The sequence below is a fragment of the Diabrotica virgifera genome, chromosome 7, assembly GCF_917563875.1.
Source record: "Diabrotica virgifera virgifera chromosome 7, PGI_DIABVI_V3a".
Taxonomy (NCBI): Eukaryota; Metazoa; Arthropoda; class Insecta; order Coleoptera; family Chrysomelidae; genus Diabrotica; species Diabrotica virgifera.
Window position 1 is genome coordinate 252368744 of NC_065449.1, and position 243793 is coordinate 252612536.

At 32.9% G+C, this 243793-nt stretch overlaps 4 protein-coding genes across 7 annotated transcripts in view; 3 read left to right on the plus strand and 1 right to left on the minus strand.

The window, feature by feature from the left end:
* Nucleotides 1-100588, plus strand: part of LOC126888405 (neurobeachin) — a 2163879-nt gene extending 2063291 nt beyond the window's left edge. For both annotated transcript variants that reach the window (XM_050656648.1, XM_050656649.1), the window contains 9 exons: nt 45883-46000; nt 49585-49803; nt 65676-65929; nt 78817-79347; nt 79434-79692; nt 81285-81722; nt 82957-83153; nt 86272-86423; nt 86843-100588. In XM_050656648.1, the coding sequence (XP_050512605.1) occupies nt 45883-46000; nt 49585-49803; nt 65676-65929; nt 78817-79347; nt 79434-79692; nt 81285-81722; nt 82957-83153; nt 86272-86423; nt 86843-86933 (2259 nt within the window). In that variant the 3' untranslated portion in view covers nt 86934-100588. The remainder of the gene's footprint in view (nt 1-45882; nt 46001-49584; nt 49804-65675; nt 65930-78816; nt 79348-79433; nt 79693-81284; nt 81723-82956; nt 83154-86271; nt 86424-86842) is intronic.
* LOC126888407 (uncharacterized) lies at nt 71363-73626 on the plus strand. Its single transcript, XM_050656651.1, has 2 exons — nt 71363-71661; nt 72025-73626. Exons 1-2 carry the CDS (start codon nt 71491-71493, stop codon nt 73615-73617), a joined length of 1764 nt encoding a protein of 587 aa, XP_050512608.1. The 5' UTR covers nt 71363-71490; the 3' UTR covers nt 73618-73626.
* A 14629-nt stretch (nt 100589-115217) lies between the features above and the next one.
* Nucleotides 115218-204806, plus strand: LOC126888426 (probable cytochrome P450 6a23). Of its 3 annotated transcripts, none has more exons than XM_050656679.1 (4): nt 115218-115698; nt 189478-190203; nt 194403-194654; nt 204510-204806. In XM_050656679.1, the coding sequence occupies exons 1-4, from the start codon at nt 115269-115271 to the stop codon at nt 204674-204676; spliced, it is 1575 nt and encodes a 524-aa protein (XP_050512636.1). In that variant the 5' UTR covers nt 115218-115268; the 3' UTR covers nt 204677-204806. The 3 variants fall into 3 exon arrangements, with proteins under 3 accessions (XP_050512636.1, XP_050512634.1, XP_050512635.1); XM_050656677.1 differs by lacking the exons at nt 189478-190203; nt 194403-194654; nt 204510-204806 and adding exons at nt 124993-125718; nt 148880-149131; nt 152213-152509 and having other exon boundaries at nt 115226-115698; XM_050656678.1 differs by lacking the exon at nt 115218-115698 and adding an exon at nt 183143-183609.
* A 3058-nt stretch (nt 204807-207864) lies between these two features.
* Nucleotides 207865-233544, minus strand: LOC126888427 (odorant receptor 94a-like). The gene is made up of 7 exons (XM_050656680.1): nt 233299-233544; nt 227439-227610; nt 219681-220059; nt 213220-213319; nt 213058-213162; nt 208291-208449; nt 207865-208204 (listed from the first exon to the last, which is right to left on the minus strand). Exons 1-7 carry the CDS (start codon nt 233470-233472, stop codon nt 208139-208141), a joined length of 1155 nt encoding a protein of 384 aa, XP_050512637.1. The 5' UTR covers nt 233473-233544; the 3' UTR covers nt 207865-208138.
* Nucleotides 233545-243793: the final 10249 nt, after the last annotated feature.

The window sequence follows — 243793 nt, forward strand, 5'->3', positions numbered from 1 at the left end:
TGACTTGATCACCTTGTTGTTGAACAATAATATACATAATTTCTCTTCTAGTACCTACAAATTCATTTACATAATAAGAGCCTGAATAACATATATTGTATGTCTTTACAGTACCTGTACATTTTTGGAAAGTGGGCTTCCTCATAAAAACTGGTTATATTCCTATAAGTAGCATAAAACCTTTATTGTTTAAGTTAATGCGCTGATTCGCTGATGAACTTCAATATTGTAATACTCCATTGTATTTTAGATTATATTTTTATCTTGAATATATCGCTTTTGTATACTTCCCGGGCGATTTTCTTCTCCAATATTATCAATAAACTCTAAAAATGCTTTTACTTCTTCATACATTTTTGTTGTAATAAGAAAAACAAAAAATATATGTTGGAACTGAATTTAAAATATTCAAAATTCAAACAATAACAAACAAAGTTAGGTTAAAATCGCGGTCTTGAGGAAGGTCGATCGATAACTTGAGATTCGGCTGTCATTTTACACTTCCCAAGACAACGTCGTGTCTCGAGATCGGTTTATAAAACACAAAGTTGGTTCAAGGTCGGTCTTGAGCATCGACGCTGTCTTGAGACTCGACTATAAATACGGGCCTAAGGAATATGTCAGGCAGAAAAGTTAACACCATATTAATCAGTGTTTTATGGGACCAAAGAAAATAAAAAGAGGATATATAAAACTATGGTGAAAAGTTTCACTCTATACAACTGTGAGGTATCGCCACTGAAAGAAAGAACAATGGCAACACTGAGAGCAACGGATTTTTGGTAAAGAGCAGTAGGCAGATCTAAAAGAGAAAGGATTATCGACGAACGCATTGGAGAAATAATGAGAATAAAACGAACAATCACAGATGACTTAACAACAAAACAACTTCTATGGTTCGGACATATACAAAGAATGGATGAACAGTGAATAACAAAGGGAATACTAAAGGAGGTAGACCGAGAAAGAGTTGGAGCCAAGGAATAGCAAAGAGTTGAGAGAAAAAAACAGAGACCTATGGAACAACCGGAGGAAGTGGCGATTTGAAGTCGGAAAATGGCGGAGAACGTTATAAATCGACAAGTACTGGTAGCAGCAGTAGTAGTGGTCTGAAGTCAAGCCTTTTGCCGGGTATAACTACATATTTTGTTTTCATCCTAGAGATTGGGTGTGGACGAACTCCTCATCAAAAGCTACCAGAAGCAACGTTAAACAGAGAAAAACCTCACTCTCAAAACAACTGTTAAAACTATGAAGCCACGATTCTACTGCTGAACGTAAAAGTCGACATTTTTTTTTGATATCTATTTGTTTAACAAAAATATCCGTTATTTATTTATTATTGTAGATTTACTGTTTGACCATACGTAGTACCTGTATTTTTTGTTGACGTGGCAACATCTAAGAATAATAGACTTAGTATTCTGTGTAATCTCATCTCTACGAGAAAATTACTACAATCCTCTTTGTCATTAGAAAATAGCAGGGGAACCTGTTTTGTAGGTCCCGTAGGAACTGAAATCCCGATTTAAATTCTTTTGGGAAATGACAAATTAGTCCAGTAGTCAGAGATTTGATCTCTAAAAACCTTCTTAGTTAAGACATAAGGGACGACCAATTTGAGTTGTTTTAAAATTACTCATTGATCATTTATGACCAGAGTGTAATTGTATCGATGCTTATTAATAAAAAAATTACTAAAAAATTATGAGGCCACATTTTGTTGGGCAGTGTATCTTTATGTTTTTATTTGAACAAAAGCATCTTATGAACAAAAGTAAACAGTTGTTATTATTAAAACACTTTACTTAATAAAGCTGTTTTGTGACGGCAAATATGTCGTAAGTAAACTACAAACATTGCAAAAATCTACAGAAAAAAACAGAAGTTTGTTGTATTTGCTCCTGTGTACCTAATCATCATGTATTAAAGCACTTGGCACTTATTTCTACTCGAAAAGAATAAAAACAAAGAGAACAATGCGCTTTGACTCAAAAACATCTCGTGTTATCTTAAAATTCTTATCGAAACAGGTCCACATAAACTAGCTGTCAAGGTGGCAGTCCTCGTGGTTATAAGATAAAAGATAGACGGTCGTGCGGACAAGATATCCCGAGAAATCTGTCAGTGAACCAAGAACCAAGACGAGGTTCTCATTATATCTAACGTACCTGTTCTAGGAATTTGTTATCGATGATACCGGGGTATTTTTTTAATGCGGTGATTATAATTTATTACTTCACTAACGACAAGTCGGGATATAAAATATTTTTGTGACAAAGAATGATTTTTCTGAGACTGTATTTCTTTTAAATTTAGATCCGATCTAGTCGTGCTATGTTATGTGTTATACAACATCTAATATACATACGTTTTGTAGTTTCAATTATTAAAAAACATGTTCCATAGCATTCTCATTTCCGACACATGCATTCGTTGTTTCTCTTTTATTACTTCCCAACATTCAGTTTCGTACATCACAGCTGGTGTTTAGGGTCTAGGGTTGTTTTATAGAATTTTCCCTTTAGCCTCATTAGAATCTTTCTGCCACACAACACACCACTCACTTCTTTCCACTTTATTCATCTCGCCTTAATTCTACGGCATTTGTTTCCCCATTACTCTGTACTGTAATACAAGTCCTATGATATCACTCAAAGTATTTAAAACGATTACTTTATATCTGTCTATCTATGTACTAAACATCCCTGTCTATATCTTCCAGAAATCCATTTCTGCAGCTGTGAGCATCTTGTTCAATTTAAGTGATCATACATCTCTGCTAGAGTATGTTTCCCTTTTCTTCTTCAGGTACCATCTCCTTTTAGAACTTTGGTTACCATCATAGCTATCTTAATTTTATTCACTGCCATCCTAAATAACATGCTTGTATCACCACTACACCAATCTCGCAAGTTCTTCAACCATGAAGTTTTTCTTCGTCCTGAACAACCTTTACCTGCTATTTTCCCTTGCATAATATCTTTGAGCAACTTATATTTTGGTACCTCTCATTACATGTATGAAGTACCTACTTCAGCTTATTCTCTTCTTGATGGTTTTTATAATCTCAGTAGTTTTGCTGAGCCTTTCTAGTATTGCGAAGTTTCGCATCTTCTCCATACAAGAAACTTTTAAAATTCTTGTATAGCACCACATTTCGAAAACCTCAAGGCGATTTAGATCACTTTATTCCAGTCCAAGACTCCACACGATAAAGTAAGACCAAGAACACGTAGCAGCGAAGTAGGCGGATTCTAAATGCCAATTTCAGGTCTCTGTTACAGAATAACTTGGACATCCTTCTAAAAGTGGCTCTGGCCTGCTCTATCCTAGATCTAACTGTGTGTCACGTTGGTATTAAGTGGCTTAACAAACTGATGGTTTTATAATCATCACAGGTTTTTGCCGTTGTCTTCTTACTTAGGTAGACGTATGAAGAATAAATTGGACCAACCATTAGGTAGGCTCCGCTGGTATAAGTGGAACTGAAAAACGAAGTTATAGTTATGTTTCCTTGCTTGATCAAAATATTCCTCTTTTTAAAGTGCCCTCTAGTCTCCCTGTCTTCTCTTATCTTCTCTATCTGTCTTCAGTTGTTCTTATTAGCTGTTGAAAATTTAGCCGTGTACATTGACTGATGTTTCTTAGCCACGATAGTCTTTTGCTCTTCCAACTCGTTGCAGTGTTGAAGGTTTAACTTTTTAGGTAGTGGGATGAATATTGTTTCTATCCAGTATCATAAAAATGCAATATTCCATCTCCAGATGGGATAAAAGATGGATGACGATAGAAGTTAGGTCTCGTTTTTTGGTCATCTAGAAGTTTTTTTCGAACTGCCCTTCTGCATATTCCCACTATTGTTGAATAAGTTTCATATGCATAAAAACAACAACAACAAATAATTTGGACAAATTCAAATCTTTTTTCTTAGATCCCCAGTGAACCCGCTAATGTCAAATAGTAATAGAAAACTGCGAACAAACATAAACAAATTCATTGCGGACGTACTCACAACTTACACCGGATACTCTCATTGTTAAAGGCGGGGCAATAGTACAATTCACATTACCATTGGATGAACCCTAATGATATGTACCTGGCTAAATACAAAATTTCCATATTTATACTACAGCCAAACGACATGCTACATGTTTATTTATGTAAATGATAGTTTAGATACAGTTATCAGTTCACAAGGATGTATACGTTACAAAAGAAATGGTGTCAATGTTTTTATGTAATTACAGAAAGTACGATTAGTACTAAAACATAAAAAAGATAATTTTTGTAATGACGACATAGAATACACGTTTGGTGTAGCATTTATGAATATACACATAGAGTCAAATGTGCATCACTCTCGCCCAAAATAGTTATTTATGAAACAAATTCGTGAAGTATGCATTTTGCGAATGCACGCGATGTTTAGAGCACTAGCAACAACGGAGCGAGTGCTATACATCGCGTAAGTTCGCAAAAAGTACTTCACGCACAGTTTCATACAATATTTTATCTACGATAAACAAATAAAAAAACTGTAACTCTTCGTCACTGGAATTCATTTCTATTCTACAATTTTTAGAACTTTGACATTTAAAAATTCTAACTTCTTTCAAACCACAAAACTGTCAAAACTTTTGTTGCAATTTATTGCTCACATGTCATCACCATGACAACGCGAAAGTTAATTAAGGATATTTGATTATATGAAAGTGTGCCAAAAAACAGTGCGAAAAAGTAAATCACATTTAAAATACATTGTTACTTCATGCACACTTTAAATCCTTCACGTACTGCTATCTATATTGACAGTTTTCACAAACTAAAAACTTATACATAATATGAGATCGAGTAGATAAAGAACATTATAACATAAGGGGTACCCCCGTTAAGGTATGCAAAATGTCCTCATTCCAAGAAATCAATTTTATCATTTAGAAAAAGCTTATCATTTTTTTCAGAGATGTCTGCAGACCTATTTTTTTTAATTTGTGAATTTTATCAAAAACTATATGTATTTCTAATTTTCTCCAGACTTTTCCGTAAGGTGCGCTACCTTCAAAAACGGAAGAACTGATTTTTTTGGGTTTTTTTTGAGGATTTTCCTCAAAAAACTCTTTTTTTTTGAGAATAGGGAGCGTTCAAGTATTATGTAACGCGATTTTTGAAGATTTTTGACCCCCCCCCTCCTACGTAACGCACTGAAATGGGCGTTTAACTATTACGTAACGCAATTTCTGAAGATTTTTGCCCCCCCCCCCCCAACCTGCGTTACGTAAGACTTGAACGGTCCCATAACTATTTTAAAAAAAATTCATTTTGAGGTTATATACATATTTATACTCAACCCGTGGGTCTGTAAAAAATAGACATATTTTTTCAACTATACGTGTGAATTTTTTGAAATTTTAAAATTGATTGCATCCCTCATAAAAAAAATAAAAACCCAAAAATTACGTTTTTGCTAGGCAGGGGGAGAGTGGAGAGGGTGACGGACTAAAATTGCGCTGAATTTTATTTTTTAATTACATAGAACGAAAAAATTAAAAAAAAATTTGAATTCTGGGAATGAGAGAATTTTGCTTATCTGAAGGGGTGCTCTTTTTATCGGTGATTTGCAAACAAACATTAATAATTAATGTTGACACTTTTTATTTAGCAAGTAAATACCAACAAAACTATTTCGTTTCCTACTGTCTGCGTGTCCCTACGCCCATGAGTATTTCTGATATACGATACATCCTTCCTATCTCTTCATCTCACTAATGTAATTAAAAAAGACAGACAATTCCAGCTCGTTTATTTATTATACCTGACTGTCGTCCCTTTCCCAGTTGCGGTAAACATTCCACATAATCTAAAACACTATTGGTTTCATCCACAGAATTTGCATCAGGTATGCAGAGCGTTTTTTCTCAAGAGACGCTCGTACTAAATTTTACCCAAACAAACAGAATTGACAAGATCATGATGGATGGGGGATAGCCACGGTGGATATGTAAAGTTCATAAATGAAATATTGTTGGTAAATAAATGGAAAAGTTTTGAGAATCTTGAGATGCAAAGCTCGTTATGCAAATTGCAATATGCAGAGATTTACATAGACAGAATACATAAAAAAATGGACAAACGAAACTACTAAATGAATGTCAACTAGTGTATGCATCAAACTTAATTGATGCTTACAAATAAACAAAATACTGGAACAAAAAATCAAATAAATAATGAATGATTTAAAGAACTAGCTCAAAATATAAGAGAATACGTAGCTGAAAAAGATACTACATTGGGTTCACTGTCTGTAAGTTTGTTTATCCCGCCACTCGTTTTCACTTAAATTTCTTTCTGAAATTGCTTTGCTGATTCCTTGTGGCCACCATGTAGGTGGTCTGTCTCGTTTTCTCTTCTCCATTCCATTCCAATATCTTTTTTGTGAGTCGTTCCTCTCCCAGTCGCCTTATGTGTCCATACCATAACCATATTAATGGTTGCTTTTCTATACGTTACATCATCGTTTCTTCTATTTCCACACTCAAAGAAATATCATTGTAAAATCAAAAAAAAATAATAATGATTCAACTAAAATCCAATATGTTTTGGCTTCATTGGTGTTTTTATTTAAATTGATAACAGATCTTATGATTTTAAAAGCATTTTTAAAATAAGCATGCTCATAGTCATTCTAATTGGTTAATCCTATTAAAACGTCGCACTGTGGTATTTGAAGTAAACGAATACCATTAAGGAATTGAAATGACCTATCTATTTCAATGAACATGAAACACTGTTATTTTTATAATAGTTCTGTATAGATTTAAATGCCGATAATAACATTTTAAAAGTAAATTTGATTTGAAATAAAAATGCTATCCCTTTGATTTAAATAGAAAAGGATTTTACTTCCTTGGCTTTCCTTTTTTTTTTAAATTACGTTCTTTTTGTTTTAAAACACGTTCCTTTTATTTCAAAACTTACAGCAATATTATAAGTTATTTGTCAATTTAAATCAAATTGTTTTCTTTATGATTTAAAATGAAATGTTTATTATATATTAGTATTTTACTTTGTTTAAAGTTTGAGCCGACTTTAATTCAAGCGCATTAGTACTAACATTTTAAATAAAATCAACATTAAATTTAAAACAAAAATATATATTTTAATAATTTTGCATATACAAAAATAAGGTAAACCTATTATAACATTTAAAACAAGATTGAACTCTATACTAAAAAACAAAACAAAAACTATCTACTGGAAACTAAACTTCTACTGGAAACCGACTAGTTGGTAGAATAATCGAGTTTAATAATGTGGCCAAGATATAATCTTCAACATCTAAAACAGAAACAAATTTGGATCATATTATAAAAAAGAAAAATATAATGAAATCTTTTTTCAAAAGTTGTATATTTGCCACACTGTTCACTGTTTGCTAAAATGTATAATATTTATTTGGTATACCAAGACTACGTTAGAAAAAAATCGACAAAACACTTATATTAGAGACTTAGTAAAAATAGTTTTTGTTAGAATAAAATTTGCTCTTAGCACAAGTAGCAACTAATTTATTATATTACAAAAAAACTTACTTGTTTCAGATTTGTCACTTAAAGATGAAAATAATAATTTGCAGGATTTATCATTTATATTTGTTCTATGAAATGATTTTATCTTCTTCTTAAAATCCGCCCATTTACTATATAGAAAATTTTCCAGGAAATAGCAAGCGAAAGTCAATGTCAATCTGAAAATAGTAAAATAATATTAGATGCCTTGAATATAAATGCATCGCACATGATCATATGAAGCAAGTGATGCATATTATTATAGCAAGAAACTTACCAAGTCTTTGTCCAAGTATAAAGGCCAGTCCTTTAAAAAATTAACTATATTTTTGTATCATGGCTAGAAGCTTTCAAGTCGCGATGTCGAAGGACAAAAGTTTTTTCCCACTGCCACCCAGTTAGTGATGGCGACTGCATCGAGTTTCTATTGGACAGTATTAGGTCACGAGGGGTAAAATTAGCCGAAGTGTTTTTAAAATGTTAACGAATCTTATAGAAACAATATCTTTTCGCTCTTAAAATAAAAATGTTAACATAAAATTAAAAGGGTGTCTTATTGATATAAGCAGACATGGAAAACATCTTCATATAATAATACATTGCTGTTTGATTCGAACGTGGTTCTTTTAAATCATATCCGCTAATAATTGATCTAAAGGAAAATACTAGTAAACATTTCAGAAAAGCAAATTAAAATAAAAATGTGTATATTTGATTGTATCGCCGCCTTATTAATGTTAGTAGACAAGTAAAACAATTTAGCAATGCTGCTTTATTTTAAATGTGGGTCTTTTAAATTATATGTGATAATATTTAATTTAAAAAGAAGTAATATTAGATATCAAAGAAAAGGAAATTCCCTTAATTTTAAATAATTACATTTTTATTATGTATTCGAATCAATATCATATTATTAGCAAACGTTTATGAAATAAATACTTTTAAGTAATTAAATTAAGCAGATCAACTTAATTATTTTAACGTGATTTGTTATGCTTTTTAAAACGCATAAATTTTCTGAGTGCATTTGCGTTCTGATTTCTTTGTTTCTAATATATGTTCCAGCAATTGAAAATGGCAACAAGGAAATCTTCTAACTTAAAGACAAAAATGGAAACATAGTCTCAGACCTCAGATAATCCAGACATATTACATATAGTGGAACGTCTCTTTGAAACGTTGTACATAGCAAAGTCAACCTGTTCCAGAGCTCATCGAACGTCCAATACGAAAAGTACCTGCTTACAGAATGTTTAATGATTACGGGACAAAATTCAACACGCTCTGTAAAATATTAAAAATAATAGTACTCCGGGGGATGATGGTGTAGTTATTGAGACTAGGAGGACCACTTTAGATGTCACGAATCCAAAGACTTCTTTATTTATGTCTGCATAACGAAAACGTTCCAAATAAATGGAAAAATTCAGTTACAATGCTCCTTCATAAAAAATTAGATAAATTAGATCTTGAAAACCATAGGTCTATTAGCTTACTAAACCAGCTACACAAGCTCTTTACTCGAATACTGGCAAACACATTGGCAGTAAAGCTCGATTTCTACCAGTCAGAAGAACAAACAGGGCTTCGATCAGGCCTCGGAATAAATAACCATCTGCAGTGTCTTAAAACTTTAGTCGAAAAATTTATCCAATGTAATAGATCCCTGGTCCTTACTATTGTTGACTTCCGCGAAGCATTTAACACAGTCGAAAGAGTCGCTATTTTAAAAGCATATTATCAGCATGGAAAACAGATCACAGGTATGCGAATATTATTCGAACTATATACGAAAAGCCGCCAACAACCAACGGTAAACCTTCATTGCACGACTGAAAACATAAAAATTGGCAGTGGGGTACGGCAGGGAGATACATTGTCGCCAACAATATTTATAATATAGATAGTAGTTTTAAACTTAAACTATGGAACAACAAAAATTATGAAGTATCTCGTCCCCAATGACCTAGAAATAAGAATGAGGAGAAACGTTATCTCCCAAACTCTTTACAGCAGTTCTGGAACATGCTTTTAAACAGTTGCAATGGCACGTTAAGGAATCAATGTCGACGGCGAATTAAATGCACTCACACCCACGATTCGCGGACGACATAGTTCTGGTAACAGATTTCTTAAAAGAGATTGTTGGAAAACACAGTACAGGACAAATCTTATCGAAAGAAATATTTAAATAACTATATCGTTGCAAGTAGATTAGGAGACCTTTCAAATAAAGGTAACCCGTGACTCGATTTTTATTAAAAAAAATCGTCGATTACGTCATTACACGAACACTGGTGACGTAATGTCTAACACATATACCTATAGCAATTGGTGGCCATTCAAACATTAAAATTGACGTGTTTTAAGATTTTTTAAAAGTCGTCTATTTCTATAACAATGAATTTATTCCATACTTTTGCATCACACTGTATATTGCCGATGTATTTATCTGTTTATTTGGTACATCCGTAATCATCTGCAACCGGTCATCATATTTTGACATTTTATAACCTCTTACTTCTTTCTGCGGTAACGTACCCCTCAACAACGTTTACACCGTGACTGATACTTCGCTGACAGCCACTTCCACACAAATTGTAACGAATTAGTTCCAAATGTTCATAATTTCGATTTTAGCGAGAGACGTCTTCATCAGTCGCATGCGGCAAAGAAGCAAAAAAGTTAGGTTAGGTAGAGGTACCTGATGCCAATTAATATTAAATTAAAGTAGCTGCCAGTTTCTAGTATTGCAAAGCGGATAAGATTGATGCCTGCGACCGTGATGAGGGTTTTGATGACATGTATTATGTATTAGATGCTCCTGAATGAAGGTTGTTTATATTATAGGTTTCTTGAATTATAAATAGTTTAAAGGCAGTTAAAAATTAGTATAATAAGGGTAAGCAAATATATGCATACAGTAATTATTGTGGACTTGCAGAAAACAGAACTCAGATTAAAACTCTGGGAAGCAATAAATGTATTCCCCCTCTCTCTGTTCTCTGTTCTGGGATTGATGAATTAAGTCATTCCCTGTTGTGTGGGTCCAATCTCTGATTTTTCGGAGCCAGGATTTTTTCTTTCTTCCTACAGGGTGATTGATTAGTAGGGTAAAGCTCAATAGCTCCGCTATAGTAATAGATAGCAATAAAAGTTAATAACAAAAATTTTAGCCACCTTTGAGCTTCACATTACAAAATTAGTTAGAATGTTACAAGGTGTTCGATAACACAGTGGCAGACCAAACTTATGTTTTTTTAAATGGAACACCCTATATTTTATTTTAAGTTCGAAATCCTGTTAACTTCTTTATCACAAAAATATAAAGGTTTGTTATGTTATACAGGGTATTTACAAAGTTATAACCAATTTTATATGAAAATCGTAACAAGTTCAACTCCCTGTATAAATAAAAATAAGCAAAACAACAATGGTTTATTAATGCCATATTTTTTAACGTATTGTCAAAATTTTCAAGAATGGTCGATATTGCTAATTTTCTTTATATCAAATACAGGGTGAGTCAAAACGCAAGTACATTATTTTCTCAGTAATTTTAAATGGAACACCCTGTATTTTATATCACTATTGAAAAGTACCATTACCGTACTTTAATTTTTAAATAACATTCCCTATGTCTAAATTTATTAGTTTTCGAGATATTTTCATTTTTCAATGGACCAGTAGCGTGGCCACCCAAATCACCAGAATTTAATAAACTGGACTGATTTTTTTGGGGTTATGTTATTAATGAAGTTTATAAAATACCTCCAACAACAAGGGATGAGATGAAAAATAGAATACAAAGTGTATTTCGATGTGTTAATTTACAAATGCTCCGTAGAGTAAGTAGCTCATTCAATGATCGTTTTTAGGCGTACATAAATGTGTTAAGAGATAATTTTGAACACCTTATGTAATTAAAAATTAAAAATATTTTATTAAAAGTAACTAATTTTTTCAAACATGTTTTTTTGCAAAATGTATTACTGATAAATTATGTTTCGTTCTTTATTTGTTACATTTACATACAAAAGTAGTGTTTAATTGTCTTCACAAAATATTGTATTTTGTGTATGTGTGTTTTTTTTGTAAAATTTATTACTAATTTTCTTTGTTTATTTGTTGCATTTACATAAAAATATAGTTTTTAATTGTTTCAAAAATGTTGCATGTAGTGGTTGTGTTTTTGTTTGTAAAATGTATTACTAATAAATTATTTTTATTTCTTTATTTGCTACAGTGTTACATTATTACCGGATTGATAATCGGTAATCTTCAATTGTCAATTCAGTCATGGCTTACTTAAAATTTAGATAAATTTAAACACCTAAAATAATTTGCTCTGAAAAATGAAAATATCTCGAAAACTAATAAATTTGGGCATAGGGAATGTTATATAAAAATTAAAGTACATTAATGTTACTTTTTCTACAACCACTATTCAAAGTGCACTTTTCTGCACGGTTTTATGTTAGCAAACTTGATATTTTCTCACAGTATAAGATATTTGACATTAGTGTGCAGAAAAGTGACGTTTCTGTGTCGCAAAGTGACGTTTCTGTGCCGCAAAGTTCTTTTCTGCACAGTTGACTACCTCATTCTGAGTAACGTTATATTCTGTTTACATCCGTGGTTAAACTTTAGACAAATATATAACCTATAAGACAATTATTATATTTAACTATAGCATAGAAACTAAATTATGGATGTTACAACTGTTTTATTTTACAATTTTATTCTTATTAAACATTTTATAATTATCAAATAACCAATAAGGATTTAGCAACCTGTGCAAGAGACGTCGAATGAAGTAGGTTTTGTGTAAATCCGTGACTGCATAAATATAATGTCAATAATGTGTAATAATTGTTTAAATTTAAACAAATTAAGGCAGTGCATTAATTTTTTAACTGATTTCTGTGCAATTTATTTAGGTATAAGGAATTTAAATTGATTAGTTGGTATTAATTAAATACAGTTTAAAATTTATCACATAGGTACCTATTATAATTAATCGTCGTTTGGAAATTGTGATTTTTATTTTTAGGAAAAACTGTGCTTGTAGAAAAAGTATAGTGTAAAACACGTGCAGAAAGGTAATTTCTCACTCGTTTGAATTGCGGCACTCGCTTGCGCTCGTACCGCAACTTTTCAAACTCGTGAGAAATTAGTACCTTTCTGCACTTGTTGCACAATATACTATAGTATTTTTACTACAAAAACGTTATTACGTAGGTCAAAATTTTTGACGTAAGAGAACTGTCAAAACATTAGAATGTGACTTTTCATTATTGCTATGTTTATTATAAACACGGCAATAATGAAAAGTCACATTCTAATGTTTTGACAGTTCTCATACGTCAAAAATTTTGACCTACGTAATAACGTTTTTGTAGTAAAAATACTATATTTCAATAATGATATAAAATACTGGGTGTTCCATTTAACATTACTGAGAAAATAATGTACTTGCGTTTTGACTCACCCTGTATTTGATATAAAGAAAATTAGCAATATCAATAATTCTTGAAAATTTTGACAATACGTAAAAAAATGGCATTAACAAACCATTACTGTTTTGCTTATTTTTATTTATACAGGGAGTTGAACTTGTTACGATTTTCATACAAAATTGGTTATAACTTTGTAAATACCCTGTATAACATTACAAACCTTTATATTTTTGTGATGGAGCAGTTAACAGGATTTCGAATATAAAATAAAATATAGGGTGTTCCATTAAAAAAAAAACATAAGTTAGGTCTGCCACTGTGTAACATTCTAACTAATTTTGTAATGTGAAGCTCAAAGGTAGCTAAAATTTTTGTTATTAACTTTTATTGCTATCTATTACTATAGCGGAGCTATTGAGCTGTACCCTACTAATCAATCACCCTGTATACCCCTTTTACCTTCGATTTTGCTTTCTAATATCACCTGGAACTGCTCAAATTCCCTATGGCGCATTATGTGTCCTAGATATTATTATGTCTTTCTAATTTTGATTGTATTGACCAGATGAGGACTTGTGTTCATTATTTCCAATACTTCTTTATTCATAGTTCTGCCGGTCCAGCTTATTCTTAGCATTCGGCGGTACATCCACATTTCGAATGAAATCAGTTTGTTGACGTCATACTGTTTGAATGTCCAGGTCTGACAGTCATATATGTAGTAATAGAGACCACACATAACACTTTAGTGTTCTTAACCTTATTGTGACTGATAGCTTGGGGTTACAGAGCATTTTACGCATGTTCATCAAACCAGACTTTGCTATTTCAATGCCTGTTCTAAATTCTTTTAAGTAGTCTAGCTGACTATTTAGCTCTCTGCCCAGTTATATGAAGCTTTGGGAATTGAAGGGTGATACCATTTATTTGTATGTTGGTTGTAAGTTGTTCATGGGGTTCTTGTGGAATACCATGATTTTGGTTTTGAAAGAGTTAATGTCCAAGCCCAGCCTGTAAATTTCTTCTGATAATATGTTCATCAATATTTTTAGTTAGTCTTCTGTTTCCGCTAATACTAATAAACCTTAGTACTTTAACCTTAAATACTAATAAATCTTCCTAACAAACGTATTACGAAGATAGAAAGAAAAATTATATTAGGCCTGGAAACTGATATGTACGAATCCTAAGCAACAAAATGGCATTTTATCGCTATGTTTCTTTATTCAACTTAAAATGGTAAAATACATGGGAGAAGAAGGAATAAACTGGCTATGGAAAATATATAAAGAGACGTGACCAAAAGACAAAAAAAATGATAAAGTAGTAGAGTCGGGAAAAGTTAAACAAAAATCACTCTAGGAATTAAAAATAATGACAGAAAATAGAAAGGAATGGAAGAGATGGATCTATGGAAATTAAAATAGTTATCCCAAATCGGACACCATGATAAGGTAAAAGAAAGGGAGAAAGTTTTTTTTATTTAAGGAATGCATTAAATACAAATTGTAAATACAACAATCTTGGAAACGGCCTTAATTTTATTAAGTTTTTAGGAAACAGATCATTACATGTTAGAGCTAAACGATCAACATTCTGAAGAACAGCAGGCAGAAAATGGCACTTTCCAATGCACAATTATTAGTCCTATACTATTTTTAAGTATATTAAAGACAAAATAACGTTTTGGAAAGAATACCTTAGGTAGGTAGTTAGTATTTTCTTGCAATACAAAATTTAATCGAATGAAAAAATATATGGATATATAGGTATAGACAAATATCAGAGACACAGCAAAAGAAACTGCATTAGAAAACATGGGAAAAGCAAGTAATCAAAAAGGAAAAGATTGACAATAGAACAATCAGATAGCAAGTTTGACGGAACTGACATACTTAAAGAACAATTAAACAAATCTTTGGAAGAAACTAAAAATCGAAACGCAACTGGTCCAGATTATTTAAGTGTTGAAGTTCTAAAATATGATATATGATATAGTCAGAAAGCATATGACAGTGTGCAGCTCAGCAAACTATGGTCAACCCTATAGCAAACCAACATTAAACATGGTCTTATCAAAGCAATTCAAAGTCTGTATAATGGAACGACTGCAAAAATTAAAACTGAATCAAGGATGTCTGAGGGATTTAAGGTCACGAAAGGATTGAAGCAGGGTTGCTGTATTTCGCCTACCCTTTTCAAAGTTTATCTGGAGCAAGCACTCAAGCTGTGGAAAAGAAAATGTAATGGCATGGGAATCCCTCTCAATGACGAGACAACATTATGTACTTTATGTTTCGCTGATGACGAAATTCTGATTGCTCAGGATCATGACGACTTGAGTTACATGACGCAAAAGCTAATAGAATAATATAACAAATGGGTCCTCGAAGTCAACATTAAGAATACTGAAGCCATGTGAATTGGAGGGACAAAGCAGTCCATTACATTAGACGATGGGGTAGAAATTAAACACTGATGAATAACAAGTACCTGGGCATGAAGATACCTACTATAAAAGACAGAAACATACAGAGGAGAAAAGCCTTATCCATGATGAGCATGAGCAGCATTCTGTGGGATCAAATAATATCTAAAGCGAACAAATAGCTCATATACAATACCATACTTAGTGTAATCACATATGACAGTGAAGTTTGGTCACTGAAACAAAGAACAGATAAAATGTTACTAGTAACAGAAATGGACTTCTGGAGAAGAGCAACAGGCAAATCAAGAAGAGATAGGATACCAAATGAGAGAATACGAGAAAATGATGGGAGTCACACATACAATAGTTGATGACATAAAAACAAAACAATTAATATGCTACGGCCATGTACAGAGAATGCCAGATGATAGGAGCCCTAAATAGATTTTGACGTGGACACCACAAGGGAGAAGGAAAAGGGGAAGGCCGAGAAGGAGCCGGAGGGAGGGAATTTAAAAAGGATTAGAGGAAAGAGAAATCTCTCCAGTCTATGGTTAAACAGAAAAGAATGGCGGTTAGGAGTCGGAAGGCGTAGGAGAACGCTGTAAACCGCTCGTAGTAGTAGTAGTGAAATTCTAATAGAACTATTGACCAACGAAAAATTTAATCTTGTTCTATTGTTCTATTCTATTGTTATACATATATTTATTACACTGGATAACCGTTTTCAAACATTTATCAATCAAAACTAGTTTACGGTGAAAACAAACATGATGAAATAAGGCACTGAGGAATTTTCATTATCAATTCATCACATAAAATCAGTAATTGATTGAATCCAACGTTATATATTTAAAATAATGTTAGATATGATTTTGTCATCGCACATCACATGTTTATCTTCTATTAAAATTGAGAATCCCGAAGAGCACTGCGTATTTTGCAAATAATATTGCGTGTTTATAGTTAAATCCACATAATTCCCATACATTATCGTAATTCTAAATGGCCGGTATGATCTTTATGTTAACCTATTATCGAGACCCCAAGAAGGCAAATGACGATATTAAAAAGAAAATACAGCAAGCATCAGAAGCTTGGATGATCGCATAAATATTTAGCCAAACTGTGAATCGCCCTATGCATGTGGTGAAATTATAACGCACATAAAATTTTATATTAATGTTCTTTACTGAATGTGATATAAAAATTCAGCAGACGGTAGTTAGCCAATATCAAAAAGGATACCAAAAATAATAAAATAAATTAAGAGAAAAAGAAAATACTCAAGAAACCCGGTTTATAGAGGCACTTTTTACTTTTAACTTACAACATCGAAGAAGACATTTTTCATCGATGTTTGAAGGGCATTTGATAAGCTATAGGTGGAAATACGCCATACAGCTTAAAAGCGTTTGTAATCAGATCTGGCAAACTTCATTTTCTTTGTAGAGGGAATCCTGATGCCTTTCAGTGTTGAATAGTTTATTCTATTGTTTGTTGTTTATCCATTTCTTCCAGTTTTCTAGCTTGTACTTATTGCAGAGTTTCATTTTTTCTTTGGTTTGTTTGTTTCTTTTATTATCTATACATTATCTTAGGTCAATTGCTTTGGTTTATCATCATGAGATATCCGTACCATTTCAAATGATTGCTCTTAATTTTTTCTAGTAGGTACTTAGGAGTTCTTGATTTATCTATTGTCTAATTTCTTCATTTATGTATCCATCAATTTTGATCTTTCCAGCAAAATATTTCAGTTTAAATACTGTTATTTTCTATTCTCTAACTATTCTCTCCTATATTTTCATAATGTGACCAACTAGCTTTATGACCCTCTAGTTTGTGTATTGTTGTATGTCTCCCTTGTTTTTGTAAACAGGTAATAATATACTGTTTCTCCATTCATCTAACATGTCACATATTTTGAGATCTGTGGCCGACCTTCTTGGCAATATTTATATAATTTTCTCTTCCCTTTTATTTCTTTTTGAACTTCGTTTGACCACCGCTAGGTTTCTTCATTCTCAAACTTCTCCACTTCTCCTGGCGTTTATCCAAGTCTTTCAATAGCAGTAATTATAATGGCATAAACATAAATGGAGAGCAACTTAGTTATCTCAGGTTCGCGGACGACTTAATCCTGATAACAGATCGTATTGATCATGCCAACGAAATGTGCGAAAGTGTCTACCATGCCTCTACACCAGTGGGTTTAAAGATCAAACTCTCAAAAACACAAGTGATGACAAACCTCGTTTTGAGTTAGAACATCAACATAGCTGGAACAAGTATAGAACAAACATCAGCATACAAATATCTTGGGCACGAAATTCATTTAAGTAGAGACAACCAGACCAATGAGTTAATACGTAGAATAGGGGGTTGACTTGGGCGGCTTATGGAAAGCTAAGAGACGTTTACAAATCAGCTGTTCCCATCTGCTTAAAGAGAAAGGTCTTTGATCAATGTGTACTGCCGATTCTCACCTATGGTGCGAAAATGTTAACACTCGCTAAGACGTTGGCAAATAAAACTCGAACAACACAGAGGGCAATTGAACGGTTCATGTTGGGATTAACCCTGAGAGACCGAATAACCAACACAATTGGCCGTTGATCGGGAGTAACCGATTCAATCAAAAGAATATCGACCTTGAAATGGAACTGGGCAGGGCATGTCGCGTGAACGAAGGACGGCAGACGGACGAAACGTATTCTCGAGTGGAGACCCAGACAGGACGCATTTCGAACCATAGGACAACCATGAACAAGGTGAACATATGACCTGAAGCGGATATCCCAAAATTGGATGCAGCCGGCTCAGGAGTCTCAGGACAGGAATTTGTGGGGTGAACTACGGAAGGCCTATGTTCAGCAGAGGACAAGTATAGGCTGAATGATGATGGTGATGAACTCTAATGATACTGAACATCTTCCTCCAAATTGTATTAGGGCTTCCTTTCATCTTCCAACACCTTTTTTGAACTATTCTTGCCCTGAATATACATTCTTTCTCATCAATTACCATCCACCACCTGATTTTTTATGGTCCTCTCCGATATTTTGATTTAATGAATGAATGGGAGAAGAACAATATTTTAAATGTGTGTAAAAATATTTAATTCCTACATGACCAAGGAAGAGGTGGATAGACGAAGTGGGAACTTATGCTAAAGAGATATTGATGGTAGACAACTGGAGGACAACAACCAGGAACAGAGATACTTGAGGCGGATACTGGGGGAAGCCAGGGATCGAAAGAGCTCTAGCACCATAGAAGAGAGAGATATGTCATGTATAGGAAATTAAAATTATTGAACTTTTTTGAAAAATGTAGAAAAATTGAAATTAAAAAAATTGGGAAATTAGTCCAGACAGCCACTACGCATCCGCTAGGAAAAATATTCCGATTCGGATTTTTTGCACAGTCTTACTCAAAAAGGACCCCTTTTAACAAATTTGCATGTTGCCAGGACCAAAAGTGGGTCAAAAATTTTTTAAACGTTTTTTTTTTGTTTTTTTCCTAAAATTATTTTTTTTTGCATGGAACCAAGTTTTTTTTAGGTTTTTTGGATCATTCCAAACAGAAAAGGTCTTTAGTGACATTTCTCTAAAGTTGATAGTTTTTGACATATAAGCGATTAAAAATTGAAAAATTGCGAAATCGGCCATTTTTAACCCTCAAAAACTATGTGAAAAACTGAAAATTTGAATGTTGCCAAGGTAGGTAAATATTCTTTAAACATCGATTGATGAAATCCCGAAGAGTTTTTTGCAATACAATATTCAAAACTCCTTTGTTTTTTAATTGCTAATCAAGCGTGCGCGACACTATTTTATACCCACAGTACCTACCTATGGTGCAAATAAAGGAATAAATTCGTTATTTCGTAAACCGGCGATTTTAAAGAAAAATCCCGAAACAGGTCGATTTTTATTTTTAAGTTATGATATTGTGGCATATATTATGGTATACTAGTGACGTCATCCATATGGGCGTGATGACGTAATCGATGATTTTTTTAAATGAGAATAGGGGTCGTGTGCTAGCTCATTTGAAAGTTTCTTTAATTCTCTATTCAGTAATATAACATTTACATAATTATTTATACAGGGTGTCCTTCTACTTCTTTTTTTGTCAAATAATATAATTTAATAAAAATTTTTTGGACTCCCTTTCAAATGAGCTAGCACACGACCCCTATTCTCATTTAAAAAAATCATCGATTACGTCATCACACCCAAATGGATGACGTCACTAGTATACCATATATGCCACAATATCCTAACTTAAAATAAAAATCGACCTGTTTCGGGATTTTTCCTTAAAGTCGCCGGTTTACGAAATAACGAATTTATTCCTTTCATTTGCACCATACTGTCGGTGGAAAATAGTGTCCCGCACGCTTGATAAGCAATTAAAAAACAAAGGAATTTTGAATATTGTATTGCAAAAAAATCTTCGGGATTTCATCAATCGATGTTTAAAGACCTTGGCAACATTGAAATTTTCAGTTTTTCACATAGTTTTTGAAGGATAAAAATGGCTGATTTCGCAATTTTTCAATTTTTAATCGTTTATATGTCAAAAGCTATCAACTTTAGAGAAAAGTCACTAAAGACCTTTTCTGTTTGGAATGATCCAAAAAACCTAAAAAAACTTTGTTCCATGCAAGAAAAATAATTTTAAGAAAAAAACAAAAAAAAACGTTTAAAAAATTTTTGACCCACTTTTGGTCTTGGCAACATGCAAATTTGATAAAAGGGGTTTTTTTTGAGTAAGATTGTGCAAAAAATCCGAATCGGAATATTGTTCCTAGCGGATACGCAGTGGCTTTCTGGACTAAATGTATCAAAGACTGTAACTAAATTTTAGACACATTTTCGTCTTGCTTATTTTTGTGCTCCACAAATTTTTTAGAGCAGTTTATCTGAAAGCACGTATCATTGCGATGAAATTTGTAGAAAACACAATTAATTAATGCATAACACCAATACCAGCAATCGATACCAATCGAATTATAAAACAATGCATCTTCCTCTTGTACACTCAGCAGTAATTGTAAAGCGCGCGGAGAGGGATAGCAGGACTGGAAGAAGACGCAGGGGGAATCCTGAGGGCACCGGAGCGCATGGACCGTTTGTAACGAAATTACGGACGCCTAATGTCGCATTACTCGACTCTAATTTTATTTATTGTAGTCTGCTCACCCTCTCCTTTTCCATCTCCTTGTTTTTAATTCGATTTGTATGGGAATTAATGCGATTTGTAGGAGCATTAGACCACGCGTTGCTTGCGCCCTTTTCACTACCAGGACCAGGACCAGGATGACCTCAACGATGCGTTACGAACAACTGAATTTCGTCCGAATTACTTCATCACTCTAATTCAATCGTTAATAAGTTACTGCATTCTGTCTGTTTTTATGCGGCTCGATTAAAATAAAAAACTTAGAAAAAGAGGAAATGATAGAACAAAGATATGCAGGAAGAAGTGAAAAAAAATCAAATTTCCTGGAAAAAGTATAACAACACGAAAATTCATCATCATCATCATAAGTGGCTCGACAATCCGTTGTGGATCTTGGCCTGCTGTCAAAGAAGTCGCCACTCCTGTCGATTCCTGGCAACTTCCCTTTATCTTCTGAGCCCTAGAATTTTTAGGTCTTCTTCAACATCATCAATCCATCTTCTTCGTGGTCGTCCTCTACTTCTTGTACCCTCTGGTTTTGAAAATGTTAATCTCTTAGTGTATTCGTGGTCTGACATCCTAGCAATGTGTCCAGTCCATCTAAGTCTCTGCACTTTAACGAATTTCACAATATCTGGATCGGTGTATAACTGATACAGTTCAAAGTTGTATCTTCGACGCCATAGCCCATTTTCATTTACTGCCCCAAAAATCTTTCTAAGAATTTTTCTCTCAAAAATACCAAGAAGTCTTTCATCACTTTGAGATAGGGTCCACGTTTCAGCTCCATATATCAAAACCGGTCTTATTAAGGTCTTTTATATATTGACTTTACTGCACGTTTTATATTTTTATTTTTTAAATGTTTATGGAGACCGTGAACAGTTCTGTTTGCTGTTGCTATGCGTTTTTTTATTTAATCGCTTGTCGTGTTTATTGAGTTTACTAGCGATCCAAGATATGTGAATTCCTTGACTTGCTCAAAGGTGTGATTGTTAATTTGAATTATCTGTTGGATATTTCGGGAGTTTTTAGAAACCAACATATATTTGGTTTTTTCCTCGTTTACCACAACTCCTAATTCACTTGCCGCGTCCGCAAGCCTTGTAAAACACTGCACCATGTCTCTCAAACTTTTGCCCACTATAACTATATCGTCAGCGAATGCGAGAATTTGCGTCGATCTATTAAAAATAGTTCCATTCATTCTCATATTTAATTTTCTGACTGCCTTTTCCAAGGCAATATTAAAGAGGAGACACGCCAGCGCGTCTCCCTGTCTTAGACCATTATTAACGTCAGAGAACGTAAGAGTTTTCTCCTTGAATTCGAACGCACGAGCTTACGTTTTGCATTGTTAGTTGGGTCAACTTAACTAACTTAGGTGGGATCCCAAAGTCTATCATTGCAATATATAATGCGCTTCTTTTAACACTGTCATAGGCTGCTTTGAAGTCGACGAAGAGATGGTGGGTATCCATGATATATTCTAGTGACTTTTCTAGAATCTGCTTATGTGCTTGAATTTGATGTATAGTTGACTTTCCAGCAGTAAATCCGCATTGGTATTGACCTACAATATTCTTTGTAAAATGTTTAAGTCTTTCAAACAATACATTGCCGAATATTTTATATGCAGATGCTAACAAAGTAATGCCTCTATAGTTCTTACAATCCAGTTGATCACCTTTTTTATGCAACGGACATATTACTCCCTTTAGCCACTCTTCTGGTACCAATTCATTCTGTCATATAAGAACTATCAGTTTATGGATTGCTGCAAAAAGTAGATCACCACCTTTTTTAAACATTTCCGAACATATTTCGTCGATTCCTGAGGCTTTATTGTCTCTGAGTTTTAGGATGGCATTTGACACTTCTTCTCTTGTTGGGTCTTCACTGTGTAGTTGATGATGTAGATTTTGTTGATTTCCTATGTTGTAACCTCCTTCAATATCGTTTATATTTAGATGTTCGCTGAAATGTTGTGCCCATCTGTTAAGAACTAAGTTTTTGTCATGTAGAATTTCACCGTTAGTGTCTCTGCAAACACGACAATTCAAAAAAATAAAAAACTTTGATATAAATGAAAAATTTTCTTCGTCAACCATTTTCCATTCCCTCCTTAATGTAGGGCTCTCCTAATTGATTCCATCTTTACCTTTTTCTTGATGTGCCTATCCGTGACGACTGTTGGTGATCATCATGGCAATCTTTGTCTCGTTTGCAGCAAAGCGAAAAAGCTGCACAGATGTTATGTTAAACCAGGTTCTGAGGTTCTTTAACCAGGATGTTCTTCTTCTTCCTGGACCTGGTTTTCTAAATATTTTCCCTGCAGGATGGCTTATAAAAGGGCGTCTGGATTCATTTCGCATAATGTGTCCGAAGTATTGTAACTTTGGAGATTTGATGGTGGTCAATACCTTTCGGTCTTTCTTCATTCTTTTGAGAAATGAAGAACTCTTCTTCACCTCATTTGTGAGTCGGTTAGTCCACGGGATTTTAAGTATTCTCTGATATAGCCACATCTCAAACGCTTCCAATATTCTGTACATATCTTCGTTCAAGGTCCACGATTTAACACCATAAAAAAGGACAGAGAAGCCGTAGCATCGCAGTATTCTTACTTTTATACCAAGAGATAGGTTGTGGCTCTTGAAGAAGGCTCCCGTCTGGTTGAAGGTGGATCGAGTTTTACCAATGCGCCCTCTTATTTTTTGGTTGTTGGTCCATTCTTCATTTATTGTGGTGCAGAGGAAGTTGTAGTGCTTCACTCTTTCTACAGGGGGTTTGGTTGACATAGAGTTGACCTTCGGTTAATACCCCTTTATCTGGCTGATGATTATAAGCTTTGTCGTTTTTACGTTTATATTGAGTCCATAATGTTGACTGTAATACGTTATTTTGTTCATAATGACTTGTAGGTCTTCTAGGGTGTCCGCAAATACTATGGTGTCATCTGCATATCTGTTGTTGTTTAGCCGGTACCCATTTAGTAGAATACTTTTAACAGTTTCGTGCAAAGTTTCGATAAATATGCTTTCAGAGCAGAGATTGAAGATAAGAGGAGACAAAATACAGCTTTGCCTCAATCCACAAATGATCTTCACATATTCGGTGTGTTCACCTTCAACTCTGAGTCTGAGTTACTCTACACAGCTTATAAATTCTCTTATTGATTATCTTCAGTAACAATTTTAGGAGATGACTTATTAAGCTTATTGTACGGTATTCTTTGCATTTTTTGGCTCCTGGTTTTTTTGTAAGTGCAATAAACTTAAACTTCAACGGTTCTGTAGTCCAGAGTTGTATATGTATGTTGTTGAGTATCTTTGTGACTGCCTATAAGCCAATGTATTGTCCTTATCCTGCCATTAGAAGGCACGTACTTTATTCGCGATACCCTTGTTTCATATTCTATCAATCCATAATATTTTGGGTATCCTGGGCAACACTATTATCTCAAATGCTTCCATTTTGTTAGTATTTGAAACTGATCTAGATATAGTAATATTTTATTTCATACGACTCTATCCATTGTATATTCCTTATATTATTTCTGTGTGTCTACTAATTCGCCAAAACAAATTTATCTAAACATGGATATTATTTGCCAAATTGATCATTACTACCTATATACATTTCTTTCTTTGTTATTTAGTTTCGGTCTTCTAGGTGACTCAGATTCATCATCATCAGTGGCGTTACAGCTCCTTATGAGCCAAAGCCTTATTCAGAATAATCCTTCATTCACCTCTGTCTCTGGCAACTCTTCTCCATGCTCTAATTCCAATAGATTTTAAATCATTCTCTGTGTTGTCTTGGTACCTAAGTCTCGGTCTTCTTCTTCGATTCCTCTTTGTCATAGTCAAAATCATTTTCTGACTATGGCATCATTCTCTCGCCTGATTACATGCCCTATCCATCCAAGGCGTGTTACCTTAATGAATTTTACAACGTCAGGTTCTCCAAAACTTCTATACAACTCAAAGTTGTAACACCTGCGCCACAAACCTTGTTCTTTTATCCCTTCATATATTCTTCTCAGGATTTTTCGCTTGAATCGTTTAAGCAATTCTTGGTCATTCTGTCTAAGTGACCAAGTTTCTGAACCATACGTTAGCACTGGTCTTATTAGTATTTTGTAGACAGTCAATTTAATTTTTCTATGTATTTTTGAGGTGACTTAGATTATTTCTTCTTTATTTTTTATTGTCTTTAGCCTATTTTATATATTTTTTCTGTTGTGGTTGCTTACTGTGTTTTACTGAAATTAAAATATTTTTTCTATGATATTTCATACAATTTTATTGTTTTCCATTTTAACTTTTTCCCGATCTCTCTTTATTTTCTTGTTTAATTCTCTCACTTCTTTTTTTGTTAAGTAATATTCTCCATTTATTTCTTTCTGATACTTAGTTCAAATTTGACAAAATGTTGCTTTTGTACAACAACAAATAGTCTTGGTATTAAAGAGTAATTTGTTACCCCTAATGATCAGATACTTGACGATTAAGTATCGTTGTTTTGTCACCAGTTTTATCACACTTCCGACCCTAAACACTCAGCGTAAATGTAAACATCGGAAGCAATGTATTGAAATCGCAATTCTCTTGTGGTGGTGTTCGAACGAGACAAAGACAAAGAAGGGGTGAGGGGTGGACCATGATTTCGTGCTCTATCACATTAATGCCGGGACAGGGGCACTCTAGTACACAAATCATCCTTAATCGAGTTGCAGGGCCTGCTAAGCTTCCCAAATAATTTATCGAAATGTTTTCCTTTGTCTCGCTGCTTTATGTCCTGTTTGCACGAAGTTTTGAATAAACTTTCAATACAAATATTAGTTGGTTTTTAGCAGCATACTAATTCATCGATAGGTATCATCTATTTTAGTGAAGAAATTCAATTTTGTTTCAATAACATAAAAATTGGCTGATATTGAAAATTTTCCAATGATGGCACAACTGATTATTCACTCTGGAGAGCCACTAAGAGATTAAAACGACCGATCTTACAAAATTCTCCATTAAGAAATAAAGATAAAGAAACGTAAATAATACCCCGATACCATACGTCGATACCGTAAAATTTTTGGGTATTACACTAGATGCTAGGCTACGCTGGAGGGCCCATGTTAAAAAGAAACGAGAACAGCTTAACATGAGGTTTAAAAAAATCCATTATTTATTGGGAAGACAATCCACTCTCTCGATCTACAATAAAATACTTTTGTATAAACAGATTATAAAACCTATATGGACATATGGCATCCAGCTATGGGGCTGTGCTAGTGATACTAATTTAAACATCATTCAACGATTCCAAAACAAAGTGCTAAGGAATATTGTCAACGCTCCATGGTAGGTACTATAGGAACAGTGACCTCCATAGGGACCTAGACATGGATACTGTTAACAAGACGATAGAAAAATTTGCCAAAAGTCACGAACAACGACTTCTTCAACACGTCAATGTTGAGGCCATCCAGCTCCTCAACAACACGGATCTAGCTAGAAGACTCAAGAGGAAGAAACCTTTCGAGTTAGTTAAGTGAAAGATAGTGCACGGTGCAAGTGATGGTGATGCAAGTTAATATTTGTGCAATATATTAACAGAACCTAAGGGTACTATTGAGTTTGTCCTTAGTCTTAAGTTTTTTGTAGTAATTTAGGTTAGAAATAAGTTTAATAAGGTGTTTAATAAATAAAAAAAAGAAGAAATAAAGATGGAAGCTGGTCAAAAAGCAATTTAGAGAAGGCTAATAAATTTGCTGAATATTTCGAGGAACATTTCACATCTAAATTAAGAAGGATTTTGCCAAGTAAATACACATAATTATTGGAATCATTCATTTCAGATAAAGTTTTTAGGATTAAGCAAGAAGAAGCCTATTCGGAACTAAAAAAATCAATGCAGGTGTATCACAAGGGAGTGATAGTACCAGCCCTATATCTATTACACTAGTGATATCAAGAGCAAAAGAATAGCAAGAAAAAACAACAGTCCTGTTTCTTCTTTTTCTTCAGGTGCCATCTCCGCTACGGAGGTTGGCAATCATGATAGCTATTTTAATTTTTGAGGCAGTAGCTCTAAATAGTTGTTTTGAGCTGCATCCAAACCATTCTCTCAGGTTCTTCAGCCATGAAATTCGTCTTCTTCCGATGCTTCTTCTGCCATCTATCTTTCCTTGCATTATGAGTCGCAGGATGCCATACCTATCGCCCCGCATCACATGTCCGAGATACTGTAGTTTTCTTTCTTTAATTGTAAGTTCAACTTCCTTCTCTTTACCTATTCTTCTCAGTACTTCGTTGTTCGTAACTCTATCTACCCAGGAAACCCTCATAATTCTTCTATAGGTCCACATTTCAAAGACGTTAAGTCGTCTCATTGTCTCTACATTTAACGTCCATGATTCCACTCCATGGTATAGTACACTGTATACGTAACATTTTGTTAGGCGTACTTTAAGAGCTGATGTTCAATCTTTGCTACATAGGACCTTTTTCATTTTCATAAAATTAGAACGTGCTTTTTCGATTCTGACTTTGATTTTTGCAGTGTAGTCATTATTTTCTGTTATAATTGTTCCTAGGTAAGTGTACTTTTTTACTCTTTCGATCTGCTGGCCTTCTACTATCAAGATTTCATTATTATTATGGTTGTTTTTACTAATTTTCATAAACTTCGTCTTTTTGATATTGAAAGAGTCCGTACTCCCTACTACACCTTACTATTTTATTCATGAATCTTTGCAGGTCTTGTAAACTATCGGCTATTATTACTGTATCATCTGCATATCTGATGTTGTTAATTAAAACTCCATTTACTCTTATGTCCTGTTTAGCTACAATTTTTTCCTTTAAAATAAATTTATTTTGAGATTTGGCTTTCCACTTCGGAAATCGTTCTCAAAATAAGTATTTTGAGTCCCGTTTCCTTAAAAAATTTATGTCGACAAATATATAAGATATTTGAGACTTAAAGTGTAAAAGCACGCAATGCAGTAAATGTTTTTATTTGTTGCAACGTCCTCGTACAAAGTCGCATTTTTCAGAATATCGCATTCGGCTCGCTCGGAGAAATCGTATATAAAATGCAAATGACACGAAACCAGTACGGGCAGTACGGCTTTAATGAAATTAAACTTAATTGGCGAATGTTTATACTGAGATAGTATCTGAGTACTTTCGTAAAATGTTTTTATCTCCGTACCAACCCGAATGCTAATTGGCAGTTATGTGTCATTCCGTAACAAGTCCCAAGATGCAAATGAGAAAATCGGGAATCGCGAACCGATGATGCTGAGAACTTTACCTGAAATGTTTCCGATAACGTGTCACATTTCTGCATATTGATCGGTCTTCGGGCTCCACGAAGAATCTTCGAAGGTTTTATCTCTGTTGGTGCTTTTTAAATTGTATCTTTAACTGTGTAAAATGTTCTTTCTGAAGACAATTTTAACTTAAATTCCCAATACATAAAAACGTTAGAAACATTCGAAATGTGGCGCAGACGTATTCATAAAATTTATAGGTAGGCTAAACCACAAATGAAGAAATATTAAGTCGCATTGGAGATAATAGTACAACACTTAAGACAGTTAAAATAAAAACATCATGCCTGAGCCTGGGCTACATATTTCAAAATTGTAAATTCTCTCTTTCACTCAATCAAGTAAGAAAGAATAAATCCAAGCAAAGGTGTGGGAAGAAAAAAGGAAATACTCGATGAGTAATTTCTGAGAACGAACTAATATCAAAAATCCACGAGGAAAATAAAGTTACTGTTGTTTGGAAAAGGTATATTTAAAATTCCCTAAATAAGGGTTACATTAAATTACAACGTTTTCGGATTAAAAAATCCATCATCAATGTTACTAAAAGCCAAAAAATAGCATGCCTGAGCCACCAAAATGTTTTGGGTAAAAACACTTTATATGTTGAAAAGTATTATCAGGTATAAATATTACATAGTTTTAATAATATTTTGAGATGTTGCAAATATTCTTGGATATTACCTCACTTATTGGAGTTGAAAGGCAACTGAATACAAAAGGACCTTAGAAGGATGTCGACCTCCTTGTGATGTAATGTAACCCTTATTTAGGGACTTATAAATATAACTTTTACAAAGGATCTAGTACTTTTGTACTAGTTCACATCAGTGTAGAACAGGTAGGTATTTCACGTTACAAAAGTTAAGGAAGCGGTTAAAGAAATTATCGCCAACCTTCGTTAGAACACTGCACGAGAAGAAGAGACAGTTCGAACGGCTTAAATTAAAAACTACTTCAATTTTGCCCCTTAGACTCTGGGCAAATTAAAAAAAAACAAGGAAAAGATGTTTAAATACCAGCAATTTTATTGTTGGAACCGAATCGTAAAATTGCACATATTAGTAATATGGGTATGCAATTGAATTGAATAACTTTTCAAATGAGCTAGTACGCGACCCCTATTTTCATTTCAAAAAATCATCGATTACGTGATCACGCCCAGAGGGATGACGTCACTAGTATGATATATATGCCAAAAAATCATAATTTAAAAATAAAAATCGAATTGTTTCGGGATTTTTCCCTAAAGTCACCGGTTTACAAATTAATGAATTTAATACATTTGCCTTTGTCATACTGTATAAACCATATCTCGTAATCGTAATAAACTCTTATGTCTGGAAACATTTAAAATAATAAAATAAAATAATTAGAATAAATACCGTACACACAGCAAACAATTTAATTTCATTATCTAAATCTTTCATAACATCCCTTACAATTTTCGTAACCCCCGTTACATGTATTTCGATTCGAATTTAATTTATGGTCTTTGTGACGCTTAATATCAGTGAATTATTGTGGATTTTACCACCTGGATCCACCTTTCCTTCGCGCTGGTGGTTTACCCTGAGGCTTTTCCTTCTAATTTAAGTCCGGACCACATGTTCGCTTCCCAAAGATTCCATTTGGCAGGATCAAGAGCGGATTATACTGGAAATCTGGACTAATGCACCTCATGTGAGTGCAAATAGTCGATGGGCTGAGTACAATAATATACATACTTTTGTCTACTCTATGTCATATTACCTATGTATAAGTTTTTAGTTTGTGAAAACTGTCATTGTAGATAGCAGTGCGTGAAGGATTTAAAATGTGCATGAAGTAAAAATGTATTTTAAATAGCTTTTTCGCACTGTTTTTTGACACACTTTCATATAATCAAATATCCTTAACTTTCGCGTTGTCATGGTGATCACATGTGAGCAATAAATTACGACAAAAGTTTTGACAGTTTTGTAGTTTGAAAGAAGTTAAAATTTTTAAATGTCAAAGTTCTAAAAATTGTAGAATAGAAATGAATTCCAATGACGAAGAGTTGCAGTTTTTTTATTTGTTTATCGTAGATAAAATATTGTATGAAACTGTGTAATACTGTGGAAATTGTAAAATTTCCTCATCTTCCTTAGTCTCAGCATCCGTATGGCTTACAAATTATAGAAGCCTCGGAGGTGTAACCAGAGAAGGTTCCCATTGTTTTCAGTCTGGTGGGATGTAGAATAACATTATGTTGTTTTATAGGTCATTGGATTGAAAACTTAGTCTTTTTATAAAAATATTAGTTTTGATTTCAACACTTTATAAGAACAAAAGTAGATAATTAATTTAAAAAAATAAACCAGAAACAGACCTCTTTCCTTAATATAAATATAAAAAAAATAATGTGTGTGTACTTTGTACGCACGTAAGAAGTTATACTTCTATTATAATATAACCTAACTTCATATAATGATTTCAACGAAATCAATATACCTATCTACTTTAAACAGTTTTTTTGTATTGTATTTAAATATTAAACTAATTTTAGAAAGAACAAAAAGAATACCAAAAATTAAAATAAAAATACTTTGTCAGGATTTGAACAGGGGACCTCTCGATCCCTAGGCGAATGCTCTACTGATCAGCTACCACGGCTTTTGTATTCAGTGTTACAATCTCGGTGACAAATACTTTAAATGAAAATAAACATTTTCAATAATACTTATTAGGAGGAAGACAAATCACAGACATAAAAATTATAATAAATATATTTACTAAAAACACTAATATGTAATATATTCTTTTCACGCACACCTTATTTGCGCTACATAACTTTAAGATGTAGGGACTATTTCATACCATACTGTTTGTGTGCGCATGGGAATATAAAAAATTCACCCTCGTGCCTAAAGAAGTATAACTTCAAAAACTTTTTATTATTTTAGTCCCCTTTTTAGGACCCATTTAACCCAACCTAAATTGTACCTTGTTTCTTCTTGTTTTCTCCCATAAAATAAAATCTGTTACCGTCTTTTTTCTTCAATAACAAACTATATGCCTGGAAAAACACACTGAAATCTTCCTTAAATTTGTCAAAATGTCAAATGGTTAAACGTCAAATATAAAACTGCTAAATGTACTTCTGTTACAACTTCTTCAAAGCCCCAGGATCGATAAACACATACAATTATTGTACTACTGGAACACCCTAGCATTAGAAAAAAAAACACAATAAAAATAACTGAACTAACTTCTTAAAACTGAGAACCAAAAAACTGACCAAAAATGACTTCAGCTTACCTTTAACATGCAAAAGGGTCCATTAAAGAACTCTCAGCCTGGCCATTTTAATTATTTCTACATTCCTAAAGAAAGGTACCTCTCTTGAGCACAATAAATGAATAACGTTCTTTAATTGGACCCTGTCGAATGCCTTCCTTAGGTCCACGAAACATAAATATGCCGGTTTGTTGTATTCTAATGATTTCTCGTGAACTTACCTCATTATAATTATAGCGTCAGTGCATGATCTTACTGACCTAAAACCTTGTTGTTCTTCTGCTAATGTTTACTAATTTCATTAAGTTTATTATCACTTGTTGTATGATAACAACAATAACTGTTTGTTAATTTTAATATTGTTGTCCAATAATAATAAGTAATACAAAAGAATGGTGGAGTGAAGATATTATAGTAAAGATAGCAGAAAAAACGAGCACATAACATATGGTTAATGACAAAAGACACAGAAGATCGGAAATACTATACAGGATGATGTAAATATGTAAAACAAGAATGTGTGTGTACTTTGTACGCACGTAAGAAGTTATACTTCTACTACATATTATGTGATTTTTAAGACAATACCAAAAATTTAAAAAAATAAAAGAATAAAACGCACACAAACACATTGAAAAATGCCACAAAGAAAAAATGATTTCTGAACGATAATAATTGTTGGCAAAAATTTTAAATACGCATTTTCTGAAAAAAAAAATTATGTAACAAATATACTTACAATCATAACATGCATAAAAAAATAAAAAGATAAAACTTGCATCGGGAATTGAACCCTTGAATTTCGTGCCGCTTTGACTCGTAACCGAAGCGTAGACTCACTTGTCCAATCCCACATTATTTATCATGTGGAAAAATACGGTAACTGAACGTTTTACTGTTTGACAGTTGTTTTGAAAATTAAATTATGTAGTTTAAATTTTGTGGAAGAAAATATAAAAATATAACAAAACAGTAAGAAAACAATATATTAGATGAAGATTGGTAGAACTTTTGTTGGTAATCAAATTAAGTATGTAAATCAAAGCATTACATACCTACTAGATAAATAAATCTACGCCAAAAAATCATAATTTAAAAATAAAAATCGAACCTAATTTGGGATTTCTCTCTAAAATCTGCATTCTTGAGAAAATAAATATACAATGGAACCCCGTTAACTCGGCTTAATTGGGACCGCGGCCGATCCGGGTTATCGAAAATCCGGGTTAGCCGGAGAAAATGGTAAAAATTAATAAAATATGGTATGCTTACAGATAAACTCCGTTATAATTGTCACACAGACACTGGTAAACCACGTTCGCATTCCACACAAAACCACACATACAAAGCGTCGTCAAATGTCTCATTCTTAGCTTTATTAGCTTTGCACCGATTGTCCAAACTGTCTTTTGTTATTATTTTGAAAAAAAATTCTTCGATTTTAGTTCTATTTTTCTTCCAATCCGATACTGTAGATGTACCGACACCATAATTTAATGCGGCAAGATTCACCTTTATCAATTCTACTTAATGCTTCTAGTTTCTTTTCCATTGTCACTACAACATTTTTACGTTTTGTTGCCCTTATAGACAAAAGACACGCAAACACAAAATCTGAATAAATTTACGAACGATTACAAAACCGAAGCGAACAATACGACTTTACTACACACAATACCGTCTCTGATGTTATGTTATTTAATAACAATGATAACTGAGACCATTGTTAAAAAAAGCATTTTAATAGTCTTTTCTAAACAATGCTAAGAAAGTTTCAAATAAATAAAGGATAATACAGGTGCCTGTTTTCGATAACACCACAATGAATGTGGTGTGCCATGAGTCATTTTTACTATGGTAAATGTAGTTCAATCCGGTTCCATTATCTCTCAAATATTATATTACATGTTGGTACAAAACCTCGTGAACCTTGAAAATGCGTATGTATAACCGAAATAAAATGAAGCAAAAAACATACGACTATTTTATTTGCTGCGAATTGCGCGACAGGGTCCCATCTGCACCCTGATATTTTCAGTAATGTCGGATTCAATCGTTTCGTTCATATATTGACGTCACCAAATGAATGAATTAGGTTCACGAGATTTTGTAACAGCAATACATTTTTATTGTTGAAATGTTTGTCTGATAAAAGTCAGTCCGGGTTAGCCGGAGTTCCGGGTTATCGGGGGCCGACTTATCGAGGTTCCACTGTATGTATTTCAACCTAATCCAAATGTATAATTACAATATGATTATAATAAAAACTACTTACCAAATTAGAATGAGTTTTTCTTGTCCAAAAATATAGGTATATGAAAACTATTTAAAAAGGCAGTATAACTATATATTAACTAACTTTTGTTGTTTCTTTTCACACAAATTTTAAAACGCAACAACCATAAATAATCTAACTACAGCTGTGCCACAGCCGCCATATTGAATAATTTTTGACATGTCATTTGAACATCCAATCAGAACAAAGTTATAATCCGCATGCGCTCGGTCGCTAGGTTTTCCCATATAAAAATTTACCCTCTATCGGCGGTAAAGAAGTATAACTTCAAAAAGCAATGCTTCAAACTAAGAATAGCACATAGGAGGATTGAGTGTTGATAATAGGAGTAAAAATAAAAGCCATTATCACAAACGAAAACCTACGAAACAGAATCAGAGTTACAGATGAAGTATGGAAGGTGAACACACAAGTTAACTGAATGAAGACTAAGATCAAATAAAGGAAACAGAGGAAGACCACCTACACGATAATAGGCGATGATCTACGAAAGATGACGAAAAATTGGATCTATACTGCACAATACCTTCTTCTTCTTTGAGTGCCGTGCTTGTTTTCAAGCGTTGGCTATCGTCGTATTGACAAGCTGATGAAATGTTTCTCGGTCGGCAGCTAAACGAAACAAATCTTCGACCATTCGACCTGTCTGTCCATTGTCTAATGTTACGTAGCCAGGACAGTTGTTTTCTTCTAACACAGCGTTTTCCTTCAATTTTGCCCTGAATAATCAACCGGAGTAAGCGATATTTAGGTCCTCTCAATAGATGACCGAAGTAATGAACCTGTCTCATTTGTATGACGTTGATCAATTCTCGCTCTTTGTGCATGGTCTGCAGCACACGCTCGTTAGATATGTGTGCTGTCCATGGGATTCTGAGCATTCGACGGTAACACCACAACTCGAACGCTTCTAATTTGTTGAGATTCTTCACTTTTGTTGTCCAAGTTTCACATCCACAGAACAAAACGGGCCAGACGTAGCACTTCAATACTCTTAGACGTGTGGTAATGACAGACTTCTTCTGCATAATACAAAACGCCAGTTAATAAAGCTTTTTCGTGCAAGTTGTATTCTGGTCGAAATTTCCTCATCACTTTCCACCTTGCAGTCAATCCAGCTACCCAGATATCTAAACTGTTCCACCCTTTCCAGGATTTTGTTATCTAATTTTAGTACTGAATCTTCAAAATTAATTTTTCCGACCGATTATTTTTTGTTTTCTTTGCGTTGATTGCACAATACCTTGCACTCTTGATATAAACAAGGTAATATCCTGCAGAGGACATATATAGAGAACGGGCTGATGATGATGATGACTACGTTAAAATGGTTGTAGTTTCAGTACTTCTTTACGATAATAGAAGATCTGTATTATTTCGCATAAGAAATTGTATGTTAGAATATTTTTCAAAATCTGTGTTCATTTATATAGAACTCCTCTTTACACCATAATTTGTAGTTGAACAGTTCTCAAGGCTAACGAGAATAAAAATATTACATTAAACAATTAAAAATGAAACTCCAACTGTCAAAAATCTTGACAGTTGAAATACTGTTGAAAATCAAATTTTATCACATAGGTATCTTGTATAGTATAGTCCCACATACTAAAATCCATTCTAATAGGAATCATACAAACTTATCCACCCCATTTCTATGCCTTCCGCTTTCTGCTCTTTATGTCGTCATTTGTCTATTAGATTTGACATAATTTGTTTGCGAGATGAAGGGCATTTTTGATAGATCAAGAGGATCTTTCAGTGTACCACAAATCATGCACACATACAATTCGTATGTTGCGGTTCAGATTTTATATCGAGTTTAAAAACAGTTCTCTATCTTTAATAAAATTTAATAAAAGAGACATATTGATACTAGAAAACAAGCTACAATATTTTAATACAATTACATATTTGCTTTATTTTGCACAATAAAAAATTACCTTACCTTACCTAGTCAGGAGTTTTTTGCTTATAATTTAGAATTTTTAGTAAAAATGCTTAGACTATGTTACAAGAAGACTATAATAGGAAATTTTAAATATTTTTTTTTCTTAATACAGCTGTTAACAGATTTTTAACAAGAAAAGAAAACTGATTACATACTTTCGGAAAATTGATTTGTGAATAATTAATTTATTATTAGTAAATTAGTGAATTGTCACTCCAGTTTTTATCTTTGAAGTTATTACTTCTTCCATGTTTTCAGTGAATCACAGTGAAATAAAAACGACGTAGCTAAAGGCGCGTTTTCACGGTACACTTTGGATGATCATCCCGGATGAATCATCCAAAGTGATTGTGACGATGAAAGTAATTATAGTTTACATGGATCACCAAGACTGAATTAGTCTGTTCACTTACAAATGGCGCCAACTGAAGTTGTACGTGCTGGAATTGGCATAATAAGTGAATGTCTTTTAAATGAACTTAGACATGTAGTTTAAAAACAGAATATTAGAAAAAAAACGACGGTGGGTAAGGCCGAGGATAAATCGACGCTGCAAAATATGAGCGCCAACGTGTTTGTTAAAGGAATGGTCTACAAAAGATCAAGACATGTTAAAAAACATCTAAAAACGTACAAACACAACAACTACGCACTTTAAACCCGACAATAAACATCCACGTGGACCTGTTGCCGCCTTTCACTAGTCACTGCCGATTAATCACAGCAATAAAAGCATGTTTACATGGTTCACTTTAAATGATTCATCCACGATGCATCCTCTAAAGTGAACAAAAGTAGAACTCGGTTCAACTTCGTTCAATATTCATTTTGAATGATCATTTTCGATGATTAATAGTTTACACGATTCATTTATTTTTCACATTGGATGATTCATCCGGGATGATCATCCAAAGTGTACTGTGAAAACGCGCCTTAACGATATCAACGTTGATGTTTACCAGTCTCCTATAAAACTGTCACAATTAACGCCTTTCTTGACCCGCTCAACATGAATGTTGCGTTGAGAGGCGCCACTTAAGATTGAATTACACTTCCTTAAAAGTTATGTTATTTCCTAGATATATCCTGACCACTTAAAAACAGATTTATGCATACCATATGGGCTTTCGTCGAATCTGTTTCATTCGTGTTATTGGCCTTTTACTACTATGTAGTTCGGTAATTTATGGACCAGAAATGGGATTTGTTGGTTTAGAATTTTTAGAATTTTGTATTGAGAGCAAAAGACGATTATTCTATGCTATTTTTTGTATTTTGCTGAGTTTTTGTGTATGGATACACAAAATGGTCTTTTTCTACAACCACTATTCAAAGTGCACTTTTCTGCACAGTTTTATATTAACAAACTTGATATTTTCTCACAGTATAAGATTTATGACATTGTGTGCAGAAAAGTGACGTTTCTGTGCAGAAAAGAACTTTCCGGCACAGAAACGTCACTTTTCTGCACACTCATGTCATAAATCTTATTCTGTGAGAAAATATCACAGTACCATTAAGCGGCGTCCTCATTGAGTCGACGTTGCCGATCGACTGTGTTTATCGACACTCTCGACTGAGTGTGTACGCGGCAATCGACTTTGTCGATCGACAAAAGATGTCGATCGACTGGTTTTCCATGCTCTGTCGGTAAAATCAAAGGGTAGTCGAGTCGAATCCGAAGTGTGGACGTGCATTCGACCTTCGCCATTTAAAAATACAGTAAAAATAATTCAGCGTGCGGCGTAGTCTGCCTCATCTAAAGTCTCGTGTTTTGTACTTGTCGGCAAAATGGAATGGGAAAAAGAAAAAGTGATTGCATTTATTGAAGCTTACAAATTAAAAACAAATCTATGGAACACTAGAAGCAAATATTATAAAGACCGAAACATGAGACACGATGCTTTGATGGAAATTGCCAGTGAATTTAATATAGAAAAGCAGGTGGTACAACAAAAAATAAAAAATCTTCAAAGCCAGTTAGCAAGAGAAATAAAAAAAACAAAGGATGGCAATAAATCTGGCAGTGGCACGGAGGATGTGTACAAAAGTAAATGGTTTGCTTATGAAAGTTTAAGATTTTTACGTGACAAAAATAAGACCAGGTCTACATTTGGTGTCTTGCTTACGTATTTTTGGCCCGATTTTTTGCAACAAATATTCAAATTCACTTTCCGACATTCGAAAAAAATTTCTGAAACCTCCGTTACATCTGTATTCAAGGTTCAATATATCGATATCATCCTTTTTTAAATCTTCCATCAGATTACTATCGCTATACCGATTTCTACGTTGAAGACTTGGTCGAACCCAAAAATCTTCTTTTACGCGATGATTTACTTTTTTTAGTTGTGATAATAACAAATGCGGCACAAACAATAATGGCGCCATCTTCGTCACACATTTTCGTTTCGACTGGCGACAAATATTCTGCCTACCTGGTGTGGACATCGAAGCTTTTTCGATTTGTCGGTCGACAGTGTCGATAGACACAGTCGATCGACAATGTCAACTCAATGAGGACGCCGCTTTACACTCCACAATAAAATCATAAATATAATTATATGTACAGTTGAGTTCGGGAATCTTTACCCGTGCGTCATCATTTAAAGCATATGAAATAAGTAGATGATGAGTCCGAAATTGAAATTTACTAAATGCAACAGCAAGTCACTTGCTGTTGCCTTTAGTAAATTTCAATTTCCGACTTATCATCGACTTATTTCGTATGCTTTAAATGATGACGCACGGGTAAAGATTTGCGGACTCAACTGTACCATGTTTAGATGACACGGTTTTATTTAAGATATTAGATTTGATAGTGCTTTTAAAAAAAGAACCGATTTAACTCATGTCTGAGAAAGCTGCAAAATTCGCTACTTTAACACATTATTTTTGAACACATTTGGTATTTTACAAATGACTACTTCATTGTTAGTAATGTTGTATATTCTGTTTACATCTGTGGTTAAAGTGTAGACAAATATACAACCTGTAAGACAATTATTATACGTAATTGTCGAATAGAAATTAAATTATGGATGTTACAACTGTTTTATTTTACAATTTTATTTTTATTAAACATTTTATAATTATCAATTAACCAATAAGAATTTAGCAACCTCAGCAAGATACGTCGAATGAAGTAGATTTGGTGGAAATCCGTCACTGCATAAATATAACGCCAAATGTAATATTATTTTGTAATCATTATTTAAAATAGTTTAAATTCAAACAAATTAAGTCAGTGCATTAATTTTTTAACTGATTTCTGTGTGATTTGTTTAGGTATAACGAATTTAAATCGATCAGTATTAATTAAATACAGTTTAAAATTTATAATTTATTATTAAATCTTCGTTTGGAAATTATGATTTTTACTTTTAGCAAAAACTGTGGTTATAGAAATAAAAGTATTGTGTGTAACCCGTGCAGAAAGGTAATTTCTCACTCGTTTGAATTGCGGCACTCGCTTGCGCTCGTACCGCGCTTTTCAAACTCGTGAGAAATTAATGCCTTTCTGCACTTGTTGCACAATATACGATTTTAGGTCGCCCACTGTTTTTTCTTTGATGAATTTTGTTAATATATAATTTTTTGTAATAAAATTTGAACTCATAACTCATTGAATTTACAAAATATCCAAAAAACAAATAATCTATTTAGAAAACGGATGACAAGAAATGATATTTGACGAGACATGGAAAGTGTTAAGATGTACTGTCTATTCAAAGTCAATTGAAAATTAAAATTGTACGAGGTGGTTCAAATTTGCAGCAAGAATACGAGGATATCTTGCATAGCTTGGTTACTTTGCGTTCAGTGCTTTGTGCAGTAAAACAGATCTGTTAAATAATATATTTGAACCTCCTCATAAAATTTCAATTTTCAATTGACTTTGGATAGCCAGTACTTGATTCATCATCATTATCAGATAGTTGTTATTATTCACTGTTCAATGTTAACCATAGGCCTCCTTTAAGCTCTTCCATGTCTTTCGATTCTGTGCTCTCATCTAGATCACAGCAATTCTGTTTATTTCTATCATTGACTTTATACTGGCGTTATAGATTCTTCATTTCATCTCACAGTTAATGTGTCGGTTACGCCATATTATAGTATTATTATGGCATCTTGATAATATATTTTTTATTTGTACTTGATCTCTTACTTCATGTACAACATCTCCATTCTCCATAGCTGGACAGTGTAATTCCTAGGTACTTTATTTCCATAAGTTGTTCAATGCTATTAACTCCATCGACTTCAAGTTTCCATCCATTAATTGGTTCTTTACTGATTACTATTATTCTAGTTTTCTTTCCTCTTCTCTTATTAGCGTTCTTTATGACTTCATCCATGATTATACTGAATAGCATAGGGCTTAGTGAATCCCAGTCTTATTCTATTGGTTGTATCTATAGATTCCGTAAGTTGTCCATGTATTTCGACTTTTAGACCAGTGTAAATAGCAAAAAAACAATAAAAAATTAATAGCAGGATGAGACCAATTCCAAATGAAAGTACACATATTAGATAACATGTGGAACATTTTTCACCAAATCTGGATGAGGGGAACATGGGTTGGGGGAGCGCTTTTAGGGGTGAAAACGGTTAATTACGATTTGCAGCAAAACGGCACATCCTATAGAAAAAAGTTAAATTACAAAGTTGTAGGCTATAAGAAGGTCTACAACTTTTGTAAATAAGCATTTTTCACATAACCTCAAAATATCCGAGAAAATTGGAAAATTCAATGTTTTTGATTTTATTTTTTTTCTTACTGAAAAAAAAACTTTTTTTACCAAATATGGTAGAAACTTACCTCTGTATGTCCCAAATACACTGTAATTTTTTTGTTTAAAAATATTTTTTAAAACTCTTGTTTTTTATGTTTAAGGAAAAATGTAAGCATTTTTTCAATTGAAAAATATCCCGAAATTTTTTTAGCTTTTTTAAAGAAGTTGGCATTTTTTTTGTTTATTGAAATCTCTATTTTCTGATGGTGCAAAAAAATATATACGTTACTGTGGAAAATTTTGTCACAAAAGGCAAAAATCGGAAATTTATTTTCAACCCCTCACCATTTTCAGGTTCTCAGACGTAATGTAAGTTGCATAGCGAGTAGGTGCAGCCCATTTAGTGACAAATTTATTTATTTTAAAGAAAATTGTGGAATCTACATAAAAAGGTAAATACTACCTGTGTCTTATTCTCAATTAATCAATGAAATATTATCATTTTCTTTCATAAATAGTATGACTAAAATAACCTGAAATTTTTTTATTTTTTTAAATTAACAAATTTTTAATAATAATTTAATACAATATATTCAAAATAAATTAAAAATAGGTACTTCAGTACAATATTAACAAACAATAATTTCTTTCTTTTGCACAAGCAAATTTAGTTTTACTCAAAGAGAAAATTGTAAAATCATGATTTTGTATTTGTAGATTATCACTATGGATATGGAAGAATCTGTTTGTATAATCTGCAATGAGGCAGATAATAAGCAGTTGTATAAAATAAAAGAAAATGCTTTGAAACGTTTAGTGGAGTCTGGTAAAAAAAGATTTGACAGTAGACACAAAAAATTTGCAAATATGACATCAGCTTTTATTCATAAAAGTTGTCAGAAAAATTATAATGATGATGCGCTAATAACTAAATAACTTGATTTATGGCAAAAACATAGTGAAAGCATTATTAGACAATAAAAACTTGTCACATTTAGCCAATATTTTCTACAAAAAAGATGCAAGTAAAGAAAATATCGCCAAAAATGGTTTACAATTAATTCTATCAATTTATAAATGTAGAAATGAAAATATAAGTTTGAATCAATTAAGATTTAACAAATACCAATTAGCAAGAGTAAAAACTTCTTTTAAACTAGCTAATCTCCCACCAACTGAAGGCGCAGCAGAACAACACTGTTACAGAGCATACCATCAGATTCAATCTTGGATGGGTAACAAAGTGACTGCAACAAATTGGGGCTGGAGCAACATGAACGTGGCATTGTGCCCATATTCACAAATGCAGAATTAATTCCAGAAATATTACTAAAAAGTATTTGTTGCAGCTGTGAGACTGGATGCAATAGTCAAAAATGTGGGTGCCGAAAGCATGGTTTGAAATGTACTAATTTATGTTCAAATTGTACTTCTGATAAATGCTCCAATGTTGAAAACCATATTTTTTTTATATTAATGAATATGATGCCATTGTGGATGAGAAACCAACGCCAAATGAAGAAAATGTAGACGAAGACCATGATGGTCTAGAAGATTTAGAGGAAACTGCAGAATCTGTAAGCATTACCGAATGTGATGAAGAAATGCCATCAAAGAAGCAAATACTTAATTAATTGATGAAAAATTGGCCATTAAAATTATAATAATTACTTTATTTTTTATTAAATAAACTTTTTCGTTAAAAAAGTTGTTGCGACTTTTAATTTGGTTCATGAGAAAAAATGTTTTAAAAAAATGTAGTTTCTAGGTAAGTAGGCCGACCTTTAAAAAAATATATAGTTTAAAAAAAATAAAAAACACGCTTTTAAAGCACTAAAAATTTAAAAATAACTTTTAAAATTAAAGCTAGTAATATTTTATTTTTAAATTTTTAGTGCTTTAAAAGCGTGTTTTTTATTTTTTTAACCATAATTTATTCACAAAATTAAAAATCACAGACAACGGCATTAGTGTAGTAAATTTTTAACAGAGGTTCGTTGGTTCCTGCTCGCTATGCAACTTATATTACGTCTGAGAATCTGAAAATGGTGAGAGGTTGAAAATAAATTTCCGATTTTTGCCTTTTGTGACAAAATTTTCCACAGTAACGTATATATTTTTTTACACCATCAGAAAATAGAGGTTTCAATAAATAAAAAAAAAAATGCCAACTTCTTTAAAAAAGCTAAAAAAATTTCGGGAGATTTTTCAATTGAAAAAATTTTCCCTTAGACATAAAAAACAAGAGTTTTAAAAAATATTTTTATATAGAAAAATTACAGCCTATTTGGGACAGAAAGAGGTAAGTTTCCACCATATTTGGTAAAAAATAATTTTTTTTTCAGTGAGAAAAAAAAATAAAATCAAAAACATTGAATTTTCCGATTTTCTCGGATATTTTGAGGTTATGTGAAAAATGTTCATTTACAAAAGTTGTAGATCTTTTTATTGCCTACAACTTTGCAATTTAATTTTTTTCGATAGGATGTGCCGTTTTGCCGTAAAACGTAATTAACCGTTTTCACCCCTAAAAATGCTCCCCCAACCCATGTTCCCCTCATCCAGATTTGGTGAAAAATGTTTCACATGTTATCTAATATGTGTACTTTCATTTGGAATTGGTCTCATCCTGCTATTAATTTTTTATTTTTTTGGTCCATTTTAGAGCTATCTGCACTGGTCTATTTCATCTTATTGTTTTGATAGTCGTTTTCAATAATTGTTTTTATTGATAAGCATAATATCCAGCGGAATCTTTTTATTATACAAAAGAAGTATTACACCTTTAAGTCTTACACTGTAAAATGCTCTCTTCATAAGCCGATAAAACATAGAAATGCGGGTCTATTGTATTCTAATCCTTTCTCTGTAATCGTTTTATGACTAATATTGCATCTGTACACGACCTTTTCGTATGGAAAAATTATTGTTGTTCATTTGCTACGTTCATGAGCTGATTAATCGTTCTTGCCGTCTATCTATCTAATTAGCCTTCTTGGATCCATCTTTAGACATAGGCTCACGTGATTTTTGATATCATCTGCCCATCCCATTTGAGGCCTTCTTCTGCTTCGTTTATATTCCCAAGGTCTCCAATTTATACGAATTTGGTTCCATCGATCTTCTTTTTGTCTTATATTGTGTCCGGCAAATCTCCATTTCAATTTTGCAACTTCTTGTCTAACATTCCTAACTTTGGTTTTCTCTCTTATCCACTCGTTTCTCTTTTTATCCATTAGTCTTATGTGCAACATTTGCCTTTCCATTGCTCTTTGCGTTTTTATGATTTTCTCTATATTTGCTTTTGTAAACGTCCACGTTTGAGAACCATAAGTGAACAGGCCTTGGTCTTAAGATGTTGTGGATATCTTTTGTTTTTAAGGATGTAGTTTAGTTTGCCAAATGCCGCCCATACCAGTCTAATTCGTCGTTTGATCTCTGTTGTATGGTTTTCCTTGTTAAGTTTTATAATTTTACCCAGGTTATTATAATCGTGAACTTTTTCTATTTCATCCTGTCCGATTCTCATTGTGATACCCTCATCTGTATTTGTTATGCTTTTGGTCTTGCTGTAATTGATATTAAGGCCTATCTTTCCAGCTTGTATGTCTAGTTCCTTCATCATTTCAAACAATTCTTCCTTTTTATCGGTTATCAATACGATGTCATCAGCGTAACTTAGATGGTTCAAGCGTTGTCCACAAATTTTTATACCTTTTTCTTCCCATTCGTGCTTGCCGTAGAGTCCCTAGGATTGGCAAATTTTTTGCTTGTTTTGGGGATCCCAAAATTAATATTCTCATCAAAGAGGTTGTGACATTTTGGTCTCTGACGCCTAGACTATTAGTTTGTTGTATACATTTTTTGGGACTTTCCTATACATGTCATAATCATAATGTTAAGAGGAATTAACTAACTAATGGTGCTACTAAAAAACTGCATTTTTGCAATAAAATCAAAACAAAATGTATTTGTTTTTACAACTTCACTCATAGAAAACCTAAAAAATATCATTTTAGCAGATTCCTAGGCAATCACGAATCGTACAGTTTTTGAGATGCCTAATATTTTCCTTTCAGCATTACAAGAAGTATTTAGCACTTGATGGTAGAGAATTCTTGGTCATAAATATTTGAGTGTAATGCGCGAAATAAGGCGCATGTCCAGGGATACAAAAGTTGATTCGCGAAGAAACAGATCGATATCAACAGCAATCAAGTGGCATACACTCCTCCCATATAAAGGCAGCCATTTTCTGCTTTCGAGAGAATTTATCTTAGAGATGTTTATACAATGCTAAAAAAATACTTTTTCAAAATATTATTTTGAATTGTAATAAGATAAGCTACTACAATATAAAACGATACATTTCTTCGGATGTTCTAATGAAAATAGAAAATTAACTAAATGATTAAGTATATTTTTGACCATAAAGATTAGAGAATGTACGTAAGGTTTATTGGATGATAAATGATAAGTTCTATCGAGCTGCATTTCTCTCTTATCTTTCACTGTATTATCAGTCTTAGTACTTCATATCGCTGTCCCATCATTACGTGTCTCAGATATTGTAACTTTCTTATTTTTTTTGTGTTTATTATTTCGTATTATTTGCCCATTTCTCGCAATATGTACTTCATTGTTCGTTTTCTTCTGTGTCCATGCTATTCTATAAGCATCCTTCTGTAACACCATATTTCAAATGACTCTAACTTATTCATGTGTTCTTGTGTAAATGTCCAGCTTGCAAGTCCATATTGCAGTATCGAGAACACGTAACATCTCAAAGCTCTTACTCTCAGTTCTAATCTAAGGTTTTTATTGCAGAATATTGTTTTCATTCTTATTCTTATACATTCACATTTCTTGCTATTTCTATCCTGGCACTTATTTCTCATTTTTGATCATTATTTTCTGAAATCCAGGTTGCCAGGTATTTGTATTTATCAACCCTTTCTATTTGTACATCTCCTAAATGTATGTTTGTTGTATCATATGCTAAAAGTTGATGTGTCATTTGAGTTCAAGCTTATATTTGTGTCCTCTTCTAATTTTTTACAGGTGTAATACTCTTTCCACACTTCTACAATTACGTATGGTTTATGTCGTATCTTTATATTTTCCTCTATTATTATGCTGTATGTTTCAGTTCTCTTTTGTCTTTCTGTATTCTTTGGAACAAGCTTTGATATTATTCCAAAAGGCTCAATAGTCTTTAACTTTTATTTAAGCTGACTCCAAATTCTTCCCATGATTTTTGTTTCGCCTCTCTTACTGCCTTTTTGCAATTTTATTTTTATTATTATATAGTTCTTTATCCGTTGGATCGTTTGTTTGCACATAAATTTTCCGTGCTTCTCATTCATCAGTGAATCCAAAATTCCAAGAAATTTGGGAATCTGTGGTTTAAATAATGCAGTAAACATGGCCGTGGACTAAAATTTAAAACACAGACAAAACTTGCACAAATAGACAACATCATGGTTATTTTTCTGGTTATTTACAGCTACAGTGCTACACATGACATCGCAACAGTTAGCAAAGATAGAAACGTGTCTCAATGTGTAGAATCTCTTCCTCTATTTTTTTCTTACCAATTTCATTAACTGTTATATTATGGAATTAATGTTTGTTTTATTTTTCAGATGCTGAAATACTGCGATCACCTCCATGGAAAATGGTACTTTTCAGAAGTTAGAGCCATATTCTCTAGAAGATACCTGTTGCAGAACAATGCAATTGAAATATTTTTAGCTAGTAGAAGTAAGTACCAATCACAACTGTGATTTCCTCTGTGAGCCCATCTTTGATCTGACACTGCGTGAGGAGGCTCAATATAGACGTAGCATGCCATGTCGTAGTTTCACAGAGCTTCTCTCTGAATTTCCGTTCCCAGTCTCCGTTTACAAGTTATAAGATTAAGATCCTGTGTTGTCAAACTTCGAACTCATGAATTTATCCATGAATTTATCAAAGCACAATGTATTTTCGCACTTCATAATTTGCGAGGTCGAGTTATTTTCTTTCTTCCAGAGATTGTGATGAATATAAAATTGAGTAAAACTTTTATCAGATAAATTTCACTTTGAGCTTAATAATATCATTGAATTTGCGATCGCTGAACTTAATGTTGAGAATTCTTCGTTCCATAGCTCTCTGAGTCACTTTATACGATATGTTGTAAGTCACAAAGTTTATAGAAGATGTTGTTGTTAAAATCCCATGTTTCAGTTCGATATGTCAGCAAAAACTGATTAAAAAGTTTTTGCTTTAAAGTATTTGGTTAATTTGATTTAAATTCTGTTTGTAATTTTCCAAATGCTGCCATGTTAAGGAACAGCTTCTATTTAAAGCAGCCTTTAGGTTAAGCTTGTCCTAAATATATTTGTTTAGGACTCATTTTTGGTCAAAATTACACAATTAACTCAATTATATTGTCCAGAGTTAGATCCTCAGGTATATCTAGAGATTCGATTGTTAGATATTTAGTTTCATTAGTGTCATTAGATTTATTTTTAATCCTATTTCGTTTGAATTTGTATTTATAGGCCTGGATCCCGCATACCAAAAAAAATTGATGAACAGCATGCTGAAAATTTGTTAATAGCGGTGTCTAGTCAGACAAACTTTGATGTATGGGAACATTGGAACAGGGGAAGTTTTAATTGTGGAACGGGTTAAAACTTTGGAACGTCAGACTACGAAAACGTCCCATGTATTTTGTCGGACAGAACTTCCAATTAATTTGTTACCCTTTCATTAAACTCTCACGCAAAAATCAGACTGGTATTTATCACTAACTGGGCATTTCAATAAGTCCGACACGTAAAACATGTCAAATGACAGGAATTATGACAGGTGATAAATAGCAGTCTAATTTTTGCATGAGAGTTTAATAAAAGGGTAACAAATCAATTGGAAGTTCTGTCCGACAAAATACATGGGACGTTTTCGTAGGCTGACGTTCCAAATTTTTAACCTCTTCCACAATTAAAACTTCCCCTGTTCCAGTGTTCCCGTACATCAAAGTTTGTCCGGCTACACCGTTAAGCTATTAACAAATTTTCAGCTTGCTATTAAATAATTTTTTTTTTGGTACGCGGTATCCAGGCCTATTCGGTCTAATAGTATTTTCTGCAATTATTCTCCATCTTTTGCTATTAATGCATCATCATCGGCAAATCTCAGATGATTCTGCTTTTCGCCATATATCGTCACTCCTTCATTTGTTCATTCTAAAGTTCGAAACATATCTTCTAGAGTCTAGAGCTAAAGTAAATAGCTTGAATGAGATAGAATCTATACATGCCATGTACGTTTAGATCTCCCCTCGTATACTTGCCTACAGGGTGCATGAGATAAGTATTCGCTGCACAAGATAGTAGTCGAGGAAATGAAGCTGAAAAAATGGCAAAACCTCGCAATTTTTTCGTCCAGCATCGATTTGTACAAAAATTTGGGATTAGGCTCATTTCAGCCTCTAGTTCATTTTCTATATTGAGCCGTTGTACGCTTTTGGTTTTTTACGGGTAAAAACTACCCCTAATTGTAAAAAATTATAAAATAACAATTTAAACTTTAATATTGTCAACATTTGGTTCTTATTAGCTACATAATGATTGTTTTATGCTTTAAGATATACTATCATAATATTTCAACCCTTAAAACCACCCTTGTTGGAGCTATATATAAAAAATTTACTTATCCTAAAATAATAATTTCGGCTTGCATCGATTTACATAAAAATTTGGGATTAGGATCATCTCACCCTGTACTTCATATTCTATATCATGCTTGAGGGCGTTGATTATTTTTAGGGTTGTAAACTACCCCTTATTGTCAAAAATTATATAAAAACATTGTAAACTTTAATATGCGTAAAATTTGATTTTGATTATTTGATTTGATTGTTTTATACTTTAGGATATAATATCATAATATTTCAACCCTAAAAAACCACCCTTAATAACATTACAGTTTGTATAAGTAGATATTTTAATAGATCTATGCAGAAAAAAAGTAGAATTAAAGAATTACAAAAACATTTATTTACACAAAAGTACGAATTTACAAATATGTAAAAATACAAATACAAATAGTTTTTTAGTCATCTTCCGGTATACGAAATACGAACCGGTTCTGTGGTATTATACATACATTGAAAATTATCCATAAGCGGACTATCCGAATTTTTCGAAAAAAAAATTTTTTAAAATTTTATTCAAAAATGACTTTGTAGCATTTTTGAAGAGTTATAAGACTGTGTAAACTAAGTTCCCCAAGATCTCTTAGTTTTTAATTAGGGCGGGTTTAAAGGGCACGAATAAGGGGGTGTTTGCTCGTAAATAGAGGTTTTAAACAACTATATCTCGCTAACTGTTCACTGTAATGAAAATCTATGCACAAGGCAATTTTCTTTATTAAAAAGGCTACAATTTAGTAATCTATAATTTTTTTCGAATCTCCAGTATTTTCGGAAATATTTTGAAGTAAAAAGTGAAAAATGGGAAATTCCAAAAAAATTATTTTTTTATAAACTCCAATTTTTCTAAAATTAGGCCTTTTAAATAAGTCAAACATCTTGGGTGTATTGATAATACAAATATAAAAGGAATTACAGAAAGGTGAAGACCAATTTTTAATTAGGAGGGTAGTTAGGGGTTATTTTCACTGATTTTTTTCATAGAGAAAAGCAGGCACCGACCTTTTTTTGATCATAAGTCGCCCAATTTTTAGGCTAGAAACTTTTTATTATTATTTTTTGAGAGGCCCAGCTGTATACTTGAAAAAATATTATTTAAGTTTTCGTCTAAAAATGCAAAGTTTTTCCGTTATTTTACTTTGGATGTTTCAAATTATGTATTGGTCTTAAAGATATTACAGAAAAAGAATTTGGTTTGTGTTACTAAAAGGTACAATTTTAATATCTACAGTTTTTTTGATTAAATGCATATTTTTCGAGGTATTCTTAAAAAACCCTCTAAAAAAGTCGATTCTTTCATCGAAAAACTGTTACTTTCAAGCGCGAATAACTCGAAAAATATTAGTTTTACGAAGAAAATGTAAAATACATTTTTTTCTTAGAATAACTTTTTACATCGATTTACATAGTTAAAATGTAATAAAAAATTCCCGCCCCTGAGATGGGGTGGCAACCACCCCCAAGGTTTTAGCGTACAGCGGCATGATATAGAAAATGATCCTTGGACTATTCCCTACCTTCTGTGAAAACTTCAAGTAAATCCATGCTGGACGAAAAAATTGCGAGCCAAAATGCTTCATTTCCTCGACTATAGGTATTCGTATTATAGAGACTAAAATTCTAAGTAATATTTTTTTCGTTGCAGCTTCCATCATGTTCGCTTTTCCCGATCAAATGACAGTAAAGAAAGTGATCAAAGCCCTTCCCAGGGTCGGCGTGGGCATCAAATACGGCATTCCGCAAACGAGAAGGGCCAGTATGATGTCGGCGCGTCAACTTATGAGGAATTCCAACATGACTCAGAAGTGGCAAAGAAGAGAGATCTCCAATTTTGAGTATTTGATGTTCCTCAATACTATCGCTGGTAAGTTTAATGAGCTATTAAAAAACGTTTATTAGCAAGCTGAAAATTTGTTAATAGCTTAACGGTGTCTAGTCGGACAAACTTTGATGTATGCGAACACTGGAACAGGGGAAGTTTTAATTGTGGAACGTGTCATTATGGAAGTTTATGATTGTGAAAACTAGCAGGTTTTTTTAATGGCATGGACTAGACTAGGTGTCAATCAGCCAGATATATCAAGAAGAATAAACATTTAAGGACCGTAAAGTCCATAAAATATCAATAACGAAGAAAAGATAGTTCAGTTGAGATGTAATTTAAGTACTGAAATTAAAAAGATGGTAGTAAGCTGAGATAAGATAATTATATATTATGTAGCTTCCTTTCAACATCATAGGTGTGTTCAAAAACGATCTACAAAAATTTTACAACAATAACAATAATATAAGAATCATAAACAAGACAGTGAGGTCCTCAAACTAGCAGGTTGTTTAAGTTTATTCAATAGCAAACTTTATCTAATATATGAACAAATGTTTGTCCGACAAATATGTTAGGCATTTTAATAAGTCCGATACGTAGAACTTGTCAAATGACACGAATTATGTTGGTGGTAAAAAGCAGTCTGATTTTTGCATGAGAGTGTAATGAAAGGGTAACAAATCAATTGAAAGTTCTGTCCGACAAAATACACGGGACCTTTTCATAGTCATAACTTTCGAAACCTGTAACCTGATCCACAATTAAAACTTCCCCTGTTCCAGTGTTTCCATACATCAAAGTTTGTCCGACTAGACACCGTTAGGCCATTAACAAATTTTCAGCTTGCTATTAATCAACTTTTTTTTGGTACGCGGGATCCAGTTCTATATAACGTTCTGTATTTCTTCTAATTACTAGCATGTGTACAGTTTTCATTGATATCACCCTGTATATCAGAAATTAATTAAATAGGACAAGTATATTTTCGTACTACTTTAATGTCTGAACCTTTACAGTATATTAATATAGATGTAAATAAAAGTAGCTTGATCTGTGATTTATTTCGAAGTTTATGAATAAAAACTTCCAAGGACAAGACTCTCCGGTTCAAGTAACAAATTCAAGTCTATTTATATTCCTACTACAGCTACTTTTACTTTTTTTTCCTTTACAGTGTAATTGGTGGTCTAGTTGACTAGTCTTTCGTTTGAACGTCAAGATTGATATATTCTAGGATTTTATTTACTTCATGTAGGTACATAGTGCGAAAAAAATATTTAACAAAAGGAATTATTGAGAAAATAATAATATAGTTTACTTCCCAAGAAACAAATAGGTAATACTAATATGCTTGCTATGGAAATGATAAAAAAAATAAAAATTTACCTAAATATTTGAGGCATATTTGATATTGCAGTTGATACTCAACGGTAACTCAGTATATAGCTTGTTATATAGCTCAGTATGTATATAGAGCAAAATTAAGCATGTTTTAGTCTTCAAAATTTAACAGCAAACTTGCGAGAACTACGGAGGGCTTAGTGTAACTAACTAAATTTGTACAATGTGCAGGAAAAGCAGAATTGAACATTGTTGGGAAAACGCTGAAGATCAAGAAAATAAAAAACAACTGGATAAGAAATAAAACAAAAGTCAAAGACGCAGGCCAACTTATAGCCAGGCTAAAATGTAGGTTCGCAGGTCATAACGCCAAACAAACGGACAATAGGTGAAATACCACGATACAACAATGGAGACCATGGACAGGAAAGAGAGCATGAGGACCATCCTACATGAGATGGGGACATGACATTAGAAAGATAGGAGGAACACACTGAAAACAGAAAGCACAAAACAGAAGCGAATGTAGGAAACTGGGGAAAGCCTATGTTCAAAATTTGATGAATTAAAAGGCAGAAGAAGAAGAAAGAAGATGAATATCTCGGTGTGAATATAACAAACGATGGTCAGAAAGATACAAAAGAAATAGCTAGTAAAATTGGTGAAGGTAATTCAGCAATACGTCAACTGAATAGTCTACTCTGGAATAACCACATCACTAATAGAAACACTAAAATTAGGATATACAGGGTGAGTTTTTAGTGCGGGATCGGTCGATAACTCCATTATGGTATAAAATATCGAGAAGTTATTAAAGTTATTTAAAAAAAATGTAGGCAATGATACTCTCCACGCTTGGAAAATATGTCCATTTATACAGGGTGATCAGTAACTGCGTGGTATATCAAACATATAATTTTTTAAATGGGACACCCTATATATTTTTTCATATTTATATTCCCCTCATAATTCTTATTCATATAATATATGGTTTTGCATTACTATACAGAGTATTTAACAAGTTATGACCATTTTTATTTCGAAATCACTATGAGATTAACACTCTGTATATAAAGAAGTAATTCGTAGACAATAATTTGTTTTATGTAATAAGATAAACAATATACTGAAGTTTTGAAATTAAGTCCAATTCACATCATTGACGAATATTTGTATACAGGGTGAACTACAAAACCAAATTACGATTTTCTCTATTTTTTTAAATGGATCACCCTATATTTTACTTTTCAACATTATTGTATTTAATATACTCTTTCATTTTTATATAGCATTCCCTATATCTAAACTGATTGCTTTCCGAGATATTTTTAGTTTTCTTCAAATTTCGGGAATACATTCAATTTTTCTAGTAGAAATAAGTTAGTATTGAGTGATAATTAAACAACATTATTTTTATTAGATAAACAACTAACACAAAATATAAACCATAGCAATATGCAGTGAATATACCAATAAATGTGATATTAAGAAATTATCATATTTCCCTAATATACAAGAATCGTAAAATTCATACAAAAAAAAACTTTGTATTGTATATAAAAATATAACAAGATTACTTTTATTCAATAAATAACTTACATGAAATATAAATCAAAACAATATACAACTGATGTAACAGTTTTTAGATTGGTATATCAACAGCATTCTAAGCCAAGAATTTTTTAGTAGAACATTCATTTTTATAAGCCTTTTTAAACTACAAAACAAAATTACGATTTTCTCAATTTTTTTTTAATAGATCACCCTATATTTTATTTTTTTGAAATATTGTATGTATGATACTCTTTCATTTTTATACAGCATCTCCTATACCTAAACTTATTAGTTTCTGAGATATTTTTAGTTTTCTTCATTTGCCGTGAATACATTCAATTATTCTTATAAATATAAATAACTTGACAAATAACTATTATGTAATAATATAACAAATATTTTCATTCAATAAATAACTAACAAAAAAATAATAAACCATAACAAAATTTAATGAATGTACCAATTAATGTGATGTTAAGGATATAAGTCTAAAGTAAATGTTGAAAATGACCACTTTCAACGTCTATGCCATTTTGTTACCGATATTCAAATGACCGAGCCACATTTCTAACATTTTTGTAAGTCAATATTATTAAAAGCTTCTTTTATTCTATTTTTCATATCATCAAGCGTTGTTGGATGCTTCTGGTATACAAGGTTTTTTATATAGCCCCACTTGAAAAAAATCAATTTTGGAAGAACTGGAGCACCGTCGTATAAAAACCTCAACCGTCAAAAAATGTGGACCAATCACATAATCTCTAACAATATCACCTTAAACATTTATAAATCACCTAGTTTGAGTGTTAACAAAGTAGGGATTTCTTATTGATGCATATTAATGAAATTTAATATGAAAATGATTTTATTAATAACTGTGGGTCACAATCTGCTATTAGGAATGTGTTACTAAAAACTTCTTGGCTTAGAATGCTGTAGATATAATAATCTAAAAACTATTAAATTAGTTGTATATTGTTTTGATTTATGTTTTGTGTGAGTTGTTTATTAAATAAAAATAATCTTGTAATTTTATTATACACAACATACCTATATTTTTTTTGTAGGAATTGTATGATTCTTGTATATTAGAGAAATATGATAATTCCTTAATATCACATTTATTGATACATTCATTGCATATTGCTATGGTTTATATTTTGTGTTAGTGATTTATTGAATAAAAATAATTTTGTTTAATTATCATTCAATACCAACTTATTTCTACTAGAAAAATTGAATGTATTCCCGAAAGTTGAAGAAAACTAAAAATATCTCCGAAAGTAATAAGTTTAGATATAGGGAATGCTATATAAAAATGAAAGAGTATAATAAATACAATATTTTTGAAAAATAAAATATAGGGTGATCTATTTAAAAAAATCGAGAAAATCGTAATTTGGTTTTGTAGTTCACCCTGTATACAAACATTCGTCAATGATTTCAATTGGACTTAATTTAAAAACTACAGTATATTGTTTATCTTACTACATAAAACAAATTATTGTCTATGAATTACTTCTTTATATACAGGGTGTTAATCTCATAGGGATTTAGAAATAAAAATGGTCATAACTTGTTAAATACTCTGTATAGTAATGGAAAACCCTATATTATATGAATGAGAATTATGAGGGGAATATAAATATGAAAAAATATATAGGGTGTTCCATTTAAAAAATTATATGTTTGGTATACCACGCTGTTATTGATCACCCTGTAGGAAGGGACATATTTTCCGAGCGTGGAGAATATCATTGCCTACATTTTTTCTAAATAACTTTTTTCGATATTCTATACCATAATGGAATTATCGACCGATCCCGCACTAAAAACTCACCCTGTATGTACAAAAGTATCATAAAATAAAGTATTGGTACATACGGATGAGAGCTTTGGGTAATAAATAAAAAAAGACGCATCCAAAATAAAATCAATTAAAATGAATTATTGGCGTAAATGTTGCCAAATCACTAGAAAAGACAGTGTGAGGATGTGAGGAATACTGAGATCAGAGAGTATATGGGCATAGTCAATTACATCCTGGAAACTATAGAATGCAAAAGGCTGAAATGGTATGGCTATGTCGAAAGAATGAATGATCAAAGGTGGCCAAAGAAATTTTTCCAAAATCCTTTCCCTACAATCTATTAAAATATCTCTTAATTCAACTGGTACATATAAGTATGCAACACGTCAAACAATTGTAACTGTTTTCAATAAAATTGTTGAGTCTTTTTGGTACATATTTTATGTATTGTATATCTTTTCCTTATCTGGATTTTCTTTTGCCTTATCTATGTTAAAATTACAGCTTGAATATTTTTGTATTAAACATATTTTACCCTATTCTATTTCTAGAAATTTTCTTGTAGATATTTCATTCTCTTGTCGCCGTCTTTTTTAAAGAAATAAGTAAATTGCATCATGATCTCGCATTTATGTGAAATACAAAGTCCGAAAAGAAGAAAAAGTTGCTTTCCTTTCTCGGTAACGAGGAAATAATTTCGGAAGTTGACGGTCCGGAACCAAAGACCGGTGACTTTTTTTTTCTCCATACGATACGAACGTCGCATGCAAAATTTGCTGTTGTCAAGAGAGGCTGGCTCTAAATTAAAAACACATTCATCACGGGCCTCGACTGCACCTTCTAATAATAGCTCTCAAGTCGGCATTAATGAAATACAGAGTGATACCGCAAGCCAACATTTTAGATTATAATTTGATCTCTATTGGAACTTGGCAGTGGCGCACCCAGGGGGGTTTTGGGGGTTAAAACCCCTCTCAGAGCATATAAAAAATATATAAAGAATAATAAGGAAATGTAGAAGAACAGAGAATACCGAGCGACTGGAAAAACAGCATAACAAATACTTATTTTCAAAAAGGGAGGGAAAACACATCCAGAAAACTATAGGGGAATAAGTATGCTTAACACTACTCTCAAAGCATTCACAAAAACTATACTGGAAGAAATCGCCAGAACTATAACCATACGGGAAGAACAACAAGTTTTCCGAAAAAATAGATCCACCATCGATGCAACATTTTTGTTATCAGACAGATAGCGGAAAAATCCTTAGAATTTAATAAACCTGCACATGTGTGTTTCGTCGATATGACAAAGGCTTTTGACATAGTGCTTCAAGGCGATTCACTGAGCCCTTTCATATTTAATTTAATAATGGACAAAATAATAGAAAACCGTCCCAGAACAGCTGGATTTAAGATGGGTAACACATTCTTTAGAGCCCTTTGCTTACGCTGACGATGCTGTCCTTATCGCCGATTCTATGAAGACAATTTCCAAAGGCTACTGCATGCATTTAATACTAAAGCTATAGAACTGAATATGCTCATCAGCACCGAGAAGACTGCCTAGTAATTTCAAAGAACCGATAAGATGCAAATTAAAAATTGACTCCAAAACTGTGGAACAGGTGAATCACTTCAAATATCTTGGAGTGAAAATAACAAGCTATGAAAATCTCTCAAAAGAGTTCAGAGAACAAACAATGAAAGCAGCTAGAATCTCGGGATGCTTGAAAGAAATTGTATGGAAGAACAAATATCGAAATACTGAAAGCAAAGTAATATACAGGGTGTTTCATTAATAATTGTCCATATAGTAACTGGAGAAACCTTAGCGCAAAATACGAAGATTTAACCTAAAACACTTAAATAAAATGTGGTTCCTTACTGAGTTACAGGGTGTTTTATCTAAAATATTAAAAAGTATTTTTGCTCAGCATTTTAAAACTATTCGACGTATTCTTTTCATACTTGGCAAAAAGTGCGACTACTAGACACCCTACGAAATTATGATAAACAAACGTTTCTAGCTGCTACCAGAGGCGTACGACAGGGGGTGGTGAATGGTTGACCCTTCTCAAATTCTACACCACTGGAGGAATGACTATTTTAGTACCATTTTTAGATTCTCAAATACTTTCTACGTAAATAATATACTCTTTATTGGTAACGATAAAGTCATTAGTTTTCGAGATATTTGAAGTTAAATATGAAACGGCACAGTTATTTTGATTAATTTATAATATAATTCATATGATTAAAATTTAAAAATTATTTGTACCCAGTACTTTAAAACTATTTGGCGTGTCCTTATCATACTTGGCAGAAAGTGTAGGTACTGTACACTCTACTAAATTAAGGTAGATAAACGTTTCTAACTACTACCAGAGGCGTACTACAGGGGATAGTGGCTGGTTGGCCCTTCCCAAATTCTACGCCACTGACGAAATTGCTATTTTAATGTAATTTTTTGATTTTGCAATACTTTTTATGTAAATAATATACTCTTTATTCGTAGCGATAAAATTATTAGTTTTCGAGGTATCTGAAAATAAAAATGAAGTGACACAATACATTAATCGAAATAACCGTGTCGTTTCATTTTTAACTTCAAATATCTAGAAAACTAATGACTTTATCGCTACGAATGAAGAGTATATTATTTTCATAGAAAGTATTGGAGAATCCAAAAATTAAACTAAAATGGCAATTTCGCCAGTGGCGTAGAATTTGGAAAGGGTCAACCATTCACTTTCCCCCGTCGTACGCCTCTGGTAATAGCCACAAACGTTTGTTTGACATAATTTAGTAGTTTGTACAGTACCTATACTTCCTGCCAAGAATGAAAAGAATATGTCGAATAATTTTAAAATGCTGAGCAAAAATAGTTTTTAAATTTTAAGATAAAACACCCTGTAACTCAGTAAGGAACCACATTTTATTTAAGTGTTTTAGGTTAAATCCTCGTATTTTGTGCTAATGTTTCTCCAGTTACTATATGGACAATTATTAATGAAACACCCTGTATAAAACAACAATAAGACACCCTGTATATAACATATGCGGCAAAAACAAGACCAGACACAAATAGAACGTTGCAAATGATGAAAACAGTTGAAATGAGAACGCTAAGAAATATACAAGGCAAAACTCTACGTGGCAGAATAAAAAGTGAAGACATCAAACAAAACTGTGGAATACAGGACATAGGAAAATGGGTCAGACAGAGATGAAGATATTGGAACAAACGTGTAAAGGGAATGGAGGACAGCAGACTCGTTAAAAGCGGACAAACGAATAACCCAGTAGGTAAAAGACCACAGGGTAGCCCACCAAAACAATGGAGAGAATGCTGGACCTCATCATCCGGGAAAGACTTGAAGAAGAAGAAGAAGAGGAAAATGTATCTTGTCTTTCACAAACAATATAAAAAAATTTCGGTGCCCAAGCCACCCCCCCCAGGAAAATTCTAGGTGCGCCTCTGGAACTTGAATCTCAACGTATTTTATTCTTCACCACAATAATTTTTTCTCTATATTCTAACGCTTTTTTAACGTTTCTATATATCAATTATCAAAATTGTTGTTTTTACACTTTTGTTCTTTTTTATGTAGTCATGACTCTCTATCTGTCTGTTTTTCAATACGCCTCCAACAAGTTGTCGTTCTTCCTTTTGTTGAACTGTCCGTCGTCGTCTTTACTACTCTATTTCTTACTGTACTCTATTCTTGGTTAGAAAGAGTTCTCAGCCAGTACTTGACGTTTCCCACTTTGCTTCTCTGTCGTGCCTACAACTGTACTTCTAGATCTATGCTATAGTGTCTTAATTCCACTTCGTTTTCGAGTTTTTCGTAGATAGACATTGTGATCCGCAGATATTTAAATTCCATCATCATTATCAACCCGTACACGTTCACTACTGGACAAAGGTCTCCCTCAGCTCTTTCCATCTGTCTCTGTCTTGTGCGGCTTGCATCCAGTTACTTATAATATACGCTTCTAATCGTCGGTCCGTCTGGTTGGTGGGCGTCCTCTAATCCATCACTTGCTCTATTAGCTGACCCTCCAGCTCCAATTTACATCTTAGTGGATTTGCTGTTACAATCACGCATTTTGTCTTTGTTTGGTCGTCTCAGTCGTAGAAATGAGAACTATGGGGGGGCAGGATAGAGCTCTTAGAAGTTGAGGGAAAGGGAGGTAGAAAAAAACCAAGGAAAAGATGGAACGACTGTGTGGCAGAGGACTTGAGAGAGGAAAGTTTAAATAAAGACGTGATAATGTACGTCCTTGCCGGACTCTTCGTAGTATTTCCTGTGCTTCCTTTCCTTTGTTATGGTTGACTTTAAAAGAAAAATGTCATCGCCGAAAAAACCTAACTAAAACTGAACTATATAAATACTAAATGGGACATCTTTCATTTGAAAACCTCCCATAAAACCAAATTTTGTTGGTGATGCTTGTCCATCGCAAATTTTATGTAATCTGTGATGTAATTTTTTTAATGATCTTAACAAGTGACTTATGAGGTTAATTGTTCTGCAATAGTTTCCGTAATAGAGGTTTTTCGTAATTATCGTCGTGATACTCATCAGGAAACTCGTTGTCAGCCAAGTATAGAAGCTTGGCTTGGAGGAATTGAACTTATTTCTTGGGACACCTAGTGAGTATGTGCCCTAGTTGATGGTAAAAAGTTTTCAGGGCCTCTTTTGGTATTTTTAGAGCTGCCTTCCCTGAAACATATTTTTCGCTGAGAGAACGGATTCTGTCCTCTGTAGTGGAGAGATTGGCAAGAATATTGCATGTGGGTCTCCATCTTTATATAGTTCAGATAGTTTTGAACTACCTTTTCAACTTCAAGAATCGTTGGGGCTCTTATTCTTTCCCATATGTTTCGTTTGTTCCGCTTTATTCATCTATTTTATCTTCAAGGTTTTCTCCTTGCTCCTCTTGTTCCTTCTTTGTTTAGTACCTCACATCACGATGCCTCACCTCTCGATTAAATACGATTTCCTTGTTAGATTACGTCGGGTCAGCACTTTTTTATAGATTTTATCTTGTTCTCTGATTGCATTCTTGCATTTTCATCAAACCACTGATTATTAGGAACTGTAAACCCACCGAGTATTTTTCTGCTGTTGTATAGCTTATTGACTAAAGTTTTCTATTTAACTTCATGTAAAATGCAAAATATTTTTTGATGCAGCATTAAAAAATAAAGTAATCGTCTACCTATATACAGAATCACAAAATCAGTGCTCACAAAAAAAGTTACAGCCCTTTGAAGTTACAAAATAAAAATCGATTTTTTTCAATATATCGAAAACTATTAGAGATTTTTTATTGAAAATGGACATGTATAATTCTTATGTCAGGAACATCTTAAAACAAAATTATAGTGAAATTTGTCCACCCCATAAAAAATTTATGGGGATTTTGTTCCCTTAAACCCCCCCAAACTTTTGTGTACGTTCTAATTAATTCATTATTGTGGTACCATTAGTTAAACACAACGTTTTTAAAACTTTTTTGCCTCTTAGTATTTTTTCGATAAGCCAGTTTTTATTGAGATGCGGCTTCTTTTTCAATATATTTACGTAAAAATTTTATGGGGGTTTTGTTCCTTTAAACCCCCCTAATGTTTGTGTACGTTCCAATTAAATTGTTCATAAGTCACCTTTTATCAAGATGTAGCTTCTTTTTCAAAATATACCTAAAAATGTAAATTATAAATAAATTTTCAGATTATTAACAGGTCTCTATAACCGTACTTAACCATATACAAATATGTGGTGGATTCGACAAATATTCAAAATATCTCGATAAACACTGGCTTATCGAAAAAGTACTAAGAGGCAAAAAAGTTTTAAAAATAATGTGTTTAACTAATAGTGCCACAATAATAATTTAATTGGAACGTACACAAAAGTTTGGGGGGGTTTAAGGGAACAAAACCCCCATAAAATTTGTATGGGGTGCACAAATTTTACTTAATTTTTTTTAAGATATTGCTGTCGTAAAAATGCCACATGTCAATTTTCAATAAAAAATCTCTGAGAGTTTTCGATATATGAAAAAAAATCTATTTTCATTTTGTAACTTCAAAGGGCTGTAACTTTTTTTGTGTGCACTATTGTATATAGGTAAGTGAGGTTCAATCAACCTATTTTTGACCCCAGAATCTGTGGTATAATTTATGACCAATCTTTTCGGGACACCCTGTATATTGTACGTAGATAAATCAAGTCAGATCTCTAGCAATCGTTAGCTCATGTAGTATATTTATCACAATTTCTGTATTAGGTACATAAAAAAACAACTTGGTCGACGTATTTTAAAAATCCTTTACATTTCTATCGACCCTTTCAACGGTCTTTTTTCTACAGTGTAACCATTCTCTTTATGGCAGAGTCTGCCAGGCAGACTTAAAAAAACGTAACATTTAATGGTAACTGTACCCTTCTGAAAGAGCGAATGCATGCGTCGAGACGCAATCCTAAAAGCGGATGAAAAACGTCGACGTCAATTAGCCATCACCTCAGTCAACTTAAGCCTTAACAGACAGAGGATTATTTTCTCTCCCCTTTTTCGCTCTATCTCTCGATTTATGCTTCGGTAATACCATAAAGATGCAGCCAGGCCGATGCGATGCATGTAGTAAAATTCGATGGATTTAAATTGAAATCTTTTGCGAGCGTATTGAGAAAAGTCGGAACATATGAGGTTGGGATGGTCTTAAGACTGATTCTGTTGCCAGGAATGTACTGAGCTTAAATCTACTATGGAAAGATACAGGGATGATGAAATTAGCTAAAAATTAAATTATCATTTTTTAAATTGGCGCAGTCAGTAGGATAACAAATTCCAAATACATATAAGTTTTATCAACATCTCTTAGAAAATATTTTGGAAGTGCTGGTCTCACTAATTAATGATTCCTTTAAGAACGATAAATTTCCAGAGTGTCTAAAAACAACCATTATATTTTCTCTTCAGAACGTGCTGAACAATCTAATGCCTGCAATAATTGACCTATTACCTTACTGTCTGTACTCTCCAAAAAGTATTGAGAGACTTATAGAAGCCAGTCTTATGTCCTTTCTCGTTGAAAACAACATTTTATTACAAAATCAAATAATTAATTAACTAATAAATGTACCACTGATGCCATGTTTTCTGTGCTACGCGAGGTTTACCAAGCACTAAACCATAATCTTTACAATACCACTGTTTTTGTGACTATGCCAATGTCTTGATTGTGCAAATCACTACATTTTGATAAATAAACTAAATTTTTATGGAAGTCGACGTATTTCTTTGAATTGGTTCCAATCTTACTTGGAGAATAGGAAACGACTGGTTAGAGCAAATGATACTGACTCTAGTTACAAAAACATTGTATGTGGGGTACCACAAGGTTCAGTATTGACTTTACTTGGCTATACTTTTCTTTTTCTTTATAAATGACATCACTAATTTAAAAATCGATGGAAAATTTTTTCTTTTTGCTGATGCGATTAACAGCGTTACAGTAAAAACCTTAATAACAGCCAGATCAGTACCGTTATTGTTTCTGTAAAATTTCTTGTTGTTTTTATAGACAGCAACTTTAAATGGTCCCTTCAGATCGAATTATTAAAATATGTCAATCAAAGATCCTCAGATCCAAAACGGCAAATGCTGTTATTGAGGTCAAGCTCAAGAAACCATCCAACATCCTAAAGGGGCTACCTGGCATTTGGGTATAAGTAGGAACCTACTATAGTAGGGACTCAGTAGGAAAGATACTTCATGGAGAGTTAAAAAACTGGACCTTTGGACCTTCTCCAAACTAAATACCTACCTTATCAATATTTTCCTGATATCTGGATAGCGTTTGAAGAATCTGGAAGATTTGTAGAAGGTAATATTCTAACAACAGAAATTTAAAAACCTTATCAAACCAAATAAAGAAGAGACATGGCAAAAAAAGAATGGAAGATTTGTAAGATAAAGCGAAGTAGCGAGGTAAATATGCTTAAAAAAAGTTGGATATCAACGCGGAATAGAGACGAGTGAAAGAGAGCAGGGGAGGTCTAGGTCTAACAATGAATAGAATAAAGAAACAAAGTATAAATCAAATTCAGATGACATGAAACGACGAAGATACTTTAAAAATATAAGAAAACCGCTTGTCTGGTGCGGACATATAGTGTGAATACATCAGGGCAATATTATAGGATAGAATAGAATAGAAATTTATTGTCACTGAAAATTATACAAATTTTATGGACAAAGCTTAATATAAAGCCAGAAAAAATAAATAAATAATAACAATAACAATAACAAATACAATTTTTTGAAATTTGAAATTTGATAAGTAAATATACTTAACAGGTTATTTGTATTTTATTTAAAAATTAAACTAACTTTCTTATCTACCACTTTCAAAAATTTTTTATTAAAATAACGAAAAATAAAAAAAAGTATGAATCGTCCAGGATTAGAACCCGCGACCTTCCGTGTGCTTCCGTTCTCTGTCCCACCGCTCTGCCAACTACGCCATCGAGCCACTTGAATTGACACGTAAGTTTCGGATATAATTACGCAACACGGCGACAAACTGTAAAAATGTTATGCCTACATATTTTATTATTTTACTACAGGGAAACACAAATCCAAAAACACAAGAATTATAATAAATAATACATTTCCTAAAACCACTAATATATTCTTTTAATGACTTATTTGCACGGTTACAGATACATACATACCTATCTTGAAAGATTAGCAATGAACTACATACTGTCAGAACTACATACTGTCAGTGTGCGCAGGCGCGTGGTTCATGTACAATTTTACCCTCAATCGATTCGCCGCTAAAGAAGAATATCTTCAAAAATACAAAAATACAAAATATAAGTTAATAAAGTGAAGAAAAAAAAACAAAATCGATATATTGCAACAATTAATAGAAATTGCAAAGTGAACATACAACAAAGTAAACTATAGACTTAGGAACTAATAAGTTTAAGCTGATGCATGTGACACCCAAATATAGGGCTTTTCATTCACAGTCATTTGTTTCGAGCTTCTGTCATGTGTCACATAATATTAATATATCTACGTCATACGTTATTGGCATATACCAATGATACAAACCAAAGACGTATGACGTAGATATATTAATATTATGTGACACATGACAGAAGCTCGAAACAAATGACAATCGATGAAAAGCCCTATAGATAAGTTTGCCTACTTGTACATGTACATTACTGTAATGTATTAGTTAGTCATTATGAAACTCTTCTACTGAATATAAATATGGTCTTTTAGATAGATGAGCTTTTGTCATTTTACGGAACTTGGGGAAAGATGTTGCAGATTTGAGTTGTAAAGGAAGATGGTTGTATAGTTTTTTTGCGGAATATAATAAGTATAGATTTCTTTACTAACTCAGAGGACGGGATCGGTAAATAGACATCAAAAGTTGAATTTCTGGTGGAGTAGTCATGATGAGGCCTTGCTGGAAAGACATGCACGTGTTTACGAATTAAGCAAACAGTTTCTAAAATATATAAAGATGGAAGGGTTAAAATTCCGTGATCTTTGAAGTAACTTCTGCAATGTGTTGTTCTTCTGAGGCCAAACAGATACCTTATTGCCCTTTTTTGTAATTTAAAAATAACATCTAATTGGGCAGCTGTACTAGAACCCCAAAAAGGAAGACCATATCGAAGATGAGACTCGAACAAGGAAAAATATGTTAGTTTAGAAGATGCTAAATTGAGTTCTTTCGAAACAGATCTTATAGTTGCATGAAGAGATGCAATAGTTGAGTTGCTCCAAGTGATACTGGTATCATCAGCAAAAAAAAAATTCCATCGATTTTTAAATTAGTGATGTCATTTATAAAGATAAGGAACAGTAGAGGACCCAATACTGAACCTTGTGGTACTCCACATACAATGTTTTTGAGACTAGTGTCAGTATCATTTGCTCTAACTAGTTGTTTCCTATTATTCAAATAAGATTGGAACCAATTCGAAGAAATACCTCGAATTCCATAGAAATTTAGATTTTTAATCAAAATGTCGTGATTTACACAATCAAAAGCTTTGGCATAGTCACAGAAAACAGTGGCAGTAAAAAGATTATTGTTTAGTGCTTGGTAAACCTCATGAAGCACAGAAAACATGGCATCAGTGGTACATTTATTAGTTAAAAAGCCGAACTGATTTTGGGATAAGATGTTGTTATCAATGATAAAGGACATAAGTCGGGTTTTTATGAGTCTCTCAATAATTTTGGAGAGTACCGGTAGTAAGGCAATAGGTCTATAGTTGCAATTGCAAGCATTAGATTTTTCACCACCCTTTTGAAGAGGAATAATAATGTATATCTTTAGGCACTCTGGGAATTTGCCTCTTTCAAAGGAATCATTAATTAGTGAGACGAGGATTTCCAACACATTTTCTGTGAGATTTGAGAAGATTTTTATGGATAGTCCGTCAGTACTACAGGATGATTTGCTTTTGATACTATTGATCGTTTGGATCAGTTCAGATTTATCGATTGGCCTTATAAAGAATGAATTCGAGAACACTCCTGAATTGGGGAGATAGGAAATGGGATCTTTTTGCGGCAAAATAGTAGAAGTTATATTTTATTTTTACTCACATTAACGAAGTATTCGTTTAGATTTTCAGGGTCTGGAAGGGCAAATGTTTGAACTGCGTGAGTTCTATTTCGAAGATCGTTTATTATGGACCAAGTTTCTTTTGTAACACTTTTAGAGCTTCCCAGACGATTTTGATAGTAGGCTTTTTTAGCTGCTTTGATGAGTTTTAGATAGGTTAGCCTGTACTTGGTGATATATTGAGTGACAGAGACGTTGCTAGCAAATTTCTTGATATACAATAGTGATTGCATATTTTTGGCTGATATGCGGATACCTTTGGTAGCCCAGGGTTTGTGATGTTTTGGCTTAATTGAAATTAAAGGAAATGCCTTATTGAAGATAGAGACAAGCTTTTCTAGAAAATCGTTGAAATTATAGTCCACGTCCGCAGAAGGAAAATGCCACTCAGAAGTTGAACATAAATATTATTAGTAGGATATTAGAAATTTTGAAAGTAACGTCTTAGTTAAACAGCTAAAACTGTAATTATTTGATATTTTTTTCGTTAATTACTATTGAACATTTAATATTTATTTAATTCCAGGCCGAACCTACAATGATCTCAATCAGTATCCAGTATTCCCGTGGGTCTTAACCAACTACGACTCGAAAGATCTCGATCTCAGTCAACCTAGTAACTACAGAGACTTGTCTAAGCCAATCGGTGCCCTTAATCCTAGCAGAAGAGCCTATTTCGAGGACAGATACGCGACGTGGGAACACGAAAGCATTCCTCCGTTCCATTATGGAACGCATTATTCCACAGCGGCTTTCGTCTTCAACTGGCTCATTCGAGTGGTAAGTAAAAATACTACCTAGTGTAGCGGATATTTACCGTAATAACTTATAATTACAAAGAAACAAGCGGTTCGTATTTATATACGATTTTATTTATATAACAGTACAGACGAATTTATTTTTACAGACTAACTACTCCTCAAAATTCAATCCTTATTTATATTGAATACAAAAATACAAGCCATGTTCTCGAACGTTCCAGAAAAACGGAACAGCCGAACTTTAGTAATGCGTTAGCGATCTTTCTCGAGAAATCTTTTCCTCGCTCGTCTGATAAGTTATCCTTACAGATGTCTGCTTACGTGATGCGCTGTCGAGACGGAACCTGTTATTTACGGTCGGTAATTCGTCACAATAGTATTATATAGCTCATGGATATAAAGTAGTCCCGTGATGAGACAGCTTAAGATTTAATTTGTTTCAGAGGCCACCTCTATCCGTTGACGAACGTTTTTTCCTTTTGAAAGAACCATTCTGAGGACTCCAAAAGGAAGAAACGTACGTCAACGGAAGGTGGTGGCACCTGAAACAAATTAAATAATAAACTCTCTCTCATTATCTTAATCCTACTCATATTTTGTAGTGACTACTACACAGTATAGTCCAGGGCACATCTGTTTTGAGATGGACGTTGAGAGGTGACTCATATTTGTTTGCAGAAATTCCTTGGAATTAACTCATATAATAATAATTGAGTTATTCTCCCACTCAAAAAGGCCGGAACATTGTTTAAATAATCATAATGTCAAAAAATTAAGGAAAAATTCGATTTTTTCTGGGTTTTTTGATTATAACTTTAAAAGTATTCACTTCCGAAAAAAGTTGTACTGACATAAAAGTTGCGTAATTAAATTTCCTACAATATAGGATTGGTTAAAAATTTTAAAAATTGTCTCCCTTGTTGCAAAATAGCAATAATTGCGAAAAAACATAAAAAACAAGTATTCGCATTTTTCTTTTTTCAACCATTTATGCTTCACCTAGGACCTTCATATTTTACCCAGAAAAACTTTATGACATAATAAAACAATACTATAAATTTCATTAAGATCGGTCTAACAGATTTTGCAAAATTAATTTTGCAATCCAGCTTTCGCAAGAAAAATTCATTTTTTCAAAATGTAGGACTGAAAATAAAACAGATAGCAAGTTAAAATTTTTTTACATATAGAAGAATACTGTACCTTTCATTTGCAATTTGCAAAATTAAAATCGGTTGACTACCACAACGTCGGAATTTTTTTTAAATAAACATTAATTTTTGGTGTTACGCGCAGGACAGCGGTGTACGATTCACACCAAAATTTGAAAGTTGATTTCCACCAAAATGTCTTCCAATATTTATCTAATATATTATTTTCTTACTCTATATTTTGTTGTACTTTAATATTTTAATTCTACAAAAATCAAACTAATTTGATTATTGTTTGTGAAACATTGTTGAAACAATTGCATATGTTTGAAAATAATAAACTTTTATTCTCTAAGTTAAAATAATATATGAACAAAGAAAATTTTTGCCAAAAAAAGTGTTATTTCAAAGGACAGAGTATGTGTTTTTATTTTGCCATAAACAAATTTATTTATTTATATCGAAATGTACTAAAAATTAAAATTTATCAATCATTATCAAAGGTCATTGGTCATTGGAATGCCCAGTCAGAGTAAACGTATCCGCTGTCCTGCGCGTAGCACCAAAAATTCACATGAATGTTTATTTAAAAAAAATTCTGACGCTGTGGTAGTCAACCGATTTCAATTTTGCAAATGAAAGGTACAGTATTCTTCTATAGGTAAAAAAAAATTCAACTTACGGTCTGCTTTATTTTCAGTACTGCAACATTTAAAAGAAATGAATATTTTTGCGAAAGCTAGATTGCAAAATTTATTTTGCAAATTCTGTTGAACCGATTTTAATGAAATTTATAGTATTGTTTAATTGTATCATAAAGTTTTTCTGGGTGAAATATGAAGGTCCTACTTGTAGCGTAAATGGTTCAAAAACGTAAAATGCAAATACTTGTTTTTTATGGGTTTTTTTTCGCAATTATTGCTATTTTGCAACAAGGGTGACAATTTTTAAAAATTTTTATAATCATATATTGTAGGAAATTTAATTACGCAACTTTTATGTCAGGGCAACTTTTCTCGGATATGAATGCTTTTAAAGTTATAATCAAAAAATGAAGAAAAAATCGAGTTTTTCCTTGATTTTTTAGTCCATGTGGTGAGACCGCTCCCGTCTGAAAAAAATTTCTGATTCGGCTTCTTTGTGGATTCCTATTCAAAAATGTCCCCTTTAAACAAATCTGAATGGTGCCGGGCGGAATTTTTGGGCAGAAATTGTTTAAACAATTTTTTTAAACAAATACAAAAGATTAAGTTTTTTTGCACTGGAACATATATTTTTAGATTTTTTGGCTCATTCTAAACAAGAAAGGTATCTTTCTTATTTTTCTTAAAAATTGATAGTTTTCGAGTTATAGGCAATTTATAATCTGAAAAATGCAAAAATACGCATTTTCGAGGCTTAAAAACTCATATTTAAATTAGTATATTTAAGGTTGCCAGATACTTAAATTGAAGTTTAAACATTCAGCTTTAAGATTCCGAAGAGTGATTGTGTCTAACCTTAATTTAAAGAGTTGTTTTTTAATTGTTAAATATGCATGTCCATCCGATTTTTTTGCCGGTGCGGCGCGCTCTATTTCAAAAATCTCCAATTTTCCTCCGAAAGGTATTTTTTCTAGATTCTTTGGGATATTCTAAATAAAATAAGTTTTTCGACATTCTTCTCAAAAGTTAATAGTTTTAAAGTTATAAGCGATTTAAAATCCGAAAAATGCCAAAAAAAAACGCATTCGTTTTCCGTTCCGGAGCAAAAAAACGTGATCTTTTGTATTTGTTTAAAAAAATTTTTTAAACAATTCTGCCCAAAAATTCCGCCCGGCACCCTTTATATTTGTTTAAAGAGGACATTTTTGAATAGGAATCCACAAAGAAACCGAATCTGAAATTTTTCCAGACGGGAGCGGTCTCACCACATGGACTATTTTGACATTTTGATTATTTAAACAATGATCCGGACCTTTTTGAGTGGGAGGATAACTCAAATATTATTAAATGTGTTATTTTCAAGCAATTTCTGCAAAAAAATATGAGTCACCTCTCAACATCCAAATGTACCTACTAATATTTTTACAGATCTAGTACTAGGAAGCAAGATTTCGTTGGATAGAGGTGCAGAATCCAATAATTGTATATTCCCCCATGTCTATCATGTATCGGTCCGTTTCTCTTGCATATTGTAGAAGGCTCAGATTTTAGGTTGTTTTTTCCAGAATTTTGCTTTCCGACGAAAGAGATATATTATACTGCTTCTGTTCTTTAGAGTCCTCTTTATTTATTCCTGTGTCTTTGATCCGGCCAAGTAGGTAAGTAGGTATCTGCCAAGTTTTTTAAGGACCTTGATAACTCAAATTTCTATGTTTACTGCAGTGGGATGGGGGATAGGTAAACTTTTTATAACAATTGAAAGACAAAAATGCGTTAACTTTCGTCTACTTAGTAAAAAGTAACGAATTTTGAATTTTGAACGATTTTGAACGAATTTTGAGGTAATTATTTGATATCACACGTTTAAAGTTTTAAAATGGCAATTTTTGAATGTTGATTTACCAATTTGTTGCTTAGAAAACTGTAAAAAAACCTGACAATTCTTAATTTTCAATAATTCTTGTTTAAATGATTGTAAACATGAACCTCTAAAATTAATATTGCGTGGAAAGTTAAGTCTTAATAGTACATTCTTTCACGGTTTTTGCTCTATATTTTAAAGAACCGCTTGGATTGACATGAAATTTGGCATACGTATAGCTTACATGTCAAAGAAAAAAAGTGATATTGTGCCGATGTGTGCTTTTGCCCTGGGGGTGGTTTTCACCCCCTCTTGGGGGTGAAAAAATATATGTCAAAAATAAGCCCGGAAATGGGTAAACTGACTAATTTTAAGTAACTTTTGTTCTATAGAGCTTTTTCGCCAAGTCAACACTTTTCGAGTTATTTGCGAGTGAATATGTACATTTTTCAACAAAATAACCACATTTTTAGACGGTTTTTCGCAAATAACTCAAATAGTAAGTATTTTGTCGAAAAAACGTTCTTAGCAAAAATATAACCTATAAAAAAGTAGAAAAAATGGTGTACGCCTTAGGTCTCTGGATCTCGAGAACCAGAGTTATAGCCAATGAAAAATAGATTCATATTCACCAAATTTCAAATAGAATATTTCGACGTGAAATATCCAAAAAATTAAGCACTTTTTGGGAAAAACCCATTATAACTTTTTTAAAGTGTTTAAAAAAAGATTTATTTCTGTTTTTACAAAAACTTTCTAGCATTAAATTTAAGCAAGTTACGCTCAAAATAAAGTTAGTCCATTTTGTTTTGGCAAAAAAAATCGGGAAGACCACCCCCTAATTAGCAACAAAAATAAAGTTGGTCCATTTTGTTTTGGCAAAAAAAATCGGGAAGACCACCCCCTAATTAGCAACTTAAATGAAATTAATCGTTACCGCTCCACAAATTGTTTTACTTATGTTGTGTTTATATGATCTGTAAGTTTCATCGATTTAAAGTGCTTATTATTGAAAAAATTTGGTTTCAAAGTAAAATTTTTAAAAATTTTAATTTTGAAACATATGCTGTTTTTCAAAATAACTTAAAAATTGTTAGAGATACTACAAATCTCGAAAAACAAAAAAAGTCAGCATTGTTTTTCTGAATATCATGTACATTTTTGTTTTTCTGTTAGACAAAAATTGATTAAGATTTGGTGTTTCTAAATTTGCATACATTCGTGATCAGTGACTCGGTCAACCCCTTTTAACTACAGCCCTTTCAATAATAAGGACTTTGAACCGATGAAACTTACAGATCATATAAACAATACATACACGAGTCACGAAAATTGTGAAGTCGTAACGAGTAAGTTAATTTAAGATACTAATTAGGGGGTGATTTTCTCGATTCTTTTTACCAAAGCATAAAGGGACTAACTTTATTTTGAGCGTAACTTGTTTACTTTTGATGGTAGAAATTTTTTGTATAAAACAAAAATGAAGCTTTTTTTAAACACTTTACTTTTTTACTTTTGATGGTAAAAATTTTTTGTATAAAACAAAAATGAAGCTTTTTTTAAACACTTTAAATAAGTTGTAATGAGTTTTCCCCGAAATGTGCTTCATTTTTGGTTATTTCACGTTAAAGTATTCCATTTGGAATTTGACGAATATGAACCTATTTTTCATTAACTATAACTCTGCTTCTACTAGATATAGAGACGTGATATATGAATGGTGGGCTACAACAACGTTGTAAGCGACAGATTGGGTCAAAGTGAGGTTTTAATGCAATATTGTTGTATATTCAAAGACCAATCCGAGCATCATTAAAACAGCCCAAAATAATTTTGCCTTCCCTGAGTTTTTCGTACCGCAATGTTGGTAGCCGTGCAAAAACGTTGTATGTATGTCACTGTCAAACTACTGTCACTGTAAAAAATGGAGGTTAACGTGTCGCTGCGTACCCTTTTGAACATAAATAGAGGGAAAAAACGCAAAATCAATATTAACCAGTGGAGGAGAAACATCCGTAAGCGTCATAGAAATGCAGGTGAAGCATATATATCTGTTAGAAACGAGAATGTACCAGAAAAACCCCGTCCACATGAGGTGAGTGCAACAATCTTGTATATTTTGTTAGGAAACGTATTTTTGTGTAGCCTTATCATTGTCGTTAGCTTTGTTATGATGTGTGCTCGTCCGTAATTTGTGTATGATTTGAAATTCTGCATCTTTCGATAACTTCAAATAATGGTAGGGGAGCAAAGTATGCTAAATGTGCAGTCACTCGAGCGCTGTGGGGACCTATTGGGTTGTGATTGGGTTTGGTATCATTCGACAGATTTTTCAAAAATATTAAACAAGAGTGTATTTCGCAGTTTTTGGATGTTTATTTTGCGAAATATCGCGCAATTTGTATTTAAAATTTTAAATTTAACCCCCCCCCCCTAAATAAGTATTTTTATATTTTAGGAGCGACTATGTAAGTGCAAATCTGTTTGCAAGGCTGATAAAATTCAAGGCCAGTTTGGAGATCTCTTCACAAAATTCCATAGCCTGGATTATAATGGACAAACTGCGCACCTGGCCAGTTGTATGGAACTTCAAGAGCCACAACGTAGACGGGTTCCCGAAGACATCTCCAGACGACAATGTACTGTACGATACCACATCCTTATTGGAGTGAAGAAATTACCAGTGTGCCAAAAAACTATATGTCAAGCATTTGGAATAACACCTCGAAGAATCCAACACATTCAGCAGAAGATAAAAACAGATATGCCGTTACGTGATCAACGTGGAAAACACAATAATAGGCCTAAAAAAGTCCACGAAACCGACAAAGAACGCATAAAAGAACACATAAAGTCGTTTCCACATCAAGAAAACCATTATAGTCGCGCTGCATCTTCGAAGAACTGCCTTCCTGCTGAATTAAGCTTGAAAAAAATGTACAAACTGTTTTGTGAAAAGTATCCGCAATGCAATGTTTCCCGGCGCACTTACACTGACATATTTCAATCAGACTTTAATCTGCGCTTTGGTCTCCCTCGCTCAGATACGTGTACGTTTTGTGATAAAATGTATATCAAGCTTGTGGCTACATCAGACGGTCCAGAAAGAAAAGCTATTCTTGTTGACAGTGAACTCCACCATGCACGTGCTGAGGCTGGATACAAAGCATTGAAGTTGGATGCTGAAAAGGCTAATCCACAACTCGTCGTACTCTTCACTGATCTTCAGCAAATGTTGTACTGTCCAACATTGACTCATTCTTCAGTATTCTACCAACGTCAGTATGCCACTTACAACTATGATATTCACGATGCAGGTTCAAACGATGCCACTATGATGTTGTGGCATGAATCTATTGGTAATCGTGGTTCTACAGATATCGCTTCAGCTTTCCTGTGTTACATAAAACATAACTTTCGTCCATTGAACTCAGGAGAAATAAAAAAACTCATTGTCTGGTCTGACCGATGCGTCGGCCAGAATAATAACTGGAGAATGCTGTCCATGTTCCGTTTACTGATTGTAAATAGATATTTCACTCAAGTAGAACAAAAGTTCTTAACTAACGGTCACAGCTTCTTACCTTGCGACCGTGATTTTTTGCTCATAGAGAGAAAGAAAAAAACAGCAATGGTGAATGTACCCTTCGACTGGGTAGTAGTGATTGCCAACTCACGTCCCAGCAAGCCCTTCAATGTGTACTACATGGAGCAAAAAGACTTCAAAGATTTTTCAGCATGTGAGAACTACTTATGGAAAGATCCCAAATGTAAGATCACTGAGTACCGTTGGTTCAAATTCGACAGCGATGATCCTACGAGAACAATGGCTAGAACTTCTCACAACATTATGCAACCTTGGCAAACATTCTCACTTGTGAATAAAAAATGGGGTGCAAAAGCCATCAGAGCATTCAACTACCAAATTGATGCGTTGCCGAATGCGTATACCGGGCCTATAATAATAAAAGAAGAAAAACGCAAAAATCTACTGGATATGTGCCAGTACCTGAAACCCGAATACCGAGAGTTTTATGAAAAATTAGAATAGGATGGAACATTATTAAATTTAAATTTAAGGAGCATTAAACTGTGTACTTAGCATATAAAACCTATTAATAAACATTTTGAATTGATTATAGTTTATTATTAATATTAGATACTTTTTTTAAATCCTAAATAAGCCAAAACATCGCATAGTAATCAGGTGCAACACTGTTATATATCCAGTATATACAACATTGTTGCTGGGATATTTTTTTAAATAATTTTTTTCTGCTTACTCTGTGCAAAACTTGCATAATTTGTTTACACATCTATAACTTTATCTTGTTGTTAAGTGAAATTGATTTTTTTTCAGTGCTTATTTTCATAAATAACTTGTCAATACGTTTTTTTCATCTCCTGCATAATCTCAATTTTGTCGCTTACAACGTTGTTGTAGCCCACCATTCATATACACCATTTTTTTAAATTTTTTATAGGCTATATTTTTGCTAAGAATATTTTTCCGACAAAATACTTACTATTTGAGTTATTTGCGAAAAACCGTCTAAAAGCGTGGTTATTTTGTTGAAAAAATGAACATGTTCACTGCCAAATAATTCGAAAAGTATTGACCTAGTGAAAAAACTCTATAGAACAAAAGTTACTTAAAATTAGCCAGTTTATTCATTTCCTGACTTACTTTGGACGAATATTTTTTCACCCCCAAAAGGGGGTGAAAAGCACCCCCAGGGCAAGAGCACATATCGGTACAATATCACTTTTTTCTTTGACTTGTTAGCTATGTGTATGCCAAATTTCATGTCAATCCAAGCGGTTCTTTAAAATTTAGAGGTTTTGCAATATTTTACCGTTAAAGAATGGACTATAATTTTAAAAATGTGATTAAAATTTCAGAGTGAGAATGGCAGGATAGCCTCACTATTAGTTGTTTTTTGTCGTTTGTGAAAGTCCTTTATTCCTGGTGTTGTGCAAAATTTGCTCCTGGAATGAATGTCACGACATCTATACTACATTCCAAAAAATCGATATGTTTCGGTTAAAGGAAGAAATCTGTAACGTGAGGGAGTTATTCTTCTTTGGTTAAAGGAAGAACTCTGTAACATCAGTGAGACATACTTCGGTATTTACCGACGATTTTCAGTAGATGGCGCTACAGCTGCGCCCATTATTTTATTGAAATATATTCAGCGTTACAGGGGCTAGATCATAGAAGAGTGGGTGGGGGGCTAGATTCCGTGCACTGTAGATATCTACAGTCGCTTTCGATCGATGTCAATTGTCATGAAAATATTTGAATTTTTAGCTTTAATTGAATTATTTTCTAGTTTTGCTAGGTTATACTCTAATTGATGCTGAAGTGACACTTAGTAAAACAAGAAAATATTTGAATTAAAACTAAAAATACAAATATTTTCATGACAATATTGCCATCGATAGAAAGCGACTGTAGATATCTACATACAGTGCACGGAATCCTAGCCCAGGGTTAATTTTTAAGGAAAAATCTACAATAAACTATGTTTTCTTATAAAAGAAAAGTAATATTCTTATATTTGACACTTCAGTTTAAATAATTTTAATATAATGTTTTGATCTATGAAACAGTTATTGTATTTTAAGCTTGTTTTTACTGTGAACGATGATGATGAAAATCAATGTAAAATGTTATTCTAGTCACAATCAATTATGATTTCGTCGTATATAAATACAATATTGAACTTAAACATGTCACAAGAAAGAAGAAAGACCTTTCAGAACGTGGCAATCAAGATTCATGGATTTTTTATGGCAATTGTAAAATCTCTATGTCATAAAGAATAAGAATACTGCAGAATCCTAGTTCTAAGACTATCGATTACAACCTATTACCCTATTACTTACTGTGACTACATTGGGATTTTTTTGAAATATTCAATTCATGAACATAAACAGAAGAAAATTTTATAGGAAGTACCAAGCGGGATTCAAAAACATAGATCAATCATATATGTATATCAGATTTTTACTCTTAAGTTAGCTGGTAACTACCTTAGTAGTTAAGGTAGCTGATAGGTAGATCAAATCAACTGCTTTAAAAATTAAGGAAATTCAGTAGAACTATCCATAATCTCTTCATAGATTTCCAACGGGCATACAACAGCAATAGTCGAGGAAATGAAGCATTTTGGCTCGCAATTTTTTCGTCCAGCATGGATTTACTTGAAATTTTCACAGAAGGTAGGGAATAGTCCAAGGATCATTTTCTATATCATGCCGCTGTACGCTAAAACCTTGGGGGTGGTTGCCACCCCATCTCGGGGGCGGGAATTTTTTATTACATTTTAACCATGTAAATCGATGTAAAAAGTAATTCTAGGAAAAAAATGTTTTTTACATTTTCTTCGTAAAACTAATATTTTTCGAGTTATTCGCGCTTGAAAGTAACAGTTTTTCGATGAAAAAATCGACTTTTTTAGAGGGTTTTTTGAGAATACCTCGAAAAATATGCATTTAATCAAAAAAACTGTAGATATCAAAATTGTATCTTTTAGTAATACAAACCAAATTTTTTTTCTGTAATATCTTTAAAACTTTGCATTTTTCGAGGAAAACTTAAATAACCTTTTTTCAAGTATACAGCTATACCTTTCAAAAAATAATAATAAAATGTTTCTAGCCTGAAAATTAAGCGACTTATGATCAAAAAAATGTCGGTACCTGCTTTTCTCTATGAAAAAATTAGTGAAAGCAACCCCCTAACTACCCTCGTAATTAAAAATTCGTCTTCACCTTTCTGTAATTCCTTTTATATCTGTATTATCAATACACCCAAGAAGGTTGACCTATTTAGAAGACCTAATTTTAGAAAAATTGGGGTTTAAAGAAAAATTAATTTTTTGGAATTTCCCATTTTTCACCTTTGACTTCAAAATATCTCCGAAAATACTGGAGATAAGAAAAAAATGACACACTACTAAATTGTAGCTTTGTTAATAACTAAAATTCCTTTGTACATAAATTTTCATTACGGTGAACAGTTATCGAGATATGACTGTTTAAAACCTCTATTTACGAGCAAACACCCCCTTATTCGAGACCTTTAAACCCACCCTAATTGAAAACTAAGGGATCTTACGGAATTTAGTTTACACAGTCTTATAACTCCTCAAAAATCCTACAAAGTCATTTTTGAAAAAACTTTTTATCGCCAAAAATGAAGAAGCTAAGTTTATAAAACGATTTTTTTTTTCGAAAAATTCGGATAGTCCGCTTATGGATAATTTTCAATGTATGTATAATACCACAGAACCGGTTCGTATACTGGAGGATGACTAAAAATCTATTTGTATTTGTATTTGTACATATTTGTAAATTCGTATTTTTGTGTAAATAAATGTTTTTGTAATTCTTTAATTCTTCTTATTTTTCTGTATAGATCTATTAAAATATCTACTTATAAAAACTGTAATGTTATTAAGGGTGGTTTTTAATGGTTGAAATATTATGATATTATATCCTAAAGTATAAAACAATCATTATTAACCAATCAAAACCAAATTTTACCCATATTAAAGTTTACAATTTTTTTATATAATTTTTGTGAATAAGAGGTAGTTTACACCCCTAAAAATAATCAACGCCCTTAAGCATGTTATAGAATATGAAGTACAGGGTGAGATGATCCTAATCCCAAATTTTTTTGTAAATCGATGCAAGCCGAAATTATTCTTTTAGGATAAGTAAATTTTTTATATATAGCTCCAACAAGGGTGGTTTTAAGGGTTGAAATACAATGATAGTATATCTTAAAGCACAAAACAATCATTATGTAACTAATAAGGACCAAATGTTGACAATATTAAAGTTTAAAATGTTATTTTATATTTATTTACAATTAGGGGTAGTTTTCACCCTTAAAAAACCAAAAGCGTACAACGGCTCAATATAGAAAATGAACTAGAGGCTGTAATGAGCGTAAACCCAAATTTTTCTACAAATCGATGCTGGACGAAAAAATTGCGAGGTTTTGCCAGTTTTTCAGCTTCATTTCCTCGACTACAATAAAAGTGATCAGATGTGGAATGAAGTGGCAGTGGCAGAACTTTCAGTTACAAAAAAAGTTATCCAGCTCTTTAAAATATGTGTAAATTACTGTAGATCCAGAGTACCGATAGGTAACAAACTAAAAAAGTTTCAGAATCGTCTGAAATCAAAAATGGCCTGAAACAAGAAGACGCTCTGTCACCTATCTCCGTTAATATAATCATTGAGAAAATAGTAAAAACAGCACAAATTTACATAATTGCTGACAGTAAATAGACCAAAATTAGTGCAAGCAGAGGCAGATGACATTGACATTGTGGGGAACACCGTCACCAAAGTCAAGAAAGCTTTCAATAAATTAGAGATAGAAGCAAAAAACTGGTCTTCAATGAAAAGAAAACCAAATATATGTACATTAACAGACAAAAGAGACGAGATAGAATAGGATAAAATCTAACAATAGAATTATGTAAGTTTGAAAAAGTCGACCGTTCTAAATATCTCTGAGCGAAAATCACCGCAGATAACGATATCACGAAGAATATAAAGTGAGAATCCAGGCAGCAAATAGATGCATTGATAGCCTCCGTAACACTATTAAATCCAAAAGCCTAATAAAAATCAGGATATATAAAATAGTGATACATAACCGGTGATCATGTATGGAGGTGAGACGTGTGCGTGTGTGTTTTGTGTTTTAAGAGGTGAGACGTGAATCCTGATAAAAACCATGCAAAAAACTCAAATGTTTTAAGTGAAAAATCCTTAGAAGGGTCATTGGACCCTTTCACGACCCGAATACTAATAATCGCTTCACCAAGTTAATCTACCCTTGTGGAGAAAACCCGTGTAAGACCCTTCTCCCTGTGGAGAATGAGAACATATGGTCAGATATGAAAACTATGGGGTTACCCACTGACCCAACTATCATGAACAACCGTTCCAGATGGAAGAGAGTGGCGCAATGAGTCAAGACCCACCCCGGAATGTAGTGCTACGAAAAGAAGAATTCATGCACGCAGTCCAATACAAGAATTTTTTACTTCTTTTATGTTGTATCTTGTTCAATTGCGGGTGCTCACAAAAAATTCGTTCTGCATTCATTTTCTTCAGTATTCTTATTTGATTTTCCATTTGACCTTGAGATATATTATGTTAGCATTAATAAACACAAAAGTAATAAAAAAGAGCTTTTTCTAATATTATTTTTATATTTTAGGAACCTTTTACGACAATGTTCCTGTCACTTCAAGGCGGCAAATTCGACTACCCCAACAGAATTTTTTCTTCCATCTCGCTATCATGGAAGAACTGCCAAAGAGACACCTCAGACGTTAAGGAACTCATACCGGAGTTCTTCTTCCTCCCTGAAATGTTCGTCAATTCAAATAGATACCGGTTAGGCTTAAACGAAGAAGGAAAACCCATCGCAGACGTAGAACTACCTCCATGGGCCAGCTCACCAGAAGAGTTCGTTCGGATCAATAGAATGGCGCTAGAATCTGAATTCGTATCTTGTCAGCTGCACCAGTGGATTGACTTAATATTTGGGTATAAGCAGAAGGGACCTGAAGCCTTGAGAGCGACCAATTGTTTCTATTACTTGACGTACGAAGGTAGCGTTGATCTTGATGCAATTCAGGACAAGGTTATGAGGGAAGCGATCGAAAACCAAATCAGGAACTTTGGTCAAACTCCTTCACAGCTACTAATGGAACCACATCCCCCTAGAAGTTCAGCAATGCACTTGGTGAGTAGGATTTTCATCAGTTTTGGAGCTCTTATTCCATATTTATTACACTTGATCTTGTATATAACTTTTTATTTTTTACGCAGTCTCCAATGATGTTCTCAACGATTCCCGACGACGTTTGTATGACCATGAAGTTCTTATCCAATAGTCCCGTAGTTCACATCTCAGCCAATACTTATCCGCAATTACCTAATCCTTCGGTGGTGACCGTTACCATGCACCAACAGTTTGCAGTCAATAAGTGGAACTCTGCGTACGCTGCAGTCGCTCAATCTCCCAGTTACGCGGACACTCCACAGAACCAAGCCTCCAACTTACCTCTTTCGATGGATGCAGTGCTTTGTAAGTATAAATAAATAACAAAACCATAAATATAAAATTTCCCTAGATCTCCTGAAGAACGGGGCTTTCACAACAGCGAACATCTGGCAACAGTGCCTTCCATAAGAGCCTATTTGTTAGAGCGAGATAGAAAATCAATTTTTCCCTACATTCTAGGGAAATTTTGAAAAAAATCTGAGATCCATTCTGCTCATTTTTGGCGCTTTTTGTGGTGGGGGTAGGGGTAGAACGACTCATCGGATCATGACTTATGAGGAAGTGTCGGAAAGGTAGCTCAGGAATTAAATAATGAAGGGTTGAAATCGATTGTGACTTGAGGAAAAAATTAAAGATAGCGTCATGTCTAAGGGGTCTTATTAATTTGGCAGCGAAACTGCTTAAAGTACAGTAAAATGCTATACCGTTACGGGACCACAAAAATAAAATTTCCCTAGACCTCCTGAAAAACTGGGCATTTCACAACATATCTGACAACATCGCCTTCCATAAGAGCCTATGTGTTAGAGAGGGATGGAAAATCAATTTTTCCCCAGATTTTAGGAAAATTTTGAAAAAAATCTAAGGCCCAATCTGCCCGTTTTTGGCGCTTTGTGGTGGGGGTAAAATTTCTTCTTTTCCATGTACCATGTCCTTTCAGAATGTAGGTCATCATAATACCATACTGCGTTTATCTGCTATTTTCCCTTTGCATAATATTTTGTATCAACTTGTATTTGACACCTCTCATTACATGACTGAACTACTCCAGCTTTCTCGTTTTAATTCTTTTTATAGTCTCAGTAGTCTCAGTATTGTGGAATTTCGAATCTTCTCTACTCAAGAAACTTTTAAAAATTTTCAAGGCGGTTTAGATCACTTTTATTCACAGTCCAAGACTCGACACCCTATAAAGTAAGACCTAGAACACGTAGCAGCGAAGTAGGCGGATCCTCAATGCCAATTTTAAATCCTTTAGCGTCTTTGACTTGCTCAATTCTGGATCTAAAATTTCACCGTGACTCTCTGTGTCGATCAACTTCCTTAAGTTTGATTATAGACGGTTTTATATTCTGTTGTTTACTTATTACGAGTATTTTGGTTTGCTGTATGTTCAGATCCAGACCTGCTTGCTTACAACTCTCAACGACACTGTCATGTAATGTTTACAGATCTTCTTGAGTAGAAGCTAGGAGTATTGTGTCTTCCGCATATCGCAAATTATTGATGACTTCACCATTCACAACTATTCCTTCTTGATTTTCAGAAAATGCATTTCTGAAACTTTTGTCGGAGTAAACATTGAAAAGCAGGAACGACAAAAGTACCGTTGTGGAACCACAAAAAAAAATTCACTTGATCTCCTGAAAAATTGGGCATTCACAACAACTGACAATAGCGCCTTCCATAAGAGCCTATGTGTCAGAGGAAAATAGAAAATCAATTTTTACCCAGATTCTAGGGAAATTTTGAAAAAGGTCTAATATTCTGTTCATTTTTGGCGCTTATTCTGATGGGGATGATCTAAATAAAGAATTTGTTTGTGGATATTCCACACTATGCCATTATAGACTTAATCGTTTTTGACTGTACTGTGTATTTTTTTTATTTTTTAGCAATAAACAACAATAGCAATGCTCAAAACCAAATGCAGCGGCGCCATCTAGGAGACAACTTCAGCCAGAACCTGAAGATCCGTTTCAATTGCTTCGTCACGACCGTCGACAGCAAATTTTTAATCGCTTGCGGATTCTGGGACAACAGTTTTAGAGTATTTTCCACGGAAACCGCAAAAATCGTTCAGATAATTTTCGGACATTACGGGGTGGTAACGTGTCTCTCTCGTTCCGAGTGTAACATCACGTCGGATTGCTACATAGCGTCTGGTTCTGCTGATTGTACGGTGTTGTTGTGGCATTGGAACGCCAGGACCCAGACCATCGTCGGGGAAGGGGAGGTGCCTACGCCGAGGGCTACGCTTACTGGCCACGAACAGCCAGTTTCGAGTGTTGTGATCTCTGCTGAGCTCGGCTTGGTTGTTTCTGGTTCCTACGGTAAGTAACAATACTTTTTTCTTACAATATCCCAATACTCTTAGTAGAGATTTACAGTAATTACTTTGAAACATCTTTTCCAGAAATGTATTAATCATCCAGGAATGCCTCTGACATATAGGCAATAATAATTTCTTCTAAAGAAATTTTTCTATAATTCTAATTTCGCAAATGCATTCAACGAGGCATAGGTAATACAGAAAATAGGGAAAATTTGTTCCAGAAATGTCTTCCATGTTCCATGTGTATACCACACCTTTTAACACATTTCTTTAAAATATTTTTTAATTCCTTTTACAGAGATGTTAAGACGTTCTAGAAATGATTCATGTCTGTCAGGCATTAGGCAATACACTTTACAAATCCATTTCCGATCGCCATTCCTTCAGTCATTCGTTATTGAGGAATTTCTTTTAAAACTCTGTTTCAAAAATATCTTGAACATCCTTTAACATACGTAACAAGGACTTCGTATCAGAGAAATGTTTACCGCGAGTCAGGAGAAAAATAAAAGCTTTCCTAATTCTTATTTTAATTGTGTGCTTCTCTTTCTTTCTAAAGAAATTTCATGTAAAAAAACAGTGTTGCAGAAATTTCTGGAACATTCTACATGTTAAGCAATACACATAACCTGTCTCACAATTATGTGCAACATCCTGGACGTTAGGCAACACATATATGTCTGTTGGCAGTTATAACCATAGATATAATTAATAAATAGAGTAGACAAGGTACGAAAAATAACGTAACGCGGAGCAGTTCATCGGTGGTCTATCTCTCTCTCTACCGGCGCTTAGCTTTCTCTCTCTAGCATATGATGGCCGCTGCCGTTGAACTATGTGTCTGTGTCGTTCCATTACTCCCACCTCTTGATAGATACGCTCACACTCGTGCGACAGACAAATATAGCTAGACCACCGTACTTGATATTGGCGTTACACCTCGATGCATTGAGCGTCATATACCTAGCCTCGTCTATGGCTAACATGTCTATGGTGATAACTATTTTGAGACAGTACTTTGTAAAAAGAAGTCGACTAACATGTTCTTTTACGCAAAAAGACATAATTTTGATTGATTCATTTTTCTTCACAGCTTTATTTTCAAATTATGCGAGTCGAAAGATTTAATTCTTCGTATTTATCAGTTCCAATGTACAAATAATATCATAAACAACAAATCATAGATCGTCTGCATTGTACATACATTTAAACATCAATTTATACTTTTTTAGGAGGTCCCGTATTGGTCCACACCACATTCGGGGATTTACTTCGGTCTCTGGATCCCCCCAATTCGTTTATTTCGCCTGAAAATATAGCGATGTCTCGGGAAGGAGTAATTGTTGTAAATTACGAAAAGGGCAACATAGCAGCGTTTACTATTAATGGAAAACGTTTACGTCACGAGTCACACAATGATAATTTACAGGTAAGCATTGATATTAAGTACTTTTTTTGACTTCTTAACGTAACCTCACATAACCTAACTTAAACATTAACATTGGTTATAAACATAGATATATAATACTCTAGATTGCGCCCTGTCATCTTAAAATGGGTGACGGTTGCGACAGAGATAAATGAGCCTATTTGGTCGGTAGTCTATTTTTAATTTAAGGGGAATATCGACGACGTGACTTTATCGAGTAACCCACTTTATCGAGTATTATGTACTGACAGCTCGAGCGGGTGGTGACGAGAAATGGTCTTTGGTTCACGACGTGGAAAATCGTGGTTCGAATCCCATACCAACTTTACCTTTTTTATTTTTAATTTAATTAATATTGCGTTTATTAGATATTTTTACATCTGAAAAATGGACCTAAGTAAAGCTAGCAGATAATAAATATATGTATAGTAAGTTAATATTGGAATACATAATTTGTGAACTGCATAGTAAATAAAAGTCGTTCGTTATTAATATAAATTCGGCCTTATTCGAATGATGTGAATAATGTTTGTTTTGCTTCTACCTTTTCAAGAAATTGTAACAATAGTTTCATAAATAAAAATAATGTCTAATTACTTATAATTGAATCGGTCATTTCAAAAACAGCAAAGTCCACAATTTTCAGAAACTAACTTTTTGAGAGGAATAGGCTCCTTTAAGATAAACGTTGTGTGCAAAAACGACACCAGTCCAGTAAAAACATTAGGAACAAAACTACAGTATATGTAACTCTGAATTTTGATGTCATCCATTTCATCCATCTTTCAACTATATAGTTAGTTTTCTTTGCTCTTCTGTAAAATTAGGAATATGTGACTCGTGTTGTTTTTGAAATGACCGATTCAATTAATAAATCGATAGTACATTATGTTGATATTAATTATTGGTAATTTGTACGAATATTTCACAATTACCTACTTTATACTATTCTACCATTAACTTATTAAAAAAAATAACATTGGCTTTTTTTAAAAATCTATAGTTACCTACACAGTTTTTCTTATTTGTTATATATCGGGTGTCCACTTATATTTTCCCCCATTTTAACTGCCTATAACTTCTAAACGGTTCAAGATAGAAATATGCGGTTTTCGCTGAAATGTTTTATTTTAGTAAAAGTTTTGTCTGAATGGATTGAATTTTTTATATCGCTTTCAAATACGAAATAAAAAATGGCGGATTTTTGAAAAAAAACTTTGTTGACTTTTTTTAATGGAACACCCAGTATATTTTTTTGTAAATTGAAAGAAAGGTCATTCACCTATCCAGCGATATAAAGTTTTTTAAAATCGGTTGTCAAATTAATTTTTAAAATGAGGGGTGCAACGTGGATATCACATATTATATACCTAAATAACATAACTGAGCAAAATGATATTATGTTATGTGATTTCCACATTGCATCTCTCATTTTAAAAATTAATTACACAGTCATTGGGCAACCGATTTTAAAAAATTTTATATCGCTGGATAGGTAAATGACCGTTTTTCAAGACACAAAAAAATATACTGCGTGTTTTAATAAAAAAAGTCAACAACGTTTTTTTTTCAAAAATTCGCCATTTTTTATTTAAAAGCGATATAAAAAATGGTCATTTACCTAAAAACTTGATAAAACGGTCATTTATCTATTCAGCGATATAAATTTTTTTAAAATCCGTTGTCAAATGACTGAGCAATTAGTTTTTAAAATGAGAGATGCATTGTGGAAATCACATACCTAAGTATGTGATATCCACGTTGCACCTCATTTTAAAAATTAATTACTCAGTGATTTGACAACCGATTTTGAAAAACTTTATATCGCTAGATAGGTGAATAGCCTTTCTTTCAATTTACAAAAGAATATACTGGGTGTTCTATTAAAAAAAAATCAACAAAGTTTTTTTCAAAAATCCGCCATTTTTTATTTCGTATTTGAAAGCGATATAAATAATTCCATCCATTCAGACAAAACTTTTACTAAAATAAAACATTTCAGTGAAAACCGCATATTTCTATCTTGAGCCGTTTAGAAGTTATAGGCAGTTAAAATGGGGGAAAATATAAGTGGACACCCGGTATTTCTTTGCATAGATTTACTTTAGAGATGTAATAATATCTAATAAACGCAATATTGATTAAATTAAAAATAAAAAAAGTAAATATTGGTATGGGATTTGAACCACGATTATCCACGTCCTAAGACAAAACACCAGTTCTCGTCGCCATCCGCTCGAACTGTCAAAATATTTAAATACTACTCCATAGAGTAGGATAGTGACGTCGTCGATACTCCCCTTGAATTAGAAAGAGACTACCGACCTAATAGGCTCATTTGTCTCTGTCGTAACCGTCACCCATTTTAAGATGGCAGGGCGCAATCTAGAGTATTATATATCTATGGTTATAAACAAAGCAGTTAAAGCCGTGAAAGAATATCCCGAAGCAAACATGACCAAAATAGCCGTGAAAGCATATCCAACTGATTATGCAGGGAAAGATCCAAGGAAAAAGAAGCATAGAGAGACGCATCTAAGCATAAAAAGAAGCGTAGAATATCGTGACTGTGCAACCTGAGAAAATGGTACGGATGTATATCAAATAAACTTTTCAGAGCAACCGTCTCTTAAAGTCCGAATAGGTTTAATGATTGCCGACCTCCGTCTCGGAGATGGTTCTTGAAGAAGAAGAAGAAAACCAAGCAGAATGAAAAATCGAGATCAAAGGTCAAATAAACTAGTTTTAAAATTTTCATTCCTAAATTCTAATTGCTTCTGCCGTATATGAAGTAAAAGATATTTTACAACAGAACAATGGCCCTTGGAACTACAAAATATAGCTAAGAAATAGGTAACTACAGCGTTAAATCAACCAGTATTTCTATTACCCTCATTCTTTGTATTCTAAATTTATACTATTTTACTGTTTTAAGTAAAATTTGTATTATTTATCAATATTTATTAAGGTTTATTAAAATTTTTTGTACTTTAGTAATGCTATACTTAGTCAAAAGCTGCGTAGTGATCAATAAGTCTAAGACAGAACTAACTGCTCGTATATCTGCATAGTTGAAATATTAATAATATTATTGACCTAAATTCTCTTCGTCTTTTAGTGCCTATTACTAAGCCGTGATGGAGAATATTTGATGACTGGTGGTGACAAAGGAATAGTTGAAGTTTGGAGGACGTTCAACTTGGCACTGCTCTACGCCTTTCCGGCATGTGATAGTAGCGTTAGGTCACTTGCATTATCACACGATCAAAAGTGAGTATAGGTTTATTTAAACTATATGTATATAAAACATAAACTGCGAGGCAGGTTAGGGACATAGAAAATTATCTCTCTCTCTCTCCTTTGTGGTTTCCCCCTTACTGAGGATCGTAATGGTAAATTTTGTTTGTTATATTCATTTACAAAAAATTAAATATATTATTTTTTCTACTTAGTTAATTTTCTACTTTGGCACACGTTGTTCTGACATAGACTTACGTACTTGTAATACGTACGAAACGTATTAGTTTGGTCACCCGGCCGTCCTATATCTTCCATACCGTTTTAAATACGTGTCTCTCTGTTGCTCTCATTATAGGCGCATGCTAACGTTAGATTCTTTCCCAATCTGTATATTAGGACTTTGTAATTTCTTTATTTCGAATATTAACGAAATTATGTATATGTTTCAGGTTCTTATTAGCTGGTCTAGCACTGGGTTCAATTGTAGTTTTCCATATCGACTTCAATCGGTGGCACCACGAGTTCCAGCAACGCTACTAGAATAGCAGCCAACGGACTGCCTGCTTGAGATGTAAACACTTAATTACATACTAACGCTAAAAGATAAATAATTGTTTATTTTTATTTATTAAGATAATTTTACTTATATTATACATTTACCTTGCGTACTATTCGAAACTAGTTATTTTTGTGCAATAAAAGCTTTTTCCAATGAGTTGTAATGTTGGTGGTTTATGGGTTTTTTAGTTGTTAATCAAAGCTCTTCAATAATAACACATTTTTCGTAAGGGCTGCTTAAAAATGATATTTGTAAAAGACACGTACAGAACAGGGCAGAGTTAAGGACAAGGAGTAAAATGAAAAATTTACACCAAAAGGAACTGGGTTGCATGAGTGTGATTCAACGAGATGACTCTCTGGAAATTAGGAATTAGTATTGCGATGACTTTCTTTAATGGACCTTCTTCTTTTTAGCCTTCTTTCTTCCATTTTTTGACATAGGCCTCTCCCAACTTCATCATCCATGATATAAACCTTCTGTAATTGGTATTATTTCCTTTTTGATGCTTCTTGAATACTATGTGTATCTTGTATACCCATTTATTTAGCTTATTTTAGGTTTTGCAATACTTTATTTGGTGGTTCTGGTACCTATTCTTCTTCTAGCACCATCACATGAAATAACAAATACACAAAAGCTTTTTATTCTACGAGTATATCTCCAAAGATACTGTTAATGGCTTCCAATCATTATCCATGATGATCTCTATTATAAAACTGTTGGTTCTTCAATTTTGATTGCTAAATACTCGACTTCTTGATGGTGCATCTTTCGTGTGTCCCAGGCAACCAAATAACGTTTACTAAACGTTGAAAAGACGTCATAATGATCACCAAACCACGTCAGTTTATCACGCTTTTTCGACGTCGAAAGTCACGTGAATATTTTCCACCATAACTGACGTCATTTTTATCACGTTTTAGATACGTGATATCAGAAACGTAGTTTTTATGTCGTTTTTTTAGATTATTTTTCATTTTATGGTTTCAAAAATACACAATAGTAATTATTTGTATGGGCATTGTTGCTATTGCAATTTTTCATTTAACTGGCATAACGTAATTATGACCTGGTATATACGGACACGGCCAAATATTCTCGAATTTTTAAAGCCCATTTCATAGAAATTTACCTGTTAACAACGGCCAATATATGTTGATAGATTTCAGTATTTCAGTAATTGGAGTTAAAATCAGTAGGTCTACTGAAAAGTCAGTAGACCTGGTAACCCTGAACATTCTAAGCATTAACTCTAAAAGCTCCTCCCATCTTTGTGACGTCAGACTTGGGCTGTCTGAAATGAAAACGTGTTTTTAAACGTATTTTAACGTCATTAATCTTACGTATTTAAGTTCAAACACGTGTATATATTCAACCAAAAAATGTCGTTTCCTCGACGTTATTGACGTCGCTTGGTTGCCTGGGGTCTCCTTTTTTTAGTTAAATGAGGTTATGTTAAATTAGGTTTTACCAAAATACAGGGTATATTTACGTGTTTCAGGGCTGTTTTTTCTTCGATGTTTTGTTAAGGATTGTCCATATCTACTAAGAGTATTTCTCACTTTTTCAGATTATGTGGTTTTTATCATTTTTAGATTATTAAAGAGGCTTTGTCAAATCTCCATGGCCTCTTAACACATCTTTTGCTTTTGTTTATTATTACTCTAAGATCCCTTCGTATTATTTCTCATGATTATAAATTCAACAATTTCCAAAAAAAGTGTTTTGTGACTCCATAGGTTCTTTTGAACCTATTTTTCGTCTTTGTTCTGTTGTTTTCTTCTATTAATTACTCTGTGACACTTCTTTAGTCTTTCACAAAATTAGAGTTCAATAAAGTCAAAAAAAAAAATGTTTCTGTGACGCTCTAGGCTCTTGTTTGACTACTTTTCTTCTTTTTCCTGTTATTCTCTTCTTATTCTGTGACAGTTCATTCTTCTCTCTTAAGAATGTGAGTTCAATTAAGTCCAAAGAAAATGTTTCTGTGGCATCATATATTCTTGTTAAACCTTTTCTTTTATCTTTCTTTTAATTTATTCTATTAATTAGTTACAAACACTTCATTTCTTTTTTCTCAATATTAGCAGTCCAAAGGAGTTCAATAATGCCCAAAGAAAGTCTTTTTATGTCTTTATGTCTTTTTACCTCACTTTACTTCTTTCTCTACTTTTTATTCCTGTCACTTGACTAGTCTGTGGTAGTTTCTTTTTCTTGTTCATTATTGCGAGTGAATGAAGTGTAGGAATAAATTCTCAAGTGATGAGAGTATTAAACCATTTTTAATCGTTTCCTTTCACTCTTTTTTTTTTCTAATATAATTATTCTGTGAATACCTCTTCTTATTTCTCATGAATAAGTTCAAAAAATCCAGAACTAATGTTTCTGTAGTGCTATGGATACTTGTTTAACCACTTTTCGCCTTTTCTCTTCTTCCACTTACTATTTTATGGTTCTTATTTCCCTTCTCTCTCTTCTTCTTTCCCATGATTATGGGTCAATATAAAAAATGTCTTTGTGGCACTATACATCCTTCTTGAACCACTTTTTTCTATTTACCTATTTATTATCCTTTACTAATTTATTTACTGCTTGTCATCTTATCTTTTCGATCATTATGAGTTGAAATAAATCCAGAAAGAATTTGTTTTGCTTCATTTTCTCTTTCTTCCTCTTAAGCCTGGTTCTTCTGTTGTTTATGATAGTTGTGATTTGAATAAAAGCAAGAAATGCACGCCCTAAGTATCTTCAAACAAAGATTTCAATATAGAGCCTCGTTTAACAACTAAAAAATTACTCTAATAGATGTAACATAGACTCACTATACCTTGTTGATTTTGACCGTTACCGTAGGTATATGTAGATAGCATTTCTTTTAGTGAAATAATTTTAAATATTCGATTTTAATCATTATAGTATTTAATACTTAACCCTTTTGAAAATAACGTAAATTTGTTTTATTTTTGTGTAGCTTACTATGAAATAATCAGAAGAGGTGATGGAATTGATTGTTATTAGAAGCTTTAGTCATTAAAGAATTAAATATAATTCACGAAACGATCCAAAAAATATTTTGCGGAGTTGCTTGCTCTATAAATACAAATTTATATCACTTAAAAAGACACTTGGTCTCTTATTCATGCATCTTGACTTGTCATATGTATTTTTTGCCTGGTTTAGATCATCCTCTAGCCTGGAATTGCTATCTTCTATGCTTGGATTGACATATATTCTTTTTCAGTTCAACTTTCTTCAACATTTGAAGTTTCTGTCCTCTTTCATTTATATTAGGTGCCCCAACATTTTTTCAACATTTGCCTTCAACATTTTTTCACGGAGTACACGGAATCAACTTTCATTGGAATTTTTTCTAGACGAACAGGCGGAATGTGACTGCATATTGTAGAGTCCCTTCCGTCTGATTTATTCGTCGTCTCCTTGCCTTATAAATTGTGAAAGGCACAGATTAAGAATGTTACCAGAAAATGATTCTGGTCGTTTTAGTTGTTTTTTATCTATGCACCTTTTCATTTTATAGAGACCTCCGTCACTAAATTCTTCTTTTTACCCACTAGGTGACTATTATGAGTGTATTCCGTATGTCACTAGAGTTTAATATCTTTGTATCATCATCTAACCTTGAAAGTTATGTTTCGTTGTTTATTTAGCATAAAGCTTCTTTAAACTAGACTTTTTTCATTTATTTCGTCGTTGTTTCAGTTGTATATTTCGTCTACCTCACTTTTTGTGCCAAAATATCAATTCAAACAGCTGTCACTAAATTTCTTTATGCTCACCAGCAGGTGGCACTACTTCGAATGTGTTCGATATGTCAGAAATCGATAAGTTCTTGACTCTAGCGCCATTTTTTGTGAATAACTATTTTTTGTTGTCTAAATAACTTCAATTTTATTAAAATCTGTTTTTTTTGCATATTAGCGTTGACGTCCATGTCGTTCTTATCCGTTTTATATCTTATTTAATTGAGAGAAATGGCAACAAAAATAGTACTTTTCTTACGCCATTACTTTGTCCTCCTGTCTTCTATGGATGAGTCACGTTTAAATACTAATTCAACACATTCACTACTGGTCCCATGGTAAAGGGAATCATATGCTACTAGCGGAATATTTCATTTCGATATATCGATATTGACTTATTTCTTCTATGATATTGTCTTCGAGTGTTATTGATCCTCCTAACACCAATTTAGTCATCATTTTCGTTTTGTCTTTATTTATTTGCAAACCAACCTCTTCATCTGTTTTCGCAAGCTCTGTGAGCATTTTGTTTGCTTCGTTGATGTCGTCAGCGATTATGACAAATCATCAGCAAACCGAAGATTGTTGAGTTGAGTTTTTTTTTGAGTTTTTTTGTTTTTGTTCAAAGTACCACATCTTAAAGACTAAATTAACTAACAAGTGAGTAAAAGAGTTCACCCTATTCAGAAAAATACGTTTAAGGGTGGACCAATGTGTACTTACGTGATTATTTTTGTAATAATTGAGCAAACAACTTTTCTGTATAAAATATTGGAACACTTAATAAAATAATTGTTATATATCCCATCATACATTTTGATTATTTTCATATAATTAATTTTAAGGCTTTGTACTTGCCCTAGGAACACAAACTATGAAGGTAATTAAATTTTATATTTAAAAAAAGATTTTTTTGTTAAAATTTGACAATAAAATGCTAGAATCAAGTTATTGTTTAAAAAAGAGGCTAAAAAATTTTGATTCAAAACAAAAAATCGACATTAACTGACTGTGATCATTGCATTTGCTATAAAAACATTCCAAATTCTATTACAAGAAGTGTAAGTTATGGAAAAAAGTGATTAAATCTAGTCGACTAGTGATTGAAAAGATATTTCGAAGACTTTTCTACAGTTTTATACTTTCAGAATAACATATAAGGCAAATTTTGCTCACAAATTTATGAATACTTGTCCCTTCTCTTCAATGAGGAGAGAAAAATTTGTACATGTTGAATTTTGATATCAAAATAATTTTTAAATCATGATCTTAGCAGTTAACTAGTTTTGATGGGAAATAAGCCACAATTTTACTAAAAAAATGATTTTATTAACAAAAGACTAAGTTTTTCAACCTAATAAAAATATTTGTAAATTAAATATTTTTAAAAGATTTTTAATTGAAAAACTTTATTGGCCCATTTCCTGGTGACAACCTCCAAGGCTTCTACAATATGCAAGCCAAATGGATGCTGCAGTGAAGACTAAAGGGAAGGAATTCTACACTATACAATTCACAACCCCCGTCTGCAGCGTGGTAAAGTTCCAACGGAAAATGGACCTAGTTACTCTATAGGAGTAATACTAATATAAAAATAAAAATGTATACCATTTTTATTCATCCATTTGACTTGCATATTGTAGAAGCCTTGGAGGTTGTCACCAGGAAATGGGCCAATAAAGTTTTTCAATTAAAAATCTTTTAAAAATATTTAATTTACAAATATTTTTATTAGGTTGAAAAACTTAGTCTTTTATTTAGCAGATGCCGCTAGGCACCTACTACCATCTCGTCAGTTGCGGTGGGAGATGGATATGTCGAAGATTTTTACCTGGGCCAGAGAAAAGCAGCCTATGCAGTCTCTGATGAACCTCTAACAAGAGGTGAAATCGTCGATAAGGGTGCTGGCTGCACTCTCTGATCTGAGTAAAAATTAAGACAGTTTTGGTTTCGCACCGCAACTGAATGAATAAAAATGGTATACATTTTTATTTTTATATTTATGATTTTATTAACGTTTCGACGCCCAAATCGGGTGTCGTTGTCAAAATACAAAAAATATTAATTGTATTTTGACAACGACACCCGATTTGGACGTCGAAACGTTAATTAAATCATTTTTTTAGTAAAATTGTGGCTTATTTCTCATCAAAACTAGTTAATTGCAAAAATGCCACAAGAAAATGGCTTCAGAACAACATGATCTTATGTCTCAAATGTTTTTGTTACAAGCTATGCCAGTATTAACAATTAGTAAGTAAGAAATTGTCTAGTATGAAGTGACGGAATCATTTTTTGATTTAATTGATGGATTCGATCGTTACTTGATGAAAGTTCATTTTATCTAACAATAAAACACTGAAAACGTTTGTTTTCTATACTTCCACAAAATTTATTAGAACTAGATGAATCACTTGAGAAAGGCACTCTGTCGAAACAGCTGTAGTCACTTAGTTGTAATAAATTTTGTGGAAGTATAGAAAACAAACGTTTTCAGTGTTTTATTGTTAGATTTTTTTATTTGTTTTGAAGTTGTGTTAGGTGTAAAAACCTAATATCATTATGCTTTTTCCATAGCAGTGGTTCAGAAACATATCAGATTGGTTTTTGTGGGGAAATTAGGAAACAACGGCTTAAAAAAGCATAGCACCTCTTCGAAATATTTTTAGCGATGACTGTTTATAGTCCACAGTACATCGTCCTTTTTTGAAAATAATTACGAGTCTTAAAAATGGTTTTAACTGCTTCGTTTGAGCGAGTCTACCACCTTCTGAAAAATTTCAGAGTGCAGGTTGGTTGCGTTTCCGCACACCCAGGCCTGTTGCTGTAGCGCGGTTAGGTTTTGTTATTACAAAACTAAAATTTTTAATTTTAATCGAAAGATTATACGTTGAAATAAAATAAATTAAAGAGTCTCAGATGCAGAATCCAACAATTTAACAAAAATTAAAATGGTAAATAGTAATTTAAATATGAAACTTTTGAAAGTTCTTTCTGGTACATCCTTAATCTGCGACTTTTTCAATTAATTAGACCGCAGACGACGAATATAGAAAATGAAAAGGAAACGATCACATTCCGTTTTCATTTGTCTAGGAAAAAAGGACAGAAGAGGAACTTTCAGTACTCAAATCCGAGTAAAGAAAAATAAAAATAATAAATGATGGTTTTGCTTGTTTTCGATTCAGAGGGTTGCACACCCGCTGGACAGGCTGTTTCTACCATTTCAGGCGTCCTCAGCAGCGTTCGTTACAGTGCACTCCTCTGAATCGAAAAACAGCTGGACCATCATTTTAAAGCGAATCTGAAAGATAATTCAAATTCCCCATTAGGACGCTGTATCGCCAGCTGTATGTACCATTTAGACTAGAGGTAGGTGATTTGTGACGATACCGACAAAGTACAAGTAGACTACCACTGTTTAAAAATAAATTCGTTTTTTATATGTTTGCGTCTTTTTTGTCGGACAATTACTTTTTAACAAACATGTATTATTTGAACGTTAAAAAAAATAAAGTTATGACTTTTGTAATAGCAAAACATAACCTGCCCTAATTAACATATTTACGTTGTCCGACTAAAGAAACGAGGCTGTAGATTTGTCGGACAAGAGATCGACAATCTTTAGTAATTAATTTATCAATACTTTCAATTGAAAATTCAGATAGGCCAAAACTCAGATGGAAGGATGGTGTAGATGAGGATGGTAGAAAAATAGGCGGAGCAACAGTGGCGGCTCGTGACCTCAGTATGCGGGTAGGCTACACATATACTTCGGGTAGGCGACAAAAAATATCCTACAGTTTGTAATACATTTTGAGCCGTCTTGCAATACTAAATGTAATCTATGAGCGCAACAATGTGTAAAAATTACCTTTGGAGCATCTACTTTAATTTTTGATTGTAATCCGTTTAAAGAGCCAGCCATTACACTTGCACCATCGTAAAATTGAGCAATTAATTTATTTTTGTAATCATATGGTTCAAGCACGTTTGAAATTAAACTATATAGAGCGTCTGCAGATCTATTATCGCTAACATCAAAAAACCCTAAAAATCTTTCTGTTACCTGACCAACTTTGTTAACAAAACGGATTGTTAAAGTACACTGTGATTTTTCGGTTATATCAGTAGTATCGTCAGCTAGTATAGAAAAAAATTGACTTTCATTAATTTCTGTTGAAATTTCATTTTTTACGTAATCGGCAAGACAATCTATTAAATCATTTTGTATTGTTTTTGACAAACCCGTGAACACCCCTTCTATTTTTTAACATGATCCTGGATTTCCTGATCGCGTTTAACTACTAAATTAAAAATTTCTTTAAAATTACCCATGTTTGAAGAATTATGGCTCTTATCACGACCGCGAAATGTAAGTTCTTGTTTTGCTAAAAGAATTGTAACATCAATTTCTTCAACTTCTTCAATCTTTTTCAACTTCTTCATTATATATCTTATTAGATAGAGAAATATGTCCAGCGAAAGCACTGTCAGTAGTTTGTTTATTTTTTTCTAACCGTTTTAAATCTAAGCAATTGTTTAAATGTTCTTTCGAAGATTCATGTTTTTTTACACTAGCTCATAAATTTTTCAAATCTGAATATCCCCGACTCACCCAAACATTTTGCTTCAAATTTGAGAGCAACAGACAAGGCCAACAGAAAAGTGAATTTTTAAAATAACTTCCGCTTAGCCATTTATGATTTTCATACCATATTGTTTTAAACGATCTCGAAAATGGTTGATTGTCTTTTGTCTTATCTGTGGATAAAATTGTTAAATTTTGTAAAGGCCGGCCCATTGAAATAATTACTAATCTTTCTTGATTTTGGCGCCTTGAAAAAGGCGTCTCGATCAAACTGCATATTACATCGTTTAAAATATTCATATTCGATGACTAAAGTTTTTCCACCAATAAAACTAACACACCTACGTTTCAACAACGTCAAATATTACCTACTTATTTTATTTATGTATCAAATAATAATTTACTATTCGAATAAATTGATAAGTTAACAATTAACCTCGCTTTAAATTTTTAATTATCTATATAATCTAATAACACATTATTCAGTTTTCATAAACAAATTTAAATTGTCCTACCTTGTTTTATTCAATACTTAACCTACTAATAACAGCCAAAATCAAAAAACAATTATTTTAAAACAGTTTCACAAGACACAAGAGAAGCAACTGATAAAATTTTGTAGGTCCGGCTATAAGACTCTGTGCCTATCCGTCCGTTCAAAATCGTAGAATAGGGTCGCTAGTAAACAGAGAGAGATCGCACGTCAGTTCGGTGTTGGCGTCGTTCTATTTCAGGCTACGTTCCCGAGTGCCTGACCAAGGAGAATATAGAATCTATACAGTACTACTGATACTACAAGGAGCGTACAATAATTATAACTACGGAGAAAATTTTTTGGATATTTTTAAAAATAATTTGGATAATTTTTACTATTTTATTGTAGATATTGTGTCAAAATTTATAAATTACAATTTTGAAATAAGTAATTTATATTAATAATTTATATTATTGTACTACATTTGAAGAGGGTAGGCCTACCTTGCCTACCCCGACGGGCCGCCCCTGCGGAGCAAACTGGCAACGGTTGGCAATGGATAGGACTGTCTGGCGTAAGAGACTTGGGAAGGTCGACGCTCTTTCATAGGGCTGTATAACCATTGATGATGATGATTCAATTGAAAATTAAGAAAGTAAGTTATCAATCGAAGTAGCACAGAAAACGACAATATCGTTCCCATACCACCAGATTGACAACAGGTGGAATACTTTCATTGGTTACACCTCCTGAGATTTTCAAAATTTATAAATCAAACAGGATGCCGAGGAAATTAAGATGAGAGAATTTTATATAATTCACAACTCAGCGTGGTAAGTTCCAACAAGAAAGATTCCTTAATACTTCTACAAAAGAGTAAATGAATTAAAAATGTACCTATAAACATTTTCAATTTCTTTGCAACACGAAAATGCAGCAGCTGCATAATACTCTGGTTAAATCGGAGAGTGCAGGAAGAGTCTATACCGGTTTCGGAGGTGTTTTTCTTCTCATCAGTACTCCTATATCCTCTTCTCTCCGATTTCTCCACGTATCATACTTTGGGCCTTTCCGAATTGCAAAGAAAGAAATGTCACGGATGAACTAGAGCCATCTACCGAACAAAAAAGTAAGTTATCAATCGAAGTAGCACAGAAAACGACAATAAATATCGTTTCCATACCACCAGATTGACAACAGGTGGAATACTTTCTTTGGTTACAACCTACAGAGATTTTCAAAAATTATAAATCATACAGGATGCCGAGGAAATTAAGATGAGAGAATTTTAAATAATTCACAACTCATCTGCTCAGCGTGGTAAACTTTCCAACAAGAAAGATTCCTTAATACTCCTACAAAAGAGTAAATGAATTAAAAATGTTTAAACATTTTCAATTTCTTTGCAACACGAAAATGCAGCAGCTGCATAATACTCTGGTTAAATCGGAGAGTGCAGAAAGAGTCTATACCGGTTTAGGAGATCTTTTCCCCCTCATCAGTAGTCCCATATCCTCTTCTCTCCGATTTCTCCACGTATCATACGTTGGGCCTTTCCGAATTGCAAAGAAAGAAATGTCACGGATGAACTAGGGCCATCTACCGAAAAACTGAATTGATAACTTACTTTGTTTTTCGGTAGATGGTACTAGTTCACCCGTGACATTTCTTTCTTTGCGATTCGGAAAGGCCCAGAGTGTGATGCCTGGGGAAATCGGAGAGAAGAGGATATTGGACTACTGATGAGGGGGACAAGACCTCCGAAACCGGTATAGACTCTTTCTGTACTCTCCGATTTAACCAGAGTATTATGCAGCTGCTGCATTTTCGTGTTGCAAAGAAATTGAAAATGTTTATCCATTTTTGAAAATTAAGAATTTTGTAGTTACAAAACTGTACCGCGCTAGAGTGACATTTTGCGGGTCCTCAACGATCGTGCCCTCTTTTTTGTCCGACAAAAATAATGTATTTTATTGTAACGCATAATCTTTTGATTAAATATAAAAATTATATTTTTGTAGTCACAAAATCTAACCGCGCTAGAACTACAGGTTTAGGCGTGGGGCGTGCGGAAACGCGTCCACGCAGCACTCTGAAATTTTTCAGAAAGTGGTAGACTCGCTCAAACGAAGCAGTTAAAATAATTTTTAAGACTTTTGTAATCATTTTCAAAAAAGGACGATGCATTGTGGACTATTAGTAATTCAAACCGAATTTACTTGCAAAAGATTTGAAAAATCCTGAAATTGCCACGTCATATATTTACTAATTGACTTAAAAAATGTAAATAATCTGAATCTAGGGCAAGTACACCAAGGAGTCAATCCTGCAGATGGTGTACAATCGACATAACCTTAATTAACGAAATTCTTCTATTAGCACGTGTTACACGAATGTAGTCGTTGATATAAGTGAAATATAACTATTTTTGCAAATTATTGAGTTTTCAAATTCTTTCAAAGGTCGTTGATGATCTCATTATAAACAAAATGTGCCAAATTTGCATTCTGGGTAAACGCGTTGTTAAAAACTTTGGACTACTTCATTATCTTTCTTTTAAAACGAATTTCTGATTATTTAATAAAATGAGAAACAAATTGATATCTACAGATTATTTAAAAGTAATAGAAACATATTAGAAAGCGAATTGATGGTTGGCTTCACTGACAATTGACAAAATGTCAGTGTACGTGCTGACGTATTTTAACATCTATCGTGTTTTATATTACCTATATGTCAGTTGTCAAATGTAGGAAACGTTGTGACGATTCGCTGCTATCATAAAAATAGATATAAGTTGATAACGTATTACTGTGCAGTTAATTTTTAAATATGCCTTATGCAGAAATTCGATAATGTGATTTTTTCCATTCCAATATCCTATTATTTAGAAGATAAAAACTGTTGATACTCTGTAGAGTACTTTGAACGTAACATTTTGTAAATAATTCTTCTTTTCCAGAAAATATAGTTCATTTTCTGTATGCTTTTTTAAAAATTGAAACTCTGATCTACTTTTTAGTATTGTCAATTAGAAATTGTCCAATTACAAATTGGAAACTTTTGTAAATTAAGAATTGTATATCTAAAGGTATAAAAAAGTGTAAATTGACAGATCGAATGTATTTTTTCTAATCGGGTGCTGACTTGTCGATTGTACTGCATCTGTTAGCTGGTTATTTTTGAAAATTAGTTAAGCGATGTTGTTTGAGCGCTTAAATCAAAGAGCATTTTTCTATTTTGTTCCTCACATAATGTTACCAATAACATTAAAAAGTTTTGTCTGGATAGTTAGTTATATTATGGAAACTACTTTAAAGGTACGATTCCGACAACGACTGCAGACGTTAGTTGCAGTTGTCACCATGACAGACATCTCTACCTTGCACTATTAATTTGTATAATTATTAGCAACTGACGTTCTGCCGGACAACAGTTGTAGTTAGATGTCGGAATCAGTCTCATACAAATTAATAGTGCAAAGTAGTGACGTCTGTCACGGCGACAACTGCAACTGACGTCTGTAGTTGCCGTCTGCAGTCGTTGTCGGAATCATACCTTTAATCATCACATACAATTTATGTAAATTACTGCACTGCAATGGTCTGTTGTCTTACTCTTCTTCTACTTTGTTTCTTCCATTCCCTTTGCATATTTCTCATTTCTCTTTCTTGATTTTTGCCTGTCTTTCTAATTTTCTTTCCCTTTCTTTTTTGGTACATCTCTATATCAGTTTAGATTTCACTCATCTTCTGCTTTGTTTCTCCCATTCCTTAGACCTCTTCCTCATTCCTCTTTCTTGATTTTCTCGTGTTTCTCTGTCTTTCCCCTGTGTCCTCTCTCTATTTCTTGCTATTGGTCTATTAGTGTTTGACTCCTATCTCTTATTCTCCTTCTTTGCGCTGTACATCTATTTTTTATTCCTAAGTATCTCTCTATCTTAGTTTGCCAATTCCCTGTTCTTCTGGTTTCAGTATTTCTAGGTTTTTTTCTTCTCTACCTCTTTCTTTGTATGTTTCATCGGTTATCGGTATATCTATTTCTTTCGAACTATCTTTTTTATCATATCTCTCATTTTTGCTGGCCTTTTGTTTTACTATCTCTCTTCCTCTTCCTTTTTGCCTTCCTCGCTTTTCTTTTCGATTTGTTTCTCTGTTGTTCATCTTGGATGAGCAAAAAATGACATCGTGATTTTGTAATCCGAATAAATCCACCTTAAGTTTGTAATAAACAAATTATTCTAAGAATGGTCAAAGAAAATGGTGAATTACTTTCAATTGACAAGAAAAGAGAAGGAAGAACGCAAATAATTATTATAATATGCAAGAATTTTGTTGAAAAATGTATGTGAGGAACAGAATATTGGTTTGAGGTGACGCTTTCACAATATTATTTAACTAGATGTAAGTTTTTAAGCACCGTATAGTTGCTTACAGCTTGCACATCCAAAACCAGCAATTGTTAAGGCCATAACGGCGCACTTTTTCGACATGGTGTGTGCCTCGTCTCTCAAAACGAGTCACACACCATGCCCCAAAGACACATTCCCTCCAGCAATTGTATATTATTACCTAAATATTGCAAATCTGTCCAACTAAATCAAACTTATTGTAAATAAGTAAGATGGTTTCGTTTTTTTTATGAAGCGCTGTCAACTAATTGTGTGTTGAAATATTTACTTAACGTATTATTTTACTACTTATGGAAATATGTACTTAACTGTAAGAAATATGATATGTTTGATGTTAGCAATAATATTTCATTCATTTGTATACATGATAAACTATAAAATAAATGTGTTTTGTTCATGATTGGCGTTTTCATTGATGGACCTAACGTAAGGGAGTAGCTGCAAAATTTCAGTTCCGGTGCTTTTTAAATGCATTCATTTTTTTCGAATACTGAGAAAACTAATAAATATTTTGGAAAAATTTAAACGCATAAGTAATCCCCCATTTGTTGGTCAACAGCTACGGGTGGAAGAACCGACACTTGGTAGGGCACTTCATTGCCCTGGAGCTGGGAAATTGACTCCGAAGGCGGATGAGCTAAATTAGCCAACGGCATTGAGATGTGGAAAGCCACGGGATGACTACCACATTAAAGATCCGTAAGGATATCCCCAGGACACCACAATGGCTGAAAAACCAAAACACACGGCCCTCAGTCCCGGGAAACCCTTAAGTGGGTGCTAAGAATCCCCCGGTCAGCCAATAATGTCCCAAAAGTGAAAAAGATGGGTACGTGGAACATTCGAAGCATGTACCAAACAGGCAAGGCAGCAAATATTATTCAAGAAATGACTCGCCTAAACATAGATAGGTAAGGTAAGGTAAGTTATGCTTTATTGTCAAAAAATTTTTCCAATTTGTGGACAAAGCTTATACAAAATAAAAAATACAATAAAAAACAAAAAATAATAAAAACTACAAACAAAGCAAAAACAGAAGCAGACACCAAATAAACGGCGTGAGTTATACTACTTAAATACAATTTTATAGTTATTAAGAACACATTAAAATTTTTTAAAAATGTTGCAAACAATATGTATACAACGTCAGATCAAAAAGAAGGCGAACGAGGAAAGGGGAAGTAAATCAAAAGATCTATGTCGTTGTAAATATGTACAAAAGTACTCGAAAGTAATAATCCTGCAAGTCAATTTGCTGAATTCAAATAGTTTATAAAAAAGTCATTCACTGTATAAAAAGCTCTCTCAAGCAAATAAGCTTTCAAGGCCTTGCGAAAAGCGGGAAATGCTGCAATAGATTTGATGTTAGATGGCAGGTGATTGTGCATTTTTCTCGAATTGTATAGTATAGAGCACTTAACCAGCTCAGACCGTGGGGTTGGCAGATAAAAATTATGCTCCACGTTTCTAACAGGATAGTTGTGCGTGGGTCTCTCTGGAACTTCTGATGCATGTTTGCGGATTAAACAAACGGATTCAAAAACAAACAAAGAAGGAAGAGTTAATATTTTAAATTTTTTAAAGAATTCTTGGCAATGAACTCTGCTATTGAGTCTCAGGGAGTAACGAAGAGCTCTCTTTTGTAGTTTAAAAATACGCTCAAATTGAGTCGCACAATACGAACCCCAGAATGGAAGGGCGTACCGAAGATGAGACTCAAAAAGGGCATAATAAACGGTCCTAGATGTTGACAAATTCATTTCCGTAGCAACTGATCTTAGCGCAAAACAAGCAGAACTTAATTTTTTGTGTACCTAAGGCATCAATGTGCAAGTTCCATTTTAGAGACATCCACAATAAGCCCTAAGAACTTCACCGATTCAACTACCTCTAGACTGTTGTTATTAAGTACTAAAGGTTGCATCATGTAAGGTAGGATTTTGGTTTTAGAAACGTTAAATAACAGGACATTCGAATCGCATCACGATTTAATGGTGACTAGGTCTGTAGCTATGGTATTGCGAAGATCCATGATATCCGTGTTACTCCAAGTAATACTAGTATCATCTGCAAAGAGACATATTTTACCTTTAATGTTCAGACTGGAGATGTCATTTATGTGTATCAAAAACAATAAAGGGCCTAGAACTGAACCCTGAGGTACCCCACATTCTAATGGCATACAAGAAGACGTCTTCGTGTCAACCCTTACAAACTGACTTCTTTTATTAAGATATGATTTAAGCCATTTAAGAGCCTTTCCCCTAAATCCATAGTGCTGTAATTTGTCAGTCAAGATGTTATAGTTTACACAATTGAATGCTTTAGAGAAATCACAGAAAATTGTTGCTGTAGAGTGATGGTTGTTTAATGTTGTTCTGAAGCTATTTTCTTGTGGCATTTTTATAATCAAGTATATTCAAATGGGAAATAAGCCACAATTTTACCTAAAAATTATTTTATTAACGTTTCGACGCCCAAGTTGGGTGTCGTTGTCAAAATACAAAATAATACTAAATAAACAAAAATGTTGTTGCTTAGTAAAAAATTCTTCTAATAATTTATTTAATCTGACTCATTTATATCGGCAATTCAGACACGTATTGTACATTTTAAAGTAGACGACTTTAAAATTTATTATTTAAAATTTAAAATATCAAGTCAGAATTTGGTATTAGTTTTGAGAGTAAACTAAATGTAAACCCAAATACTTACGATGTCGGGATAGTATCACGAGGTTTTTCCTGGTTTTCCCTGTGATTTACTATGGAATCTCTAACGCGAGAATTTCAGTGCCACCGTTGCATTTGGTTGTCTTTTTAAAGACAGATCACATGCTATGATTTTTTGTGGCGGATATTCTTGAGTTGGGATTGATTTCATGTAATCGAATGAACTATCTTTTAGTAAAGTCGTCCCAGGAACGCAACTCATAAATATTGGCAATATCATTTTAAAGTCGTCTACTTTAAAATGTATAATACGTGTCTGAATTGCCGATATAAATGAGTCAGATTAAATAAATTATTAGAAGAATTTTTTACTAAGCAACAACATTTTTGTTTATTTAGTATTATTTTGTATTTTGACAACGACACCCGACTTGGGCGTCGAAACGTTAATAAAATCATTTTTAGGTAAAATTATGGCTTATTTCCAATTTGAATATACTTGATGGTTGTTTAGACTGGAGTAAACATGATCGAAAAGGAAGAACATAGCATCATTCGTGCATTTTAGGATGCAGTTCGATGGCCAAATTCTGGCAAAAAAATTATAAGTGAACACCATATCTACTATTCGGGAGATGACACAACAAGAAACAGAAATGGCGTAGCGATTATAGTAAAAAGGGAAATAGCCAAAGCAGTAATAGGATTTACGCCCATATCAGACAGAGTTATAGTATTGAAGATTAATTCCAAGTCCCTCTAATATAAATATCATTCAGGTCTACGCACCGACATCCGAATCAACTGAAGAAGAAATAGAAGATTTCTACCAGACTATAGAAAACTCTCTAAAGCTGACAAAAAAACATGAGCTAACTATCATCATGTCTTATCTATGTCTTCTCAGATCATAGTCTATTAGTTGCAAATATCAACATACGACTCAAAATAATTCATAAGAAAATGAGACCCAAAATAGATATAAACCTACTGCAAGAAAATAACATCCAGGAAAAAGTAAAAAGAGAGATTAATAAGAATTTTGCGAAAATAGTTGAAGACACTCCTAGTGGCATAGAAGAACAATGGAACGAAATGAAGACATATATTAACACACTTTCGCATGAATATCTTAAATCAAAAAGAGAAAAGAAGCAAAAATGGATGGCAAATAAAATATTGCAGATGATGGAAGAGCGACGGAAATTAAAAGGTAGAAATGACAATGAATACAAAAAGTTGCATAAGAGTATAACCAAGGGAAATAAAAGGGGCAAAACAAGCATGGCTGATGGAGAAATGTAAGGAAATTGAAACACTACAAGGCAAACATGACGATTTCCATATGCACAAAAAGATTAAAGAAGTACAGAACATCAGAAAACAACGCAATACAGGCATAGTCGTAGACGTCGAAGGTCAGATTTTGACTACAATTGAAGATACATTAAGAAGATGAAAAGAATATATGCAAGAATTATTCGAAGATGCTGCACGAAGTCCGTATGAAATAGACAATCCCTACGGCCCAGAAATAACAAACGAAGAAGTAACTATAACTATGGCCATTAAGCGGATTAAAGATGGGAAATCACCAGGACCTGACGAGGTCCATGGTGAAATTTTAAAGCTATTAGAGGCACACCAAATTACAGCTCTTAGGAAGTTATTCAACAACATATACGAGACTGGTTACTTACCAAAAGACTGGCTACTATCAATATTCATTCCACTTCCCAAAAAAGCCAACGCTAGAAAATGTGAAGAACATAGATTAATTAGTTTGATGAGCCATGTACTTAAAGTACTCCTTACTATCATTCACTCACGCATATACACCAAATTAAAAGAACAGCTGAGTGAAGTTCAATTTGGATTCAGAGCAGGACTCGGAACGAGGGAAGCAATTTTCAGCTTGCAAGTTCTAATACAGAGAGCCAGGGATGTCAACGGCGATGTGTATGCATGTTTCATAGATTTCGAGAAGGCATTTGATAAAGTCCCACATGGAAAACTAATCGATATCCTAAAAACATCAGGACTCGATGGTAAGGATATGAGACTCGTCTTAAACTTATATCTCCAACAAAAAGCAACAGTTCGATTCGAAAATGAACTGTCCGAAATCTTCACAGTCGAAAAAGGAGTTAGACAGGGTTGCATACCAGTATTATTTAACATATACTCTGAAAACATCTTTAGAGAAGCCTTGGACGAATCAGAAGATGGTATTGCAGTAAATGGACAACTTATAAATAATATTAGATATGCAGACGATACAGTATTGCTGGCAGATAGTGCGCAGGGGCTCCAAAAGATCATGGATAATGTTGTAGAAGCATGTAACAAATACGGTCTAAAACTAAACTGTAAGAAGACAAAAATAATGATCATTAGTAAAAACACCAACATAAACGCCCAAATTACCGTAAACAATACACCCCTAGAGAGAGTACAGAAAATATGCTATCTCAACTGCAACATTAAGGATACTTGGGATCATAGCTACGAAATAAAAACTCGTATTGAAAAAGCCAGAAGCTCTTTTAACAGTCTTATGAAAATTCTGTGCAACTTATCTTTAAGTATCAATATACGCATAAGAATTCTTAGATGTTACGTCTTTAGTATCCTCCTCTACGGAGTTGAAAGCTGGAGCCTGACAGAAGATGCCATAAAACGGTTAGAGGCGTTTGAAATGTGGTGCTACCGACGTATGTTGAGGGTCTCATATATACACCACACAACTAATATAACTATTCTCCAGAGGCTAAGAAAAGACAAAGAAATAATTAACACCGTAAAGAACAGTAAATTGGCTTACTGCGGCCACATTATGCGTAATGAAAAGTACCGACTGCTACAGTTGATTCTACAAGGCAAGATTGAGGGCAAGAGAGGCCCTGGACGTAGACGTATATCCTGGCTGGCCAATCTTAGGAAGTGGACTGGTCTAACGTCAACTGATCTATTTCGAGCTGCCGTAAATAGAATAAGATGGGTCAATGTGGTCGCCAACATCTCTAGAAGATAGGCACTTTTAGAAGAAGCCGAAAGTCCAGTGTTGGAACCAGATAGAGGAAGACATAAAAATAATGAAAATAAAAGACTGGAAGACAATATGCAGAAACAGAAAAGATTAAAAATACATAACCAACGCTACAAAGACACAGATCTACATGGAAAAATGGATTACTATATGCCTCGGTATTGTCATAATCCACTAGGATTGAACGGCTGTGATGATGATGATCATGGTGGTACTGTTCTCTTGAATGTGAAGTATTTCATGATGATTATTTGAAATAATATAGAGTAAGCTATAATTTTGTTATTAGTCTTTAGTTTTATTTTTTTAATTATGTTCTTCCCGGGGATTCTTAAAAACTCGAAAGATTACCAACTGGAAAAATAAAGCAAGTGATAATTTAGAATCGCGGAAAATCATAGAAAAACTTAAGACGTATAAAGACTTGTCGAGTTAATAATAATAATGATTATAAAAATGTTTTTGGGTGATTCATTTAGAGGTACTTTTTTTGGTGGGGATTTGATGGGATATCGAGTATGAATCGTATCACCACATGTTGTGTTTTTATTATATTGTTTGGCATTTCATCCTGGAAAGACGACTTAGCCCCGGACAGCCTCTAGAAATTATTCAGCTTTATTACGAAAATAGGCGTTCTATGAGGAATATGTTTCGTGCGCTTATAGCAACTTATAGTTCACATAATTGGCCTACTGAACGCAAAATTCGCTATACCATCAGTAAGTTTGAAACTCAGTTATCATTATTGGATAATACGCGACCAAATAGACCACATTCAGCAAGTATGTACTGAAGAAACTATAGCGACGGTAGCGGATGGTGTACGCGAAAATAATAAAGAATCGGTTCGTTGCCGTTCCAACAGCTTGGCTTGTCGTAATGCAATTTTTGAATGCATATTTCACGTAAGAATCTTGGTTTAAAAGGATAAAAAATTATTAGAGCAAGATTATTCGATCTGTCGAGTCTTCACCGTTTCAGTCGGTGTGCTCTTTAAGCTTGCAGAAGATCCACTGTTTTCTGAAAAGAAATGTTTTCCAATGAGGCCCATTTTTGGCTTAATGGGGGGCGTAAATAAACAAAATACCCTTGGAGTGATGAGCAACCCGAAGGTGTTCAATAGTTGCTATTATATCCACAAAAACAACTGTTTGGGGCGGTTTATGGCCAGCGGAATCATCGGTCCATGTTTCTTTAAAACAGAGGCTGGCCAGAATGTTGCTGTCAATGGAATGAATGGAAACCATTATTGCGCCATGATAAAGGACTATTTGATGTCTAAACTGATTGTAAAATTGAAGCTCGTGGTCTCGACGACATTTGGTTTCAATAAGATGGAGCCACTTGCCATACAGCCCATGAAAATATAGCTTTACTGCGAGAACAATTCGGTGAGCAATTTATATCAGGCTTTGGACCAGTGAATTTGCCTCCTATATCCAGTGGCATCACACCTCTAGCCTTTTTCCTTTGGGGCTACCTAAAGTCCAAAGTCTACATGAATAAACCGGCTACAATTGAGTTAAGGCATTGCAGGTTAATATTATTTGAGTCGTTGGTCAAATACCAATTGAAATGCTTGAACCCGTCGTCGAGAATTGGAACTTTAGAATGAACCATCTTAACCGCAGTCACGATCAACATTTGAAAGAAATTATCTTTAAGAGGTAATTGTAAAGAATGGTCTTTTTGTATGATTGTAATGATATGATGCCACAGCTGGCGATCAGGGCCGGTCGACCGTAGACTATTGAAGGAGTATCCGTGTTGACGCATCCCATCTTCATACCCCACTAGACGAAACCGAAGGAGAAGTGGCACGGAGAGCGTATTTAAGACGAGGAGGAGAACCATAAGATAAGTTATTCCTAACGTGTTGAATTAGGAATAGCTCAATGACAGAGATGCACCGGGTTGAGGTGGTACTTTACCTATATAGGTTGATTCCATGTAGCGAGAGTGTTATTGTTTATACATATTGTGTTGTCTATTGTATCGTTTTAATATTACTATTATGTTTCGATGACAGTAATAAGTATAATGTTATTTTTCCTTTGCAGCAGATAGAATTATATTTTATTTTATTTATTTCGAACTGTTTATAAATATCTTAAATATTTATATTTACTTTGTTTTTAACCTGTGTTTTACTGAGTCTGTCGTCCTAAAAGAGCGACCCGTTACATGATAATAACGATTTTCAAATAAAATTAATTTTTTTCATTGTTTTTTCTTTTTGGAAAAAGTACCTCTAAATGAATCATCCTTTAGTAATTCTACAGCTGTGATCAATTGAGTCTAAATTTAGCATAAACCAATCCATCCACAGGTGTTTAAATAAAATTCAAAATTCATAATACTTGAACAGCTATCCCCATTTCTTTTTAGATAAAATTTGTAAGTAAACGATAATGAGTTTTATGATACTTTATCTTAAGTTCTGATGATACTTTTGTAAATAATTACTTGAGAAAAACAAAGATTTTATTTTTTTTCTAAATACCAGCTTATACCTACTGTGAAATAAAATTAAATCTACAAATATACAGGCTGTTCTAAAGTGGTCAAACTATAAATTCCAACAAAAATTTATTTAATAATTAATTATTAATAATAAGAATTAAAGCGACATTTTTTGATTAACTATATCCTCTGTTAACTACCTGTACATAACTAATAAGGTACGGATAGCTGTGATGATAGCCAACCTCCGATAGGGGAACTATAAAAAACGTAGATTTCTTACTATTATAATATATATATATATATATATATATATATATATATATATATATATATATATATATAGTAAACTCTTAAATATTGGGGAAACCTGCAAGAAAGACTCTAATGAGTATCAATTGTTTCGCCGAACGTTTTCGCCAAAGAGAATTAATTTGGTTTCCCCAATATTTAAGAGTTTACTATTTAACTTATCTGCAAAGATTAAATTCCTTTTTTTATATATATATTATTTAAGGAGGAGAAAATAATTGGGTAACCAGCTGAATATGGACAAAGTGTACTCTTTTTACTAATTCCAATATATTTCGCCCATTTTCATGGGCATCATCAGGGAAAGCTACAATGTTGGTTATTAGGTAGGTACATAAGATGAATTAGCAGTATACTTACTAAGTGAGAATTGTTGTCACGATGTTTTAAAAGAAGCAAATATAAATAAAATGATAAAAAAAAAACTAAAATACAGAAATAACATATCACAAAAGTCCATAATTTAAAATATACATGATGATAGATAAAATTTATATATTGAATTTTTTTAATTATTTTCTCCTCCTTAAATAATTTAAATTGAGTCAGCTATTATTAAACCAAGTTTTCTATATATATATATATATATATATATATATATATATATATATATATCTTCTTCTTCTTCTTCTTTAGTTTATTGGCCTCCACCTACTTGGGTATTTGGCCAGCTCATCGTCGCGGAATAAGGGAAAAATCTCTTATTCACTTACAATTTGGAGTTAGTATATTGTAAAATTTTCTTCTTCTTCTTCTTCTTCTTCTTCTTCTTTAGTTAACTGGCAATTTTGGTTAGTGTGGGAAAAACATGACAAGATAAAAAAAAATTCACGCTAGGGGTAACTATCTATCAATAAATAATCTTCTTTTTCTTCTTTGATTTAGTAGAAATTTTGAGTTGGCATGGGACAAATACAACAACTAAACTTTTTTCAACGACATTAAACTTTTTTCTCTCAGGGGCAACTGCCGACTACTACACAATCTTATTCTTCTACTTCTTTAGTTTACTGGCAATTTTGAGTTGGCATGGGACAAATACAACAAAGACACAAACTTTTTGCTTTTAGGGGCAACTGCCGACCATTACACAATCTTATTCTTCTACTTTTTTTTGAGTTCACTGGCAATTTTGAGTTGGCATGGGACAAATACAACAAGACACAAACTTTTTGCTCTCAGGGGCAACTGCTGACCATTACACAATCTTATTCTTCTACTTTTTTTGAGTTTACTGGCAATTTTGAGTTGGCATGGGACAAATACAACAAAGACACAAACTTTTTTCTATCAGGGGTAACTGCCGACCATAACACAATCTTATTCTTCTATGTCTTTGTTAGTTTACGCGCATTTTTGAATTGGCATGGGATAAATACAACAAAGTCACAAACTTATCTTATACAGGGGCAACACCTGACCATTACACAATCCCATGTTGTTGCCACATATCGGTATAGTGAAAGACCCAGGTGATTACAGAATGTTTATAAAGAAACAAAATATTATATTATTAGTTTACTTAAATCTGAATTATATTTACGCGTGTACTTTTGACATATTTTTCAAATTATTTATTATTATATATATTTATATTCATTTATTTTATCAATTTATTTCCAATATTTTACTTTCCTCATAATTTAATTTTGTGTATATTCAAAAAATGTATTAAAAGTTTAATAAGAACCAACTGAGGTTTATAAAGAAGGGTTGTAAGGGATATGGGTGTTGAGCACCCATTTTTAGCTAATTCAGTATATAAATCAAAATTTTGCACAGTGTTAATGGGGCATTCAAGAATCACATGTTGTAAATCTGCTAATTGACCACATTCACAATAAGGATGTTCTACTATCCCCATTTTGAATAGGTGATTTGGAACTAAACAGTGACCTGTACGCATTCTGATAATAGTTGTTATATGTCTTGTATCTATGTAAGGGACATTGAGATACCAAGGACTATTTGTGAAAACTGGTTGTAGCGGTTGATACCAAATACCTTTATATTTAAAAGATTCCTTCCACTCTTTTTTAAATTTATCCCAGTACATTTAAAAAAAAAGGAAAATAGTCATCTTTCTCCACCTTTATGTTTACTGGACAATTGAGACAACGACCTACATTAGCAAGTGAATCAGCTTTAATATTCCCTAATACCCCGGAATGCCCTGGGATCCATGCAATGATAATATCTAAATTAATATTTTTTGCTTCTAATATAAGTCTTTTTGTCATTCCTGAACAACCATTTACTACCTTTAAAGTTTTATTATTTGAGAGTCAGTACACTTTGAGAGTCTGTAAATATGATAGCTTTGTTAATATTTTTTTCTATGCAAATTGATACTGCTTTATTTATTGCGATTATTTCAGCATTGCAAATTTGAGTATGGCTGAATAACTTGGCGGAAAAATTATACTCTACAGATGGGATATGTACACCCATACCTGAAGTATTTATTATGGGATCCACTGAACCATCTGTGTAAATCCATGTATATGTATGATATTTTTCACAAAATTCATTATAAAACTTTTGTTGACTATAAATCTCTGTTTTGGTAACTTTAGATGATATAATATTGACTGGTTCTACAAGATATTTTAATTCTATTTCATAAATAGGATTTATTTCTGATTGTTTAATATTTATAATTTCATTTTGGGAATTAATGTTAGCTTCTATTAAATATGGATATTGTCTATATTTCCAATAGCCAATATTTGATTTACAATAATTTGTAATATTATTAATTATTTCCTCTAATGGATTACCCTTTAGTTCTTTAATTTTAAGAAACATTTTCATAAAAAGAATTTTTCTTCTATATTCTAGAGACATTTTACCACATTCAGATAATAATGCATTTGTGGGAGTTGAACGCATACAACCAGTAACAATTCTTAAAGCTTGAAATTGTATGGAATCCAATTTTTTTAAAACCGTTTTGTTTCCAGGTGTTAAGATACTACCAGCATAGTTTAGATGTGATCTCACTAAACCTTTATAAATGTTTATTAGGGTCTTAGGATCCGATCCCCACCAGGTTCCACATAATGCTCTCATTATATTAAGTCCCTTCCCTGATTTATTGCAAGTATTCTGAATGAACTCTGACCAGTTTAAAGACCCAGTTAAATTAGCCCCTAAGTATTTAACTGATTCCGACCAGTGAATTATATTATTATTATACATAATATGAGGAATATATTTGTAACTTTTCCTTTTTCTGAACAATACAGCTGATGATTTGTTAATAGAAATTTGTAAATTATGCTCAGTTACCCAAGCATGAATATTTTTTAAATTATCATTTATTTCTGTTATTAGTTTAATTGGATCTTCACCTACTATTGTCATAACTATATCATCTGCATATTGAATTAATTGAGCCCTACCTAATGGAATTTGGTGAATATTTTTAGTATAGATGTTAAATAATGTGGGGCTTAGTGGGGATCCCTGCGCTAAACCTAAATTGGATACCTTTGGGCCAATTATATTATTCTTAAAATCTTTAATAAAAATTTCCCTATTATTTAAAAATGCAAAAATAAGATTTACTAAATCGATCAAAATATTTATCTCTATTAGTTTTTCATACATCAAATATAGGTATATTAACATTATCATAAGCTGCTTTGATATCCAAAAATACTGCAATTAACTTTTTATTGTCACTAAAGGCTTCCAGTACTTTATGTGTTAAGATATTTACTGCCTCCATACTTCCTTTTCCTCTTCTAAAACCTATCTGTAATTTAGGCAGTAATCTATTGCCTTCTATAAACCACTCGTAACCTATTTTTTATAAGATTTTCTATTATTTTTCCCACACATGATGATAATCCAATAGGTCTATAATTCTCCCACATTCCTATATTTTTCAGTGGTTTTAATACAGGTATTATTAATATTTGTTTCCACTGATCTGGAATAGTCGCTGTTAATAAAAGTTTATTATAAAATTTTAAAAGTAATGACAAAGCAATATTAGGAAGATTTTTAATCATTGAGTAGGAAATTTTATCTAAACCAGAGGCTTTATCCTTTTTTATGTTTAAAATGTTTTGTATCTCTGCCATAGAGAATGGTTCAGTAATCACTGTTGAAGGGAGAATATTAAAGCTGGGATCTATATTAGTGATTGACATATTATTTAATATTTTTAATGCTACAGTTGGATTTGGTAATTTATTTGTATTACTCGAATTTTGATTATTTTTAAATTTTTTAACGGTTTTCCAAACTTTACTAGTAGGAGTATCCCTGTTAATAGAAGAGCAGAATTCTCTAAAACTATCCTTTTTCTTGCGTTTAAATTTTTTTTGACATATGCTTTTATTTTTTTATACTCTATATAATTCTCTATGGTTGAATTACTTTGATAATTCTTGATAGCATTCCTTCTTAAGCATATTAATTCATCACACTCTGCATCCCACCACGGATTACTTTTTGTAGTGGATGTTCTAGTTTTATAAAAAGGAATAGTTTTAGAAGCCGCATCATTAATAATATTAATAAAATCTTTATAATCTACCTCATCCCTGCAATTACTTCCTAATGACTTTTCTATATACTGATAATATTGACCCCAGTTAGCCCTTTTATAATTTCTTTCATTAGAGATTTTTAGTTGGCTAACATTATTTAAATTTTGTTGATTTATATTAATTTTTGCAAATCGTTGGAAAATGATCGCTACCTCCAGTATCCTCATATACTTCCCATACACTATTAATAGCCAATACAGCAGACGAAATGGTCAGATCCACTGCGGATGGATTTTGACCTGGTTGGCCCAATCTTGTAGGTGTACCATCATATATATCTCATTGTGACATTCGAATGTCACAATGTCAGTCGGTTTTGACGTGGGTTTTGACACCATTCGGAAACAGCGTTAATTTTTCATTCAGTTGCCATCTAACTGTCGTCATGTAGAGACACATCAACTCGCTTTGCAAACCCACGTGATGGAAGAGTCATACTGTGTCCAAGGGCCTAATTCTTTATAAATATGTGATTATAACATATTTGTATATCATTTAAAGGATTCTCAACCTGGTATTTCTTTGGTTACTCAGCTTGCAATTAACCTGTTCTTAACACTGATGATGATTTTGTTAAAAATCGAAAGCGATCTGTGATTTAGCCCTTAAAGGGATTTCAATAAAAAAATTGTATACCTTTTACAAAGGATTTTTCATTAAACATATTATTAACTTTTCGCAGTAAGTATTTTAAAATTTAAAAATAAAATGAAATATAAAATAGACATCCTTTATAGTATGTTCTATATTATACAGGGTGTCCAGAAACTCTACCGACAAACGAAGACAGGAGATAATTTTAAGATAATTTAACCCAATTCACTTGGTCCGAAAATGCTTCCTAAGGGAGTTAGAGCTCTTTGAAGATGGCGTCTTGTAATTAGTTTTTCTTAAATACCTCCAGAACGCTTCTATTTAGAAAAACAAAAATTGGTACGCGTATTTATCTTCAAGATATAAATCTAATCCATCCATTGCAAATTTCTAGTACCGATCATAGGCGTCCGTTTTGGGTAGGGCAACGGTTATTTTATCGCATAACTTTTTTATCTTTAACTTTTATGCATTTCTGATACTGGATTATTAAATTAAGAAGTATTTTAGTACTAAAAGGTACTCTTGTTTTAAATCGATAGGACACACCGTTTTCTAGAAAAATCGATTTGAAAACTTTTCGCTTTTTAAATTAAAAAAAAAATTAAAAAAAACTGTTTAGAAAGGCGAAAACTGGTACATTTATTTATATTCCATAGATAAATCGATTTCATTAATTGCGAATTTCTAGTACTGGTCATAGGCGTCCGTTTTGGGTAGGTCAACAGTTATTTTATAGCATAACTTTTTTGTCTTGAATTTTTGAGCATTTTTGACACTAGATTATTAAATTATGAGGTATTCGAGTACTAAAAGTTACTCTTACTTTATGTTGGTAAAATACTTCGTTTTTTGTTGAAAAGTTCTTTCAATTTTTTTTCAAATTCCAAAAACGAAAAACTTTCAAATCGATTTTTCTAGAAAACGGTGTGTCCTACCGACTTAAATCAAGAGTACCTTTTAGTACTAGAATTCCTCACAATTTAATAATCCGGTGTCAAAAATGCATAAAAGTTAAGGACAAAAAAGTTATGCGATAAAATACCCGTTGCTCTACCCTAAACGCAGGTCTATGACCGGTACTAGAAATTTGCAATGGATGAAATCGATTCATCTCTGAAAAGTAAATATGCATACCAATTTTCGTTTTTCTAAATAGAAGCGTTCTGGAGGTATTTAAGAAGGACTAATTTCATGACGCCATCTTCAAAGAGCTCTAGCTCCCTTAAGAAGCATTTTCGGACTAGGTGGATTGGGTTAAATTGTCTTAAAATTATCTGAGGAATCTCCTGTCTTCGTTTGTCGGTAGAGTTTCTGGACACCCTGTATAAAATATCTAGAAAAATATCAAAATTATATAAATAAGATAACAGTCTCGATAAAATTTACACTTGATCATTGCTATCGCACACTTATTATTGTAATGACGTGTGACGTGTGTCTAATATCTATTTTGGCTTCTTTGCCAATACTGTTTTACTTCTTCATAAACTGGCGACTATCCTATTGGAAGAGAAAAGGAGTATCACAAATAGAGCCTGAGTTTCTAGAGGGCAACACAAAAGATGTCAACCGAATGGAAATCCATAATAGTGTCGTTTTTCAGAAATTTCACGAGTATTTCAAAAACAACGGTAACAAATTTGGGGGGATATACAAGAAAATGACCCCTGTTTTGATGGTTACGGATCTGGAATTGATAAAATCAGTGTTAGTGTCTGATTTTGCCCATTTTGTCAATCATGATATTTTCATTAACGAGAAAGGCGATCCTTTATCTGGGAATCTCTTCAACTTGAGGGATGATAAATGGAGAAATATGAGGGCTAAACTTACACCAACATTTACAACAGGTAATTAATTGTTTTATATAAAATTACTAGCTGACCCGGCAGACTTCGTACTGCCTCAATAGATAAAAACAAACTTTTGTATACAATAAACTTAAAATAAACAAAAACAATTCGTAATTAATAAACAAAAAATGCTCGATGTGAATGAGGTTTTATTATTTTTAATTAATTACACATGAAGTTTGAAATAATAAAGTTTAGTTAGAAGTAACAAAATAAAGTTTGTAGTGTAACAGTTACAATCTTAAAGGGCCTAGCCGGGTAAGATGATGAAAAGTGCCCCCAACTCGATTCGAATTCCATATAGGTCACCGTTTAGCATATATAGTGAAACTAACTTTCTGAAATTTTTAGCCCCCTAGGTGGTCATGTGACCCACCTAGAGCCTAATTAGGCTTTTAAAGTTTTTATTTTTTATCTCAGCCGCATCGAGAACTAGCGAAAAACTTTAAATAAAAAATTTGTAAGATTTAAAAAGTTCTGTGCGAATTTTTTTTTTTTTTTTAATTTTGGCGGGAAATTTAAGTTTTAGAACGATTTTTAAGTTTTAAATGAGTATAAAAAATATCTAAGACATTCGTTTTCACGAAAAAAAATATATAACGTGTATTTTTGCATAATATTTCACCCTGAATTTTTTCAAATTTTTAAAATTGGTGAAACGCACCTTCAAAAATAAAAAATCGCATTTTTTCGGTTTTTTTTTCGTTTTTTGATATAATTTTATACATATTTTTCAAAAAAGGTAACACCGTCACTGGAGCAGGTAAAAAATTTAAAAAGAATTGGGGTTTGATTAATAAAAATGTTTTGTAACACCATCCATTTTCAAGATACAGGGTGTTGAAGAAAACAAAATTTTACACATTTTTTACGATTTTGCCGAAACTACTGCCAACATTGTAATAAAACTTGGCGGGTTTTAAGAGGTAGTTATTGTGCATGTTTTGACATACAATTAAGGATTTGATATTCATCATTGGCGCGCTTAGGGGTAATGGTCTGAACTTTTTAAAGAAAAAAAGATAGTACGCCACTGACATATTTCAAATTAACAATCATTTTTAAATTCCTCATTCAATTTGCGATCAAAAAACTATCTTATCATTTTTTCATACGAGGCGCCGTTTTGCTTCAAAAAATAAAATATCTTAACGCTTCCAAAGTATTCGAATTAGTTTTTATAATGGACGTACGAGTTTACGTATGTAGAATGTAGATGTAGAAACTACTAATAGAAGTTCGAATACTTTGTAAGGGTTAAGATGTTTTATTTTTTGAATAAAAATGGCGCGTCGTATGAAAAAATAGGAAGATAGATTTTTTGTCACAAATTAAACGAGGAATTCAAAAAGGATTGTTAATTTGAAATATGTCAGTGGCGTACTATCTTTTTTCTTTAAAATGTTCAGACTATTACCCGTATACGCGCCAATGATAAATATAAAACTCTTAATTGTATGTCAAAAAATGCACAACAACTACCTCTTAAAACTCGCCAAATTTTATTGCAATGTTGCCAGTAATTTCGGCAAATCGTAAAAAATGTGTAAAATTTTGTTTTCTTCAACGCCCTGTATATTGAAAATGGATGGGATTACAAAAAATTTTTATTAAGCAAACCCCAATTATTTTTCAGTTTTTTTACCTATTCTAGTGAAGGTATTACCTTTTTTGAAAAATATGTATAAAATTGTATCAAAAAACGAAAAAAAAAACCGAAAAAATGCGGCTTTTTATTTTTAAAGGTGCGTTTCACCAATTTTATAAATTTGAAAAAATTCAGGGTGAAATATTATGCAAAAATACACGTTATATATTTTTTTCGTGAAAACGAATGTCTTAGTTATTTTTTTATACTCATTTAAAATTTTAAAATTGTTCTAAAATTTAACTTTCCCGCCAAAAATTAAAAAAAATTTTTTTTCGGGCAGAACTTTTTAAAACTTACAACTTTTTTATTTAAAGTTTTTCGCTAGTTCTCGATGCAACTGAGATAAAAAATAAAAACTTAAAAAGCCTAATTAGGCTCTAGGTGGGTCACATGACCACCTAGGGGGCTAAAAATTTCAGAAAGTTAGTTTCACTATATATGCTAAACGGTGACCTATATGGAATTCGAATCGAGTTGGGGGCACTTTTCATCATCTTAGCCGGCTAGGCCTTTTGTTTATCTTATAACGAATATAACAGCTTTATTATATCTACATTCAAAACAACCCTCTATTTATGATTGGGTTCGGGGAGATTCCAAGTCTATAGGTGTTGATTAAATAAAATTAAATTCAATTAAAATTAAATAAAAAAGTAAATGAAGTAAATTAAAATTAAATGAAATTGAATAAACGTAAATAAAAATAACTAAAACTGAATAAAATTAAATACAAATAAATAAAATCATATTAACTTAAATACAATTAAATAAAGCTAAAAAAAATTAAATAAAAATAATAAATAAATTAAAAAATAATAATAAAATTAAATAAAAGAAAATATAGTCTAATAAAAATAAATAAAATTTAATAAAATGAAATAAAATAAAATAAACGAAAATAAATAAAATACTTAAATTAAATAAAATTAAATAAAATTAAACAAAATGAATTAAAATTAAATAAAAGTTTATAATTTGCTGCTTGTTCTTTTCGTGTGCTCAGAATTTTTCTCCTGCTTACGGTTCCGTTTAGAGATATTTTTTGAAAATTTCGCAAGATTAAAAAATTCATATTTTGCCCAATTTGAGTCCCAAAGTTAAACTGTTCCACTTCTCTTCTATGAAATTTGTCGCTCGTTCTTCTTCTGTCCTCAGAATATTGCTACGGCTTGAGATATTGTATTTCGGACACCGATTGTGCTAGAGAAAAAATTTTAGTACGGTTTTGCTCGGAATCGGTTTTGCTCGGAAGCAAGGAGTCTACCTACTTAATTTCATATTTTTCACGTCATTATTGTGAGAGTTACGGCGTCATGGGCAACCCCCTAATGACGTACGGGTATGAAATATAGACAGCAACCTACTCCCAGTCCAGTCCAATATACTTGCAAAATTTCATAAAAATTGGTCAAGTCATTTCGGAGGAGTATGGTAACAAACACTGCGACCGGAGAATTTTTATATAGATGTAAAATATTTAAATGGCTATTCAAAAATATCTGTCCGAGATAGAAAATTGAAAATTTAGGATTATATGTATCTTTTGCTTCTACATCTCATAAAATAGTAAAAAACGGTTTTTCCAAAAATTAAAAAAATATATCAGGGGGGGGCAACCCCCTTATGACGTACGCGTATGAAACTCCATATTATCCTACTCCCGGTCTGGTCGAGTCTAACTGCCAAATTTCATAAAAATCGTTTAAGTGGTTTCGGAGGAGTATGGCAACAAACACTGCGATCGGATAATTTTATAATATAGTAATATAGATGTTAAATATTTAAATGGCTATTAAAAAATAACGGTTGAAGACAAAAAAGTGAAAATTTGAAATTGTATGTATCTTTTGCTTCTTCATCATACAAAATTTTTTTACTTAGCCCTTTTTACTTAGTTTGGTCGTATCAACTCAGAAACCTTCCCAGGTTCATGCACAACAACTTTCATTAAGGTCATCATATGATCAAATGCATAGTTTGCGAGTCTATAAGGTACATACATACATACATACATACTGTTATGATCTGCTTTCTATTACTTTGATATTAATTATTATTTATTTGTCGCACATCATACATAAAAATTAATAAAAAATCTCTGGGTGCCTTTTTATAATATAAAAAAAATGTCTAAATTATCTTATGTTATACTTATCTTCTCTCGTGGTTTCAGTATCTCTTACTATCAAAAACAACCACTAGTACTTGCTTCTGAACTACTCACGAAAACTTTTGACTGCTCTTCTCGAATGCCCGTAACACAATGATCTTTTTTTTTCCAAACTGTCTCAACATTCAAACAAAACTTTCCCCATTCCAAATTTCCAAGCCAATCAGAAACATCTCTCTCTCTCCATTCTTTTTTTCATTCGAAAACCCACTCACACTCTCAAAATTATTCCTATCATCATACTAATTACTTTCGGGAAATTCTACAATATTTACTCGGGGTTAAACAGAAAGCTTTAAATTCCAAACTTTCTTTACCTTAATTTTCTAAGAACTAATTATCTATGGCTTCTATCTTTCCCGTAATAAACAATCGGTTTAAAATACTAATCCTAAATAACTTTCACTTCACTTTTATTTACAAAAATGTTTTTAATATTCTTCATGGAAAAATTCATTAAGGAGAAACCATTTTGCGTTGAAGGCTAACTTCTAATAAATATTTACAAATCAATATACAGGGTGTATCAAATTTATGTGCCCGCGTTATATTAAAAAAAATAAAATTTATATTCTATCTTTGATTGATAAATTGAAACACAATAATACATACAAACATGCATTTTTATTTATATAGATTAAAATTATTGTTTGGCATGTTAATGCTGTAATACAGAGTCATCGAACTTTAGCATTATGTATTATATGTATATTATAAATAAATGGTATCATTTATCAGTACATAAGTACTTGGTGTTGATAGTCTTAATCTGACTATTTGCTTTTTTAATTGTTACTAGAATAAATACTCTATAGTATATTTGAGTATAACAGTCGACGAATTTGATAATGTATTTGCACAGGTGTCCTCAAAAATAGCCCCTTATCACTAGTTTTTGGAAACAAAACTGAAGAGATAATAATCACAAAATATTACCAAAAGTGGACAGGTGTTTGACGACATTCATACTACATAATAATATAGACTAGACACAGACAAATGAGAATTTAGGGGCCATTCAAGTATTACATAACGCAGGTTGGGGGGAGGCGGTCAAAAATCTTCAAAAATTGCGTTATGTAATAGTTGAACGCCCCATTACGTGCGTTACATAGGGGGGAGGACGGGGTCAAAAATCTTCAAGAAAACGCGTTACGTAATACTTGAACGCTCCCTTATCTGGAAAATTGCAAAACAATTCATGGAACAGTTCAATCCAATTTGTTTATCCAAATTTACAAATATTTACAATGTTTTACAACACTCTAAGCTCTAAGATAGAAATTATTAAAATCATAAAGATTCAAAGACAGTTAAATGGAAGAAGAAGAGTTTCAGTATTTTTAATCTTATAAATAAAATAACTTTTTTATATTGGTATGTTTCAACGGAACAACTTCTTTCAACTAAGGAGATCAATGTAAAACAAAGTCGTGATATAAGATGACTCTATATCACCCACACTATTTAACCTGATATTGGAAGTAATAATAAGGAAGACAAACTTTGCAAAGAAAAACATTATTACAGATCAACTTTAACTAGTAGCATATGCAGATGATCTAGTTATCACAGCGAAGAGGAAGATGACACTTATAAAAGCAGTTGAAAAATAGATAAGTAAGCGAAGAGAATAGGGCTAGAGATAAACCAGCACAAAACACAATACATGCCGATAGGGAAGGATGACACAATAACTCAGAAATATCTAATAACGCAGAAACATAAATTTGAAACTGTATCCACCTTTAGGCACTTGGGAGTAACAATAGGGAAAACCGGAAAAGACAGAACAGAGGAAAGAATTCTGAAAGGCAAAAAACATATGGAATAAATAGAAATCTACTAAGAAGCCAGACTCTAGTAGATCTTTGGAAAACAAAGATAAGACCTGTTGTTACATATGGGATGGAGAAAAAATAGTCAGATACACAATATCTCTTCGCTTAGATTGGATAGGACATATACAGAGACGCCCACAATCAGATTTGTTGAGAATGATAACTAACTGGACATCACTATGCTCAGATGTAGAGGAAGACCTAGAAGAAGATGGCTGGATGATGTAGAAGAAAACGTAAGAGCAATGAATGTGCAAGACTGGAAAGTTCAGTGCAAGGACAGGAAGAAATGGAAAAGAGTCGCAACAGCACCCAAGATACACATCAAGCCATAAATGACAGGAGTAATCCACCTCACCCAACAAGAGGATTTTGATCGCCATGGCGTTAGCTATAATCCCTAGGAATTATTATTATGGTAACATTAAGCATTACAATCCCTAAGGATAAATTGATGAATATTGGCATGTAGAGTTTAAATTTTTATTCAAAAAGCTATATTTAAAAAGCTGGTGTTTTTTTGCAAATTTCAAAAATAAGTTGTCCTACAACTATTTAAAACAAAGTTAGAGTCTAAGAGCTAGTGAACCCTCCGACTAACGGTCTTCCTGTAAAGCTAGAAATTTGTATATTGATAATTCATGGCACACCAAGGCTAAAAACCATGACCTGGCAGGCATCAGCCCTGCACGTGTATCTAACAGGTGAATCGAAAAGTGCATAGTTTAGGGGTAAAATAAACTTTCTCCTGTAAGGTTTAAATTTAAGTATGTGTTGAATAAGTCATTTAGAAGAACTGTGCAGTGGCGCACCCAGGGGGGGTTTTGGGGGTTAGAACCCCTCCCAGGGCATATAAAAACATATAAAGAATAGTAGGAAAATGTAACTTGTCTTTCAGAAACAATACAAAAAAATTTCGGTGTCAAGCGAAGCTAGGACAAATAATCCCCGGACAAATAATCTCAGACAAAAAATCTTCACAAATTATTCCTGAACAAAAATCCCCAGACAAAAAATCCCCGGACAAATAATCCCCGGACAGTTAATCCTCATAAATTTTTTTTTACAAAATATCCCTACAAAAAAAAAACGCAGACAAAAACTCCCCAAGAAATATTTGCTGCCGAATAGTTCTCTAAACATTTTCCCGTGAATGCAATCGACTCAAATGTTTTTCAGCCTCAGTGCGTGAGAGCTATAGCAATCGCCAAGAAACCGCTTTTCGGCACGAAAATAATGATTAGCAATTAAAATTAAGCATGAATTGTAATTTCGATTACCAAATTTCGAATTTCAATTGCATGCCGAAAACTTCAAATTTTACATGACAAACGAGTGTGAGTTTTTTCAAAAATCGTGGAAGATATAATGCGCTAAGGCTGTGGGAACCATGTTGTAATTATGTAATTATGTAATCTTTTACTCACTCTGTTTTGAATAACTATGTTCAAAACATTGCCTATTCGTGATGAGAACTGCTGGTCCTGAAAACGATAATCTTGATTGTAATGCAAAAAACCTGATACTTTTTGTAAATGTATTGTCAAAAATATTTAGTTATTATCAACATCAATGCCATTATAACTCTTCGAGTGTCCTTGTGAGTGGTTTACTTCCATGTTTTGTGCCGCTATTTCCCATTGTCTCACTCCCATTTTCTCCAGATCTTCTCTGACTGCATCTTTCCACCTTTTTCTAAGCCGCCCTACAGACTTTCTCCCATCTGGCCTCTCCCCAGCAGCTATTTCTGGTTTGATTTTTGGATAAATTTTTCGCATGGCATATTCTAAGGGCAGCTCAAACAACAATAGGAATAACGGATCTCCCTGTCTCAGTCCAGAATTTACACAGAAAGCATTTGATATTTCCCCACCTCTTCTAACTTGTGCAAAAAAGTTACTTACACACATTTGCGTTACCGCAGTTAGTTTCTTGGGTACGCCCAGTTCGATCATTGTATTTCATAGTGTAGGATGATTAATTGAATCATAAGCCTGTTTGAAATCTATAAAAATCTGATGCACGTCTTGATTATACTCCCAATCCTTTCAAACATTTGTCTAATAGGTAGTAAATATTTGATAAAAAATCGATCTTCCGGGCCTGAAATCACACTGTCACCAACTATTTCTTCGGCGTATGGTAGTAATCTTTTTAGTAATACATAACGAAAAATATTTAGTCCTCAGTTTCAATTCACTGCAAGCAACAGTTCAGAAACCTGCTTCCAGGAGCGTCATTTGAAATTTTGTTAGGGGGGGGCAAGCACTATATATACAATACATTATATATGATGTTATGATAAATATTGTTGTATTTTTTGTAAATTTTAGTCATTTTCAGAGCCAGGGGGGGGCAAATGCCCCCCCTGGACGCCCAAATGACGCCCCTGCCTGCTTCAAAAGCTTTCAAAAGCTATGCCAAAAACCTGTGTTCTGCATTTTCATAACAAAGCTAAACATTCTTAATAGCGCAAACATTTTTCATGGATGCACACAGACAATAGACAGTGTTTTGAACTTAGTTATCCAAGGCAGAATGAGAAAAAGATTTAAGCTAATAATTACAACATGATTCCCACAGCCTTAACTCATTCCCCATATCTTCTACGATTTTTGAAAAAACTCACTCGTTTGTCATGCAAAATTTGAAGTTTTCGGCATGTAAGTGGAATTCGAAATTTGGTTATCGAAATTACAATAATTCATGCTTAATCTTAATTACTAATCATTATTGTCGTGCCGAAAAGCGGTTTCATGGCCATTGCTATAACTCTTATGCACTGATGCTGAAAAACATTTGAGTCGATTGCGTTCACAGGAAAACTTTTAGAGAACTATTCGGTAGCAAATACTTCATGGGGATTCTTTGTGGGGATACATATTTTGTAGAAAAATATTTGTGGGGATTATTTGTCCGGTATTTTTTGTGGGGATTTTTTGCCCGGGATTATAATTTGTCTGGAGATGTCTTTCAATGGTATTGAACTGCAGCTGTACCACTCCCTTAAATTTCGCAACCAGGAAATCTTTCTACGTCCCACATTTCTCTTTCCCGAGATTTTCCCTGGATTATGAGTCTTAGCAGGGCGTACTTTCCCCCTCTCATTATGTAGCTTAGATATTCCAGTTTTCTCGTTTGTCTGGTTTTTATGACATCGCATTCCTTCCCTATCTTAAACAAAACATCTTGATTTGTCACTCTCTCTTTCCATGGTATTTTCCACATTCTCCTGTAGCACCAAATCTCCAGTTCTTCATTTGCTCTAATTCGAGTGATTCGAGTATGTTAGTATTGTCCAGTTATCCTAATTATTGTCGGGACTTACAAGTTGTTATCATTTAAGCGATTGACTATTTAGATGGGATAAGCCACAATTAAATTGAAAAAAATAATTTTATTAACGTTTCGTCGCCCAAATCGGGTGTCGTTGTCAAAATTAGTAGTATTTTGTATTTTGACAACCACACCCGATTTGGGCGTCGAAACGTTAATAAAATTATTTTTTTCAATTTAATTGTGGCTTATTTCCCATCTAAATAGTCAATTATAAAAATGCCACAAGGAAATAGCTTCAGAACAACATTTAAGCGATGTTTGAAATCCTAAAACCGATTTTTCATTTCCAGGTAAACTAAAAATGATGTTCCAAACTATGATGGATGCTTCATCTGGTCTGGAGAAGATATTAGAAAATAACCGCACATCTAAAGAACCGATCGACATTAAAGACTGCTTGATGCGTTTCACTGTAGACATAATCACTTCTGTAGCATTTGGAATAGAATCTAAAAGCATGGACAATCCAGATTCAGAATTCAAAGCTATCGCTAATAAATTATTAGGTCCTCCACCACGCGCATTACAAAAGCGTACTATATTTACGGAAATTAAAAGAAAAATTAAGCTGCTAGGAGATCTGGTGCCCGAATGGGTGTGGATCAAACTCAACTGTAGATTGATGCCTCAGTTTCTGGAAGACTTTTTCGTGAAAGTTGTCAATGATATTGTAACTTACAGAGAAAAGAATAATGTATATAGAAAAGACTTCATGCATCTTCTAATCCAGTTGAAAAATATAGGCAAGGTTACAGATGATGGAACAATCAAAGCAGATTCCAGTAAAGGTGTTCATCTCACCATGAAAGAAATTACTGCTCATAGTTTCGTTTTCTTTATCGCCGGATTTGAAACTTCATCGACAGCGATGACATACGCTTTGTTTCATTTGGCTCAAAATCAAGACATCCAGGACAAGGCTCGGGATGAAATCAATGCAGTATTGGAGAAATACAATGGAGTTATAAGTTATGATGCCATTATGGAAATGCAGTATTTGGAACAAATTATACTTGGTAAGTGTTAGTACATATGTATGTTTATTTTATTTGTTCTACAGAGATAGGTCACTTAGGATAAATACAAATAGGTACCTAGGTACCTGGATTTCAGAGAAAAATGAACATAACTAAGGACCAGGATAGAAATAGCAAGAAATGTGTTCGTAAAAATGAAAACAATTATCTGCAACAAAGACCTTAGCTTACAACTCAGAGTAAGGGCTTTGAGATACTACGTGTTGATAAATACTGCAATATGGACTTGAAAGCTGGCCATTGAAGCAAGAACACGTAAATAAGCTACAGTCCTTTGAAATGTGGTGTGGTGTTACAGGAGGATGCTTAGAATAGCATGGACATAGAAGAAAACTAACACGGAAGTATTGCGAGAAATGGACAAAGAATGCGAAATAATAAACACAATAAAAATAAGAAAGTTCCAATATCTGGGACACGTAATGAGGGGACAGCGATATGAGATGCTAAGACTGATAATACAGGGAAAGATAAGAGGTGGAAGGAGTATAGAAAGAAAGGGAGTGTCATGGTTGAAGAATTTAAGGGACTGGTTTAGATGCAGTTCTATAGAACTCTTCAGAGCAGCGGTAGATAGAATAAAGATAGTGATGATGATATCCAACATTCGATTAGGAGACGGCACTCAAAGAAGAAGAGCAAATTAGATACAAGCAGAAAACGAGGAATATAATGGAACTAGATACGATATTTGGCACAAGTTACGGCAATTGTAAAAAAATTGGAGAAACAACACAGTGACAATAATAATAAGAAAAACTAACAATAAACACTGAAAAACTTTTGTTTTCAATACTTCTACAAAGTTTATTATAATGTTAGGTATGGATCCCGCGTACCAAAAAAAAGTTGATTAATAGCAAGCTGAAAATTTGTTAATAGCTTAAGGGTGACTAGTCGGATAAACTTTGATATATGGGAACACTGTAACAGGGGCAGTTTTAATTGTGCAACAGGTTAAAAATTTGGAACGGTCAGACCACGAAAACGGCACATTTATTTTGTCCGACAGAACAAACTTAAACTCTCCGAACCGAGATTAAACTCTCATGCAAAAATCAGACTGCTATTTATCACCTATCATAATTCCTGTCATTTGACATATCCTACATGTTCCACTCATTTAAACGCCCATTTGGTGATAAATAGCAGTCTGATTTTTGCATGAGAGTTTAATCTCTGTTCGGAGAGTTTAAGTCTGTTATGTCGGACAAAATACATGTGCTGTTTTCGTGGTCTGACCGTTCCAAATTTTTAACCTGTTCACAATTAAAACTGCCCCTGTTACAGTGTTCCCATATACCAAAGTTTATCCGACTAGACACCCTTAAGCTATTAACAAATTTTCAGCTTGCTTTTAATCAACGTTTTTTCATACGCTTGATCCAGACCTATGTCACTACAACTGTTTCGGCAGAGTGCCTTTCTCAAATGATGCAGTTTTACTATTAGTCTAACATCCGATATAAGGTCGAACTGCACCGATCTGTTTAATGGACAAAAATGATTTTATATGTAAATTAGAATGTTAAACATTATAAAAAACAAGGGGTGCCTGATATAATAAGTTGGTTGAATATGGTTTCTCTGAGAATGCATATAACTTTATGAAATCTTACCTGCTTCACAGATCACAGATAGTAAAGGTGGGAGGAACATTTTCAGGTCAGTTTAATGCCATGTCAGGTGTCCCACAGGGTAGTAATTTAGGCCCTTTTCCTACTTTTTATCAACGATTTACCAGCATCAGTAATTGTTTCAACCAGCCTACTGTATGCTGATGACTTTAAACTTTTTAGAACAATCTCATGTAATGAAGACTGTCAAATGTTACAGTCTGATCTAAATCATGTGGCTGGTTGGTTTAGAATTAATAAGATGTCACTTAATATTAGCAAATGTTCAGTTGTCACATTTACTCGTAAATTAAATTTCATCATTGAAGATTATCATATAGATGGTGTAGTTATAGACAGGAAAAATGAATTTAGGGATCTGGGGGTCAATTTTGAGTCAAACATGAGCTTTCATAAACATCTTTATAGTATTGTAAATAAGGCATGTAAAATATTAGGTTTTATTATACGTAATTCTAGGGACTTTGATATTGACACAATTATAAGGCTCTACAATGCCATTGTAAGACCAAATCTAGAATATGCGTCAGTCATATGGTCCCCAACAACAGCTTTTAAAATGGATTTAATTGAAAAGGTTCAAAAGCGTTTTTTAAGATATCTTTATTTCAGAAAATATAGAGTGTACCCTTATATGATCTCATATTATTCAATGCTAAGGTATTTCAAAGTCGAAATACTCTCTGCTAGAAGGGATCGGCAGTCTGTGATGTTCATAATATATAATATTGTAAATAATTTTAAGTATAAAAGCTGTGGAATGGTGAATTTTGTACATTTTAAGATACCAAAGATTAGGCTCAGAGTTTGTAATGAATTTTTAGACCAGCATCCAGAACTGGATTTTTTCGATGCAAGTTGTAAAGATATTCAGAAACTTCTGGTGGGCTGGGATAATTTTCAGATGCAATTAGAAGTTATACAACATATAGATCTATATCATATATGTATATATATATATATATATATATATATATATATATATATATATATATATATATATATATATATATGTATTTTCTTTGGTTATTGTTAGTCTGTTGTTTTGTTTGTTAGTTTGTAAGTTGCCATCACCTGTGATTACCATTGTAACATTTTTTTTTGTTTATTACTGGTGTTTGTGATGTGTACCAATAAATAAATAAATAAATAAATAAATAATCCTGTTATGACTATAATTAATTAATAATCAAAAAATGATTTTTTTTCATAAATTTGACTGACGGTTTAACAAAAAAAAATAACACTATCGGTATGCGCAAAGCCTATAAGATATGTAAACATAGGGGTGCCTATTTTTATCCTGCCAAAACGATTGGGATGCCAGGTTTAAACAGGTGTCTTGTTCATAGGTATTTGCAACTACTTGTTTAATCTATCAACCAAACACAAAAATAAGCACTGTTTAATTGCAAATACGATGATATAGGGTTGCCCGTAAAAAGCCTGTTCTAAATGAGGGTTCCTAATTTTTAAAATTTTACAGCGTCTACTTATGGATAATTGAACATATGTAAAACTTTGTTATTACTAATTTTACGAAAAAAAGTTACTCTTTATAAAAATTTCTGCATGATGTAAGTCCTATGATTCAACCATCAGATGTCAAATTTTGTCAATCTTATACGAGTTATGTTAAAAAATTTTAATTTCGGTCAAGAGTGACTTCGGCCTTTATTTTTCACAAATCGAAAATGAAAATTGTTATTATGAAAAGGTATTAATAATCAAAAAATATGTTTTAGTGCGCAATTACATCATTATAATTGAAAAAAATTGCAAATTTTTCTGAAATTACATTCCAAACTTCATTTTTATGTTTACAACTAGGATAACTCTTTTATTACTAATTTTGCGAAAAAAAGCAATTGTTTATAAAGAGCTTTGAATTGTTTAAAACCTAAGGTGCAGCCATCATCAATTTTATAAATTTTATACGAGGTATATCAGAAAATATGAATTTCGCCCCGGAGAAAATTTATTCAGCATTAAAAATATGTTGCAATATAGAATTATATCCTTAAAATTTTAATATTCTGGAATAATATATAGGTATAAAAAAACTCTTGAGCGAAATTCAATGGCAAAATTGGCAAAAAAGCAAAATCACTGGCAAAAACTCGCAATATATGTATATACAGTCAAACCCGCTTATTAGAATCCCTGTTATATTAATATCCCGCTTTAAGGAATATAAATTTGAGGTCCCGAAAACTTTCTACTAGCCACCGATGACTGTTTATTTGAATATCCTGGTTATAGAAATACTTTTGCATGAAATCCAAATTTATTTATTTTATATTAATTTAAAAAACTGTAAACATTAAATATTTAAATATATTATAATATATTATTCAATATAAATGCAGCGTTTAAATGTCGTTATAAATTGCAACCAGAAAGCAACACATAGTTACTTGAAACTTTTATGTTTTTTAGAGTTTACCGCTAAAATGTATGCCTTGAATAACTGCAACAAAGTAAATGATGCAAGAAATCGTATTTTTATGAAAACTGATACTGCTAAAGAAGACAGCGAACACTTTTTGAAAAAAATTAACAGTTTTGACTCCAACACTATACCACCATGCTGGAAATCTTTAAAACAAAAAATCTAACGAACGCTTTTTGTTAATTCGGATGTTAATGAGTCGGAATGTACAAAACTCCAGCCCGAAAACTGTGGTTGGCATCTAGATGATTATTTAAAACCAACAGGATTTATGGGGAACAAACGCCTTTGAAAGTGCCGGATATTCTGGAAATGACGGAAGATAATTGTGAATGTAGCGAAGGCAATATTAAAAATGTTAGTTCCAATGAATCTGATGTAGAGTAAAAATTATTGGAACCAATGTTTTACAAATGTAATATTTATACTTATGATTTAGAATAATAAAATCTATGTACCTACTGAATAATAGTACATTGTATACCTATACCTAGTAGGAAAAGCTTAACATTCCCGGACGATGTAAATATTTCCGTCGAGGCGCAAGCCGAGAAAAGGCAATACAGAGTCCGGGAATGTGGCTTTTCATACAAGGTATACATACTATTTTTCGAAAATCGAACATTTTAAATAGACATATTATTATTTTAACTCAAATCTCAAATATTAGTGATGCCACAAAATACAGGTTTTGTAACTATAGAAACCAAAATTTTGAATTGTCTGTGACGCATTCGCTTATTTTTGGCAGTATTTCGAATCTGCTGTACGGTAAAAATATTTTTGTATGAATGCTATACAATGTGCAACTTCTCACTACTTACATACGTTCAAAACGAACAATTTCTCATGCAGTAAGAAAAGTCGGCCATTGCAGTGAGAAATATTTTTTCTCAGGGGTTCTCCTACGGTTTACATACATATGATCGCCGTTTCCATGGTAACATGTACAATACAAACACAATTAATGTTGTCAAACAAAATGTGTTGAAGCAAAACTTACCAGGAATCAACTTTCAAAACTGCTTAAAAATAACTGTTAATTAGAATTTCAAATAAATAACGTATATAAATTTTAAACAATATTAAATACCTACATGTATATATATTTTATTTCAATTTATGCATATAATATACCTAAAAGCACCTAAGTTATTTAATTTTGAAGTTTGAACTCTTGACAAAACCGCATCCATAGAAAAAGTACAGTGTACAATACATGAGAAAATGATATATTTCTCCCTCGCTTGATTTGCGGCCCTCGGCTTAAACCAACAAATTTCTACGCTCGTGAGAAATATGTCTTTTTTCTCACTTGTTGTATGTACAATATACTATTCCTTACAGTAAGGAAATAATATTTCTATCCAGATATTTTTCGTTTCCAGACAACATCTAAGTATGAAAAAATATCGAAAGTTTCTTTCAAAAAAATTGTCAAAAATGTCTAAATTCCTGACAGATTTTCGGAAAAATACCTTTAGTACCTAATGGTTTTTTTATTTTTTAAAAAATAAAAATGTATACCATTTTTATTCAGTTGCAATGCGAAGGCAAAACAATCTTACTTTTCAATTAGAATACGGAGTGCAGTCCAGTCCCTTGAATCGCGATTTTCGGCTCTTATTGGAGCCTTCATCGGAAAGAACGTAGACACTGTAGGCAATATTAATAATTTACTATTAGGATTGAAAACTACTTCGTCTTTTATTCTTTAATTCAAAATTTTCGAAGACTCACTTTGTTCATTTTTATTTACATTCTTGAAAAAACATAAAAGTTTCAAGTAACTATGTGTTGCTTTCTGGTTGCAATTTATGACGACATTTTAAATGCTGCATTTATATTGAATAATATATTATAATATATTTAAATATTTAATGTTTACAGTTTTTTTAAATTATTCTAATATAAATAAATTTCCAAATTGGATATTTCATGGTACCTATTATACTTGTAATAGTTGCAATATACTTGCAATATATACATATATTGCGAGTTATTGCCAGTGATTTTCCTTTTTTGCCAATTTTGCCGATAAATTTCGCTCAAGAGTTTTTTTAATCCTTTATATTTCAGAATAATCCAAATATAAGGATATAATTCTATATTGCAACATATTTTTAATGCTGCATAACTTTTCTTCGGAGCGAAATTCATATTTTTTGACATACCTCGTATAAAATTTATATAATTGATGATGGCTGCACCTTAGATTTTAGACAATTCAAAGCTCTTTATGAACAATTGCTTTTTTTTGCAAAATTAATAATAAAAGAGTTATGCTACTTGTAAGAAATAAAAATGAAGTTTGGAATCTAATTTCAGAAAAATTTGCAATTTTTTTTCCAATTATAATGATGTAATTGCGCACTAAACATATTTTTTGATTATTAATATCTTTTCATAATAACAATTTTCGATTTGTGAAAAATAAAGGCCGAAGTCACTCTTGACCGAAATTAACATTTTTTGACATAACTCGTATAAAATTGACAAAATTTGACACCTGATGGTTGAATCATAGGATTTAAATCATGCAGAATATTTTATAAAGAATAACTTTTTTTCGTAAAATTAGTAATAACAAAGTTTTACATATGTTCAATTATCCATAAGTAGACGCTTTAAAATTTTAAAAATTAGGCAACCCTCATTTAGAACAGGCTTTTTACGGGCAACCCTATATCATCGTATTTGCAATTAAACAGTGCTTATTTTTGTGTTTGGTTGATAGATTAAACAAGTAGGTGCAAATACCTATGAACAAGACACCTGTTTAAACCTGGCAACCCAATCGTTTTGACAGGATAAAAATAGGCACCTCTACGTTTACATATCCTATAGATTTTGCACTTACCGAAAGTGTTAATTTTTTTTGTTAAACACGTCAGTCAAATTTATGAAAAAAAATCATTTTTTAATTATTAATTAATTATAGTCAGAACAGGATTATATCAGGCACCCCCTGTTTTTTATAATGTTTAACATACTAATTTACATAAATAATTTTTTCCATTAAACAGATCGGTGCAGTCCGACCTTATATCGTACCCTCTACTATATGGGTCTGTCTGCATTTTAAAGTCTCTAATTGTATAAGTTGAGGAGTGGGGAGCTGTTTGTCTCAAGTTATTCAGAATTATATCTGTATTTTTTAATTTATCAATTTCCATAGATTCTGATAAAAATATTTAAGGCTTTTATTTCGAATGTGAAGGCATTTGAAGAAAAGCGTACAAAAAGGAAAAATAGAAATTAACAAACTAAGAAACAGAACTGGAAAATAAACTACAAACAGAGATGAAATATTAACAATAGTCGAAGAGTTCTACACAGAGTTATACAAGTCAAGAAAAAAAGATGACAATACGCAACCTCCAATTACAGTAAAAACTGGGGTATTAAATCAAGGATCAGATTTAATGCCCGATATAACAAAATCAGAAATCAAAGAGGCTCTGAAGAAAATGAAAAATAATCGAACCCCAGGCGAAGATGGAATAGTATCAGAAGTACTAAAAATTGGAGGAAATATACTACTTGAAAAAATTAAGCTACTTTTCAATACCTGCTTTCACAACGCCAATATTCCAACAGACTGGAACAACGCTACTATGATTCTATTACACAAAGCAGGAGACAAAGCCAATTTAGAGAATTACAGACCGATTAGCCTCCTCAGCCATTTATAAGTTATTTACGCGAATAATAGTTAAGAGAATGGAAAGAAAGAGACTTATCAACCAAGAGAACAGGCAGGATTCCGAAAAAGTTACGGAACAAATGACCATCTAAAAAGTATAAAAACCCTAATAGCGAAAATAGTGGAATACAATAAACCTCTAGTTCTAGTTTTTATCGATTTTCATAAAGCCTTTGACACACAGTTGAGCTTAGCAAAATATTACAGGCGCTTAAAGAATGCAGGCTAGATTATAGGTATACAAAATTATTACACAAAATATACTTACAGGCAACAACCACTGTCAAATTACATACTAACAGTAATCGCATAAAAATAGAACGGGGGGTTAGACAAGGAGACCCAATGTCACCTAAACTTTTTAATACGGTATTAGAACATGCTTTTAAGAGTTTGGATTGGATGACAAAGGGAATAAAAATAGATGGAGAATACCTAAACAACTTACGCTTCGCCGATGATATAGTCATAGTAGCTGAGGATCTAGGTATGGCAAGAGAGATGGTACAAGAACTCGTTGTGGCTACAGAAAATGTAAGTTTAAATATAAACATCTCGAAAACAAAAATAATGACAAATTTGGCACCCAACCAGAACATCAGTATTGTTGGGAAGGAAATAGAACTCGTAGATAGATATAAATACCTGGGACATGAAATTACGATTGGCAGGGATAACCAGACTAATGAACTGAAGAGAAGAATAGGTCTTGGGTGGGCAGCATTTGGAAAACTGAGAGAAACTTTTAAAAGTGAGTTGCCCACATGCCTAAAGAGAAAGGTATTTGATCAGTGCGTCCTCCCAGTCTTGACGTACGGATCAGAAACACTCACCTTCACAAAAGCCTCGGCTACCAAACTAAGAGTCACGCAGAGAAGAATTGAGCGGTCAATGTTAGGAATAACTCTGCGAGACAAAATCAGAAACGAAGAAATCAGGAGAAGAACAAAGGTGACTGACGTCATCGAGAGGATAGCCAGGTTGAAGTGGAGATAGGCAGGACACATAGCCAGAGTGACAGATGGGCGATGGACGAAGAGGTTATTGGAATGGAGGCCAAGAGAAGACAAGAGAAGCGTCGGTCGACCGCCTACAAGATGGACTGACGACTTAAGAAAGGTAAAGAAAAACTGGATGAGAGCGGCGCAAGATAGATGGGGTTGGAAACGAGGAGAGGAGGCCTATGTTCAGCAGTGGACTTTGAGGCTGGATGATGATGATGATGATGATTTCGAATATGAGAAATTTGAAACTTTTCATTAAAAAATCTTTATTAGAATTTATGAAGATTAATAAATGAAAAAATACAGATAAAACTCCGAATGATCAACTTGAGACAAACAGCTCCCCACTCCTCGACCTATCAGGACTTCAGTTAAGTCTTAAGTACCCTTTCAGACTAAGACACTGGTGTATGAGACCGGTGTCCGCCACCGGCAGCAAAACAATGTTTTAAATGAACGACTACAGACCAGCCACTTTAAAGTGTCTGATTGATTTTAGTGGCTCATCAATTAATTAAGGGTTAACCTCGGATAACTGATTACTTGATTCGTTGTCGAAATTCTTTTTCACTCATTTCTATTGTAAAAATTGTAAGTGTAGTAATGCTAATAATAAACTAAGCCTACTTCTACCGCCACAATGCGTTTATTGTTAAAATACAGTGTGGGCCAAAGAAAATAGTCCACCTCGATATTTGGCAGTATTTATTAGATTTTAAGGAAATGACGAAACAGGTCGATTTTTGATCTAAGGGGGACACATTTTTACGATACAACATCTGTCATTTGTCAACCCCTTCCCTTCCACTTCCCCACCCCTTATTTTTAAATAATGAATAGGGGTCGTGTGCTAGCTCATTTGAAAGGTTATTCAATTCTGTGTTCAGTAATATTAACATTGACATATAATTATTTATACAGAAATTATTAAGAAAAATTATTTTGAATTAATTTAATTGACACAGAAAAAAAGAACGTAGGTATGTAATTTATTTAACTCAAAATATATTCTACAGCTGACAGAAAAAAGACACAAATGTTTATTTGATAAATAATCATTGTTTGTTGTTTAAATTCAATATTCAACCTACCAAGAGACAGATGGGTGACAGCTTGAACACTGAAATCAAGCGAAACATTTTTTTCTGTTTTGTAACAGCAGTAGCATGTATTTTGAATTAAATAAATTACATACATGCCTCTTTTTGTGTCAATTAATTTAATTAAACAATTTTATTCTTGGACACCCTGTATAAATAATTATGTTAATGTTTATATTACTGAATAGAGAATTGAATAACTTTTGAAATGAGCTATCACACGATCCCCATTCCCTATTTAAAAATAGGGGGTGGGGGATGTGGAAGGGAGGGGGTTGACAAATGACAGATGTATGTACCGTAAAAATGTGTTCCCCTTAGATCAAAAATCGACCTGTTTCGGCATTTCCTTAAAATCTAATAACTACTGCCAAATATTGAGGTGGACTGTTTTCTTTGGCCCACACTGTATAATAAAAATATGAGATATTTGTATCCAAAATTTAGACACACTTAAAAAGTAAAAATAGTCCAAATTCTAAATACAAAAAACATAGACAAAAGGGACTTACGAATAATAACAAACCTTTACTAGAATCAAAAAGCACAAATTGTAATAGATAACGAACCCAGTCCAGAAATTGAAATCAGGAGAGGAGTTCGGCAGGGATGTATTATGTCTCCATTACTCTTTAATGCATATAGTGAAGCCATTTTTGAAGAAGCATTGCTATCTCAAAGTGAACGAATAATAATTAACGGAAGATCTATTAACAACATAATATATGCAGATGACATCGTGATTATGGCAAGCTCTGCTGAACAGCTCCAACTACTACTAAACAAAAAAAAAACAATTTCTGTGAAGAATATGGACTAAAAATGAATATAAAAAAGACCAGATACATAATAATAACTAAGAAAACAAACATACAAACAAGCATACATTTGGGAAATGTATCGATAGATAGGGTTGATAAATACAAATACCTATAGTCCTTTCTCTAAAGTTGATAGTTTTTGACATGTAAGCAATTAAAAATTGAAAAATTGCGAAATCGGCCATTTTTAACCCTCAAAAACTATGTGAAAAACTGAAAATTTGAATGTTGTCAAGGTAGGTAGATATTCTTTAAACATCGATTGATGAAATCCCGAAGAGTTTTTTGCAATACAATATCAAAAACCCCTTTGTTTTTTAATTGGCCAATCAAGCGTGCGCGACACTATTTTCCACCGTTGCATGTGTATACAGTATGGTGCAAATGAAAGGAATAAATTCGTTATTTAGTAAACCGGTGACTTTAAGGAAAAATCCCAAAACAGCTCGGTTTTTATTTTTAAGTTATGATATTGCGGCGTATATAGTATACTAGTGACGTCATCCATCTGGGCGTGATGACGTAATCGATGATTTTTTTAAATGAGAATACGGATCGTGTGCTGGCTCATTTGAAAGGTTCTTCAATTCTCTATTCAGTAATATAAACATGTACATAATTATTTATACAGGGTGTCCAAAAAAATTTTATTAAATTAAATCATTTGGCAAATTGACAAAAAAATTAAATTATTGGACATCCTGTATAAATAATTATGTAAATTTTTATATTACTGAATAGAGAATTGAAGAACCTTTCAAATGAGCTAGTACACGACCCTATTCTCATTTTAAAAAATCATCGATTACGTCATCACGACCAGATGGATGACGTCACCAGTATACCATATATGTCACAGTATCATAACTTAAAAATAAAAATCGACCTGTTTCGGGATTTTTCCTTAAAGTCGCCGGTTTACGAAATAACGAATTTATTCCTTTCATTTGCACCATACTGCATACACATGCAACGGTGGAAAATAGTGTCGCGCACGCTTGATTGGCAATTAAAAAACAAAGGGGTTTTTGATATTGTATTGGAAAAAACTCTTCGGGATTTCATCAATCGATGTTTAAAGAATATCTACCTACCTTGGCAACATTCAAATTGATAGTTTTTTACATAGTTTTTGAGGGTTAAAAATGGCCGATTTCGCAATTTTTCAATTTTTAATCGCTTATATGTCAAAAACTATTAACTTTAGAGAAATGTCAGTAAAGACCTTTTCTGTTTGGAATGATCCAAAAAACCTAAAAAAATTTTGTTCGATGAAAAAAAATTAATTTTAGGAAAAAAACAAAAAAAAAACGTTTAAAAATTTTTTGACCAACTTTTGGTCCTGGCAACATGCAAATTTGTTAAAAGGGGTCCTTTTTGAGTAATATTGTGCAAAAAATCCGAATTAGAATATTTTTCCTAGCGGATGCGCAGTGGCTTTCTGGACTACTAGGAACCTGGATTTCAGAGAAAAATGATCAAACAACAAAAATAAGGACCAGGATAGAAATAGCAAGAAATGCGTTTGTAAAAATGAAAACAGTTATCTGCAACAAAGACCTTAGCTTAGAACTGAGAGTAAGAGCTTTGAGATGCTACGTGTTCTCGATACTACAATATGGACTTGAAAGCTGGACATCAAAGCTAGAACACATAAATAAGCTACAGTCATTTGAAATGTGGTGTTACAGAAGTATGCTTAGAATAGCATGGACACAGAGGAAAACGAACACGGAAGTACTGTGAGAAATGGGTAAAGAATGCGAAATAATAAACACAATAAAAATAAGAAAGTTACAATATCTGGGACACGTAATGAGGGGACCGCGATATGAAATGCTAAGACTGATAATACAGGGAAAGATAAGAGGCGGAAGGAGTATAGGAAGAAGGAGAGTGTCATGGTTAAAGAATTTAAGGTACTGGTTTAGATGCAGTTCTATAGAACTCTTTCGAGCAGCGGTGGATAGAATAAAGATAGTGATGATGATATCCAACCTCCGATTAGGAGACGGCACTTGAAGAAGAAGAAAAAGTACCGATATAAAATTAAATGATTATAGACAGCTATAAACAATTAAAGTCAGAATGATCGCCAATATTCGAAACGAATAGGCACCAAAAGAAAAAGATAAATTTAAAAAAGTATTTTATGATATCACTTACCAATTTCTGCGAAAGATACATTCCAGTCAAAGCAAACAACAAATTACTTGCTTTCTAAACACGCGAAATAAAACGAACACACATCACGATTTGCTGTCAATAAATAATTATTTTATCAGCGATAATTAATCGAAACAAAGTTGAAACCAGCGAAATAATTTGCTTATATGCCCTAGGCAACGACACATTCTATGACTGACTAATAAGTTCTTAACGACGACTTGTTGCTTGTTTACCCAGCGTTCTTGATAATTGATTGGCTAGTTTTTGTGATTGGTATTCTTTTTTGCTTTTTCTCTGCACTTGCTAGTGTTTTTATCTATTGTTTTCTGGCGTGATTTTTAAATTCAGTTTTAAACTAAAGGAAATAAAATATTTAGCGGGTTATACACTTTTAGAATAAATATTATGTTTTAAATATTGAATAAAAATATTTTTTAAATATTTATTATAAAAAGTTTAATGATTTTGTGGAAAAATGACAATTGAAATTAAAAATATTTTATCCTTCACATGTCGGTTTCTACCTCCTAAATAGGTAAAAATAAATAATACATAGAGATGCATCAAGTCAAACTAGTTTGATTTTATTCAGCAAACTTGACTTGACTTGAAAACCAAACTTTTTTGGTAAAAAAGTTTGACTTGGCTTGATTTCGATATCTTTAGGTTTGACTTGAAATCAAACTTCTTCAAACAGTTTGAAGTTTGAATATCATATTAGGCAACGTGTTTATTTAGGGGGGGGGGTAAAAATAATACATTAATATTTATCGTCGAACCGTTTTCTTCTTCTTCTTTTTTTTTCTCAAACTATCATTTTAACCGATTTTACAGTGATTTGGTGTTTATTTAAACAAATTTGCATTTTTTTTTATCGTAACATCAATGGAAAAAACAACGTTTTAATAGAAGGGACTCAAAAATGTGAATATAAGGCACTATAACAAGTTTTTTATTTAAAACAATTTTTTGATCAAATTTTAGTGTAGAAAACATTAAAATACTGTTTTTTACATGTTCCTCCTTTCCCAAAATATAAGTTCTTCGATTTGGCTGAAAATTTTCCCACACATAGCCAAAACACAAGACTTTAAGTGGGTCGAAGAATTTATATAGTTTTAAAATACAACAAAAGTTACATGCAATAATATCTGAGTCAATATTATACAGGGTGTTTGCGTAACTTGGAACCATATGGGAAACTTTTTTAATATCAATTTTACGAAAAAAAGTCATTCTTTATAAAGTACTCTGTATAGTCTAAAACCTCAGATGCAATCATCAGATATCAAATTTTATCAACAGTATACGAGGTATGTCAAAAAATATGAATTTCGCTTAAGAGCAAACTACCTTTATATTTCAAAATATCAAAAAATTAATTATAAAAAGTTATTTGTAATTAAAAACCATATTGAAATATGCAATAACAGCTTTCTACTTGAAAAAAAAATTCTCTGAAATTTTCCTAAATTACCGATTCCGAACATAATTTTTATTGTTGTTCTGAAGCTATTTTCTTGTGGCATTTTTACAATTTTAACTATTTAGAATGGGAAATAATTTTTATTTATTAGACATGTAATAACTCTTTTATTAATAATTTTAGGAAAAAAACTTATTCTTCATAAAAATCTGTGCATGGTCTAAACCTCAAGATGCAACCATCAGTTATACAAGTTTGTTAATTTTATATGAGGTGTGTTAAATAATATGAATTTAGAAAGAATTTAGAAAGAATATCTTGTTTTTAATTAAAATAACTTGTTATAATGCATGATAATGAATTTTTGAGTCCCTACTAGTAAAAAATTATTTTTCTATTGATATTTTACGATAAAAAATACAAATTTGTTTAGATAAATACATACCAAGTCATTGTAAAACCGCTTAAAATGGTATTTGAGAGAAAATAGGAAGAATTAAGCAGAAGCTATACACTAAGTTTCAGACAAATCTGAGATCCAAAAATTTTTGTCTGAGTTATTTGACCTGGAATGTACCTTGTTTATAATCTAATATATTATATTTAATAAAAAGTTTCACTTAAAAAAACTAACCAATAACCAGATTAGTACATTCAGGAATTACTAAACGGGAGTTTTACAACTTGTTATATGAAGAAATGAATCTACACGGATAGTTTGACTTTCGAACAGGAATAAAGCACTTTGTTACTCCGAGTTCTCGTTAAGGGAAAAGGTGCAAAATGTCGCCTGTCAAAATTTTCAATGTGTTTTAAATGTAGATATTCATTTTTTTTTTCGAATCCTGTATTTTTAAAAAATTTAAACGCAGAATGGAAGATTACATTATTACCGAGGGCCGAAAGTCCCTTAGAATAAATAATATCTAAGTTTCTTTTGAATGAAATATTTCAATTAATAATCACAGTAAATTTTCCCCTTTATTTTTACTCTGTAACTTATTAAAATAAACATTATAGAAGTTTTCAGGGATTTTCGGCCCTCAGAAATAATGTCTCACGTTAAAGTAAAAGCCCTCAGTAATAATCTTTCACGCTGCGTTTAAATTGTTCAAAAATATTTATTTGTTTTCTTAGGATTCGAAAAAAATAAATACATTTAAAACACATTGAATATTTTGACAGAGGAGATGTTACGCCTATGCCCTTAATGGTTGCCAAAAAATACTATTTGGTTTATCAATGGACAATTCAAAATAAAAATCATTTTGAGTTTTTATGACTTTCTTTCATTAACAGAGGCATTTATCTCATCGAAATAAACATCTGGCATCAACCTGCAGTTTCCTAGAAAACACGACAATAGAAAAGTATTTCTAAAATTCAAAACTGACCATAGGGTTATTGGTTTTACAGGCTACAAAATAATGTTATATTTGGGTTTAAATTTTAAATAAATCAATATAGATGCATTAAGTTTTCTTAATTATCCTAAATAGCGGGTTTATTGGGTTTAATTTGTCTGTCTGTGGTTTAAATATCTTCTTCTTCTTTCTCGAAACTTCTTATGGCCCTCAGGGGCGTCGGAGGTTTTATTCATCCTCTATCCATATCTTCCATTTCTTGTGGTCCTTTGCTAACTCTTTCATTTGTTGATGTGTTTTTCCCTTTTTCCTGTCCAATTTCTATAATCTGATCGATCCATCTCTTCCTTGGCCTCCCTTTCCTTCTTTTACCATATCTTTTTGATTCCATCACCTGCTTTGGTAGTCTTCCCTGGTCCATTCTGTTAATGTGTCCATACCATTTTAATTTTCTTTTTTTTATATCTTGGTTATTATCGATTCCTGTTTCAGTTTTTGTCTAATATCTTCCTTTCTTATTCTGTCCAATTTCGTTTTTCCTGCTATTTTTCTAATCTGCTTCATCTCCGCTGCGTTTATTGTAGTGTCTATTTTTGCATTGTTTACCCATGTCTCACTTGCATATATTTATTAAAGTTGGTACAGAGATTGCGTTGTATACCTTCAGTTTTATTTCTTTATCTATTTCTTCCTTTCCAAATATTGTTTTATTTATGTATATATGTATGAGATTTCTTGATACATATATCTTTCCATCTTCAGATATTATTACTCCAAGTTATTCATTCAAACGTCGAGACTGTTTCTATTATTTCGTTTTTGCACCTAAATATCATTTGGTTTATTTCTTCCTCTTTCTTTTGGGTTACTATCATGGTCTTCGTCTTCGTTTTCTTTACGTTTACCTTTATTTTAAAATTTTCTATTTCCTCCACCCAGGTATCGAATAATTCTTTGCATTTTCTCTTTATTGTCTGCTATTATTACTAAGTCATCTGCATATAGTAATCCCTCCATTCTCACTGGTACTAAATTCCTGTACCCTATTGTTGACTGTAATTGCCTTGACCTTCTTTTAGCGCTCTTCATTACTCTATTCATTACTAATATAAACAAAACTGGGCTGAGACTGTCCTCTTATTTTATTCCTCTCCTTAGGTTTATTATTGGCGATCTGTTTCCGTTTATTTGTACTTTAGCAAGTACGTTTCTGCAATATGTACTTTTTACCACGCTTACTATCTTTTACGGGATTGGCAGATCTTCCATTACTGACCGTATTACTTCTCTATTTATAGAATCAAAAGCAGCTTTAATATCTGTAAACGTAATATATAAGTCTTCTCCTATTTCATTTTTACTTTCAATTATATTTCTCAGTATGTATATATTAACTGTTGTTCCTCTTTCTTTACTAAAAGCCGCTTGTTCTTCTTCTAGTTTTCCTTCCAGTTATTTTCTGAACTTCCTTTCTATTATCCCGGTGTAGACTTTATATGCCACTAATGATAAGCATATAGCCCTATAGTTATCACATTCCGCTTCATCTCCTTTCTTGTGTATTGGCATCAATACATTTTCTTCCCAGTTTTTCGGTATCTTTTCTGTTCTCCATGCTTCCCTCAGTATTTCCAGTAGCCAAAGCTTGACACGTTCTCCCACGTACTTCATCATCTCCGGATCTATGTCATCGGCACCTCCCGCTTTTCCAATCTTTATTCTTGCCAATCCTTCTTCAATATCTTTGATATGAATTTCGTCTACTCGATTGTCCCTATCCTCTTCTCTTGCCTGCTGTCCTCTCTCCTCATTTTGTTGGTTGCTTGCCTCGAATTTTTCTTTATAGTGCTTATTCCATATGGTCAGTATGTCTTGTATGTTTGTTTTCAATTCATTTCGCTAATTTCTAATTCCTCTTGTTTGTTTCCATTTTGTTCCTTTCATGCTTCTTATTTTATTCCAAAACTGTTTATTGTTATTCCCAAAATCTTCGTTCAATTCTTCACCGAATTCCTTCCAGCTCTTCTTCTTCGCATCTTTTACTAGTTCTTTCACTATATTTCTCTGTCTTCTGTATTCGTCTCTGTTTTGCTCTTTATTTTTGTTTATGTATCGCTTCCACATTTCTTTCTTCTTTTTTACTGCTTGCTTTATTTCCTTATTCCACCATCCAGTTCTTTTATTATTCTTGCCATTCTTTCTTATTTCACATACTTGTTTTGCAGTGTTCCATAACGTGTCTCTCAATTTTTTCCATCTCGCTTCAATATTCCATATTTCCTCATTGTTTTCATGCTGTTCCAGTATTTTATCTGTCTCTCTTTGGTATGTATAACTTCCTCATTTCCATATTTTTCATCTTATGTATTGCTATTCTTGTATATTGAGGACTCTCTATTATTTCCATTAGTTTCATGTTTATCTCTGCTGTTACTAGTCTGTGTTGGGTACCGAGTTCGGCTTCGTTCTCTGTTTTTATATTTTGTATCGTTAGTTCTGCGTCTCGAGGATATACTATGTAGTCAATTATGCTTCTTGCATTTCTTTCTTCTGCTGCGTATGTGTATTTTTCGTTTCTCGGTTGATACCAGAAAGAGTTCATATTTAGACATCTATGCTTGGCTTGTTTATTACGTTCGTTTTGAAGTGTGTGCTTTGTGAGATACTATCTGAACCTGGATATTTTTGGGCTCAGACTAAGTACCAGAACAAATTGAGTCTGATTTTGAAGGTATTCCCACTGCACAAATTAAGAGAAACAATCTGTAGTCGAAGCAGTATTAATAATTAAGAAAAATAAATATACTGATGTATTTGACGTAAGGCAGGTAATTTCAAAACAATGAAAATTGCAAAGTGCATAATATAGTCCTGTCGCCAGGGGGGGTACAACGGCCTCCTGTATTCAGATGGACTTACCCAAGTTTTTTTTATGCATTTTGACCTGTAGAACACGAATTTTTTGGGTAACAGTTGATCCGGATGTCGATAAGATTGTTATAAACCAAGAAGTTGAGGAATCACATAACAGCGATTTCTCGCAAAACAAAACATTTTTTTGTATTTTTTGGACCATTTTAACCAAAAAATGTTCCCACAATTTTTTTCGTAGGATGCATAGTTTTCGAGATAAACGCGGTTGAACTTTCAAAAAATCGAAAAATTGGAATTTTTGAACCCGAAACACTTTTGATTAAAAAATAAAATAGCAATTCTGCTTACCGCATTTCAAAGTTCAAGTCAAATTATATCGGTTTTAATTATTTGTATTGCCAAAAATGTATTATTTTATTGTTAAAACAAAGCTATAAACACCTAGTGCTTGAGTGATGTTTCAATGATTTCTCATTTAAAATCGAACGAGTACGTAGAGGAGGTAAAAGTGCAAGCGGGGATATTTCTAAGTAGCATGCATTAAAACGCATGTATTAGGCACGGGAAACAGTATGTGTTTATAGCTTTTTTTAACAATCAAAAAATAAATTTTTAGCAATGCAAATATTCAAAACAGATATAATTTGACTTAAACTTTTAAAGGCGGTAAGCAGAATTGCTATTTATTTTTTATTCAAACGTTATTCGGGTTCAAAAATTGCAATTTTTCCATTTTTTGAAAGTTCAACCGCGTTTATCTCGAAAACTATGCATCCTACGAAAAAACTTGTAGGTACTTGGTTAGAATGACCCAAAAAATACAAAAAAATGTTTTGTTTTGCGAGAAATCGCTGTTATGTAATTCCTCAACTTCTTTGTTTATAACAATCTTATCGACATCCGGATCAACTGTTACCCAAAAAATTCGTGTTCTACGGGTCAAAATACATAAAAAATACTTGGGTAAGTCCATCTGAATTAAGAAGGCCGTTGTACCCCCCTGGCGACAGGACTAAATATGTAAAAATAAAGAACAGTGTTATAAAATGACACATAGTGAACTAATACTTTAAAACGAAATTGAAAAGTTGCAAAAAAATGCGTTAAACCTACTCTATTAAAAATATTATATTTTGTTGTTCCTTCATAAATTTTTGTTAAAGTAGACTAAATTACACTTGGTATGATAAAAAAACCATTCAAAGAATTCTTTGTTTTAATCTAGTAATAACACAAAAATATAAAGAAGTTATCGATAAAAGGAGACTTGCAAGCAATTCTAAGCATACAACAATCACTTTTAAGAAATTTATTACCCTGTTTTGACTATAATCGCTTCCTATATCAAGTTACTTTTATATGGAACTCATTGTATTATTAAATTTCTTATCTTAATTGGCAACTAACATGTCTATCTCAACAAAAAAGTGTATCTACGAAATAAATTATTTTTCAAACTTTTTCAAACTAGTTTGACAAACAGTTTGAATTTTCAAACCTGTACGATTGACCAGTTTGACTTGACTTGAATTATTTGTCGGAAGGATTGACTTGAGTTTGACTTGAAATTAAGTCAAACTCAAGTCAAGTTCAAACATTCAAGTCAAACTTGTGCAACTCTAATAATACATAATAGGCAGACAACTATCTTCTTCTTATGGTGCCTATCCGTTACGGATGTTGGACACTAACATGGCTATTCTGACTTTGTTGACTGCTGCCCTGAAAAGTCCGGTAGTGGTTAAGTTAAACCATTCTCGCAGGTTATGCACAGGATATCCTTCTTCGTCCTGGACCTCTTTTCCCGTGCACTTTACCTGGAAGTATGGTCCGAAGTAGGTCATATCGTTGTTCATTGCGCATTATATGGCCCAGGTATTCCAGTTTGCGACGTTTTATGGTTACGACTAGTTCGCGCTCTTTACCCATTCTATGTAGAACTTCTTCGTTGGTAACTCTGTCTATCCAGGAAATCCTCAACATGCGTCTATAGCTCCACATCTCAAATGCTTCGAGTCTCTTCAGTGATGCTTCTGTTAAGGTCCATGACTCCACGCCATATAAAACAACGGAGAATACGTAGCATTTTAGTAAACGAACCTTTATTTCCAATTTTATATCGTGGCTGTTAAAGATTTTTTTCATTTTGACGAAAGCTGATCTTGCCTTCTCGATCCTTATCTTAATTTCCGTCGATTGGTCCCATTGTTCATTTAAGTTTGCACCCAAATAACAAAAGTTGGTGATTTGTGTTATAGGTTGTTGGTTAACTAGTAATTGACCAGGTGGTATCCTATTTTTGCTTATAACCATGTATTTGGTTTTTTGATGTTAAAATCAAGCCCAAACCTGCTACTTACTTCTGCCACCCTGGAGACAAGTGTCTGCAGACCTTCAAGACTTTGCAAAAATGACAGTATCATCAGTGTATCTTATGTTGTTCAATCGTTCTCCGTTTATAAGTATTCCCTCGTCTATGTCCGTTAGCGCTAGTTTCATAATGTGCTCTGAATATGTATTGAACAGTAATGGGGACAATATACATCCCTGTCGCACACCTCTTTTTATCTTTATGTCGTCTGTTAACTGATCCCCTACTCTAACAGCTGCAGTTTGTTCGTAATAGATATTGTTTATTATACGGCGATCTCTGTTGTCTAGACCAATTGAATTTAATATTTTCATAAGCTCGTTATGTTTTATTCTATCGAACGCTTTCCGGTAACCAACAAAACACACATATATATCACAGTTCGCGTCTCTACATCTTTGAAAGAGAACTTGTATTGCAAAAAGTGCCTCTCGAGTACCCAATGCATCCCTGAAGCCGAATTGTGTATTTGTCATGTGTTCTTCACACTTTTTATATATTCTTTTATGTATAATTTTTAAAAAAGTTTTCAGGAGATGGCACATAAGGCTTATTATTCGATAATCTTCACATTTTTTGGCATTGGGTTTTTTAGGGATTGTTATAAAAGTTGATCTTAGCCACTGTTGGGGTATTTTTCCACTTTGGTATATATTGTTGAAGATCAAGGTAAGTCTTTTGACTTCGTCTTTATCCATAATTTTCAAAAATTCTGAGTAGAACTCGTCTGGTCCTGCGGCTTTTCCCTCCTTAATATTGTTTATAGCAGCTTCTACTTCCGCTTCGAGATACAAAGATACCATTTTATTTGTAGTAACTCCATCTTTAAATGAACATTGCAAATACTCTGTCTTTGTCCAACTAAGTTTTAAACCTTTTTCCTCCAGAGCTTGTCTCCACTGTTCCAGATTTTGTTCTAAGTCTCTTTCACTATTTCCTACTAACACAACATCATCAGCATACATTAAGCACCATGGAATGTTACCCTGTAGTTTCGCTGTTATCTGGTCCAAAACTAATGAGAATAAATACGGACTAAGCACAGAGCCTTGGTGCAATCCTACTTTCACATGAAATTTATCAGTCTCTCCCACACCTGTCATAACACCAGTCGTTACTTCCTCATACATATCCCTCACAATCTTTAAATAATATTCACCAGGGACTCCTTTCTTATTGAGTGCCCACCACAGAATCTCTCGAGGAACTCTATCATATGCTTTCTCAAGATCAATGAATACCATATGAGCGTCTATTTCTTTACTCCTGTATTTTTCCATCAACTGCCTTGTAATGAAAATTGCATCTGTTGTTGATCTGCCCTGCATAAAGTCAAATTGATTCTCGGATATTTCGGCCTGTTCACGTATCCGTCTATCAATTACTCTTTCCCATATTTTCATGGTGTGGCTAAGCAGTTTTATAGCCCTGTAGTTTGTACATTGTTGTTTATCTCCCTTGTAGTTTGTGCATTGTTGTATATCTCCCTTGTTTTTGTAGACAGGTACTAATATACTGCTTCTCCATTCGTCTGGTATTTGTCCAACTTCCATAATTCTATTAAATAAACCTGCTAGCCACCTTGTTCCTGTCTCTCCCAATGCTCTCCATACTTCCCCAGGAATATCATCTGGTCCTACCGCTTTTCCTTTCTTTATTTTTTGAAGCGCTTGAGCCAGTTCCTCATTTGTTACTGTGGTCACCATTACTGCTACTGTCTCCGTTGACTCTACAGGCTGTCTGTCATCTGGCGATTAACAAGTTCATTAGTATTAAAAGTTACGCTATTAATAAGGCTAACAAACGAAGAAACAACTTCTCCATCTATTATGTTTTAAGACTTTTGATATTTTTTTACAGCACTTTCTTATTTTGTGATTAAGTAACCAGCTCAAAATTCAGGATCTCAAAAATGAGGAGTTCCAGACGTCATCGAAAGAATCACGACGCTTAAGTGGAACTGGGCAGGGCACTTAGCTAGAATACGAGATGGGCGGTGGACAAGACGAATCGTGGAATGGAGGCCCAGAAACTATAAAACAACCCCCGACTAGATGGACCGACGACATAAACAGAGTAGCGGAAAACTGGCTACAAGCGGCCCAGTGTAGACAACACTGGAAAGAACTGAGGAAGGCCTATGTCCAGCAGTGGACGCGATTGGCTGATTGATGATGATGAACCAGCTCAATATTTTTATTTATTTATTTTTTCAGAATCTTTGAGAATGCATCCCCCAGTGGTAGTGATCGAACGGTTGTGTACTAAAGACTATATAATTCCTGACACAGATATTTTAATAGAAAAAGGAACAGTACTCAATATATCAACACGTGGAATTCACTACGACCCTGATATCTACCCCAACCCGAACGTGTTCGATCCTGATAGATTTAGTCCAGAAAATAAGAGTTCTACATCTCCGATGGCCTTTTTGGCATTTGGTGAAGGACCTAGGCTATGTATAGGTAAGGATTTTTTAACAATATTTTATGTATTTGTAGTCAATGAACACTACATTTTATTCAACCCCAATTATTTTAACAATTTGTTACTTCCATTGAAAGAATAAGTATTTCTATTTTGGTCTTTGATCAATGTGTACTCCCAGTTCTAACATATGGAGCAGAAACATTGGCCCTTAATAGAAAAATACTCAATAATATACGAGTGGCACAGAGAGCAATGGAAATGTTGAATATAACCCTCAGAGACAGAGTTTCAAATAAAGTAGTTAGGAGAAAACTGGTATTATAGACGCAGTTCAAAGAATTTTTCTTCTTCATGTGCCGTGCTCGATTATCGAGCGTTGGCTATCACATTGGCTATAGTAATTTTGTTGACGGCAGCTCGGAAAAGGAATGCAGAGGATCTGTTAAACCATTCTCTCAGGTTTCTATGACATGACGTTCTTCTTCGACCTGGCCATCTTCTTCCGTCTACCTTGCCTTGTATTATTAAATGGAGTATATTATATATCTCTGGGTGTCGCATAACATGGCCAAAATATTCAAATTTTTGATTTTTAACTGTTCTGACGACTTCTGTGACTTTTCCCATCCGGTGCAAAACAACTTCATTACGAACTCTATCCACCCAACTTATTCGTAGGATTCTCCGGTATACCCAGATTTCAAAGGCTTCCAATTTCTTGAGAAGAGTATCTGTTAAAGTCCAACCTTCGACACCGTACAAATGAGTAGGGAACACATAACATCTCACTAATCTAATTTTAAGATTCAAAGTAAGGGAACATCCATAAACTACGTCGTAAAAGTTTCGGACTTTTTAATGCCCTCCCCCCTTCCGTCGTAAAGCGTCGTTTACAGTTGACCCCCCTCATATCGACGTCGCAATTGCAACTCATGACCCCCCCTTTTTAGTGATTTTTTTAAAATTCCATGATATTTCTGGATTTTCTAAAGTTAGCTATCAAAGTTAATTTACTTACTATGTAGTTCATTAATATCCGCGTACTTTTTTTCTCTCAATTTACTGTACAACTAATTAGCTTTATTGGGACAAAAGACAATACTTTTATCGGAGTTCCGATATGCTTTCTTAACTGCATCATATAAATCTTGATACTTATTTTGTTTTGATTTCAATACCATTTCTTTTATATTTCAATACTATTTCAATAAGTATAAATATAATGTACTAACTAAAAAAAATAGAATATTTTATTTATTTCTATTCATTCTTGTAGAATTGTTTCACACAGAGTATTCAGTAAATAAATTAACAGTTTAATATTTATTGCTTCCAGACGTTGTTCTTTATAGAAGCGTTTGTTTAAATACATAGAACAATGTTTTATTGTTTGTTATTCTGTACAAAACTGCTAGCAATATTATTAAGGATGTGAGTGATAAAAACGAAATGAAAAGTATGCGATAAAAGTAATATACCTACTAATTTTTTTAATTCTAAAATAGGGTATTTTTTTATATTCGTGAACATCAAACGACGTCGGATCTGCTCTCATGGCGCCCTCCCCCCTGTCGTATACCGTCGTAACAAGCAAATACCCCCCTCCCCCTTTTCCACGACGTAGTTTATGGAAGCCCCCTAATGTTGTTTCCACATAAAAGTTTCTTTATCTTAAAGAATGCACCTCTGGCCTTCTCTATACGTATTCTAATTTCTTTGCTCATGTCCCAGTTCTCATTTATATTACAACAAGGTAGGTGATACTGTTAGTTCTCTCTAATTGTTCACCATAAGCTGTTACTACTTCCGGTTGTATTGGCATCTTACTGACAACCATCACCTTGGTCTTTGCGGTATTTAGCTTGAGTCCATATTCATCACACGTTGTGGTAATCCTATTAATCAGATGTCGAAGTTCTTCATAATTGCTCGCAATTAACACCGTGTCATCCGCGTATCTCAAATTATTAATATTGACGCCATGCATTTTGATACCACATTGCGCATTATCCACTGCTTTATTGAAAACAAACTCAGAATAGATGTTAAATATTAGTGGGGACAAAATGCAGCCCTGCCTTACTCCCTGCGTATTTGAAGTTCTTCAGACGTGTCCCGGCCAATCCTGATGTTTGCACGTTGATGCCAGTAAAGATTTTTTATACTGCCTAGGTATTTATCATCAATACCCACTTTTTGAAAAATAGAATCAATACCCAATCATTTCTGTATGTTGTACTCGATCAAAGGCCTTCTCAAAGTCAATGAAACACATATAAACCGGATGTCCGACATCTCTGCATCTCTGTACCATAAACTGAATGCTAAACAGTGCTTCTCTGGTCCCAAGGTTATTGCGGAATTGTATCACCAAGCTGTGAACAAGCTCAAAGAATTACAACGATGAAATGGAACTAGGCGGTACATGATGCCTGATTGAAAGATGGAAAATGAACTGTTCCGTGGTGGTTGAGTTGCGTGTGTGATAACCTTTTGTCCTCGGAAACAATTAAATGAAATTAAAATAAATGTAAAAACAACAAAGTGTCTGTCAATAATATATTTATTTTAATCAGTAAAAAGAACGTGAAAATATCTCGAAAGAGGGTTTGTTATTTTAGCGAGGGTGTGACCGCACGGAGTACCCGCTGTGACTTTACTGAACTAGACCACAAACACTAATCTGTCATTATGTGGTTCTACCATATGGCCAGACAGGCGACAATTTATTAGATCTGGTGTTTTAAAAACTGCAAAGGCATCTTACCTTAATACGGATATATTTCGTTTCTTACAACTTAACAGCCCTTCTATGCATATGGTTTGTATATTAGGAACGAAACACATGTGAATTTTAAATGACCCATATTATTTCGTTTAGAAAGGAAAGTTAATATTTAAAATTAGCAATTAAAAAAATATTAAAATAGTAATTGAAGCATGTCGCAAAAAGAAGAAGAAAAGAAAATATTAGAATGGAGACCAAGAGATGATGCTTATCATAATCGAGGTCGTCATCCAACAAAGTGGTCGGACGACATCAAGTGCATCCAGCACAACTGGATTCAGGATTCATTCATCATTACAACTTTTTTAGGTTTTTTTTTTATTTTTAGGATTAAGATTTGGAAAGCTGCAAGCCAAAGTAGGATTGTGTTCAATATTAAGGACATGCAGAGTAACCTTGAACGAAAAAACACAGCTACCCTTGAAATATGACTCAAAAACACATTTTCCCAACGTCGAAGGTGGTGTATGGTTAAACCTTGAATCCCTGGAATAATCTCTAACCATTAGGCAAGATAACAAACAAAAAGAAGAATGAGTATTGGTATCAGATTAGTATTAGCGATTAGTATAAGTGTATGGTAGTGAAATACGTTTTTAATAAACAATATATTTTTTATAAGTTACTTCGTTTTTTTTTTACAGTTTTGAAGCTGATTCGATCTGCCGAGTCTTCACCGTTTCAGTCGGTGTGCTCTTTAAGCTTGCAGAAAATCCACTGTTTTCCATAATGAGGCCCATTATTGGCTTAATGGGGGCGTAAATAACCAAAATGCCCTTTTTTTGGAGTGATGAGAAACCCGAAGGTGTTCAATAGTTGCTATTATATCCAGTGGCGGCTCGTGATTTTTACAATAGGGGGCTATACCTAACTGTAAAATATCTAGACAAATTTGCACTAGCAAAAAAATGCGCCAAAAAATGTAATTTAAGGCCCCATTTTTTGACCATTTTTTGTTTACATTTCATAATATCATCCTAATTCATAATTTCATGATATCATATCATTTTAAAAATAGTTAGTCTAATTGTAAAAGTTTAATAGCAAAGTTTGTGTCGTTTATTTGTTAACAATTCCATCTATTTGTAAATAGATACCTCGCATATCAAAATAAATACAGATTTGAAGTTTTGCAGTCCATACATAATGAAGCTTCAAATTTTTTAAGATACTCAACTGAATTTTTTTAATTTTAAACGCGGCCTACTGCGAATTCAAAAACACCATAAATTACCGATATTTTGCTTTGAGTTAGAGATATCGGAAAAAGTTATTTGAGCAAGTTGTTCCAAATATTATTATAACCCCACATACCAAATTTCATAACAAAATTCGCACTTTTAGATTTTTCATTATTTTTAGTCAGGACCCTAAAATTCGTTGTCCCGAGACGCACGCAACCACGCAACGGAGCCGAGAAGCTAATCTGCCTCCCTTGGTATATCTCCGGGCAGCGTGTGATGGCACCATAGATGCCACTGTTAGGAGACCGGGTCTCCTTAAACGCCTGCTGCGCTGCACGGAGCATTAGCAACGGAGATTGTTGGGCTTCTCGGCTCCGTGCTCCGTTCATGAATCTCGGGATAACCCAGGGTCCTGCCTACAATAATATGTATATAAAACTGAGACGCGATCATGCGTTCTAATGCTAATGCTCCGTACGTATGGATAATTAGTGATAATATGGAATTTACACGTTGTATAATAGTGAGAGTTGTACTTGTTGTTTTCGCGATTCATGATAAACAAAACAGTGTAGAGTGTGTAAAAAATTTATGGGGAGGCTGAGCCTCCCTTGCCTCCTCTGACGAGCCGCCACTGATTATATCCACAAAAACAACTGTTTGGGGCGGTTTATGGCCAGCGAAATCGTCGGTTCATGTTTCTTTAAAACAGGGGCAGGCCAGAATGTTGCTGTCAATGGAATGAATGGAAACCATTATTGCGCCATGATAAAGGACTATTTGATGTTTAAACTGATTGTAAAATTGAAGCTCGTGGTGTCGACTAAATTTGGTTTCAATAAGATGGCGCCACTTACCATATAGCCTATGAAAATATAGCTTTACTGCGAGAACAATTTGGTGAGCAATTTATTTCACGCTTCGGACCAGTGAATTAGCCGCTTATATCATGTGACATTAGGGCCGCCGCTACCATGTGTGCCAGGTGTGCATCGCACATAGGCGGCCAACAATGGGGGCGGCCAAAAACAGGCCATTGATGATAATACTTTTTTAAAATTCAAATAATTAAAAATGATTCAGACAGTTCTATAAACTCTAATATTCCAAACAATAACAACTACCATTATACTTGATACTACAAAAATGCATTTCAATTATCATTTATAGTTATTTTTTTCATCCTAATCGAAACAAAAATGTCAGAAAATATTATTTATTGTATGAACTGCCCATTTGCAGCTATAGTCATTAATTCAAAACTACCCAACTGGGTAGTTATTAATCAATGCAACGGGCAAGCGGTGGTTTTCAAAACTTAAAATTATTAAAAACTCTTTGCGATCCTCAATGAAACAAGATAGTCTTTCTGCTTTAGCAATGTTATCTATTGAACGTGAGGTTTGTGCGACATAGGATATTAAAGACATTGTCAAAAAGTGTTCCGAAACGAAAGCCCGAAAAGTTCGTATTTAGTTTTTTATGAGTTTATTGTTATCTATTCACGGTTTATTCTAATTAAATGGATATTTAAATTAGGATATTAGGATATAGGTCAATAATAATCTAACTGAAGAAAAAAAGAGGGTACAAAATGGGTGCTAGAACTATCAAAAAAACTCTGTTACGCTGATGACACCGTGTTAGTAGCAGAGTGCGAAGATGGCCTACAAAGATTACTGCGCGAATTCAACATTAACGCAAAAGAAATGAATATGAAAATATCCACCCAAAAAACAAAAAGCTTAGTAATAGCCAAAGAACCAATAAAATGCAAATTGGGAGTTAGACAATAAAATTATGCAAGTAATGACTTTCAAATACCTGGGAATTATTCTGTCAGCCGACAACAATATAAGAGGTAAATAGTAATATCGAAGAAAAGGTAAAATAAAAGACCAAATAATTAAAGCCAGTAAAACAGGCAGATGCCTAAATCACACAATTTGGAAAAAGAAACACCTAAGAGAAGAAGCAAAGACCCGAATATATGTACATATTATGTCAGTTATTAGGCGAGTTATGACTTACACGCCCAAAACAAGACCAGATACAAGCAAAACACAAAGATATCTGGAGACCAACGAGATGAAGATCTTAAGAAGGATTGCTGGAAAAGGACTACAGAATAGGGTAAGAAGTGAGGAAATCAGACGAATATGTGGGAGACAATATAAATACCTGGATAAAAAATAGAAAAGAAGAGTGTAGAATAGTAAGAATAGCCAGGGACAAATCACCGTTAGCTAAAAAAGTATAGGACACCCAAGAAAAAGATAGAACGGCAATTAGGGGCAGAATAAAAGGCACCGTTGAAGAAAAACAGGCAGTACTGTCTATATAAAAGAAAAAGAAGAAGAAAAAGGATATAGGTACATATAATGGACGTTGGATAATGGATATTAGTCTAAATGTTCAAGTATTTATCTATTTACAAATTATTATTATTGTTATGCACCTTCTGCACATTTTTTAAATACTAGTATGTACTTATTTCTAAAATGTTGGAAGGAGGGCGGCAAATATTAAGTGGCACACGGGCGGTCAACACCTTAGCGGCGGTCCTGTGTGACATCACACCTCTAGATTTTTTCCTTTGGGGCTACCTAAATTCCAAAGTCTACATGAATAAACCGACTACAATTGAGGCATTGCAGGCCAATATTACTCGAGTCGTAAGTCAAATACCAATCGAAATGCTCGAACCCGTCATCGAGAATTGGAACTTTAGAATGAACCATCTTAACCGCAGTCACGGTCAACATTTGAAAGAAATTATATTTAAGAAGTAATTGTAAAGAATGGCCTTTTTGTATGATAATAACGATTTTCACATAAAATAAATTTTTTTCATTGTTTTTTTTTCTTTTTGGAAAAAGTACCTATAAATGAATCATTCTTTAATAATTATAAAGCTGTGATCAATTATTGAGTCTAAAATCTGGCGAGCGTGAATAAGCAGATACGTCTCGAATTTTATGAAAATGAGATAAGTCGATTTAATATTTCTATTTGGTTTCTTCTACGCGTTAATAAGCAAATAAGTTCATATCCATAATATTTTCGTATTTTATTCCCATGTGAATAAACAAACATGTCACATTTTTGGCAGCCTTCTGAAATAAGTCTAGTTATTTTTCTAATGTCGCTTGAACGACTTCGGGAATAAGCAGATAACTTTACTTATCTGGTTATTCACAGATTTTATTTCAAATTGTGCCGAATAATATGTCAACATATTCTACTGTCCACCTGACAATAATAATTGTTATAGCAGAAAGTGTTAGTTTACATTTTTTGTTTAAGCATTCAGACGTAAGATTTTGTGGTTAGAGTTCGTGTGTATGTAAAAGCCTTTTTATTATTACCAGTAATAGTAGATAACGCCGAACGTGACATGGATTTTTCTGACGATGACAGCGTAAAAGATCGTGATTTCGTTCCAGAAAAAAATGATACTACAAGTAGTGAAGACGAAATCACAGAGCCTGTTATTAAGAAAATTAAAAAAGACTTGACCGGTCTAAATCAAGAAAAAAAATGAACAAGGGAGAACTCAGAAAAATAGTATAGAGACGAAAAAAACTGGTCGAACTAGAAGGGAGAGAGCTTTAGCAAAGAAACAAAGAAACACTGGGCAATAATATGTTACAGAGAAGGATAAAACTGTCAAATCAAGAATGCAAAATCCACTTACTGATTGTCGCATGAAATGTGAAAAAAGGTTCCCAACAAATGTACGACAAACGGTTTTCGAAGAATATTGGAAACAAGGGGAACGAGATAAAAAGTCCACAACAGAAAAACGTACATTAGAAAAGTTTAGGCAGTATACTTGCCGATATGAGTTGAGCATTAGTGGAAAAAGAGAAGCAATATGCAAAAAATGTTTTATTAGTACTTTTGGGGAAACAAACGCCTTCATCAACCAAATAATAGTAAATAGACAAAATGTAGTCTCTGGAATACTCAAGGACGATCAACGAGGACGATCCGAACCCAAAAATAAATGGACTCAAGAAATGCTTAACGATGTTCTACGACACATTAACAGCTTCCCGGCATACGAAAGCCATTACTGCAGGTAAACATCATCGAAGAAATATTTACAGTCAGATTTGTCCCTGACAAAAATATTTGAACTTTATAAAAAGGACAGAGATAAATGCGTATTCAAAACAATTTATTCCCAACAGTTTCACAAACTTAATTTGGCCTTTAAGAAACCCCAAAAAGATACGTGTTATAATTGCGACCTCTTAAAAAAAACTTGCTTATGCACCCGAAGAAGAAAAAGAGACCCACTGTTGGAGCAAGCCAATCATCATACGGCAGCAGAAGAAGCGTACGGCGCTAAAGCAAGAGACAAACAAATTGCTAAAGAGTCCCCTGATACAGCTCTGTTTGCATTTGATTTGCAGCAGTGCTTACCAACCCCATATTTAAAATCGTCAATTGCATTTTATAAGCGACAGTTGTGGACCTTTAATTTAACTGTCCATAACTTAGCGACCAACGAGTCCACGTGCTACGTCTGGGACGAATCTGTTTCTGGAAGGGGTGGTAACCAAATCGCGTCATGTTTATACAAACACATTATAAGTCTTCCGTCGGAAACCAAGAAAGTTTGCTTCTATTCAGACACTTGTGGGGGCCAAAACAAAAACAACCATGTTGCTGCAATGTTTATAAAAGTGTTGAAAGAAAAAACGACCATCGAATCAATAGACCACAAGTCAGTGCTGGATTTGCCACTAGGCCGACTAGGCCGCGGCCTAGGGCCGCATGCAAAAGGGGGCAGCAGCGTTTTGTAAAAAAAACTTTTTTTTTAATTTAATTTAAACTTACGTGCATAGAAATTGGCCCATCAAAAAATTTGGTCATTTTTGAAGTCCCGTATTTCCTAAACCTGTTGGCCGATTTTAGTGATTTTTTTAATATGTTATAGCTTTATTCTTCAAGAATATTGATGTAATCATATTGTTGCTAAACAGATAAGTGTCATTGTATACCGGGTGTAACAATGATAGTGTGTTTTTTCCTCAAAATTCGGAACACCCTGTGGAATATTCTAGAGTATATAAAATATTGAAATTAAAACTCAACTGTAGCCTTAGGTTTTCTTAAGATTCTGCTTTTTGATTCATTTGCTTATGTTGGACAATAAAAAAGTTAGGTATTTTAACAACTAGCAGCGTTCTTCATCAATACAAGGTGTTTCTAAATAAGTGCGACAAACTTTAAGGGGTAATTCTGCATGAAAAAATAATGACCGTTAGGTTTATAATCATATGTTCGCAAATGCTTCGTTTCAGAAATACGGGATGTTGAATTTGTTCGTACAATCGGACGATTTATTTATTGCTCTAAAACCGCATGAGATATACAAATTAAATTGGGTAGGTTTTAAGAGGTAATTATTGCGCATTTTTTGGCATACTGTTAAGAATTTTATATTCACAATTGGCGTGCATACGGGTAATATGACCGGGTAATATGACCCATATGCACGCCAATGGTGAATATAAAATTCTTAATTGTATGTCAAATATGCGCAATAACTACCTCTTAAAACCCACCAAATTTCATTTGCATATCTCAACCGGTTTTAGAGCAGTAAATAAATCGTCAGTTTGTAAAAAAAATTCAACATCCCGTATCTCGAAAACGAAGCATTTGAGGACATATGTTTATAAATTAAACTGTCTTTATTTTTCATGCAGAATTTCCCCTTAAAGTTTGTCGCACTTATTTACAAACACCCTGTATTGATGAAGAACGTTGCTAGTTGTTAAAATACCTAACTTTTTTATTATCCAACATAAGCGAATGAATCAAAAAGCAAAATGTTAAGAAAGCCTAAGGCTACAGTTAAGTTTTAATTTCAATATTTTATATACGCTAGAATATTCCACAGGGTGTTCCGAACTTTGAGGAAAAAACACACTATCATTGCTACACCCAGTATAAAATAACACTTACCTATTTAGCAATAATATTATTACAGTGATATTGCTAAAGAATAAGGCTATAACCTATTAAAAAAATCATTAAATGGGCCAACAGGTTTAGGAAATACGAGACTTCAAAAATGACCAAATTTTTAGGTGGGCCGATTTCTATGCACGTAAGTTTATATTCATTTAAATTTTTGTATTCTTATTTTATCTAATTGTATTTTTATTTTTGAGTACCGTAGCCTATTACTATTACAGTTCATATTATTTTGCTTGTTCTTTTACTTATAAGGTCTTTTCAACTCGGCTTTTTTTAGTCTTTTTTTGTTACCTGTACTTTTCCCCATCGAATGAAACAAATGTTATTTAACTTTAACAATTAATTGAAATCCTAATTTTAGCCCAGTAAATGACCGATTTGGAGTGTAATTTTCAGGGGCAACTCCAAATTGCATGAAAATTTTGATTTAGGTTCTACTTACCCTCCACTTCAAAGTTGAATTTGTGCCGTTAGTTGCTTTTACTTGGGGGTAACAGTCACCCCTTCTCGGGGGTGAAAAAAGGCGTGTTTAAAATAATTCCGGAAATGGATAAATTGACTAATTTTAAGCAACTTTCGTTCTGTAGAGTTTTTTATGTAAGTCAATGCTATTCGAGTTCTTTGCAATTGAAAATGTTTATTTTTTGACAAAAAATCCACGTTTTTAGACAGATTTTCGCAAATAACTCAAAAAGTAAATATTTCATCGAAAAAATATTCTTAGCAAAAGTGTAGATTATAAATAAACACCAGCTAAACACGGGAAAATTTTCATGATTTTTTTTACAAAAAAAAAGGGAGCCAACTTTATTTTGAGCGTAACTCGCTTATTCTTAACGCTAGAAACTTTTGTAAACAGTTAAAATAAAGATTTTTTAAACACCTTTTTAAAATTTATATGGGTTTTTTCCCGAAAGGTGCTTAATTTTTTGGCTATTTCACGATGAAATATTCGATTTGGAATTGGACGAATAAAACGTGCTTAAAAAAAGACGAAAAAAAATTGCTTTTGATGAATCTATACACTTCACGACTACATAACTCTTTTCGTTTTTTTTTTCTATAAGCTAAACTTTTGCTAAAAATAGTTTTTTCGATAAAATATTTTTACTTTTGAGTTATTTGCGCGAAAAACCGTCTGAAAACGTAGTTTTTTGTCGAAAAATAAACATTTTCAATCGCAAATAACTCTAAAAGTTTTGACTTGCATAAAAAACTCTATACAGTTGAACCCTCTTATTAGAATACCATTTATAGGAATATCCCGCTTAAAGGAATAAAAATTTGAGGTCCCGGAACGTTACTACATATTAGCCACCAATGATCGGTTATTAGCATAAAGAAATAGTTTTACATGGCACGAAGGCTATTCCAATAAGCGGGTTTGACTGTATAATGAAAGTTGCTTATAATCAGTCAATTTATCCATTTCCGGTATTATCTTAGCTACTGTCTCAAATATTTAAAATGGCCATGATGATTGCCAACCTAGGTAGCGGAGATGGCACCTGAAGAAGAAGAAGGTCTTATCTTGAACGTATGTTTTTTCACCCCAGAGAAGGGGTTACTGTCACCCCCCAAGTAAAAGCAACCAACGGCACAAATTCAACTTTGTAGTGGAGGGTAAGTAGAACCTAAATCCAAATTTTCATGCAATTCGGAGTTACCCCTAAAAATTCCACGGTATCGGGTATCGCCGTATTTCCCGTTCATTTACTGGGCTATTTAGGTATAATATAATAATTCTACCAATATTAATATTTTTACAAATAACTGCTGGTTGCTAACTTTTTTAGTTAGGTATATATTTTCTATAAATTATAGAAATTGTTGTTGAAGCTGTTTTGGAATTTTAGCCAATTTGTAAACCAAGAATATTCAATTAGTGAATACAACTTTTCAGCCTATTTATGTACCGTATTCAAATAATAGAACATTAATGACATTTCTCTTCATTTATGTTATGCTATCGTGAAGTTATCGGGGGCCGCTCGGGGTAATTTGGCCTAAGGCCGCAAGTATCCTAAATCCGGCACTGCCACAAGTTCTTGGTGAGTGGACATACGCATATGGAGTGCGATGTGGATCATGCCACTATCGAGAAGGAAAAGAAGCGAACCACTATGAAAATTAACCAGCCTTATGATTAAGTGCAGCTTATAAGAAGTTGTAGAAAAACAAATCCATTTACTGTTCATATTATGGAGACCGATAATTTTTTTGATTTTGCCGCCCTCCTAAAAGGTCCTCTAGTACAAAAAAAAGTTTCTGAAAGCGGAGAACGGTTTTCGTGGAAAAATATTCAATGGTTACACTATGACCAAGAACACGACGGACTCATCCAATACAAAGAAACGTTAAGGAATGAGGAAAGTTTCACAACAATAAACTTTCAGCGTCGTGGAAGAAAGTCAACAAATCTGAAGGTGGAAAAACTTCACTCAGGACCTGTACCCATAAATGAAAAGGAAAAGAAAAAATTGTTAGAACTGCTTCATTTAGTTGACAAGGAATTTTATCCATTTTACCAAAACCTAAAAGTATCCGATGTTCCAGATACTGATCCGGACCTCCTGGAAGTAGATCCAGATAAGCAGGATTAATAGAAATAGATTCTTTGTAATTAATTTTTTTTTTAATAAATTTGCACATTGTTTTTGGTAACAAAATATCTTTTATCCCAAGACCTCAACCAGATAAGTGAAATTATGTTGTTAAACACGTAAACCGAAAGTGTGCTTAATCAGATAAGCCATCAAAATCATCCAGCTGTAAATTTTAACAAAATTATGTATAATAAACCTCAGTATAATAATTATTATTATCTAGCAGAAAATAAAAAAAAGAATATAGGTATCTATCACCGGATTTACTAGAAGTCCGAAAACCTATTATCTGCTCTCCTGAAAAATTTACTTATCGTGACATATCTGCTTATTCACGCTCGCCAGAGATTTAGAATAAAGCAATCCATCCACAGGTGTTTAAAGATAATTCAAAATTTATACTACTTGATCAGGAATCTCCATTTCTTTTTAGATAAAATTTGTAAGTAAACTATAATGAGTTGTAATTTTAAGTTCTGATGATACTTGAGTAAATAATTACTTGAGAAAAACAAAGACTTTATTTTTTTTTCTAAATACTATCTTATACTATGAAATAAAATTAAAGCCACAAATATACAGGCTGTTCTAAAGTAGTGAAACCATAAATAATTTATAAAATTTATTTAATAATTAATTATTAACAATAATAAATATTTATTTTTTCTCATATTATTAGTGCACATGTTCTCAATTTTTTCTAGTAGATTCTTCCCTCACCTTGTCTATCACTTCTTCTTCATTTTCGTCTCTTTTCGAGTTTCACACCAAAAGTTTTTCGTTATAAAACAATAAAAATGATAAATTCTCGATAAAAATATTTTAAAGCGTCATTTTTTGATTAACTATAGCCTCTGTTTAATTGCTTTTCCGTTGATAAATCGTATAAACTATAAAAAACGTAGATTCGTTACAAGATTTTCTGATCTATTTTTGCCAAATCTTAAAAACCTTGATATTCTTGATACAACATTTTAAAACGTCATTTTTTGATGAACTGTGGCTTCTTTTTTAACCATTGCTTTACCCTTGATAAATCTAGATTTTCTACAAACAATGTCATACCATCATTTTTTCATGGACTATTACAGGGGTGGCCAAGCTCCTTAATGTTGTTCTGAAGCTATTTTCTTGTGGCATTTTTACAATTTTAACTATTTATAATGGGAAATAAGCCACAATATTATTAAAAAATGATTTTTTATTAACGTTTCGACGCCCAAATCGGGTGCCGTTGTCAAAATACAATATACTATTAATAATATTTAGTATATATATATTAATAATATATATATATATATATATATATATATATATATATATATATATATCATAAAGGAGTACGACCGTCAATTCCAATATAACAAAGGAGCACTCGTAAGTGTAGGGTTTTATCGGTCAAGTGGGTGAAAAAAGAGACAAAGAATTCAGCTACTTCATCTATTTATTGAAGACGTTTCGTCTACTGCTCAGTAGACATCATCAGTTCATCTACAAAAAGAGTGTTATAAGAAACAACATCCAAAAGAGAGGTAAAAAAGCACTAGCGTTACCTTAAAAAGACATGTAGCAAAAGATAAGATGTACATAGTAAAAAAAACCTTATCCATGAACCAATGTAATGTATAAGTATGTAACATTTAAGTGTATAGTTAATATTTAAAAACTTTAGTACAGCCAAAGACAAGACCATGTGGTAACAGTCACATATAAAAAAAACAAGTGGAAAAAAGCTGGCTTGCTTTTTTTCAAAGTCAAGAATGAACCAAGAAAAAACCAGATTCACACTTCCAAAAATTTAGTAGTGTTTAAGCATACTTCATTTTAACCTTAGGCAACATCATTAAATGAATATAGTGCTAATATGCAACTTCGAAAATTTAAAGTTGAATAGTTACCAGCAGGTCATCCTAGCCCAACGGACACACAAAAGAAAATGGAGTTTGAATTATCAGGTGTAAACTGACATCTCGCCAAGAGGCAGGCAACCTTTAAAAAATTTTATAACAAAGAGTGACTGACAACTGCAGCGCAGCGCGGTAAAATTTAAATTGATGTATTTAAAACAGTTATAAAAGTGTTTAAAAAGTGAAAGTAATATCAAGAAGTAATCAAGGGATGTACCTTATACCTCGTAGACAAGAATCACAGTTTATTTTAAACAAGTGAGGGCACTTCACACAATTATATGGAAAAGTGCCTACGTTAGTACTGGTCATCCAGTTACTAACGAATATATAAGATAGTACAATAGTATAACTCCCATATATCGCAGCTCACAATGCAAGAAAAAATATGCAATAATTTAAGAAAATTTATAAATCAGTTTAGCAAATTGTAATTTATAATTAATATCAATAATGCAAAATTTTATCCTATGGAAAATTTTAAATTGTTCAATCTATTAAGTAACTGTTATTATCAAAAAAAAAAAAAAGTGGGAAAAGCTTGAAAAAACCACCAAAAACTTTTTTACAATAAAATAATTTAAGTGTAATAACATCTACTGATTCCGCAAGATCAATATTAAAAGAAGTGGGAAAAGCCTGAAAACCACAAAAACTTTTTTACAATATAATAATTTGAGTGTAATAATACCAACTAATTCTGCAAAATCAATGCATGGTATATTTGACTCAAGTTACTGATGTCAGTTCTCTTGTTAAGTACATTAGAGGTTTTTAATATGAAACACATCTCTAAGAACTGTCTTTTCGACAGGTTGCGTTCATTGCAAAGGATCTTGGCTTCATCAAAGTCCACCTTATGTTTTGTATCTATTGCATGTTGGGCTAAGGCACAAGTTGGTTTTTTCAAATTGATATCACTACGGTGTGAAATTAAACGTGATTTTAAAGCTCGCTTTGTCTGCCCTACATAACATGCGTCACATTCAGCACAAGGTATGTGGTAGACCACATTAACCTGTTCCAAAGGGGACAAGGGTGTTTTAGTCTTAGAGAACAAATTTCTGACTGATCTTGCGTTCTTAATTGCAATCTTAACAGGAATATTATTATTTTTATATAGTTTAATAAGTTTATCAGTAACCTGAGGAAAATAAGGAAGTGAAGAAAACTGGGAAACAGGAGTCCCAAGATTAGTAGTAGGCAGAATTGTGATGTTAACAGTATTATTTGATATTGATCTAAGTTGGTCACCATTGGGTATGTCGTTCAGAGAAGAACCGTAACTTTGGGAAAAAAGAAATTTATTGATAAGGGATGAAGGGTAGGAATTATCTACCAATATACTTCTGAGTAACAGAAGGGATTCCCTTCGATTAACCGGATGTGTCAACCTATGTAGCCTGCAGCTTAAAGCTTTAATAAGATTTATTTTATATTTAAAAGGATGACAAGAATGGTAGTTGAGAAACCTATTAGAGGCCATTGGTTTCCTATACCAACTTGTACAGAGTGTGTTATCTCCACTTCTAGTGACACGCATGTCCAAGAAGGGGATACTCTGGTTGTTGGGGTCCTCGAGTTCACATGTGAACTGCAAGTGAGGATCAAACCCATTGAAGATGGACAAGGTGGCCTGAGTCTTGTCTGGTGGTAAGGCTAGTAATAGGTCGTCCACATAACGTTTAACAAAAGGAACTTGAAAATCTAAATAACCCAGCCGGTCAGAAACTAAATCATCCAAAACATAATTCACTAGGATGGGTGAAATCGAGGAACCCATTGGTGTCCCAAAAATTTGTAAATAAAATTTGTCGTTGAAGACCAAAAAATTAGTGTCAAACACTAATTGGAGCAATTCTGCAAACACTTCCCAGGAAACTGGAGAATTAGGTTGGATAATATTCCAATGATTTCTTAGTGAAGTAAGGACACTAGCCAAGGGAAGGTTAGTAAAAAGTGAAACTACATCAAAACTCACCAAAATATAACCATGTGGTAGCTTCAAGTCATTAATAAATTCACTAAATTGAAAAGAGTCAACAATGTTGTAATCATTATTGTAATTATAAGATTTTGACAAGATATCAGTCAAAAATTTAGCAATATGTATATTAGGTGAATTAATTGAGGAAACAATAGGCCTCATGCTCAATGTGGGCTTGTGAATTTTGGGCAGACAATAAAATCTTGGAGCATAACCATCATAATTATGTAATGACTTAGCTAAAGTTTGATCTATGATCTTAATATTTTTTAAGTGAGTAATGAATTTATTAATTTTGTTAGAAAATTTTGAACAGGGGTTTGAAGTAAGAGGTTGGTAGTACCTAACGTCATCTAACAATGATTGACTGAGGTTGATGTATTGATCTTTATCCATAAGAACAGTGGCATTGCCTTTGTCACTGGTGAGAACGAGAAGATTAGGGTGGGTTTTTAAAAACGATACCGTTTCCCTATAAATCTTATCAATTTCAGAAATGGATTGCCTAGGGCAGTTGGTATAATTCAACAGAATGTTGTTAGAAGATGACCTTAGGGAAAGAAGATCAGCATTGTCTGCATGAGACAATATATTTTCCACATCTGCAAGGGTCCTACTGACGCATGTTATGTAGGGCAGACAAAGCGAGCTTTAAAATCACGTTTAATTTCACACCGTAGTGATATCAATTTGAAAAAACCAACTTGTGCCTTAGCCCAACATGCAATAGATACAAAACATAAGGTGGACTTTGATGAAGCCAAGATCCTTTGCAATGAACGCAACCTGTCGAAAAGACAGTTCTTAGAGATGTGTTTCATATTAAAAACCTCTAATGTACTTAACAAGAGAACTGACATCAGTAACTTGAGTCAAATATACCATGCATTGATTTTGCAGAATTAGTTGGTATTATTACACTCAAATTATTATATTGTAAAAAAGTTTTTGTGGTTTTCAGGCTTTTCCCACTTCTTTTAATATTGATCTTGCGGAATCAGTAGATGTTATTACACTTAAATTATTTTATTGTAAAAAAGTTTTTGGTGGTTTTTTCAAGCTTTTCCCACTTTTTTTTTTTTTGATAATAACAGTTACTTAATAGATTGAACAATTTAAAATTTTCCATAGGATAAAATTTTGCATTATTGATATTAATTATAAATTACAATTTGCTAAACTGATTTATAAATTTTCTTAAATTATTGCATATTTTTTCTTGCATTGTGAGCTGCGATATATGGGAGTTATACTATTGTACTATCTTATATATTCGTTAGTAACTGGATGACCAGTACTAACGTAGGCACTTTTCCATATAATTGTGTGAAGTGCCCTCACTTGTTTAAAATAAACTGTGATTCTTGTCTACGAGGTATAAGGTACATCCCTTGATTACTTCTTGATATTACTTTCACTTTTTAAACACTTTTATAACTGTTTTAAATACATCAATTTAAATTTTACCGCGCTGCGCTGCAGTTGTCAGTCACTCTTTGTTATAAAATTTTTTAAAGGTTGCCTGCCTCTTGGCGAGATGTCAGTTTACACCTGATAATTCAAACTCCATTTCCTTTTGTGTGTCCGTTGGGCTAGGATGACCTGCTGGTAACTATTCAACTTTAAATTTTCGAAGTTGCATATTAGCACTATATTCATTTAATGATGTTGCCTAAGGTTAAAATGAAGTATGCTTAAACACTACTAAATTTTTGGAAGTGTGAATCTGGTTTTTTCTTGGTTCATTCTTGACTTTGAAAAAAAGCAAGCCAGCTTTTTTCCACTTGTTTTTTTTATATGTGACTGTTACCACATGGTCTTGTCTTTGGCTGTACTAAAGTTTTTAAATATTAACTATACACTTAAATGTTACATACTTATACATTACATTGGTTCATGGATAAGGTTTTTTTTACTATGTACATCTTATCTTTTGCTACATGTCTTTTTAAGGTAACGCTAGTGCTTTTTTACCTCTCTTTTGGATGTTGTTTCTTATAACACTCTTTTTGTAGATGAACTGATGATGTCTACTGAGCAGTAGACGAAACGTCTTCAATAAATAGATGAAGTAGCTGAATTCTTTGTCTCTTTTTTCACCCACTTGACCGATAAAACCCTACACTTACGAGTGCTCCTTTGTTATATATATATATATATATATATATATATATATATATATATATATATATATATATATTATATAATAATAATAGTATTTTGTATTTTGACAACGGCGCCCGATTTGGGCGTCGAAACGTTAATAAAAATCATTTTTTAATAATATTGTGGCTTATTTCCCATTATAAATAGTTAAAAGCTCCTTAATATTCCGAGCCACTTTTCACAAGTTGAAGTTTTTAGCGAGCCACAATCAAATAGGTTTTCAAAAAGTATGTAAAGAAGGTATTTACAATTTTTGAAGTTATACTTCTTTACCGGCGATAGAGGGTAAATTTTTATATGGGAAAACCTAGCGACCGGGCGCATGCGCATTATAACTTTGTCCTGATTGGATGTTCAAATGACATGTCAAAAATTATTCAATATGGCGGCTGTGGCACAGCTGTAGTTAGATTATTTATGGTTGTTGCGTTTTAAAATTTGTGTGAAAAGAAACAACAAACAAAAGTTAGTTAATAGTTATACTGCCTTTTTAAATAGTTTTCATATACCTATATTTTTGGACTTTTGGACTATTTTGGACAAGGAAAACTCATTCTAATTTGGTAAGTAGTTTTTATTATAATCATATTGTAATTATACATTTGGATTAGGTTGAAATACATACATTTATTTTCTCAAGAATGCGGATTTTAGAGAGAAATCCCAAATTAGGTTCGATTTTTATTTTTAAATTATGATTTTTTGGCGTAGATTTATTTATCTAGTTGGTATGTAATGCTTTGATTTACATACTTAATTTGATTACCAACAAAAGTTCTACCAATCTTCATCTAATATATTGTTTTCTTACTGTTTTGTTATATTTTTATATTTTCTTCCACAAAATTTAAACTACATAATTTAATTTTCAAAACAACTGTCAAACAGTAAAACGTTCAGTTACCGTATTTTTCCACATGATAAATAATGTGGGATTGGACGAGTGAGTCTACGCTTCGATTACGAGTCAAAGCGGCACGAAATTCAAGGGTTCAATTCCCGATGCAAGTTTTATTTTTTTATTTTTTTATGCATGTTATGACTGTAAGTATATTTGTTATATAATTTTTTTTTCAGAAAATGCGTATTTAAAATTTTTGCCAACAATTATTATCGTTCAGAAATCATTTTTTCTTTGTGGCATTTTTCAATGTGTTTGTGTGCGTTTTATTCTTTTATTTTTTTTTTTAATTTTTGGTATTGTCTTAAAAATCACATAATATGTAGTAGAAGTATAACTTCTTACGTGCGTACAAAGTACACATACATTCTTGTTTTAACAGGACTTTTACTTACTGAAACCCGAAATAAAATTACGAAATACTAAAACTTAATTACATTTTTGTTTTCCTTCTTTTGATTATTTCATTCATAGGAGATTCTGACCAATAGAAAGCTACAGAAATAAAAATAAAGCTGATAATGTTTGATTATTTCATTCATAGGAGATTCTGACCAATAAAAAGCTACAGAAATCTGAATTAAATCGATAATTTTTGATAATCTCCCGTCGTTAAGTATATTACGTCAGATGCCCTTCGTTGCTACGAAAAAATACATTCAGTGACATTAATGACAATTAATGTTTTAAAAATTATAAAAGTGATGACTTTCAATCGTCAAATATTTATAAAAACTGTGTGTTTAATGGTACTTACATAAATAAATTACAATAAAATTTTGGTTTTGAACAGTTTTATTCATGAAATAATCGCAACAAATTGCACTCGACCTCTGAAATTAATATAGAATTTTTGCTCTCGTGACACTTTGACATAATTTAAAATTAAAACTGTCAAAGTGTCACTCGGGAAAAATTCAATAATTTCAGAGCTCTTGTGCAATTACTACTGATAATATCTCGTCGTCAAGTATATTACGTCAGATGCCCTTCGTTGCTACGTGAAAATACATTCGGTGACATTAATGTTTTAAAAATTATAAAAGTGATGACTTTCAACCGTCAAATATTTATAACAACTGTGTGCTTAATTGTACTAATTTGTACTTACATAAATAACTTATAATAAAATTTTGGATTTGAACAGTTTTATTCATGAAATAATCGCAACAAATTGCACTCGATCTCTAAAATCATTATCGAATTTTTGCCCTCGTGACACTTTGACATAATTTCACTCCCCTTCGGGTCGTGAAATTAAACTGTCAAAGTGTAACTCGGGATACAAATCGATAATTTTAGAGCTCTTGTGTAATTACTACTGATAATTCTTTACAATTTGCTGATTAATATGTGGCAGTACTTCTCAGTAATTCTTTTAGATGCTGGTTAGTTAATACTGATAGGTGTTAGGATTTCACGAATTATAAAATGGAATAAAATGGTCCACACAAGTACGTTGTTCCTAATATGGAAATAATTCGACAAGCATCCTTTTTTAGAGTACCTAATTCGGTATTCAGCGTCTAGTTTTTCTAGTTAAATATTGTAAAAAAAAATTTTAAGTCGAGTAAAATGACTAAAATGTAAAATGTGTACCTAATCCAAATTACAAATTATATCCGTAGCAAGAGTGATACAAAAATCGGTCTGGATTCGGTGGATTATTGACTTTTACATTGCTCCACTCTTATGTAATGTTCGTTAGCGCAGTTTTCGATATGTCATATCATTCTTATCTTGTATGAAAATGGAATTTGTTACAAAATCTTTCATGTTTGTTGTCAGTAATTTATAAAAGACATTTTGAAACACATATAGAACGATAATAATTTTTTTAAATCATATCTAATACAAAATTGAAAAATAACTAGGGTACAATCGAGAGCCACAAGTAATCCTTCAAAGAGCCGCATGTGGCTCGCGAGCCGCTGTTTGGCCACCCCTGGACTATTACCTTTGATTTTCTGTTGTATTTTTGCTAAATCTTAAAAACATTAAGAATGGCAAATTTACCCCGAATTTTCTAAAGGAGAGTTTTCCTCTCCTCTCACTGCTTATTTCACTACCAAACTGTGTTGTTCATTAATTTTTCGAAAAAAAATTCATTGTGGTGTAAAAACAGCCCAAGTCCTATTCCTGGTATGGATCTTTCCATTTTCTGCTGTGCTATTCTAAGCTTTGACTTTGACGCCCTTGCTTTGGTTAATGTTAGTGTTTCAGCTCCGTACGTAATGACTGGAAGAACACATTGATTGTATATGTACTTTCCTTTTAAGGCTTAATGTACTAGTACACTTCAGAAGACCATAAATAATCATTATTTTCAAGAATTTTTTTCTCTACAACCTTTATTAAAAATGAAAATAAAACTTTTTATATATTAGGGCAGTCAGTGAGGGTATTTGACTCCGAATTCCATCCTACTACATCGATTTACATACTTGATATTTTCACAGTAAGTAGGGAATAGCTCAAGAAACAAAGTCTACCCCAGGGGTGGGCAAACTTTTTTCAGCAAGAGCCACAAAATGTTTTTAGTCTATTACCGAGGGCCGCAAAATTTGTTATTTGTTTGTTACATGTTCGAATTTTTAACTTTTTACTAGTTTTCTTTAAGGGGTTACATAGGTCTTGCGGGTAAAAAAAGTGACTTTTTAAAAACATTATATCTCGAAAACTAAAAATTATTTTTATTTATAATTGGAACATGTAAAAGCATAGTACTTAAGGTACTTTCAAAGAAATTTTCAGCCAAAAATATTCATTTTTGTAGAGTTGACTGCAATTTTTCGACAACAGCCCTGTTTTTTGCGGTGGGCAGCATAACTAAGTCCAGTCTCATCTGAAATCAAAAAATCAAAAGGTTTCTTGTAGTTTATACCTCTGGCTAGTGAATGAAGGAAGGAATTTTTATTAGGTAAAGTTGTTTTTGTTTTATAAAAAAACTAGTTTAAAAATGGTCATTTTTGAAACAATGAGAAAAATTGGGGTCGAAAAGGTGTTTAAACTTATGTAAAATCTTCAAATTTCATTTTTTTTATTTCCTTCGTTCATTCACTAGCCAGAGGTATAAACTACAAGAAACTTTTTGATTTTTTGATTTCAGATGAGACTGCGGACAAAAAAAAGGCCGTTGTCGAAAAATTGCAGTCAACTCTACAAAAATGAATATTTTTGGCTGAAAGTGTTTTTGAGAGTACCTTAAGTACTATACTTTTACATGTTCCAATTATAAATAAAAATAATTTTTAGTTTTCGAGATATAATTTTTTTAAAAAGTCACTTTTTTACCCGCAAGACCTATGTAACCCCTTCAGGCGGAAGGGTATGGTTTGAAATTAACATTTTAAGCAAATTTTTGTGAATTTTGTTTGAAACTATGGTAGAAGTATTTTATATTTAAATTAACACATAAGTATCACTACAATTCAAAGAATATCAAAAAAAATTCATGCCCAAATATTGAAAAAGCCAACGTTGGATAATTTTTGCAGACACCTCAAAAATGGGTTTTGCTAGATATTAGAACTCGTCTTTGAATCATATGAAACAAAAAATTCAAAAATATTTCATTAGCTTATGAGTATCTTGAGGCAACGCTGTCGAACAGCATGTTGTTTAAACTAACACTGTTTAAACAGCGTTAAACTTCTTTTTTTAGTTTGAAAGATTTTTGATTTTTTGATATCACTCAGAAGTGAAAATATCGAATTTTTGTGTAAAAAATGGTGAAAATTCAACACATTTATTATTGTTAAACAAAAAATAAGCATAAAACAAAAAAATCTATGAAACATTTTACGTGAACCTGTCAAGTAGCTTTTAAGTTACAATGTCCACCGCCTTTGACAAAAAGCAGTTTTGAGAAAAAAGCGTTTAAAGTTTTGACAACTTTTATTTTCCGAAGTGGAAATCGAAACGTCAAATAAATTTAATTTCAAACTTAAATTGTGGCTTATTCCCAAATAAAATAGTAAATTCTCTCTTCACATTGCTATTAGTTACTTATATATTTAAAGGGAAATTTCGTGCTTAAATAGATGGAAACGGAATTTAAATAACAATTAACAAAGTTATAAATTTGAAAAATCTTAGATTTATTGCAGTGTTTTTGTTTTCTTTGAAAGGATTAAATAGTAAAAAAATATTTATGAAACACATTATTTATTATTTACAAACTTTTAATCAAATTTTTTTTTAAATATGAAAAACGAACCTTAATGGCTTTTTCGTACTTCCGGGCCTAAAGTGACAACTTCACTCCCTTGTGACAGGTACTAAAGTGTCACATTTAATCCCTCCGGGATTAAATATTGACGAAACTCCCGGAACGATTAAATCACAAACAAACGAATTTAACCTGCTCAGACGTGAGAATTCTTGACTTCTTTGGCTTAAATCCCTCATTTCTTCTCTTCAAAAAAGCTAATAATTTTGGAAATTTACTTATATCAATATCTTCTCTAATGTTAATAACCGATTTCAGCATTGAGTAATTCAAAGAGTTGAGGCACAAACCGCTTTTGATTTATCATCGAAGTAGACTAAAGCCGCAGTCTCTCTTATGCGATTGTCGCATGCGTTCGACGCAAGCAGCAGTCGCAAGCGATGTTCTGTGCACTCCTCCAATGTAAACTTTATACGAGCGGTCTGTCTTGTGCGTCCGACGCGTCAGATGCACAAGACAGACCGCTCGTATAAAGTTTACATTTGAGGAGTGCACAGAACATCGCTTGCGACTGCTGCTTGCGTCGAACGCATGCGACAATCGCATAAGAGAGACTGCGGCTTAACAGCGCATTTTCAGTAGGTTGTCTCACATTTTTTAAGCGGCACCACTTTTTAAAAGCATCGTACTGCTGCTCGTATAGTTTTCTAGATTTCGGTGGTAACAATTCTTCACCTACTTCGGCTGCTCTTTTATCAATATCAGATACACCTTCTTCACTCATGATACCAATAATTATCAATAACAATGTTTCTTTACAATGACACTAGTAATGACAATGTTTCTAAATTATAACTGTCACAACGCAATGTTACTATGGTAACTTATTTTAAAGACAGTTTATTAAATGAGTTGAAGAGAGAAAAAACTGATTGAAATTATTGAAATAATTAATAAAATCATACCGGAAGTACGAAAAGTATCGTATATACCTTGCGACTGAAGTACATTTAATCCTTCAGGTAAATTATGGCCCTCCCTGCGGTCGGGCCATAAACTTTACCTTCAGGATTAAATGTACTACTTCAGTCCCGCGGTATATAATGTACTATTATAAAGTTTTAGTTTAGTTTTATGTCCTCGTTATAATAATTGAAAAAACATCTTTAAATGAAAATATTTTACTTTTTTTCGCGGGCCGCAAAAAAATGTCTAAAAGGCCGCATGCGGCCCCCGGGCCGCACTTTGCCCACCCCTGGTCTACCCTATGCCGATGTGCGCTTTTATTTTGGGGGTGGTTCCCACCCTTTCTCTGGGGTGAAAAATGTTTTGGTTAAAATAGCCACGGAAGAGGCTAGAGAATTTAATTCTAAGCAAAAACTGTTCTATAATTATTTTTTGAAAAGTCAATACTTTTTGAGTTATTCGTGGTTGAAAATTGGCCATTTTCATTGAAAAATGACACCTTTTCGGACAGATTTTTGTGAATACCTTAAAAACTATGCATCTAACAAAAAAACTATATAAAATATTTGTGTAGATCATAAAAAAACAAAGAGATTCGTTCCTTCATAAATCTTCTAGTTAAAATAGAAAGAGGGATATGGTAGGTAAGAAGAGTTTGTTTTTTTGCTGCATGCTCAAATCGGTGTATTCAACTTGAAAATATAGTGCTTGAAAATATAGTAAACTAAGCGAGATATTCTGCAAAAAAGTTGATGACTAATGTATTTTAAGAAGAAATGATAAGTATTTAACCCCTCATCCGTCAGAATTTAAATACATCGTTTTTTTTCTACAATACTTTTTATTATAGTGTTATTTATTTGTTTAAAAAGTTGGACTGTTGTAAAATAAATGGTTTTTGAAAACAAATAATATCAAATTATAGAGCGCATTTTTAAATTTTCTTAAAAATCTTCCTTTTTCTCCATGTAACTCGAAAATGATAAGAGATACGAAAAAAAGCTACCACATAAAAATGTAGGGTTTTTTCAGATAAAAATTTCCTTTTTATTTTTCATTACTGTATCTCTTATCATTTTCAAGTTACATGGAGAAAAAGGAAGATTTTTAAAAATTTTTTAAAATGCTCTATATAATTTGATTTTTTTTTCAAAAACCATTCATTTTAAACCCGTCCAACTGTCTGAACATAGAAATAACACTATAATAAAAAGTATTGTAGAAGAAAAACGATGTATTCAAATTCTGATGGATGAGGGGTTAAATATACTTCTCATTTCTTCTTAAAATACATTAGTCATCAACTTTTTTGCAGAATATCTCGCTATATTAATATGTAAAAAGTTTTATTTTCATTCTTAAGACAGGTTCTGAGAAAAAACATCTTGAAAAAATGCTTATTTTTGGTCTTATAAAGTATCATCATCATCATTGGCTCGACAGCCCTTTCTGGGTCTTGGCCTGTTCCAGGATTCTTCTCCACTCTGATCTGTTTCGTGCTTTTTTTCTCCAGTTTTTTATTTTTAAGATTTTTATATCATTTTCTATTTGTTCTAAATATCTCAGCTTCGGTCTTCCTCTTGTTCTTTTTCCTACTGGCATCTGTTTGAATATTTTGTTTGGTATTTCGCCTTCTTCCATTCTTTCTACATGTCCCATCCAACGCAGCCGTCCTATTTTAATGAATGTTATGATATCTGGATCCTGGTATATTTCGTATAGTTCAAAGTTGTACCTTCTTCGCCAAATTCCATTTTCTTTTGTGCCCTTATATATGTGTCGCAAGATTTTTCTTTCAAAGGTGGCTAGCAATGTTTCCTCTCTTTTAGTGAGTGTCCAGGTTTCTGAGCCGTATGTGAGTACCGATCTTATTAGGGTTTTGTATATTTGGAATTTTGTTTTCCTTGCGACGTTGTCTGATCTTAGTTGCCGAATTAAGCCATGATAACTTTTATTGGCAATAAATATTCGCCTCTTCACTTCCTCTGCTACGTTATTATCAGATGTGACTAGGGATCCCAAGTATGTAAAGTTTTTTACCCCCTCAATGTTGTATTCTCCTATTGTTATATTTTGTGGCTGCCTTATTTCTGTGTTTTTACTTACCTGCATATATTTTGTTTTGTTCTGGTTGATTTTCAGGCCACTATTTTGTGCAGCTCGTTCTATTTGATTGAATGCCTCTATCATTTCTCTTCTTGATCTTGCGATTATGTCAACATCATCTGCAAATGCTAGTATTTGCACGCTTTTATTAATTATTGTTCCTCGAGTATTGACTGTTGTGTCCCTCATTATTTTCTCGAGTACAATGTTGAACAAGATGCATGATAGAGCGTCTCCCTGGCGTAGTCCCTTTTTCACATCTATTGTTTCCGTTAGTTCGTTTTGTATCCGGATTTTACTTTCTACTTTTAAATAATAAAGTATACTAGTAATTTCTTATAAAGTATACTAGTACCTTAAAGGAATTTCACTGCTGAATATGTGTTTCAGCTATATGCTGCCCAGCCTAGACCAATCCTTCTATCTATCTCTTGGGTCTGATTGTCTCTAGAAATTTTGATGTGTCCGAAATATCGATATTGACTTATTTCTTCTATAATATTGTCTTTTAGTGGTATTGATCCTCCTAACACCAAGTTAGTCATCATTTTGGTTTTCTCTTTATTTAATTTGCAAACCAACATCTTCAGTTGCTTTCGCAAGCTCTGTGTGCATTTCGTTTGCTCTATTAATAACAATATCATCAGCGAACCGGAGATTGTTGAGTTGCTTTCCGTCTACGCGTATTCCCTTGTTGGCCCAGTCCAGTTTTTTAAACGCATATTATAAGACAGTCATGAAAAGCTTCGGTGGTATTGTATATCCTTGTCTAACACCTCTCTCGAACTTTAAATTTGTTAATTTCTTGATGGAGCTGCACACTCGTCGTTGCATGTTTATAGATATTATGAATAAAACGATTGTACAGTCGGAAAAATGAAAGAATACCCATGAACGAAAATAAAAAACACGCTGTATTTTCCTGTCACCGTGTCACAAAGAAAAGTGTCCAGTGCAAGTACATGTAACAATAATTATTACATGTACTTGCGCTGGTCAATCTTTTGTGTGACACGGTGACAGGAAAATACAGAGTGTTTTATATGTTCGTTCATGAGTATTCTTTCATTTTTCCTACTGTACCTGTAGTCTATTCGATAATGGGCAAGTGCTGTCGCTATTTTATCACTTTTAATTGTGTCGAAGGCTTTCTGGAAATCTACAAATATCAGTACTAGTGGTCGGCTATATTATTCTACTTTATAAAAACAATAAATGCTGTATAAAAGGTATATTTAAAAAACCCTCCAAAGGGCCACATCAATTCACATAACTAGTTTTCGACTGCTTTACCAGTCATCATCAGTGCTTACGTGCAATGTACATGTTAGCCACCAAAATGCTATTTTACAAAAATATGTGGGTCAAAGCCCATTTCAAGTAGTCCGTTAAGGAAACATAAGTATAAAAAGCTACCTTAAGCCTTGATGTTTAAAATATAATTTAATTTGCCCTAGGTAACATCTGAAATTTGGGTGTGACTTGTTCACATGTTGGAAGTTTGACGGCAAGTGAACTTGCCGTCAAACTTCCAACATGTGAACAAGTCACACCCAAATTTCAGATGTACTTGCCGTCAAACTTCCAACATGTGAACAAGTCACACCCAAATTTCAGATGTTACCTAGGGCAAATTAAATTATATTTTAAACATCAAGGCTTAAGGTAGCTTTTTATACTTATGTTTCCTTAACGGACTACTTGAAATGGGCTTTGACCCACATATTTTTGTAAAATAGCATTTTGGTGGCTAACATGTACATTGCACGTAAGCACTGATGATGACTGGTAAACCAGTCGAAAACTAGTTATGTGAATTGATGTGGCCCTTTTGAGGGTTTTTTAAATATACCTTTTATACAGCATTTATTGTTTTTGTATCACATGGTATACAGCCAACTACAGGAAAACTTTTTTCCTTGTGAATTCTACTTTATGTTACACGTATTATTAATTTTTCGCAGTAAGTATTTTAAAATTTGAAAATAAAATGAAATATAAAATAGACATCCTTTATTTATAGTACGTTCTATATTACACAGGGTGTAACAAAAATACAGGTCATAAATTAAACCACATATTCTGGGACCGAAAATAGTTCGAATGAACCTAACTTACCTTAGTACTAATATGCACATAAAAAAAGTTACAGCCCTTTGAATTTACAAAATGAAAATCGATTTTTTCGAATATATCGAAAACTGTGAATGATTTTTTATTGAAAATGGACATGTGGTATTCTTATGGCAGGAATACCTTAAAGAAAAATTATAATGAAATTTGTGCACCCCATAAAAATTTTATGGGGGTTTTGTTCCTTTAAACCCCCAAACTTTTGTGTACGTTCCAATTAAATTATTATTGTGGTACCCAGTGGCGGGTTTAACGGGTGGCGTACCTGGCGGCCGCCAGGGGCCCCACGCCTCCAGGGGGCCCGAAATCGCGATAGAAAGCTACATTTAAAAATGAAAAACTGCCAGAACAGAAAAAAATCTACAGATGATGATGATGGATTTTTGATATTTTTATGCATTTTATTAAAAAAAGAAGAAAAATCGATAATTCTGGCAACACCGTACACCGTACCATAATTTCTCCGTCGGCCTGGTAACACTGCAAATGCAGTGTTAGCAGTCCTGTTGTGCACTTCACACGCATACCTGCACTCTGCACTTGTTTGTGTGTTGTGGTGAGTTGTGAGTTTTGTCTTAGACTATAGCGTATAGGTTTCATCGCACTATTAGTATCAGTGGTAAGTAAATAAACAGTATACTATGGTGTGACGCATGAAAGCAGCAAGCATCTTTTCCCGTATAAATCACGAAAGTTTTATTCCTTATAAAATACATTTCCCCTTTACGTAAATTCTGTTTTCGTAAATTTTTACTTTCCCTCAATTATACATATCCTAAGATATGTTATATAATTGAGGGAAAGTATTGTGATGGTGTAAAATTTCGACTTCGAGATTTTGATTGATTTTCACGTTTTGAAGGTCCCTGAGTCCAAAAAACATGTTTTCCAAAAAATGTCTGTGTGTGTGTGTGTGTGTGTGTGTGTGTGTGTGTGTGTGTGTGTGTGTGTGTGTGTCTGTCTGTCTGTGGTAAAATTTTTCGTCAACGATTTAGAAAAAACGGCTGAACGGATTTTTACGAAATTTTCACCAAAAATCGACTACGTAAAAATCTGGATCTGATTAGTTTTTGCGAAAAATCGGAACGTAGGAAGGGGGTTTTTAAAGGGGTTTAAATATTAAAAAAATCATAAAAAAAGAAAGAAATTTCCGATTGAAAACAAAATTGGTAAAAACATTTACTAGGTAAATGCCCTTCATTATGTAAAATACTAAATTTATTGGCTCACGTTAAGGGGGTGTTTAAGGGGTTTGAAAGTTTAAAAAAATTATAATGAAGTTACTTAAATACAATAATCTCAACTGATGTATTTCTACATATCCACGCACATTGAGGGAAAGTACCATGTGTGACAACACACCACTAGTTATTTTTCATATAGATATAGATTGAAAAGTTTTGGAGTTGAACCTCTAAATATTTATTATTATGTAGACTAAAAAATACAAAAACTATTTTTTTCAGAAAGGAAACATGAAACGATATCAAAGTGGGGCAGAAAAAAGAAAAGGTTAAAACGAAATCTAGAAATTGCCGAACAGCAGAAAAATTCATTGCACAAATTTTTAAACGTTAGTACGGAAAATGAGCAACCTTGTACAACTTCTGGTAACTCCGAAAACCCTACCGTGGAAATTTCTTCCGAAACATGCATCGCTGGAACATCGAAGGAAAAACTTGATGAAGAAGTAGAACAGGAACGCGACGAAAATCCGAAAGTTGAAAATTCCAGTTACGTTCAAGATGACGAAGACACCGATTTTGATGTTACAAAACTGAAGGATATAGCTTTATGGCCCGCGATATTAACGGATAAAATGATTGACTATATTCTTAGAAACAAGCCAACGAATGTAGGGAATATTGAAGAATTAAAATCAGCGTACAAAGATAGAGATGAAGTTTATTATAGAGGACTTTCTCACAAACATTTTTATCGAACGAAGTCAAATGGAATTAAGGAAGACCGAGACTGGTTAAAGTTTTCAGAAACAAGCAAAAGTGTTTATTGCTACCCTTGCAAACTGTTTTCTGCATCAAAATCGAAATTGATTACTGGTTTCCAGAACTGGAAAACGATTATCGTTACGTTATCGGACCACGAACTTTCAAAGGAGCACATGGCAGCTATCTGCACTTTATATAAAAGAACTTCAAATTTTAACAGAGTTGATACTCAGTTATTATTGAGAAAAGAAAATGAGGTAAACTACTGGAAGAAAGTCTTGCAGCGGGTTATATCCACAATAAAACTGTTAAGTAGTTTGGGGATTGCGTTCAGAGGGCATAACGAAGGCAAGGATTCCACAAGAAAAGGGAATTATTTAACATGCTTAGAATACCTAAGTGAGTATGACGACTTCTTGAAATTGCACCTACAAAAATACGGCAATAAAGGACAAGGAAACGTGAATTATCTGTCTCACAATGTTTGTGATGAATTTATCACCATTATTGGTAGAAAAGTCACAGCACACATAATTGATGAAATTAAGGCTGCAAATTATTATGGGATCATCGTTGACTCTACGCCTGATGTTTCGCATATAGATCAATTGACATTTGTCATAAGATATTTTACGTCCAATGGTGACATCAAAGAGAGATTTGTCGGATTTATACCAATAGAAGGGCATACAAGTTCATATTTGGAACAACAAATATTGGATATGTTGGACAAATTGGGAATAGATATTAAAAACTGTCGGGGGCAATCGTTTGACAATGCTACCAATATGTCAGGAAAATACTCGGGACTTCAGGCGCGGGTTAAACAACACAGTCCGAGTGCGGCATATATCCCTTGTGCCAGCCACTCGTTAAATTTGATTGGAAATTTTGCAGCAGAAAGTTGCAACGCTGCGATTGAATATTTTATGTTTGTGCAGAATTTATTTACTTTTTTTTCTTCATCAACTCATCGTTGGCAAATTTTGTGCAAACAGTTAAATAAGTGTGAAAATGCCGTTTCGGTGAAGAGACTCGTAGATACACGATGGTCAGCAAGAGCGGATGCTGTACGAGCTATAAGACTTGGGTACACGTATATAAAAGCGGCATTAACTGAGATTTGCAATTCGAGCGAAGAGAAAAAAGTCACGATTATCGAGGCAAATTCAATTTTGAAAAAAATGGGCAAATTTGAAACCGCGCTGATGACAGTGATTTGGAACACGATTCTACAGCGACTAAACGCTACGAGTAAATCACTTCAATCAGTTGAGTGTGAATTGTCAAAAGGTTCATCTCTCCTGAAGTCTCTGTACAATTTTATTGACAATTTCAGAGATGAATTTGAAAAAGTACAAGAAGATGCAACTGATTTGTCAGGCCTGACATTTGAAGAAGACGGACAAAGTCGACGACCTCTTAAGAGAAAAACTTTTCATGACGAAGTGAAAGGAGGTGAACACGAATTTGGAAAGAAGGAAAATTTCCTTGTAAATTCATTTTACGTTATATGTGACAACACCAAGGCAGAGTTAGCTCGGAGAAATCAGACATACGATGCAAACCTAAAGCATTTTATGGTATTTTTTGATAAAGCATTGTCAGACGAATCAAAAACATCCGCAGTAAATTCTCTGAAAGAAATTTACAAGAACGATATTGATGTGTCCAACTTCGAAGACGAATTAAACCAATTTCTACTCTTCCTGCAGGAAGATAACGAGTTAATGACCACCGCAAAAGATATGTACCGAGCTGCCAAAGAAATGTCATCGACTTTTCCTAATGTTGAGACAATTTTAAAAATATTTTTAACGATACCAATTTCGAACGCATCAGGCGAGAGATCTTTTTCTGTACTAAAAAGAGTAAAAAACTATTTAAGAAGTTCGATGGGGGAGGAACGTTTAAATAATATGGCTATATTGTATATAGAACAAGATATATTGGATAAAACTGAGACCGACAAAATAATTGATGAATTTTCAAAAGAAAAAGTAAGGCGTAAATTCATTTGAAATGCGTATGTATATTCAGGGAAAGTGTATGTACTTATATATTATATAACAATAGTAATTATTAAGTCATATGTACATACTACCTACTGTAAATGTTTTTTTTTTCAGAATAAACATAATTTTGTTTCGTTCAAAATCGCATGCGTGTATTATTTAAACCACCTACTAACGACTGCTAGTTGCAGACAAATTGGTTACTGGCAAGTTAAAAGATCCATAAAATCGTTATCGTTAAGGCTATTCGCTTTTGTCGAAGGGCCCCGAAATTTTTCCCGCCAGGGGCCCCCAATCGTCTTAATACGCCACTGGTGGTACCATTAGTTAAATTCAATATTTTTAAAACTTTTTTGTCTCTTAGTATTTTTTAGATAAGGCAGTTTTTACCGAGTTCTTTTTAATATGTTTACATAAAAAGTTTATGGGGGTTTTGTTCCTTTAAAGCCCCCAAATATTTGTGTACGTTCCAATTAGACTATTATTGCGGTACCATTAGTTAAACACAGTGTTTTTTAAACTTTTTTGCCTGTTTGTATTTTTTCGATAAGGCACCTTTTATCGAGATGTGGCTTCTTTTTTAAGATGGTTCAAAATATACCTAAAAATATAAATCATAAATAAATTTTCATAGTCTCCATAATCGTACTTAACCATATATACAAATATGTGGTGGATTTGACAAATATTCAAAATATCTTGATAAAATCTCGACTTTTCGAAAAAGTACTAAGAGGCAAAAAAGTTTTTAAAACATTGTGTTTAATTAATGGTACTACAATAATAATTAAATTGGAACGTACACAAAAGTTTGGGGGGTTTAAAGGAACAAAACTCCCATAAAATTTTTATGGGGTGTCTAAATTTCACTCTAATATTTTCTTAAGATACTACTGCCATAAGAATGCCACATGTCCACTTTCAATAGAATATCCCAAATAGTCTTCGATATATTGGAAATAATCGATTTTTATTTTGTAACTTCAAAGGGCTGTAACTTTGTTTATGTGCACATTTATACTAAGGTAAGTTAAGTTCAATCGAACTATTTTTGGCCCCAGAATATGGGACTAAATTTATGACCTGTATTTTTGTTACACCCTGTATAAAATACCTCGAAAAATATCAAAACTATATAAATAAGATAACAGCCCGATAAAATTTACACTTGATCATTGTGAACACACACTGCACTCTTGTTATTGCAATGCCGTGTGACATGTTTCTAATATCTATTTTGGCTTCTTTGCCAATACTGCTTTACTTCTTCATAAACTGGCGACTATCGTACTGGAAGAGAAAAGGAGTACCACAAATAGAACCAGATTTTCTAGAGGGCAACACAAAAGATGTAAACCGATCGGAAATCCAAAATAGTGTCGTTTTTCACAAATTTCACGAGTATTTCAAAAACAACGGCCATAAGTTCGGGGGGATATACAAAAAAATGACCCCTGTTTTGATGGTTACGGATCTGGAATTGATCAAATCAGTGTTAGTGTCTGATTTTGTCCATTTTGTCAATCATGATATTTTCATCAACGAGAAAGGCGATCCTTTGTCTGGGAATCTCTTCAACCTGAGGGATGATAAATGGAGGAATATGAGGGCCAAACTTACACCAACATTTACAACAGGTAATTCAATATTTTATATAGTCCAGAAAGCCACTGCGCATCCGCTAGAAAAAATATTCCGATTCGGATTTTTTGCACCATCTTACTCAAAAAGGACCCCTTTGAACAAATTTGCATGTTGCCAGCTCCAAAAGTGGGTCAAAATTTTTTTAAACGTTTTTTTTTGTTTTTTTTTCTAAAATTATTTTTTTTTGCATCGAACAAAGTTTTTAGGTTTTTTGGATCATTTCAAACAGAAAAGGTGTTTAGTGAATTTTCTCGTAAAGTTGAAAGTTTTTGACATATAAGCGATTAAACATTTAAAAATTGCGAAATCGGCCATTTTTAACCCTCAGAAACTATGTGAAAAACTGAATATTTCGATGTTTCCAAGGTAAGAAGATATTCTTTGAACATCTATTGATGAAATCAAAGAGTTTTTTGCAATACAATATCGAAAACCCCTTTGTTTTTTAATTGCAATTGCAACCGTTACATGTATATGTAACATGCGTAAATATATGTGCGGAAAAATATTTCGATTCAATTTTTTTTCACCATCTTGCTTGAAAATATCCCCTCTTAATAAATTTGTATATTGCCAGGATCAAAAAGTCAAAAAATTTTTTAAACGTTTGTTTTTTGTTTTTTCCTAAAACTAACTTTTTTACATCGGACAAATTTTTTTAGGTTTTTTGGATCATTCCAAATAGAAAAGACCTTAAGTGACTTTTCTGTAAATGTGATAGTTTTCGAGATATTCGCGGTGTGCAAGTACTTGGAAAGGGAAACGAGAAACGACCGTGCGCGAGTCGCGGAGAAATATTGCAACTATCTTAAATAATTCATATTGTCAATTGAAATTGTCAAATTGACGTATATTTCATACCTTCTGTCATTGACGCAGAAAAATTATATATTGCTCCACAATATTGATATGATATGCAATTATTATATAAAGGTAAATTTAATTAATTGTATTTTGCTTGCAGTACTGCATTTTAATAACTGATTTTATTTACTACATACAATTGTTTACGTTTGCTAAACATAACCTGCATCTTATTTTTTCTTCTTATTATTTTTTTTGGACTATGGTCTTGACAATTATCCAGCAACCAGGACTAATATAATTGGCCAATATAATTAAAAGTGCGAATAAAAGTACAGAGCGTAGAAATAGAGGTCGCTTTGCCGAACTTGCACGGTCCCAATAAGCGATTGAAATTTTAAACATTGCAAAATCGGTCATTTTTAATCCTCAAAAACTGTGTGAAACACCAAAAATTTCAATGATACCAAGGTACGTAGATATTTTAAGAATATCTATTGATAAAATCCCGAAGAGCTTTTTGCAATACAGTATCGAAAACCAATTTGTTTTTTAATTGCTAATCAAGAAGGAGCGACACTATTTTCAACCGTTGCATGTGTATGTAATCGGAGAACATTTTAAGTTTAAAAAAATTGTTTAAAATTTTTTTTGACACATTTTTGACCCTGACAACATGAAAATTTGTTAATAGGAAATCTTTTTAAGCAAGATGGTGAAAAAAAAATTGAATCAGAATATTTTTCCGCACATATATTTACGCTCAGAGATTAAACTCTCATGCAAAAATCATACTGCTATTTATCACCAAATGGGCGTTTTAATGAGTGGAACATGTAGAATATGTCAAATGACAGGAATTATGACAGGTGATAAATAGCAGTCTGATTTTTGCATGAGAGTTTAATCTCTGTTCGGAGAGTTTAAGTCTGTTCTGTCGGACAAAATAAATGTGCCGTTTTCGTGGTGTGACCGTTCCAAATTTTTAACCTGTTCCACAATTAAAACTGCCCCTGTTACAGTGTTCCCATACAGCAAAGTTGATCTGACTAGACACCCTTAAGCTATTAACAAATTTTCAGCTTGCTATTAATCAACTTTTTTTTCATACGCGGGATCCAGACCTATACAGGGTGTAACAAAAATACAGGTCATAAATAAAATCACATATTCTGGCACCCAAAATAGTTCGAATGAACCTAACTTACCTTAGTACAAATATGCACAGAAAAAAAGTTATAGCCCTTTGAAGTTACAAAATAAAAATCGATTTTTTCGAATATATCGAAAACTATTAGAGATTTTTTATCGAAAATAGATATGTGGCATTCTTATGACAGGAGCATCTTAAAGAAAAATTATAGTTCAATTTGTGGTCCCCATAAAAATTTTATGGGGGTTTTGTTCCCTTAAACCCCCCAGACTTTTCTGTACGTTTCAATTAAATTATTATTGTGATACCATTAGTTAAATTCAATATTTTTAAAACTTTTTTGGCTCTTCGTATTTTTTCGATAAGGCAGTTTTTATCGAGTTGCAGCTTCTTTTTTAATATGTTTACATAAAAATTTTATGGGGGTTTTGTTCCTTTAAACCCCCCAAATATTTGTGTACTCTCCAATTAAACTATTACTGCGATACCATTAGTTAAACAAAATGTTTTTAAAACTTTTTTGCTTCTTTGTATTTTTTTCGAGAAGGCACCTTCTATCGAGATATGGCTTCTTTTTTAATACGGTTCAAAATATACCTAAAAATGTAAATCATACAATAATTTTTCATATTATTACCAAGTATTCATAATCGTACTTAACCATATACAAATATGTGGTGGATTTGACAAATATTCAAAATATCTCGATAAAAACTGACTTTTCGAAAAAGTACTAAGAGCCAAAAAAGTTTTAGAAATATTGTGTTTAAGTAATGGTACTACAATAATAATTTAATTGGAACGTCCCAAAAAAATTTGGGGGGTTTAAAGGAACTAAGCCCCCATAAAATTTTTATAGGGTGTCCAAATTTCCCTATAAGTTTTTCTTAAGATGCTACTGTCATAAGAATGTTATATGTCCAGTTTCAATAAAAAAACTTTAAAAGTTTTCGATATATTGAAAAAAATCGATTTTCATTTTGCAACTTCAAAGGGTTGTAACTTTTTTTATATGCACATTTGTACTAAGGTAAGTTAGGTTCAATCAAACTATTTTTGGTCCCAGAATATGTGGTTAAATTTATGACCTGTATTTTCGTTACACCCTGTATAGATTACACGTGAAATTCACACTGGGATTGCAGTACGGTAAGATAGGAATGCGCATTCAGTGTTGTCACAGTTCCTGTGCGACGCTCTTGAGAGAGCAATCAACAACAAACTGGTGAAGACCAACAACCCTGTACGTTTATTCCTAATTAGAACTGTATTGCCCTATTTCAGCCGTACTGCATTCTTGGTATGAATTTCTCAATAGACACAGACAAATGAGAATTTATCTGTAAAATTGCAAAACAATTCATAGAATAGTTCAATTCACTTTGTTCCAAATTTACAAATATTTATAACTTGACAGATTTAACTGAAACCCTCAAGGTCACTTGCACCGCATCATAACGAAATCATTCAAATTATAAAGATTCAACGACACTTAAATGGAAGAAAAAGAGTTTCAGTATTTTTAATCTAATAAATAAAATAACTTTTATATTGACATGAAGAGTTAAATGTTTTTATTCAAAAAGCTGTATTTAAAATTATGGTATTTTTACGCGAGTTTCAAAAATAAGTTGTTACAACTCTTTAAAACGATAGGCTTGGGATCCGGTCTACCAAAAAAAGTTTATTAATAGCAAGTTTGTTCTGTGTTTTGACTAACCAATGTTCCTAGATATTTGTATTTATCTACCCTTTCTATCTGGATATTATTAATACGTAGTGTCTCGTTGTCTTTTGGATGTTTTGTATTGACCATGAATTTTCTTTAAGTTCATTTTAATACCATATAGGGTGCACCCCTAATGGTGCATATAGGGTATATAGGGTATAAAAATTATTTTTCTTACAAACTGACGATTTATTTATTGCTCTAAAACCGGTTGGGTTGTGCAAATGAAATTTGGTTGGTTCTAAAACATTGTTATTGCGCATGTTTTGACACACAATTAAGAATTTTATATTCACCATTGGCGCGCGTACGGGTAATAGTCTGAAATTTTTTTCAGATAAAAATGGTACGCCACTGAAATATTTCAAATTAAAAATATTTCTTGAATTCCTTGTTTAATTTGTGATAAAAAATCTATCTTCCCATTTTTTCATGCGACGCTTGGTTTTCATGCAAAAAATAAAACATCTTAACGCTTACAAAGTTTTCGACAAAGTTTCTATATGAACGTGTAGAAACTTATTTCGAATAGTTTGGAAGCGTTAAGATATTTTATTTTTTTGCATGAAAACGAAGCGTCGTATGAAAAAATGGGAAGAAAGATTTTTTATCACAAATTAAACAGGGAATTCAAAAATAATTTTTAATTTGAAATATCTCATTGGCGTACTATTTTTATTTCTCTAAAAAATTTCAGACCCTTACCCGTACGCGCGCCAATGGTGAATATAAAATTCTTAATTGTGTGTCAAAACATGCGCAATAACCATGTCTTAAAACTCACCAAATTTCATTTGCAAAGCTTAAACGGTTTTAGAGCAATAAATAAATCGTCAGTTTGTAAGAAAAATTTTAACATCCCGTATTTCGGAAACAAATGAAAATCGATTAACAACATATGAGTTATTTTTGATTATTTTTACGTATATTTTACAGTCTTAAAGTTTGGCACATTCCTTCCCATTCACCCTGTATACAGGGTGTCCCAGACTAATTTACCCACGCTATATCTCTTAAACAAATAGAGATTTTCGAATGGGACAAAAATTGTTCTATTCTACTTGTAATTCACTTTAATATGGCGTAAAAAAAATCATCCCCTAAATATTCATCCCTTAGTTACAACCCCTAACTTTAATTTTTTTAATAGCACCGTGTATATTTTTTTATAATCTTGGATGTGGTCTTTTATCGTCTATTCAACACACTTTTTGAAAATAAAATCTGACTATATTTATAAATCAGACTAACTTATCAATGCTATATTTCATAAACGAATAGAGATTTTCGAATGGGACCAAAACTGATCTATTACATTTGTAACACACTATAATATGGCGTAGAAAAAAAATATCCCCTAAATATTCATCCCTTAGTTACAACCCCTAACTTTATTTTTTTAAATAGCACCCTGTAAGTTAGGGATGAATATTTAGGGGATGCATTTTTTTACGCCATATCAAAGTGTATTACAAAAATGGAATAGATCAGTTTTTGTGCCATTCGAAAATCTCTATTTGTTTAAGAAATATAGCCTGGATAAATTAGTCTGTGACACACAATTTAACAAAAATAAACTGATAGTTTCTAGGTTATTTACGAACCGATTTTATTTTCAAAAAGTGTGTTGAATAGACGATAAAAGACCACATCCAAAACTATAAAAAATATACTATTAAAAAAATTAAAGTTAGGGGTTGTAACTAAGGGATGATTATTTAGGGGATGATTTTTTTCTACGCCATATTAAAGTGTATTACAAGTAGAATATATCACCTTTTGTCCCATTCGAAAATCTCTATTCGTTTAAGAGATATACCGTGGGTAAATTAGTCTGGGACACCCTGTATATATAGGTATTAAATAGCAGTGGTGGCAATATACAGCCCTGTTTTACACCTCGAATTCTATTTCTTCCAACATTTGATCCTCAATTTTTACTCTGACTTTCTGGTTCCAGTAGAGGTTTGAAATTACTCTGATTTCGCGGCTGTCGATGGTTTACAGTTTTGAGATATTAATTAGTATATCGTGCTGAACCTTTTCAAATGCTTTTTCAAAATCAATAAAGCGAGTGAGTCGATAAGGTTTGGTTATCCTAATTACTATCAGGACCTACAATTTGTTATAGTTTGAGTGATTTTTGAAAGCCTAAAACCGATTTTTCATTTCCAGGTAAACTAAAAATGATGTTCCAAACTATGATGGATGCTTCATCCGGTCTAGAGAAGATATTAGAAAAGAACCGCACATCTAAAGAACCGATCGACATTAAAGACTGCTTGACGCGCTTTACTGTAGACATAATCACTTCTGTAGCATTTGGAATAGAATCTAAAAGCATGGACAATCCAGATTCAGAATTCAAAGCTATCGCTAATAAAGTAGTAGGTCCTCCACCACCCAACTTACAAAAACGTACTATATTTAAGGAAATTACAAGAAAAATTAAGCTGCTAGGAGATCTGGTGCCCGAATGGGTGTGGATCAAACTCAACTGTAGGTCGTTGCCTCAGTTTCTGGAAGACTTTTTCGTGGAAGTTGTCAATGATATTGTAACTTACAGAGAAAAGAATAATGTATATAGGAAAGATTTCATGCATCTTCTAATCCAGTTGAAAAATATAGGCAAGGTTACAGATGATGGAACAATCAAAGCAGATTCCAGTAAAGGTGTTCATCTCACCATGAAAGAAATTACTGCTCATAGTTTCGTTTTCTTTATCGCCGGATTTGAAACTTCATCGACAGCGATGACATACGCTTTGTTTCATTTGGCTCAAAATCAAGACATCCAGGACAAAGCTCGGAATCAAATCAATGCTGTTTTGGAGAAGCACAATGGTGTTGTAAGTTATGATGCGATTATGGAAATGCAGTATTTGGAACAAATTATACTTGGTAAGTGATTGTACTTGTATTTAGTGGACTGTATTTTTATTAATTTGTTCGCATGAAAACGCTTAACGTATAAACTAAATTTTATTAACGAATTTAACAGGTTGTTTGAAATATAAATTACAACGTGTTGCTCGCTTGCCGGTCGATGGTAAAGAGAAATATCTTGTCGATGTGCCTCGCCCTCGTGGTCGTAGAGTCGTAGCCTGGTAACAGTGTTGCCGGCTCTAACATGCCCCCGGCCTTGAAAGAACTCCCTTTCAATCGTCGATGGGTAATGGACAAATCTTCGGGAAGGCTCGCCGGATGATACCATTTGCAGTTCGTATCGATGCCACCCGACAAATTCCATCCTTCCCAGGATGTAGCTCTACAATCCGCCCCAGTCTCCATTTTAACGGATTGATATTATCTTCCTTAATTAGTACCATAGAACCTTGGGATAAAGTTCTCTGCGTCTTTTTCCATTTGACCCTCTGCTGCAGTTCGGATACGTATTCTTTCGACCATCGTCGCCAGAAGTTCTGTCGCATTTTTGTTCCAGGAGTTGGAACCGAGAAAGTCTTCCAATCGGTAATTCTGTGACATCTGGTTCTGGAGTTGCTGTTAACGGTTGGCCGATGAGAAAGTAAGCGGGGGTTAACAGATTATCGTCATTAGGATCGGAAGAGAGTGGTGAAAGGGGCCGGGAATTTAAAATTGCTTCAATTTGAGCAAATACTGTCGACAATTCTTCGAAGGTTAAAACATTATTACCTATCACTCGCTTTAAATGATTCTTGCTCGATTTTATTCCTGCCTCCCAGAGGCCACCGAAGTGCGGAGAATGTGCCGGAATAAAATGCCAGTTTATATTTTCGGATGTGCATAATTCCGAAATTTTATCTTGATTTGAAATCAGAAAATTGCTTAAGGCTATGGGTACATAATTCACAAATATTTTACGGCCATCCCTACTTTTTCTGTCTTTACACGGCAAATTACGTGTAGTAAAATTCTCACTGGTATGGAAACTGCAGATGTAAACATTAGGTTGACAGTGACATTGTCATTAGAATGGTAGAGATGGCTATTTCGGTTTCGTTCAGTTTTTGAATGTTCTTGGTTCTTGGATAACCTTTACTTGTATAAATGATAGGATTATTTTGTCACTAATTATGTATTCAGTGGTTACCATTATTTATATACTATACAAATAGTCGAAAAAAAAAGTTTATTAGCGGAAAGAGAAGACCAACTTAAGATATGGATGAACATATTATCACAAGAAAGTCACAGAGGCTGTTAAAGTCATTCTTCAGAGTTCCCAAAGCTTCATATACCTGGGCAGAGGGCTAAATACTCAACTAGACCACTGAAAAGAAATCATAAGACGCATTGAAATAGCAAGGTCTGGTTTCATGAACATGCGTAAAATGCTGTGTAACCCCAAGCTATCAGTCACAATAAGATTGAAAACACTAAAGTGTTATGTGTGAATGTGTGGTCTCTATTACTATATGGTTGCGAGACCTGAACATTAAAACAGTATGACGTTAACAAATTGAATTAATTCGAAATGTGGATGAACCGCCGAATGTTAAGAATAAGCTGGGCCAGCAGAACCACGAATGAAAAATTACTGAAAATAATAAACACACGTCCTCATCTGGTCAATACTATCAAAATTAGATAGATGTCATATGTAGGACACATAATGCGCCATAGGGAATTTGAGCAGCTCCAGGTAATATTAAATGGCAAGATCGAAGATAAAAGGGGTTAAAAAAGAAAGAAAAAATCTTGGCTCCGAAACATCAGAGATTGAACCCACACAACAGGAAATGACTTAATTCAACAAGCCCAGAATAGAGAGAAATTTGCCATATTGACCGCCAACCTCAATAGAGAAGTCACTTAGGAAAAGGAGCCGAAAATATCATTTTATTATTTTTTTTCGAGAAAAAAAGCGTTAAAACTCTCCGCAAAAAGCGAAGCCTTTAATTATAAAATCTTAAAATCATCTTTATTAAAATATGAAGCCAACATTTAATTATTCACTCAAGAAAATGCCGATGGGCGGAATGCATAAAACGTAGTAGATGCTATTGCTCCAGCAAATAGTCACTACTTTGTAGCATTTTCTTTTACATAAAAGTAGGTGCGTTTGTTGAGAAGAACTTACTACACAACAGAAGTACTTACTACTGACCAGAAGTATCTACTAAAAAGCGTAGCGCCAGCCGTTTCTGCATTAAACTAATCGTGATGGAATTAGTTTTCCATGTGCTTGTGATTTGTGAATTCACATTTTTACGTACCAAATTATTAGAATTGTACATGAGTAAAAATGAATGACTCAGATCCGAAGCGACAAAAGAGTTACGCGAGGATAAAAATGAACAATTGTTATTTGTTAATCTTCTTCACAATTATTAAATTTTATTTGATAAAATAATGACCCAAAAATTAAGAATCTTCTTCTTAGTTTGTAAATTTTTCTATGACACACATTCATTAATGCTGTCATATTGTAACAAAACAATACCTACGCCGAAGGCGTCCACCCATCAACTTCACTTAAACTGAAGCAAAATACTACTAAACAAGCACATACTTCAAAAGCGTAGTACATTCTTCTATGTAGGCTGGTAAATAGTAGCAAATACTACGGAGAAAAGCAAATGCTTTTTAAGTGTAGTGAAATCTTCAAAAATGTAGTACGTACTTGAAGCATTAGCATTTACTACATTTTATGCCACCATGGGCACTTTACTTTATAGCTAAACTCGTACCTATTTACGGTTATCGGAACAAACTCTTATAAAATAATACTTTTATTTGAACTTTAATGACATGAAATACTTGGATTTTCCATAAATAATATATAAACAATAAATAACTTTTTATTAATTGTACGCCTTAAATCAATTATTATTTTTCAAATACACTATCAATACTATTTAATAAACAACTCTTTGATTGATTTTATTATCATCGTAAAAGCGTTAAAAAGCAGTAGCAGAATGAACTGCTATATCAAAATAGCGGGTCGGACACATCTCTACTTGTCACTGTCTCGAGTCTTGTCATAACATTATATTCGAATGAGTGCGTTGTATGACAAAGATAGCGAATGTTCGATTTCCACGGACATGGTGTCCATTTTTTTCGAATCTTGAAAAAACTAATAAATATTTTTAAAAAATTTAAACACAAAATGAAAGACTACATTATTATCGAGGGCCGAAAGTCCCTTAGAATATATAAGAAGTTTCTTTCGAATGAGATATTTGAAATTAAAAATCACACTACATTTTCTCTTAGTTTTTCACCACTGTAACTTATTAAAATAAACATTATAGAAGTTCTCAGGGACTTTCGGCCCTCGCTAATAACGTAATCTTTCATTGTGCGTTTAAATTTTTCAAAAATACTTATTAGTTTTCTCAGGATTCGAAAAAAATGAATCCCCATTTGAATAGCATTGCAGCCGAAAATACCTACCGATCCTCTTAAGGCTTGTAATTCGTGATTGGCACCGACGAAGTTTGTGCCGTTGTGCAGATTTGTACACTGTATCTAAATACAGTACGTATTTTCAAAATAAAATTGTTGATTGATTTTAAACCTATTTTTATATAACGGACTTTCGGCTTTAACGGACATCCTGTTCCCCCAATTAGTCCGTTATATCGAGGTTTTACTTTATTTACTTTGTTGCTAGGGTAACGCGAACATAGCTATAGAGATTACTGTTCTATCGTATTATTATTTCTTACACATATTTCTTTCAATATGACATTTTTTATTAACTAACCAATAAAAATGATTCGGTGAATTGTTATACAGGATGAGTTTTAATAAATTGAGCTATAAAATTTATGCAACTTTTGAAACGGTATTTATAATAAATTGCTCGCAAAAGGTGGAAAGAAAAAGAAGTATTAAAAAATAATCACTAAGACGATCGTGCAAGGAAATTTGTATCTTTATTAATAAATGATCATTAAAACAGTCGTGCATAAAAATTTGTATGTATTTCGGGCGTAAACATGCAGCGTTTATAGACCTTACGTGTTAATAGCCCTCGCCTATCGGCTCAGGCTCTTACTAGCACGTCGCGGTCCACAAACGCCTATTTTACGCCCTTGATACATAAATAACTATTACAGAACTTCCTTATTTTATGATTAACCTCCTCAATGTTTTTATTTTTTTAGAATCTCTGAGAATGCATCCCCCAATAGTACTGATCGAACGGTTGTGTACTAAAGACTATATAATTCCTGACACTGATATTTTAATAGAAAAAGGAACAGTACTCAACATATCAACACGTGGAATACATTACGACCCTGATATCTACCCCAACCCCAATGTATTCGACCCTGATAGATTTAGTCCGGAAAATAAAAGTTTAATACCCCCCATGGCCTTTTTGGCATTTGGTGAAGGACCTAGGCTATGTATAGGTAAGGATTTTTTAACAATATTTTATGTATTTGTAGTCAATGCAGTGGCGGCTCGTGGCCTTGGAGACAGGGTCGGCAAGGTTTTTTTGTCTCCTCATATAGGTATACCATCAAACTAAAAGGCTTAATTCATCATAGGAGATTTTTTTGTTTTTTGCTTTTTTTTTATTTGATGTACTTGACATTCTCTCTTGTTTCATGGTGTTTCGACAATACGTGTTGATTCTTTTGAGACAAGGTAAATCCCGTTTTTTTTTAGGCAGAAATTGGTGGTAATAAGAAAATTGATAAACAGTTTGTTGTAATGAATTGCAGTACTTACTTAATTATACATACATATTGTGCAACTTATCCCACTTTCTGAAAATATTTGGACCAGCATAATTTTTAAGTACCTAACTTGTAATAATAAATATCTTGGAAATTCTTTGGCGAACGTAACTTTTAAATTTTAAATCTTCAAAGAGGTCAAAAATTTGCAAATCTTCAAAATTCGAAAAACGAGTATCTATTTGCATATAATAGTAGGTATCCAAAATTTCAAGATATACTTACTCGTTTTTCGAGATATGTATCATGTCGTTGTCTTTTTTGGGGTGGTTCGGAAATATCAAGCCAATCCAAAACGTCACTGCGTATATATTGGAAACTACTATCATTACGAAAATCTCTGAGATTTTGCACCAGTTTTCGTATTCTATTTTTAGAATAAATAATGTCAGTTGAGTGATTTTGAACAACAAGAAATATCTTGGGCAAACTCTGTCTTAAAAATATTTAAAAAAATATTGAAAGAGTCATTAGTATTTAATAAAGTTCTCAAACCGATTGCTTCACGGATCGAGTTATCGCCAATTTGAAAATCGTCGCCTTCGATAATAAAATCAAAAACTTCCAAAGCTGTTCACGAAAATCTGCTACAGATACTAAAACTATAAGAGATAATCTGCTTAGATAAAACTAACCGAGATTTAAAATTTCATCGCGTCTGACAAACTGTTCGCTTTTTTTTTCGAAACAAATTTGTTCTAAAGCAGTAATCCGCTTAGGTGAGCTAAACTGGCAAGAAAAGACGATATTCTTTATTTTTTTACACGTATCATGTAAAACTAAATTCATTATATGCGCATCATAGTGAGTAAATAAAGCTTGTGATGCAATAGTTTTAACTATTGCCTGGAGACTATTCAATTCACCACTCATCACAGCAACGCTGTCATAAGATTGCCCCAGTTTGCCCTACCAATTTATTTTTGGTATCAAAAAATTTGAATCTGTTCTTTAAAACACCAAAAATATATTCTGCCTTATTGCTTTTACTCACATCTCTAAAACCTAAAAACCTCTCATAAAGACTTGCTTCCGTACAGCCATGATGTGAACTTGTCAGATAGAGCTCATTGGTACCTCGGGCGAAAAACATTGGATATTTTATTCATCCATGTTATAATTCACATCTTTGTCATATGTTCCGATGACGGATCAATTGTAAAGGGTTTTTAGCCATATATTTTTACTTTGGTGGTTAGCATGTAGATTCTAAGATTGCACTGATGATGATCGGTCAACCGATCGAAAACTAGTTCTGTCTTTGATGTAGCCCTGTATAGGGATTTTCACAAATATACCTTTTATAAAGGATTTTATGTTCTCATAAATATTACCACGTAACGCGTATCGAACAAAATAATTGATAATTGTGAATGACATGATAATCAGAAGTTTCATCTACTTTCAGTGAAAAGCAAATGGTTTTCTAAATCTCAGATTCAACAACGTTATTCAAAATTTAACTACAGTGGAACCTCGATAAGTCGGATTAATCGGGACCGCGGCCGATCCGGGTTATCGAAAATCCGGTTAGCCGGAGAATATGGTAAAAATTAATAAAATACGGTACTCTTACAGATAAACTTAATTACAATTGCCAAAAAAATGAAATACTTATGTTCAGTACATCTAAATTACGTACAGTTGTATACATTATTGTTTATTTCTTGGTAAAAGACTCAGTCAAAGTGAAAACATTTTTATTTTATCTGATGAAAATCGATCCGGGTTAGCCGGACTTCCGGGTTATCGGAGGCCGACTTATCGGGGTTCCACTGTATTTGATTATATGTATTAGTTCATTCTGTATTACGAATACACTTAGAATCAGAAAGTAAATAGGTATTTCTAAAACAATTTTATTAATTCTCTATAATTACTTTGATTTTTAACAAATGCTTCGATCCATCATGTCCACTAAATGATAATTCCTGACAACTTAAAAAATTACAATATCAATTAAACGACGTAAAACGGCGTGATTATTTTTGACAATTTCTACCGATGCATGCTTCCAAATGAAACACCGACCGGCAGACCGAAATGTGCCGTACTTGCCGCTTAACCTGCCACGCCGTATCTGCTATTGCCCACGGAGAAAAGTAATGTTCGCTTGCTCATCGACTTGTTATGTCGTTGAGTTTTACGTGTAAATTGTCAAACTACGGATGTTAGGGACGGCTAGCCGAAAAGTCAGATAAATGGCTCGGATCATTCATTTTTTGAGAAGTCTGTTATGCGCAGGGATCACTTAACGCTCGGATTGATCAGATTCTTTTAAAAACCATGAATAAAATTTAGTCTGTATTATCTGATAGATTTTTTTTATTTCACAGATACAAATATTTAAAAAATCTATATTTATAAATGTGTGGGTCGGCACTGCCGACCCTGCCGACCCTGACCGGCCGCCACTGAGTCAATGAACACTACATTTTATTCAACCCCAATTATTTTAACAATTTGTTACTTCCATTGAAAGAATAAGTATTTCTATTTTGGTCTTTGATCAATGTGTACTCCCAGTTCTAACATATGGAGCAGAAACATTGGCCCTTAATAGAAATAATTACATTTTTATAAAAAATAACTTTTTTATAATAAAACTTTTTTATTATTTATAGGAGAGAATATAAAATAATTTGACGATATCAAATGCTTAGAATTCCAAAAATTACACTATAATAAAAAATTACTTTAATAATAACACGGTTTTGTTATATACAGGACACAACATATTTCGAAAAAATAAAATATGAATTTTTAGTAGGTGTATTAACTGTTAAAATTAAAATTCCAAAAATTACACTAGTATAAAAAAAGTACTTTTTATAATACCACGGTTATAATAATATTATATTATAATAATTATATTATAATAATTAACTTATAAAATACGAATTTTAAGTATATCAACTTTTAATTATTTATTAAAAAAATTAAAAAAGATACTCAACAGCCGTGTTCGAACTGGGGAACTCTCGGTCTGCAGTCTAATGCCACTGACCCACCATCAATTTGTAGATATCGATTTTTTAACGTACTTTAAAATATCATTGTATTAGCCACATTTTTAAAATAGTTTGAAATAAAAAAAATCGATTTATCCATTCAGGGATATTGATTAGTGGGGAAAAGCTCCGTAGATCCGTTATAGTAATAGATAGCAATAAAAGATAATAACAAAAATTGTAGCCAACTTTGATTACATATTGATAATGAGTCATCGTAAATTGTCAGTTTTAGACAATTCAGTCATGGTTTACCTAAAATTTGGAAAGATTTAGACCCGTAATTAATAATTTGCTCTGAAAAATGAAAATATCCGAAATAGACATAGGGAATGTTATATATAAATTAAAGTAAGGTAAATAGTACTTTTCGATAGTGATATAAAATACAGGGTGTTTCATTTAAAATTACTGAGAAAATAATGTACTTGTGTATTGACTCACCCTGTATTCAATATAAAGAAAATCAGGAATATCAGTCATTTATGGAAATTTTGACAATAAGTAAAAAAATATGGCATTAATAAACCATTGCCGTTGTGCTTATTTTTATATATACAGGGAGTTGAACTTGTTACGATTTTCATATAAAATTTGTTATAACTTTGTAAATACCCTGTATATCATACCAAACCTTTATATTTTTGTAATGAAGAAGTTAAGAAGATTTTGAATATAAAATAAAATATAGGGTGTTCCATTAAAAAAAACATAAGTTTGATCTGCCACTATGTTATCGAACACCCTGTAAAATTCTAACTAATTTTGTAATGTGAAGCTCAAAATTGGCTACAATTTTTGTTGTCAAGTTTTATCGCTATCCATTACTATAACGGATCTACGGAGTTTTACCCTACTAATCAATCACCCTGTATAATAACAGTTAAATATCGCATTGTTAGCTAGTTCAAAGCTATTCTGAAAATTTCAGGTATCTAGGTAGCCTAGAACTATTTTTAAAATGGATTACAAAATTTGCGGAGTCAGTGACAACAACCAAGCCAAGTATATAAAAACGTTTTAAATAATTACACTTTTATAAAAAAGAATATTTTATAATAAAATCTTTTTATTATTTATAGGAAAGAATATAAAATAATTTAACGATTTAACGATAACATGCTTAAAATTCCAAAAATTACACTCTACTAAATAATTACTTTTTATAATATCACGGTTTTGTTATTGTACATATAGGACACAACATAGTTGGAAAGAATAATTAACTTATAAAATATGAATTTTTAGTAGGTGTATTAACTGTTATTTATAATTATGATTCCAAAAATTACACTAGCATAAAATAGTATTTTTTTATAATACCACGGTTGTTTAAAATGGTATATTATAATTTTAAGTATATAAACTTTTAATTATTTATTAAAACAATTAAAAAAAAGATACGTAACAGCCGGGTTCCAACTGGGGACCTCTCGATCTGCAGTCTAACGCCACTGAGGCACCATCAATTTGTAGATATCGATTTATTAACATACTTTAAAATATCATTGCATTAGTCACATATTTAAAATAGTTTGAAATTAAAAAAAAATCGCTTTATCCATACAGTGTGATTGGCCAGTGGGGTAAAGCTTTGTAGATCCGTTATAAGTAATAGATAGTAATAAAAGTTAATAACAAAAATTGTAGCCAACTTTGATTACAGATTGATAATCAGTAATCGTAAATTGTAAGTTTTAGACAATTATTCAGTCATGGCTTACTTAAAATTTGGAAAGATTTAGATCCGTAATTATTAATAATTTTTCTCTGAAAAATGAAAATATCTCGAAAACTAATAAATTTACACATAGGGAATGTTATACAAAAATTATAGTATGGTATTGGTACTTTTCGATAATGATATAAAATACAGGGTGTTCTATTTAAAATTACTGAGAAAATAATATACTTGCATTTTGACTCACCCTGTATTCAATATAAAGAAAATTAGCAAAACAACCATTTACGAAAATTTTGACAATAAATAAAAAAATATGACGTCAATACACCATTGACCTTGTGCTTGCTTTTATTTATACAGGTAGTTAAACTTGTTACGATTTTCATATAAAATCGGTTATAACTTTGTAAATACCCCGTATAACATACCAAACCTTTATATTTTTGTAATCGAAAAGTTACGAAGATTTCGAATATAAAATAAAATACAGGTTGTTCTATTTAAAAAAACATAAGTTTGGTCTGCCACTATGTTATCAAACACCCCGTAATATTCTAACTAATTTTGTAATGTGAAGCTCAAAGTTCGCTACAATTTTTGTTATTTTTATCGCTATGCATTACTATAACGGATCTACGGAGCTTCAACCCACTAATTATTAATCACCCTGTATAATAGCAGTAAAATATTGCATTGTTAGCTAGTCCTAAGCTATCCTGAAAATTTCAGGTGTCTAGGTAGCCTAGAACTATTTTTTAAATGGATTACAAAATTTGCGGAGTCCGTGACACCAACCAAGCCAAGTATATAAAAAGGTTTTAAAATACTCAATAATATACGAGTGGCACAGAGAGCAATGGAGATGTTGAATATAACCCCCAGAGAGAGAGTTTCAAATAAAGTAGTTAGGAGAAAACTGGTATTACAGACGCACTTCAAAGAATTTTTCTTCAGTTGGCTATCAAATTGGCTATAGTAATTTTGTAACGGCAGCTCGGAAAAGCGATACAGAGGATCTGTTAAACCATTCTCTCAGGTTTTTAAGCCATGACGTTCTTCTTCGACCTGGCCCTCTTCTTCCGTCTACCTTGCCTTGTATTATTAAATGGAGTATATTATACAGGGTGAGGCAAATAAGGGGCCTATTAGAAATATCTCGAGAACTAAAGGCAACAGAATCATGAAAATTGGAATAAGGGGGTTTTGAAGGATGATCTATTAAATGAAAATATTTTCATCCCTTTGCAAGTTCCGGTTATACCGGAAGTTGCTTATAACTTCGTTTTTTTAAATGGGACACCCTGTATATTTTTACATTTTTGGATTCTCTTCGATGTCTTCTTTCTTAAAATATGAGGTTTTGTAATATTATACAGGGTATTTTAAAAGATAATTACGTTTTTTTATTAATTTCGTAGCAAAATTAACACCCTGTAGAATTGTAGTAGTTTGACATCTAAAACTCTACTTACGTTTAAATGATTTTTAATATACTCTACTATTGTTATGAATCATTAGTATAGCCAAATTTTTAATTTTAGTATACAGGGTTGGTCGAAACTCGGAATGAGTATTTTCTGAGTTTTCTTAAATGGAACACCCTGTATTTTAGTATTGTAATGAAATGATATTTTATGGTACTTTTTTATTTCTTAAGCATTCCCTATACCTAACTGCTTTAATTTGTGCTTAATTGTTAATCGCACCAACAATCTTAACTACGTAGGTATTTTGATAGCTAAACCATTATTGGTAATTTTAAGGACCAGTTTGGATTAATATGTATTTATTTCTGAAAAATTATTTGGGATTGAGTATTTTCACGGCCAACCTAATAAAATTTTACGTATTTTTTGTTGCAATTAATGTTTAGCTTGAATCACCAATAACTCACAAATTAAAGCAGTTAGGTATAGGGAATGCTTAAGAAATAAAAAAGTACTATAAAATATCATTTCACTACAATACAAAAATACAGGGTGTTCTATTTAAGAAAAATCAGAAAATACTCATTCCGAGTTTAGACCAACCCTGTATACTAAAATTAAAAATTTAGCTATACTAATGATTCTTAACAATAGTAGAGTATATTAAAAATCATTTGAACGTAAGTAGAGTTTTAGATGTCAAACTACTGCAATTCTACAGGGTATGAATATTCCTACGAAATTAACAAAAAAAAACGTACTTATCTCTTAAAATACCCTGTATAATATTACAAAACCTCATATTTTAAGAAAGAAGACATCGAAGAGAATCCAAAAATGTAAAAATATACAGGGTGCCCCATTTAAAAAAACGAAGTTATTAGCAACTTCCGGTATAACCGGAAGTTGCAGAGATGAAAATATTTTCATTTAATAGATCATCCTTCAAAACCCCTTTATTCCAATTTTCATGATTCTGTGGCCTTTAGTTCTCGAGATATTTCTAATAGGCCAGTTATCTGCCTCACCCTATATATCTCTGGGTGTCGCATAACATGGCCAAAATATTCAAGTTTTTAAGTTTTAACTGTTCTGACGACTTCCGTGACTTTTCCCATCCAGTGCAAAACAACTTCGTTACGAACTCTATCCACCCGACTTATTCGTAGGATTCTCCGGTATACCCAGATTTCAAAAGCTTCCAATTTCTTGAGAAGAGTATCTATTAAAGTCCAGTCTTCGACACCGTACAAAAGAGTAGAAAACACATAACATCTCACTAATCTAATTTTAAGATTCAAAGTAATGTTGTCTCCACATAAAAGTTTCTTTATCTTAAAGAATGCAGCTCTGGCCTTCTCTATACGTATTCTAATTTGTCTGCTCTGTCCCAGTTTTCATTTATATTACAACAAGGTAGATGATACTGTTAGTTCTCTCTAATTGTTCACCATAAGCTGTTACTACTTCCGGTGTTATTGGCGTCTTACTGACAACCATCACCTTGGCCTTTGCGGTGTTTAGGTTGAGTCCATATTCATCACACGTTGTGGTAATCCTATTAATCAGATGTTGAAGCTCTTCATAATTGCTCGCAATTAACATCGTGTCATCCGCATATCTCAAATTATTAATATTGACGCCATTCATTTTGATACCACATTGAGCATTATCCACTGCTTTATTGAAAACAAACTCAGAATAGATGTTAAATATTAGTGGGGACAAAATGCAGCCCGGCCTTACTCCTCTTCGTATTTGAAGTTCTTCAGACGTGTCCCGACCAATCCTGATGTTTGCACTTTGATGCCAGTTTAGACTAAATTCATGATTGTTACAAAGAAGCTATACACCAATATGAATTTAACCATAAATAATCAGCCAGTTGAAAGAGTTATGTCCTACAAATATTTAGGGGTTTGTTTCACTGATACTAATGACCAGACAAGAGAAATCAAGAGGCGAATTGAGATAGCGAGACAATCGTTTGTCAAAATGAAAAAGTTCCTATGCAGCCGGGACATAAATATAAACTTAAGAACGAGAATGTTAAGGTGCTATGTTTTCTCCGTTCTGCTGTACGGCATGGAAGCTTGGATTCTGAAAAAGATAAACATCAAAAACATTGAGGCATTCGATATGTGGTGTTACAGAAGAATGTGGAAAATACCATGGACAGAAAGAGTAACAAATCAAGATGTTTTGCTGAAGATGGGGAAGGAATGCGAAGTCATAAAAACCATACAAACGAAAAAACTGGAGTATCTAGGCCACATGATGAGAGGAGAAAAGTACTCTCGGCTTAGACTCATAATCCAAGGAAAAATCGCGGGAAAGAGAAATGTGGGACGTAGGAGGATTTCCTGGTTGCGAAATTTAAGGGAGTGGTATGGGTGCAGTTCAATACAGTTGTTCAGAGCTGCAGCCAACAAAGTTAAGATTGCTGTGATGGTAGCCAACCTCCGATAGGAGACACTTTCTGAAGAATAGTAATCATTTCAGTATGTTTTACTCGATCAAAGGCCTTCTCAAAGTCAATGAAACACATATAAACCGGATGTCCGACATCTCTGCATCTCTGTACCATAACCTGAATACTAAACAGTGCTTCTCTGGTCCCAAGGTTATTGCGGAATCCAAACTGTGTATCATCAAGCTATGAACAAGCTCAAAGAATTACAGCGATGAAATGGAACTAGGCGGGACATGTAGGCCTGATTCAAAGATGAAAAATGAACTAATGTTCCGTGGTGGTTGAGTTACGTGTGTGATAACCTTATTGTCCACGGAAACAATTAAATGAAATTAAAATAAATGTAAAAACAACAAACTGTCTGTTAATAATATATTTATTTCAATCGAAAAAAAAACGTGAAAAGCTCTCGAAAGAGGGTTTGTTATTTTGACCGCACGGGTGTGACCGCACGGTGTGCCCGCTGTGACTCTACTGAACTAGACCAAAAACACTAATCTGTCATTATGTGGTTCTGCCATATGGCCAGACAGGCGACAATTTATTAGATCTGGTGTTTTAAAAACTGCAAAGGTATCTTACCTGAATAGGGATATATTTCGTTTCTTAAAACTTAACAGCCCTTCTATGTACATGGTTTGTATATTAGGAACGAAACACATGTGAAATTTAAATGATCCATATTATTTCGTTTACAAAGGAAAGTTAATATTTAAAATTGGCAATTAAAAAAATAGTAAAATAATAATTGAAGCATGTCGCAAAAAGAAGAAGAAAAGAAAATATTAGAATGGAGACCAAGAGATGATGCTTATCGTAATCGAAGACGTCGTTCAACAAAGTGGTTGGACGACATCAAGTGCATCCAGCACTACTGGATTCAGGATTCATTCATCATTACAACTTTTTTAGGTTTTTTTTAATTTTTAGGATTAAGATTTGGAAAGCTGCAAGCCAAAGTTGGATTATGTTCAATTTTAAGGACATGCAGAGTAACCTTGAACGAAAAAACACAGCTACCCTGGAAATATGACTCAAGATTACATTTTCCCAACGTCGAAGGTGGTGTATGGTTAAACCTTGAATCCCTGGAATAACGTCTAACCACTAGGCAAGATAACAAACAAAAGGAAGCATGAGTATTGGTATCAGATTAGTATTAGCCATTAGTATAAGTGTATGGTAGTGAAATATGTTTTTAATAAAAAATATGTTTTTTATAAGTTACTTCGTTTTTTACAGTTTTTTTAATTGTTACTTCGAGATTTTTTATTCTTTTTCTCCTTGTCCTCTCTTCACAAATACCTTCCCCTGAAGAGTGAGTTGCAACAAGCTATGTCTCTGTTCATTCCTCATAACATGGCCAAGATGTTCTAGTTTGTGCTCTTTGATTATGTTAATAATCTCGCATTCCTTGCCCATTTTACGTAGGACCTCAATATATTGGTGACACGATCCACCCATAGTCCAGAGAAATAAGATTTTTCTCGTGACACATCACCCTCTAGGCCGAAATCAAATTTTTGAGTAGTATGGACATCTATAATAATAACCTGTACGTTTCCTGCAGCCGATTTTGATGATATACATAGTTATAAACAAATGAAGATCAAAAAACGGTAAATTTTCGCTTTTTTCGTCTATTACTAAAAAGAGAAGCATTCTAAACAAATTTGAGAATAAGAAACTCATAAATCATACGAAAAAACTTCAATATGGCGTCCGCTGAATATGTCTATCCTTATTTGTTGCTTAGAAAATTGCAAAATAAATCATAAATTTTGAGATTTTATAAATGTTCATAACTTATGTAAAAATTAAATTAGAACCTTCTTAGGGGGCATCCATAAACTACGTCGTAAAAAATTTGAACTTTTTAATACCCTCCCACCGCTCCGTCGTAATTCGTCGTTTACAGACGAACCCCCCCCCCCCCATGTCGACGTCGTCATTGCAGTTCACGACCCCCCTTTCAGTGATCAACCTTTCAATTTTTTTGAATCAACCTTGAAACTTTATTTGCGAATGTATCATAACAAGAACAATTAAGGGGGTAGGCGCAAAATCTTGGTCCAATGCTATTTAAATGCATTCTTTTTTCGAATCCCGAGAAAACTAATAAATATATTTGAAAAATATAAACGCGGAATGAAAGATTACATTATTACCGAGGGCTGAAAGTCCCTTAGAATAAACAAAAGGTTTCTTTTGAATGAAATTTTTGAACTTAAAAATCAGACTCAATATTCTCTTTTTTATCCCTGTAACTTATTAAAATAAACATTATAGATGTTTTCAGAAACTTTTGGCCCTCGGTAATAATGTAATCTCTCAATCTGCGTTTAAATTTTTCAAAAATTTTTATTAGTTTTCTGAGTATTCGAAAAAAATGCCAAGATTTTGCGTATAAATCTTCTCTAAGTATAAATACGACTTACTAACTAAATAGAACACAATATTTTATTTCCATTCATTCTTTCAGAACTATTTTTTCACACACAGTATGCAGCACATAAATGAATCAACAATTTAATATTGTTTGCATCCAGACGTTGTTCTGTATATATTAGAAGCGCTTGTTTAAACCCAAAGAACAATGTCTTATTGTTTGTTGTCCTGTACAAAAGTGCTACCTAATATTATTTTAAGGCTGTGACTGATAAAAACGAAATGTATGCGATAAAAGTATCTATAAGAGAAATGTTTTTAATTTTAACAATGGTGTATTTATTCGTAAACGTTTTGTTTTATTTTCAATTTCATTTCAAAAACTACACGTTTTTATATGAATATCTGATACTTTTGCTGGTAAAAGCTAGTAAAAAATTATATTTATAGAGACAATAGCGACAAATTTAAATTTACCAATATATTAAACGACGTCGAATGTGCACTCATACCCCCCCACCCCCGTGTCGTATTTCATCGAAATAAGCAAGCCCCCCTCCCTCTTCTCAACGACGTAGTTTATGGATGTCCCCTTATTACACGGAATGCTGAGACTTATGCTTAAATTATATTTTAAATTTCAAAGCAGTTGGTCAAATAGTTTAAAAGTTATTTAATTTGTTTATCCCAAATTCATTTTTTGCAACATTATAAGTCAGAAAATTAGGAGATTACAGTTACTTCGGACAGTTTATGAAAGAAGAACATTCATACTATTAACTTAATTAAAAAAAATGACAAAAAGTAATTTTAAACAGTGTATAATTATTTTGCAAAAACATGTCGATTTTTTGCTTACTTATAAACAATTAGAATAACTTTTTAACCGTTACCCGTAGACACATTATTTTTTCATATTTAGAAGGACTGAATTTTTATACACATTTAGAAAGAAAAAGAATTGTCCTAGGACAATAATTAGGGATGAACTTAGCCCTTTTTTTAATTCACATGTTCTTGCAAAATAATTTTGCAATATTTAGAATGATTTTTGTCATTTTTTTTAAATTAAATTAATAGTGTAAATCTTCTTCTTTCATAAACTATCCAAGGTATTACTGTAACTTCATCATTTTCTGACTTATAGTGTTTGGGATAAACAAATTAAATAACTTTTAAACTATTTGACCGATTGCTTTGAAATTTAGGGTATGATTTAAGCACCAGAAGTCTCAGCACTCCGTGTAATAAGAAGGTTATAAGTTAATTTTTTACAAAGTTATGAATATTTATAAAAACTCAAAATTTATGATTTATTTTGTAATTTTCTAAGCAACCAATAAGGATAGACATATTCAGCGAACGCCATATTGAAGTTTTTTATACGATTTATGAGTTTCTTACTCTCTTTGTTTAAAATTTTTGGTAAAAGGCGAAAAAAGCGAAAATTTACCATTTTTTAATTTTCATGTGTTTATAACTATGTATATCATCAAAACGAGATTAAACAAAAGAAGTAGAGAAATACCACCTACTCGTTGGACTGACGATCTCAAGAAAATATCGAGAAATTGGATGCAAAGTGCTCAAAATAGAGCACAATGGACAAAAATGAGGAAGGCCTATGTCCAGCAGTGGACGCAGAGGGCTGGATGATATCATCAAAATCGGCTGCAGGAAACATATAGGTTAATATTATAGATGTCCATACTACTCAAAAAATTTGGTTTCGGCCTGGAAGGGGTTGTGTCACCAACAGGATATTTTTTTCCTTATTTCTCTGAACTACCATGAAATTCTTAAAATACGTCTGCAACACCATATCTCGAAAGCCTCGAACTTCAGAAGAAGCTTCAGAAGGTGTCCAGGTACCTACTCCGGCACAATAACGTAAAAAATAGATAGCATTATTTGATGATAGAGATTGTGGTACCAAGTGATACACCGTGGCTTCTGAAATGAGACTTCATTGTCTGTGTTTATTTTACATTATATAAAACAATTTGCAAATTCTCTTGACCTTCGAAACTAAACCTTCATTCATGTTCTTCCTATTTATATGTGACTCATAGAATAAATCAACTTAGATAAAGAAAAAAACTAGTTGGCTCTAATAGTAAATATTTATTTTTTAATGAACGCTTGACAAAGACAGATCCATATCACCAAAATTATTTTTTTTGTGTATTTGATACGTTAGTAAGAAATGTGTAAGCAGAAAATGCCACTTTTAGAACCTAAAAGACAAAAAATACACAATAGTAAATCAATAATACCTAAAAGAGTAAATCTTTCTGAAATTTTGATAACATTTCTCTCTTACCTTAATAAAAGAAGTCATGTTCATATCATAAAGACCATAAGCAGTGAACTGAGGAAATCTTTGAGTATTTTGTAAAATGAACAAAACGTCTTTCTTTATTTCTTCTTTTTCCAGTGATTTCCAGTTACTTTGGAACAAGCAATCTGGTATTAAACTTGCCTAAAATTAAATAAAACTTGAATACTGATTTGGAATACTGAGCAATTTTAGTTACCCATTTTAACAAACCCATTTTAATACCCATTTTCGTCATCATCATCATTTGGCTCACAACTTTATGTAAGTCTTGGCCGCGTTTACTATTTCCCTCCATTGTTGTCGGTCCTGAGCAGCTATTTCCCATTGCTGTACTTCCATTTTGCGTAGATCACTGGCTACTGACCTTTTGCCATCGGGACTTTCCCAGAATGTGGCGTTCAGAAGTCTTTCGTCACTCGATCTTAGCACGTGGCCCACCCATCATATTCGATTTGCTTTAATGTAGCGTACTATGTTTTCATCTCCCTATACTGTCTGGAGTTCATCATTGTGTCTTCTTCTCCATTCTCCTGTTGTCTCTTCTCTGCAAGGTACGTAGATAGTTCGCAGTATCTTTCTTTCAATTACCAGTAATTTTGCCGTTTCCCGCTGGTTCAGAGTTCATGTCTCGCTTCCATACGTTATTGTGGGACGAATTATTGTCTTGTATACTCTTATTTTTGCTGGCCTTGTGAGTATTTTTGACTAATTATTAGTCATTAATGACTAATATGCCCTGTTTTCTGCAATAATCCTGGCTACCACGTCCTTTTGTCTAACCCTTTGTCTTGGTTTCTTCGTAACCACCATATACTTGGTCTTGTCCTCGTTGACCTTAAGACCAACTTCCTTGGCTCCGTTCTCGAATAGGGTGAAAACTTCTTTTGCATCTCTGGTGGATTGTGCAATTGTGTCCACGTCATCCGCAAAGGCCAATAGTATTTTTGATCCATGGGCCGCAAATCCGTTTGTCAGTTGTGGCTGAGCTTTCCTTACTGCATATTCCAGTGCGAAGTTAAACAGCACGGGGCGAGAGGATCTCCTTGTCTAAGCCCGGTGTCAATGAGGAATTCCTCCGACGTGGTGCTGCCAATTCTGATCCGTGCGGAAGCGTTCTCCATGCTCACCTGTGCTAATCGTACCAGCTTTCCAGGTACTTCCATTTCTACCATGGTCTCCCACAATGCTTCTCTGCTAACAGAATCGTAAGCTTGTTTAAAGTCCACGAAGATTTGGTGTACATCGCAGTTGAATTCCCAGTTTTTTCCAACACCTGGCGTATAGGACGAAGATCTGGTCTATGGTCGACCTTCCCGGTCTGAATCCGCTTTGGTAGTCGTCTATTATTTCCTCTGCGTATGGAGTTAGTCTTCTAAACAGTATTATAAATATAATTTTGTATGTTGTATTGACTAACGATATTCCTCTACAGTTCCTTATTTTAACTACCAAACTTCTTTTGGGATCGTGGAGTGAGTATTACAAATACTAAGTTCTTATTTTCATTTGACAGCTTTTTTATCATCCTTTTTAATTGTTTTTTAATCATACCTACCTTTATGTCCCCATGCTTTCGTTTTATCTTTAATAAAGTTTGATTTAGATAGAATCTTTCATTTACTTCGTTTTTAACTAACAATTTTTGGTCAGGATCAGGGCTGCTTTATCCATTAGGCAATATAGGCAGTTGCCTAGGGCGGCACATTATGAGAGGGCGGCACAAATACTGTACAAAAAAATTTGTATATAAAAATTATGGATCTAGGTTCTGTCATTAAAGAGTACGAAGCTCTTTCAAATTACTTTACCGCAAGGAAGCCAAAAAATTATGCCCAAATAATACATATAAAGAAATAAGAAAGAGAAAAAGAAAAATTCAATTTGACGAGGGGGCCGATGATGAACTAAACTTTTCAGCTTGTGATGAGATGAAAATCCACACATTCTACTCGTATATTATAATCGACACTCTGACAAGAGACCTGAATAGACGTCTGGAATCTTATCGACTTATTTATCAACGTTTTCGTGTTATTAACAGATTTACCAAAATTAAGCAATGAATAAATTATTAAAGAAGCTGAAAATCCGGTACAAAATAAAGACGACCAAGATATATCATTCATGCATGAATGCATTCGGAATGCATTTGGATACCACAATAAAATCACCAATTGACATATCTTAAAATTTAAAGAGAGTTAGTGCAGTCACTGAAGGTGGATATGAGCTATTATCTCCAATTTCGTTGAACCTACATCGATTTGCATGAAAATTGGTGAATGGTTAGAGGATATCTCAAAGAACAAAGGTGACATGGTGTCAACTTGCGATTTTACCGTAGGGATGGATGCCACCCCTTCTCGGGAGTGAAAATTATTTTATTAAAAATATCCCCAGAATTCGATAGAGGGGCAAATTCTAAGCAAAATTTGTTACATTAAGTTATTAAAATAAATCAAAACTTTTTGAGTTATTAAAGATCAAAGATTTTAATTTTTTGTGAGAAAAATGCATGTTTTTAACCGATTTTTCATAAATAACTCAAAAACTATAAGATTTTACAAAAAGGTTATTACTAGGTACCAAAATTGAATCTAATAAAAAATGAAATAAACTCCTTACTGAAAAGACCTCTTAATGTTAACTAAAAGTGAGTTATAGGTAATTGAATGTATATTTTTTTTCGGCGAGTACCTTAATCTAAGTATTCAAGTTTAAATAACGGGAAAATATACATTTTATGACATAACCTTATTAAACATTAATTTGTCAAAGTATGTACGTACAAATATCTATCAAATGAGCTCCCGAACAAGTTAATAGCATTAAAATTTATGCACCAAATATTTTTCAAAATTTATCTTTTAAGAATTTTTCCAAAAAAGTTATTGTTTTTTTTTTAAATAATTCCGTTAATTTTTCCGATATCAGGTTTGTTTAACACCATTTGAAAGTTAATTTTATTGACTATTAAACGAGTTGAATTTAATCTTTTAAACCCTTTACTTTTTTTAGAAATAAAACGTTAAATGGCCTCGGTTACATGGTTCTCGCAGCAAAATTTAAGATTTAAACGTTTCTATCTCGGTTATTTTTTACCCTATAGTTATATACCCCATAGTTTTATATAATTATATAAAGTTAAAATATTTGATACAGAGAAAATTAAATTTGGTTATACATATATGACTTTTTACGTATATTGAGTGTTTTTTGGAGTTATTATCAAAAGAAAATGAAAATTACGATAATTTTAAAAATTCTGATTTTTTTAAAACTACATCTTTTTTTTAATATGCATTCTAAACCAATCAAAATTGTTGAAATCATTATTTATGCTAATATAAAGAAATTCTTCTAAGGATTACTATAAACTTTAATTTTTGTGGAAATGGCGTATGTTTTATTTTTCACTTTTTCCTAAAAAGTTCTAAAGGGTTCTCTTATTTTCATCATAACTTGCTTAATTGTGATGATATTGACTTCTACTGGAGCTCATTTGATACGTACTCCAAAGTACTTTGACAAGTGTTTAGTAGGTATATTTTATATAAAATGCATCTTTTTTCCATTATTTAAGCTTAAATACTTAGATTTGAGTACTCGTCGAAAAATATATTCATTCAATTAACCATAACTCACTTTGAATTAACATTAGTTTAGTTCTTTAAGCAAGGAGTGTATTCAACTTTTTATTATCTTCAATTTTGATAATAATAACTTTATTGGTAAAAGCATATAGTTATTGAGTTCGACGTGAAAAACAGCTTTAAAATATGCATTTTAACGAAAAAATAAAATATTTGATCTCTAATAACTCAAAAAGTATTGATTTATATTAATAACTTTATATAACAAATTTTGCTTAGAATTTGCCTCTCTATCGATTTATGGAATTATTAAAAAAATAATTTTCATCCTCGAGAAGGGGTGGCATTCACCACCACAGTAAAAGCGCAAGTTGGCATCATGTCACCTTTGTTCCTTGAGGTATCCTCTAACTCTAACTACTCATCAATTTTCATGAAAATTGAATTTTCATGAAAATTGATGGAGGTTCAACGATATCGGAGATGAAAACCTTCAGTAACTGCACTAAGTGGATTGAAAGATATTTTCCCTAATTTTGACATTGCTTTGCACATTTCCTTGTGCATCCCAGGTGCCAACGTGTCCGCTGAAAGGTCATTTTCGAAAATGTCCAGAATTAAAAATATTCTCATTAAGTATGACGCAAAAATGTGCAATTTGTCGATTTTGTCAAGAAAAAAGTTTTTTTTGAAAAGAAGTTTAATGTGATCGAGCTGGAATGACATTTTTTTCTGTTATAGGTATACACACATCGTAGTTTAAATCCATTTTTAGTGTTTTTGCAAATTTCTGCAATTTTTTTCGCAAAAATGGTACATGGTTGAAGGGCGGCTACTAGAGAATTGCCTAGGGCGTCAATTGACCTAAATGCGGCCCTGGTCAGGATAGGGCAGTAGGGCAGGAAAGGGACTGTGAGGGACACCAAGAATATGGTGGGAGATAATATTGCAGCAAATCTATGCACTCTAAATATGGAGCAAGCAGAGGAACTCCTGATAGATCGTTTTAAGTGGAGAGAGATTGTTAAGTCAGCGAAGACTCATCTTAGGCTGTATTGCTCGAAAGAAAGAGAGAGAGAGAGAGAGAGAGAGAGAGAGAGAGAGAGAGAGAGAGAGAGGGGAGAGGGAAGGGACGAAGACTGAGAGAGTGAGTTACCTGATACCACATTTCGTTGCCCATGACACAATCGATGCCCAGTTGCATAACGAATCCACTAGAGTATATTATTGCTGCAGCCGTTTGGTAGATGGAGACGTCATCCTTAAAAAAAAATTGTAAAATTACGATAGGATCAGTAAAGAATTACGTTGATCATACTCTGGACAAGATAAACGTCCCAAGACATACGCCCCAAACACTGTTTATTAGTTGGCCGATTTCTAGAGGGTTAAACGTTTTATTGAAATCTTTGGTGAACCTAAAAATCGAAAAAATGAAACATTATGATAAAAAGTATGATTGGTTCACAATAAATCGATTTTTTGTACAATCATTTTCCACTTTCTTGTGATTAAGAGGAAACAGTAGCGATCAACAGGTAGCGAAAACGCGTTCCAAGATTGCGGCTGTAATTTTGAATATTTTGTCGAGATATTTGGCACACGTATTCGTAATATAATAAAGAATGGCGGTAAAGAGCCCAATTTGAAAAATATATTAATATGTGGAAATTACTCTGTAATTAAATACAATATTAAAAAAACAAGCCTGTACCGCCATTAAGAAGAACAAAAAAATACACTTTCTTCAAATAAACTTTTTTATCCGGTTCCTAGATTTTGTGTCATTTTGGAACTACTAATGAAATAAAAAATTTTAGTAGTTCCAAAATGACACAAAATCTAGGCATCGGACAAAAAATTTATTTGAAGAAAGTGTATTTTTTTGTTCTTAATGGCGGTACAGGCTCTTTTTTTAAACTGTATTTAATTACAGAGTAATTTCCACATATTAATATATTTTTCAAATTGGGCTCTGTACCGCCATTCTTTATTATATTACGAATACGTGTGCCACATATCTCGAAAAAATATTCAAAATTACAGCCGCAATCTTAGAACGCGTTTTTGCTACCTGTTGATCGCTACTGTATCACCTTAAAAAACAAGTTCCTAAAAGTTTAAAAAAAAAAATTTTTTAGAGGTTTTTAACTTTTCTCCAAATGCGTTATTGTCGTTTTTTCGACTAATAGAAATAAAATATTCATATTACTTGTACTTAAGGGATATACGTATTCCTAGACCCATTTAAAGATTTGTTGATTTAGTTTGATGATATTCAAAGAGAAAAACGTGAAGAAAAAATAAAGGCCCTCAAATACGCCGAATATGATTTTTTTTGTCTCTTTTAGGCAAGAAAAACGAAAAATAATGCGATTTTGGAGAAAACAATTGTTTAGCGACCTCATCTTGAGATGTTTGGGTGTAAAAATGATTGGTTAAAAGAAAAAGAATATGGATTTAGATAAAAAGTCCAGATGCAAAATTTATTAAAAATAAATAATAATTTAAATCTGAAAACGTTTCTTGAAACTACTTTCTGGTAACATCCTTAATATCTGACATTTACAATTTATAAGACAAGAGACGACGAATAAAGAAGGCGAAAAGAACTCTAAAATATGCAGTCACATTCCGCTTCCTCCGTCTGGACTTGCATCTGGACTTTTCATCTTTTCTTTAAGAGATCTCGCTACAACGTCCTAAAAGTGAATTATAAAATTATAAAATGATTTTTATAATTCGGCTTAAGGTACTAGTACACTTTAGAACAGCGGTTCTCAACCTTTTTTGCTCAGCGACGCACTAACGTACTCCTTACAGATTCGCGACACCCTTATATGTACAAATTTTTGCTAGTGGTAGGTAAGTACAGATGAATATATTAAGCATATTATTTTTTATTTCGTAAGAACATAACAAGCAAAAAACAAAACACAAAGAATACATAAAATTAGTGTGAAATTTGACCCTGATGACTTTTGCAAAGTATATCTATCCGAGGACGAATTATAGACAGACACACTCTCAGCTCGCTGTCCACATCAAGTAGTCGAGACCAGTAACTAGATTTTATATTATTTATCGCAGAAAATGCAGATTCACATAAGTACGAGGTCGAAAGGGAAAGTAAAAGGGATACTGCTCTCTTTGCTAATTTTGGGTATTCATTCTTAACTGAAATCCAAAAAACATCCGGAGCTACTTCACCAAATTTTGATTTTAAAACTGTGTCAGGTCAGAATACACTTCAATAAGTTGTTCCTTTTCAGAATAGGTTAATTCTGCCTTGTTTATGTTGTTCTCGTCAAGTGCAATCAACCATTCACAGTTAGCACTCAAGACAGAGGGAAAGTATTTAGTTATCCCTTCTTGCAACTTACATAAGTGCTCTTTCATGCTCTCCTTTAGTAGAGTCTGTTCTTCAGATTTCAAATTAATTAAAGTTATAGAGGTTTCGGGAAAAGCAGTCAAATCGTTTTTTTCTATAACCTAGTTCCAGAATGTAAGTTTTTTGGAGCAGGCACTTATTTTATCAGTTGATGATATTATGGTTTCCTTTCGTCCATGCATCGTTGCATTCAAAGAATTTAGCTTATTAAAAATGTCAGAAAGGTAAGCCAGCTTAGCACACCAAAGAGGGTTTTTAAGATTTTTACAAAAATCACTTTGGCCATCTGCTTTAAAAAATTCGAGTAGTTCGTCTTTAAGTTCTAAAATTCTGTTTAGTATTTTTCCTATAACGTGGTATAACGTGGTATATACCTAATAGTTAAAAAAAATGGTTGAATGCATGATTGGTATATTATAACAAGTGAAAAATATAAAAAAATATCGTATTCGTAAATCTCGCGACACACCTGATAGGTTCTTGTGGCACACTAGTGTGTCGCGACACGGTGGTTGAGAACCGCTGCTTTAGAAGACCAAAAATAATCATTTTTTTCAAGAATTCTTTTCTCAGAACCTTTATTAAAAATGAATATAAAACTTTTTACATATTAATATTTAACTCTTAGAGAGTACAAAAAGTATATCTTCTTTATGTTGTTCTGAAGCTATTTTCTTGTGGCATTTTTATAATTAAGTATATTCAAATGGGAAATAAGCCACAATTTTACCTAAAAATGATTTTATTAACGTTTCGACGCCCAAGTCGGGTGTCGTTGTCAAAATACAAAATAATACTAAATAAACAAAAATGTTGTTGCTTAGTAAAAAATTCTTCTAATAATTTATTTAATCTGACTCATTTATATCGGCAATTCAGACACGTATTATACATTTTAAAGTAGACGACTTTAAAATGATATTGCCAATATTGATGAGTTGCGTTCCTGGGACGACTTTACTAAAAGAGAGTTCATTCGATTACATGAAATCAATCCCAACTCAAGAATATCCGCCACAAAAAAGCATAGCATGTGATCTGTCTTTAAAAAAACAACCAAATGCAACGGTGGCACTGAAATTCTCGCGTTAGAGATTCCATAGTAAATCACGAGGGAAAACCAGGAAAAACCTCGTGATACTATCCCGACATCGTAAGTATTTGGGTTTACATTTAGTTTACTCTCAAAACTAATACCAAATTCTGACTTGATATTTTAAATTTTAAATAATACTAAAATACTAAATATGTACTAACTCGATATGTTACTGATTTACTAACTGTGGTATTTTCTTTCTATTGACTTCCTCCTTTAATATGGGTAACCACATCCTACTGCATTCTACCGAGGAATTTGCGACACAATTGGTTTCATTTAGCATAATTAGAGCCGCTTCTTTGATTTTTCTCTTTTTACTATCTGCTTCTTTTAGGACTATACTTGAATCTCTCCACTGAACTCTATGTTCATTATCCCATGCGTGTTGACATATTTGAGATCTATCAAATTCTCTATTTTTTATATAAGACTGATGTTCATTTACGTTTAATGGTCTTGACGTTTCACCTATATAAAACTGTTCGCATTCACAAGGTATTTTATAAATACAATTCTTTGTTCTTTCTTGTTCACTGTTAGGTTTAGTTTTAGATAGAATAGATCTCAATGTGTTTGTTGTTTTGAATGTTGTTGATATGTTGAATTTATTTTCTATTGTTTTAAGTTTCTCGGATAGTCCTTTTACATATGGTATTGATATTTTCCTCGTATTATTTCTTGTGAATGTTGTAGGATCCCGTTCTAAGTTGTTCTGTTCCATTCGATCCAATCTTGACAATTCCTTATTTATAAACGATATGGGATAATCATTTTTTAATAAAACAGATGTTAACAATTGTTTTTCTTCTAAAAATGAATTTTCGTTAGAACAAGTAATTTTGGCTCTATCATATAAGGATTTAATGATTCCCTTTTTAACGTTGATGTTATGATTTGATTTGTAATTGAGATATCTGTTGGTGTGTGTTGGTTTTCTATACACTTGAGTCTCATATCCAGTATCCTTCTTTGAGACCAAAACATCGAGGAAAGGTAGGGTGTTATTTTATTCCTTTTCCATTGTAAACTTTATTGTCTCTTCTTGATCGTTTATAATATTCAGGAACGTATCCAACAATTCCGATCTATGAGGCCATATGGAAAACACATCATCTACATATCTCCACCATACTGTGGGTTTTAAATTTTGTTTAGAAATGATATTAGTTTCGAAATCCTCCATAAATATATTAGCCAATAATGGAGATAAAGAAGAGCCCATTGCGAGACCAAAATTTTGTTTATAGAATTCATTATTTAGTTGAAAATAGGTATTATTAGTACATAATGTCAATAACTCCATTATAGCTGATACATTTAGTCTTGTCCTAGTTGTTAATGTATTATCATTTTCTAATTTCGTTTTGATTTTGTTTAAAGTTTTATCTAATGGCACATTTGTAAATAAACTGTTTATGTCAAAACTTACTAAAATATTATTTGGATTAAATTCAATATTTGATAATTTGTTTAAAAAATGTTGTGTATTTTTTATAAATGTGTCATTATTATTTGCAAATGGTTTTATAATATTTAATAAAAATTTTGATAGTTCACTACAAGGAGAATTGATGGTACTACAAATAGGTCTAAGTGGAATATTTGCTTTGTGAATTTTCGGTACTCCATAAAAATGTGGTGTCTTACTGTAATGAGGTGTCATTAATTTTCTTTGATAGTACGTTAGGTCATTTTTAAATTTGAATAAAGTTCTATAGATTTTGTTTTCCAGTGTCTTCGTTGGATCCTTCGTTAATTTGGTATAAGGTCCATTTGTAATTAGATCTGCAATATTGTACTTTATCCATTATTAGAGTTGCATTTCCTTTATCCGCTGGTAGGATTGTTATGGAGTCATCATTTTTTAAAGTTTTTAAAGCTTTCATTTCCTCTTTGCTGATGTTCTGTTCAATTTTATTAGATTTTTCCAATTCAAGTTTGCATAGTACCCTATATTGTTCTTTTTCATGAGTTGGTAAACACTGGAATATTTTTTCCACTGCGCTAATTATGTCTAATTTTGGAATAGATGGATGAGTGACAGCATAGTTTAAACCTTTTGACAATACCAAATTTTCCATTGCATTTAAATGTCTATTTGATAGATTGACAACTGTCGCTAATATGTCATTATTTCTATTTAGGTTATCAAAAGTATGTATACTATTTTGTTCTAAAAGAATATTAAATTTATTTAAATGTATATTTCTTTGTTTCTGATATGAATTTTGATAAATTATGTGTAAACTAAAAATAATTCGATCAAAATCAGAATTTGATATCATTCTACTTTAAAATGTATAATACGTGTCTGAATTGCCGATATAAATGAGTCAGATTAAATAAATTATTATAAGAATTTTTTACTAAGCAACAACATTTTTGTTTATTTAGTATTATTTTGTATTTTGACAACGACACCCGACTTGGGCGTCGAAACGTCAATAAAATCATTTTTAGGTAAAATTGTGGCTTATTTCCCATTTGAATATACTTGATTATATCTTCTTTCATTTATGCACGTACACTAATATTGTAGAGGGCGCAAAAGTCGAGGGCTCGAAAAGTGATGGCGGACAGTAGTTAATCTCAGGATTGGGATATCTGAAACAAAAAAATCGTACTGCATTTGGAAAAGGAAGATTTCTTACGTGACAATTTACCACAATTTGACCCAAAAATGAAAAATAAATGTTTTTTATCCATGAAAAACTAAAGAAAAACAGGCGATTTTTTCACAAAATTTTTTCAAATTTCCGTAAAATCTTTGTTTTGCAGAATTTTTCACTAACGGTGGTAAATTGTTACGTAAGAAACCTTCCTTTTTCAAATGCGATACAATTTTTTTGTTTCAGAGATCCCAATCCTGAGATTAACTGTCCGCCATCGGAACAACTTTTTTTCGAGGCCTCGACTTTGGCGCCCTCTACAATATTAGAGTACACGCATAAATGAAAAAAGATATATTTTTGGTATTCTCTAAGAGTTAGATATTAATATGTAAAAAGTTTTATGTTCATTTTTAATAAAAGTTCTGAGAAAAAAAATCTTGAAAAAATGCTTATTTTTGGTCTTCTAAAGTGTACTAGTACCATACGCAGTTCAGTTTCTTTTATATTCAGAGGAGTTGGGCGCCACTCTCTAGACATCTTCAGTGTAGTCCCACTGAAGAAGTCTAGAGACAGGAACAGCTGTCTGGGGATAATAAACCACCTCTGAATGGAAAGGAAACATAAACTATCTTCAATATGGATTTATTTTGAACCACTCTAATATACAATAATGCTACCTAACAAGCATAGTGTGATGCTTGACACATCTAAGAAGATACTCCTTTTCTAAGCAATTACTATACTGCTCCATACTGTCTTTACTTAATATTGTTAACTCCTGATTAACTTCTTTCATTTCACTGGTATTAAATACGAGAAAACATCTCTGGAGTAGATAATACTGATTGGCCGTATAGATGCAGATGGCAAGGAGTAAGTAATCTGTCCCTATAACACCAAGACACACAGCCAGCTGCATAACTATTACATGTATGATGTATATAGGTATATACATGTACGTATTAGACCAATCAACTGGCAGGACACAAGGAAATGGTAAAGTTCGTTCTGAAAAAAATACCGGCTGCACGATGATAACTATCGTAAATATCTGACCTAAAATTGTTAAATATTAATAATAAAATGACCTATTTTTATTACCGTAATTAAAAAATTTTAAGAGATACAAAACACAAAAAAAAACGGCGCCTGGTACTTGGGGAGTGGCGACAGAAGTAAATACTTCTTATAGAGCGTTATTAGGTACTATACAGTAAGCGCCACCCTAGTGGACACACTGGTACGTGATTGCTAGTCTTGGGCTAATCCGGCCTGATCTCACCTGTGACTTTCATGTTTGTCATGTCGTGTGACTGCCATGAAATTATTCAAAATAATTGTTTTTGCATACAAAAAATACATGAATTAATAGTACATATTGTTGCTCTGTCTTAAAAAAACTTTATTCAAATATCAACAACATTACAATACATACTTTAAAGATTAACACAATGACAACTATAAACTTCAAATACAACTGTTTTCTAAACTGCCAACATTCTATGTTTATGTTGGGTTTATAAATACATTAAATACATTAAATACATTTTCTGACGTTCTAGAATTCTAGGAGTCTCTAGACATCCTAGGCGTAACCAGGGGGGGGGTTTTGGGGGTTGTAACCCCCCCCCATTGGGATGTAATTTGAGCTCTATATGCTTAACACCATAGCCCTCAGAGACCTTCCAGTAGTTGTAACCCCCCCCTTTCAGGTAGTTGTAACCCCCCCCTTAGGATCATTCTGGTTACGCCTATGCTAGACATAAAAGTAAACAATGCAAGAAGTGAAGGGTCCAAGACCGTATTAGCTCAATGTATACCGGGCCCGTGCAAAAATACACACACCGGCAAAATTAACCGAACACCATAAAAATGGGACATGTTTGATGTCTAGAATTTTCTAAACCAGTGGTCCGATTTGAGTGATTCTTTTAGTATGCTATAGCCTTATTATTTAAAAATATCGTTGCAAGGGCGCCCATATAAAAATTTTTAGGGGGGGGGCCAAACGTGAAGATGTTGCACATTACATTTTGTATATTTCGGATGACAATATATATAGTAGACTCTCTCTATAACGAACACGGATATAACGAGGTTTCGCTTATAACGAGGTACATTAGGTGTCCCATGAAATTCCTATTGAACTATAACGAGGCATATTTGGTTATAACGAGGAAAATTTAAATCGAAGAATACTTGTCTTTACCTCTTTTTAGCGTTGTAATGGTCATAAATAAATAAATGCCCCAACTACCTGTACATAGAAATGCCCAACATCTGTCTTATTATCGAGGCCAGTGCTATAATAAACTCGGCCACCTGTAATAAACATCTGCCTGTTTATCGACCGATATTGAATACTATAGGAAATTTACAATTTATCGCGGCGAAGTCTCATTGTTCACTGTTCAGATTGACCATCGACTCATAATAAACTGCGTAAGAGGCATCAAAAGATTTCAATATTATTATTGTTTGATATAACGAGATCCGCTTATAACGAGATAATTAATTCACCATTTCAGTTCTCGTTATAGAGGGAGTCTACTGTAGTTTAAACCACCTAAAAAACCTAGTTTGAACCCTGTTGTGAGGAATTATTCATACATTTAAACACTAGACCAAGTTTTTAAATGGAAATGTCATGGGTACCACAAAAGTTGAGCCTCTCTTTAAAACCCGTTTGAAAAGAATACAATGCTTGCAAAGCCTCTTCCCTTCAACTTTGGCGAGCAGACTAACCAAGAGTATGTGTCGAACCAAGTTTTTACTTTAAAATCTTAAAAAGGAGCCCTCTTTATTTTTGCAGATATAGAATCCTTATGAAAAATAAGGCACACATATTCCAAACATTTTTAGAATTGTTGATAGATGGCGCAAATAAATCGCATTTTCCGAATATAGCGCCATCCGTCAACAATTCTAAAAAAGTTCGAATAAATGTTACTTATTTTTTGAGGAGGAAACTCAATCTGCAAGAAAAAACGGGGGTTCCTATTTAAGATTTTAAAGTTAACTCTCACCCCACCTCCAGAGTGTGGAATGAAAAATCCTGTTTGGTGTCATTCTATAGATTTTTGAAATATATTAAACACGTGTTTTTTAGTTTTATTTGGAAGTACATATATATTTCTCGAGATATTAGACCGTTTCTATAATTTTGCTGTGGTATCACGATATACCGTTTTTTTCCGATTATAGCGCTATCTAGGTATCCACAATTCGCAAAATGGCTCGAATAAAATTTGCTTATTTTTACAAGGAAAATCCAAATCTGCAACAAAAATTAGGGGTTCCATTTAAGATTTTAAAGTTACCCCCCGCTGCACACCCAGGGGTTGAAGTGGTGGACTTGTTTAGTGTCATCGCATAGATTTTTGAAAATTATTGAACACGTATTTTTCAGTTTTTCGATCCGATGTTCATTTCGCGAATTATTCGGCCTTTCCGCTACTTTTGGGACACCCTGTATATAACACTCATTCATCATGAAAGATCACCTGTTTTTCATTTAAATAAAATTGTTCTGTTCATCATAATGCACACTTTAAAAATAATCTACTTACTAAAAAAGTACTTTTGCAAACTAAAATTTGACTATGTTCAATAAATTTTAAAAATTATTTTTCAGTATGAATTTTTTCAAAATATAAAATATAATTACTTTATACCAGTTGTTAAAGACAAATGGCTCATTAGTGATTATCGATCAGAGATCGGAATTCTTGCTGATATGGTTTTTTTGCAGGTAATTTTGGGTGTCGATTACAGCGTATACAGGGTGTCCCGGAAAATAGTGCGTTCCTTTAAGGTATGGAGAGAATACACAATTTGGAACAAAAAAGTCCTATACCATTTTTTTCTAAAGTTAACCATTTCCAAAAAAAAGTTAACATTGTTTTCCATATACCTGTATTTTAATGTTTGGAAATTTTAATAAACTGGCAACATCGTACGCACTACGACATAATAACATAATAAGAACTCGTTTGTGATTGTGATTAAAAGTATTTAAAATAATCCAACCTAATAGTAGGTAATACTTATGTATTTACTATTTGTTTACTAAAATTATTTTCTTTTGAAATGTATTGAAATACCTATTGCATAATTTTAAACGAATTACACATCTTTTAACATAAAAACACATCTTTTAACTAAACTAGTATTATGTATTTAGTAAGGTTTAAATGGGTTGAATGCTGAGTATTGCTGAGGGCTTTAACTGAATTACATAGTTTTAATAGTTTACAGTGGAACTTAAATACACCAGATAATGTCTCAGTAATTTGTTTACTTGTGAACTGAAATAACTAAGTTGTACTTACTTGAAAATAATTAATATACCGAATAGATGTTTCAAGTAACCTTTCACAAACACCATTCATAGGTAATAACATAATAGGTAATACACTCACTATTCGAAAACATTTTCGGCATTGACACTAAACAGGATTCTTTAAAACTATCTGTTTACTATAATCTTCTATCTATTTACATGGGACTGTCTATGCTTAAATTTGCGTACCGCACATAGTTGTCAGATTTAAATTTGGATACCAAAATACATTTTAATTTTTTGGTCAAACGGTTGCATTTAGAAAAAAATGTTATAAGAGTTTTTTGTTCTACATGGTGCCTTCTACCTATACCTTTAAGGAACGTACTATTTTCCGGGACACCCTGTATGTTTCCCACGCCTCTAATCTCTGTCAATGTTTTCGTTAGTAGCATACCGTGATTGTGGGAAATGTGTATTATGCACATTCCATACAGACCACTGTCGTAGACACAAAGATTTTCTGTTAAACTATTAATAACTACCCAATATGTGAATTTTTTTTATTAATAAATATGTTGTTTCCAATTTATCTCTCAAAATTAATAATTTTTTGACAAAAATACGTTTATGTAATATAAATTTAATTTTTTTCTTTCCCGAAAAGCTAGGGGGGGGGCCACGGCCCCCCCCCCTGCCCGTGTGTATGGGCGCCTATGTATCGTTGTGATAATATTGTTGCTAGACAGGTAAATATCATTTTATACCGGGTGTACCAATCATACTGTGTTTTTCTCTTAAAGTTTGGAACACCCTGTGGAATATTCTAGCACATGTAAAATATTAAAATTAAAACTTTATTGTAAAGTTTGGCTTTCTTAACATTTTCCTTCTCGATTCATTTAATTATGTACGATAATAAAAAAGTTATGTGCGTTACAACTATCCATGTTTTTCATCAATAAATCCTCATAGTAGGGGAGAAATGTATGCTAAATTTGCAGTTACTCGAGGGTTATGGGGGCCTATTGGATTGTGAAGAGTATGTGCTAAAACCAGAAAATAAGTTAAGTTTTCCATATAGTGGGGGACTTTTCATTTTTAATTTAATTTTCCATTTGAAACAATCGTTTTTTTCCGATTATAGCGCGATCTATCCATAATTCGAAAAAATGTTTCAAATAAAAGTTGCTTATTTTTACGTAAAGAATCCAAATCTGCAATAAAAATTGGAGCTCCTATTTAAGATTTTAAATTAAATCCCCCACCCCCACCTCCGTGGAGCTCGTGTTTGGTGCCATTCGATAGATTTTTCAAAAATATTGAATACGTGTATTTTGCAGTTTTTCGATCTGATTTTCATTTTTCGTCGATGTTTTATATAAAATTTGTAAAAAAAACATGCAAAAATAAATACTAAATATTACATACTTGATTCAAATGCATGTGCGCTCAGCGTTTGATATTAAAACTCCCCTCGAAGGTAGTAGCTAGTTCAGCTGAAATCCACGGGAGGTCGTCATTGTGACATCGCTTACATCGCTTAGTAATTTATTTATTTAATACATCTATTAAATTACTCTAGGCTTTTTTATTAAACTAAGCAGATAATGATGGTAGGGGAACCCAAGCGGGGATTTTTGCAGTTATTTGAGCGCGTCAGATTATCACATGGGGAGAAACTTTGTACCCTGTAAATGTACCTATACCATATTATTATATTGGTTCTTAACACAGGGGAATTCATTAAGGGGACCGAAAAAAAATCTATTCTTAGAAAAACTCGAAATCGTCAGATTAAGTACGGTAAGTACATACATGCAAAATAGTGTATATTTAAAAAATCTGACGATTTGAGCTGGGCGTAAGAAAATGGGTGAGTCACAAAGTTTCACAAAAAAAGCGAAAAAATACGTGTTCAATATTTTTCAAAAATCTATCGAATAATACTAAAAACGTCACCCCACGGAGAAGGGTGGGGGGTAAATTAAAAATTTTAAATACGATATTTCGCGAAATGAACATCAGATCGTAAAATTGCAAAATACACGTATTCAATATTTTTCAAAAATCTATCGAATGGCACCAAACACACCCCCCACGGAGGTGGGGTGGGGGGTTACTTTAAAATCTTAAATAGGAGTCCTAATTTTTATTGCAAGAAGATTGAAGAATATTATACAGGTCTCCCCTTACTACGTGTCCAAAATAGGCCATCTTTCTATATTTGATGTTATCAAGCAGCTCGCGAGTAGCAATTGCTCTCTTAAGGACTGCCACATTTGTCAGCATAGCCGTCCATGGTATTTTCAGTATACGTCTGTGCAGCCACATTTCAAAGGCCTCCAAACGGTTAATGGTGGATATTTTTAATGTCCATGCTTCGACACCATACAAGAGGACTGACCAAATGTAGCATTTAATCATGCGCTTTCGAAGTTGAAGTTGCAAGGTATCATTACAGAAGAATGACCTCATTTTTAAAAATATCGTGCGGGCTATCTCGATTCTACATTTTATCTCTTTATCTGGATCTAGTTGTTCAGTAATATGGCAACCAAGATATTTAAAACTGGGTACTCTTTGAATTATATGACCATCAACATATAACCGTGAATCTTGATGGGCCAAACGGCTAAATACCATGTATTTTGTTTTTGAACAGTTTATATTTAGGCCAAACTCTCTTCCCACTGTGTCAATGGCATTTAAAAGGTGTTGTAATCCATTCATATCATCACTTAAAATAACTGTATCGTCTGCATATCTGATTGTATTTATCAGAATTCCATTCACTTTCACACCCCATTCCAAAATATGCAGCGCTTCCTTAAATATTCTATCTAAATATAAATTGAATAATAGTGGGGACAGTATACAACCCTGTCTGACACCTCTTTGTATTTTGCATAGTTCTGTTGATTTTCCATTTATGTAAGCTGTCGCTGTTTGACGCCAGTATAATTTTTCTATGATTCGTACATCTTGACTATCAACTCCTTTATCCTGTAATATTTTAATTAATTTTTGATGTTGAACTCGATCAAAGGCCTTCTCATAGTCAATAAATACAGCAAAGACGTCTTTCCTTTGATCTCGGCATTTCTGCAATAACACATTTAGTGCAAAGAGTGCGTCCCGGGTTCCCAGTCCATTTCTGAAGCCAAATTGTGTTTCATCCTGGTCTTCTTCACATTTATCTCTGATTCTACTGTGGATGATACGTAGACAGATTTTCAAAGTGTGGCTCATAAGGCTTATTATTCTATAATCGCTACAGTTTTTCGGACGTTGTTTTTTTGATAGGGTTATGAATTCGGACTTTAACCAATCTTCAGGGATATCACCGTCGAATAAACATCATTAAAAAGTTTGACTAGTATTCCAATGTTTTCCTCATTTATGAGCTTTAACATTTCTGTAGGTATGTTGTCGGGACCAACGGCTTTCTTGTTTTTTGCCAATTTTATAGCATGTAGTATTTCTGATTTTAGTATTTCTGGTCCTTCACCTTCATCTAAAGTTTCCAGTTCTTCGGTTTTAGCACCCACTATTCACAATCCAATATATCCCCATAACGCTCGAGTAACTGCAAATTTAGCATACTTTCCTCCCCTACTATGAGGATTTATTGATGAAAAACATGGCTAGTTGTTAAAGCCCATAAGTTTTTTATTTTCCAACATAAGCAAATGAATCAAAAAAGAAAATTTTAAGAAAGCCTAAGGCTATAATTGGGTTTTAATTTCAATATTTTATATATATTATGCTAGAATATTCCACAGGGTGTTCCGAACTTTAAGAAAAAACACAGTATGATTGTTACACCCGGTATAAAATGACATTTACCTGTCTAGCAACAATATTATTCCACCTATACTTATTCTTAAATAATAAGGCTATAACATACTAAAAAAATCACTCAAATCGGAAAACAGGTTTAGGAAATTCGAGACATCAAACATGTCCCATTTTTAAGGTGTTCGGCTAATTTTGCCGGTGTGTGTATAATCGAGCGATAAGAAGTATTCACTTCAAAAGAAGAACACTTAACAAAAAAAACATTGATAGCTTTCCCCATCAGTAAAATATGAATATCTTTATTTCATGTGAATATCTAGATAAGTATTAAAAATTATATGTTCTTTCTTACCTGTGGTAAACATAATTATCATAAAGACATATCCAGCTTTATACAAACCATTAAAAGAGTTGTTATTGGTTTTGTCCAACATATCGCTAGGCCAGAAATTGGCCGAAATCATGTCCAACAAATGTTTCAATTCTTTACATTTATAAGCCACAACAGGTAATTTTGAAATTGTCTGAAACAAGAATCTTTGGCTGATAAAAATTCGAACTCTGAAGGTCATACTAATATCTTCAGAATATTTCCCTCTTCAGTGGTTAGCCTGCAGGGGTGTCATCTACTTTGACGACTATGAATGAAAACGATTAACTAACTCGTTTTCTGTCCTCTTGCACATTTCGATAGCCCACAGCCCAAAATTTGTAAACATATTAAATTGAACGAACAAAAGTTTTACTTTCAATATTGTAACAAAAGAGAAAACTTGGCCGACCGCCGTATAACAGTAAACACCTCGAGAATGACGTCATCGAATGATCTAGGCCTCGGCGGAAAGGAGGAGGAACTTCTCGAACATACGACCCGTAGGCGGAACACGCTGATAGCTAGAGATGGGCGTCGATTGTTCCAGAATAACAACTGGGTATAAATACGGGCATATTTGTAAATACAGTTTAGTCTTAAGCCAAAGTTTGTAAAGTAAACTTGTATAAATAAATAATAAAGTCGTAAATAAATACGAACCGCTAGTTTTATTGTCATTATAAGTAATTACAATAGTCACGTTACGGTTGGTGTCGGTGTTCGGTTAACTTAGTGCGATATAAATAAGTGAATTACAGAGAGACTTTAAAAGACTTTTGAACTATATTCGTCGGGAATAACCGGAGTGCGTTAATTGTTCGGTATTCGGAAAGACTTTAAAAGACTTTTGGACTTTATTCGTCGGGAATAGTTAAAGTGCGTTGATTGTTCGGTATTCGGAAAGACTGTTAAAAGACATTTTGGAAAGTACGTGTGTGCCGACCAAAGATGTTGCTACAAGAACTTACAGTAAAACAGCTCCGTGAACAGCTAGAGGAACGGGATCTGGACAGCAGTGGGCTCAAGATAGTCCTACAAGCACGACTCGAGGATGTCCTCACGAAGAACGGAGAAGACCCAAAGACGTTCCACTTCCAGTCAGCAGAACAAGTAATCTTATCGAAATTAAAAACTGTTTCTGAATCGATCGATGAAACTTCTAGAAGAAGCAACGAGAAACTTGAAGAAGTTAGTAGACAGAACAACGAGAAATTTGAAAGTGTTTCTCAAAAGATCGATGAATCTTCTAGAAAAAGCGACGAAAAATTTGAAAGCGTTTCTCAAGTAATTAAAGACGTTTGTAGACAGAATGACGAGAAATTTCCCGCCTGTCCAGCACGGTAAAATTCCAACAAAGATTAGTTTACAATACACAGAATAGGAGTAGAACAGGTCCGTAACTACCATTGGGGCAACGGCCAAGGGGGGTCCCGCAGGTGCCCCTTTTTTGACCTCCCGTGCATAGAGTTTAACCAGGAAAATAAAAATATGTATTTTAAAAGCCGATCCCAACGAAATATTGTCAAATGATACAATTTTAAAAAGACCTTACAGGGGCACCCTAGAACTGAACATAAAGTTTTAATTTTTCCCTGGAGAAATTAGTATTTTCGACTAAAATGCAATTGGAACAGAACCATTAGAAGGGGCCCCTGAAGCTTGAGCTGAGCTGTGGCTCCCGAGACCTTAACATAAAAATTTAAATTAATACTCAGGGAATTAGTTATTTCGGCGTAATAAAACCTAAAATGCCATTGGAAGAGGGGCCCGGGCTAAGCTGGGGCCCTCGTGACCTTTCGTAAAGATATAAATTGTTACTGAGGAAATTAGATATTTTGGTGAAATAAAAACTAAAATGCAACCGGAATAGCGGCCCCCGGTCCCAGCTACTTTGTCTTAACCAATTTACCTAGACCACATCTTGGTACGTGAACGGAACCACATGGTACCACATATTGAAAAGAAAGGTAAGGGTAAGATGAAATAAGCACATTGGAATCAGCCTTACCAGTACCACAGCATAATAAATCTAACAGCAGTGACGGTATTCGCCTTCGAGAGTGTCACTGCTGAAGGTACCGGATATCGTTATCTAATATCCTCGTCAAATAGGATTCTGCTCTCATTAGAGCTGTATACAATTACTTCCCGACGGTCTCCTTCTTTTTGACATTTTCCTATCTCCGTCAATTTTTCTTCCACTTTTTCCATATCGAATTTTATCGCATTCTTGAATTTTTCTTCTACCTTTTCAATTTACTGTATCTCCTCAGCAACCTGATTTACCTCTTTCTGTATTTTCTCTAAATAAACCTTCATATCTTCATATTTTTCCATTCGGTTTTGAAATTTCAAGAAATTTTGTTTTATTGTTTCATTATATTATATCATTTTATTTTACTATCTGTTCATTTTGTTGTTTTTCTTTTAAATTTATTAAAGCGAATAAAAAATAAGGTGATTTCAAAATTTTTTGTGTTGGTCAACTAAAATAGCAATATGTAGGTTCAAGAAACTTCAGTCATAGTCTGGGCTGATTATCGGAGAATAGGCCATTTTTGGGAAAAGTTATTTACCAGCAATTTTATTGCTGGAATCGAAGCTTATGATTATATATATTAATAATATAGGTATGCAAAGTCCGCAAATGGTGTGCTACTTTTTTATAAACAAAATGGCGCCCGAAAATCGTGTTTTATTTAATTATTGCTCTATAACTCTGAAGATTTTAACTTTACAACAAAAACACTCAAATAAAAATTCACCGCAATTAAATTCTGCATAGAGATATATTTTTCCCGATCTGCTCCGACGAAAATTTTCCTCGGAAAATGCGGGTTTTCCCAACAAAATCTTTAATTTTCAAATAAAGTTTTAGATAAGTAATTTTCTACCAATAATTCAATAATTTGGTGACTTAAAAGCCTTCTTGGTTTAGATTATAGTTCCAGAAGCTGGTGAAAATTGAACGAATATTTTAGCAACAATTCAATTGTTAATTAATAATTTACAGTCGCAATAATAACCAAAATAATTATGATACACTGATCAAACTTTGAAATCTTATAAAGATGAGATGCCTATTTAACATTTTGTCGACTAAATATAAATTTTTTATTTTTTGCATAATCTTTAAATGTTTAAAAAAAATAGTTATAAACAAATTAACGTTTCTCAGAAAGTTTTTATTATATTCTAATTTTAAAAAATAGTTAAAATGAGTATTTCAAATATCTTGAAAATGAATGCTTTAAAACTTTTTTGCAACCATTTGTAAAAAAGTTATGAAACAGCAAAATAAACATACGATTACTACGGTGTTTATAATTTTTTCTAATTCTTTCAAAGCGTAAAAGTGAGCTTGAAGTACAAGCTAATTATTTACAAAATATATCGATTATTAGTTTAATGGTTATATTTTAATTAAAGGTTATAAATATATTTTTTTGTAATTTACACGCGCGAAAGTAGACTAATACAGTACTGTAGCTAAAATTTTCACTCGAAGCGACGACCGCCACGCGACGTAAACTTAATAATTAAAATTATAGTATTATGTATGCTGCGTGTCAGTCGCTTCGAGTGAACATTTTAGCTCCGGCTCTGTATCAAGCCTACTTTCGCGCTAAATATTACAAAAAAAGTATTTTTAATCTTTGATTAAAATATAACCATTGAACTAATATTTGACATTCTTTGTGAGTAATTAGATTGTACCACAGACTCACTTTTAAGCTTTGAAACAATTAAAACAAATTATAAACAACGGAACAATCGTATATTTACTTTGCTGTTTCATAACTTTTTTGCAAATGGTTGGAAAAAAATTTTAAAGCATTCATTTTCAAGACCTTTGAAATACGCATTTGAAGTATTTTTTTAAAATTAGAATATAATAAACAATTTCTGAGAAATGTTAATTTGTTTATAACCATTTTTTTTAACATTTAAAGATTATGCAAAAAAAATTAAAAAATTATATTTTGTCGACAAAATATTAAATAGGCATCACATCTTTATAATCTTTCTAAGTTTGATCAATGTATCATGATTATTTTGGTTGTTATTGCGACTGTAAATTGTTAATTAACAATTGAATTGTTGCTAAAATATTCGTTTAATTTTCACCGGCTTCTGCAGTTATAATCTATACCAAGAAAGCTTTTATTTCACCAAGTTATTTAGTTATTGATAAATAATTACTTGACCAAAAAATTTATTTGAAAATTCGAGATTTTGTTGGGAAAACCCACATTTTCCGAGGAAAATTTTCGTCGGAGCAAATCGGGAAAAACATGCCTCTATGTAGAATTAAATTGAGGTGAATTTTTATTTGAGTGTTTTTGGTGTAAAGTTAAAATCTTTGGAGTTATAAACCAATAATTGAAAAAAACACGATTTGGGGGCGCCATTTTGTTAATAAAAAAGTAGCACACTATCTGCGGACTTTGCATACCTATATTAGGATCATAATATTCGATTCCAGCAATAAAATTGCTGGTAAATAACCTTTCTTTGTACTTTACTAATTAGACCAGCGTATTATAATTTTTTTTTTCAAAATTTAAAGATTATGCAAAAAAACCAAAAATTTATATTTTGTCGATAAAATATTAAATAAGCATCTCATCTTTATAATCTTTATAAGTTTGATCAATGTATCATGATTATTTTGGTTATTATTGCGATCGTAAATTGTTAATTAACAATTGAATTGTTGCTAAAATATTCGTTTAATTTTCACCGGCTTCTGGAATTACAATCTATACCAAGAAAGCTTTGATGTCACTAAGTTATTTAATTATTAATTAATAATTACTTACCTAAAACTTTATTTGAAAATTAGAGTTTTTGTTGGGAAAACCCACATTTTCCGAGGAAAATTTTCGTCGGAGCAAATCGGGAAAAACATATCTCTATGCATAATTTAATTGCGGTGAATTTTTATTTGGGTGTTTTTTTGTAAAGTTAAAATCTTCGGAGTTATAGAGCAATAATTGGAAAAAATACGATTTGTCGGCGCCATTTTGTTTATAAAAAAAGTAGCACATTGTCTGCGGACTTTGCATACCTATATTATTAATATATAGGATCTTATAGTTCGATTCCAGCAATAAAATTGCTGGTAAATAACTTTTCCATGAATTTTGCTAATTAGCCCAGAGTATCATAGAATTCATTAAAACACGTTTTCAAGGGATTAAATATCAAACATTTTTCTGGACCCCGCCTTCCGCTGGGGGGTAAACCCCCAGACTCCCCGGTAGGGGCCCCCAGATCACCTTTGCCGCGGGGCCCCTAAAATCGTAGTTACGGCCCTGGAGTAGAACTAATAAAAATAATAAATAATCATTTCGTTGTGAAGCGAAACAAGAGCCGTCTTATTTTAGTTAGTTCAGAGAGCGCCAAAAGCAATCTAACTAGTTTCTACCCTTCTTAGGGTTTCATCGGAGAGCGCATATTTGATTATCTCTGAACAACTAAAATTCAGGCAGCCAGCCTGTTCTAATAAAGTTTTATTTCGTTCGTATTTACCAGATGCCGCCACGGCATCCATGTCATCATGATCTTTCGTTTGTGGACCGAGGCTGGCGGCCTAATTTTAGTGGTTCAGAGAGAATCAAATATGCGCTCTCTGAGGAAACCCCAATAAGGGTAGAAACTAGTTAATGTCTTTTTGGCGCTCTCTGAACAAACTAAAATAAGACGGCTTTTGTTTCGGTTCACAACGAAATGATTATATTGTTCTGAAGCTATTTCCCATCAAAATAGTTAATTAGAAATGATTATATATTATATTAAATTGACTTTATCTTCCTTTAAAAACACTTTAACTTACCAATACAGGCACAACAAGCATGAACAGTCCATAAAACAGTTTATCGAATTCGTTTACATGTTTTAATATGTACATAAATTCACCATAAAAAACGAAAATACTGGCTCCGATTAATACCGTACAAGAAAGCTTCAAAATGGTGTGATCTTTTTCATCGGGCCACATCAGAATCATTCGGAATATGACCTCCGGACATTGTAAAATCAATTTGCCAGAGTTGGTAGTTGTTCGTAGAGAACGAAAGAAATCTAAAAAAGTTCAAATATGGTTTATATTACACTTAGTAGACCAGGGCGCATCTGTAAAAATATTAGTACATTTGGACGTTGAGAGGTGACTCAAATTTTTTTGCAGAAATTGCTTGAAAATAACTCAAATAATAATATTTGAGTTATCCTCCCTGTCAAAAAGGTCCGGAACATTGTTTAAATAATCAAAATGTCAAAAATTGTAGGAAAAATTCGATTTTTTCTTCGTTTTTTGATTATAACTTTAAAAGTATTCATTTACAAGAAAAGTTGTACTGACATAAAAGTTGTATTATTAAATTTCCTACAATATAGAATTGATTAAAAATTTAAAAAATAGTCACCCTTGTTGCAAAATAGCAATAATTGCGAAAAAACCATACAAAAACAAGTATTCGCATTTTACGTTTTTCAACCATTTATGCTACAATTAGGACCTTCATATTTCACCCAGAAAAACTTTAGGATACGGTAAAATAATACTGTTAAGTTCATTAAGATCGGTTCAATAGATTTTGAAAAATAAATTTTGCAATCCAGCTTTCGCAAAAAAAATCATTTTTTCAAAATGTTACAGGACTTAAAATAAAGCAGATAGCAAGTTGAAGATTTTTTTTGCTTATAGAAGAGTACCGTACCTTTCATTTGCAATTTGCAAAACTAAAATCGATTAACTACCACGGCGTCAGTAATTTTTTTAAATAAACAATAAATATTGGTGCTACGCGCAGGACAGCGGATAGTTTGCTCTGATTGGGCATTCCAATGACCTTTGATAATGATTGATACATTTTAATTTTTATTACATTTCGATATAAATAAATAAATTTGTTTATTGCAAAATAAAAACACATACTCTACATACATACACCTTTGAAATAACACTTTTTTTAGCAAAAACTTTCTTTGTTCATATATTTTAACTTAAAGAATAAAAGCTTATTATTTTTAAACATATGCAACTGTTTAAACAATATTTCACAAACAATAATAAAATTAGTTTGATTTTTGTGAAATTAAAATATTAAAATACAACAAAATATAGAGTAAGAAAATAATATATTAGATAAAGATTGGAAGAAATTTTAGTGGAAATCCACTTGTGTGAATCGAACACCGCTGTCCTGCGCGTAGCACCAAAAATTAATGTTTATTTAAAAAATTTCCTGACGCCGTGGTAATTAATCGATTTTAATTTTGCAAATTGCAAATGAAAGGTACAGTACATTTCTATAAGCAAAAAAAATTCAACTTGTTATCTGCTTTATTTTCAGTCCTGCAACATTTAAAAAAAATGAATTTTTTTTGCGAAAGCTGGATTGCAAAATTTATTTAGCAAAATCTATTAAACCGATCCTAATGAAATTTACAGTGTTGTTGTACTATATCATATAGTTTTTTTGGGTAAAATATGAAGGTCCTAAGTGTAGCATAAATGGTTGAAAAACGTAAAATGCGAATACTTGTTTTTGTATGGTTTTTTCGCAATTATTGCTATTTTGCAACAAGGGTGACTATTTTTTAAATTTTTAGCCAATTCTATATTGTAGGAAATATAATTACGCAACTTTTATGTTAGTACAATTTTCTTGGAAATGAATACTTTTAAAGTTATGATCAAAAAACGAAGAAAATAATCGAATTTTTCCTTCAATTTTTGACATTTTGATTATTTAAACAATGTTCCGGACCTTTTTGAGAGGGAGGATAACTCAAATATTATTATTTGAGTTATTTTCAAGTAATTTCTGCAAAAAATTTGAGTCACCTCTCAACGTCCATCTCAAAACAAATGTGCCCTGGACTATAGGTAGAAGGTAGAAGATTACTAGGAGGATCCCCAACAAGATGGATTGACCAAACTACAGGAATAAGCAAAAGACTTATACATGAGTTAAAAAAATGACCAGATACAGAGATCTTTGGAGACCATTACCCACCTTTATACTGGTCAGAACTGTAGAGAGAGCCTAGTGACTTAATTATTCCTGACAATTTATTTGTTCCATTATCAAAGACAATTTAACAGTTAAACAAACTAAAAACAAAGAGACACATTCAGAAGAAAATATAGGCACACTAGTCTCGTTCCATATTTGCTAAAGCTGGCAATAATGAACTATCAACACCAGAAATAACAACAAAAGAAGAAATAAACATTGAGAAGGGAGAGATAAAATAAAGGAAGCATTAAAGAAATTCAAAAATAGAAAATTACCAAGAGAGGACAAACTACTGAATGAACTTCTTAAGTATGAAGGACCAGATCTGACCAAACAATTATTAGAATGATTAGATGCAAAAGATATCACTAGAATACAACAAACCGTTTCATGAAACTTGAGAAGGCATTTGACAGGGACAAATTAAAGGACGTTATCCACTTAGTGTAAGCAAGAGAGATAGCTCTAGGAATAATTGAACGATCGAAAATATCTACAAGAACAATACAATAAAAGTAAAAGTAGAACAAGAACTAATTAACGCAAATGAAGTATACCTTGAGTCCTCTATTGTTCAACATGATCATGTATGAAATATTTAAAATACTAAGAATTAAAAAAGGATCAGAAATATCTAATAACACAGAACCATACATTGGAAACTGTATCCATCTTTAGCTACTTGGGAGCAACAATAGGGAAAACCGGAAAAGAGAGAACAGAACAAAGAATTCTGAAAGGCAAAAAAACATATGGAATGAATAGAAATCTAACTGAGAAGTAAAACCCTAAGTAAGAAAACCAAGATGAACCTATATAAGACCTTAATAAGACCTGTTGTTACATATGGGATGGAAACAACAACGATTAACAAGAAAGAAGAAGATAGTCTTCTGAAATTTGAAAGAAAAATACTGAGAACAATACTGGGCCACAACGTAACAAGAGAGGGAGGAATAAGAATGAAAACAAATGCCGAAATTGAAGAAGAATTAAAGAAAGAAAATATAGTTAGATACATAAAATCGCTTCGCTTAGAATGGATAGGACATATACAGAGAGGCCCACAATCAGATATGTTGAGAAGAATAACTAACTGAACACCACTATGGCCTTATTGGGACAACAAGCTTATAGACCTGGATCCCGCGTACCAAAAAAAGTTGATTAATAGCAAGCTGAAAATTTGTTAATAGCTTAACGGTGTCTAGTCGGACAAACTTTGATGTATCCTCTTCAGCCCCAAGAAAAAAGTTTTTATTATTTTAATAATATTTTCTATTTTCTCTCGTCATTTGTGAAAACAATAAAGGGAAATCTATAAAGACTATAAAAAAATTATTTGACACCCATAATATGACAGGTCCAGCATAATGGACATCAGGACTTAGCTTTCATATAATTTAAGTATGAAACTAATAAACATTCTGGTTCATGAGAAATGCACATATACATTTTGCATTTTGTACAAAAGAATCTCGTCTTTTTAGTGCATCCAAGAGGTTTAGGCAACGCGATAAGAATTTCTATTGCTGACAGAGCATATTGGCAAATGGTCATTACTGGTTTTACTTACATCTACAGGCGGTAACTGGAAAACTGTAGACTTTTTACAGGAGTTATGGGCACTTCATCTTCGTATGTCTGGTCGTATTGTCTCCCACTTGCAGGCTTACCACCTAGAGCTAGTGACATTCCAACATGCATCTTCAAATTACTGTAAATCCATTTCCTTTGATCATTATCGCTATATTCACTGACTAAAAAGTCGTTATCTGTCAAAATAGCCTCCAATTCACGTTCCATCAATATCCTTTTACTATTTGTAACTAAACATAAAAAAACGTGAGTCTGGTAGCATATTTTGCTAACTAAGTCCCAATGTCCAAAATGCTGGACAAAAAGTTTAGAGGACACCTGATGTGTCCAGTTGTAATTATTTTCAAATATATATTTACCACAAATACGTCCAATCATCAAGTAACATACATTAAAAACAATCAATACTGTAAAGTACAGAAAAACACTACAACTTACTGTATTTTTGTGGAGCCACCATCATAACTTAAAAAATTTCACCACATGTAACAACAATCTACCAAGGTAGGCGATGTTGTCAATTTTTTCAAACGAGTACATTAGGCTGATAAATAGGAAGTCCAATATGCTGCAATATAGGACGCAGCGATGCCCAACCCGAATAGTCACCATGTCATAAATTAGTAAACATTGTCCAGCTGGCTGGACCTATGGACTTAGGAGGGTATGGGAACACTGGAACAGGGAAAGTTTTAATTGTGGAACAGGTTAAAAATTTGGAACGTCAGACTACGAAAACGTTCCATGTATTTTGTCGGACAGAACTTCCAATTGATTTGTTACCATTTCATTAAACTTTCATGCAAAAATCAGACTGGTGTTTATCACCAACTGGACATTTTATTGAGTGGAACACGAAGAACATGACAAATGACAGGGAATTATGTTGGTTAGTAATAGCAGTCTGATTTTTTTAATGAGAGTTTAATGAAAGGGTAACAAATCAATTGGATGTTCTGTCCGACAAAATACATGGGACGTTTTCGTAATCTGACGTTCCAAATTTTTAAACTGTTCCACAATTAAAACTTCCCTTGTTTCAGTGTTCCCGTACATCAAGGTTTGTCCAACTAGACACCGTTGAGTTATTAACAAATTTTCAGCTTGCTATTAATCAACTTTTTTTGGTACGCGGGATCCAGGCCTATTATTCTTACAGCATTTATATTGATTAGGTCAGAAATAACGTTTTTCTGAATAGAATAATACTGAGACATTTTACAGAAACTGCTACAATGGTTTCTATTTGGAGAGGCTTCTCTTAAACAAAAAATATAAAAAATAACAATTTTCGAATATTAATAGAAGAAATTGAAGAGTTACCTAAGATTGTAGTCATTGTTTTAAACGTTTAACAAAACAGTTGTGTTCTTTATATTATTTTATATCAATTTATTATTAAATCAAGTCAAAACAAACTTATAGGGATGTCCCATTTGAACCTGATAAATTCACAAAATCTATAAGTATTCGGATTTTTAAAATGTTATGTTTGAATCTTTTACAGAGGAAAAACATTTATGTAAAGAAAAGAATATGTATAAGGTGGCTCTCCAGGCCTCAAAGTCCCATGGCTTGGTTTGCTAGTATTTTCCATTCTTTCCTGTTTACTGCATTATTTTTCCAATTTGGGATTTAAAGTTTTTCTATGTCGTTTTAAACATTCTTCTTCCACCTGGTTTTCGACCTACCTTTATTTTTTTTTCATCCTATTCCTTCAGTTAATATTCTTTTGGGTAGTCTCGTGTTTGGTATCCTTTGAATTAGTCCCAACCATTACATTATTTAAAAAACTCATACAGAAGTAAAAACTTCAAATTGTATACTAAAATGTCATCCAAATGGATTGCATAACGTTTTCGTTCTAATTCAGAACATCTTCAGTGTCTAGAATGAAGTATTTCCAAGTTAGATTAAATACTTCATTCTAGGCACTGAAGATGTTCTGAATTAGAACGAAAACGTTTTGCAATCCATTTGGATGACATTTTCGAGTTTTTAATAAACAATTTTATACCGGTATACAATTTGAAGTTTTTACTTCTGTATGAGTTTTTTAACTATGGTATACAGCCAACTATTGGGATTTTTCCATTGATTTTATTCCATTATTTGTGCTTTTATTATCACTACAATATTCGGTTCTTCATACATCTTTTCTCTTTCTATATTTTGTCTTCTTATTCACATTCCACTCCATAGCTTTCCTCCAAATATTTTTCTGAGGACTTGTCTTTCCGACACTTGGAACATGACTTACTTGGATTTGTACATCGTCCATGTTTTACTGGCATATAATGCTATACGTCTTATCACTGTCTTATATATTCTTATCTTAGCTCTTCTAGCTATGTTTTTTTTAATAATTGTGTAGAGCAAAGATACAACAATTACTAATTGTTGCAATTACCAATCATAATTCTCGTTTGAATTTCTTCTTTTATAGTTGGTCTCCTGGTAAATGCCGCTCATATTTAGGTATTAGAATCTTTCTACTTCTTCGAATTTATATATTTTCCTTCTGTGATCATTGCCAGGTATTTTCCTTGTATTGTATGTATTCTTATTCTGTCTATTCCCTAATATTTGGTCTTTTCTTTTCTTCGTTTTTGTATATCCCCTTTTTTATCGCTTTCGCTTCTAGTCTTTTTAGTACTTCTTTTAATTCTTGTTTTCTTCTTGTTATCAGAACTATGTTACTAGGCATTGGTGCTATTGTTAATATAGATGCCCCGTCCTGTCTCAACAACAGGAATGACAGTGGGTAGTCTTGTCACTTGTCACCTCCTCTCACTGGCTTCAAACTTATCTGTTGCTTTTCCATTTATTTTAACCCTATTCTCTGTTTTGAATGACTTATTCATCGAATTACTTATCCATCCTCAGCGAATACCTTAAGAAATGGAAACTACAACCAAGTACTACAAAAACTGAAGTATCAGCTTTTCATCTCAACAACAAGCTGGCAAACGGAGAAGTGCGAGTGTATTTTAATAACAAGCTGTTGAAACACAATAAATACCCGAAATACCTTGGGGTTACTCTAGACAGAACGCTCACATTCAGAGAACACCTGACAAAAACAGCAGCAAAATTGAAAACACGAAACAATATAATATAGAAACTCTGCGGCACTACATGGGGGTCCACAGCATCAACTTTACGATCCTCTGCTCTTGGACTGATATATCTGGTGGCAGAATACTGTGCACCAGTGTGGCTAAATAGCAGGCACACTCACCTGGTCGACACCCAACTAAACCGCGCTATGCGTATCATAACAGGTACAATTAAGCCCACCCCTACAATGTGGTTACCTACCCTTAGTAATATAGCACCACCCAACCTACACCGCGAACATGCATTGATTAAAGAATATAACAAAATAATGGACAGTCGCCAGCTTCTAGTGCACAACGACATCCCCGATATTCTTGGAACCCGTCTTCGATCCAGGTTACCCCCTCTACAATCTGCTCAAGCCCTGCAGCAATCCAACTTTGACCTAAATACCCGATGGAGGCAAGATTGGGAAAGTAAGACAGATTCGCATTACCATAGTCTACCGGACATCATAGAAAAACCTGGAGAATTTGAACGTCCCCGTAAGATTTGGGTAGCCTTTAATCGAATTCGAACAAACTGTGGAAGATGCGCCGACTCCCTCTACAGATGGGGTAAACTTCCCTCGCCTTCTTGTGACTGCGGCGCTGCAAGACAGACGATCAGTCACATTGTTCAGGACTGCCCACGCAGAGCATACACAGGCGGAGGCGACCCTATAGACTTTGTAATGGCAACCGAAGGGTCATTAATGCATAAATCTAAATATATTATGTGATGTACTTAAGCCATACGCTAATAAAATAAAATAAATCTCTGTTTTTCTGGGTGTCACTGTTATGACTCTTACCAATTTTTCATGAATTCCCATTTCACGTAGAGCGTTGTATCTTTCTTTCAGTTTTACTCTGTCAAAAGCTTGTTTAAAGTCGATCTCTGGGACCACTGTATATTTTCTATATTCGTTGCTTTCTGTTTGTACTTGTACTTAACGCAAAAGCAAATTTTATCTACTATGCTGAATAGGTACACTGTGTGTATTTGAATGTGCAGACTGAACAGACCACGTGTCATATCACTAGCCCAAGCTTTGGATGGCAACAACATCATCCTGAGGTGGGTTAAAGGACATAATCGAAATAAAGGCAACTGCAACTGCTGACCGGCTAGCTAGGAAGGCAGCAGGCTCTTAGGACCTGGTGATCTTTTTGGCTGGTCAACTACAACAATCGCGGAAATTGCCAAATGTCACTCCCACACGCAAACCGTGAAAAGATGAGAAGAAGGGTCAGGATGTAGACTTGCCAAGGTAACACTGAGGAACTTTGGGAAGTCCGCATCAGAAAAATACTTGAGAATGACCAGGAAAAACCTACGATTGGCAGTTGGTTTTTTAACTGGTCACTTTCAACTAAACAAACACCTCCACATACTGGGGTTCTGTAGACACACCTCTGTGCAGGAAGTGTGAACGAGATGACGAAACTATGGAGCATGTCCTATGTGAATGTCCGGAGTTATCGTCAATACGAGAGTTTGCATTCGGCGAGCCTTGGCCTACACCTGCCGACATAGGGGACATCTCTTCTGGTGATTTTCCACCTTCCTGAAAATGGCAAAATGGACAATGAGCTAACGATGACAACCCCCTGGGAGGATGCACAATGGGTCAATTGAAGCGCTTATTGTATAAAGGGTATAAGTCCAAAATACTTAGTTTTGAGAAAAACGGAAAAAACTATTTAGTTTAGAAACTTGATGACGTGTCAAATTTTGTTCTACAGCTAAAATGTAGAAGGAGACTAGTAGAGTGGCATGTGATACAGCAAACTTGGCTTTGAAAACTATTAAGGCCAAAAAGTCATTTTTAAAGGCTGGGACTTGTTTCCTTTATACAATCAATGATTAAAAGACGAAATAATGCTGCTTCTCTACAGTTAAATTATTAATTTATCTATAAAAAAAGGTTTATTATTACAAACAAGACCTAAAATACATCGTAAGACTAACTAACGCAAGCTAACCGAAGTATTAAAATAAACGACTCTGTAAACAAAATGACACAAACGATGGTGGCGCCACAAGAATTATTGTATAAAGGTAATCAGCCCCGGACTAGTTCCCTTTATACGCTCAACAAAAATTTTATCGTGCAATATTTGGCGTATGGTGAGAGATACAAATTTCCTTTATATAGACTCATCGATCAGTCGACGTTAACAAAATGTATACAGTAGGAAAAATGAAAGATTACCCATGAACGAACATATTAAACACGCTGTATTTTTGTCACTGTGTCACAAAAAAAATTGGCCAACGCAAGTACATTGTAATACTTATACATATAAGCTGTTCTTATAGTACTGGTACTAGTTCATTATTTTCTGGAACATAGAAAAGATGTGTTTAATATGATCGCTCATGGGTAATCTTTCATTTTTTCTACTATTTCTCACTTTAATTTCGTACAGAAGTGGACTTATTTCCTTTATACAATAAGCGATTCAATTGTGGCCTAAGTGATGTGGGACTTGACTCGCCTTCTCTACTCTACATATACAGATCACTGATTCTGATAACTTCTATAACATCATCTTTCATTTCTCTATCAGAAATTATACCAACTCTATTTCTAGTGTTATTTTCCATTTCATTTGTATGGTAGATATTTAAAAGATTAATCCGTGAACGATTCAGTCAAACATAATTACCTATTTAAGGGACATTCTGTAAAACGATTATAGTAGAAATAAAAATTTGATGAATTTTTCTTATTTCTATACATTTTTTTTAATTACGTATATAATTAGTTTTATTAATTCAGTATTCTGTAATAATTACTGACGCTAATTGTATAGTAGTTATTATGGTTATTATACTAATAATGGTAATTAAAATTATGTGAAATTAACGAGAGACTTTTTCTTTCAAATTAAAGTGGATGCATGAATTTGATCCGCTAATAATACTTAGAAATAACAGTGAGAAGAAGAAAATATGTTAGAATTGAAAGGTATTTCCATATATAAAAGAAAAATACTTCCACTTGTTTTTATTATATTATATACTGTTATATTTCTATTTGATGTGAAAATTAAATTTTGATAATTATAAACAGAATTCAATTTAATATAAAATATTTTCAATTTTCTCAACCACGGGCATATAAATTTAGAACAACCTGTATACAACAAATTGTTATATGTAATTTTAAGAAGTGATTAGAAGAAGCTTACGAAACTCGGGACAATGCGCCGAGAATAAACAAAGTGAATGGCGCGTACCATTATCGTTGTTCGCGGAAGGTTCGATCATTAGCCTATGCTAAATAAGACTCAGTTGAAATAAATAATAGGTCATTATCGTTGTTCGCGGAAGGTTCGATCATTAGCCTATGCTAAATAAGACTCAGTTGAAGTAGATAATAGGTCATTAAAATTTGTAAATAGTAGAAAGTAATTTTAGAATGGGAATTAACTATGTTTTTTTGAAATCCATTAAGCATATTTAGAAAGATTAAAAATTGGTTTTGAGGAAGACTGCGAATGAGAGTTGGTGGTGGAAGGTTGATTTGTGAATCTGGAAGGGATATTTAGAAAGTAGGGGAATGAATGACAAATATAGAGCAGAATGTTTTGAGCT

Bases quoted from the DNA above. Each gene is read 5' to 3' on its own strand.
- LOC126888407 (XM_050656651.1), top strand. From the start codon at position 71,491: ATGGAGGTTAACGTGTCGCTGCGTACCCTTTTGAACATAAATAGAGGG. The intron at 71,662-72,024 runs GTGAGTGCAACA...TTTATATTTTAG, and splicing joins AAAAACCCCGTCCACATGAG to GAGCGACTATGTAAGTGCAA.
- LOC126888426 (XM_050656679.1), top strand. From the start codon at position 115,269: ATGACGTGTGACGTGTGTCTAATATCTATTTTGGCTTCTTTGCCAATA. The intron at 115,699-189,477 runs GTAATTAATTGT...TTTCATTTCCAG, and splicing joins TACACCAACATTTACAACAG to GTAAACTAAAAATGATGTTC. The intron at 190,204-194,402 runs GTAAGTGATTGT...TTATTTTTTTAG, and splicing joins TTTGGAACAAATTATACTTG to AATCTCTGAGAATGCATCCC.
- LOC126888427 (XM_050656680.1), bottom strand. From the start codon at position 233,472: ATGATTCTGATGTGGCCCGATGAAAAAGATCACACCATTTTGAAGCTT. The intron at 213,320-219,680 runs GTAGCATTATTG...TTCGATTTTTAG, and splicing joins CATCACACTATGCTTGTTAG to GTTCACCAAAGATTTCAATA. The intron at 213,163-213,219 runs GTATGATCAACG...TTTTTTTTTAAG, and splicing joins GGACGTTTATCTTGTCCAGA to GATGACGTCTCCATCTACCA.